This window comes from Ambystoma mexicanum, chromosome 1p (genome assembly GCF_040938575.1).
Source record: "Ambystoma mexicanum isolate Mex_15411 chromosome 1p, UKY_AmexF1_1, whole genome shotgun sequence".
In the NCBI taxonomy this organism is placed as follows: domain Eukaryota; kingdom Metazoa; phylum Chordata; class Amphibia; order Caudata; family Ambystomatidae; genus Ambystoma; species Ambystoma mexicanum.
The window spans coordinates 1,521,681,617-1,521,969,974 of NC_090921.1; positions in this window are offsets into that span (position 1 = coordinate 1,521,681,617).

Consider the following 288,358-nt stretch of genomic DNA (forward strand, 5'->3'; position numbering starts at 1 on the left):
GAATAGGAAGGAGTTCGATATCACATCTCATGCTAAAGGGAGGGTCTCAGGATTGGAAGGGGAAGGATTTGGATATCACATCTCATGTTATCGGAAGGATCTCACGTTTGGTATTAGAAGTATTGAGATATCATATCTCATGCTATAGGAAGGGTCTCAGGATTGGAATGGGAAGGAGTTGGATATCACATCTCATGCTATAGGGAGGGTCTCAGGATTGGAATGGGAAGGACTTAGATATCACATATCATGCTATAGGGAGGGTCTCAGTTTTGATATTAGAAGCATTGAGATATCACATCTCATGCTATAGGAAGTGTCTCAGGATTGGAATGGGAAGGTGCTGGATATCACATCTCATGCTAAAGGAAGGGTCTCAGGTTTGGAACGGGAAGGATTTGAATATCACATCTCATGTTATAGGAAGGGTCTCAGGTTTGGTATAAGCATTGAGATATCACATCTCTGCTATCGGAAGTGTCTCAGGATTGGAATGGGAAGGAGTTGGATATCCCATCTCATGTTATAGGACGGGTCTCAGGTTTGTTATTAGAATCATTGAGATATCATATTGCATGCTGTAGGAAGGGTCTAAGGGTTGGAATGGGAAGGACTTGGATATCACATCTCATGCTATAGATAGGCTCTTAGGTTTGGAAAGGGAAGGAGTTGGATATCACATTTCATGTTAGAGGAAGGATCTCAGGTTTGGTATTAGAAGCATTGAGATATCACATCTCATGCTATAGGAAGGGTCTCAGGATTGGAATGGGAAGCAGTTGGATATCACATCTCATGCTATAGGAAGGGTCTCAGGTTTGGTATAAGCATTGAGATATCACATCTCATGCTATAGGACGGGTCTCAGGATTTGAATGGAAGGAGTTGGATATCACATCTCATGTTATAGGAAGGATCTCAGGTTTGGTATTAGAAGCATTGAGACATCACATCTCATGCTATAGGAAGGGTCTCAGGGTTGGAATGGGAAGGAGTTGGATATCACATCGCATCCAATAGGAAGGGTCTCAGGTTTGGAATGGGAAGGAATTGGATATCACATCTCATGTTATAGGAAGGATCTCAGGTTTGGTATTAGAAGCATTGAGATATCACATCTCATGCTATAGGAAGGGTCTCAGGATTGGAATGTGAAGGATTTGGATATCACATCTCATGCTAAAGGAAGGGTCTCAGGTTTGGTAGAAGCATTGAGATATCACGTCTCTGCTATCGGAAGGGTCTCAGGATTGGATTGGGAAGGAGTTGGATATCACATCTCATGCCATAGGAAGGGTCTCAGGTTTGGTATAAGCATTGAGATATCACATCTCTGCTATCGGGAGGGTCTCAGGATTGGATTGGGAAGGAGTTGGATATCCCTTCTCATGCTATAGGAAGTGTCTCAGGTTGGAATGGGAAGGAGTTGGATATCACATCTCATGTTATAGGAAGGGTCTCAGGATTGGAATGGGAAGGATTTGGATATCACATCTCTTGCTATAGGAAGGGTCCCAGGATTGGAATGGGTAGGAGTTGGATATTACTTTCTTGCTATAGGAAGGGTCTCATGTTTGGAATGGGAAGGAGTTGGATATCACATATGCTATAGTTAGTGTCTCAGGTTTGGAACGGAAGGAGTTGGATATCACATCTCATGTTATAGGAAGGGTCTCAGGTTTGGTATAAGCATTGAGATATCACATCTCTGCTATCGGAAGCGGCTCAGGATTGGAATGGGAAGGAGTTGGATATCCCATCTCATGTTATAGGAAGAGTCTCTGGTTTGGTATTAGAATCATTGAGATATCACATTGCATGCTGTAGGAAGGGTCTAAGGATTGGAATGGGATGGACTTGGATATCACATCTCATGCTATAGGTAGGCTCTCAGGTTTGGTATAAGCATTGAGATATCACATCTCATGCTATAGGAAGGGTCTCAGGATTGGAATGGGAAGGAATTGGATATCACATCTCATGCTATAGGAAGGGTCTCAGATTTGGTATAAGCATTGAGATATCACATCTCATGCTAAAGGAAGGGTCTCAGGATTGGAATGGGAAGGAGTTGTATATGACATCTCAGGCCATAGGAAGGTTCTCAGGTTTGGTATAAGCATTGAGATATCACATCTCTGCTATCGGAAGGGTCTCAGGATTGGAATGGGAAGGAGTTGGATATCCCATCTCATGTTATAGGAAGGGTCTCAGGTTTGGTATTAGAAGCATAGAGATATCACATCTCATGCTATAGGAAGGGTCTCAGGATTTGAATGGCAAGGAGTTGGATATCACATCTCATGCCATAGGAAGGGTCTCAGGTTTGGTATAAGCATTCAGATATCACATCTCTGCTATCGGAAGGGTCTCAGGATTGGATTGGGAAGGAGTTAGATATCCCTTCTCATGCTATAGGAAGTGTCTCAGGTTGGAATGGGAAGGAGTTGGATATCACATCTCATGTTATAGGAAGGGTCTCGGGATTGGAATGGGAAGGACTTGGATGTCACATCTCATGCTTTAGGGAGGGTCTCAAGTTTGATATTAGAAGCATTGAGATAACAAATCTCATGATATCGGAAGGGTCTCAGGATTGGAATGGGAAGGAGTTGGATATCACATCTCATGATAAAGGAACGGTCTAAGGTTTGGAAGGGGAAGGATTTGGATATCACATCTCATGTTATAGGACGGGTCTCAGGTTTGGTATTAGAAGCATTGAGATATCAAGTCTCATGGTATAAGAAGGGTCTCAGAATTGGAATGGGAAGGAGTTGGATATCACACCTCAAGCTATAGGAAGGGTCTCAGGATTGGAATGGGAAGGACTTGGATATCACATCTCATGCTATAGGGAGGGTCTCAAGTTTGATATTAGAAGCTTTGAGATATCACATCTCATGATATCGGAAGGGTCTCAGGATTGGAATGGGAAGGAGTTGGATATCACATCTCATGATAAAGGAAGGGTCTAAGGTTTGGAAGGGGAAGGATTTGGATATCACATCTCATGTTATATTACGGGTCTCACGTTTGTATTAGAAGCATTGAGATATCAAGTCTCATAGTATAGGAAGGGTCTCAGAATTGGAATGGGAAGGAGTTGGATATCACATCTCAAGCTATAGGAAGGGTCTCAGGATTGGAATGGGAAGGACTTGGATATCACATCTCATGCTATAGGAAGGCTCTCAGGTTTGGAAGGGGAAATAGTTGGATATCACATTTCATGTTAGAGGTAGGATCTCAGGTTTGGTATTAGAGGCATTGAGATATCACATCTCATGCTATCAGAAGGGTCTTAGGAATGGAATGGGAAGGAGTTGGATATCACATCTCATGCTAAAGGGAGGGTCTCAGGTTTGGAAGGGGAAGGATTTGGATATCACATCTAATGTTATAGGAAGGATCTCAGGTTTGGTATTAGAAGCATTGAGATATCACATCTCATGCTATCGGAAGGATCTCAGGTTTGGTATTAGAAGCATTGAGATATCACATCTCATGCTATCAGAAGAGTCTCAGGATTGGAATAGGAAGGAGTTGGATATCACATCTCATGCTAAAGGGAAGGTCTCAGGATTGGAAGGGGAAGGATTTGGATATCACATCTCATGTTATCGGAAGGATCTCACGTTTGGTATTAGAAGTATTGAGATATCATATCTCATGCTATAGGAAGGGTCTCAGGATTGGAATGGGAAGGAGTTGGATATCACATCTCATGCTATAGGGAGGGTCTCAGGATTGGAATGGGAAGGACTTAGATATCACATATCATGCTATAGGGAGGGTCTCAGTTTTGATATTAGAAGCATTGAGATATCACATCTCATGCTATAGGAAGTGTCTCAGGATTGGAATGGGAAGGTGCTGGATATCACATCTCATGCTAAAGGAAGGGTCTCAGGTTTGGAACGGGAAGGATTTGGATATCACATCTCATGTTATAGGAAGGGTCTCAGGTTTGGTATAAGCATTGAGATATCACATCTCTGCTATCGGAAGTGTCTCAGGATTGGAATGGGAAGGAGTTGGATATCCCATCTCATGTTATAGGACGGGTCTCAGGTTTGTTATTAGAATCATTGAGATATCATATTGCATGCTGTAGGAAGGGTCTAAGGGTTGGAATGGGAAGGACTTGGATATCACATCTCATGCTATAGATAGGCTCTTAGGTTTGGAAAGGGAAGGAGTTGGATATCACATTTCATGTTAGAGGAAGGATCTCAGGTTTGGTATTAGAAGCATTGAGATATCACATCTCATGCTATAGGAAGGGTCTCAGGATTGGAATGGGAAGCAGTTGGATATCACATCTCATGCTATAGGAAGGGTCTCAGGTTTGGTATAAGAATTGAGATATCACATCTCATGCTATAGGACGGGTCTCAGGATTGGAATGGAAGGAGTTGGATATCACATCTCATGTTATAGGAAGGATCTCAGGTTTGGTATTAGAAGCATTGAGACATAACATCTCATGCTATAGGAAGGGTCTCAGGGTTGGAATGGGAAGGAGTTGGATATCACATCTCATCCAATAGGAAGGGTCTCAGGTTTGGAATGGGAAGGAATTGGATATCACATCTCATGTTATAGGAAGGATCTCAGGTTTGGTATTAGAAGCATTGAGATATCACATCTCATGCTATAGGAAGGGTCTCAGGATTGGAATGTGAAGGATTTGGATATCACATCTCATGCTAAAGGAAGGGTCTCAGGTTTGGTAGAAGCATTGAGATATCACGTATCTGCTATCGGAAGGGTCTCAGGATTGGATTGGGAAGGAGTTGGATATCACATCTCATGCCATAGGAAGGGTCTCAGGTTTGGTATAAGCATTGAGATATCACATCTCTGCTATCGGAAGGGTCTCAGGATTGGATTGGGAAGGAGTTGGATATCCCTTCTCATGCTATAGGAAGTGTCTCAGGTTGGAATGGGAAGGAGTTGGATATCACATCTCATGTTATAGGAAGGGTCTCAGGATTGGAATGGGAAGGATTTGGATATCACATCTCTTGCTATAGGAAGGGTCTCAGGTTTGGTATAAGCATTGAGATATCACATCTCTGCTATCGGAAGCGGCTCAGGATTGGAATGGGAAGGAGTTGGATATCCCATCTCATGTTATAGGAAGAGTCTCTGGTTTGGTATTAGAATCATTGAGATATCACATTGCATGCTGTAGGAAGGGTCTAAGGATTGGAATGGGATGGACTTGGATATCACATCTCATGCTATAGGTAGGCTCTCAGGTTTGGTATAAGCATTGAGATATCACATCTCATGCTATAGGAAGGGTCTCAGGATTGGAATGGGAAGGAATTGGATATCACATCTCATGCTATAGGAAGGGTCTCAGATTTGGTATAAGCATTGAGATATCACATCTCATGCTAAAGGAATGGTCTCAGGATTGGAATGGGAAGGAGTTGTATATGACATCTCAGGCCATAGGAAGGTTCTCAGGTTTGGTATAAGCATTGAGATATCACATCTCTGCTATCGGAAGGGTCTCAGGATTGGAATGGGAAGGAGTTGGATATCCCATCTCATGTTATAGGAAGGGTCTCAGGTTTGGTATTAGAAGCATAGAGATATCACATCTCATGCTATAGGAAGGGTCTCAGGATTTGAATGGCAAGGAGTTGGATATCACATCTCATGCCATAGGAAGGGTCTCAGGTTTGGTATAAGCATTCAGATATCACATCTCTGCTATCGGAAGGGTCTCAGGATTGGATTGGGAAGGAGTTAGATATCCCTTCTCATGCTATAGGAAGTGTCTCAGGTTGGAATGGGAAGGACTTGGATGTCACATCTCATGCTTTAGGGAGGGTCTCAAGTTTGATATTAGAAGCATTGAGATAACAAATCTCATGATATCGGAAGGGTCTCAGGATTGGAATGGGAAGGAGTTGGATATCACATCTCATGATAAAGGAAGGGTCTAAGGTTTGGAAGGGGAAGGATTTGGATATCACATCTCATGTTATAGGACGGGTCTCAGGTTTGGTATTAGAAGCATTGAGATATCAAGTCTCATGGTATAAGAAGGGTCTCAGAATTGGAATGGGAAGGAGTTGGATATCACACCTCAAGCTATAGGAAGGGTCTCAGGATTGGAATGGGAAGGACTTGGATATCACATCTCATGCTATAGGGAGGGTCTCAAGTTTGATATTAGAAGCTTTGAGATATCACATCTCATGATATCGGAAGGGTCTCAGGATTGGAATGGGAAGGAGTTGGATATCACATCTCATGATAAAGGAAGGGTCTAAGGTTTGGAAGGGGAAGGATTTGGATATCACATCTCATGTTATATTACGGGTCTCACGTTTGTATTAGAAGCATTGAGATATCAAGTCTCATAGTATAGGAAGGGTCTCAGAATTGGAATGGGAAGGAGTTGGATATCACATCTCAAGCTATAGGAAGGGTCTCAGGATTGGAATGGGAAGGACTTGGATATCACATCTCATGCTATAGGAAGGCTCTCAGGTTTGGAAGGGGAAATAGTTGGATATCACATTTCATGTTAGAGGTAGGATCTCAGGTTTGGTATTAGAGGCATTGAGATATCACATCTCATGCTATCAGAAGGGTCTTAGGAATGGAATGGGAAGGAGTTGGATATCACATCTCATGCTAAAGGGAGGGTCTCAGGTTTGGAAGGGGAAGGATTTGGATATCACATCTCATGTTATAGGAAGGATCTCAGGTTTGGTATTAGAAGCATTGAGATATCACATCTCATGCTATCGGAAGGATCTCAGGTTTGGTATTAGAAGCATTGAGATATCACATCTCATGCTATCAGAAGAGTCTCAGGATTGGAATAGGAAGGAGTTGGATATCACATCTCATGCTAAAGGGAGGGTCTCAGGATTGGAAGGGGAAGGATTTGGATATCACATCTCATGTTATCGGAAGGATCTCACGTTTGGTATTAGAAGTATTGAGATATCATATCTCATGCTATAGGAAGGGTCTCAGGATTGGAATGGGAAGGAGTTGGATATCACATCTCATGCTATAGGGAGGGTCTCAGGATTGGAATGGGAAGGACTTAGATATCACATATCATGCTATAGGGAGGGTCTCAGTTTTGATATTAGAAGCATTGAGATATCACATCTCATGCTATAGGAAGTGTCTCAGGATTGGAATGGGAAGGTGCTGGATATCACATCTCATGCTAAAGGAAGGGTCTCAGGTTTGGAACGGGAAGGATTTGGATATCACATCTCATGTTATAGGAAGGGTCTCAGGTTTGGTATAAGCATTGAGATATCACATCTCTGCTATCGGAAGTGTCTCAGGATTGGAATGGGAAGGAGTTGGATATCCCATCTCATGTTATAGGACGGGTCTCAGGTTTGTTATTAGAATCATTGAGATATCATATTGCATGCTGTAGGAAGGGTCTAAGGGTTGGAATGGGAAGGACTTGGATATCACATCTCATGCTATAGATAGGCTCTTAGGTTTGGAAAGGGAAGGAGTTGGATATCACATTTCATGTTAGAGGAAGGATCTCAGGTTTGGTATTAGAAGCATTGAGATATCACATCTCATGCTATAGGAAGGGTCTCAGGATTGGAATGGGAAGCAGTTGGATATCACATCTCATGCTATAGGAAGGGTCTCAGGTTTGGTATAAGCATTGAGATATCACATCTCATGCTATAGGACGGGTCTCAGGATTGGAATGGAAGGAGTTGGATATCACATCTCATGTTATAGGAAGGATCTCAGGTTTGGTATTAGAAGCATTGAGACATCACATCTCATGCTATAGGAAGGGTCTCAGGGTTGGAATGGGAAGGAGTTGGATATCACATCTCATCCAATAGGAAGGGTCTCAGGTTTGGAATGGGAAGGAATTGGATATCACATCTCATGTTATAGGAAGGATATCAGGTTTGGTATTAGAAGCATTGAGATATCACATCTCATGCTATAGGAAGGGTCTCAGGATTGGAATGTGAAGGATTTGGATATCACATCTCATGCTAAAGGAAGGGTCTCAGGTTTGGTAGAAGCATTGAGATATCACGTCTCTGCTATCGGAAGGGTCTCAGGATTGGATTGGGAAGGAGTTGGATATCACATCTCATGCCATAGGAAGGGTCTCAGGTTTGGTATAAGCATTGAGATATCACATCTCTGCTATCGGAAGGGTCTCAGGATTGGATTGGGAAGGAGTTGGATATCCCTTCTCATGCTATAGGAAGTGTCTCAGGTTGGAATGGGAAGGAGTTGGATATCACATCTCATGTTATAGGAAGGGTCTCAGGATTGGAATGGGAAGGATTTGGATATCACATCTCTTGCTATAGGAAGGGTCTCATGTTTGGAATGGGAAGGAGTTGGATATCACATATGCTATAGTTAGTGTCTCAGGTTTGGAACGGGAAGGAGTTGGATATCACATCTCATGTTATAGGAAGGGTCTCAGGCTTGGTATAAGCATTGAGATATCACATCTCTGCTATCGGAAGCGGCTCAGGATTGGAATGGGAAGGAGTTGGATATCCCATCTCATGTTATAGGAAGAGTCTCTGGTTTGGTAGAATCATTGAGATATCACATCGCATGCTGTAGGAAGGGTCAAAGGATTGGAATGGGATGGACTTGGATATCACATCTCATGCTATAGGTAGGCTCTCAGGTTTGGTATAAGCATTGAGATATCACATCTCATGCTATAGGAAGGGTCTCAGGATTGGAATGGGAAGGAATTGGATATCACATCTCATGCTATAGGAAGGGTCTCAGATTTGGTATAAGCATTGAGATATCACATCTCATGCTAAAGGAAGAGTCTCAGGATTGGAATGTGAAGGATTTGGATATCACATCTCATGCTAAAGGAAGGGTCTCAGGTTTGGTAGAAGCATTGAGATATCACGTAGCTGCTATCGGAAGGGTCTCAGGATTGGATTGGGAAGGAGTTGGATATCCCTTCTCATGCTATAGGAAGGGTCTCAGGATTTGAATGGCAAGGAGTTGGATATCACATCTCATGCCATAGGAAGGGTCTCAGGTTTGGTATAAGCATTGAGATATCACATCTCTGCTATCGGAAGGGTCTCAGGATTGGATTGGGAAGGAGTTGGATATCCCTTCTCATGCTATAGGAAGTGTCTCAGGTTGGAATGGGAAGGAGTTGGATATCACATCTCATGCTATAGGAAGGGTCTCAGGTTTGGTATAAGCATTGAGATATCACATCTCATGCTATAGGACGGGTCTCAGGATTGTAATGGAAGGAGTTGGATATCACATCTCATGTTATAGGAAGGATCTCAGGTTTGGTATTAGAATCATTGAGACATCACATCTCATGCTATAGGAAGGGTCTCAGGGTTGGAATGGGAAGGAGTTGGATATCACAACTCATCCAATAGGAAGGGTCTCAGGTTTGGAATGGGAAGGAATTGGATATCACATCTCATGTTATAGGAAGGATCTCAGGTTTGGTATTAGAAGCATTGAGATATCACATCTCATGCTATAAGAAGGGTCTCAGGATTGGAATGTGAAGGATTTGGATATCACATCTCATGCTAAAGGAAGGGTCTCAGGTTTGGTAGAAGCATTGAGATATCACGTCTCTGCTATCGGAAGGGTCTCAGGATTGGATTGGGAAGGAGTTGGATATCCCTTTTCATGCTATAGGAAGGGTCTCAGGATTTGAATGGCAAGGAGTTGGATATCACATCTCATGCCACAGGAAGGGTCTCAGGTTTGGTTTAAGCATTGAGATATCACATCTCTGCTATCGGAAGGGTCTCAGGATTGGATTGGGAAGGAGTTGGATATCCCTTCTCATGCTCTAGGAAGTGTCTCAGGTTGGAATGGGAAGGAGTTGGATATCACATCTCATGTTATAGGAAGGGTCTCAGGATTGGAATGGGAAGGATTTGGATATCACATCTCTTGCTATAGGAAGGGTCTCAGGATTGGAATGGGTAGGAGTTGGATATTACTTTCTTGCTATAGGAAGGGTCTCATGTTTGGAATGGGAAGGAGTTGGATATCACATATGCTATAGTTAGTGTCTCAGGTTCGGAACGGGAAGGAGTTGGATATCACATCTCATGTTATAGGAAGGGTCTCAGGTTTGGTATAAGCATTGAGATATCACATCTCTGCTATCGGAAGCGGCTCAGGATTTGAATGGGAAGGAGTTGGATATCCCATCTCATGTTATAGGAAGAGTCTCTGGTTTGGTATTAGAATCATTGAGATATCACATCGCATGCTGTAGGAAGGGTCTAAGGATTGGAATGGGGTGGACTTGGATATCACATCTCATGCTATAGGTAGGCTCTCAGTTTTGGTATAAGCATTGAGATATCACATCTCATGCTATAGGAAGGGTCTCAGGATTGGAATGGGAAGGAATTGGATATCACATCTCATGCTATAGGAAGGGTCTCAGATTTGGTATAAGCATTGAGATATCACATCTCATGCTAAAGGAAGGGTCTCAGGATTGGAATGGGAAGGAGTTGTATATGACATCTCAGGCCATAGGAAGGTTCTCTGGTTTGGTATAAGCATTGAGATATCACATCTCTGCTATCGGAAAGGTCTCAGGATTGGAATGGGAAGGAGTTGGATATCCCATCTCATGTTATAGGAAGGGTCTCAGGTTTGGTATTAGAAGCATAGAGATATCACATCTCATGCTATAGGAAGGGTCTCAGGATTGGAATGGGAAGGACTTGGATGTCACATCTCATGCTATAGGGAGGGTCTCAAGTTTGATATTAGAAGCATTGAGATAACAAATCTCATGATATCGGAAGGGTCTCAGGATTGGAATGGGAAGGAGTTGGATATCACATCTCATGATAAAGGAATGGTCTAAGGTTTGGAAGGGGAAGGATTTGGATATCACATCTCATGTTATAGGACGGGTCTCAGGTTTGGTATTAGAAGCATTGAGATATCAAGTCTCATGGTATACGAAGGGTCTCAGAATTGGAATGGGAAGGAGTTGGATATCACACCTCAAGCTATAGGAAGGGTCTCAGGATTGGAATGGGAAGGAGTTTGATATCACATCTCATGCCATAGTATGGGTCTCAGGTTTGGTAGAAGCATTGGGATATCACATCTCATGCTATCGGAAGGGTATCAGTATTGGATTTGGAAGAAGTTGGATATCCCATCTCATGCTATAGGAAGGGTCTCAGGTTGGAATGGGAAGGAGTTGGATATCACATTTCATGTTATAGGAAGGGTCTCAGGATTGGAATGGGAAGGACTTGGATATCATATCTCATGCTATAGGACGGGTCTCAGGTTTGTTATTAGAATCATTGAGATATCATATTGCATGCTGTAGGAAGGGTCTAAGGATTGGAATGGGAAGGACCTGGATATCACATCTCATGCTATAGATAGGCTCTTAGGTTTGGAAAGGGAAGGAGTTGGATATCACATCTCATGTTATAGGATGGATCTCAGGTTTGGTATTAGAAGTATTGAGATATCACATCTCATGTTATCGGAAGGATCTCAGGTTTGGTATTAGAAGTATTGAGATATCACATCTCATGCTATAGGAAGGGTCTCAGGATTGGAATGGGAAGGAGTTGGATATCACATCTCATGCTAAAGGAAGGGTCTCAGGTTTGGTAGAAGCATTGAGATATCACATCTCATGCTATAGGAAGGGTCTCAGGATTGGAATGGGAAGGACTTAGATATCACATATCATGCTATAGGGAGGGTCTCAGTTTTGATATTAGAAGCATTGAGATATCACATCTCATGCTATCGGAAGTGTCTCAGGATTGGAATGGGAAGGATATCACATCTCATGCTAAAGGAAGGGTCTCAGGTTTGGAACGGGAAGGAGTTAAATTTCACATCTCATGTTATAGGAAGGGTCTCAGGTTTGGTATAAACATTGAGATATCACATCTCTGCTATCGGAAGTGTCTCAGGATTGGCATGGGAAGGAGTTGGATATCCCATCTCATGTTATAGGACGGGTCTCAGGTTTGTTATTAGAATCATTGAGATATCATATTGCATGCTGTAGGAAGGGTCTAAGGGTTGGAATGTGAAGGACTTGGATATCACATCTCATGCTATAGATAGGCTCTTAGGTTTGGAAAGGGAAGGAGTTGGATATCACATTTCATGTTAGAGGAAGGATCTCAGGTTTGGTATTAGAAGCATTGAGATATCACATCTCATGCTATAGGAAGGGTCTCAGGATTGGAATGGGAAAGAGTTGGATATCACATCTCATGCTATAGGAAGGGTCTCAGGTTTGGTATAAGCATTGAGATATCACATCTCATGCTATAGGACGGGTCTCAGGATTGGAATGGAAGGAGTTGGATATCACATCTCATGTTATAGGAAGGATCTCAGGTTTGGTATTAGAAGCATTGAGACATCACATCTCATGCTATAGGAAGGGTCTCAGGGTTGGAATGGGAAGGAGTTGGATATCACATCTCATCCAATAGGAAGGGTCTCAGGTTTGGAATGGGAAGTAATTGGATATCACATCTCATGTTATAGGAAGGATCTCAGGTTTGGTATTAGAAGCATTGAGATATCAAATCTCATGCTATAGGAAGGGTCTCAGGATTGGAATGTGAAGGATTTGGATATCACATCTCATGCTAAAGGAAGGGTCTCAGGTTTGGTAGAAGCATTGAGATATCACGTCTCTGCTATCGGAAGGGTCTCAGGATTGGATTGGGAAGGAGTTGGATATCCCTTTTCATGCTATAGGAAGGGTCTCAGGTTTGGTATAAGCATTGAGATATCACATCTCTGCTATCGGAAGGGTCTCAGGATTGGATTGGGAAGGAGTTGGATATCCCTTCTCATGCTATAGGAAGTGTCTCAGGTTGGAATGGGAAGGAGTTGGATATCACATCTCATGTTATAGGAAGGGTCTCAGGATTGGAATGGGAAGGATTTGGATATCACATCTCTTGCTATAGGAAGGGTCTCAGGATTGGAATGGGTAGGAGTTGGATATTACTTTCTTGCTATAGGAAGGGTCTCATGTTTGGAATGGGAAGGAGTTGGATATCACATATGCTATAGTTAGTGTCTCAGGTTTGGAACGGGAAGGAGTTGGATATCACATCTCATGTTATAGGAAGGGTCTCAGGTTTGGTATAAGCATTGAGATATCACATCTCATGCTATAGGAAGGGTCTCAGGATTGGAATGGAAGGAGTTGGATATCAGATCTCATGTTATAGGAAGGATCTCAGGTTTGGTATTAGAAGCATTGAGATATCACATCTCATGCTATAGGAAGGGTCTCAGGATTGGAATGTGAAGGATTTGGATATCACATCTCATGCTAAAGGAAGGGTCTCAGGTTTGGTAGAAGCATTGAGATATCACGTTGCTGCTATCGGAAGGGTCTCAGGATTGGATTGGGAAGGAGTTGGATATCCCTTCTCATGCTATAGGAAGGGTCTCAGGATTTGAATGGCAAGGAGTTGGATATCACATCTCATGCCATAGGAAGGGTCTCAGGTTTGGTATAAGCATTGAGATATCACATCTCTGCTATCGGAAGGGTCTCAGGATTGGATTGGGAATGAGTTGGATATCCCTTCTCATGCTATAGGAAGTGTCTCAGGTTGGAATGGGAAGGAGTTGGATATCACATCTCATGTTATAGGAAGGGTCTCAGGATTGGAATGGGAAGGAGTTGGATATTACTTTCTTGCTATAGGAAGGGTCTCATGTTTGGAATGGGAAGGAGTTGGATATCACATATGCTATAGTTAGTGTCTCAGGTTTGGAACGGGAAGGAGTTGGATATCACATCTCATGTTATAGGAAGGGTCTCAGGTTTGGTATAAGCATTGAGATATCACATCTCTGCTATCGGAAGCGGCTCAGGATTGGAATGGGAAGGAGTTGGATATCCCATCTCATGTTATAGGAAGAGTCTCTGGTTTGGTATTAGAATAATTGAGATATCACATTGCATGTTGTAGGAAGGGTCTAAGGATTGGAATGGGATGGACTTGGATATCACATCTCATGCTATAGGTAGGCTCTCAGGTTTGGTATAAGCATTGAGATATCACATCTCATGCTATAGGAAGGGTCTCAGGATTGGAATGGGAAGGAATTGGATATCACATCTCATGCTATAGGAAGGGTCTCAGATTTGGTATAAGCATTGAGATATCACATATCATGCTAAAGGAAGGGTCTCAGGATTGGAATGGGAAGGAGTTGTATATGACATCTCAGGCCATAGGAAGGTTCTCAGGTTTGGTATAAGCATTGAGATATCACATCTCTGCTATCGGAAAGGTCTCAGGATTGGAATGGGAAGGAGTTGGATATCCCATCTCATGTTATAGGAAGGATCTCAGGTTTGGTATTAGAAGCATAGAGATATCACATCTCATGCTATAGGAAGGGTCTCAGGATTGGAATGGGAAGGATTTGGATGTCACATCTCATGCTATAGGGAGGGTCTCAAGTTTGATATTAGAAGCATTGAGATAACAAATCTCATGATATCGGAAGGGTCTCAGGATTGGAATGGGAAGGAGTTGGATATCACATCTCATGATAAAGGAAGGGTCTAAGGTTTGGAAGGGGAAGGATTTGGATATCACATCTCATGTTATAGGACGGGTCTCAGGTTTGGTATTAGAAGCATTGAGATATCAAGTCTCATGGTATAAGAAGGGTCTCAGAATTGGAATGGGAAGGAGTTGGATATCACACCTCAAGCTATAGGAAGGGTCTCAGGATTGGAATGGGAAGGAGTTTGATATCACATCTCATGCCATAGTATGGGTCTCAGGTTTGGTAGAAGCATTGGGATATCACATCTCATGCTATCGGAAGGGTATCAGTATTGGATTTTGAAGAAGTTGGATATCCCATCTCATGCTATAGGAAGGGTCTCAGGTTGGAATGGGAAGGAGTTGGATATCACATTTCATGTTATAGGAAGGGTCTCAGGATTGGAATGGGAAGGACCTGGATATCACATCTCATGCTATAGATAGGCTCTTAGGTTTGGAAAGGGAAGGAGTTGGATATCACATTTCATGTTAGAGGAAGGATCTCAGGTTTGGTATTAGAAGCACTGAGATATCACATCTCATGCTATAGGAAGGGTCTCAGGATTGGAATGGGAAGTAGTTGGATATCACATCTCATGCTATAGGAAGGGTCTCAGGTTTGGTATAAGCATTGAGATATCACATCTCATGCTATAGGACGGGTCTCAGGATTGGAATGGAAGGAGTTGGATATCACATCTCATGTTATAGGAAGGATCTCAGGTTTGGTATTAGAATCATTGAGACATCACATCTCATGCTATAGGAAGGGTCTCAGGGTTGGAATGGGAAGGAGTTGGATATCACAACTCATCCAATAGGAAGGGTCTCAGGTTTGGAATGGGAAGGAATTGGATATCACATCTCATGTTATAGGAAGGATCTCAGGTTTGGTATTAGAAGCATTGAGATATCACATCTCATGCTATAGGAAGGGTCTCAGGATTGGAATGTGAAGGATTTGGATATCATATCTCATGCTAAAGGAAGGGTCTCAGGTTTGGTAGAAGCATTGAGATATCACGTCTCTGCTATCGGAAGGGTCTCAGGATTGGATTGGGAAGGAGTTGGATATCCCTTCTCATGCTATAGGAAGGGTCTCAGGATTTGAATGGCAAGGAGTTGGATATCACATCTCATGCCATACGAAGGGTCTCAGGTTTGGTATAAGCATTGAGATATCACATCTCTGCTATCGGAAGGGTCTCAGGATTGGAATCGGAAGGAGTTGGATATTCCCATCTCATGTAATAGGAAGGGTCTCAGGTTTGGTATTAGAAGCATTGAGATATCACATCTCATGCTATAGGAAGGGTCTCAGGATTGGAATGGGAAGGACTTGGATATCACATCTCATGCTATAGGGAGGGTCTCAAGTTTGATATTAGAAGCTTTGAGATATCACATCTCATGATATCGGAAGGGTCTCAGGATTGGAATGGGAAGGAGTTGGATATCACATCTCATGATAAAGGAAGGGTCTAAGGTTTGGAAGGGGAAGGATTTGGATATCACATCTCATGTTATATTACGGGTCTCAGGTTTGGTATTAGAAGCATTGAGATATCAAGTCTCAGAGTATAGGAAGGGTCTCAGAATTGGAATGGGAAGGAGTTGGATATCACATCTCAAGCTATAGGAAGGGTCTCAGGATTGGAATGGGAAGGACTTGGATATCACATCTCATGCTATAGGAAGGCTCTCAGGTTTGGAAGGGGAAAGAGTTGGATATCACATTTCATGTTAGAGGTAGGATCTCAGGTTTGGTATTAGAGGCATTGAGATATCACATCTCATGCTATCAGAAGGGTCTCGGGAATGGAATGGGAAGGAGTTGGATATCACATCTCATGCTAAAGGGAGGGTCTCAGGTTTGGAAGGGAAAGGATTTGGATATCACATCTCATGTTATAGGAAGGATCTCAGGTTTGGTATTAGAAGCATTGAGATATCACATCTCATGCTATCAGAAGGGTCTCAGGATTGGAATGGGAAGGAGTTGGATATCACATCTCATGCTAAAGGGAGGGTCTCAGGTTTGGAAGGGGAAGGATTTGGATATCACATCTCATGTTATCGGAAGGATCTCACGTTTGGTATTAGGAGTATTGAGATATCATATCTCATGCTATAGGAAGGGTCTCAGGATTGGAATGGGAAGGAGTTGGATATCACATCTCATGTTATAGGAAGTGTCTCAGGATTGTAATGGGAAGGACTTGGCTATCACATCTCATGCTATAGGTAGGGTCTCAAGTTTGATATTAGAAGCATTGAGATATCACATCTCATGCTATAGGAAGGGTCTGAGGATTGGAATGGGAAGGAGTTGGATATCACATCTCATGCTATGGGAAGGGTCTCAGGTTTGGTATAAGCAGTGAGATATCGTATCTCATGCTATAGGAAGTGTCTCAGGATTGGAATGGGAAGATAAGATATGATATCTCAATGCTTCTATACCAAACCTGGATCCTTCTGATAGCATGAGATGTGATATCTCAATGCTTCTAATACCAAACCTGAGATCCTACCTCTAACATGAAATGTAATATCCAACTCTTTCCCCTTGCAAACATGAGAGCCTTCCTATAGCATGAGATGTGATATCCAAGTCCTTCCCATTCCAATCCTGAGACCCTTCCTATAACATGAGATGTGATATCCAACTCCTTCCCATTCCAACCTGAGACCCTTCCTATAGCATGAGATGGGATATCCAACTCCTTCCAAATCCAATCCCGATACCCTTCCGATAGCATGAGATGTGATAACCCAATGCTTCTACCAAACCTGAGACCCATATTATGGCATGAGATGTGATATCAAACTCCTTCCCATTCTAATCCTGAGACCCTTCCTATAGCTTGAAATGTGATATCCAACTCCTTCCCATTCCAATTCTGAGACCCTTCCTATACCATGAGACTTGATATCTCAATGCTTCTAATACCAAACCTGAGACCCGTCCTATAACATGAGATGTGATATCCAAATCCTTCCCCTTCCAAACCTTAGACCCTTCCTTTATCATGAGATGTGATATCCAACTCCTTCCCACTCCAATCTTGAGACCCTTCCGATATCATGAAATGTGATATCTCAATGCTTCTATCAAACTTGAGACCCTCCCTATAGCATGAGATGTGATATCCAAGTCCTTCCCATTCCAATCCTGAGACCCTTCCTATAGCATGAGATGTGATATCTCAATGCTTCTAATACCAAACCTGAGACCCTTCCTATAACATGAGATGGGAATATCCAACTCCGTCCCATTCCAATCCTTAGACCCTTCCTACAGCATGCAATATGATATCTCAATGATTTTAATAAAAAACCTGAGACCCGTCCTATAACATGAGATGGGATATCCAACTCCTTCCCATTCCAATCCTGAGACACTTCCGATAGCAGAGATGTGATATCTCAATGTTTATACCAAACCTGAGACCCTTCCTATAACACGAGATGTGATATCCAACTCCTTCCCATTCCAATCCTGAGACCCTTCCTATAGCATGAGATGTGATATCCAACTCCATCCCATTCCAATCCTGAGACCCTTCCTATAGCATGAGATGTGATGTCTCAATGCTTCTAATACCAAACCTGAGATCCTTCCTTTAACATGAGATGTGATATCCAACTCCTTCCATTCCAATCCTTAGACCCTTCCTACAGCATGCAATATGATATCTCAATGATTTTAATAAAAAACCTGAGACCCGTCCTATAACATGAGATGGGATATCCAACTCCTTCCCATTCCAATCCTGAGACACTTCCGATAGCAGAGATGTGATATCTCAATGTTTATACCAAACCTGAGACCCTTCCTATAACATGAGATGTGATATCCAACTCCTTCCCGTTCCAAACCTGAGACCCTTCCTTTAGCATGAGATGTGATATCCAGCTCCTTCCCATTCCAATCCTGAGTAACTTCCGATAGCATGAGATGTGATATCTTAATGCTTCTAATATCAAAACTGAGACCCTCCCTATAGCATATGTGATATCTAAATCCTTCCCATTCCAATCCTGAGACCCTATAGCATGAGATGTTCTATCTCAATGCTTATCCTTGATTCCTGTAGTAAATTGATTTCCTTTGCAGGCCGACTCCTGTCACGAATGCCTTGTCTGCATGCATTCTCTCCTGGCCATTCGCTCACCGTGGCTATTTGCCTACCCCCTTCCTCTCTCAGTGGATGGACTTCTCCATCCTAGCCTCCTACCACTCAACTCCGCCTACTTGGAGAATTCAACATGAACCTGTATGCTTCCTGACCTGGACTTTTACGAGATCTGCAACTCTTCATGTCGCTGGCCCTACACACTGCAGGGAATACTCAGGATTTTCTGATCTCAGACCTCCCCCTCTGTAACCCTCTCAACAATCCTCTCCCGTGGTGATCAAGTTCTCATCTCCAAAGAAGGCTAACTGCCAGCTATTCCTCCTCAGAGGAGTTCTCCCTTTCTGTCCCTGCTCCCTGCACAGTTTCGCGATGCAAACACTCGCTTTCCTGCTCTCTGGCTTAGACGCTTTTCCTTCTCAGAGGCCTTCTTCCTTTCTGCCCTTTTCGCGTTGCAAGTACTCGCTTCCCAGCTCTCTGGTTTAGACGCGTGTTCCCTGCCTTCTCTCCTCTTCCCGCTGTCTTCAAATCAAAAAATGAGCTCCAAAAGATACACAGTGCTCAGAATGCTCTATAACACCCATTATTCAACATATAGCCGTAACCCGCTAGAAGTATTGAAACGTGCTGTAAACTAGCAAAAACAGCTAGAAAATGTACTTTCCTCGCGTTTTTGTAAATGCTAATTCTGATGGGTTCCCATGTATGTACTGTCCGTGCGTTTGTTGTTGAATCCTGAAGTTTTTAACCACTGTTCTCCCATACAAGGGGGGGTCAACGTCTACTGCTGTTCACAGGCTGAATGTATACGGCTGAAATCTTCAAGGCATTATCAGCTTTCCTGACTGTTTTGGAACGTGTATTTGCCATCTGTTAATGCAGTCGCCCTGTGTTCATCGTCCCTTCTACTTCACAGGCTGCACTCCCCTGGTGATCACATTCTCCTCTCCAGAGCAGGCTGACTACCAGCTGCTCCTCCTCATAGGCGTTCATCCTTTCTGTCCCTGCTCCCTGCACCGTTCCGCGTTGCATGTACTCGCTTCCCAGCTCTCTGGTTTAGATGCGTGTTCCCTGCCTTCTCTCCTCTTCCTACAGCCTCCAATGAGCTCCACAAGATAGTGTTCAGAATGCTTTATAACCCCATTATTCAACATATAGCTGTAACCCGCTAGACGTATTGAAAAGTGCTAAAAACGAGCAGAAACAGCTCGAAAATGTACTTTTCTCGCGTTTTGGTAAATGCGAATTCTGGTGGATTCCCATTTTGTACTCTGTTCGTGCGTTTGTTCAGTCTAATCCTGGTCTTTTGAACCACTCTTCTCCCATACAAAGGAGGGTCAAAATGTGTTGTTCACAGGCTGAATTTATACTGCTGAAATGCTCGCTTCCCTGCTCTCTGGTTTAGATGCGTGTTCCCTGCCTTCTCTCCTCTTCCTACAGCCTTCCAATGAGCTCCACTAGATAGTGTTCAGAATGCTTTATAACCCCATTACTCATGCCATAGGAAGGGTCTCAGGTTTGGTATAAGCATTGAGATATCACATCTCTGCTATCGGAAGGGTCTCAGGTTTGGATTGGGAAGGAGTTGGATATCCCTTCTCATGCTATAGGAAGTGTCTCAGGTTGGAATGGGAAGGAGTTGGATATCACATCTCATTCATGTTATAGGAAGGGTCTCAGGATTGGAATGGGAAGGATTTGGATATCACATCTCTTGCTATAGGAAGGGTCTCAGGATTGGAATGGGTAGGAGTTGGATATTACTTTCTTGCTATAGGAGGGGTCTCATGTTTGGAATGGGAAGGAGTTGGATATCACATATGCTATAGTTAGTGTCTCAGGTTTGCAACGGGAAGGAGTTGGATATCACATCTCATGTTATAGGAAGGGTCTCAGGTTTGGTATAAGCATTGAGATATCACATCTCTGCTATCGGAAGCGGCTCAGGATTGGAATGGGAAGGAGTTGGATATCCCATCTCATGTTATAGGAAGAGTCTCTGGTTTGGTATTAGAATCATTGAGATATCACATCGCATGCTGTAGGAAGGGTCTAAGGATTGGAATGGGATGGACTTGGATATCACATCTCATGCTATAGGTAGGCTCTCAGGTGGTTTGGTATAAGCATTGAGATATAACATCTCATGCTATAGGAAGGGTCTCAGGATTGGAATGGGAAGGAAATGGATATCACATCTCATGCTATAGGAAGGGTCTCAGATTTGGTATAAGCATTGAGATATCACATCCCATGCTAAAGGAAGGGTCTCAGGATTGGAATGGGAAGGAGTTGTATATGACATCTCAGGCCATAGGAAGGTTCTCAGGTTTGGTATAAGCATTGAGATATCACATCTCTGCTATCGGAAGGGTCTCAGGATTGGAATGGGAAGGAGTTGGATATCCCATCTCATGTTATAGGAAGGGTCTCAGGTTTGGTATTAGAAGCATAGAGATATCACATCTCATGCTATAGGAAGGGTCTCAGGATTTGAATGGCAAGGAGTTGGATATCACATCTCATGCCATAGGAAGGGTCTCAGGTTTGGTATAAGCATTGAGATATCACATCTCTGCTATCGGAAGGGTCTCAGGATTGGATTGGGAAGGAGTTGGATATCCCTTCTCATGCTATAGGAAGTGTCTCAGGTTGGAATGGGAAGGAGTTGGATATCACATCTCATGTTATAGGAAGGGTCTCAGGATTGGAATGGGAAGGATTTGGATATCACATCTCTTGCTATAGGAAGGGTCTCAGGATTGGAATGGGTAGGAGTTGGATATTACTTTCTTGCTATAGGAAGGGTCTCATGTTTGGAATGGGAAGGAGTTGGATATCACATATGCTATAGTTAGTGTCTCAGGTTTGGAACGGGAAGGAGTTGGATATCACATCTCATGTTATAGGAAGGGTCTCAGGTTTGGTATAAGCATTGAGATATCACATCTCTGCTATCAGAAGCGGCTCAGGATTGGAATGGGAAGGAGTTGGATATCCCATCTCATGTTATAGGAAGAGTCTCTGGTTTGGTATTAGAATCATTGAGATATCACATCGCATGCTGTAGGAAGGGTCTAAGGATTGGAATGGGATGGACTTGGATATCACATCTCATGCTATAGGTAGGCTCTCAGGTTTGGTATAAGCATTGAGATATCACATCTCATGCTATAGGAAGGGTCTCAGGATTGGAATGGGAAGGAATTGGATATCACATCTCATGCTATAGGAAGGGTCTCAGATTTGGTATAAGCATTGAGATATCACATCTCATGCTAAAGGAAGGGTCTCAGGATTGGAATGGGAAGGAGTTGTATATGACATCTCAGGCCATAGGAAGGTTCTCAGGTTTGGTATAAGCATTGAGATATCACATCTCTGCTATCGGAAGGGTCTCAGGATTGGAATGGGAAGGAGTTGGATATCCCATCTCATGTTATAGGAAGGGTCTCAGGTTTGGTATTAGAAGCATAGAGATATCACATCTCATGCTATAGGAAGGGTCTCAGGATTTGAATGGCAAGGAGTTGGATATCACATCTCATGCCATAGGAAGGGTCTCAGGTTTGGTATAAGCATTGAGATATCACATCTCTGCTATCGGAAGGGTCTCAGGATTGGATTGGGAAGGAGTTGGATATCCCTTCTCATGCTATAGGAAGTGTCTCAGGTTGGAATGGGAAGGAGTTGGATATCACATCTCATGTTATAGGAAGGGTCTCAGGATTGGAATGGGAAGGATTTGGATATCACATCTCTTGCTATAGGAAGGGTCTCAGGATTGGAATGGGTAGGAGTTGGATATTACTTTCTTGCTATAGGAAGGGTCTCATGTTTGGAATGGGAAGGAGTTGGATATCACATATGCTATAGTTAGTGTCTCAGGTTTGGAATGGGATGGACTTGGATATCACATCTCATGCTATAGGAAGGGTCTCAGATTTGGTATAAGCATTGAGATATCACATCTCATGCTAAAGGAAGGGTCTCAGGATTGGAATGGGAAGGAGTTGTATATGACATCTCAGGCCATAGGAAGGTTCTCAGGTTTGGTATAAGCATTGAGATATCACATCTCTGCTATCGGAAGGGTCTCAGGATTGGAATGGGAAGGAGTTGGATATCCCATCTCATGTTATAGGAAGGGTCTCAGGTTTGGTATTAGAAGCATTGAGATATCACATCTCATGCTATAGGAAGGGTCTCAGGATTGGAATGTGAAGGATTTGGATATTACATCTCATGCTAAAGGAAGGGTCTCAGGTTTGGTAGAAGCATTGAGATATCACGTCTCTGCTATCGGAAGGGTCTCAGGATTGGATTGGGAAGGAGTTGGATATCCCTTCTCATGCTATAGGAAGGGTCTCAGGATTTGAATGGCAAGGAGTTGGATATCACATCTCATGCCATAGGAAGGGTCTCAGGTTTGGTATAAGCATTGAGATATCACATCTCTGCTATCGGAAGGGTCTCAGGATTGGATTGGGAAGGAGTTGGATATCCCTTCTCATGCTATAGGAAGTGTCTCAGGTTGGAATGGGAAGGAGTTGGATATCACATCTCATGTTATAGGAAGGGTCTCAGGATTGGAATGGGAAGGATTTGGATATCACATCTCTTGCTATAGGAAGGGTCTCAGGATTGGAATGGGTAGGAGTTGGATATTACTTTCTTGCTATAGGAAGGGTCTCATGTTTGGAATGGGAAGGATTTGGATATCACATATGCTATAGTTAGTGTCTCAGGTTTGGAACGGGAAGGAGTTGGATATCACATCTCATGTTATAGGAAGGGTCTCAGGTTTGGTATAAGCATTGAGATATCACATCTCTGCTATCGGAAGCGGCTCAGGATTGGAATGGGAAGGAGTTGGATATCCCATCTCATGTTATAGTAAGAGTCTCTGGTTTGGTATTAGAATCATTGAGATATCACATCGCATGCTGTAGGAAGGGTCTAAGGATTGGAATGGGATGGACTTGGATATCACATCTCATGCTATAGGAAGGGTCTCAGATTTGGTATAAGCATTGAGATATCACATTTCATGCTAAAGGAAGGGTCTCAGGATTGTAGGCTCTCAGGTTTGGTATAAGCATTGAGATATCACATCTCATGCTATAGGAAGGGTCTCAGGATTGGAATGGGAAGGATTTGGATATCACATCTCATGCTATAGGAAGGGTCTCAGATTTGGTATAAGCATTGAGATATCACATCTCATGCTAAAGGAAGGGTCTCAGGATTGGAATGGGAAGGAGTTGTATATGACATCTCAGGCCATAGGAAGGGTCTCAGGTTTGGTATAAGCATTGAGATATCACATCTCTGCTATCGGAAGGGTCTCAGGATTGGAATGGGAAGGAGTTGGATATCCCATCTCATGTTATAGGAAGGGTCTCAGGTTTGGTATTAGAAGTATAGAGATATCACATCTCATGCTATAGGAAGGGTCTCAGGATTGGAATGGGAAGGACTTGGATGTCACATCTCATGCTATAGGGAGGGTCTCAAGTTTGATATTAGAAGCATTGAGATAACAAATCTCATGATATCGGAAGGGTCTCAGGATTGGAATGGGAAGGAGTTGGATACCACATCTCATGATAAAGGAACGGTCTAAGGTTTGGAAGGGGAAGGATTTGGATATCACATCTCATGTTATAGGACGGGTCTCAGGTTTGGTATTAGAAGCATTGAGCTATCAAGTCTCATGGTATAAGAAGGGTCTCAGAATTGGAATGGGAAGGAGTTGGATATCACACCTCAAGCTATAGGAAGGGTCTCAGGATTGGAATGGGAAGGAGTTTGATATCACATCTCATGCCATAGTATGGGTCTCAGGTTTGGTAGAAGCAATGGGACATCACATCTCATGCTATCGGAAGGGTATCAGTATTGGATTTGGAAGAAGTTGGATATCCCATCTCATGCTATAGGAAGGGTCTCAGGTTGGAATGGGAAGGAGTTGGATATCACATTTCATGTTATAGGAAGGGTCTCAGGATTGGAATGGGAAGGACTTGGATATCATATCTCATGCTATAGGACGGGTCTCAGGTTTGTTATTAGAATCATTGAGATATCATATTGCATGCTGTAGGAAGGGTCTAAGGTTTGGAAAGGGAAGGAGTTGGATATCACATTTCATGTTAGAGGAAGGATCTCAGGTTTGGTATTAGAAGCATTGAGATATCACATCTCATGCTATAGGAAGGGTCTCAGGATTGGAATGGGAAGTAGTTGGATATCACATCTCATGCTATAGGAAGGGTCTCAGGTTTGGTATAAGCATTGAGATATCACATCTCATGCTATAGGACGGGTCTCAGGATTGGAATGGAAGGAGTTGGATATCACATCTCATGTTATAGGAAGGATCTCAGGTTTGGTATTAGAAGCATTGAGACATCACATCTCATGCTATAGGAAGGGTCTCAGGGTTGGAATGGGAAGGAGTTGGATATCGCATCTCATCCAATAGGAAGGGTCTCAGGTTTGGAATGGGAAGGAATTGGATATCACATCTCATGTTATAGGAAGGATCTCAGGTTTGGTATTAGAAGCATTGAGATATCACATCTCATGCTATAGGAAGGGTCTCAGGATTGGAATGTGAAGGATTTGGATATCACATCTCATGCTAAAGGAAGGGTCTCAGGTTTGGTAGAAGCATTGAGATATCAGATCTCTGCTATCGGAAGGGTCTCAGGATTGGATTGGGAAGGAGTTGGATATCCCTTCTCATGCTATAGGAAGGGTCTCAGGATATGAATGGCAAGGAGTTGGATATCACATCTCATGCCATAGGAAGGGTCTCAGGTTTGGTATAAGCATTGAGATATCACATCTCTGCTATCGGAAGGGTCTCAGGATTGGAATGGGAAGGAGTTGGATATTCCCATCTCATGTTATAGGAAGGGTCTCAGGTTTGGTATTAGAAGCATTGAGATATCACATCTCATGCTATAGGAAGGGTCTCAGAATTGGAATGGGAAGGACTTGGATATCACATCTCATGCTATAGGGAGGGTCTCAAGTTTGATATTAGAAGCTTTGAGATATCACATCTCATGATATCGGAAGGGTCTCAGGATTGGAATGGGAAGGAGTTGGATATCACATCTCATGATAAAGGAAGGGTCTAAGGTTTGGAAGGGGAAGGATTTGGATATCACATCTCATGTTATATTACGGGTCTCAGGTTTGGTATTAGAAGCATTGAGATATCAAGTCTCAGAGTATAGGAAGGGTCTCAGAATTGGAATGGGAAGGAGTTGGATATCACATCTCAAGCTATAGGAAGGGTCTCAGGATTGGAATGGGAAGGACTTGGATATCACATCTCATGCTATAGGAAGGCTCTCAGGTTTGGAAGGGGAAAGAGTTGGATATCACATTTCATGTTAGAGGTAGGATCTCAGGTTTGGTATTAGAGGCATTGAGATATCACATCTCATGCTATCAGAAGGGTCTCATGAATGGAATGGGAAGGAGTTGGATATCACATCTCATGCTAAAGGGAGGGTCTCAGGTTTGGAAGGGGAAGGATTTGGATATCACATCTCATGTTATAGGAAGGATCTCAGGTTTGGTATTAGAACCATTGAGATATCACATCTCATGCTATCGGAAGGATCTCAGGTTTGGTATTAGAAGCATTGAGATATCACATCTCATGCTATCAGAAGGGTCTCAGGATTGGAATGGGAAGGAGTTGGATATCACATCTCATGCTAAAGGGAGGGTCTCAGGTTTGGAAGGGGAAGGATTTGGATATCACATCTCATGTTATCGGAAGGATCTCACGTTTGGTATTAGAAGTATTGAGATATCATATCTCATGCTATAGGAAGGGTCTCAGGATTGGAATGGGAAGGACTTAGATATCACATATCATGCTATAGGGAGGGTCTCAGTTTTGATATTAGAAGCATTGAGATATCACATCTCATGCTATCGGAAGTGTCTCAGGATTGGAATGGGAAGGAGCTGGATATCACATCTCATGCTAAAGGAAGGGTCTCAGGTTTGGAACGGGAAGGATTTGGATATCACATCTCATGTTATAGGAAGGGTCTCAGGTTTGGTATAAGCATTGAGATATCACATCTCTGCTATCGGACGGAAGTGTCTCAGGATTGGAATGGGAAGGAGTTGGATATCCCATCTCATGTTATAGGACGGGTCTCAGGTTTGTTATTAGAATCATTGAGATATCATATTGCATGCTGTAGGAAGGGTCTAAGGGTTGGAATGGGAAGGACTTGGATATCACATCTCATGCTATAGATAGGCTCTTAGGTTTGGAAAGGGAAGGAGTTGGATATCACATTTCATGTTAGAGGAAGGATCTCAGGTTTGGTATTAGAAGCATTGAGATATCACATCTCATGCTATAGGAAGGGTCTCAGGATTGGAATGGGAAGGAGTTGGATATCACATCTCATGCTAAAGGGAGGGTCTCAGGTTTGGAAGGGGAAGGATTTGGATATCACATCTCATGTTATAGGAAGGATCTCAGGTTTGGTATTAGAACCATTGAGCTATCACATCTCATGCTATCGGAAGGATCTCAGGTTTGGTATTAGAAGCATTGAGATATCACATCTCATGCTATCAGAAGGGTCTCAGGATTGGAATGGGAAGGAGTTGGATATCACATCTCATGCTAAAGGGAGGGTCTCAGGTTTGGAAGGGGAAGGATTTGGATATCACATCTCATGTTATCGGAAGGATCTCACGTTTGGTATTAGAAGTATTGAGATATCATATCTCATGCTATAGGAAGGGTCTCAGGATTGGAATGGGAAGGACTTAGATATCACATATCATGCTATAGGGAGGGTCTCAGTTTTGATATTAGAAGCATTGAGATATCACATCTCATGCTATAGGAAGGGTCTCAGGATTGGAATGGGAAGTAGTTGGATATCACATCTCATGCTATAGGAAGTGTCTCAGGTTTGGTATAAGCATTGAGATATCACATCTCATGCTATAGGACGGGTCTCAGGATTGGAATGGAAGGAGTTGGATATCACATCTCATGTTATAGGAAGGATCTCAGGTTTGGTATTAGAAGCATTGAGACATCACATCTCATGCTATAGGAAGGGTCTCAGGGTTGGAATGGGAAGGAGTTGGATATCACATCTCATCCAATAGGAAGGGTCTCAGGTTTGGAATGGGAAGGAATTGGATATCACATCTCATGTTATAGGAAGGATCTCAGGTTTGGTATTAGAAGCATTGAGATATCACATCTCATGCTATAGGAAGGGTCTCAGGATTGGAATGTGAAGGATTTGGATATCACATCTCATGCTAAAGGAAGGGTCTCTGGTTTGGTAGAAGCATTGAGATATCACGTCTCTGCTATCGGAAGGGTCTCAGGATTGGATTGGGAAGGAGTTGGATATCCCTTCTCATGCTATAGGAAGGGTCTCAGGATTTGAATGGCAAGGAGTTGGATATCACATCTCATGCCATAGGAAGGGTCTCAGGTTTGGTATAAGCATTGACATATCACATCTCTGCTATCGGAAGGGTCTCAGGATTGGATTGGGAAGGAGTTGGATATCCCTTCTCATGCTATAGGAAGTGTCTCAGGTTGGAATGGGAAGGAGTTGGATATCACATCTCATGTTATAGGAAGGGTCTCAGGATTGGAATGGGAAGGATTTGGATATCACATCTCTTGCTATAGGAAGGGTCTCAGGATTGGAATGGGTAGGAGTTGGATATTACTTTCTTGCTATAGGAAGGGTCTCATGTTTGGAATGGGAATGAGTTGGATATCACATATGCTATAGTTAGTGTCTCAGGTTTGGAACGGGAAGGAGTTGGATATCACATCTCATGTTATAGGAAGGGTCTCAGGTTTGTTATAAGCATTGAGATATCACATCTCTGCTATCGGAAGCGGCTCAGGATTGGAATGGGAAGGAGTTGGATATCCCATCTCATGTTATAGTAAGAGTCTCTGGTTTGGTATTAGAATCATTGAGATATCACATCGCATGCTGTAGGAAGGGTCTAAGGATTGGAATGGGATGGACTTGGATATCACATCTCATGCTATAGGTAGGCTCTCAGGTTTGATATAAGCATTGAGATATCACATCTCATGCTATAGGAAGGGTCTCAGGATTGGAATGGGAAGGATTTGGATATCACATCTCATGCTATAGGAAGGGTCTCAGATTTGGTATAAGCATTGAGATATCACATCTCATGCTAAAGGAAGGGTCTCAGGATTGGAATGGGAAGGAGTTGTATATGACATCTCAGGCCATAGGAAGGGTCTCATGTTTGGTATAAGCATTGAGATATCACATCTCTGCTATCGGAAGGGTCTCAGGATTGGAATGGGAAGGAGTTGGATATCCCATCTCATGTTATAGGAAGGGTCTCAGGTTTGGTATTAGAAGCATAGAGATATCACATCTCATGCTATAGGAAGGGTCTCAGGATTGGAATGGGAAGGACTTGGATGTCACATCTCATGCTATAGGGAGGGTCTCAAGTTTGATATTAGAAGCATTGAGATAACAAATCTCATGATATCGGAAGGGTCTCAGGATTGGAATGGGAAGGAGTTGGATACCACATCTCATGATAAAGGAAGGGTCTAAGGTTTGGAAGGGGAAGGATTTGGATATCACTTCTCATGTTATAGGACGGGTCTCAGGTTTGGTATTAGAAGCATTGAGATATCAAGTCTCATGGTATAAGAAGGGTCTCAGAATTGGAATGGGAAGGAGTTGGATATCACACCTCAAGCTATAGGAAGGGTCTCAGGATTGGAATGGGAAGGAGTTTGATATCACATCTCATGCCATAGTATGGGTCTCAGGTTTGGTAGAAGCATTGGGATATCACATCTCATGCTATCGGAAGGGTATCAGTATTGGATTTGGAAGAAGTTGGATATCCCATCTCATGCTATAGGAAGGGTCTCAGGTTGGAATGGGAAGGAGTTGGATATCACATTTCATGTTATAGGAAGGGTCTCAGGATTGGAATGGGAAGGACTTGGATATCATATCTCATGCTATAGGACAGGTCTCAGGTTTGTTATTAGAATCATTGAGATATCATATTGCATGCTGTAGGAAGGGTCTAAGGATTGGAACGGGAAGGACTTGGATATCACATCTCATGCTATAGATAGGCTCTTAGGTTTGGAAAGGGAAGGAGTTGGATATCACATTTCATGTTAGAGGAAGGAGCTCAGGTTTGGTATTAGAAGCATTGAGATATCACATCTCATGCTATAGGAAGGGTCTCAGGATTGGAATGGGAAGTAGTTGGATATCACATCTCATGCTATAGGAAGGGTCTCAGGTTTGGTATAAGCATTGAGATATCACATCTCATGCTATAGGACGGGTCTCAGGATTGGAATGGAAGGAGTTGGATATCACATCTCATGTTATAGGAAGGATCTCAGGTTTGGTATTAGAAGCATTGAGATATCACATCTCATGCTATAGGAAGGGTCTCAGGATTGGAATGTGAAGGATTTGGATATCACATCTCATGCTAAAGGAAGGGTCTCAGGATTGGTAGAAGCATTGAGATATCACGTCTCTGCTATCGGAGGGGTCTCAGGATTGGATTGGGAAGGAGTTGGATATCCCTTCTCATGCTATAGGAAGGGTCTCAGGATTTGAATGGCAAGGAGTTGGATATCACATCTCATGCCATAGGAAGGGTCTCAGGTTTGGAAGGGTCTCAGGATTGGAATGGGAAGGAGTTGGATATCACATCTCATGATAAAGGAAGGGTCTAGGTTTGGAAGGGGAAGGATTTGGATATCACATCTCATGTTATATTACGGGTCTCAGGTTTGGTATTAGAAGCATTGAGATATCAAGTCTCATAGTATAGGAAGGGTCTCAGAATTGGAATGGGAAGGAGTTGGATATCCCATCTCATGTTATAGGAAGAGTCTCTGGTTTGGTATTAGAATCATTGAGATATTCACATCGCATGCTGTAGGAAGGGTCTAAGAATTGGAATGGGATGGACTTGGATATCACATCTCATGCTATAGGTAGGCTCTCAGGTTTGGTATAAGCATTGAGATATCACATCTCATGCTATAGGAAGGGTCTCAGAATTGGAATGGGAAGGAGTTGGATATCACATCTCAAGCTATAGGAAGGGTCTCAGTATTGGAATGGGAAGGACTTGGATATCACATCTCATGCTATAGGAAGGCTCTCAGGTTTGGAAGGGGAAAGAGTTGGATATCTCATTTCATGTTAGAGGTAGGATCTCAGGTTTGGTATTAGAGGCATTGAGATATCACATCTCATGCAATCAGAAGGGTCTCAGGAATGGAATGGGAAGGAGTTAGATATCACATCTCATGCTAAAGGGAGGGTCTCAGGTTTGGAAGGGGAAGGATTTGGATATCACATCTCATGTTATAGGAAGGATCTCAGGTTTGGTATTAGAAGCATTGAGATATCACATCTCATGCTATCGGAAGGATCTCAGGTTTGGTATTAGAAGCATTGAGATATCACATCTCATGCTATCAGAAGATTCTCAGGATTGGAATAGGAAGGAGTTGGATATCACATTTCATGCTAAAGGGAGGGTCTCAGGTTTGGAAGGGGAAGGATTTGGATATCACATCTCATGTTATCGGAAGGATCTCACGTTTGGTATTAGAAGTATTGAGATATCATATCTCATGCTATAGGAAGGGTCTCAGGATTGGAATGGGAAGGAGTTGGATATCACATCTCATGCTATAGGGAGGGTCTCAGGATTGGAATGGGAAGGACTTAGATATCACATATCATGCTATAGGGAGGGTCTCAGTTTTGATATTAGAAGCATTGAGATATCACATCTCATGCTATCGGAAGTGTCTCAGGATTGGAATGGGAAGGAGCTGGATATCACATCTCATGCTAAAGGAAGGGTCTCAGGTTTGGAACGAGAAGGATTTGGATATCACATCTCATGTTATAGGAAGGGTCTCAGGTTTGGTATAAGCATTGAGATATCACATCTCTGCTATCGGAAGTGTCTCAGGATTGGAATGGGAAGGAGTTGGATATCCCATCTCATGTTATAGGACGGGTCTCAGGTTTGTTATTAGAATCATTGAGATATCATATTGCATGCTGTAGGAAGGGTTTAAGGGTTGGAATGTGAAGGACTTGGATATCACATCTCATGCTATAGATAGGCTCTTAGGTTTGGAAAGGGAAGGAGTTGGATATCACATTTCATGTTAGAGGAAGGATCTCAGGTTTGGTATTAGAAGTATTGAGATATCACATCTCATGCTATAGGAAGGGTCTCAGGATTGGAATGGGAAGCAGTTGGATATGACATCTCATGCTATAGGAAGGGTCTCAGGTTTGGTATAAGCATTGAGATATCACATCTCATGCTATAGGACGGGTCTCAGGATTGGAATGGAAGGAGTTGGATATCACATCTCATGTTATAGGAAGGATCTCAGGTTTGGTATTAGAAGCATTGAGACATCACATCTCATGCTATAGGAAGGGTCTCAGGGTTGGAATGGGAAGGAGTTGGATATCACATCTCATCCAATACGAAGGGTCTCAGGTTTGGAATGGGAAGGAATTGGATATCACATCTCATGTTATAGGAAGGATCTCAGGTTTGGTATTAGAAGCATTGAGATATCACATCTCATGCTATAGGAAGGGTCTCAGGATTGGAATGTGAAGGATTTGGATATCACATCTCATGCTAAAGGAAGGGTCTCAGGTTTGGTAGAAGCATTGAGATATCACGTCGCTGCTATCGGAAGGGTCTCAGGATTGGATTGGGAAGGAGTTGGATATCCCTTCTCATGCTATAGGAAGGGTCTCAGGATTTGAATGGCAAGGAGTTGGATATCACATCTCATGCCATAGGAAGGGTCTCAGTTTTGGTATAAGCATTGAGATATCACATCTCTGCTATCGGAAGGGTCTCAGGATTGGATTGGGAAGGAGTTGGATATCCCTTCTCATGCTATAGGGAGTGTCTCAGGTTGGAATGGGAAGGAGTTGGATGATATCTCAATACTTCTAATACCAAACCTGAGATCCATCCTATAACATGAGATGTGAAATCCAACTCCTTCCCTTTCCAAACCTAAGAGCCTATCTATAGCATGAGATGTGATATCCAGGTCCTTCCCATTCCAATCCTTAGACCCTTCCTACAGCATGCAATATGATATCTCAATGATTCTAATAACAAACCTGAGACCCGTCCTATAGCATGAGATATGATATCCAAGTCCTTCCCATTCCAATCCTGAGACCCTTCCTATAACATGAAATGTGATATCCAACTCCTTCCCATTCCAACCTGAGACCCTTCCTATAGCATGAGATGGGATATCCAACTTCTTCCAAATCCAATACTGATACCCTTCCGATAGCATGAGATGTGATATCCCAATGCTTCTACCAAACCTGAGACCCATACTATGGCATGAGATGTGATATCAAACTCCTTCCCATTCCAATCCTGAGACCCTTCCTATAGCTTGAGGTGTGATATCCAACTCCTTCCCATTCCAATTCTGAGACCCTTCGTATACCATGAGACTTGATATCTCAATGCTTCTAATACCAAACCTGAGACCCGTCCTATAACATGAGATGTGATATCCAAATCCTTCCCCTTCCAAACCTTAGACCCTTCCTTTATCATGAGATGTGATATCCAACTCCTTCCCATTCCAATCCTGAGACCCTTCCGATATCATGAGATTTGTTATCTCAATGCTTCTAATATCAAACTTGAGACCCTCCCTATAGCATGAGATGTGACATCCAAGTCCTTCCCATTCCAATCCTGAGACCCTTCCTATAGCATGAGATGTGATATCTCTATGCTTCTAATACCAAACCTGAGACCCTTCCTATAACATGAGATGGGATATCCAACTCCTTCCCATTCCAATCCTGAGACCTTTCCGATAGCAGAGATGTGATATCTCAATGCTTATACCAAACCTGAGAACCTTCCTATGGCCTGAGATGTCATATACAACTCCTTCCCATTCCAATCCTGAGACCCTTCCTTTAGCATGAGATGTGATATCTCAATGCTTATACCAAATCTGAGACCCTTCCTATAGCATGAGATGTGATATCCAATTCCTTCCCATTCCAATCCTGAGACCCTTCCTATAGCATGAGATGTGATATCTCAATGCTTATACCAAAACTGAGAGCCTACCTATAGCATGAGATGTGATATCCAAGTCCACCCCATTCCAATCCTTAGACCCTTCCTACAGCATGCGATGTGATATCTCAATGATTCTAATACCAAACCAGAGACTCTTCCGATAACATGAGATGGGATATCCAACTCCTTCCCATTCAAATCCTGAGCCGCTTCCGATAGCAGAGATGTGATATCTCAATGCTTATACCAAACCTGAGACCCTTCCTATAACATGAGATGTGATATCCAACTCCTTCCCGTTCCGAACCTGAGACACTAACTATAGCATATGTGATATCCAACTCCTTCCCATTCCAAACATGAGACCCTTCCTATAGCAAGAAAGTAATATCCAACTCCTACCCATTCCAATCCTGAAACCCTTCCTATAGCAAGAGATGTGATATCCAAATCCTTCCCATTTCAATCCTGAGACCCTTCCTATAACATGAGATGTGATATCCAACTCCTTCCCATTCCAACCTGAGACACTTCCTATAGCATGAGAAGGGATATCCAACTCCTTCCCAATCCAATCCTGAGACCCTTCCGATAGCAGAGATGTGATATCTCAATGCTTAAACCAAACCTGAGACCCTTCCTGTGGCATGAGATGTGATATCCAACTCCTTGCCATTCAAATCCTGAGACCCTTCCTATAGCATGAAAAGGGATATCCAACTCCTTCCCAATCCAATCCTGAGACCCTTCCGATAGCAGAGACGTGATATCTCAATGCTTCTACCAAACCTGAGACCCTTCCTTTAGCATGAGATGTGATATCCAAATCCTTCACATTCCAATCCTGAGACCCTTCCTATAGCATGAGATGTGATATCTCAATGCTTCTAATACCAAACCTGAGATCCTTCCTATAACATGAGATGTGATATCCAATTCCTTCCCATTCCAAACCTGAGACCCTTCCTATTGGATGAGTTGTGATATCCAACTCCTTCCCATTCCAACCCTGAGACCCTTCCTATAGCATGAGATGTGATGTCTCAATGATTCTAATACCAAACCTGAGATCCTTCCTATAACATGAGATGTGATATCCAACTCCTTCCATTACAATCCTGAGACCCGTCCTATAGCATGAGATGTGATATCTCAATGCTTATACCAAACCTGAGACCCTTCCTATAGCATGAGATGTGATATCCAACTCCTTCCCATTCCAACCTGAGACACTTCCTATAGCATGAGAAGGGATATCCAACTCCTTCCCAATCCAATCCTGAGACCCTTCCGATAGCAGAGATGTGATATCTCAATGCTTATACCAAACCTGAGACCCTTCCTATGGCATGAGATGTGATATCCAACTCCTTGCCATTCAAATCCTGAGACCCTTCCTATAGCATGAGAAGGGATATCCAACTCCTTCCCAATCCAATCCTGAGACCCTTCCGATAGCAGCGACGTGATATCTCAATGCTTCTACCAAACCTGAGACCCTTCCTTTAGCATGAGATGTGATATCCAAATCCTTCACATTCCAATCCTGAGACTCTTCCTTTAGCATGAGATGTGATATCTCAATGCTTATACCAAATCTGAGACCCTTCCTATAGCATGAGATGTGATATCCAATTCCTTCCCATTCCAATCCTGAGACCCTTCCTATAGCATGAGATGTGATATCTCAATGCTTATACCAAACCTGAGAGCCTACCTATAGCATGAGATGTGATATCCAAGTCCATCCCATTCCAATCCTTTGACCCTTCCTACAGCATGCAATGTGATATCTCAATGATTCTAATACCAAACCAGAGACTCTTCCTATAACATGAGATGGGATATCCAACTCCTTCCCATTCCAATCCTGAGCCGCTTCCGATAGCAGAGATGTGATATCTCAATGCTTATACCAAGCCTGAGACCCTTCCTATAACATGAGATGTGATATCCAACTCCTTCCCGTTCCAAACCTGAGACACTAACTATAGCATATGTGATATCCAACTCCTTCCCATTCCAAACATGAGACCCTTCCTATAGCAAGAAAGTAATATCCAACTCCTACCCATTCCAATCCTGAGACCCTTCCTATAGCAAGAGATGTGATATCCAAATCCTTCCCATTCCAATCCTGAGACCCTTCCTATAACATGAGATGTGATATCCAACTCCTTCCCATTCCAACCTGAGACACTTCCTATAGCATGAGAAGGGATATCCAACTCCTTCCCAATCCAATCCTGAGACCCTTCCGATAGCAGAGATGTGATATCTCAATGCTTATACCAAACCTGAGACCCTTCCTATGGCATGAGATGTGATATTCAACTCCTTCCCAATCCAATCCTGAGACCCTTCCGATAGCAGAGACGTGATATCTCAATGCTTCTACCAAACCTGAGACCCTTCCTTTAGCATGAGATGTGATATCCAAATCCTTCACATTCCAATCCTGAGACCCTTCCTATAGCATGAGATGTGATATCTCAATGCTTCTAATACCAAACCTGAGATCCTTCCTATAACATGAGATGTGATATCCAATTCCTTCCCATTCCAAACCTGAGACCCTTCCTATTGGATGCGATGTGATATCCAACTCCTTCCCATTCCAACCCTGAGACCCTTCCTATAGCATGAGATGTGATGTCTCAATGCTTCTAATACCAAACCTGAGATCCTTCCTATAACATGAGATGTGATATCCAACTCCTTCCATTCAAATCCTGAGACCCGTCCTATAGCATGAGATGTGATATCTCAATGCTTATACCAAACCTGAGACCCTTCCTATAGCATGAGATGTGATATCCAACTGCTTCCCATTCCAATCCTGAGACCCTTCCTATAGCATGAGATGTGATATATCAATGCTTCTAATACCAAACCTGAGATCCTTCCTCTAACATGAAATGTGATATCCAACTCCTTCCCTTTCCAAACCTAAGAGCCTATCTATAGCATGAGATGTGATATCCAAGTCCTTCCCATTCCAACCCTTAGACCCTTCCTACAGCATGCAATATGATATCTCAATGATTCTAATAACAAACCTGAGACCCGTCCTATAACATGAGATGGGATATCCAACTCCTTCCCATTCCAATCCTGAGACACTTCCGATAGCAGAGATGTGATATCTCAATGCTTATACCAAACCTGAGACCCTTCCTATAACATGAGATGTGATATCCAAATCCTTCCCGTTCCAAACCTGAGACCCTTCCTTTAGCATGAGATGTGATATCCAGCACCTTCCCATTCCAATCCTGAGACACTTCCTATAGCATGAGATGTGATATCTCAATGCTTCTAATATCAAAACTGAGACCCTCCCTATAGCATGATATGTGATATCTAAGTCCTTCCCATTCCAATCCTGAGACCCTCCCTATACCATGAGATGTGATATCCAACTCCTTCCCATTCCAATCCTGAGACCCTTCCTATAGCATGAGATATGATATCTCAATACTTCTAATACCAAACGTGAGATCCTTCCGATAACATGAGATGTGATATCCAAATCCTTCCCCTTCCAATCCTGAGACCCTCCCTTTAGCATGAGATGTGATATCGAACTCCTTCCTATTCCAATCCTGAGACTCTTCTGATAGCATGAGATGTGATATCTCAATGCTTCTAATACCAAACCTGAGATCCTTCCGATAGCATGAGATGTGATATCTCAATGCTTCTAATACCAAACCTGAGATCCTTCCTATAACATGAGATGTGATATCCAAATCCTTCCCCTTCCAAACCTGAGACCCTCCCTTTAGCATGAGATGTGATATCCAACTCCTTCCCATTCCATTCCTGAGACCCTTCTGATAGCATGAGATGTGATATCTCAATGCCTCTAATACCAAACCTGAGATCCTACCTCTAACATGAAATGTGATATCCAACTCTTTCCCCTTCCAAACCTGAGAGCCTTCCTATAGCATGAGATGTGATATCCAAGTCCTTCCCATTCCAATCCTGAGACCCTTCCTATAACTTGAGATGTGATATCCAACTCCTTCCCATTCCAATTCTGAGACCCTTCCTATACTATGAGACTTGATATCTCAATGCTTCTAATACAGACGTGAGACCCGTAATATAACATGAGATGTGATATCCAAATCCTTCCCCTTCCAAACCTTAGACCCTTCCTTTATCATGAGATGTGATATCCAACTCCTTCCCATTCCAATCCTGAGACCCTTCTGATATCATGAGATGTGATATCTCAAAGCTTCTAATATCAAACTTGAGACCCTCCCTATAGCATGAGATGTGATATCCAAGTCCTTCCCATTCCAATCCTGAGACCCTTCCTATAGCTTGAGGTGTGATATCCAACTCCTTCCCATTCCAATTCTGAGACCCTTCTTATACCATGAGACTTGATATCTCAATGCTTCTAATACCAAACCTGAGACCCGTCCTATAACATGAGATGTGATATCCAAATCCTTCCCCTTCCAAACCTTAGACCCTTCCTTTATCATGAGATGTGATATCCAACTCCTTCCCATTCCAATCCTGAGACCCTTCCGATATCATGAGATTTGTTATCTCAATGCTTCTAATATCAAACTTGAGACCCTCCCTAAAGCATGAGATGTGACATCCAAGTCCTTCCCATTCCAATCCCGAGACCCTTCCTATAACATGAGATGTGATATCCAACTCCTTCCCATTCCAACCTGAGACACTTCCTATAGCATGAGAAGGGATATCTAACTCCTTCCCAATCCAATCCTGAGACCCTTCCGATAGCAGAGATGTGATATCTGAATGCTTATACCAAACCTGAGACCCTTCCTATGGCATGAGATGTGATATCCAACTCCTTGCCATTCAAATCCTGAGACCCTTCCTATAGCATGAGATGTGATATCTCTATGCTTCTAATACCAAACCTGAGACCCTTCCTATAACATGAGATGGGATATCCAACTCCTTCCCATTCCAATCCTGAGACCCTTCCGATAGCAAAGATGTGATATCTCAATGCTTATACCAAACCTGAGAACCTTCCTATGGCCTGAGATGTCATATACAACTCCTTCCCATTCCAATCCTGAGACCCTTCCTTTAGCATGAGATGTGATATCTCAATGCTTATACCAAATCTGAGACCCTTCCTATAGCATGAGATGTGATATCCAATTCCTTCCCATTCCAATCCTGAGACCCTTCCTATAGCATGAGATGTGATATCTCAATGCTTATACCAAACCTGAGAGCCTACCTATAGCATGAGATGTGATATCCAAGTCCATCCCATTCCAATCCTTAGACCCTTCCTACAGCATGCAATGTGATATCTCAATGATTCTAATACCAAACCAGAGACTCTTCCTATAACATGAGATGGGATATCCAACTCCTTCCCATTCCAATCCTGAGCCGCTTCCGATAGCAGAGATGTGATATCTCAATGCTTATACCAAACCTGAGACCCTTCCTATAACATGAGATGTGATATCCAACTCCTTCCGTTCCAAACCTGAGACACTAACTATAGCATATGTGATATCCAACTCCTTCCCATTCCAAACATGAGACCCTTCCTATAGCAAGAAAGTAATATCCAACTCCTACCCATTCCAATCCTGAGACCCTTCCTATAGCAAGAGATGTGATATCCAAATCCTTCCCATTCCAATCCTGAGACCCTTCCTATAACATGAGATGTGATATCCAACTCCTTCCCATTCCAACCTGAGACACTTCCTATAGCATGAGAAGGGATATCCAACTCCTTCCCAATCCAATCCTGAGACCCTCCCGATAGCAGAGATGTGATATCTCAATGCTTATACCAAACCTGAGACCCTTCCTATGGCATGAGATGTGATATCCAACTCCTTCCCAATCCAATCCTGAGACCCTTCCGATAGCAGAGACGTGATATCTCAATGCTTCTACCAAACCTGAGACCCTTCCTTTAGCATGAGATGTGATATCCAAATCCTTCACATTCCAATCCTGAGACCCTTCCTATAGCATGAGATGTGATATCTCAATGCTTCTAATACCAAACCTGAGATCCTTCCTATAACATGAGATGTGATATCCAATTCCTTCCCATTCCAAACCTGAGACCCTTCCTATTGGATGCGATGTGATATCCAACTCCTTCCCATTCCAACCCTGAGACCCTTCCTATAGCATGAGATGTGATGTCTCAATGCTTCTAATACCAAACCTGAGATCCTTCCTATAACATGAGATGTGATATCCAACTCCTTCCATTCAAATCCTGAGACCCGTCCTATAGCATGAGATGTGATATCTCAATGCTTATACCAAACCTGAGACCCTTCCTATAGCATGAGATGTGATATCCAACTGCTTCCCATTCCAATCCTGAGACCCTTCCTATAGCATGAGATGTGATATCTCAATGCTTCTAATACCAAACCTGAGATCCTTCCTCTAACATGAAATGTGATATCCAACTCCTTCCCTTTCCAAACCTAAGAGCCTATCTATAGCATGAGATGTGATATCCAAGTCCTTCCCATTCCAACCCTTAGACCCTTCCTACAGCATGCAATATGATATCTCAATGATTCTAATAACAAACCTGAGACCCGTCCTATAACATGAGATGGGATATCCAACTCCTTCCCATTCCAATCCTGAGACACTTCCGATAGCAGAGATGTGATATCTCAATGCTTATACCAAACCTGAGACCCTTCCTATAACATGAGATGTGATATCCAAATCCTTCCCGTTCCAAACCTGAGACCCTTCCTTTAGCATGAGATGTGATATCCAGCACCTTCCCATTCCAATCCTGAGACACTTCCTATAGCATGAGATGTGATATCTCAATGCTTCTAATATCAAAACTGAGACCCTCCCTATAGCATGATATGTGATATCTAAGTCCTTCCCATTCCAATCCTGAGACCCTCCCTATACCATGAGATGTGATATCCAACTCCTTCCCATTCCAATCCTGAGACCCTTCCTATAGCATGAGATATGATATCTCAATACTTCTAATACCAAACGTGAGATCCTTCCGATAACATGAGATGTGATATCCAAATCCTTCCCCTTCCAATCCTGAGACCCTCCCTTTAGCATGAGATGTGATATCGAACTCCTTCCTATTCCAATCCTGAGACTCTTCTGATAGCATGAGATGTGATATCTCAATGCTTCTAATACCAAACCTGAGATCCTTCCGATAGCATGAGATGTGATATCTCAATGCTTCTAATACCAAACCTGAGATCCTTCCTATAACATGAGATGTGATATCCAAATCCTTCCCCTTCCAAACCTGAGACCCTCCCTTTAGCATGAGATGTGATATCCAACCCCTTCCCATTCCATTCCTGAGACCCTTCTGATAGCATGAGATGTGATATCTCAATGCCTCTAATACCAAACCTGAGATCCTACCTCTAACATGAAATGTGATATCCAACTCTTTCCCCTTCCAAACCTGAGAGCCTTCCTATAGCATGAGATGTGATATCCAAGTCCTTCCCATTCCAATCCTGAGACCCTTCCTATAACTTGAGATGTGATATCCAACTCCTTCCCATTCCAATTCTGAGACCCTTCCTATACTATGAGACTTGATATCTCAATGCTTCTAATACAGACGTGAGACCCGTAATATAACATGAGATGTGATATCCAAATCCTTCCCCTTCCAAACCTTAGACCCTTCCTTTATCATGAGATGTGATATCCAACTCCTTCCCATTCCAATCCTGAGACCCTTCCGATATCATGAGATGTGATATCTCAAAGCTTCTAATATCAAACTTGAGACCCTCCCTATAGCATGAGATGTGATATCCAAGTCCTTCCCATTCCAATCCTGAGACCCTTCCTATAGCATGAGATGTGATATCTCAATGCTTCTAATACCAAACCTGAGACCCTTCCTATAACATGAGATGGGAATATCCAACTCCTTCCCATTCCAATCCTGAGACCCTTCCGATAGCAGAGATGTGATATCTCAATGCTTATACCAAACCTGAGATCCTTCCTATAACATGAGATGTGATATCCAACTTCTTCCCATTCCAATCCTGAGACACTTCCTATAGCATGAGATGTGATATCTCACTGCTTATACCAAACCTGAGACCCTTCCCATAGCATGAGATGTGATATCCAACTCCTTCCCATTCCAATCCTCAGACCCTTCCTATAGCATGAGATGTGATATCTCAATGCTTCTAATATCAAACTTGAGACCCTACCTATAGCATGAGATGTGATATCCAAGTCCTTCCCATTACAATCCTGAGACACTTCCTATAGCATGAGATGTGATATCCAACTCCTTCCCATTCCAATCCTGAGACCCTTCCTATAGCATGAGATATGATATCTCAATACTTCTAATACCAAACGTGAGATCCTTCCGATAACATGAGATGTGATATCCAAATCCTTCCCCTTCCAAACCTGAGACCCTCCCTTTAGCATGAGATGTGATATCCAACTCCTTCCCATTCCAATCCTGAGACCCTTCTGATAGCATGAGATGTGATATCTCAATGCTTCTAATACCAAACCTGAGATCCTTCCGATAGCATGAGATGTGATATCTCAATGCTTCTAATACCAAACCTGAGATCCTTCCTATAACATGAGATGTGATATCCAAATCCTTCCCCTTCCAAACCTGAGACCCTCCCTTTAGCATGAGATGTGATATCCAACTCCTTCCCATTCCATTCCCGAGACCCTTCTGATAGCATGAGATGTGATATCTCAATGCCTCTAATACCAAACCTGAGATCCTACCTCTAACATGAAATGTGATATCCAACTCTTTCCCCTTCCAAACCTGAGAGCCTTCCTATAGCATGAGATGTGATATCCAAGTCCTTCCCATTCCAATCCTGAGACCCTTCCTATAGCTTGAGATGTGATATCCAACTCCTTCCCATTCCAATTCTGAGACCCTTCCTATACTCTGAGACTTGATATCTCAATGCTTCTAATACCAAACCTGAGACCCGTAATATAACATGAGATGTGATATCCAAATCCTTCCCCTTCCAAACCTTAGACCCTTCCTTTATCATGAGATGTGATATCCAACTCCTTCCCATTCCAATCCTGAGACCCTTCCGATATCATGAGATGTGATATCTCAAAGCTTCTAATATCAAACTTGAGACCCTCCCTATAGCATGAGATGTGATATCCAAATCCTTCCCATTCCAATCCTGAGACCCTTCCTATAGCATGAGATGTGATATCTCAATGCTTCTAATACCAAACCTGAGACCCTTCCTATTACATGAGATGGGAATATCCAACTCCTTCCCATTCCAATCCTGAGACCCTTCCGATAGCAGAGATGTGATATCTCAATGCTTATACCAAACCTGAGACCCTTCGTATGGCATGAGATGTGATATCCAACTCCTTGCCATTCAAATCCTGAGACATTTCCTATAGCATGAGAAGGGATATCCAACTCCTTCCCAATCCAATCCTGAGACCCTTCCGATAGCAGAGACGTGATATCTCAATGCTTCTACCAAACCTGAGACCCTTCCTTTAGCATGAGATGTGATATCCAAATCCTTCACATTCCAATCCTGAGACCCTTCCTATAGCATGAGATGTGATATCTCAATGCTTCTAATACCAAACCTGAGATCCTTCCTATAACATGAGATGTGATATCCAATTCCTTCCCATTCCAAACCTGAGACCCTTCCTATTGGATGAGTTGTGATATCCAACTCCTTCCCATTCCAACCCTGAGACCCTTCCTATAGCATGAGATGTGATGTCTCAATGATTCTAATACCAAACCTGAGATCCTTCCTATAACATGAGATGTGATATCCAACTCCTTCCATTCCAATCCTGAGACCCGTCCTATAGCATGAGATGTGATATCGCAATGCTTATACCAAACCTGAGACCCTTCCTATAGCATGAGATGTGATATCCAACTACTTCCCATTCCAATCCTGAGACCCTTCCTATAGCATGAGATGTGATATCTCAATGCTTCTAATACCAAACCTGAGATCCTTCCTCTAACATGAAATGTGATATCCAACTCCTTCCCTTTCCAAACCTAAGAGCCTATCTATAGCATGAGATGTGATATCGAAGTCCTTCCCATTCCAACCCTTAGACCCTTCCTACAGCATGCAATATGATATCTCAATGATTCTAATAACAAACCTGAGACCCGTCCTATAACATGAGATGGGATATCCAACTCCTTCCCATTCCAATCCTGAGACACTTCCGATAGCAGAGATGTGATATCTCAATGCTTATACCAAACCTGAGACCCTTCCTATAACATGAGATGTGATATCCAAATCCTTCCCGTTCCAAACCTGAGACCCTTCCTTTAGCATGAGATGTGATATCCAGCACCTTCCCATTCCAATCCTGAGACACTTCCTATAGCATGAGATGTGATATATCAATGCTTCTAATACCAAACCTGAGACCCGTAATATAACATGAGATGTGATATCCAAATCCTTCCCCTTCCAAACCTTAGACCCTTCCTTTATCATGAGATGTGATATCCAACTCCTTCCCATTCCAATCCTGAGACCCTTCCGATATCATGAGATGTGATATCTCAAAGCTTCTAATATCAAACTTGAGACCCTCCCTATAGCATGAGATGTGATATCCAAGTCCTTCCCATTCCAATCCTGAGACCCTTCCTATAGCATGAGATGTGATATCTCAATGCTTCTAATACCAAACCTGAGACCCTTCCTATTACATGAGATGGGAATATCCAACTCCTTCCCATTCCAATCCTGAGACCCTTCCGATAGCAGAGATGTGATATCTCAATGCTTATACCAAACCTGAGACCCTTCGTATGGCATGAGATGTGATATCCAACTCCTTGCCATTCAAATCCTGAGACATTTCCTATAGCATGAGAAGGGATATCCAACTCCTTCCCAATCCAATCCTGAGACCCTTCCGATAGCAGAGACGTGATATCTCAATGCTTCTACCAAACCTGAGACCCTTCCTTTAGCATGAGATGTGATATCCAAATCCTTCACATTCCAATCCTGAGACCCTTCCTATAGCATGAGATGTGATATCTCAATGCTTCTAATACCAAACCTGAGATCCTTCCTATAACATGAGATGTGATATCCAATTCCTTCCCATTCCAAACCTGAGACCCTTCCTATTGGATGAGTTGTGATATCCAACTCCTTCCCATTCCAACCCTGAGACCCTTCCTATAGCATGAGATGTGATGTCTCAATGATTCTAATACCAAACCTGAGATCCTTCCTATAACATGAGATGTGATATCCAACTCCTTCCATTCCAATCCTGAGACCCTTCCTATAGCATGAGGTGTGATATCTCAATGCTTCTAATACCAAACCTGAGATCCTTCCTCTAACATGAAATGTGATATCCAACTCCTTCCCTTTCCAAACCTAAGAGCCTATCTATAGCATGAGATGTGATATCCAAGTCCTTCCCATTCCAACCCTTAGACCCTTCCTACAGCATGCAATATGATATCTCAATGATTCTAATAACAAACCTGAGACCCGTCCTATAACATGAGATGGGATATCCAACTCCTTCCCATTCCAATCCTGAGACACTTCCGATAGCAGAGATGTGATATCTCAATGCTTATACCAAACCTGAGACCCTTCCTATAACATGAGATGTGATATCCAAATCCTTCCCGTTCCAAACCTGAGACCCTTCCTTTAGCATGAGATGTGATATCCAGCACCTTCCCATTCCAATCCTGAGACACTTCCTATAGCATGAGATGTGATATCCAGGTCCTTCCTATTCCAATCCTTAGACCCTTCCTACAGCATGCAATATGATATCTCAATGATTCTAATACCAAACCTGAGATCCTTCCTATGACATGAGATGTGATATCCAACTCCTTCCATTCCAATCCTGAGACCCTTCCTATAGCATGAGATGTGATATATCAATGCTTATACCAAACCTGAGACCCTTCCTATAGCATGAGATGTGATATCCAACTCCTTCCCATTCCAATCCTGAGACCCTTCCTATAGCATGAGATGTGATATCTCAATGCTTCTAATACCAAACCTGAGATCCTTCCTCTAACATGAAATGTGAGATCCAACTCCTTCCCTTTCCAAACCTAAGAGCCTATCTATAGCATGAGATGTGATATCCAAGTCCTTCACATTCCAACCCTTAGACCCTTCCTACAGTATGCAATATGATATCTCAATGATTCCAATAACAAACCTGAGACCCGTCCTATAACATGAGATGGGATATCCAACTCCTTCCCATTCCAATCCTGAGACACTTCCGATAGCAGAGATGTGATATCTCAATGTTTATACCAAACCTGAGACCCTTCCTATAACATGAGATGTGATATCCAACTCCTTCCCGTTCCAAACCTGAGACCCTTCCTTTAGCATGAGATGTGATATCCAGCTCCTTCCCATTCCAATCCTGAGACACTTCCGATAGCATGAGATGTGATATCTCAATGCTTCTAATATCAAAACTGAGACCCTCCCTATAGCATGATATGTGATATCTAAGTCCTTCCCATTCCAATCCTGAGACCCTTCCTATAGCATGAGATGTGATATCTCAATGCTTCTACCAAACCTGAGACCCTTCCTTTAGCATGAGATGTGATATCCAACTCCTTCCCATTCCAATCCTGAGACCCTTCCTATAGCATGAGATGTGATATCTCAATACTTCTAATACCAAACCTGAGATCCTTCCGATAACATGAGATGTGATATCTCAATACTTCTAATACCAAACCTGAGATCCATACTATAACATGAGATGTGATATCCAACTCCTTCCCTTTCCAAACCTGAGAACCGTTCTATAGCATGAGATGTGATATCCAGGTCCTTCCCATTCCAATCCTTAGACCCTTCCTACAGCATGCAATATGATATCTCAATGCTTATACCAAACCTGAGATCCTTCCTCTAGCATGAAATGTGATATCCAACTCCTTCCCTTTCCAAACCTAAGAGCCTATCTATAGCATGAGATGTGATATCCAGGTCCTTCCTATTCCAATCCTTAGACCCTTCCTACAGCATGCAATATGATATCTCAATGATTCTAATAACAAACCTGAGACCCGTCCTATAGCATGAGATATGATATCCAAGTCCTTCCCATTCCAATCCTGAGACCCTTCCTATAACATGAAATGTGATATCCAACTCCTTCCCATTCCAACCTGAGACCCTTCCTATAGCATGAGATGGGATATCCAACTTCTTCAAAATCCAATACTGATACCCTTCCGATAGCATGAGATGTGATATCCCAATGCTTCTACCAAACCTGAGACCCATACTATGGCATGAGATGTGATATCAAACTCCTTCCCATTCCAATCCTTAGACCCTTCCTATAGCTTGAGGTGTGATATCCAACTCCTTCCCATTCCAATTCTGAGACCCTTCTTATACCATGAGACTTGATATCTCAATGCTTCTAATACCAAACCTGAGACCCGTCCTATAACATGAGATGTGATATCCAAATCCTTCCCCTTCCAAACCTTAGACCCTTCCTTTATCATGAGATGTGGTATCCAACTCCTTCCCATTCCAATCCTGAGACCCTTCCGATATCATGAGATTTGTTATCTCAATGCTTCTAATATCAAACTTGAGATCCTCCCTATAGCATGAGATGTGACATCCAAGTCCTTCCCATTCCAATCCTGAGACCCTTCCTATAGCATGAGATGTGATATCTCTATGCTTCTAATACCAAACCTGAGACCCTTCCTATAACATGAGATGGGATATCCAACTCCTTCCCATTCCAATCCTGAGACCCTTCCGATAGCAGAGATGTGATATCTCAATGCTTATACCAAACCTGAGACCCTTCCTATGGCCTGAGATGTCATACACAACTCCTTCCCATTCCAATCCTGACACCCTTCCTTTAGCATGAGATGTGATATCTCAATGCTTATACCAAATCTGAGACCCTTCCTATAGCATGAGATGTGATATCCAAATCCTTCCCATTCCAATCCTGAGACCCTTCCTATAGCATGAGATGTGATATCTCAATGCTTATACCAAACCTGAGAGCCTACCTATAGCATGAGATGTGATATCCAAGTCCATCCCATTCCAATCCTTAGACCCTTCCTACAGCATGCGATGTGATATCTCAATGATTCTAATACCAAACCAGAGACTCTTACTATAACATGAGATGTGATATCCAACTCCTTCCCATTCCAATCCTGAGCCGCTTCCGATAGCAGAGATGTGATATCTCAATGCTTATACCAAACCTGAGACCCTTCCTATAGCATGAGATGGGATATCCAACTTCTTCAAAATCCAATACTGATACCCTTCCGATAGCATGAGATGTGATATCCCAATGCTTCTACCAAACCTGAGACCCATACTATGGCATGAGATGTGATATCAAACTCCTTCCCATTCCAATCCTGAGACCCTTCCTATAGCTTGAGGTGTGATATCCAACTCCTTCCCATTCCAATTCTGAGACCCTTCTTATACCATGAGACTTGATATCTCAATGCTTCTAATACCAAACCTGAGACCCGTCCTATAACATGAGATGTGATATCCAAATCCTTCCCCTTCCAAACCTTAGACCCTTCCTTTATCATGAGATGTGGTATCCAACTCCTTCCCATTCCAATCCTGAGACCCTTCCGATATCATGAGATTTGTTATCTCAATGCTTCTAATATCAAACTTGAGATCCTCCCTATAGCATGAGATGTGACATCCAAGTCCTTCCCATTCCAATCCTGAGACCCTTCCTATAGCATGAGATGTGATATCTCTATGCTTCTAATACCAAACCTGAGACCCTTCCTATAACATGAGATGGGATATCCAACTCCTTCCCATTCCAATCCTGAGACCCTTCCGATAGCAGAGATGTGATATCTCAATGCTTATACCAAACCTGAGACCCTTCCTATGGCCTGAGATGTCATACACAACTCCTTCCCATTCCAATCCTGACACCCTTCCTTTAGCATGAGATGTGATATCTCAATGCTTATACCAAATCTGAGACCCTTCCTATAGCATGAGATGTGATATCCAAATCCTTCCCATTCCAATCCTGAGACCCTTCCTATAGCATGAGATGTGATATCTCAATGCTTATACCAAACCTGAGAGCCTACCTATAGCATGAGATGTGATATCCAAGTCCATCCCATTCCAATCCTTAGACCCTTCCTACAGCATGCGATGTGATATCTCAATGATTCTAATACCAAACCAGAGACTCTTACTATAACATGAGATGTGATATCCAACTCCTTCCCATTCCAATCCTGAGCCGCTTCCGATAGCAGAGATGTGATATCTCAATGCTTATACCAAACCTGAGACCCTTCCTATAACATGAGATGTGATATCCAACTCCTTCCCGTTCCAAACCTGAGACACTAACTATAGCATATGTGATATCCAACTCCTTCCCATTCCAAACATGAGACCCTTTCTATAGCAAGAAAGTAATATCCAACTCCTACCCATTCCAATCCTGAGACCCTTCCTATAGCAAGAGATGTGATATCCAAATCCTTCCCATTCCAATCCTGAGACCCTTCCTATAACATGAGATGTGATATCCAACTCCTTCCCATTCCAACCTGAGACACTTCCTATAGCATGAGAAGGGATATCCAACTCCTTCCCAATCCAATCCTGAGACCCTTCCGATAGCAGAGATGTGATATCTCAATGCTTATACCAAACCTGAGACCCTTCCTATGGCATGAGATGTGATATCCAACTCCTTGCCATTCAAATCCTGAGACCCTTCCTATAGCATGAGAAGGGATATCCAACTCCTTCCCAATCGAATCCTGCGACCCTTCCGATAGCAGAGACGTGATATCTCAATGCTTCTACCAAACCTGAGACCCTTCCTTTAGCATGAGATGTGATATCTCAATGCTTCTAATACCAAACCTGAGATCCTTCCTATAACATGAGATGTGATATCCAATTCCTTCCCATTCCAAACCTGAGACCCTTCCTATAGCATGAGATGTGATATCTCAATGCTTCTAATACCAAACCTGAGATCCTTCCTATAACATGAGATGTGATATCCAATTCCTTCCCATTCCAAACCTGAGACCCTTCCTATTGGATGAGATGTGATATCCAACTCCTTCCCATTCCAACCCTGAGACCCTTCCTATAGCATGAGATGTGATGTCTCAATGCTTCTAATACCAAACCTGAGATCCTTCCTATAACATGAGACGTGATATCCAACTCCTTCCATTCCAATCCTGAGACCCGTCCTATAGCATGAGATGTGATATCTCAATGCTTATACTAAACCTGAGACCCTTCCTATAGCATGAGATGTGATATCCAACTACTTCCCATTCCAATCCTGAGACCCTTCCTATAGCATGAGATGTGATATCTCAATGCTTCTAATACCAAACCTGAGATCCTTCCTCTAACATGAAATGTGATATCCAACTCCTTCCCTTTCCAAACCTAAGAGCCTATCTATAGCATGAGATGTGTTATCCAAGTCCTTCCCATTCCAACCCTTAGACCCTTCCTACAGCATGCAATATGATATCTCAATGATTCTAATAACAAACCTGAGACCCGTCCTATAACATGAGATGTGATATCCAACTCCTTCCCATTCCAATCCTGAGACACTTCCGATAGCAGAGATGTGATATCTCAATGCTTATACCAAACCTGAGACCCTTCCTATAACATGAGATGTGATATCCAAATCCTTCCCGTTCCAAACCTGAGACCCTTCCTTTAGCATGAGATGTGATATCCAGCTCCTTCCCATTCCAATCCTGAGACACTTCCGATAGCATGAGATGTGATATCTCAATGCTTCTAATATCAAAACTGAGACCCTCCCTATAGCATGATATGTGATATCTAAGTCCTTCCCATTCCAATCCTGAGACACTCCCTATAGCATGAGATGTGATATCCAACTCTTTCCCATTCCACTCCTGAGACCCTTCCTATAGCATGAGATATGATATCTCAATATTTCTAATACCAAACGTGAGATCCTTCCGATAACATGAGATGTGATATCCAAATCCTTCCCCTTCCAAACCTGAGACCCTCCCTTTAGCATGAGATGTGATATCCAACTCCTTCCCATTCCAATCCTGAGACCCTTCTGATAGCATGAGATGTGATATCTCAATGCTTCTAATACCAAACCTGAGATCCTTCCGATAGCATGAGATGTGATATCTCAATGCTTCTAATACCAAACCTGAGATCCTTCCTATAACATGAGATGTGATATCCAAATCATTCCCCTTCCAAACCTGAGACCCTCCCTTTAGCATGAGATGTGATATCCAACTCCTTCCCATTCCATTCCTGAGACCCTTCTGAAAGCATGAGATGTGATATCTCAATGCCTCTAATACCAAACCTGAGATCCTACCTCTAACATGAAATGTGATATCCAACTCTTTCCCCTTCCAAACCTGAGTGCCTTCCTATAGCATGAGATGTGATATCCAAGTCCTTCCCATTCCAATCCTGAGACCCTTCCTATAGCTTGAGATGTGATATCCAACTCCTTCCCATTCCAATTCTGAGACCCTTCCTATACTCTGAGACTTGATATCTCAATGCTTCTAATACCAAACCTGAGACCTGTAATATAACATGAGATGTGATATCCAAATCCTTCCCCTTCCAAACCTTAGACCCTTCCTTTATCATGAGATGTGATATCCAACTCCTTCCCATTCCAATCCTGAGACCCTTCCGATATCATGAGATGTGGTATCTCAAAGCTTCTAATATCAAACTTGAGACCCTCCCTATAGCAGGGGATGTGATATCCAAGTCCTTCCCATTCCAATCCTGAGACCCTTCCTATAGCATGAGATGTGATATCTCAATGCTTCTAATACCAAACCAATGACCCTTCCTATAACATGAGATGGGAATATCCAACTCCTTCCCATTCCAATCCTGAGACCCTTCCGATAGCAGAGATGTGATATCTCAATGCTTATACCAAACCTGAGACCCTTCCTATGGCATGAGATGTGATATCCAACTCCTTGCCATTCAAATCCTGAGACCCTTCCTATAGCATGAGAAGGGATATCCAACTCCTTCCCAATCCAATCCTGAGACCCTTCCGATAGCAGAGACGTGATATCTCAATGCTTCTACCAAACCTGAGACCCTTCCTTTATCATGAGATGTGATATCCAAATCCTCCACATTCCAATCCTGAGACCCTTCCTATAGCATGAGATGTGATATATCAATGCTTCTAATACCAAACCTGAGATCTTTCCTATAACATGAGATGTGATATCCAATTCCTTCCCATTCCAAACCTGAGACCCTTCCTATTGGATGAGATGTGATATCAAACTCCTTCCCATTCCAACCCTGAGACCCTTCCTATAGCATGAGATGTGATGTCTCAATGCTTCCAATACCAAACCTGAGATCCTTCCTATAACATGATATGTGATATCCAACTCCTTCCATTCCAATCCTGAGACCTGTCCTATAGCATGAGATGTGATATCTCAATGCTTATACCAAACCTGAGACCCTTCCTATAGCATGAGATGTGATATCCAACTACTTCCCATTCCAATCCTGAGACCCTTCATATAGCATGAGATGTGATATCTCAATGCTTCTAATACCAAACCTGAGATCCTTCCTCTAACATGAAATGTGATATCCAACTCCTTCCCTTTCCAAACCTAAGAGCCTATCTATAGCATGAGATGTGATATCCAAGTCCTTCCCATTCCAATCCTTAGACCCTTCCTACAGCATGCAATATGATATCTCAATGATTCTAATAACAAACCTGAGACCCGTCCTATAGCATGAGATATGATATCCAAGTCCTTCCCATTCCAATCCTGAGACCCTTCCTATATCATGAAATGTGGTATCCAACTCCTTCCCATTCCAACCTGAGACCCTTCCTATAGCATGAGATGGGATATCCAACTTCTTCCAAATCCAATACTGATACCCTTCCGATAGCATGAGATGTGATATCCCAATGCTTCTACCAAACCTGAGACCCATACTATGGCATGAGATGTGATATCAAACTCCTTCCCATTCCAATCCTGAGACCCTTCCTATAGCTTGAGGTGTGATATCCAACTCCTTCCCATTCCAATTCTGAGACCCTTCTTATACCATGAGACTTGATATCTCAATGCATCTAATACCAAACCTGAGACCCGTCCTATAACATGAGATGTGATATCCAAATCCTTCCCCTTCCAAACCTTAGACCCTTCCTTTATCATGAGATGTGATATCCAACTCCTTCCCATTCCAATCCTGAGACCCTTCCGATATCATGAGATTTGTTATCTCAATGCTTCTAATATCAAACTTGAGACCCTCCCTATAGCATGAGATGTGACATCCAAGTCCTTCCCATTCCAATTCTGAGACCCTTCTTATACCATGAGACTTGATATCTCAATGCATCTAATACCAAACCTGAGACCCGTCCTATAACATGAGATGTGATATCCAAATCCTTCCCCTTCCAAACCTTAGACCCTTCCTTTATCATGAGATGTGATATCCAACTCCTTCCCATTCCAATCCTGAGACCCTTCCGATATCATGAGATTTGTTATCTCAATGCTTCTAATATCAAACTTGAGACCCTCCCTATAGCATGAGATGTGACATCCAAGTCCTTCCCATTCCAATCCTGAGACCCTTCCTATAACATGAGATGTGATATCCAGCTCCTTCCCATTCCAACCTGAGACCCTTCCGATAGCAGAGATGTGATATCTCAATGCTTATACCAAACCTGAGACCCTTCCTATGGCATGAGATGTGATATCCAACTCCTTGCCATTCAAATCCTGAGATCCTTCCTATAGCATGAGATGTGATATCTCTATGCTTCTAATACCAAACCTGAGACCCTTCCTATAACATGAGATGGGATATCCAACTGCTTCCCATTCCAATCCTGAGACCCTTCCGATAGCAGAGATGTGATATCTCAATGCTTATACCAAACCTGAGAACCTTCCTATGGCCTGAGATGTCATATACAACTCCTTCCCATTCCAATCCTGAGACCCTTCCTTTAGCATGAGATGTGATATCTCAATGCTTATACCAAATCTGAGACCCTTCCTATAGCATGAGATGTGATATCCAATTCCTTCCCATTCCAATCCTGAGACCCTTACTATAGCATGAGATGTGATATCTCAATGCTTATACCAAACCTGAGAGCCTACCTATAGCATGAGATGTGATATCCAAGTCCATCCCATTCCAATCGTTAGACCTTTCCTACAGCATGCGATGTGATATCTCAATGATTCTAATACCAAACCAGAGACTCTTCCTATAACATGAGATGGGATATCCAACTCCTTCCCATTCCAATCCTGAGCCGCTTCCGATAGCAGAGATGTGATATCTCAATGCTTATACCAAACCTGAGAACCTTCCTATAACATGAGATGTGATATCCAACTCCTTCCCGTTCCAAACCTGAGACACTAACTATAGCATATGTGATATCCAACTCCTTCCCATTCCAAACATGAGACCCTTCCTATAGCAAGAAAGTAATATCCAACTCCTACCCATTCCAATCCTGAGACCCTTCCTATAGCAAGAGATGTGATATCCAAATCCTTCCCATTCCAATCCTGAGACCCTTCCTATAACATGAGATGTGATATCCAACTCCTTCCCATTCCAACCTGAGACACTTCCTATAGCATGAGAAGGGATATCCAACTCCTTCCCAATCCAATCCTGAGACCCTTCCGATAGCAGAGATGTGATATCTCAATGCTTATACCAAACCTGAGACCCTTCCTATGGCATGAGATGTGATATCCAACTCCTTCCCAATCCAATCCTGAGACTCTTCCGATAGCAGAGACGTGATATCTCAATGCTTCTACCAAACCTGAGACCCTTCCTTTAGCATGAGATGTGATATCCAAATCCTTCACATTCCAATCCTGAGACCCTTCCTATAGCATGAGATGTGATATCTCAATGCTTCTAATACCAAACCTGAGATCCTTCCTATAACATGAGATGTGATATCCAATTCCTTCCCATTCCAAACCTGAGACCCTTCCTATTGGATGAGATGTGATATCCAACTCCTTCCCATTCCAACCCTGAGACCCTTCCTATAGCATGAGATGTGATGTCTCAATGCTTCTAATACCAAACCTGAGATCCTTCCTATAACATGAGATGTGATATCCAACTCCTTCCATTCCAATCCTGAGACCCGTCCTATAGCATGAGATGTGATATCTCAATGCTTATACCAAACCTGAGACCCTTCCTATAGCATGAGATGTGATATCCAACTGCTTCCCATTCCAATCCTGAGACCCTTCCTATAGCATGAGATGTGATATCTCAATGCCTCTAATACCAAACCTGAGATCCTTCCTCTAACATGAAATGTGATATCCAACTCCTTCCCTTTCCAAACCTAAGAGCCTATCTATACCATGAGATGTGATATCCAAGTCCTTCCCATTCCAACCCTTAGACCCTTCCTACAGCATGCAATATGATATCTCAATGATTCTAATAACAAACCTGAGACCCGTCCTATAACATGAGATGGGATATCCAACTCCTTCCCATTCCAATCCTGAGACACTTCCGATAGCAGAGATGTGATATCTCAATGCTTATACCAAACCTGAGACCCTTCCTATAACATGAGATGTGATATCCAAATCCTTCCCGTTCCAAACCTGAGACCCTTCCTTTAGCATGAGATGTGATATCCAGCACCTTCCCATTCCAATCCTGAGACACTTCCTATAGCATGAGATGTGATATCTCAATGCTTCTAATATCAAAACTGAGACCCTCCCTATAGCATGAAATGTGATATCTAAGTCCTTCCCATTCCAATCCTGAGACCCTCCCTATAGCATGAGATGTGATATCCAACTCCTTCCCATTCCAATCCTGAGACCCTTCCTATAGCATGAGATATGATATCTCAATACTTCTAATACCAAACGTGAGATCCTTCCGATAACATGAGATGTGATATCCAAATCCTTCCCCTTCCAATCCTGAGACCCTCCCTTTAGCATGAGATGTGATATCCAACTCCTTCCTATTCCAATCCTGAGACTCTTCTGATAGCATGAGATGTGATATCTCAATGCTTCTAATACCAAACCTGAGATCCTTCCGATAGCATGAGATGTGATATCTCAATGCTTCTAATACCAAACCTGAGATCCTTCCTATAACATGAGATGTGATATCCAAATCCTTCCCCTTCCAAACCTGAGACCCTCCCTTTAGCATGAGATGTGATATCCAACTGCTTCCCATTCCAATCCTGAGACCCTTCCTATAGCATGAGATGTGATATCTCAATGCTTCTAATACCAAACCTGAGATCCTTCCTCTAACATGAAATGTGATATCCAACTCCTTCCCTTTCCAAACCTAAGAGCCTATCTATACCATGAGATGTGATATCCAAGTCCTTCCCATTCCAACCCTTAGACCCTTCCTACAGCATGCAATATGATATCTCAATGATTCTAATAACAAACCTGAGACCCGTCCTATAACATGAGATGGGATATCCAACTCCTTCCCATTCCAATCCTGAGACACTTCCGATAGCAGAGATGTGATATCTCAATGCTTATACCAAACCTGAGACCCTTCCTATAACATGAGATGTGATATCCAAATCCTTCCCGTTCCAAACCTGAGACCCTTCCTTTAGCATGAGATGTGATATCCAGCACCTTCCCATTCCAATCCTGAGACACTTCCTATAGCATGAGATGTGATATCTCAATGCTTCTAATATCAAAACTGAGACCCTCCCTATAGCATGATATGTGATATCTATGTCCTTCCCATTCCAATCCTGAGACCCTCCCTATAGCATGAGATGTGATATCCAACTCCTTCCCATTCCAATCCTGAGGCCCTTCCTATAGCATGAGATATGATATCTCAATACTTCTAATACCAAACGTGAGATCCTTCCGATAACATGAGATGTGATATCCAAATCCTTCCCCTTCCAATCCTGAGACCCTCCCTTTAGCATGAGATGTGATATCCAACTCCTTCCTATTCCAATCCTGAGACTCTTCTGATAGCATGAGATGTGATATCTCAATGCTTCTAATACCAAACCTGAGATCCTTCCGATAGCATGAGATGTGATATCTCAATGCTTCTAATACCAAACCTGAGATCCTTCCTATAACATGAGATGTGATATCCAACTCCTTCCTATTCCAATCCTGAGACTCTTCTGATAGCATGAGATGTGATATCTCAATGCTTCTAATACCAAACCTGAGATCCTTCCGATAGCATGAGATGTGATATCTCAATGCTTCTAATACCAAACCTGAGATCCTTCCTATAACATGAGATGTGATATCCAAATCCTTCCCCTTCCAAACCTGAGACCCTCCCTTTAGCATGAGATGTGATATCCAACTCCTTCCCATTCCATTCCTGAGACCCTTCTGATAGCATGAGATGTGATATCTCAATGCCTCTAATACCAAACCTGAGATCCTACCTCTAACATGAAATGTGATATCCAACTCTTTCCCCTTCCAAACCTGAGAGCCTTCCTATAGCATGAGATGTGATATCCAAGTCCTTCCCATTCCAATCCTGAGACCCTTCCTATAGCTTGAGATGTGATATCCAACTCCTTCCCATTCCAATTCTGAGACCCTTCCTATACTATGAGACTTGATATCTCAATGCTTCTAATACAAACGTGAGACCCGTAATATAACATGAGATGTGATATCCAAATCCTTCCCCTTCCAAACCTTAGACCCTTCCTTTATCATGAGATGTGATATCCAACTCCTTCCCATTCCAATCCTGAGACCCTTCCGATATCATGAGATGTGATATCTCAAAGCTTCTAATATCAAACTTGAGACCTTCCCTATAGCATGAGATGTGATATCCAAGTCCTTCCCATTCCAATCCTGAGGCCCTTCCTATAGCATGAGATGTGATATCTCAATGCTTCTAATACCAAACCTGAGACCCTTCCTATAACATGAGATGGGAATATCCAACTCCTTCCCATTCCAATCCTGAGACCCTTCCGGTAGCAGAGATGTGATATCTCAATGCTTATACCAAACCTGAGATCCTTCCTATAACATGAGATGTGATATCCAACTCCTTCCCATTCCAATCCTGAGACACTTCCTATAGCATGAGATACGATATCTCACTGCTTATACCAAACCTGAGACCCTTCCCATAGCATGAGATGTGATATCCAACTCCTTCCCATTCCAATCCTCAGACCCTTCCTATAGCATGAGATGTGATATCTCAATGCTTCTAATATCAAACTTGAGACCCTACCTATAGCATGAGATGTGATAGCCAAGTCCTTCCCATTACAATCCTGAGACACTTCCTATAGCATGAGATATGATATCTCAATACTCCTAATACCAAACGTGAGATCCTTCCGATAACATGAGATGTGATATCCAAATCCTTCCCCTTCCAAACCTGAGACCCTCCCTTTAGCATGAGATGTGATATCCAACTCCTTCCCATTCCAATCCTGAGACCCTTCTGATAGCATGAGATGTGATATCTCAATGCTTCTAATACCAAACCTGAGATCCTTCCTATAACATGAGATGTGATATCCAAATCCTTTCCCTTCCAAACCTGAGACCCTCCCTTTAGCATGAGATGTGATATCCAACTCCTTCCCATTCCATTCCCGAGACCCTTCTGATAGCATGAGATGTGATATCTCAATGCCTCTAATACCAAACCTGAGATCCTACCTCTAACATGAAATGTGATATCCAACTCTTTCCCCTTCCAAACCTGAGAGCCTTCCTATAGCATGAGATGTGATATCCAAGTCCTTCCCATTCCAATCCTGAGACCCTTCCTATAGCTTGAGATGTGATATCCAACTCCTTCCCATTCCAATTCTGAGACCCTTCCTATACTCTGAGACTTGATATCTCAATGCTTCTAATACCAAACCTGAGACCCGTAATATAACATGAGATGTGATATCCAAATCCTTCCCCTTCCAAACCTTAGATCCTTCCTTTATCATGAGATGTGATATCCAACTCCTTCCCATTCCAATCCTGAGACCCTTCCGATATCATGAGATGTGATATCTCAAAGCTTCTAATATCAAACTTGAGACCCTCCCTATAGCATGAGATGTGATATCCAAGTCCTTCCCATTCCAATCCTGAGACCCTTCCTATAGCATGAGATGTGATATCTCAATGCTTCTAATACCAAACCTGAGACCCTTCCTATTACATGAGATGGGAATATCCAACTCCTTCCGATTCCAATCCTGAGACCCTTCCGATAGCAGAGATGTGATATCTCAATGCTTATACCAAACCTGAGACCCTTCGTATGGCATGAGATGTGATATCCAACTCCTTGCCATTCAAATCCTGAGACCCTTCCTATAGCATGAGAAGGGATATCCAACTCCTTCCCAATCCAATCCTGAGACCCTTCCGATAGCAGAGACGTGATATCTCAATGCTTCTACCAAACCTGAGACCCTTCCTTTAGCATGAGATATGATATCCAAATCCTTCACATTCCAATCCTGAGACCCTTCCTATAGCATGAGATGTGATATCTCAATGCTTCTAATACCAAACCTGAGATCCTTCCTATAACATGAGATGTGATATCCAATTCCTTCCCATTCCAAACCTGAGACCCTTCCTATTGGATGAGTTGTGATATCCAACTCCTTCCCATTCCAACCCTGAGACCCTTCCTATAGCATGAGATGTGATGTCTCAATGATTCTAATACCAAACCTGAGATCCTTCCTATAACATGAGATGTGATATCCAACTCCTTCCATTCCAATCCTGAGACCCGTCCTATAGCATGAGATGTGATATCTCAATGCTTATACCAAACCTGAGACCCTTCCTATAGCATGAGATGTGATATCCAACTACTTCCCATTCCAATCCTGAGACCCTTCCTATAGCATGAGATGTGATATCTCAGTGCTTCTAATACCAAACCTGAGATCCTTCCTCTAACATGAAATGTGATATCCAACTCCTTCCCTTTCCAAACCTAAGAGCCTATCTATAGCATGAGATGTGATATCCAGGTCCTTCCTATTCCAATCCTTAGACCCTTCCTACAGCATGCAATATGATATCTCAATGATTCTAATAACAAACCTGAGACCCGTCCTATAGCATGAGATATGATATCCAAGTCCTTCCCATTCCAATCCTGAGACCCTTCCTATAACATGAAATGTGATATCCAACTCCTTCCCATTCCAACCTGAGACCCTTCCTATAGCATGAGATGGGATATCCAACTTCTTCAAAATCCAATACTGATACCCTTCCGATAGCATGAGATGTGATATCCCAATGCTTCTACCAAACCTGAGACCCATACTATGGCATGAGATGTGATATCAAACTCCTTCCCATTCCAATCCTGAGACCCTTCCTATAGCTTGAGGTGTGATATCCAACTCCTTCCCATTCCAATTCTGAGACCCTTCTTATACCATGAGACTTGATATCTCAATGCTTCTAATACCAAACCTGAGACCCGTCCTATAACATGAGATGTGATATCCAAATCCTTCCCCTTCCAAACCTTAGACCCTTCCTTTATCATGAGATGTGATATCCAACTCCTTCCCATTCCAATCCTGAGACCCTTCCGATATCATGAGATTTGTTATCTCAATGCTTCTAATATCAAACTTGAGACCCTCCCTATAGCATGAGATGTGACATCCAAATCCTTCCCATTCCAATCCTGAGACCCTTCCTATAGCATGAGATGTGATATCTCTATGCTTCTAATACCAAACCTGAGATCCTTCCTATAACATGAGATGGGATATCCAACTCCTTCCCATTCCAATCCTGAGACCTTTCCGATAGCAGAGATGTGATATCTCAATGCTTATACCAAACCTGAGAACCTTCCTATGGCCTGAGATGTCATATACAACTCCTTCCCATTCCAATCCTGAGACCCTTCCTTTAGCATGATATGTGATATCTCAATGCTTATACCAAATCTGAGACCCTTCCTATAGCATGAGATGTGATATCCAATTCCTTCCCATTCCAATCCTGAGACCCTTCCTATAGCATGAGATGTGATATCTCAATGCTTATACCAAACCTGAGAGCCTACCTATAGCATGAGATGTGATATCCAAGTCCATCCCATTCCAATCCTTAGACCCTTCCTACAACATGCAATGTGATATCTCAATTATTCTAATACCAAACCAGAGACTCTTCCTATAACATGAGATGGGATATCCAACTCCTTCCCATTCCAATCCTGAGCCGCTTCCGATAGCAGAGATGTGATATCTCAATGCTTATACCAAACCTGAGACCCTTCCTATAACATGAGATGTGATATCCAACTCCTTCCCGTTCCAAACCTGAGACACTAACTATAGCATATGTGATATCCAACTCCTTCCCATTCCAAACATGAGACCCTTCCTATAGCAAGAAAGTAATATCCAACTCCTTCCCATTCCAATCCTGAGACCCTTCCTATAACATGAGATGTGATATCCAACTCCTTCCCATTCCAACCTGAGACACTTCCTATAGCATGAGAAGGGATATCCAACTCATTCCCAATCCAATCCTGAGACCCTTCCGATAGCAGAGATGTGATATCTCAATGCTTATACCAAACCTGAGACCCTTCCTATGGCATGAGATGTGATATCCAACTCCTTGCCATTCAAATCCTGAGACCCTTCCTATAGCATGAGAAGGGATATCCAACTCCTTCCCAATCCAATCCTGAGACCCTTCCGATAGCAGCGACGTGATATCTCAATGCTTCTACCAAACCTGAGACCCTTCCTTTAGCATGAGATGTGATATCCAAATCCTTCACATTCCAATCCTGAGACCCTTCCTATAGCATGAGATGTGATATCTCAATGCTTCTAATACCAAACCTGAGATCCTTCCTATAACATGAGATCTGATATCCAACTCCTTCCATTCCAATCCTGAGACCCTTCCTATAGCATGAGATGTGATATCTCAATGCTTATACCAAACCTGAGACCCTTCCTATAGCATGAGATGTGATATCCAACTCCTTCCCATTCCAATCCTGAGACCCTTCCTATAGCATGAGATGTGATATCTCAATGCTTCTAATACCAAACCTGAGATCCTTCCTCTAACATGAAATGTGAGATCCAACTCCTTCCCTTTCCAAACCTAAGAGCCTATCTATAGCATGAGATGTGATATCCAAGTCCTTCACATTCCAACCCTTAAACCCTTCCTACAGCATGCAATATGATATCTCAATGATTCCAATAACAAACCTGAGACCCGTCCTATAACATGAGATGGGATATCCAACTCCTTCCTATTCCAATCCTGAGACCCTTCTGATAGCATGAGATGTGATATCTCAATGCTTCTAATACCAAACCTGAGATCCTTCCGATAGCATGAGATGTGATATCTCAATGCTTCTAATACCAAACCTGAGATCCTTCCTATAACATGAGATGTGATATCCAAATCCTTCCCCTTCCAAACCTGAGACCCTCCCTTTAGCATGAGATGTGATATCCAACTGCTTCCCATTCCAATCCAGAGACCCTTCCTATAGCATGAGATGTGATATCTCAATGCTTCTAATACCAAACCTGAGATCCTTCCTCTAACATGAAATGTGATATCCAACTCCTTCCCTTTCCAAACCTAAGAGCCTATCTATACCATGAGATGTGATATCCAAGTCCTTCCCATTCCAACCCTTAGACCCTTCCTACAGCATGCAATATGATATCTCAATGATTCTAATAACAAACCTGAGACCCGTCCTATAACATGAGATGGGATATCCAACTCCTTCCCATTCCAATCCTGAGACACTTCCGATAGCAGAGATGTGATATCTCAATGCTTATACCAAACCTGAGACCCTTCCTATAACATGAGATGTGATATCCAAATCCTTCCCGTTCCAAACCTGAGACCCTTCCTTTAGCATGAGATGTGATATCCAGCACCTTCCCATTCCAATCCTGAGACACTTCCTATAGCATGAGATGTGATATCCAGGTCCTTCCTATTCCAATCCTTAGACCCTTCCTACAGCATGCAATATGATATCTCAATGATTCTAATACCAAACCTGAGATCCTTCCTATGACATGAGATGTGATATCCAACTCCTTCCATTCCAATCCTGAGACCCTTCCTATAGCATGAGATGTGATATATCAATGCTTATACCAAACCTGAGACCCTTCCTATAGCATGAGATGTGATATCCAACTCCTTCCCATTCCAATCCTGAGACCCTTCCTATAGCATGAGATGTGATATCTCAATGCTTCTAATACCAAACCTGAGATCCTTCCTCTAACATGAAATGTGAGATCCAACTCCTTCCCTTTCCAAACCTAAGAGCCTATCTATAGCATGAGATGTGATATCCAAGTCCTTCACATTCCAACCCTTAGACCCTTCCTACAGTATGCAATATGATATCTCAATGATTCCAATAACAAACCTGAGACCCGTCCTATAACATGAGATGGGATATCCAACTCCTTCCCATTCCAATCCTGAGACACTTCCGATAGCAGAGATGTGATATCTCAATGTTTATACCAAACCTGAGACCCTTCCTATAACATGAGATGTGATATCCAACTCCTTCCCGTTCCAAACCTGAGACCCTTCCTTTAGCATGAGATGTGATATCCAGCTCCTTCCCATTCCAATCCTGAGACACTTCCGATAGCATGAGATGTGATATCTCAATGCTTCTAATATCAAAACTGAGACCCTCCCTATAGCATGATATGTGATATCTAAGTCCTTCCCATTCCAATCCTGAGACCCTTCCTATAGCATGAGATGTGATATCTCAATGCTTCTACCAAACCTGAGACCCTTCCTTTAGCATGAGATGTGATATCCAACTCCTTCCCATTCCAATCCTGAGACCCTTCCTATAGCATGAGATGTGATATCTCAATACTTCTAATACCAAACCTGAGATCCTTCCGATAACATGAGATGTGATATCTCAATACTTCTAATACCAAACCTGAGATCCATACTATAACATGAGATGTGATATCCAACTCCTTCCCTTTCCAAACCTGAGAGCCGTTCTATAGCATGAGATGTGATATCCAGGTCCTTCCCATTCCAATCCTTAGACCCTTCCTACAGCATGCAATATGATATCTCAATGCTTATACCAAACCTGAGATCCTTCCTCTAGCATGAAATGTGATATCCAACTCCTTCCCTTTCCAAACCTAAGAGCCTATCTATAGCATGAGATGTGATATCCAGGTCCTTCCTATTCCAATCCTTAGACCCTTCCTACAGCATGCAATATGATATCTCAATGATTCTAATAACAAACCTGAGACCCGTCCTATAGCATGAGATATGATATCCAAGTCCTTCCCATTCCAATCCTGAGACCCTTCCTATAACATGAAATGTGATATCCAACTCCTTCCCATTCCAACCTGAGACCCTTCCTATAGCATGAGATGGGATATCCAACTTCTTCAAAATCCAATACTGATACCCTTCCGATAGCATGAGATGTGATATCCCAATGCTTCTACCAAACCTGAGACCCATACTATGGCATGAGATGTGATATCAAACTCCTTCCCATTCCAATCCTTAGACCCTTCCTATAGCTTGAGGTGTGATATCCAACTCCTTCCCATTCCAATTCTGAGACCCTTCTTATACCATGAGACTTGATATCTCAATGCTTCTAATACCAAACCTGAGACCCGTCCTATAACATGAGATGTGATATCCAAATCCTTCCCCTTCCAAACCTTAGACCCTTCCTTTATCATGAGATGTGGTATCCAACTCCTTCCCATTCCAATCCTGAGACCCTTCCGATATCATGAGATGTGATATCTCAATGCTTATACCAAACCTGAGACCCTTCCTATAACATGAGATGTGATATCCAAACCCTTCCCGTTCCAAACCTGAGACCCTTCCTTTAGCATGAGATGTGATATCCAGCACCTTCCCATTCCAATCCTGAGACACTTCCTATAGCATGAGATGTGATATCTCAATGCTTCTAATATCAAAACTGAGACCCTCCCTATAGCATGATATGTGATATCTAAGTCCTTCCCATTCCAATCCTGAGACCCTCCCTATAGCATGAGATGTGATATCCAACTCCTTCCCATTCCAATCCTGAGACCCTTCCTATAGCATGAGATATGATATCTCAATACTACTAATACCAAACGTGAGATACTTCCGATAACATGAGATGTGATATCCAAATCCTTCCCCTTCCAATCCTGAGACCCTCCCTTTAGCATGAGATGTGATATCCAACTCCTTCCTATTCCAATCCTGAGACTTTTCTGATAGCATGAGATGTGATATCCCAATGCTTCTAATACCAAACCTGAGATCCTTCCGATAGCATGAGATGTGATATCTCAATGCTTCTAATACCAAACCTGAGATCCTTCCTATAACATGAGATGTGATATCCAAATCCTTCCCCTTCCAAACCTGAGACCCTCCCTTTAGCATGAGATGTGATATCCAACTCCTTCCCATTCCATTCCTGAGACCCTTCTGATAGCATGAGATGTGATATCTCAATGCCTCTAATACCAAACCTGAGATCCTACCTCTAACATGAAATGTGATATCCAACTCTTTCCCCTTCCAAACCTGAGAGCCTTCCTATAGCATGAGATGTGATATCCAAGTCCTTCCCATTCCAATCCTGAGACCCTTCCTATAGCTTGAGATGTGATATCCAACTCCTTCCCATTCCAATTCTGAGACCCTTCCTATACTATGAGACTTGATATCTCAATGCTTCTAATACAAACGTGAGACCCGTAATATAACATGAGATGTGATATCCAAATCCTTCCCCTTCCAAACCTTAGACCCTTCCTTTATCATGAGATGTGATATCCAACTCCTTCCCATTCCAATCCTGAGACCCTTCCGATATCATGAGATGTGATATCTCAAAGCTTCTAATATCAAACTTGAGACCCTCCCTATAGCATGAGATGTGATATCCAAGTCCTTCCCATTCCAATCCTGAGACCCTTCCTATAGCATGAGATGTGATATCTCAATGCTTCTAATACCAAACCTGAGACCCTTCCTATAACATGAGATGGGAATATCCAACTCCTTCCCATTCCAATCCTGAGACCCTTCCGGTAGCAGAGATGTGATATCTCAATGCTTATACCAAACCTGAGATCCTTCCTATAACATGAGATGTGATATCCAACTCCTTCCCATTCCAATCCTGAGACACTTCCTATAGCATGAGATGTGATATCTCACTGCTTATACCAAACCTGAGACCCTTCCCATAGCATGAGATGTGATATCCAACTCCTTCCCATTCCAATCCTCAGACCCTTCCTATAGCATGAGATGTGATATCTCAATGCTTCTAATATCAAACTTGAGACCCTACCTATAGCATGAGATGTGATATCCAAGTCCTTCCCATTACAATCCTGAGACACTTCCTATAACATGAGATGTGATATCCAACTCCTTCCCATTCCAATCCTGAGACCCTTCCTATAGCATGAGATATGATATCTCAATACTTCTAATACCAAACGTGAGATCCTTCCGATAACATGAGATGTGATATCCAAATCCTTCCCCTTCCAAACCTGAGACCCTCCCTTTAGCATGAGATGTGATATCCAACTCCTTCCCATTCCAATCCTGAGACCCTTCTGATAGCATGAGATGTGATATCTCAATGCTTCTAATACCAAACCTGAGATCCTTCCTATAACATGAGATATGATATCCAAATCCTTTCCCTTCCAAACCTGAGACCCTCCCTTTAGCATGAGATGTGATATCCAACTCCTTCCCATTCCATTCCCGAGACCCTTCTGATAGCATGAGATGTGATATCTCAATGCCTCTAATACCAAACCTGAGATCCTACCTCTAACATGAAATGTGATATCCAACTCTTTCCCCTTCCAAACCTTAGACCCTTCCTATAGCATGAGATGTGATATCCAAGTCCTTCCCATTCCAATCCTGAGACCCTTCCTATAGCTTGAGATGTGATATCCAACTCCTTCCCATTCCAATTCTGAGACCCTTCCTATACTCTGAGACTTGATATCTCAATGCTTCTAATACCAAACCTGAGACCCGTAATATAACATGAGATGTGATATCCAAATCCTTCCCCTTCCAAACCTTAGACCCTTCCTTTATCATGAGATGTGATATCCAACTCCTTCCCATTCCAATCCTGAGACCCTTCCGATATCATGAGATGTGATATCTCAAAGCTTCTAATATCAAACTTGAGACCCTCCCTATAGCATGAGATGTGATATCCAAGTCCTTCCCATTCCAATCCTGAGACCCTTCCTATAGCATGAGATGTGATATCTCAATGCTTCTAATACCAAACCTGAGACCCTTCCTATTACATGAGATGGGAATATCCAACTCCTTCCCTTTCCAAACCTGAGAGCCGTTCTATAGCATGAGATGTGATATCCAGGTCCTTCCTATTCCAATCCTTAGACCCTTCCTACAGCATGCAATATGATATCTCAATGCTTATACCAAACCTGAGATCCTTCCTCTAGCATGAAATGTGATATCCAACTCCTTCCCTTTCCAAACCTAAGAGCCTATCTATAGCATGAGATGTGATATCCAGGTCCTTCCTATTCCAATCCTTAGACCCTTCCTACAGCATGCAATATGATATCTCAATGATTCTAATAACAAACCTGAGACCCGTCCTATAGCATGAGATATGATATCCAAGTCCTTCCCATTCCAATCCTGAGACCCTTCCTATAACATGAAATGTGATATCCAACTCCTTCCCATTCCAACCTGAGACCCTTCCTATAGCATGAGATGGGATATCCAACTTCTTCAAAATCCAATACTGATACCCTTCCGATAGCATGAGATGTGATATCCCAATGCTTCTACCAAACCTGAGACCCATACTATGGCATGAGATGTGATATCAAACTCCTTCCCATTCCAATCCTTAGACCCTTCCTATAGCTTGAGGTGTGATATCCAACTCCTTCCCATTCCAATTCTGAGACCCTTCTTATACCATGAGACTTGATATCTCAATGCTTCTAATACCAAACCTGAGACCCGTCCTATAACATGAGATGTGATATCCAAATCCTTCCCCTTCCAAACCTTAGACCCTTCCTTTATCATGAGATGTGGTATCCAACTCCTTCCCATTCCAATCCTGAGACCCTTCCGATATCATGAGATGTGATATCTCAATGCTTATACCAAACCTGAGACCCTTCCTATAACATGAGATGTGATATCCAAACCCTTCCCGTTCCAAACCTGAGACCCTTCCTTTAGCATGAGATGTGATATCCAGCACCTTCCCATTCCAATCCTGAGACACTTCCTATAGCATGAGATGTGATATCTCAATGCTTCTAATATCAAAACTGAGACCCTCCCTATAGCATGATATGTGATATCTAAGTCCTTCCCATTCCAATCCTGAGACCCTCCCTATAGCATGAGATGTGATATCCAACTCCTTCCCATTCCAATCCTGAGACCCTTCCTATAGCATGAGATATGATATCTCAATACTACTAATACCAAACGTGAGATCCTTCCGATAACATGAGATGTGATATCCAAATCCTTCCCCTTCCAATCCTGAGACCCTCCCTTTAGCATGAGATGTGATATCCAACTCCTTCCTATTCCAATCCTGAGACTCTTCTGATAGCATGAGATGTGATATCCCAATGCTTCTAATACCAAACCTGAGATCCTTCCGATAGCATGAGATGTGATATCTCAATGCTTCTAATACCAAACCTGAGATCCTTCCTATAACATGAGATGTGATATCCAAATCCTTCCCCTTCCAAACCTGAGACCCTCCCTTTAGCATGAGATGTGATATCCAACTCCTTCCCATTCCATTCCTGAGACCCTTCTGATAGCATGAGATGTGATATCTCAATGCCTCTAATACCAAACCTGAGATCCTACCTCTAACATGAAATGTGATATCCAACTCTTTCCCCTTCCAAACCTGAGAGCCTTCCTATAGCATGAGATGTGATATCCAAGTCCTTCCCATTCCAATCCTGAGACCCTTCCTATAGCTTGAGATGTGATATCCAACTCCTTCCCATTCCAATTCTGAGACCCTTCCTATACTATGAGACTTGATATCTCAATGCTTCTAATACAAACGTGAGACCCGTAATATAACATGAGATGTGATATCCAAATCCTTCCCCTTCCAAACCTTAGACCCTTCCTTTATCATGAGATGTGATATCCAACTCCTTCCCATTCCAATCCTGAGACCCTTCCGATATCATGAGATGTGATATCTCAAAGCTTCTAATATCAAACTTGAGACCCTCCCTATAGCATGAGATGTGATATCCAAGTCCTTCCCATTCCAATCCTGAGACCCTTCCTATAGCATGAGATGTGATATCTCAATGCTTCTAATACCAAACCTGAGACCCTTCCTATAACATGAGATGGGAATATCCAACTCCTTCCCATTCCAATCCTGAGACCCTTCCGGTAGCAGAGATGTGATATCTCAATGCTTATACCAAACCTGAGATCCTTCCTATAACATGAGATGTGATATCCAACTCCTTCCCATTCCAATCCTGAGACACTTCCTATAGCATGAGATGTGATATCTCACTGCTTATACCAAACCTGAGACCCTTCCCATAGCATGAGATGTGATATCCAACTCCTTCCCATTCCAATCCTCAGACCCTTCCTATAGCATGAGATGTGATATCTCAATGCTTCTAATATCAAACTTGAGACCCTACCTATAGCATGAGATGTGATATCCAAGTCCTTCCCATTACAATCCTGAGACACTTCCTATAACATGAGATGTGATATCCAACTCCTTCCCATTCCAATCCTGAGACCCTTCCTATAGCATGAGATATGATATCTCAATACTTCTAATACCAAACGTGAGATCCTTCCGATAACATGAGATGTGATATCCAAATCCTTCCCCTTCCAAACCTGAGACCCTCCCTTTAGCATGAGATGTGATATCCAACTCCTTCCCATTCCAATCCTGAGACCCTTCTGATAGCATGAGATGTGATATCTCAATGCTTCTAATACCAAACCTGAGATCCTTCCTATAACATGAGATATGATATCCAAATCCTTTCCCTTCCAAACCTGAGACCCTCCCTTTAGCATGAGATGTGATATCCAACTCCTTCCCATTCCATTCCCGAGACCCTTCTGATAGCATGAGATGTGATATCTCAATGCCTCTAATACCAAACCTGAGATCCTACCTCTAACATGAAATGTGATATCCAACTCTTTCCCCTTCCAAACCTTAGACCCTTCCTATAGCATGAGATGTGATATCCAAGTCCTTCCCATTCCAATCCTGAGACCCTTCCTATAGCTTGAGATGTGATATCCAACTCCTTCCCATTCCAATTCTGAGACCCTTCCTATACTCTGAGACTTGATATCTCAATGCTTCTAATACCAAACCTGAGACCCGTAATATAACATGAGATGTGATATCCAAATCCTTCCCCTTCCAAACCTTAGACCCTTCCTTTATCATGAGATGTGATATCCAACTCCTTCCCATTCCAATCCTGAGACCCTTCCGATATCATGAGATGTGATATCTCAAAGCTTCTAATATCAAACTTGAGACCCTCCCTATAGCATGAGATGTGATATCCAAGTCCTTCCCATTCCAATCCTGAGACCCTTCCTATAGCATGAGATGTGATATCTCAATGCTTCTAATACCAAACCTGAGACCCTTCCTATTACATGAGATGGGAATATCCAACTCCTTCCCATTCCAATCCTGAGACCCTTCCGATAGCAGAGATGTGATATCTCAATGCTTATACCAAACCTGAGACCCTTCGTATGGCATGAGGTGTGATATCCAACTCCTTGCCATTCAAATCCTGAGACCCTTCCTATAGCATGAGAAGGGATATCCAACTCCTTCCCAATCCAATCCTGAGACCCTTCCGATAGCAGAGACGTGATATCTCAATGCTTCTACCAAACCTGAGACCCTTCCTATAGCATGAGATGTGATATCCAAATCCTTCACATTCCAATCCTGAGACCCTTCCTATAGCATGAGATGTGATATCTCAATGCTTCTAATACCAAACCTGAGATCCTTCCTATAACATGAGATGTGATATCCAATTCCTTCCCATTCCAAACCTGAGACCCTTCCTATTGGATGAGTTGTGATATCCAACTCCTTCCCATTCCAACCCTGAGACCCTTCCTATAGCATGAGATGTGATGTCTCAATGATTCTAATACCAAACCTGAGATCCTTCCTATAACATGAGATGTGATATCCAACTCCTTCCATTCCAATCCTGAGACCCGTCCTATAGCATGAGATGTGATATCTCAATGCTTATACCAAACCTGAGACCCTTCCTATAGCATGAGATGTGATATCCAACTACTTCCCATTCCAATCCTGAGACCCTTCCTATAGCATGAGATGTGATATCTCAGTGCTTCTAATACCAAACCTGAGATCCTTCCTCTAACATGAAATGTGATATCCAACTCCTTCCCTTTCCAAACCTAAGAGCCTATCTATAGCATGAGATGTGATATCCAGGTCCTTCCTATTCCAATCCTTAGACCCTTCCTACAGCATGCAATATGATATCTCAATGATTCTAATAACAAACCTGAGACCCGTCCTATAGCATGAGATATGATATCCAAGTCCTTCCCATTCCAATCCTGAGACCCTTCCTATAACATGAAATGTGATATCCAACTCCTTCCCATTCCAACCTGAGACCCTTCCTATAGCATGAGATGGGATATCCAACTTCTTCGAAATCCAATACTGATACCCTTCCGATAGCATGAGATGTGATATCCCAATGCTTCTACCAAACCTGAGACCCATACTATGGCATGAGATGTGATATCAAACTCCTTCCCATTCCAATCCTGAGACCCTTCCTATAGCTTTAGGTGTGATATCCAACTCCTTCCCATTCCAATTCTGAGACCCTTCTTATACCATGAGACTTGATATCTCAATGCTTCTAATACCAAACCTGAGACCCGTCCTATAACATGAGATGTGATATCCAAATCCTTCCCCTCCAAACCTTAGACCCTTCCTTTATCATGAGATGTGATATCCAACTCCTTCCCATTCCAATCCTGAGACCCTTCCGATATCATGAGATTTGTTATCTCAATGCTTCTAATATCAAACTTGAGACCCTCCCTATAGCATGAGATGTGACATCCAAGTCCTTCCCATTCCAATCCTGAGACCCTTCCTATAGCATGAGATGTGATATCTCTATGCTTCTAATACCAAACCTGAGATCCTTCCTATAACATGAGATGGGATATCCAACTCCTTCCCATTCCAATCCTGAGACCTTTCCGATAGCAGAGATGTGATATCTCAATGCTTATACCAAACCTGAGAACCTTCCTATGGCCTGAGATGTCATATACAACTCCTTCCCATTCCAATCCTGAGACCCTTCCTTTAGCATGATATGTGATATCTCAATGCTTATACCAAATCTGAGACCCTTCCTATAGCATGAGATGTGATATCCAATTCCTTCCCATTCCAATCCTGAGACCCTTCCTATAGCATGAGATGTGATATCTCAATGCTTATACCAAACCTGAGAGCCTACCTATAGCATGAGATGTGATATCCAAGTCCATCCCATTCCAATCCTTAGACCCTTCCTACAACATGCAATGTGATATCTCAATTATTCTAATACCAAACCAGAGACTCTTCCTATAACATGAGATGGGATATCCAACTCCTTCCCATTCCAATCCTGAGCCGCTTCCGATAGCAGAGATGTGATATCTCAATGCTTATACCAAACCTGAGACCCTTCCTATAACATGAGATGTGATATCCAACTCCTTCCCGTTCCAAACCTGAGACACTAACTATAGCATATGTGATATCCAACTCCTTCCCATTCCAAACATGAGACCCTTCCTATAGCAAGAAAGTAATATCCAACTCCTACCCATTTCAATCCTGAGACCCTTCCTATAGCAAGAGATGTGATATCCAAATCCTTCCCATTCCAATCCTGAGACCCTTCCTATAACATGAGATGTGATATCCAACTCCTTCCCATTCCAACCTGAGACACTTCCTATAGCATGAGAAGGGATATCCAACTCCTTCCCAATCCAATCCTGAGACCCTTCCGATAGCAGAGATGTGATATCTCAATGCTTATACCAAACCTGAGACCCTTCCTATAGCATGAAAAGGGATATCCAACTCCTTCCCAATCCAATCCTGAGACCCTTCCGATAGCAGAGACGTGATATCTCAATGCTTCTACCAAACCTGAGACCCTTCCTTTAGCATGAGATGTGATATCCAAATCCTTCACATTCCAATCCTGAGACCCTTCCTATAGCATGAGATTTGATATCTCAATGCTTCTAATACCAAACCTGAGATCCTTCCTATAACATGAGATGTGATATCCAATTACTTCCCATTCCAAACCTGAGACCCTTCCTATTGGATGAGATGTGATATCCAACTCCTTCCCATTCCAACCCTGAGACCCTTCCTATAGCATGAGATGTGATGTCTCAATGCTTCTAATACCAAACCTGAGATCCTTCCTATAACATGAGATGTGATATCCAACTCCTTCCATTCCAATCCTGAGACCCGTCCTATAGCATGAGATGTGATATCTCAATGCTTATACCAAACCTGAGACCCTTCCTATAGCATGAGATGTGATATCCAACTCTTTCCCATTCCAATCCTGAGACCCTTCCTATAGCATGAGATGTGATATCTCAATGCTTCTAATACCAAACCTGAGATCCTTCCTCTAACATGAAATGTGATATCCAACTCCTTCCCTTTCCAAACCTAAGAGCCTATCTATAGCATGAGATGTGATATCCAAGTCCTTCACATTCCAACCCTTAGACCCTTCCTACAGCATGCAATATGATATCTCAATGATTCTAATAACAAACCTGAGACCCGTCCTATAACATGAGATGGGATATCCAACTCCTTCCCATGCCAATCCTGAGACACTTCCGATAGCAGAGATGTGATATCTCAATGTTTATACCAAACCTGAGACCCTTCCTATAACATGAGATGTGAAATTTAACTCCTTCCCGTTCCAAACCTGAGACCCTTCCTTTAGCATGAGATGTGATATCCTTCCCATTCCAATCCTGAGACACTTCCGATAGCATGAGATGTGATATCTCAATGCTTCTAATATCAAAACTGAGACCCTCCCTATAGCATGATATGTGATATCTAAGTCCTTCCCATTCCAATCCTGAGACCCTTCCTATAGCATGAGATGTGATATCTCAATGCTTCTACCAAACCTGAGACCCTTCCTTTAGCATGAGATGTGATATCCAACTCCTTCCCATTCCAATCCTGAGACCCTTCCTATAGCATGAGATGTGATATCTCAATACTTCTAATACCAAACCTGAGATCCTTCCGATAACATGAGATGTGATATCTCAATACTTCTAATACCAAACCTGAGATCCATCCTATAACATGAGATGTGATATCCAACTCCTTCCCTTTCCAAACCTAAGAGCCTATCTATAGCATGAGATGTGATATCCAGGTCCTTCCCATTCCAATCCTTAGACCCTTCCTACAGCATGCAATATGATATCTCAATGATTCTAATAACAAACCTGAGACCCGTCCTATAGCATGAGATATGATATCCAAGTCCTTCCCATTCCAATCCTGAGACCCTTCCTATAACATGAAATGTGATATCCAACTCCTTCCCATTCCAACCTGAGACCCTTCCTATAGCATGAGATGGGATATCCAACTTCTTCCAAATCCAATACTGATACCCTTCCGATAGCATGAGATGTGATATCCCAATGCTTCTACCAAACCTGAGACCCATACTATGGCATGAGATGTGATATCGAACTCCTTCCCATTCCAATCCTGAGACCCTTCCTATAGCTTGAGGTGTGATATCCAACTCCTTCCCATTCCAATTCTGAGACCCTTCGTATACCATGAGACTTGATATCTCAATGCTTCTAATACCAAACCTGAGACCCGTCCTATAACATGAGATGTGATATCCAAATCCTTCCCCTTCCAAACCTTAGACCATTCCTTTATCATGAGATGTGATATCCAACTCCTTCCCATTCCAATCCTGAGACCCTTCCGATATCATGAGATTTGTTATCTCAATGCTTCTAATATCAAACTTGAGACCCTCCCTATAGCATGAGATGTGACATCCAAGTCCTTCCCATTCCAATCCTGAGACCCTTCCTATAGCATGAGATGTGATATCTCTATGCTTCTAATACCAAACCTGAGACCCTTCCTATAACATGAGATGGGATATCCAACTCCTTCCCATTCCAATCCTGAGACCTTTCCGATAGCAGAGATGTGATATCTCAATGCTTATACCAAACCAGAGAACCTTCCTATGGCCTGAGATGTCATATACAACTCCTTCCCATTCCAATCCTGAGACCCTTCCTTTAGCATGAGATGTGATATCTCAATGCTTATACCAAATCTGAGACCCTTCCTATAGCATGAGATGTGATATCCAATTCCTTCCCATTCCAATCCTGAGACCCTTCCTATAGCATGAGATGTGATATCTCAATGCTTATACCAAAACTGAGAGCCTACCTATAGCATGAGATGTGATATCCAAGTCCACCCCATTCCAATCCTTAGACCCTTCCTACAGCATGCGATGTGATATCTCAATGATTCTAATACCAAACCAGAGACTCTTCCTATAACATGAGATGGGATATCCAACTCCTTCCCATTCAAATCCTGAGCCGCTTCCGATAGCAGAGATGTGATATCTCAATGCTTATACCAAACCTGAGACCCTTCCTATAACATGAGATGTGATATCCAACTCCTTCCCGTTCCGAACCTGAGACACTAACTATAGCATATGTGATATCCAACTCCTTCCCATTCCAAACATGAGACCCTTCCTATAGCAAGAAAGTAATATCCAACTCCTACCCATTCCAATCCTGAGACCCTTCCTATAGCAAGAGATGTGATATCCAAATCCTTCCCATTCCAATCCTGAGACCCTTCCTATAACATGAGATGTGATATCCAACTCCTTCCCATTCCAACCTGAGACACTTCCTATAGCATGAGAAGGGATATCCAACTCCTTCCCAATCCAATCCTGAGACCCTTCCGATAGCAGAGATGTGATATCTCAATGCTTAAACCAAACCTGAGACCCTTCCTGTGGCATGAGATGTGATATCCAACTCCTTGCCATTCAAATCCTGAGACCCTTCCTATAGCATGAAAAGGGATATCCAACTCCTTCCCAATCCAATCCTGAGACCCTTCCGATAGCAGAGACGTGATATCTCAATGCTTCTACCAAACCTGAGACCCTTCCTTTAGCATGAGATGTGATATCCAAATCCTTCACATTCCAATCCTGAGACCCTTCTTATAGCATGAGATGTGATATCTCAATGCTTCTAATACCAAACCTGAGATCCTTCCTATAACATGAGATGTGATATCCAATTCCTTCCCATTCCAAACCTGAGACCCTTCCTATTGGATGAGTTGTGATATCCAACTCCTTCCCATTCCAACCCTGAGACCCTTCCTATAGCATGAGATGTGATGTCTCAATGATTCTAATACCAAACCTGAGATCCTTCCTATAACATGAGATGTGATATCCAACTCCTTCCATTACAATCCTGAGACCCGTCCTATAGCATGAGATGTGATATCTCAATGCTTATACCAAACCTGAGACCCTTCCTATAGCATGAGATGTGATATCCAACTCCTTCCCATTCCAACCTGAGACACTTCCTATAGCATGAGAAGGGATATCCAACTCCTTCCCAATCCAATCCTGAGACCCTTCCGATAGCAGAGATGTGATATCTCAATGCTTATACCAAACCTGAGACCCTTCCTATGGCATGAGATGTGATATCCAACTCCTTGCCATTCAAATCCTGAGACCCTTCCTATAGCATGAGAAGGGATATCCAACTCCTTCCCAATCCAATCCTGAGACCCTTCCGATAGCAGCTACGTGATATCTCAATGCTTCTACCAAACCTGAGACCCTTCCTTTAGCATGAGATGTGATATCCAAATCCTTCACATTCCAATCCTGAGACTCTTCCTTTAGCATGAGATGTGATATCTCAATGCTTATACCAAATCTGAGACCCTTCCTATAGCATGAGATGTGATATCCAATTCCTTCCCATTCCAATCCTGAGACCCTTCCTATAGCATGAGATGTGATATCTCAATGCTTATACCAAACCTGAGAGCCTACCTATAGCATGAGATGTGATATCCAAGTCCATCCCATTCCAATCCTTTGACCCTTCCTACAGCATGCGATGTGATATCTCAATGATTCTACCAAACCAGAGACTCTTCCTATAACATGAGATGGGATATCCAACTCCTTCCCATTCCAATCCTGAGCCGCTTCCGATAGCAGAGATGTGATATCTCAATGCTTATACCAAGCCTGAGACCCTTCCTATAACATGAGATGTGATATCCAACTCCTTCCCGTTCCAAACCTGAGACACTAACTATAGCATATGTGATATCCAACTCCTTCCCATTCCAAACATGAGACCCTTCCTATAGCAAGAGATGTGATATCCAAATCCTTCCCATTCCAATCCTGAGACCCTTCCTATAACATGAGATGTGATATCCAACTCCTTCCCATTCCAACCTGAGACACTTCCTATAGCATGAGAAGGGATATCCAACTCCTTCCCAATCCAATCCTGAGACCCTTCCGATAGCAGAGATGTGATATCTCAATGCTTATACCAAACCTGAGACCCTTCCTATGGCATGAGATGTGATATCCAACTCCTTCCCAATCCAATCCTGAGACCCTTCCGATAGCAGAGACGTGATATCTCAATGCTTCTACCAAACCTGAGACCCTTCCTTTAGCATGAGATGTGATATCCAAATCCTTCACATTCCAATCCTGAGACCCTTCCTATAGCATGAGATGTGATATCTCAATGCTTCTAATACCAAACCTGATATCCTTCCTATAACATGAGATGTGATATCCAATTCCTTCCCATTCCAAACCTGAGACCCTTCCTATTGGATGAGATGTGATATCCAACTCCTTCCCATTCCAACCCTGAGACCCTTCCTATAGCATGAGATGTGATGTCTCAATGCTTCTAATACCAAACCTGAGATCCTTCCTATAACATGAGATGTGATATCCAACTCCTTCCATTCCAATCCTGAGACCCGTCCTATAGCATGAGATGTGATATCTCAATGCTTATACCAAACCTGAGACCCTTCCTATAGCATGAGATGTGATATCCAACTGCTTCCCATTCCAATCCTGAGACCCTTCCTATAGCATGAGATGTGATATCTCAATGCTTCTAATACCAAACCTGAGATCCTTCCTCTAACATGAAATGTGATATCCAACTCCTTCCCTTTCCAAACCTAAGAGCCTATCTATAGCATGAGATGTGATATCCAAGTCCTTCCCATTCCAACCCTTAGACCCTTCCTACAGCATGCAATATGATATCTCAATGATTCTAATAACAAACCTGAGACCCGTCCTATAACATGAGATGGGATATCCAACTCCTTCCCATTCCAATCCTGAGACACTTCCGATAGCAGAGATGTGATATCTCAATGCTTATACCAAACCTGAGACCCTTCCTATAACATGAGATGTGATATCCAAATCCTTCCCGTTCCAAACCTGAGACCCTTCCTTTAGCATGAGATGTGATATCCAGCACCTTCCCATTCCAATCCTGAGACACTTCCTATAGCATGAGATGTGATATCTCAATGCTTCTAATATCAAAACTGAGACCCTCCCTATAGCATGATATGTGATATCTAAGTCCTTCCCATTCCAATCCTGAGACCCTCCCTATAGCATGAGATGTGATATCCAACTCCTTCCCATTCCAATCCTGAGACCCTTCCTATAGCATGAGACATGATATCTCAATACTTCTAATACCAAACGTGAGATCCTTCCGATAACATGAGATGTGATATCCAAATCCTTCCCCTTCCAATCCTGAGACCCTCCCTTTAGCATGAGATGTGATATCCAACTCCTTCCTATTCCAATCCTGAGACTCTTCTGATAGCATGAGATGTGATATCTCAATGCTTCTAATACCAAACCTGAGATCCTTCCGATAGCATGAGATGTGATATCTCAATGCTTCTAATACCAAACCTGAGATCCTTCCTATAACATGAGATGTGATATCCAAATCCTTCCCCTTCCAAACCTGAGACCCTCCCTTTAGCATGAGATGTGATATCCAACTCCTTCCCATTCCATTCCTAAGACCCTTCTGATAGCATGAGATGTGATATCTCAATGCCTCTAATACCAAACCTGAGATCCTACCTCTAACATGAAATGTGATATCCAACTATTTCCCCTTCCAAACCTGAGAGCCTTCCTATAGCATGAGATGTGATATCCAAGTCCTTCCCATTCCAATCCTGAGACCCTTCCTATAGCTTGAGATGTGATATCCAACTCCTTCCCATTCCAATTCTGAGACCCTTCCTATACTATGAGACTTGATATCTCAATGCTTCTAATACAAACGTGAGACCCGTAATATAACATGAGATGTGATATCCAAATCCTTCCCCTTCCAAACCTTAGACCCTTCCTTTATCATGAGATGTGATATCCAACTCCTTCCCATTCCAATCCTGAGACCCTTCCGATATCATGAGATGTGATATCTCAAAGCTTCTAATATCAAACTTGAGACCCTCCCTATAGCATGAGTTGTGATATCCAAGTCCTTCCCATTCCAATCCTGAGACCCTTCCTATAGCTTGAGGTGTGATATCCAACTCCTTCCCATTCCAATTCTGAGACCCTTCTTATACCATGAGACTTGATATCTCAATGCTTCTAATACCAAACCTGAGACCCGTCCTATAACATGAGATGTGATATCCAAATCCTTCCCCTTCCAAACCTTAGACCCTTCCTTTATCATGAGATGTGATATCCAACTCCTTCCCATTCCAATCCTGAGACCCTTCCGATATCATGAGATTTGTTATCTCAATGCTTCTAATATCAAACTTGAGACCCTCCCTAAAGCATGAGATGTGACATCCAAGTCCTTCCCATTCCAATCCCGAGACCCTTCCTATAACATGAGATGTGATATCCAACTCCTTCCCATTCCAACCTGAGACACTTCCTATAGCATGAGAAGGGATATCTAACTCCTTCCCAATCCAATCCTGAGACCCTTCCGATAGCAGAGATGTGATATCTGAATGCTTATACCAAACCTGAGACCCTTCCTATGGCATGAGATGTGATATCCAACTCCTTGCCATTCAAATCCTGAGACCCTTCCTATAGCATGAGATGTGATATCTCTATGCTTCTAATACCAAACCTGAGACCCTTCCTATAACATGAGATGGGATATCCAACTCCTTCCCATTCCAATCCTGAGACCCTTCCGATAGCAGAGATGTGATATCTCAATGCTTATACCAAACCTGAGAACCTTCCTATGGCCTGAGATGTCATATACAACTCCTTCCCATTCCAATCCTGAGACCATTCCTTTAGCATGAGATGTGATATCTCAATGCTTATACCAAATCTGAGACCCTTCCTATAGCATGAGATGTGATATCCAATTCCTTCCCATTCCAATCCTGAGACCCTTCCTATAGCATGAGATGTGATATCTCAATGCTTATACCAAACCTGAGAGCCTACCTATAGCATGAGATGTGATATCCAAGTCCATCCCATTCCAATCCTTAGACCCTTCCTACAGCATGCAATGTGATATCTCAATGATTCTAATACCAAACCAGAGACTCTTCCTATAACATGAGATGGGATATCCAACTCCTTCCCATTCCAATCCTGAGCCGCTTCCGATAGCAGAGATGTGATATCTCAATGCTTATACCAAACCTGAGACCCTTCCTATAGCAAGAGATGTGATATCCAAATCCTTCCCATTCCAATCCTGAGACCCTTCCTATAACATGAGATGTGATATCCAACTCCTTCCCATTCCAACCTGAGACACTTCCTATAGCATGAGAAGGGATATCCAACTCCTTCCCAATCCAATCCTGAGACCCTTCCGATAGCAGAGATGTGATATCTCAATGCTTATACCAAACCTGAGACCCTTCCTATGGGATGAGATGTGATATCCAACTCCTTCCCAATCCAATCCTGAGACCCTTCCGATAGCAGATACGTGATATCTCAATGCTTCTACCAAACCTGAGACCCTTCCTTTAGCATGAGATGTGATATCCAAATCCTTCACATTCCAATCCTGAGACCCTTCCTATAGCATGAGATGTGATATCTCAATGCTTCTAATACCAAACCTGAGATCCTTCCTATAACATGAGATGTGATATCCAATTCCTTCCCATTCCAAACCTGAGACCCTTCCTATTGGATGAGATGTGATATCCAACTCCTTCCCATTCCAACCCTGAGACCCTTCCTATAGCATGAGATGTGATGTCTCAATGCTTCTAATACCAAACCTGAGATCCTTCCTATAACATGAGATGTGATATCCAACTCCTTCCATTCCAATCCTGAGACCCGTCCTATAGCATGAGATGTGATATCTCAATGCTTATACCAAACCTGAGACCCTTCCTATAGCATGAGATGTGATATCCAACTGCTTCCCATTCCAATCCTGAGACCCTTCCTATAGCATGAGATGTGATATCTCAATGCTTCTAATACCAAACCTGAGATCCTTCCTCTAACATGAAATGTGATATCCAACTCCTTCCCTTTCCAAACCTAAGAGCCTATCTATAGCATGAGATGTGATATCCAAGTCCTTCCCATTCCAACCCTTAGACCCTTCCTACAGCATGCAATATGATATCTCAATGATTCTAATAACAAACCTGAGACCCGTCCTATAACATGAGATGGGATATCCAACTCCTTCCCATTCCAATCCTGAGACACTTCCGATAGCAGAGATGTGATATCTCAATGCTTATACCAAACCTGAGACCCTTCCTATAACATGAGATGTGATATCCAAATCCTTCCCGTTCCAAACCTGAGACCCTTCCTTTAGCATGAGATGTGATATCCAGCACCTTCCCATTCCAATCCTGAGACACTTCCTATAGCATGAGATGTGATATCTCAATGCTTCTAATATCAAAACTGAGACCCTCCCTATAGCATGATATGTGATATCTAAGTCCTTCCCATTCCAATCCTGAGACCCTCCCTATAGCATGAGATGTGATATCCAAATCCTTCACATTCCAATCCTGAGACCCTTCCTATAGCATGAGATTTGATATCTCAATGCTTCTAATACCAAACCTGAGATCCTTCCTATAACATGAGATGTGATATCCAATTACTTCCCATTCCAAACCTGAGACCCTTCCTATTGGATGAGATGTGATATCCAACTCCTTCCCATTCCAACCCTGAGACCCTTCCTATAGCATGAGATGTGATGTCTCAATGCTTCTAATACCAAACCTGAGATCCTTCCTATAACATGAGATGTGATATCCAACTCCTTCCATTCCAATCCTGAGACCCGTCCTATAGCATGAGATGTGATATCTCAATGCTTATACCAAACCTGAGACCCTTCCTATAGCATGAGATGTGATATCCAACTCTTTCCCATTCCAATCCTGAGACCCTTCCTATAGCATGAGATGTGATATCTCAATGCTTCTAATACCAAACCTGAGATCCTTCCTCTAACATGAAATGTGATATCCAACTCCTTCCCTTTCCAAACCTAAGAGCCTATCTATAGCATGAGATGTGATATCCAAGTCCTTCACATTCCAACCCTTAGACCCTTCCTACAGCATGCAATATGATATCTCAATGATTCTAATAACAAACCTGAGACCCGTCCTATAACATGAGATGGGATATCCAACTCCTTCCCATGCCAATCCTGAGACACTTCCGATAGCAGAGATGTGATATCTCAATGTTTATACCAAACCTGAGACCCTTCCTATAACATGAGATGTGAAATTTAACTCCTTCCCGTTCCAAACCTGAGACCCTTCCTTTAGCATGAGATGTGATATCCTTCCCATTCCAATCCTGAGACACTTCCGATAGCATGAGATGTGATATCTCAATGCTTCTAATATCAAAACTGAGACCCTCCCTATAGCATGATATGTGATATCTAAGTCCTTCCCATTCCAATCCTGAGACCCTTCCTATAGCATGAGATGTGATATCTCAATGCTTCTACCAAACCTGAGACCCTTCCTTTAGCATGAGATGTGATATCCAACTCCTTCCCATTCCAATCCTGAGACCCTTCCTATAGCATGAGATGTGATATCTCAATACTTCTAATACCAAACCTGAGATCCTTCCGATAACATGAGATGTGATATCTCAATACTTCTAATACCAAACCTGAGATCCATCCTATAACATGAGATGTGATATCCAACTCCTTCCCTTTCCAAACCTAAGAGCCTATCTATAGCATGAGATGTGATATCCAGGTCCTTCCCATTCCAATCCTTAGACCCTTCCTACAGCATGCAATATGATATCTCAATGATTCTAATAACAAACCTGAGACCCGTCCTATAGCATGAGATATGATATCCAAGTCCTTCCCATTCCAATCCTGAGACCCTTCCTATAACATGAAATGTGATATCCAACTCCTTCCCATTCCAACCTGAGACCCTTCCTATAGCATGAGATGGGATATCCAACTTCTTCCAAATCCAATACTGATACCCTTCCGATAGCATGAGATGTGATATCCCAATGCTTCTACCAAACCTGAGACCCATACTATGGCATGAGATGTGATATCAAACTCCTTCCCATTCCAATCCTGAGACCCTTCCTATAGCTTGAGGTGTGATATCCAACTCCTTCCCATTCCAATTCTGAGACCCTTCGTATACCATGAGACTTGATATCTCAATGCTTCTAATACCAAACCTGAGACCCGTCCTATAACATGAGATGTGATATCCAAATCCTTCCCCTTCCAAACCTTAGACCATTCCTTTATCATGAGATGTGATATCCAACTCCTTCCCATTCCAATCCTGAGACCCTTCCGATATCATGAGATTTGTTATCTCAATGCTTCTAATATCAAACTTGAGACCCTCCCTATAGCATGAGATGTGACATCCAAGTCCTTCCCATTCCAATCCTGAGACCCTTCCTATAGCATGAGATGTGATATCTCTATGCTTCTAATACCAAACCTGAGACCCTTCCTATAACATGAGATGGGATATCCAACTCCTTCCCATTCCAATCCTGAGACCTTTCCGATAGCAGAGATGTGATATCTCAATGCTTATACCAAACCAGAGAACCTTCCTATGGCCTGAGATGTCATATACAACTCCTTCCCATTCCAATCCTGAGACCCTTCCTTTAGCATGAGATGTGATATCTCAATGCTTATACCAAATCTGAGACCCTTCCTATAGCATGAGATGTGATATCCAATTCCTTCCCATTCCAATCCTGAGACCCTTCCTATAGCATGAGATGTGATATCTCAATGCTTATACCAAAACTGAGAGCCTACCTATAGCATGAGATGTGATATCCAAGTCCACCCCATTCCAATCCTTAGACCCTTCCTACAGCATGCGATGTGATATCTCAATGATTCTAATACCAAACCAGAGACTCTTCCTATAACATGAGATGGGATATCCAACTCCTTCCCATTCAAATCCTGAGCCGCTTCCGATAGCAGAGATGTGATATCTCAATGCTTATACCAAACCTGAGACCCTTCCTATAACATGAGATGTGATATCCAACTCCTTCCCGTTCCGAACCTGAGACACTAACTATAGCATATGTGATATCCAACTCCTTCCCATTCCAAACATGAGACCCTTCCTATAGCAAGAAAGTAATATCCAACTCCTACCCATTCCAATCCTGAGACCCTTCCTATAGCAAGAGATGTGATATCCAAATCCTTCCCATTCCAATCCTGAGACCCTTCCTATAACATGAGATGTGATATCCAACTCCTTCCCATTCCAACCTGAGACACTTCCTATAGCATGAGAAGGGATATCCAACTCCTTCCCAATCCAATCCTGAGACCCTTCCGATAGCAGAGATGTGATATCTCAATGCTTAAACCAAACCTGAGACCCTTCCTGTGGCATGAGATGTGATATCCAACTCCTTGCCATTCAAATCCTGAGACCCTTCCTATAGCATGAAAAGGGATATCCAACTCCTTCCCAATCCAATCCTGAGACCCTTCCGATAGCAGAGACGTGATATCTCAATGCTTCTACCAAACCTGAGACCCTTCCTTTAGCATGAGATGTGATATCCAAATCCTTCACATTCCAATCCTGAGACCCTTCTTATAGCATGAGATGTGATATCTCAATGCTTCTAATACCAAACCTGAGATCCTTCCTATAACATGAGATGTGATATCCAATTCCTTCCCATTCCAAACCTGAGACCCTTCCTATTGGATGAGTTGTGATATCCAACTCCTTCCCATTCCAACCCTGAGACCCTTCCTATAGCATGAGATGTGATGTCTCAATGATTCTAATACCAAACCTGAGATCCTTCCTATAACATGAGATGTGATATCCAACTCCTTCCATTACAATCCTGAGACCCGTCCTATAGCATGAGATGTGATATCTCAATGCTTATACCAAACCTGAGACCCTTCCTATAGCATGAGATGTGATATCCAACTCCTTCCCATTCCAACCTGAGACACTTCCTATAGCATGAGAAGGGATATCCAACTCCTTCCCAATCCAATCCTGAGACCCTTCCGATAGCAGAGATGTGATATCTCAATGCTTATACCAAACCTGAGACCCTTCCTATGGCATGAGATGTGATATCCAACTCCTTGCCATTCAAATCCTGAGACCCTTCCTATAGCATGAGAAGGGATATCCAACTCCTTCCCAATCCAATCCTGAGACCCTTCCGATAGCAGCTACGTGATATCTCAATGCTTCTACCAAACCTGAGACCCTTCCTTTAGCATGAGATGTGATATCCAAATCCTTCACATTCCAATCCTGAGACTCTTCCTTTAGCATGAGATGTGATATCTCAATGCTTATACCAAATCTGAGACCCTTCCTATAGCATGAGATGTGATATCCAATTCCTTCCCATTCCAATCCTGAGACCCTTCCTATAGCATGAGATGTGATATCTCAATGCTTATACCAAACCTGAGAGCCTACCTATAGCATGAGATGTGATATCCAAGTCCATCCCATTCCAATCCTTTGACCCTTCCTACAGCATGCGATGTGATATCTCAATGATTCTACCAAACCAGAGACTCTTCCTATAACATGAGATGGGATATCCAACTCCTTCCCATTCCAATCCTGAGCCGCTTCCGATAGCAGAGATGTGATATCTCAATGCTTATACCAAGCCTGAGACCCTTCCTATAACATGAGATGTGATATCCAACTCCTTCCCGTTCCAAACCTGAGACACTAACTATAGCATATGTGATATCCAACTCCTTCCCATTCCAAACATGAGACCCTTCCTATAGCAAGAGATGTGATATCCAAATCCTTCCCATTCCAATCCTGAGACCCTTCCTATAACATGAGATGTGATATCCAACTCCTTCCCATTCCAACCTGAGACACTTCCTATAGCATGAGAAGGGATATCCAACTCCTTCCCAATCCAATCCTGAGACCCTTCCGATAGCAGAGATGTGATATCTCAATGCTTATACCAAACCTGAGACCCTTCCTATGGCATGAGATGTGATATCCAACTCCTTCCCAATCCAATCCTGAGACCCTTCCGATAGCAGAGACGTGATATCTCAATGCTTCTACCAAACCTGAGACCCTTCCTTTAGCATGAGATGTGATATCCAAATCCTTCACATTCCAATCCTGAGACCCTTCCTATAGCATGAGATGTGATATCTCAATGCTTCTAATACCAAACCTGATATCCTTCCTATAACATGAGATGTGATATCCAATTCCTTCCCATTCCAAACCTGAGACCCTTCCTATTGGATGAGATGTGATATCCAACTCCTTCCCATTCCAACCCTGAGACCCTTCCTATAGCATGAGATGTGATGTCTCAATGCTTCTAATACCAAACCTGAGATCCTTCCTATAACATGAGATGTGATATCCAACTCCTTCCATTCCAATCCTGAGACCCGTCCTATAGCATGAGATGTGATATCTCAATGCTTATACCAAACCTGAGACCCTTCCTATAGCATGAGATGTGATATCCAACTGCTTCCCATTCCAATCCTGAGACCCTTCCTATAGCATGAGATGTGATATCTCAATGCTTCTAATACCAAACCTGAGATCCTTCCTCTAACATGAAATGTGATATCCAACTCCTTCCCTTTCCAAACCTAAGAGCCTATCTATAGCATGAGATGTGATATCCAAGTCCTTCCCATTCCAACCCTTAGACCCTTCCTACAGCATGCAATATGATATCTCAATGATTCTAATAACAAACCTGAGACCCGTCCTATAACATGAGATGGGATATCCAACTCCTTCCCATTCCAATCCTGAGACACTTCCGATAGCAGAGATGTGATATCTCAATGCTTATACCAAACCTGAGACCCTTCCTATAACATGAGATGTGATATCCAAATCCTTCCCGTTCCAAACCTGAGACCCTTCCTTTAGCATGAGATGTGATATCCAGCACCTTCCCATTCCAATCCTGAGACACTTCCTATAGCATGAGATGTGATATCTCAATGCTTCTAATATCAAAACTGAGACCCTCCCTATAGCATGATATGTGATATCTAAGTCCTTCCCATTCCAATCCTGAGACCCTCCCTATAGCATGAGATGTGATATCCAACTCCTTCCCATTCCAATCCTGAGACCCTTCCTATAGCATGAGACATGATATCTCAATACTTCTAATACCAAACGTGAGATCCTTCCGATAACATGAGATGTGATATCCAAATCCTTCCCCTTCCAATCCTGAGACCCTCCCTTTAGCATGAGATGTGATATCCAACTCCTTCCTATTCCAATCCTGAGACTCTTCTGATAGCATGAGATGTGATATCTCAATGCTTCTAATACCAAACCTGAGATCCTTCCGATAGCATGAGATGTGATATCTCAATGCTTCTAATACCAAACCTGAGATCCTTCCTATAACATGAGATGTGATATCCAAATCCTTCCCCTTCCAAACCTGAGACCCTCCCTTTAGCATGAGATGTGATATCCAACTCCTTCCCATTCCATTCCTAAGACCCTTCTGATAGCATGAGATGTGATATCTCAATGCCTCTAATACCAAACCTGAGATCCTACCTCTAACATGAAATGTGATATCCAACTATTTCCCCTTCCAAACCTGAGAGCCTTCCTATAGCATGAGATGTGATATCCAAGTCCTTCCCATTCCAATCCTGAGACCCTTCCTATAGCTTGAGATGTGATATCCAACTCCTTCCCATTCCAATTCTGAGACCCTTCCTATACTATGAGACTTGATATCTCAATGCTTCTAATACAAACGTGAGACCCGTAATATAACATGAGATGTGATATCCAAATCCTTCCCCTTCCAAACCTTAGACCCTTCCTTTATCATGAGATGTGATATCCAACTCCTTCCCATTCCAATCCTGAGACCCTTCCGATATCATGAGATGTGATATCTCAAAGCTTCTAATATCAAACTTGAGACCCTCCCTATAGCATGAGATGTGATATCCAAGTCCTTCCCATTCCAATCCTGAGACCCTTCCTATAGCTTGAGGTGTGATATCCAACTCCTTCCCATTCCAATTCTGAGACCCTTCTTATACCATGAGACTTGATATCTCAATGCTTCTAATACCAAACCTGAGACCCGTCCTATAACATGAGATGTGATATCCAAATCCTTCCCCTTCCAAACCTTAGACCCTTCCTTTATCATGAGATGTGATATCCAACTCCTTCCCATTCCAATCCTGAGACCCTTCCGATATCATGAGATTTGTTATCTCAATGCTTCTAATATCAAACTTGAGACCCTCCCTAAAGCATGAGATGTGACATCCAAGTCCTTCCCATTCCAATCCCGAGACCCTTCCTATAACATGAGATGTGATATCCAACTCCTTCCCATTCCAACCTGAGACACTTCCTATAGCATGAGAAGGGATATCTAACTCCTTCCCAATCCAATCCTGAGACCCTTCCGATAGCAGAGATGTGATATCTGAATGCTTATACCAAACCTGAGACCCTTCCTATGGCATGAGATGTGATATCCAACTCCTTGCCATTCAAATCCTGAGACCCTTCCTATAGCATGAGATGTGATATCTCTATGCTTCTAATACCAAACCTGAGACCCTTCCTATAACATGAGATGGGATATCCAACTCCTTCCCATTCCAATCCTGAGACCCTTCCGATAGCAGAGATGTGATATCTCAATGCTTATACCAAACCTGAGAACCTTCCTATGGCCTGAGATGTCATATACAACTCCTTCCCATTCCAATCCTGAGACCATTCCTTTAGCATGAGATGTGATATCTCAATGCTTATACCAAATCTGAGACCCTTCCTATAGCATGAGATGTGATATCCAATTCCTTCCCATTCCAATCCTGAGACCCTTCCTATAGCATGAGATGTGATATCTCAATGCTTATACCAAACCTGAGAGCCTTCCTATAGCATGAGATGTGATATCCAAGTCCATCCCATTCCAATCCTTAGACCCTTCCTACAGCATGCAATGTGATATCTCAATGATTCTAATACCAAACCAGAGACTCTTCCTATAACATGAGATGGGATATCCAACTCCTTCCCATTCCAATCCTGAGCCGCTTCCGATAGCAGAGATGTGATATCTCAATGCTTATACCAAACCTGAGACCCTTCCTATAGCAAGAGATGTGATATCCAAATCCTTCCCATTCCAATCCTGAGACCCTTCCTATAACATGAGATGTGATATCCAACTCCTTCCCATTCCAACCTGAGACACTTCCTATAGCATGAGAAGGGATATCCAACTCCTTCCCAATCCAATCCTGAGACCCTTCCGATAGCAGAGATGTGATATCTCAATGCTTATACCAAACCTGAGACCCTTCCTATGGCATGAGATGTGATATCCAACTCCTTCCCAATCCAATCCTGAGACCCTTTCCGATAGCAGATACGTGATATCTCAATGCTTCTACCAAACCTGAGACCCTTCCTTTAGCATGAGATGTGATATCCAAATCCTTCACATTCCAATCCTGAGACCCTTCCTATAGCATGAGATGTGATATCTCAATGCTTCTAATACCAAACCTGAGATCCTTCCTATAACATGAGATGTGATATCCAATTCCTTCCCATTCCAAACCTGAGACCCTTCCTATTGGATGAGATGTGATATCCAACTCCTTCCCATTCCAACCCTGAGACCCTTCCTATAGCATGAGATGTGATGTCTCAATGCTTCTAATACCAAACCTGAGATCCTTCCTATAACATGAGATGTGATATCCAACTCCTTCCATTCCAATCCTGAGACCCGTCCTATAGCATGAGATGTGATATCTCAATGCTTATACCAAACCTGAGACCCTTCCTATAGCATGAGATGTGATATCCAACTGCTTCCCATTCCAATCCTGAGACCCTTCCTATAGCATGAGATGTGATATCTCAATGCTTCTAATACCAAACCTGAGATCCTTCCTCTAACATGAAATGTGATATCCAACTCCTTCCCTTTCCAAACCTAAGAGCCTATCTATAGCATGAGATGTGATATCCAAGTCCTTCCCATTCCAACCCTTAGACACTTCCTACAGCATGCAATATGATATCTCAATGATTCTAATAACAAACCTGAGACCCGTCCTATAACATGAGATGGGATATCCAACTCCTTCCCATTCCAATCCTGAGACACTTCCGATAGCAGAGATGTGATATCTCAATGCTTATACCAAACCTGAGACCCTTCCTATAACATGAGATGTGATATCCAAATCCTTCCCGTTCCAAACCTGAGACCCTTCCTTTAGCATGAGATGTGATATCCAGCACCTTCCCATTCCAATCCTGAGACACTTCCTATAGCATGAGATGTGATATCTCAATGCTTCTAATATCAAAACTGAGACCCTCCCTATAGCATGATATGTGATATCTAAGTCCTTCCCATTCCAATCCTGAGACCCTCCCTATAGCATGAGATGTGATATCCAACTCCTTCCCATTCCAATCCTGAGACCCTTCCTATAGCATGAGATATGATATCTCAATACTTCTAATACCAAACGTGAGATCCTTCCGATAACATGAGATGTGATATCCAAATCCTTCCCCTTCCAATCCTGAGACCTTCCCTTTAGCATGAGATGTGATATCCAACTCCTTCCTATTCCAATCCTGAGACTCTTCTGATAGCATGAGATGTGATATCTCAATGCTTCTAATACCAAACCTGAGATCCTTCCGATAGCATGAGATGTGATATCTCAATGCTTCTAATACCAAACCTGAGATCCTTCCTATAACATTAGATGTGATATCCAAATCCTTCCCCTTCCAAACCTGAGACCCTCCCTTTAGCATGAGATGTGATATCCAACTCCTTCCCATTCCATTCCTAAGACCCTTCTGATAGCATGAGATGTGATATCTCAATGCCTCTAATACCAAACCTGAGATCCTACCTCTAACATGAAATGTGATATCCAACTATTTCCCCTTCCAAACCTGAGAGCCTTCCTATAGCATGAGATGTGATATCCAAGTCCTTCCCATTCCAATCCTGAGACCCTTCCTATAGCTTGAGATGTGATATCCAACTCCTTCCCATTCCAATTCTGAGACCCTTCCTATACTATGAGACTTGATATCTCAATGCTTCTAATACAAACGTGAGACCCGTAATATAACATGAGATGTGATATCCAAATCCTTCCCCTTCCAAACCTTAGACCGTTCCTTTATCATGAGATGTGATATCCAACTCCTTCCCATTCCAATCCTGAGACCCTTCCGATATCATGAGATTTGTTATCTCAATGCTTCTAATATCAAACTTGAGACCCTCCCTAAAGCATGAGATGTGACATCCAAGTCCTTCCCATTCCAATCCCGAGACCCTTCCTATAACATGAGATGTGATATCCAACTCCTTCCCATTCCAACCTGAGACACTTCCTATAGCATGAGAAGGGATATCTAACTCCTTCCCAATCCAATCCTGAGACCCTTCCGATAGCAGAGATGTGATATCTGAATGCTTATACCAAACCTGAGACCCTTCCTATGGCATGAGATGTGATATCCAACTCCTTGCCATTCAAATCCTGAGACCCTTCCTATAGCATGAGATGTGATATCTCTATGCTTCTAATACCAAACCTGAGACCCTTCCTATAACATGAGATGGGATATCCAACTCCTTCCCATTCCAATCCTGAGACCATTCCGATAGCAGAGATGTGATATCTCAATGCTTATACCAAACCTGAGAACCTTCCTATGGCCTGAGATGTCATATACAACTCCTTCCCATTCCAATCCTGAGACCCTTCCTTTAGCATGAGATGTGATATCTCAATGCTTATACCAAATCTGAGACCCTTCCTATAGCATGAGATGTGATATCCAATTCCTTCCCATTCCAATCCTGAGACCCTTCCTATAGCATGAGATGTGATATCTCAATGCTTATACCAAACCTGAGAGCCTACCTATAGCATGAGATGTGATATCCAAGTCCATCCCATTCCAATCCTTAGACCCTTCCTACAGCATGCAATGTGATATCTCAATGATTCTAATACCAAACCAGAGACTCTTCCTATAACATGAGATGGGATATCCAACTCCTTCCCATTCCAATCCTGAGCCGCTTCCGATAGCAGAGATGTGATATCTCAATGCTTATACCAAACCTGAGACCCTTCCTATAACATGAGATGTGATATCCAACTCCTTCCGTTCCAAACCTGAGACACTAACTATAGCATATGTGATATCCAACTCCTTCCCATTCCAAACATGAGACCCTTCCTATAGCAAGAAAGTAATATCCAACTCCTACCCATTCCAATCCTGGGACCCTTCCTATAGCAAGAGATGTGATATCCAAATCCTTCCCATTCCAATCCTGAGACCCTTCCTATAACATGAGATGTGATATCCAACTCCTTCCCATTCCAACCTGAGACACTTCCTATAGCATGAGAAGGGATATCCAACTCCTTCCCAATCCAATCCTGAGACCCTCCCGATAGCAGAGATGTGATATCTCAATGCTTATACCAAACCTGAGACCCTTCCTATGGCATGAGATGTGATATCCAACTCCTTCCCAATCCAATCCTGAGACCCTTCCGATAGCAGAGACGTGATATCTCAATGCTTCTACCAAACCTGAGACCCTTCCTTTAGCATGAGATGTGATATCCAAATCCTTCACATTCCAATCCTGAGACCCTTCCTATAGCATGAGATGTGATATCTCAATGCTTCTAATACCAAACCTGAGATCCTTCCTATAACATGAGATGTGATATCCAATTCCTTCCCATTCCAAACCTGAGACCCTTCCTATTGGATGCGATGTGATATCCAACTCCTTCCCATTCCAACCCTGAGACCCTTCCTATAGCATGAGATGTGATGTCTCAATGCTTCTAATACCAAACCTGAGATCCTTCCTATAACATGAGATGTGATATCCAACTCCTTCCATTCAAATCCTGAGACCCGTCCTATAGCATGAGATGTGATATCTCAATGCTTATACCAAACCTGAGACCCTTCCTATAGCATGAGATGTGATATCCAACTGCTTCCCATTCCAATCCTGAGACCCTTCCTATAGCATGAGATGTGATATCTCAATGCTTCTAATACCAAACCTGAGATCCTTCCTCTAACATGAAATGTGATATCCAACTCCTTCCCTTTCCAAACCTAAGAGCCTATCTATAGCATGAGATGTGATATCCAAGTCCTTCCCATTCCAACCCTTAGACCCTTCCTACAGCATGCAATATGATATCTCAATGATTCTAATAACAAACCTGAGACCCGTCCTATAACATGAGATGGGATATCCAACTCCTTCCCATTCCAATCCTGAGACACTTCCGATAGCAGAGATGTGATATCTCAATGCTTATACCAAACCTGAGACCCTTCCTATAACATGAGATGTGATATTCAAATCCTTCCCGTTCCAAACCTGAGACCCTTCCTTTAGCATGAGATGTGATATCCAGCACCTTCCCATTCCAATCCTGAGACACTTCCTATAGCATGAGATGTGATATCTCAATGCTTCTAATATCAAAACTGAGACCCTCCCTATAGCATGATATGTGATATCTAAGTCCTTCCCATTCCAATCCTGAGACCCTCCCTATAGCATGAGATGTGATATCCAACTCCTTCCCATTCCAATCCTGAGACCCGTCCTATAACATGAGATGTGATATCCAAATCCTTCCCCTTCCAAACCTTAGACCCTTCCTTTATCATGAGATGTGATATCCAACTCCTTCCCATTCCAATCCTGAGACCCTTCCGATATCATGAGATGTGATATCTCAAAGCTTCTAATATCAAACTTGAGACCCTCCCTATAGCATGAGATGTGATATCCAAGTCCTTCCCATTCCAATCCTGAGACCCTTCCTATAGCATGAGATGTGATATCTCAATGCTTCTAATACCAAACCTGAGACCCTTCCTATAACATGAGATGGGAATATCCAACTCCTTCCCATTCCAATCCTGAGACCCTTCCGATAGCAGAGATGTGATATCTCAATGCTTATACCAAACCTGAGATCCTTCCTATAACATAAGATGTGATATCCAACTCCTTCCCATTCCAATCCTGAGACACTTCCTATAGCATGAGATGTGATATCTCACTGCTTATACCAAACCTGAGACCCTTCCCATAGCATGAGATGTGATATCCAACTCCTTCCCATTCCAATCCTCAGACCCTTCCTATAGCATGAGATGTGATATCTCAATGCTTCTAATATCAAACTTGAGACCCTACCTATAGCATGAGATGTGATATCCAAGTCCTTCCCATTACAATCCTGAGACACTTCCTATAGCATGAGATGTGATATCCAACTCCTTCCCATTCCAATCCTGAGACCCTTCCTATAGCATGAGATATGATATCTCAATACTTCTAATACCAAACGTGAGTCCTTCCGATAACATGAGATGTGATATCCAAATCCTTCCCCTTCCAAACCTGAGACCCTCCCTTTAGCATGAGATGTGATATCCAACTCCTTCCCATTCCAATCCTGAGACCCTTCTGATAGCATGAGATGTGATATCTCAATGCTTCTAATACCAAACCTGAGATCCTTCCGATAGCATGAGATGTGATATCTCAATGCTTCTAATACCAAACCTGAGATCCTTCCTATAACATGAGATGTGATATCCAAATCCTTCCCCTTCCAAACCTGAGACCCTCCCTTTAGCATGAGATGTGATATCCAACTCCTTCCCATTCCATTCCCGAGACCCTTCTGATAGCATGAGATGTGATATCTCAATGCCTCTAATACCAAACCTGAGATCCTACCTCTAACATGAAATGTGATATCCAACTCTTTCCCCTTCCAAACCTGAGAGCCTTCCTATAGCATGAGATGTGATATCCAAGTCCTTCCCATTCCAATCCTGAGACCCTTCCTATAGCTTGAGATGTGATATCCAACTCCTTCCCATTCCAATTCTGAGACCCTTCCTATACTCTGAGACTTGATATCTCAATGCTTCTAATACCAAACCTGAGACCCGTAATATAACATGAGATGTGATATCCAAATCCTTCCCCTTCCAAACCTTAGACCCTTCCTTTATCATGAGATGTGATATCCAACTCCTTCCCATTCCAATCCTGAGACCCTTCCGATATCATGAGATGTGATATCTCAAAGCTTCTAATATCAAACTTGAGACCCTCCCTATAGCATGAGATGTGATATCCAAGTCCTTCCCATTCCAATCCTGAGACCCTTCCTATAGCATGAGATGTGATATCTCAATGCTTCTAATACCAAACCTCAGACCCTTCCTATTACATGAGATGGGAATATCCAACTCCTTCCCATTCCAATCCTGAGACCCTTCCGATAGCAGAGATGTGATATCTCAATGCTTATACCAAATCTGAGACCCTTCGTATGGCATGAGATGTGATATCCAACTCCTTGCCATTCAAATCCTGAGACCCTTCCTATAGCATGAGAAGGGATATCCAACTCCTTCCCAATCCAATCCTGAGACCCTTCCGATAGCAGAGACGTGATATCTCAATGCTTCTACCAAACCTGAGACCCTTCCTTTAGCATGAGATGTGATATCCAAATCCTTCACATTCCAATCCTGAGACCCTTCCTATAGCATGAGATGTGATATCTCAATGCTTCTAATACCAAACCTGAGATCCTTCCTATAACATGAGATGTGATATCCAATTCCTTCCCATTCCAAACCTGAGACCCTTCCTATTGGATGAGTTGTGATATCCAACTCCTTCCCATTCCAACCCTGAGACCCTTCCTATAGCATGAGATGTGATATCCAACTCCTTCCATTCCAATCCTGAGACCCGTCCTATAGCATGAGATGTGATATCGCAATGCTTATACCAAACCTGAGACCCTTCCTATAGCATGAGATGTGATATCCAACTACTTCCCATTCCAATCCTGAGACCCTTCCTATAGCATGAGATGTGATATCTCGATGCTTCTAATACCAAACCTGAGATCCTTCCTCTAACATGAAATGTGATATCCAACTCCTTCCCTTTTCAAACCTAAGAGCCTATCTATAGCATGAGATGTGATATCCAGGTCCTTCCTATTCCAATCCTTAGACCCTTCCTACAGCATGCAATATGATATCTCAATGATTCTAATACCAAACCTGAGATCCTTCCTATGACATGAGATGTGATATCCAACTCCTTCCATTCCAATCCTGAGACCCTTCCTATAGCATGAGATGTGATATATCAATGCTTATACCAAACCTGAGACCCTTCCTATAGCATGAGATGTGATATCCAACTCCTTCCCATTCCAATCCTGAGACCCTTCCTATAGCATGAGATGTGATATCTCAATGCTTCTAATACCAAACCTGAGATCCTTCCTCTAACATGAAATGTGAGATCCAACTCCTTCCCTTTCCAAACCTAAGAGCCTATCTATAGCATGAGATGTGATATCCAAGTCCTTCACATTCCAACCCTTAGACCCTTCCTACAGTATGCAATATGATATCTCAATGATTCCAATAACAAACCTGAGACCCGTCCTATAACATGAGATGGGATATCCATCTCCTTCCCATTCCAATCCTGAGACACTTCCGATAGCAGAGATGTGATATCTCAATGTTTATACCAAACCTGAGACCCTTCCTATAACATGAGATGTGATATCCAGGTCCTTCCCATTCCAATCCTTAGACCCTTCCTACAGCATGCAATATGATATCTCAATGCTTATACCAAACCTGAGAACCTTCCTATGGCCTGAGATGTCATGGCCTGAGATGTCATATACAACTCCTTCCCATTCCAATCCTGAGACCCTTCCTTTAGCATGAGATGTGATATCTCAATGCTTATACCAAATCTGAGACCCTTCCTATAGCATGAGATGTGATATCCAATTCCTTCCCATTACAATCTTGAGACCCTTCCTATAGCATGAGATGTGATATCTCAATGCTTATACCAAACCTGAGAGCCTACCTATAACATGAGATGTGATATCCAAGTCCATCCCATTCCAATCCTTAGACCCTTCCTACAGCATGCAATGTGATATCTCAATGATTCTAATACCAAACCAGAGACTCTTCCTATAACATGAGATGGGATATCCAACTCCTTCCCATTCCAATCCTGAGCCGCTTCCGATAGCAGAGATGTGATATCTCAATGCTTATACCAAACCTGAGACCCTTCCTATAACATGAGATGTGATATCCAACTCCTTCCCGTTCCAAACCTGAGACACTAACTATAGCATATGTGATATCCAACTCCTTCCCATTCCAAACATGAGACCCTTCCTATAGCAAGAAAGTAATATCCAACTCCTACCCATTCCAATCCTGAGACCCTTCCTATAGCAAGAGATGTGATATCCAAATCCTTCCCATTCCAATCCTGAGACCCTTCCTATAACATGAGATGTGATATCCAACTCCTTCCCATTCCAACCTGAGACACTTCCTATAGCATGAGAAGGGATATCCAACTCCTTCCCAATCCAATCCTGAGACCCTTCCGATAGCAGCGACGTGATATCTCAATGCTTCTACCAAACCTGAGACCCTTCCTTTAGCATGAGATGTGATATCCAAATCCTTCACATTCCAGTCCTGAGACCCTTCCTATAGCATGAGATGTGATATCTCAATGCTTCTAATACCAAACCTGAGATCCTTCCTATAACATGAGATGTGATATCCAATTCCTTCCCATTCCAAACCTGAGACCCTTCCTATTGGATGAGATGTGATATCCAACTCCTTCCCATTCCAACCCTGAGACCCTTCCTATAGCATGAGATGTGATGTCTCAATGCTTATACCAAACCTGAGACCCTTCCTATAGCATGAGATGTGATATCCAACTGCTTCCCATTCCAATCCTGAGACCCTTCCTATAGCATGAGATGTGATATCTCAATGCTTCTAATACCAAACCTGAGATCCTTCCTCTAACATGAAATGTGATATCCAACTCCTTCCCTTTCCAAACCTAAGAGCCTATCTATAGCATGAGATGTGATATCCAAGTCCTTCAAATTCCAACCCTTAGACCCTTCCTACAGCATGCAATATGATATCTCAATGATTCTAATAACAAACCTGAGACCCGTCCTATAACATGAGATGGGATTTCCAACTCCTTCCCATTCCAATCCTGAGACAATTCCGATAGCAGAGATGTGATATCTCAATGCTTATACCAAACCTGAGACCCTTCCTATAACATGAGATGTGATATCCAAATCCTTCCCGTTCCAAACCTGAGACCCTTCCTTTAGCATGAGATGTGATATCCAGCTCCTTCCCATTCCAATCCTGAGACACTTCCGATAGCATGAGATGTGATATCTCAATGCTTCTAATATCAAAACTGAGACCCTCCCTATAGCATGATATGTGATATCTAAGTCCTTCCCATTCCAAACCTGAGACCCTCCCTATAGCATGAGATGTGATATCCAACTCCTTCCCATTCCAATCCTGAGACCCTTCCTATAGCATGAGATATGATATCTCAATACTTCTAATACCAAACGTGAGATCCTTCCGATAACATGAGATGTGATATCCAAATCCTTCCCCTTCCAAACCTGAGACCCTCCCTTTAGCATGAAATGTGATATCCAACTCCTTCCTATTCCAATCCTGAGACTCTTCTGATGGCATGAGATGTGATATCTCAATGCTTCTAATACCAAACCTGAGATCCTTCCGATAGCATGAGATGTGATATCTCAATGCTTCTAATACCAAACCTGAGATCCTTCCTATAACATGAGATGTGATATCCAAATCCTTCCCCTTCCAAACCTGAGACCCTCCCTTTAGCATGAGATGTGATATCTCAATGCCTCTAATACCAAACCTGAGATCCTTCCGATAGCATGAGATGTGATATCTCAATGCTTCTAATACCAAACCTGAGATCCTTCCTATAACATGAGATGTGATATCCAAATCCTTCCCATTCCATTCCTAAGACCCTTCTGATAGCATGAGATGTGATATCTCAATGCCTCTAATACCAAACCTGAGATCCTACCTCTAACATGAAATGAGATATCCAACTCTTTCCCCTTCCAAACCTGAGAGCCTTCCTATAGCATGAGATGTGATATCCAAGTCCTTCCCATTCCAATACTGAGACCCTTCCTATAGCTTGAGATGTGATATCCAACTCCTTCCCATTCCAATTCTGAGACCCTTCCTATAGCATGAGATGTGATATCTCAATGCTTATACCAAACCTGAGAGCCTACCTATAGCATGAGATGTGATATCCAAGTCCATCCCATTCCAATCCTTAGACCCTTCCTACAGCATGCGATGTGATATCTCAATGATTATAATACCAAACCAGAGACTCTTCCTATAACATGAGATGGGATATCCAACTCCTTCCCATTCCAATTCTGAGACCCTTCCTATACTATGAGACTTGATATCTCAATGCTTCTAATACCAAACCTGAGACCCGTAATATAACATGAGATGTGATATCCAAATCCTTCCCCTTCCAAACCTTAGACCCTTCCTTTATCATGAGATGTGATATCCAACTCCTTCCCATTCCAATCCTGAGACCCTTCCGATATCATGAGATGTGATATCTCAAAGCTTCTAATATCAAACTTGAGACCCTCCCTATAGCATGAGATGTGATATCCAAGTCCTTCCCATTCCAATCCTGAGACCCTTCCTATAGCATGAGATGTGATATCTCAATGCTTATACCAAACCTGAGATCCTTCCTATAACATGAGATGTGATATCCAACTCCTTCCCATTCCAATCCTGAGACACTTCCTATAGCATGAGATGTGATATCTCACTGCTTATACCAAACCTGAGACCCTTCCCATAGCAGGAGATGTGATATCCAACTCCTTCCCATTCCAACCTGAGACACTTCCTATAGCATGAGAAGGGATATCCAACTCCTTCCCAATCCAAGCCTGAGACCCTTCCGATAGCAGAGATGTGATATCTCAATGCTTATACCAAACCTGAGACCCTTCCTATGGCATGAGATGTGATATCCAACTCCTTGCCATTCAAATCCTGAGACCCTTCCTATAGCATGAGAAGGGATATCCAACTCCTTCCCAATCCAATCCTGAGACCCTTCCGATAGCAGCGACGTGATATCTCAATGCTTCTACCAAACCTGAGACCCTTCCTTTAGCATGAGATGTGATATCCAAATCCTTCACATTCCAATCCTGAGACCCTTCCTATAGCATGAGATGTGATATCTCAATGCTTCTAATACCAAACCTGAGATCCTTCCTATAACATGAGATGTGATATCCAATTCCTTCCCATTCCAAACCTGAGACCCTTCCTATTGGATGAGATGTGATATCCAACTCCTTCCCATTCCAACCCTGAGACCCTTCCTATAGCATGAGATGTGATGTCTCAATGCGTCTAATACCAAACCTGAGATCCTTCCTATAACATGAGATGTGATATCCAACTCCTTCCATTCCAATCCTGAGACCCGTCCTATAGCATGAGATGTGATATCTCAATGCTTATACCAAACCTGAGACCCTTCCTATAGCATGAGATGTAATATCCAACTGCTTCCCACTCCAATCCTGAGACCCTTCCTATAGCATGAGATGTGATATCTCAATGCTTCTAATACCAAACCTGAGATCCTTCCTCTAACATGAAATGTGATATCCAACTCCTTCCCTTTCCAAACCTAAGAGCCTATCTATAGCATGAGATGTGATATCCAAGTCCTTCACATTCCAACCCTTAGACCCTTCCTATAGCATGAGATGTGATATCTCAATGATTCTAATAACAAACCTGAGACCCGTCCTATAACATGAGATGGGATATCCAACTCCTTCCCATTCCAATCCTGAGACACTTCCGATAGCAGAGATGTGATATATCAATGCTTATACCAAACCTGAGACCCTTCCTATAACATGAGATGTGATATCCAAATCCTTCCCGTTCCAAACCTGAGACCCTTCCTTTAGCATGAGATGTGATATCCAGCTCCTTCCCATTCCAATCCTGAGACACTTCCGATAGCATGAGATGTGATATCTCAATGCTTCTAATATCAAAACTGAGACCCTCCCTATAGCATGATATGTGATATCCAAATCCTTCCCCTTCCAAACCTGAGACCCTCCCTTTAGCATGAAATGTGATATCCAACTCCTTCCTATTCCAATCCTGAGACTCTTCTGATAGCATGAGATGTGATATCTCAATGCTTCTAATACCAAACCTGAGATCCTTCCTATAACATGAGATGTGATATCCAAATCCTTCCCCTTCCAAACCTGAGACCCTCCCTTTAGCATGAAATGTGATATCCAACTCCTTCCTATTCCAATCCTGAGACTCTTCTGATAGCATGAGATGTGATATCTCAATGCTTCTAATACCAAACCTGAGATCCTTCCGATAGCATGAGATGTGATATCTCAATGCTTCTAATACCAAACCTGAGATCCTTCCTATAACATGAGATGTGATATCCAAATCCTTCCCCTTCCAAACCTGAGACCCTCCCTTTAGCATGAGATGTGATATCTAACTCCTTCCCATTCCATTCCTGAGACCCTTCTGATAGCATGAGATGTGATATCTCAATGCCTCTAATACCAAACCTGAGATCCTACCTCTAACATGAAATGAGATATCCAACTCTTTCCCCTTCCAAACCTGAGAGCCTTCCTATAGCATGAGATGTGATATCCAAGTCCTTCCCATTCCAATACTGAGACCCTTCCTATAGCTTGAGATGTGATATCCAACTCCTTCCCATTCCAATTCTGAGACCCTTCCTATAGCATGAGATGTGATATCTCAATGCTTATACCAAACCTGAGAGCCTACCTACAGCATGAGATGTGATATCCAAGTCCATCCCATTCCAATCCTTAGACCCTTCCTACAGCATGCGATGTGATATCTCAATGATTATAATACCAAACCAGAGACTCTTCCTATAACATGAGATGGGATATCCAACTCCTTCCCATTCCAATTCTGAGACCCTTCCTATACTATGAGACTTGATATCTCAATGCTTCTAATACCAAACCTGAGACCCGTAATATAACATGAGATGTGATATCCAAATCCTTCCCCTTCCAAACCTTAGACCCTTCCTTTATCATGAGATGTGATATCCAACTCCTTCCCATTCCAATCCTGAGACCCTTCCGATATCATGAGATGTGATATCTCAAAGCTTCTAATATCAAACTTGAGACCCTCCCTATAGCATGAGATGTGATATCCAAGTCCTTCCCATTCCAATCTTGAGACCCTTCCTATAGCATGAGATCTGATATCTCAATGCTTCTAATACCAAACCTGAGACCCTTCCTATAACATGAGATGGGAATATCCAACTCCTTCCCATTCCAATCTTGAGACCCTTCCGATAGCAGAGATGTGATATCTCAATGCTTATACCAAACCTGAGATCCTTCCTATAACATGAGATGTGATATCCAACTCCTTCCCATTCCAATCCTGAGACACTTCCTATAGCATGTGATGTGATATCTCACTGCTTATACCAAACCTGAGACCCTTCCCATAGCAGGAGATGTGATATCCAACTCCTTCCCATTCCAATCCTCAGACCCTTCCTATAGCATGAGATGTGATATCTCAATGCTTCTAATGTCAAACTTGAGACCCTACCTATAGCATGAGATGTGATATCCAAGTCCTTCCCATTCCAATCCTGAGACCCTTCCTATAGCATGAGATGTGATATCTCAATGCTTCTAATACCAAACCTGAGATCCTTCCTATAACATGAGATGTGATATCCAATTCCTTCCCATTCCAAACCTGAGACCCTTCCTATTGGATGAGATGTGATATCCAACTCCTTCCCATTCCAACCCTGAGACCCTTCCTATAGCATGAGATGTGATGTCTCAATGCGTCTAATACCAAACCTGAGATCCTTCCTATAACATGAGATGTGATATCCAACTCCTTCCATTCCAATCCTGAGACCCGTCCTATAGCATGAGATGTGATATCTCAATGCTTATACCAAACCTGAGACCCTTCCTATAGCATGAAATGTGATATCCAACTGCTTCCCATTCCAATCCTGAGACCCTTCCTATAGCATGAGATGTGATATCTCAATGCTTCTAATACCAAACCTGAGATCCTTCCTCTAACATGAAATGTGATATCCAACTCCTTCCCTTTCCAAACCTAAGAGCCTATCTATAGCATGAGATGTGATATCCAAGTCCTTCACATTCCAACCCTTAGACCCTTCCTACAGCATGCAATATGATATCTCAATGATTCTAATAACAAACCTGAGACCCGTCCTATAACATGAGATGGGATATCCAACTCCTTCCCATTCCAATCCTGAGACACTTCCGATAGCAGAGATGTGATATCTCAATGCTTATACCAAACCTGAGACCCTTCCTATAACATGAGATGTGATATCCAAATCCTTCCCGTTCCAAACCTGAGACCCTTCCTTTAGCATGAGATGTGATATCCAGCTCCTTCCCATTCCAATCCTGAGACACTTCCGATAGCATGAGATGTGATATCTCAATGCTTCTAATATCAAAACTGAGACCCTCCCTATAGCATGATATGTGATATCTAAGTCCTTCCCATTCCAATCCTGAGACCCTCCCTATAGCATGAGATGTGATATCCAACTCCTTCCCATTCCAATCCTGAGACCCTTCCTATAGCATGAGATATGATATCTCAATACTTCTAATACCAAACGTGAGATCCTTCCGATAACATGAGATGTGATATCCAAATCCTTCCCCTTCCAAACCTGAGACCCTCCCTTTAGCATGAAATGTGATATCCAACTCCTTCCTATTCCAATCCTGAGAATCTTCTGATAGCATGAGATGTGATATCTCAATGCTTCTAATACCAAACCTGAGATCCTTCCGATAGCATGAGATGTGATATCTCAATGCTTCTAATACCAAACCTGAGATCCTTCCTATAACATGAGATGTGATATCCAAATCCTTCCCCTTCCAAACCTGAGACCCTCCCTTTAGCATGAGATGTGATATCTAACTCCTTCCCATTCCATTCCTGAGACCCTTCTGATAGCATGAGATGTGATATCTCAATGCCTCTAATACCAAACCTGAGATCCTACCTCTAACATGAAATGAGATATCCAACTCTTTCCCCTTCCAAACCTGAGAGCCTTCCTATAGCATGAGATGTGATATCCAAGTCCTTCCCATTCCAATACTGAGACCCTTCCTATAGCTTGAGATGTGATATCCAACTCCTTCCCATTCCAATTCTGAGACCCTTCCTATAGCATGAGATGTGATATCTCAATGCTTATACCAAACCTGAGAGCCTACCTATAGCATGAGATGTGATATCCAAGTCCATCCCATTCCAATCCTTAGACCCTTCCTACAGCATGCGATGTGATATCTCAATGATTCTAATACCAAACCAGAGACTCTTCCTATAACATGAGATGGGATATCCAACTCCTTCCCATTCCAATTCTGAGACCCTTCCTATACTATGAGACTTGATATCTCAATGCTTCTAATACCAAACCTGAGACCCGTAATATAACATGAGATGTGATATCCAAATCCTTCCCCTTCCAAACCTTAGACCCTTCCTTTATCATGAGATGTGATATCCAACTCCTTCCCATTCCAATCCTGAGACCCTTCCGATATCATGAGATGTGATATCTCAAAGCTTCTAATATCAAACTTGAGACCCTCCCTATAGCATGAGATGTGATATCCAAGTCCTTCCCATTCCAATCCTGAGACCCTTCCTATAGCATGAGATGTGATATCTCAATGCTTCTAATACCAAACCTGAGACCCTTCCTATAACATGAGATGGGAATATCCAACTCCTTCCCATTCCAATCTTGAGACCCTTCCGATAGCAGAGATGTGATATCTCAATGCTTATACCAAACCTGAGATCCTTCCTATAACGAGATGTGATATCCAACTCCTTCCCATTCCAATCCTGAGACACTTCCTATAGCATGAGATGTGATATCTCACTGCTTATACCAAACCTGAGACCCTTCCCATAGCAGGAGATGTGATATCCAACTCCTTCCCATTCCAATCCTCAGACCCTTCCTATAGCATGAGATGTGATATCTCAATGCTTCTAATGTCAAACTTGAGACCCTACCTATAGCATGAGATGTGATATCCAAGTCCTTCCCATTCCAATCCTAAGACACTTCCTATAGCATGAGATGTGATATCTCAATGCTTCTAATACCAAACTTGAGACTCTTCCTATAACATGAGATGGGATATCCAACTCCTTCCCATTCCAATCCTGAGACCCTTTTGATAGCAGAGATGTGATATCTCAATGTTTATACCAAACCTGAGACCTTTCCTACGGCATGAGATGTCATATTCAACTCCTTCCCATTCCAATCCTGAGACCCTTCCTATAGCATGAGATTTGTTATCCAACTCCTTCCCATTCCAATCCTGAGACCCTTCCTATAGCATGAGATGTGATGTCTCAATGCTTCTAATACCAAACCTGAGATCCTTCCTATAACATGAGATGTGATATCCATCTCCTTCCATTCCAATCCTGAGACCCTTCCCATAGCATGAGATGTGATATCTCAATGCTTATACCAAACCTGAGACCCTTCCTATAGCATGAGATGTGATATCCAACTCCTTCCCATTCCAATCCTGAGACCCTTCCTATAGCATGAGATGTGATATCTCAATGCTTCTAATACCAAACCTGAGATCCTTCCTCTAACATGAAATGTGAGATCCAACTCCTTCCCTTTCCAAACCTAAGAGCCTATCTATAGCATGAGATGTGATATCCAAGTCCTTCACATTCCAACCCTTAGACCCTTCCTACAGCATGCAATTTGATATCTCAATGATTCCAATAACAAACCTGAGACCCGTCCTATAACATGAGATGGGATATCCAACTCCTTCCCATTCCAATCCTGAGACACTTCCGATAGCAGAGATGTGATATCTCAATGTTTATACCAAACCTGAGACCCTTCCTATAACATGAGATGTGATATCCAACTCCTTCCCGTTCCAAACCTGAGACCCTTCCTTTAGCATGAGATGTGATATCCAGCTCCTTCCCATTCCAATCCTGAGACACTTCCGATAGCATGAGATGTGATATCTCAATGCTTCTAATATCAAAACTGAGACCCTCCCTATAGCATATGTGATATCTAAGTCCTTCCCATTCCAATCCTGAGACCCTTCCTATAGCATGAGATGTGATATCTCAATGCTTCTACCAAACCTGAGACCCTTCCTTTAGCATGAGATGTGATATCCAACTCCTTCCCATTCCAATCCTGAGACCCTTCCTATAGCATGAGATGTGATATCTCAATACTTCTAATACCAAACCTGAGATCCTTCCGATAACATGAGATGTGATATCTCAATACTTCTAATACCAAACCTGAGATCCATCCTATAACATGAGATGTGATATCCAACTCCTTCCCTTTCCAAACCTGAGAGCCGTTCTATAGCATGAGATGTGATATCCAGGTCCTTCCCATTCCAATCCTTAGACCCTTCCTACAGCATGCAATATGATATCTCAATGCTTATACCAAACCTGAGAACCTTCCTATGGCCTGAGATGTCATGGCCTGAGATGTCATATACAACTCCTTCCCATTCCAATCCTGAGACCCTTCCTTTAGCATGAGATGTGATATCTCAATGCTTATTCCAAATCTGAGACCCTTCCTATAGCATGAGATGTGATATCCAATTCCTTCCCATTCCAATCCTGAGACCCTCCCTATAGCATGAGATGTGATATCTCAATGCTTATACCAAACCTGAGAGCCTACCTATAACATGAGATGTGATATCCAAGTCCATCCCATTCCAATCCTTAGACCCTTCCTACAGCATGCGATGTGATATCTCAATGATTCTAATACCAAACCAGAGACTCTTCCTATAACATGAGATGGGATATCCAACTCCTTCCCATTCCAATCCTGAGCGGCTTCCGATAGCAGAGATGTGATATCTCAATGCTTATACCAAACCTGAGACCCTTCCTATAACATGAGATGTGATATCCAACTCCTTCCCGTTCCAAACCTGAGACACTAACTATAGCATATGTGATATCCAACTCCTTCCCATTCCAAACATGAGACCCTTCCTATAGCAAGAAAGTAATATCCAACTCCTACCCATTCCAATCCTGAGACCCTTCCTATAGCAAGAGATGTGATATCCAAATCCTTCCCATTCCAATCCTGAGACCCTTCCTATAACATGAGATGTGATATCCAACTCCTTCCCATTCCAACCTGAGACACTTCCTAAAGCATGAGAAGGGATATCCAACTCCTTCCCAATCCAATCCTGAGACCCTTCCGATAGCAGAGATGTGATATCTCAATGCTTATACCAAACCTGAGACCCTTCCTATGGCATGAGATGTGATATCCAACTCCTTGCCATTCAAATCCTGAGACCCTTCCTATAGCATGAGAAGGGGTATCCAACTCCTTCCCAATCCAATCCTGAGACCCTTCCGATAGCAGCGACGTGATATCTCAATGCTTCTACCAAACCTGAGACCCTTCCTTTAGCATGAGATGTGATATCCAAATCCTTCACATTCCAATCCTGAGACCCTTCCTATAGCATGAGATGTGATATCTCAATGCTTCTAATACCAAACCTGAGATCCTTCCTATAACATGAGATGTGATATCCAATTCCTTCCCATTCCAAACCTGAGACCCTTCCTATTGGATGAGATGTGATATCCAACTCCTTCCCATTCCAACCCTGAGACCCTTCCTATAGCATGAGATGTGATGTCTCAATGCGTCTAATACCAAACCTGAGATCCTTCCTATAACATGAGATGTGATATCCAAATCCTTCCATTCCAATCCTGAGACCCGTCCTATAGCATGAGATGTGATATCTCAATGCTTATACCAAACCTGAGACCCTTCCTATAGCATGAGATGTGATATCCAACTGCTTCCCATTCCAATCCTGAGACCCTTCCTATAGCATGAGATGTGATATCTCAATGCTTCTAATACCAAACCTGAGATCCTTCCTCTAACATGAAATGTGATATCCAACTCCTTCCCTTTCCAAACCTAAGAGCCTATCTATAGTATGAGATGTGATATCCAAGTCCTTCACATTCCAACCCTTAGACCCTTCCTACAGCATGCAATATGATATCTCAATGATTCTAATAACAAACCTGAGACCCGTCCTATAACATGAGATGGGATATCCAACTCCTTCCCATTCCAATCCTGAGACACTTCCGATAGCAGAGATGTGATATCTCAATGCTTATACCAAACCTGAGACCCTTCCTATAACATGAGATGTGATATCCAAATCCTTCCCGTTCCAAACCTGAGACCCTTCCTTTAGCATGAGATGTGATATCCAGCTCCTTCCCATTCCAATCCTGAGACACTTCCGATAGCATGAGATGTGATATCTCAATGCTTCTAATATCAAAACTGAGACCCTCCCTATAGCATGATATGTGATATCTTAGTCCTTCCCATTCCAATCCTGAGACCCTCCCTATAGCATGAGATGTGATATCCAACTCCTTCCCATTCCAATCCTGAGACCCTTCCTATAGCATGAGATATGATATCTCAATACTTCTAATACCAAACGTGAGATCCTTCCGATAACATGAGATGTGATATCCAAATCCTTCCCCTTCCAAACCTGAGACCCTCCCTTTAGCATGAAATGTGATATCCAACTCCTTCCTATTCCAATCCTGAGACTCTTCTGATAGCATGAGATGTGATATCTCAATGCTTCTAATACCAAACCTGAGATCCTTCCTATAACATGAGATGTGATATCCAAATCCTTCCCCTTCCAAACCTGAGACCCTCCCTTTAGCATGAGATGTGATATCTAACTCCTTCCCATTCCATTCCTCAGACCCTTCTGATAGCATGAGATGTGATATCTCAATGCCTCTAATACCAAACCTGAGATCCTACCTCTAACATGAAATGAGATATCCAACTCTTTCCCCTTCCAAACCTGAGAGCCTTCCTATAGCATGAGATGTGATATCCAAGTCCTTCCCATTCCAATACTGAGACCCTTCCTACAGCTTGAGATGTGATATCCAACTCCTTCCCATTCCAATTCTGAGACCCTTCCTATAGCATGAGATGTGATATCTCAATGCTTATACCAAACCTGAGAGCCTACCTATAGCATGAGATGTGATATCCAAGTCCATCCCATTCCAATCCTTAGACCCTTCCTACAGCATGCGATGTGATATCTCAATGATTCTAATACCAAACCAGAGACTCTTCCTATAACATGAGATGGGATATCCAACTCCTTCCCATTCCAATTCTGAGACCCTTCCTATACTATGAGACTTGATATCTCAATGCTTCTAATACCAAACCTGAGACCCGTAATATAACATGAGATGTGATATCCAAATCCTTCCCCTTCCAAACCTTAGACCCTTCCTTTATCATGAGATGTGATATCCAACTCCTTCCCATTCCAATCCTGAGACCCTTCCGATATCATGAGATGTGATATCTCAAAGCTTCTAATATCAAACTTGAGACCCTCCCTATAGCATGAGATGTGATATCCAAGTCCTTCCCATTCCAATCCTGAGACCCTTCCTATAGCATGAGATGTGATATCTCAATGCTTCTAATACCAAACCTGAGACCCTTCCTATAACATGAGATGGGAATATCCAACTCCTTCCCATTCCAATCTTGAGACCCTTCCGATAGCAGAGATGTGATATCTCAATGCTTATACCACACCTGAGATCCTTCCTATAACATGAGATGTGATATCCAACTCCTTCCCATTCCAATCCTGAGACACTTCCTATAGCATGAGATGTGATATCTCACTGCTTATACCAAACCTGAGACCCTTCCCATAGCAGGAGATGTGATATCCAACTCCTTCCCATTCCAATCCTCAGACCCTTCCTATAGCATGAGATGTGATATCTCAATGCTTCTAATGTCAAACTTGAGACCCTACCTATAGCATGAGATGTGATATCCAAGTCCTTCCCATTCCAATCCTGAGACACTTCCTATAGCATGAGATGTGATATCTCAATGCTTCTAATACCAAACCTGAGACTCTTCCTATAACATGAGATGGGATATCCAACTCCTTCCAATTCCAATCCTGAGACCCTTTTGATAGCAGAGATGTGATATCTCAATGTTTATACCAAACCTGAGACCCTTCCTACGGCATGAGATGTCATATTCAACTCCTTCCCATTCCAATCCTGAGACCCTTCCTATAGCATGAGATTTGATATCCAACTCCTTCCCATTCCAATCCTGAGACCCTTCCTATAGCATGAGATGTGATGTCTCAATGCTTCTAATACCAAACCTCAGATCCTTCCTATAACATGAGATGTGATCTCCAACTCCTTCCATTCCAATCCTGAGACCCTTCCTATAGCATGAGATGTGATATCTCAATGCTTATACCAAACCTGAAACCCTTCCTATAGCATGAGATGTGATATCCAACTCCTTCCCATTCCAATCCTGAGACCCTTCCTATAGCCTGAGATGTGATATCTCAATGCCTCTAATACCAAACCTGAGATCCTTCCTCTAACATGAAATGTGATATCCAACTCCTTCACTTTCCAAACCTGAGAGCCTATCTATAGCATGAGATGTGATATCCAAGTCCTTCGCATTCCAATCCTTAGACCCTTCCTACAGCATGCAATATGATATCTCAATGATTCTAATAAAAAACCTGAGACCCGTCCTATAACATGAGACTGGATATCCAACTCCTTCCCATTCCAATCCTGAGACACTTCCGATAGCAGAGATGTGATATCTCAATGTTTATACCAAACCTGAGACCCTTCCTATAACATGAGATGTGATATCCAACTCCTTCCCGTTCCAAACCTGAGACCCTTCCTTTAGCATGAGATGTGATATCCAGCTCCTTCCCATTCCAATCCTGAGACACTTCCGATAGCATGAGATGTGATATCTCAATGCTTCTAATATCAAAACTGAGACCCTCCCTATAGCATGATATGTGATATCTAAGTCCTTCCCATTCCAATCCTGAGACCCTTCCTATAGCATGAGATGTGATATCTAAATACTTCTAATACCAAACCTGAGATCCTTCCGATAACATGAGATGTGATATCTCAATACTTCTAATACCAAACCTGAGATCCATCCTATAACATGAGATGTGATATCCAAATCCTTCCCCTTCCAAACCTGAGACCCTCCCTTTAGCATGAGATGTGATATCCAACTCCTTCCCATTCCAATCCTGAGACCCTTCTGATAGCATAAGATATGATATCTCAATGCTTCTATACCAAACCTGAGATCCTTCCGATAGCATGAGATGTGATATCTCAATACTTCTAATACCAAACCTGAGATCCTTCCTATAACATGAGATGTGATATCCAAATCCTTATCTTCCAAACCTGAGACCCTCCTTTTACCATGAGATGTGATATCCAACTGCTTCCCATTCCAATCCTGAGACCCTTCCTATAGCATGAGATGTGATATCTCAATGCTTCTAATACCAAACCTGAGATCCTTCCTCTAACATGAAATGTGATATCCAACTCCTTCCCTTTCCAAACCTAAGAGCCTATCTATAGCATGAGATGTGATATCCAAGTCCTTCACATTCCAACCCTTAGACCCTTCCTACAGCATGCAATATGATATCTCAATGATTCTAATAACAAACCTGAGACCCGTCCTATAACATGAGATGGGATATCCAACTCCTTCCCATTCCAATCCTGAGACACTTCCGATAGCAGAGATGTGATATCTCAATGCTTATACCAAACCTGAGACCCTTCCTATAACATGAGATGTGATATCCAAATCCTTCCCGTTCCAAACCTGAGACCCTTCCTTTAGCATGAGATGTGATATCCAGCTCCTTCCCATTCCAATCCTGAGACACTTCCGATAGCATGAGATGTGATATCTCAATGCTTCTAATATCAAAACTGAGACCCTCCCTATAGCATGATATGTGATATCTAAGTCCTTCCCATTCCAAACCTGAGACCCTCCCTATAGCATGAGATGTGATATCCAACTCCTTCCCATTCCAATCCTGAGACCCTTCCTATAGCATGAGATATGATATCTCAATACTTCTAATACCAAACGTGAGATCCTTCCGATAACATGAGATGTGATATCCAAATCCTTCCCCTTCCAAACCTGAGACCCTCCCTTTAGCATGAAATGTGATATCCAACTCCTTCCTATTCCAATCCTGAGACTCTTCTGATGGCATGAGATGTGATATCTCAATGCTTCTAATACCAAACCTGAGATCCTTCCGATAGCATGAGATGTGATATCTCAATGCTTCTAATACCAAACCTGAGATCCTTCCTATAACATGAGATGTGATATCCAAATCCTTCCCCTTCCAAACCTGAGACCCTCCCTTTAGCATGAGATGTGATATCTCAATGCCTCTAATACCAAACCTGAGATCCTTCCGATAGCATGAGATGTGATATCTCAATGCTTCTAATACCAAACCTGAGATCCTTCCTATAACATGAGATGTGATATCCAAATCCTTCCCATTCCATTCCTAAGACCCTTCTGATAGCATGAGATGTGATATCTCAATGCCTCTAATACCAAACCTGAGATCCTACCTCTAACATGAAATGAGATATCCAACTCTTTCCCCTTCCAAACCTGAGAGCCTTCCTATAGCATGAGATGTGATATCCAAGTCCTTCCCATTCCAATACTGAGACCCTTCCTATAGCTTGAGATGTGATATCCAACTCCTTCCCATTCCAATTCTGAGACCCTTCCTATAGCATGAGATGTGATATCTCAATGCTTATACCAAACCTGAGAGCCTACCTATAGCATGAGATGTGATATCCAAGTCCATCCCATTCCAATCCTTAGACCCTTCCTACAGCATGCGATGTGATATCTCAATGATTATAATACCAAACCAGAGACTCTTCCTATAACATGAGATGGGATATCCAACTCCTTCCCATTCCAATTCTGAGACCCTTCCTATACTATGAGACTTGATATCTCAATGCTTCTAATACCAAACCTGAGACCCGTAATATAACATGAGATTTGATATCCAAATCCTTCCCCTTCCAAACCTTAGACCCTTCCTTTATCATGAGATGTGATATCCAACTCCTTCCCATTCCAATCCTGAGACCCTTCCGATATCATGAGATGTGATATCTCAAAGCTTCTAATATCAAACTTGAGACCCTCCCTATAGCATGAGATGTGATATCCAAGTCCTTCCCATTCCAATCCTGAGACCCTTCCTATAGCATGAGATGTGATATCTCAATGCTTCTAATACAAAACCTGAGACCCTTCCTATAACATGAGATGGGAATATCCAACTCCTTCCCATTCCAATCTTGAGACCCTTCCGATAGCAGAGATGTGATATCTCAATGCTTATACCAAACCTGAGATCCTTCCTATAACATGAGATGTGATATCCAACTCCTTCCCATTCCAATCCTGAGACACTTCCTATAGCATGAGATGTGATATCTCACTGCTTATACCAAACCTGAGACCCTTCCCATAGCAGGAGATGTGATATCCAACTCCTTCCCATTCCAACCTGAGACACTTCCTATAGCATGAGAAGGGATATCCAACTCCTTCCCAATCCAAGCCTGAGACCCTTCCGATAGCAGAGATGTGATATCTCAATGCTTATACCAAACCTGAGACCCTTCCTATGGCATGAGATGTGATATCCAACTCCTTGCCATTCAAATCCTGAGACCCTTCCTATAGCATGAGAAGGGATATCCAACTCCTTCCCAATCCAATCCTGAGACCCTTCCGATAGCAGCGACGTGATATCTCAATGCTTCTACCAAACCTGAGACCCTTCCTTTAGCATGAGATGTGATATCCAAATCCTTCACATTCCAATCCTGAGACCCTTCCTATAGCATGAGATGTGATATCTCAATGCTTCTAATACCAAACCTGAGATCCTTCCTATAACATGAGATGTGATATCCAATTCCTTCCCATTCCAAACCTGAGACCCTTCCTATTGGATGAGATGTGATATCCAACTCCTTCCCATTCCAACCCTGAGACCCTTCCTATAGCATGAGATGTGATGTCTCAATGCGTCTAATACCAAACCTGAGATCCTTCCTATAACATGAGATGTGATATCCAACTCCTTCCATTCCAATCCTGAGACCCGTCCTATAGCATGAGATGTGATATCTCAATGCTTATACCAAACCTGAGACCCTTCCTATAGCATGAGATGTAATATCCAACTGCTTCCCACTCCAATCCTGAGACCCTTCCTATAGCATGAGATGTGATATCTCAATGCTTCTAATACCAAACCTGAGATCCTTCCTCTAACATGAAATGTGATATCCAACTCCTTCCCTTTCCAAACCTAAGAGCCTATCTATAGCATGAGATGTGATATCCAAGTCCTTCACATTCCAACCCTTAGACCCTTCCTATAGCATGAGATGTGATATCTCAATGATTCTAATAACAAACCTGAGACCCGTCCTATAACATGAGATGGGATATCCAACTCCTTCCCATTCCAATCCTGAGACACTTCCGATAGCAGAGATGTGATATCTCAATGCTTATACCAAACCTGAGACCCTTCCTATAACATGAGATGTGATATCCAAATCCTTCCCGTTCCAAACCTGAGACCCTTCCTTTAGCATGAGATGTGATATCCAGCTCCTTCCCATTCCAATCCTGAGACACTTCCGATAGCATGAGATGTGATATCTCAATGCTTCTAATATCAAAACTGAGACCCTCCCTATAGCATGATATGTGATATCCAAATCCTTCCCCTTCCAAACCTGAGACCCTCCCTTTAGCATGAAATGTGATATCCAACTCCTTCCTATTCCAATCCTGAGACTCTTCTGATAGCATGAGATGTGATATCTCAATGCTTCTAATACCAAACCTGAGATCCTTCCTATAACATGAGATGTGATATCCAAATCCTTCCCCTTCCAAACCTGAGACCCTCCCTTTAGCATGAAATGTGATATCCAACTCCTTCCTATTCCAATCCTGAGACTCTTCTGATAGCATGAGATGTGATATCTCAATGCTTCTAATACCAAACCTGAGATCCTTCCGATAGCATGAGATGTGATATCTCAATGCTTCTAATACCAAACCTGAGATCCTTCCTATAACATGAGATGTGATATCCAAATCCTTCCCCTTCCAAACCTGAGACCCTCCCTTTAGCATGAGATGTGATATCTAACTCCTTCCCATTCCATTCCTGAGACCCTTCTGATAGCATGAGATGTGATATCTCAATGCCTCTAATACCAAACCTGAGATCCTACCTCTAACATGAAATGAGATATCCAACTCTTTCCCCTTCCAAACCTGAGAGCCTTCCTATAGCATGAGATGTGATATCCAAGTCCTTCCCATTCCAATACTGAGACCCTTCCTATAGCTTGAGATGTGATATCCAACTCCTTCCCATTCCAATTCTGAGACCCTTCCTATAGCATGAGATGTGATATCTCAATGCTTATACCAAACCTGAGAGCCTACCTACAGCATGAGATGTGATATCCAAGTCCATCCCATTCCAATCCTTAGACCCTTCCTACAGCATGCGATGTGATATCTCAATGATTATAATACCAAACCAGAGACTCTTCCTATAACATGAGATGGGATATCCAACTCCTTCCCATTCCAATTCTGAGACCCTTCCTATACTATGAGACTTGATATCTCAATGCTTCTAATACCAAACCTGAGACCCGTAATATAACATGAGATGTGATATCCAAATCCTTCCCCTTCCAAACCTTAGACCCTTCCTTTATCATGAGATGTGATATCCAACTCCTTCCCATTCCAATCCTGAGACCCTTCCGATATCATGAGATGTGATATCTCAAAGCTTCTAATATCAAACTTGAGACCCTCCCTATAGCATGAGATGTGATATCCAAGTCCTTCCCATTCCAATCTTGAGACCCTTCCTATAGCATGAGATCTGATATCTCAATGCTTCTAATACCAAACCTGAGACCCTTCCTATAACATGAGATGGGAATATCCAACTCCTTCCCATTCCAATCTTGAGACCCTTCCGATAGCAGAGATGTGATATCTCAATGCTTATACCAAACCTGAGATCCTTCCTATAACATGAGATGTGATATCCAACTCCTTCCCATTCCAATCCTGAGACACTTCCTATAGCATGTGATGTGATATCTCACTGCTTATACCAAACCTGAGACCCTTCCCATAGCAGGAGATGTGATATCCAACTCCTTCCCATTCCAATCCTCAGACCCTTCCTATAGCATGAGATGTGATATCTCAATGCTTCTAATGTCAAACTTGAGACCCTACCTATAGCATGAGATGTGATATCCAAGTCCTTCCCATTCCAATCCTGAGACCCTTCCTATAGCATGAGATGTGATATCTCAATGCTTCTAATACCAAACCTGAGATCCTTCCTATAACATGAGATGTGATATCCAATTCCTTCCCATTCCAAACCTGAGACCCTTCCTATTGGATGAGATGTGATATCCAACTCCTTCCCATTCCAACCCTGAGACCCTTCCTATAGCATGAGATGTGATGTCTCAATGCGTCTAATACCAAACCTGAGATCCTTCCTATAACATGAGATGTGATATCCAACTCCTTCCATTCCAATCCTGAGACCCGTCCTATAGCATGAGATGTGATATCTCAATGCTTATACCAAACCTGAGACCCTTCCTATAGCATGAAATGTGATATCCAACTGCTTCCCATTCCAATCCTGAGACCCTTCCTATAGCATGAGATGTGATATCTCAATGCTTCTAATACCAAACCTGAGATCCTTCCTCTAACATGAAATGTGATATCCAACTCCTTCCCTTTCCAAACCTAAGAGCCTATCTATAGCATGAGATGTGATATCCAAGTCCTTCACATTCCAACCCTTAGACCCTTCCTACAGCATGCAATATGATATCTCAATGATTCTAATAACAAACCTGAGACCCGTCCTATAACATGAGATGGGATATCCAACTCCTTCCCATTCCAATCCTGAGACACTTCCGATAGCAGAGATGTGATATCTCAATGCTTATACCAAACCTGAGACCCTTCCTATAACATGAGATGTGATATCCAAATCCTTCCCGTTCCAAACCTGAGACCCTTCCTTTAGCATGAGATGTGATATCCAGCTCCTTCCCATTCCAATCCTGAGACACTTCCGATAGCATGAGATGTGATATCTCAATGCTTCTAATATCAAAACTGAGACCCTCCCTATAGCATGATATGTGATATCTAAGTCCTTCCCATTCCAATCCTGAGACCCTCCCTATAGCATGAGATGTGATATCCAACTCCTTCCCATTCCAATCCTGAGACCCTTCCTATAGCATGAGATATGATATCTCAATACTTCTAATACCAAACGTGAGATCCTTCCGATAACATGAGATGTGATATCCAAATCCTTCCCCTTCCAAACCTGAGACCCTCCCTTTAGCATGAAATGTGATATCCAACTCCTTCCTATTCCAATCCTGAGAATCTTCTGATAGCATGAGATGTGATATCTCAATGCTTCTAATACCAAACCTGAGATCCTTCCGATAGCATGAGATGTGATATCTCAATGCTTCTAATACCAAACCTGAGATCCTTCCTATAACCAGAGATGTGATATCCAAATCCTTCCCCTTCCAAACCTGAGACCCTCCCTTTAGCATGAGATGTGATATCTAACTCCTTCCCATTCCATTCCTGAGACCCTTCTGATAGCATGAGATGTGATATCTCAATGCCTCTAATACCAAACCTGAGATCCTACCTCTAACATGAAATGAGATATCCAACTCTTTCCCCTTCCAAACCTGAGAGCCTTCCTATAGCATGAGATGTGATATCCAAGTCCTTCCCATTCCAATACTGAGACCCTTCCTATAGCTTGAGATGTGATATCCAACTCCTTCCCATTCCAATTCTGAGACCCTTCCTATAGCATGAGATGTGATATCTCAATGCTTATACCAAACCTGAGAGCCTACCTATAGCATGAGATGTGATATCCAAGTCCATCCCATTCCAATCCTTAGACCCTTCCTACAGCATGCGATGTGATATCTCAATGATTCTAATACCAAACCAGAGACTCTTCCTATAACATGAGATGGGATATCCAACTCCTTCCCATTCCAATTCTGAGACCCTTCCTATACTATGAGACTTGATATCTCAATGCTTCTAATACCAAACCTGAGACCCGTAATATAACATGAGATGTGATATCCAAATCCTTCCCCTTCCAAACCTTAGACCCTTCCTTTATCATGAGATGTGATATCCAACTCCTTCCCATTCCAATCCTGAGACCCTTCCGATATCATGAGATGTGATATCTCAAAGCTTCTAATATCAAACTTGAGACCCTCCCTATAGCATGAGATGTGATATCCAAGTCCTTCCCATTCCAATCCTGAGACCCTTCCTATAGCATGAGATGTGATATCTCAATGCTTCTAATACCAAACCTGAGACCCTTCCTATAACATGAGATGGGAATATCCAACTCCTTCCCATTCCAATCTTGAGACCCTTCCGATAGCAGAGATGTGATATCTCAATGCTTATACCAAACCTGAGATCCTTCCTATAACGAGATGTGATATCCAACTCCTTCCCATTCCAATCCTGAGACACTTCCTATAGCATGTGATGTGATATCTCACTGCTTATACCAAACCTGAGACCCTTCCCATAGCAGGAGATGTGATATCCAACTCCTTCCCATTCCAATCCTCAGACCCTTCCTATAGCATGAGATGTGATATCTCAATGCTTCTAATGTCAAACTTGAGACCCTACCTATAGCATGAGATGTGATATCCAAGTCCTTCCCATTCCAATCCTAAGACACTTCCTATAGCATGAGATGTGATATCTCAATGCTTCTAATACCAAACTTGAGACTCTTCCTATAACATGAGATGGGATATCCAACTCCTTCCAATTCCAATCCTGAGACCCTTTTGATAGCAGAGATGTGATATCTCAATGTTTATACCAAACCTGAGACCCTTCCTACGGCATGAGATGTCATATTCAACTCCTTCCCATTCCAATCCTGAGACCCTTCCTATAGCATGAGATTTGATATCCAACTCCTTCCCATTCCAATCCTGAGACCCTTCCTATAGCATGAGATGTGATGTCTCAATGCTTCTAATACCAAACCTCAGATCCTTCCTATAACATGAGATGTGATATCCAACTCCTTCCATTCCAATCCTGAGACCCTTCCTATAGCATGAGATGTGATATCTCAATGCTTATACCAAACCTGAAACCCTTCCTATAGCATGAGATGTGATATCCAACTCCTTCCCATTCCAATCCTGAGACCCTTCCTATAGCCTGAGATGTGATATCTCAATGCCTCTAATACCAAACCTGAGATCCTTCCTCTAACATGAAATGTGATATTCAACTCCTTCACTTTCCAAACCTGAGAGCCTATCTATAGCATGAGATGTGATATCCAAGTCCTTCGCATTCCAATCCTTAGACCCTTCCTACAGCATGCAATATGATATCTCAATGATTCTAATAAAAAACCTGAGACCCGTCCTATAACATGAGACGGGATATCCAACTCCTTCCCATTCCAATCCTGAGACACTTCCGATAGCAGAGATGTGATATCTCAATGTTTATACCAAACCTGAGACCCTTCCTATAACATGAGATGTGATATCCAACTCCTTCCCGTTCCAAACCTGAGACCCTTCCTTTAGCATGAGATGTGATATCCAGCTCCTTCCCATTCCAATCCTGAGACACTTCCGATAGCATGAGATGTGATATCTCAATGCTTCTAATATCAAAACTGAGACCCTCCCTATAGCATGATATGTGATATCTAAGTCCTTCCCATTCCAATCCTGAGACCCTTCCTATAGCATGAGATGTGATATCTAAATACTTCTAATACCAAACCTGAGATCCTTCCGATAACATGAGATGTGATATCTCAATACTTCTAATACCAAACCTGAGATCCATCCGATAACATGAGATGTGATATCCAAATCCTTCCCCTTCCAAACCTGAGACCCTCCCTTTAGCATGAGATGTGATATCCAACTCCTTCCCATTCCAATCCTGAGACCCTTCTGATAGCATAAGATATGATATCTCAATGCTTCTATACCAAACCTGAGATCCTTCCGATAGCATGAGATGTGATATCTCAATACTTCTAATACCAAACCTGAGATCCTTCCTATAACATGAGATGTGATATCCAAATCCTTATCTTCCAAACCTGAGACCCTCCTTTTACCATGAGATGTGATATCCAACTGCTTCCCATTCCAATCCTGAGACCCTTCCTATAGCATGAGATGTGATATCTCAATGCTTCTAATACCAAACCTGAGATCCTTCCTCTAACATGAAATGTGATATCCAACTCCTTCCCTTTCCAAACCTAAGAGCCTATCTATAGCATGAGATGTGATAACCAAGTCCTTCACATTCCAACCCTTAGACCCTTCCTACAGCATGCAATATGATATCTCAATGATTCTAATAACAAACCTGAGACCCGTCCTATAACATGAGATGGGATATCCAACTCCTTCCCATTCCAATCCTGAGACACTTCCGATAGCAGAGATGTGATATCTCAATGCTTATACCAAACCTGAGACCCTTCCTATAACATGAGATGTGATATCCAAATCCTTCCCGTTCCAAACCTGAGACCCTTCCTTTAGCATGAGATGTGATATCCAGCTCCTTCCCATTCCAATCCTGAGACACTTCCGATAGCATGAGATGTGATATCTCAATGCTTCTAATATCAAAACTGAGACCCTCCCTATAGCATGATATGTGATATCTAAGTCCTTCCCATTCCAAACCTGAGACCCTCCCTATAGCATGAGATGTGATATCCAACTCCTTCCCATTCCAATCCTGAGACCCTTCCTATAGCATGAGATATGATATCTCAATACTTCTAATACCAAACGTGAGATCCTTCCGATAACATGAGATGTGATATCCAAATCCTTCCCCTTCCAAACCTGAGACCCTCCCTTTAGCATGAAATGTGATATCCAACTCCTTCCTATTCCAATCCTGAGACTCTTCTGATGGCATGAGATGTGATATCTCAATGCTTCTAATACCAAACCTGAGATCCTTCCGATAGCATGAGATGTGATATCTCAATGCTTCTAATACCAAACCTGAGATCCTTCCTATAACTTGAGATGTGATATCCAAATCCTTCCCCTTCCAAACCTGAGACCCTCCCTTTAGCATGAGATGTGATATCTCAATGCCTCTAATACCAAACCTGAGATCCTTCCGATAGCATGAGATGTGATATCTCAATGCTTCTAATACCAAACCTGAGATCCTTCCTATAACATGAGATGTGATATCCAAATCCTTCCCATTCCATTCCTAAGACCCTTCTGATAGCATGAGATGTGATATCTCAATGCCTCTAATACCAAACCTGAGATCCTACCTCTAACATGAAATGAGATATCCAACTCTTTCCCCTTCCAAACCTGAGAGCCTTCCTATAGCATGAGATGTGATATCCAAGTCCTTCCCATTCCAATACTGAGACCCTTCCTATAGCTTGAGATGTGATATCCAACTCCTTCCCATTCCAATTCTGAGACCCTTCCTATAGCATGAGATGTGATATCTCAATGCTTATACCAAACCTGAGAGCCTACCTATAGCATGAGATGTGATATCCAAGTCCATCCCATTCCAATCCTTAGACCCTTCCTACAGCATGCGATGTGATATCTCAATGATTATAATACCAAACCAGAGACTCTTCCTACAACATGAGATGGGATATCCAACTCCTTCCCATTCCAATTCTGAGACCCTTCCTATACTATGAGACTTGATATCTCAATGCTTCTAATACCAAACCTGAGACCCGTAATATAACATGAGATGTGATATCCAAATCCTTCCCCTTCCAAACCTTAGACCCTTCCTTTATCATGAGATGTGATATCCAACTCCTTCCCATTCCAATCCTGAGACCCTTCCGATATCATGAGATGTGATATCTCAAAGCTTCTAATATCAAACTTGAGACCCTCCCTATAGCATGAGATGTGATATCCAAGTCCTTCCCATTCCAATCCTGAGACCCTTCCTATAGCATGAGATGTGATATCTCAATGCTTCTAATACAAAACCTGAGACCCTTCCTATAACATGAGATGGGAATATCCAACTCCTTCCCATTCCAATCTTGAGACCCTTCCGATAGCAGAGATGTGATATCTCAATGCTTATACCAAACCTGAGATCCTTCCTATAACATGAGATGTGATATCCAACTCCTTCCCATTCCAATCCTGAGACACTTCCTATAGCATGAGATGTGATATCTCACTGCTTATACCAAACCTGAGACCCTTCCCATAGCAGGAGATGTGATATCCAACTCCTTCCCATTCCAACCTGAGACACTTCCTATAGCATGAGAAGGGATATCCAACTCCTTCCCAATCCAAGCCTGAGACCCTTCCGATAGCAGAGATGTGATATCTCAATGCTTATACCAAACCTGAGACCCTTCCTATGGCATGAGATGTGATATCCAACTCCTTGCCATTCAAATCCTGAGACCCTTCCTATAGCATGAGAAGGGATATCCAACTCCTTCCCAATCCAATCCTGAGACCCTTCCGATAGCAGCGACGTGATATCTCAATGCTTCTACCAAACCTGAGACCCTTCCTTTAGCATGAGATGTGATATCCAAATCCTTCACATTCCAATCCTGAGACCCTTCCTATAGCATGAGATGTGATATCTCAATGCTTCTAATACCAAACCTGAGATCCTTCCTATAACATGAGATGTGATATCCAATTCCTTCCCATTCCAAACCTGAGACCCTTCCTATTGGATGAGATGTGATATCCAACTCCTTCCCATTCCAACCCTGAGACCCTTCCTATAGCATGAGATGTGATGTCTCAATGCGTCTAATACCAAACCTGAGATCCTTCCTATAACATGAGATGTGATATCCAACTCCTTCCATTCCAATCCTGAGACCCGTCCTATAGCATGAGATGTGATATCTCAATGCTTATACCAAACCTGAGACCCTTCCTATAGCATGAGATGTAATATCCAACTGCTTCCCACTCCAATCCTGAGACCCTTCCTATAGCATGAGATGTGATATCTCAATGCTTCTAATACCAAACCTGAGATCCTTCCTCTAACATGAAATGTGATATCCAACTCCTTCCCTTTCCAAACCTAAGAGCCTATCTATAGCATGAGATGTGATATCCAAGTCCTTCACATTCCAACCCTTAGACCCTTCCTATAGCATGAGATGTGATGTCTCAATGATTCTAATAACAAACCTGAGACCCGTCCTATAACATGAGATGGGATATCCAACTCCTTCCCATTCCAATCCTGAGACACTTCCGATAGCAGAGATGTGATATCTCAATGCTTATACCAAACCTGAGACCCTTCCTATAACATGAGATGTGATATCCAAATCCTTCCCGTTCCAAACCTGAGACCCTTCCTTTAGCATGAGATGTGATATCCAGCTCCTTCCCATTCCAATCCTGAGACACTTCCGATAGCATGAGATGTGATATCTCAATGCTTCTAATATCAAAACTGAGACCCTCCCTATAGCATGATATGTGATATCCAAATCCTTCCCCTTCCAAACCTGAGACCCTCCCTTTAGCATGAAATGTGATATCCAACTCCTTCCTATTCCAATCCTGAGACTCTTCTGATAGCATGAGATGTGATATCTCAATGCTTCTAATACCAAACCTGAGATCCTTCCTATAACATGAGATGTGATATCCAAATCCTTCCCCTTCCAAACCTGAGACCCTCCCTTTAGCATGAAATGTGATATCCAACTCCTTCCTATTCCAATCCTGAGACTCTTCTGATAGCATGAGATGTGATATCTCAATGCTTCTAATACCAAACCTGAGATCCTTCCGATAGCATGAGATGTGATATCTCAATGCTTCTAATACCAAACCTGAGATCCTTCCTATAACATGAGATGTGATATCCAAATCCTTCCCCTTCCAAACCTGAGACCCTCCCTTTAGCATGAGATGTGATATCTAACTCCTTCCCATTCCATTCCTGAGACCCTTCTGATAGCATGAGATGTGATATCTCAATGCCTCTAATACCAAACCTGAGATCCTACCTCTAACATGAAATGAGATATCCAACTCTTTCCCCTTCCAAACCTGAGAGCCTTCCTATAGCATGAGATGTGATATCCAAGTCCTTCCCATTCCAATACTGAGACCCTTCCTATAGCTTGAGATGTGATATCCAACTCCTTCCCATTCCAATTCTGAGACCCTTCCTATAGCATGAGATGTGATATCTCAATGCTTATACCAAACCTGAGAGCCTACCTACAGCATGAGATGTGATATCCAAGTCCATCCCATTCCAATCCTTAGACCCTTCCTACAGCATGCGATGTGATATCTCAATGATTATAATACCAAACCAGAGACTCTTCCTATAACATGAGATGGGATATCCAACTCCTTCCCATTCCAATTCTGAGACCCTTCCTATACTATGAGACTTGATATCTCAATGCTTCTAATACCAAACCTGAGACCCGTAATATAACATGAGATGTGATATCCAAATCCTTCCCCTTCCAAACCTTAGACCCTTCCTTTATCATGAGATGTGATATCCAACTCCTTCCCATTCCAATCCTGAGACCCTTCCGATATCATGAGATGTGATATCTCAAAGCTTCTAATATCAAACTTGAGACCCTCCCTATAGCATGAGATGTGATATCCAAGTCCTTCCCATTCCAATCTTGAGATCCTTCCGATAGCATGAGATGTGATATCTCAATGCTTCTAATACCAAACCTGAGATCCTTCCTATAACATGAGATGTGATATCCAAATCCTTCCCCTTCCAAACCTGAGACCCTCCCTTTAGCATGAGATGTGATATCTAACTCCTTCCCATTCCATTCCTGAGACCCTTCTGATAGCATGAGATGTGATATCTCAATGCCTCTAATACCAAACCTGAGATCCTACCTCTAACATGAAATGAGATATCCAACTCTTTCCCCTTCCAAACCTGAGAGCCTTCCTATAGCATGAGATGTGATATCCAAGTCCTTCCCATTCCAATACTGAGACCCTTCCTATAGCTTGAGATGTGATATCCAACTCCTTCCCATTCCAATTCTGAGACCCTTCCTATAGCATGAGATGTGATATCTCAATGCTTATACCAAACCTGAGAGCCTACCTACAGCATGAGATGTGATATCCAAGTCCATCCCATTCCAATCCTTAGACCCTTCCTACAGCATGCGATGTGATATCTCAATGATTATAATACCAAACCAGAGACTCTTCCTATAACATGAGATGGGATATCCAACTCCTTCCCATTCCAATTCTGAGACCCTTCCTATACTATGAGACTTGATATCTCAATGCTTCTAATACCAAACCTGAGACCCGTAATATAACATGAGATGTGATATCCAAATCCTTCCCCTTCCAAACCTTAGACCCTTCCTTTATCATGAGATGTGATATCCAACTCCTTCCCATTCCAATCCTGAGACCCTTCCGATATCATGAGATGTGATATCTCAAAGCTTCTAATATCAAACTTGAGACCCTCCCTATAGCATGAGATGTGATATCCAAGTCCTTCCCATTCCAATCTTGAGACCCTTCCTATAGCATGAGATCTGATATCTCAATGCTTCTAATACCAAACCTGAGACCCTTCCTATAACATGAGATGGGAATATCCAACTCCTTCCCATTCCAATCTTGAGACCCTTCCGATAGCAGAGATGTGATATCTCAATGCTTATACCAAACCTGAGATCCTTCCTATAACATGAGATGTGATATCCAACTCCTTCCCATTCCAATCCTGAGACACTTCCTATAGCATGTGATGTGATATCTCACTGCTTATACCAAACCTGAGACCCTTCCCATAGCAGGAGATGTGATATCCAACTCCTTCCCATTCCAATCCTCAGACCCTTCCTATAGCATGAGATGTGATATCTCAATGCTTCTAATGTCAAACTTGAGACCCTACCTATAGCATGAGATGTGATATCCAAGTCCTTCCCATTCCAATCCTGAGACCCTTCCTATAGCATGAGATGTGATATCTCAATGCTTCTAATACCAAACCTGAGATCCTTCCTATAACATGAGATGTGATATCCAATTCCTTCCCATTCCAAACCTGAGACCCTTCCTATTGGATGAGATGTGATATCCAACTCCTTCCCATTCCAACCCTGAGACCCTTCCTATAGCATGAGATGTGATGTCTCAATGCGTCTAATACCAAACCTGAGATCCTTCCTATAACATGAGATGTGATATCCAACTCCTTCCATTCCAATCCTGAGACCCGTCCTATAGCATGAGATGTGATATCTCAATGCTTATACCAAACCTGAGACCCTTCCTATAGCATGAAATGTGATATCCAACTGCTTCCCATTCCAATCCTGAGACCCTTCCTATAGCATGAGATGTGATATCTCAATGCTTCTAATACCAAACCTGAGATCCTTCCTCTAACATGAAATGTGATATCCAACTCCTTCCCTTTCCAAACCTAAGAGCCTATCTATAGCATGAGATGTGATATCCAAGTCCTTCACATTCCAACCCTTAGACCCTTCCTACAGCATGCAATATGATATCTCAATGATTCTAATAACAAACCTGAGACCCGTCCTATAACATGAGATGGGATATCCAACTCCTTCCCATTCCAATCCTGAGACACTTCCGATAGCAGAGATGTGATATCTCAATGCTTATACCAAACCTGAGACCCTTCCTATAACATGAGATGTGATATCCAAATCCTTCCCGTTCCAAACCTGAGACCCTTCCTTTAGCATGAGATGTGATATCCAGCTCCTTCCCATTCCAATCCTGAGACACTTCCGATAGCATGAGATGTGATATCTCAATGCTTCTAATATCAAAACTGAGACCCTCCCTATAGCATGATATGTGATATCTAAGTCCTTCCCATTCCAATCCTGAGACCCTCCCTATAGCATGAGATGTGATATCCAACTCCTTCCCATTCCAATCCTGAGACCCTTCCTATAGCATGAGATATGATATCTCAATACTTCTAATACCAAACGTGAGATCCTTCCGATAACATGAGATGTGATATCCAAATCCTTCCCCTTCCAAACCTGAGACCCTCCCTTTAGCATGAAATGTGATATCCAACTCCTTCCTATTCCAATCCTGAGAATCTTCTGATAGCATGAGATGTGATATCTCAATGCTTCTAATACCAAACCTGAGATCCTTCCGATAGCATGAGATGTGATATCTCAATGCTTCTAATACCAAACCTGAGATCCTTCCTATAACATGAGATGTGATATCCAAATCCTTCCCCTTCCAAACCTGAGACCCTCCCTTTAGCATGAGATGTGATATCTAACTCCTTCCCATTCCATTCCTGAGACCCTTCTGATAGCATGAGATGTGATATCTCAATGCCTCTAATACCAAACCTGAGATCCTACCTCTAACATGAAATGAGATATCCAACTCTTTCCCCTTCCAAACCTGAGAGCCTTCCTATAGCATGAGATGTGATATCCAAGTCCTTCCCATTCCAATACTGAGACCCTTCCTATAGCTTGAGATGTGATATCCAACTCCTTCCCATTCCAATTCTGAGACCCTTCCTATAGCATGAGATGTGATATCTCAATGCTTATACCAAACCTGAGAGCCTACCTATAGCATGAGATGTGATATCCAAGTCCATCCCATTCCAATCCTTAGACCCTTCCTACAGCATGCGATGTGATATCTCAATGATTCTAATACCAAACCAGAGACTCTTCCTATAACATGAGATGGGATATCCAACTCCTTCCCATTCCAATTCTGAGACCCTTCCTATACTATGAGACTTGATATCTCAATGCTTCTAATACCAAACCTGAGACCCGTAATATAACATGAGATGTGATATCCAAATCCTTCCCCTTCCAAACCTTAGACCCTTCCTTTATCATGAGATGTGATATCCAACTCCTTCCCATTCCAATCCTGAGACCCTTCCGATATCATGAGATGTGATATCTCAAAGCTTCTAATATCAAACTTGAGACCCTCCCTATAGCATGAGATGTGATATCCAAGTCCTTCCCATTCCAATCCTGAGACCCTTCCTATAGCATGAGATGTGATATCTCAATGCTTCTAATACCAAACCTGAGACCCTTCCTATAACATGAGATGGGAATATCCAACTCCTTCCCATTCCAATCTTGAGACCCTTCCGATAGCAGAGATGTGATATCTCAATGCTTATACCAAACCTGAGATCCTTCCTATAACGAGATGTGATATCCAACTCCTTCCCATTCCAATCCTGAGACACTTCCTATAGCATGAGATGTGATATCTCACTGCTTATACCAAACCTGAGACCCTTCCCATAGCAGGAGATGTGATATCCAACTCCTTCCCATTCCAATCCTCAGACCCTTCCTATAGCATGAGATGTGATATCTCAATGCTTCTAATGTCAAACTTGAGACCCTACCTATAGCATGAGATGTGATATCCAAGTCCTTCCCATTCCAATCCTAAGACACTTCCTATAGCATGAGATGTGATATCTCAATGCTTCTAATACCAAACTTGAGACTCTTCCTATAACATGAGATGGGATATCCAACTCCTTCCCATTCCAATCCTGAGACCCTTTTGATAGCAGAGATGTGATATCTCAATGTTTATACCAAACCTGAGACCCTTCCTACGGCATGAGATGTCATATTCAACTCCTTCCCATTCCAATCCTGAGACCCTTCCTATAGCATGAGATTTGATATCCAACTCCTTCCCATTCCAATCCTGAGACCCTTCCTATAGCATGAGATGTGATGTCTCAATGCTTCTAATACCAAACCTGAGATCCTTCCTATAACATGAGATGTGATATCCAACTCCTTCCATTCCAATCCTGAGACCCTTCCCATAGCATGAGATGTGATATCTCAATGCTTATACCAAACCTGAGACCCTTCCTATAGCATGAGATGTGATATCCAACTCCTTCCCATTCCAATCCTGAGACCCTTCCTATAGCATGAGATGTGATATCTCAATGCTTCTAATACCAAACCTGAGATCCTTCCTCTAACATGAAATGTGAGATCCAACTCCTTCCCTTTCCAAACCTAAGAGCCTATCTATAGCATGAGATGTGATATCCAAGTCCTTCACATTCCAACCCTTAGACCCTTCCTACAGCATGCAATATGATATCTCAATGATTCCAATAACAAACCTGAGACCCGTCCTATAACATGAGATGGGATATCCAACTCCTTCCCATTCCAATCCTGAGACACTTCCGATAGCAGAGATGTGATATCTCAATGTTTATACCAAACCTGAGACCCTTCCTATAACATGAGATGTGATATCCAACTCCTTCCCGTTCCAAACCTGAGACCCTTCCTTTAGCATGAGATGTGATATCCAGCTCCTTCCCATTCCAATCCTGAGACACTTCCGATAGCATGAGATGTGATATCTCAATGCTTCTAATATCAAAACTGAGACCCTCCCTATAGCATATGTGATATCTAAGTCCTTCCCATTCCAATCCTGAGACCCTTCCTATAGCATGAGATGTGATATCTCAATGCTTCTACCAAACCTGAGACCCTTCCTTTAGCATGAGATGTGATATCCAACTCCTTCCCATTCCAATCCTGAGACCCTTCCTATAGCATGAGATGTGATATCTCAATACTTCTAATACCAAACCTGAGATCCTTCCGATAACATGAGATGTGATATCTCAATACTTCTAATACCAAACCTGAGATCCATCCTATAACATGAGATGTGATATCCAACTCCTTCCCTTTCCAAACCTGAGAGCCGTTCTATAGCATGAGATGTGATATCCAGGTCCTTCCCATTCCAATCCTTAGACCCTTCCTACAGCATGCAATATGATATCTCAATGCTTATACCAAACCTGAGAACCTTCCTATGGCCTGAGATGTCATGGCCTGAGATGTCATATACAACTCCTTCCCATTCCAATCCTGAGACCATTCCTTTAGCATGAGATGTGATATCTCAATGCTTATTCCAAATCTGAGACCCTTCCTATAGCATGAGATGTGATATCCAATTCCTTCCCATTCCAATCCTGAGACCCTCCCTATAGCATGAGATGTGATATCTCAATGCTTATACCAAACCTGAGAGCCTACCTATAACATGAGATGTGATATCCAAGTCCATCCCATTCCAATCCTTAGACCCTTCCTACAGAATGCGTTGTGATATCTCAATGATTCTAATACCAAACCAGAGACTCTTCCTATAACATGAGATGGGATATCCAACTCCTTCCCATTCCAATCCTGAGCGGCTTCCGATAGCAGAGATGTGATATCTCAATGCTTATACCAAACCTGAGACCCTTCCTATAACATGAGATGTGATATCCAACTCCTTCCCGTTCCAAACCTGAGACACTAACTATAGCATATGTGATATCCAACTCCTTCCCATTCCAAACATGAGACCCTTCCTATAGCAAGAAAGTAATATCCAACTCCTACCCATTCCAATCCTGAGACCCTTCCTATAGCAAGAGATGTGATATCCAAATCCTTCCCATTCCAATCCTGAGACCCTTCCTATAACATGAGATGTGATATCCAACTCCTTCCCATTCCAACCTGAGACACTTCCTAAAGCATGAGAAGGGATATCCAACTCCTTCCCAATCCAATCCTGAGACCCTTCCGATAGCAGAGATGTGATATCTCAATGCTTATACCAAACCTGAGACCCTTCCTATGGCATGAGATGTGATATCCAACTCCTTGCCATTCAAATCCTGAGACCCTTCCTATAGCATGAGAAGGGGTATCCAACTCCTTCCCAATCCAATCCTGAGACCCTTCCGATAGCAGCGACGTGATATCTCAATGCTTCTACCAAACCTGAGACCCTTCCTTTAGCATGAGATGTGATATTCAAATCCTTCACATTCCAATCCTGAGACCCTTCCTATAGCATGAGATGTGATATCTCAATGCTTCTAATACCAAACCTGAGATCCTTCCTATAACATGAGATGTGATATCCAATTCCTTCCCATTCCAAACCTGAGACCCTTCCTATTGGATGAGATGTGATATCCAACTCCTTCCCATTCCAACCCTGAGACCCTTCCTATAGCATGAGATGTGATGTCTCAATGCGTCTAATACCAAACCTGAGATCCTTCCTATAACATGAGATGTGATATCCAAATCCTTCCATTCCAATCCTGAGACCCGTCCTATAGCATGAGATGTGATATCTCAATGCTTATACCAAACCTGAGACCCTTCCTATAGCATGAGATGTGATATCCAACTGCTTCCCATTCCAATCCTGAGACCCTTCCTATAGCATGAGATGTGATATCTCAATGCTTCTAATACCAAACCTGAGATCCTTCCTCTAACATGAAATGTGATATCCAACTCCTTCCCTTTCCAAACCTAAGAGCCTATCTATAGTATGAGATGTGATATCCAAGTCCTTCACATTCCAACCCTTAGACCCTTCCTACAGCATGCAATATGATATCTCAATGATTCTAATAACAAACCTGAGACCCGTCCTATAACATGAGATGGGATATCCAACTCCTTCCCATTCCAATCCTGAGACACTTCCGATAGCAGAGATGTGATATCTCAATGCTTATACCAAACCTGAGACCCTTCCTATAACATGAGATGTGATATCCAAATCCTTCCCGTTCCAAACCTGAGACCCTTCCTTTAGCATGAGATGTGATATCCAGCTCCTTCCCATTCCAATCCTGAGACACTTCCGATAGCATGAGATGTGATATCTCAATGCTTCTAATATCAAAACTGAGACCCTCCCTATAGCATGATATGTGATATCTTAGTCCTTCCCATTCCAATCCTGAGACCCTCCCTATAGCATGAGATGTGATATCCAACTCCTTCCCATTCCAATCCTGAGACCCTTCCTATAGCATGAGATATGATATCTCAATACTTCTAATACCAAACGTGAGATCCTTCCGATAACATGAGATGTGATATCCAAATCCTTCCCCTTCCAAACCTGAGACCCTCCCTTTAGCATGAAATGTGATATCCAACTCCTTCCTATTCCAATCCTGAGACTCTTCTGATAGCATGAGATGTGATATCTCAATGCTTCTAATACCAAACCTGAGATCCTTCCTATAACATGAGATGTGATATCCAAATCCTTCCCCTTCCAAACCTGAGACCCTCCCTTTAGCATGAGATGTGATATCTAACTCCTTCCCATTCCATTCCTCAGACCCTTCTGATAGCATGAGATGTGATATCTCAATGCCTCTAATACCAAACCTGAGATCCTACCTCTAACATGAAATGAGATATCCAACTCTTTCCCCTTCCAAACCTGAGAGCCTTCCTATAGCATGAGATGTGATATCCAAGTCCTTCCCATTCCAATACTGAGACCCTTCCTACAGCTTGAGATGTGATATCCAACTCCTTCCCATTCCAATTCTGAGACCCTTCCTATAGCATGAGATGTGATATCTCAATGCTTATACCAAACCTGAGAGCCTACCTATAGCATGAGATGTGATATCCAAGTCCATCCCATTCCAATCCTTAGACCCTTCCTACAGCATGCGATGTGATATCTCAATGATTCTAATACCAAACCAGAGACTCTTCCTATAACATGAGATGGGATATCCAACTCCTTCCCATTCCAATTCTGAGACCCTTCCTATACTATGAGACTTGATATCTCAATGCTTCTAATACCAAACCTGAGACCCGTAATATAACATGAGATGTGATATCCAAATCCTTCCCCTTCCAAACCTTAGACCCTTCCTTTATCATGAGATGTGATATCCAACTCCTTCCCATTCCAATCCTGAGACCCTTCCGATATCATGAGATGTGATATCTCAAAGCTTCTAATATCAAACTTGAGACCCTCCCTATAGCATGAGATGTGATATCCAAGTCCTTCCCATTCCAATCCTGAGACCCTTCCTATAGCATGAGATGTGATATCTCAATGCTTCTAATACCAAACCTGAGACCCTTCCTATAACATGAGATGGGAATATCCAACTCCTTCCCATTCCAATCTTGAGACCCTTCCGATAGCAGAGATGTGATATCTCAATGCTTATACCACACCTGAGATCCTTCCTATAACATGAGATGTGATATCCAACTCCTTCCCATTCCAATCCTGAGACACTTCCTATAGCATGAGATGTGATATCTCACTGCTTATACCAAACCTGAGACCCTTCCCATAGCAGGAGATGTGATATCCAACTCCTTCCCATTCCAATCCTCAGACCCTTCCTATAGCATGAGATGTGATATCTCAATGCTTCTAATGTCAAACTTGAGACCCTACCTATAGCATGAGATGTGATATCCAAGTCCTTCCCATTCCAATCCTGAGACACTTCCTATAGCATGAGATGTGATATCTCAATGCTTCTAATACCAAACCTGAGACTCTTCCTATAACATGAGATGGGATATCCAACTCCTTCCAATTCCAATCCTGAGACCCTTTTGATAGCAGAGATGTGATATCTCAATGTTTATACCAAACCTGAGACCCTTCCTACGGCATGAGATGTCATATTCAACTCCTTCCCATTCCAATCCTGAGACCCTTCCTATAGCATGAGATTTGATATCCAACTCCTTCCCATTCCAATCCTGAGACCCTTCCTATAGCATGAGATGTGATGTCTCAATGCTTCTAATACCAAACCTCAGATCCTTCCTATAACATGAGATGTGATATCCAACTCCTTCCATTCCAATCCTGAGACCCTTCCTATAGCATGAGATGTGATATCTCAATGCTTATACCAAACCTGAAACCCTTCCTATAGCATGAGATGTGATATCCAACTCCTTCCCATTCCAATCCTGAGACCCTTCCTATAGCCTGAGATGTGATATCTCAATGCCTCTAATACCAAACCTGAGATCCTTCCTCTAACATGAAATGTGATATCCAACTCCTTCACTTTCCAAACCTGAGAGCCTATCTATAGCATGAGATGTGATATCCAAGTCCTTCGCATTCCAATCCTTAGACCCTTCCTACAGCATGCAATATGATATCTCAATGATTCTAATAAAAAACCTGAGACCCGTCCTATAACATGAGACTGGATATCCAACTCCTTCCCATTCCAATCCTGAGACACTTCCGATAGCAGAGATGTGATATCTCAATGTTTATACCAAACCTGAGACCCTTCCTATAACATGAGATGTGATATCCAACTCCTTCCCGTTCCAAACCTGAGACCCTTCCTTTAGCATGAGATGTGATATCCAGCTCCTTCCCATTCCAATCCTGAGACACTTCCGATAGCATGAGATGTGATATCTCAATGCTTCTAATATCAAAACTGAGACCCTCCCTATAGCATGATATGTGATATCTAAGTCCTTCCCATTCCAATCCTGAGACCCTTCCTATAGCATGAGATGTGATATCTAAATACTTCTAATACCAAACCTGAGATCCTTCCGATAACATGAGATGTGATATCTCAATACTTCTAATACCAAACCTGAGATCCATCCTATAACATGAGATGTGATATCCAAATCCTTCCCCTTCCAAACCTGAGACCCTCCCTTTAGCATGAGATGTGATATCCAACTCCTTCCCATTCCAATCCTGAGACCCTTCTGATAGCATAAGATATGATATTTCAATGCTTCTATACCAAACCTGAGATCCTTCCGATAGCATGAGATGTGATATCTCAATACTTCTAATACCAAACCTGAGATCCTTCCTATAACATGAGATGTGATATCCAAATCCTTATCTTCCAAACCTGAGACCCTCCTTTTACCATGAGATGTGATATCCAGCTCCTTCCAATTCCAATCCTGAGACACTTCCGATAGCATGAGATGTGATATCTCAATGCTTATACCAAACCTGAGACCCTTCCTATAACATGAGATGTGATATCCAAATCCTTCCCGTTCCAAACCTGAGACCCTTCCTTTAGCATGAGATGTGATATCCAGCTCCTTCCCATTCCAATCCTGAGACACTTCCGATAGCATGAGATGTGATATCTCAATGCTTCTAATATCAAAACTGAGACCCTCCCTATAGCATGATATGTGATATCTTAGTCCTTCCCATTCCAATCCTGAGACCCTCCCTATAGCATGAGATGTGATATCCAACTCCTTCCCATTCCAATCCTGAGACCCTTCCTATAGCATGAGATATGATATCTCAATACTTCTAATACCAAACGTGAGATCCTTCCGATAACATGAGATGTGATATCCAAATCCTTCCCCTTCCAAACCTGAGACCCTCCCTTTAGCATGAAATGTGATATCCAACACCTTCCTATTCCAATCCTGAGACTCTTCTGATAGCATGAGATGTGATATCTCAATGCTTCTAATACCAAACCTGAGATCCTTCCTATAACATGAGATGTGATATCCAAATCCTTCCCCTTCCAAACCTGAGACCCTCCCTTTAGCATGAGATGTGATGTCTAACTCCTTCCCATTCCATTCCTCAGACCCTTCTGATAGCATGAGATGTGATATCTCAATGCCTCTAATACCAAACCTGAGATCCTACCTCTAACATGAAATGAGATATCCAACTCTTTCCCCTTCCAAACCTGAGAGCCTTCCTATAGCATGAGATGTGATATCCAAGTCCTTCCCATTCCAATACTGAGACCCTTCCTACAGCTTGAGATGTGATATCCAACTCCTTCCCATTCCAATTCTGAGACCCTTCCTATAGCATGAGATGTGATATCTCAATGCTTATACCAAACCTGAGAGCCTACCTATAGCATGAGATGTGATATCCAAGTCCATCCCATTCCAATCCTTAGACCCTTCCTACAGCATGCGATGTGATATCTCAATGATTCTAATACCAAACCAGAGACTCTTCCTATAACATGAGATGGGATATCCAACTCCTTCCCATTCCAATTCTGAGACCCTTCCTATACTATGAGACTTGATATCTCAATGCTTCTAATACCAAACCTGAGACCCGTAATATAACATGAGATGTGATATCCAAATCCTTCCCCTTCCAAACCTTAGACCCTTCCTTTATCATGAGATGTGATATCCAACTCCTTCCCATTCCAATCCTGAGACCCTTCCGATATCATGAGATGTGATATCTCAAAGCTTCTAATATCAAACTTGAGACCCTCCCTATAGCATGAGATGTGATATCCAAGTCCTTCCCATTCCAATCCTGAGACCCTTCCTATAGCATGAGATGTGATATCTCAATGCTTCTAATACCAAACCTGAGACCCTTCCTATAACATGAGATGGGAATATCCAACTCCTTCCCATTCCAATCTTGAGACCCTTCCGATAGCAGAGATGTGATATCTCAATGCTTATACCACACCTGAGATCCTTCCTATAACATGAGATGTGATATCCAACTCCTTCCCATTCCAATCCTGAGACACTTCCTATAGCATGAGATGTGATATCTCACTGCTTATACCAAACCTGAGACCCTTCCCATAGCAGGAGATGTGATATCCAACTCCTTCCCATTCCAATCCTCAGACCCTTCCTATAGCATGAGATGTGATATCTCAATGCTTCTAATGTCAAACTTGAGACCCTACCTATAGCATGAGATGTGATATCCAAGTCCTTCCCATTCCAATCCTGAGACACTTCCTATAGCATGAGATGTGATATCTCAATGCTTCTAATACCAAACCTGAGACTCTTCCTATAACATGAGATGGGATATCCAACTCCTTCCAATTCCAATCCTGAGACCCTTTTGATAGCAGAGATGTGATATCTCAATGTTTATACCAAACCTGAGACCCTTCCTACGGCATGAGATGTCATATTCAACTCCTTCCCATTCCAATCCTGAGACCCTTCCTATAGCATGAGATTTGATATCCAACTCCTTCCCATTCCAATCCTGAGACCCTTCCTATAGCATGAGATGTGATGTCTCAATGCTTCTAATACCAAACCTCAGATCCTTCCTATAACATGAGATGTGATATCCAACTCCTTCCATTCCAATCCTGAGACCCTTCCTATAGCATGAGATGTGATATCTCAATGCTTATACCAAACCTGAAACCCTTCCTATAGCATGAGATGTGATATCCAACTCCTTCCCATTCCAATCCTGAGACCCTTCCTATAGCCTGAGATGTGATATCTCAATGCCTCTAATACCAAACCTGAGATCCTTCCTCTAACATGAAATGTGATATCCAACTCCTTCACTTTCCAAACCTGAGAGCCTATCTATAGCATGAGATGTGATATCCAAGTCCTTCGCATTCCAATCCTTAGACCCTTCCTACAGCATGCAATATGATATCTCAATGATTCTAATAAAAAACCTGAGACCCGTCCTATAACATGAGACGGGATATCCAACTCCTTCCCATTCCAATCCTGAGACACTTCCGATAGCAGAGATGTGATATCTCAATGTTTATACCAAACCTGAGACCCTTCCTATAACATGAGATGTGATATCCAACTCCTTCCCGTTCCAAACCTGAGACCCTTCCTTTAGCATGAGATGTGATATCCAGCTCCTTCCCATTCCAATCCTGAGACACTTCCGATAGCATGAGATGTGATATCTCAATGCTTCTAATATCAAAACTGAGACCCTCCCTATAGCATGATATGTGATATCTAAGTCCTTCCCATTCCAATCCTGAGACCCTTCCTATAGCATGAGATGTGATATCTAAATACTTCTAATACCAAACCTGAGATCCTTCCGATAACATGAGATGTGATATCTCAATACTTCTAATACCAAACCTGAGATCCATCCTATAACATGAGATGTGATATCCAAATCCTTCCCCTTCCAAACCTGAGACCCTCCCTTTAGCATGAGATGTGATATCCAACTCCTTCCCATTCCAATCCTGAGACCCTTCTGATAGCATAAGATATGATATCTCAATGCTTCTATACCAAACCTGAGATCCTTCCGATAGCATGAGATGTGATATCTCAATACTTCTAATACCAAACCTGAGATCCTTCCTATAACATGAGATGTGATATCCAAATCCTTATCTTCCAAACCTGAGACCCTCCTTTTACCATGAGATGTGATATCCAACTCCTTCCCATTCCAATCCTGAGACTCTTCTGATAGCATAAGATATGATATCTCAATGCTTCTATACCAAACCTGAGTTCCTTCTGATAGCATGAGATGTGATATCTCAATGCTTCTAATACCAAACCTGAGATCCTACCTCTAACATGAAATGTGATATCCAACTCTTTCCCCTTGCAAACCTGAGAGCCTTCCTATAGCATGAGATGTGATATCCAAGTCCTTCCCATTCCAATCCTGAGACCCTTCCTATAACATGAGATGTGATATCCAACTCCTTCCCATTCCAACCTGAGACCCTTCCTATAGCATGAGATGGGATATCTAACTCCTTCCAAATCCAATCCTGATACCCTTCCGATAGCATGAGATGTGATAACCCAATGCTTCTACCAAACCTGAGACCCATATTATGGCATGAGATGTGATATCAGACTCCTTCCCATTCTAATCCTGAGACCCTTCCTATAGCTTGAAATGTGATATCCAACTCCTTCCCATTCCAATTCTGAGACCCTTCCTATACCATGAGACTTGATATCTCAATGCTTCTAATACCAAACCTGAGACCCGTCCTATAACATGACATGTGATATCCAAATCCTTCCCCTTCCAAACCTTAGACCCTTCCTTTATCATGAGATGTGATATCCAACTCCTTCCCATTCCAATCTTGAGACCCTTCCGATATCATGAAATGTGATATCTCAATGCTTCTATCAAACGTGAGACCCTCCCTATAGCATGAGATGTGATATCCAACTCCTTCCCATTCCAATCCTGAGACCCTTCTGATAGCATAAGATATGATATCTCAATGCTTCTATACCAAACCTGAGATCCTTCCGATAGCATGAGATGTGATATCTCAATACTTCTAATACCAAACCTGAGATCCTTCCTATAACATGAGATGTGATATCCAAATCCTTATCTTCCAAACCTGAGACCCTCCCTTTACCATGAGATTTGATATCCAACTCCTTCCCATTCCAATCCTGAGACTCTTCTGATAGCATAAGATATGATATCTCAATGCTTCTATACCAAACCTGAGATCCTTCTGATAGCATGAGATGTGATATCTCAAAGCTTCTAATATCAAACTTGAGACCCTCCCTATAGCATGAGATGTGATATGCAAGTCCTTCCCATTCCAATCCTGAGACCCTTCCTATAGCATGAGATGTGATATCTCAATGCTTCTAATACCAAACCTGAGACCCTTCCTATAACATGAGATGGGAATATCCAACTCCTTCCCATTCCAATCTTGAGACCCTTCCGATAGCAGAGATGTGATATCTCAATGCTTATACCAAACCTGAGATCCTTCCTATAACATGAGATGTGATATCCAACTCCTTCCCATTCCAATCCTGAGACACTTCCTATAGCATGAGATGTGATATCTCACTGCTTATACCAAACCTGAGACCCTTCCCATAGCAGGAGATGTGATATCCAACTCCTTCCCATTCCAATCCTCAGACCCTTCCTATAGCATGAGATGTGATATCTCAATGCTTCTAATGTCAAACTTGAGACCCTACCTATAGCATGAGATGTGATATCCAAGTCCTTCCCATTCCAATCCTAAGACACTTCCTATAGCATGAGATGTGATATCTCAATGCTTCTAATACCAAACTTGAGACTCTTCCTATAACATGAGATGGGATATCCAACTCCTTCCCATTCCAATCCTGAGACCCTTTTGATAGCAGAGATGTGATATCTCAATGTTTATACCAAACCTGAGACCCTTCCTACGGCATGAGATGTCATATTCAACTCCTTCCCATTCCAATCCTGAGACCCTTCCTATAGCATGAGATTTGATATCCAACTCCTTCCCATTCCAATCCTGAGACCCTTCCTATAGCATGAGATGTGATGTCTCAATGCTTCTAATACCAAACCTGAGATCCTTCCTATAACATGAGATGTGATATCCAACTCCTTCCATTCCAATCCTGAGACCCTTCCTATAGCATGAGATGTGATATCTCAATGCTTATACCAAACCTGAGACCCTTCCTATAGCATGAGATGTGATATCCAACTCCTTCCCATTCCAATCCTGAGACCCTTCCTATAGCATGAGATGTGATATCTCAATGCTTCTAATACCAAACCTGAGATCCTTCCTCTAACATGAAATGTGAGATCCAACTCCTTCCCTTTCCAAACCTAAGAGCCTATCTATAGCATGAGATGTGATATCCAAGTTCTTCACATTCCAACCCTTAGACCCTTCCTACAGCATGCAATATGATATCTCAATGATTCCAATAACAAACCTGAGACCCGTCCTATAACATGAGATGGGATATCCAACTCCTTCCCATTCCAATCCTGAGACACTTCCGATAGCAGAGATGTGATATCTCAATGTTTATACCAAACCTGAGACCCTTCCTATAACATGAGATGTGATATCCAACTCCTTCCCGTTCCAAACCTGAGACCCTTCCTTTAGCATGAGATGTGATATCCAGCTCCTTCCCATTCCAATCCTGAGACACTTCCGATAGCATGAGATGTGATATCTCAATGCTTCTAATATCAAAACTGAGACCCTCCCTATAGCATGATATGTGATATCTAAGTCCTTCCCATTCCAATCCTGAGACCCTTCCTATAGCATGAGATGTGATATCTCAATGCTTCTACCAAACCTGAGACCCTTCCTTTAGCATGAGATGTGATATCCAACTCCTTCCCATTCCAATCCTGAGACCCTTCCTATAGCATGAGATGTGATATCTCAATACTTCTAATACCAAACCTGAGATCCTTCCGATAACATGAGATGTGATATCTCAATACTTCTAATACCAAACCTGAGATCCATCCTATAACATGAGATGTGATATCCAACTCCTTCCCTTTCCAAACCTGAGAGCCGTTCTATAGCATGAGATGTGATATCCAGGTCCTTCCCATTCCAATCCTTAGACCCTTCCTACAGCATGCAATATGATATCTCAATGCTTATACCAAACCTGAGAACCTTCCTATGGCCTGAGATGTCATGGCCTGAGATGTCATATACAACTCCTTCCCATTCCAATCCTGAGACCCTTCCTTTAGCATGAGATGTGATATCTCAATGCTTATACCAAATCTGAGACCCTTCCTATAGCATGAGATGTGATATCCAATTCCTTCCCATTCCAATCCTGAGACCCTCCCTATAGCATGAGATGTGATATCTCAATGCTTATACCAAACCTGAGAGCCTACCTATAACATGAGATGTGATATCCAAGTCCATCCCATTCCAATCCTTAGACCCTTCCTACAGCATGCGATGTGATATCTCAATGATTCTAATACCAAACCAGAGACTCTTCCTATAACATGAGATGGGATATCCAACTCCTTCCCATTCCAATCCTGAGCGGCTTCCGATAGCAGAGATGTGATATCTCAATGCTTATACCAAACCTGAGACCCTTCCTATAACATGAGATGTGATATCCAACTCCTTCCCGTTCCAAACCTGAGACACTAACTATAGCATATGTGATATCCAACTCCTTCCCATTCCAAACATGAGACCCTTCCTATAGCAAGAAAGTAATATCCAACTCCTACCCATTCCAATCCTGAGACCCTTCCTATAGCAAGAAAGTAATATCCAACTCCTACCCATTCCAATCCTGAGACCCTTCCTATAGCAAGAGATGTGATATCCAAATCCTTCCCATTCCAATCCTGAGACCCTTCCTATAACATGAGATGTGATATCTCACTGCTTATACCAAACCTGAGACCCTTCCCATAGCAGGAGATGTGATATCCAACTCCTTCCCATTCCAACCTGAGACACTTCCTATAGCATGAGAAGGGATATCCAACTCCTTCCCAATCCAAGCCTGAGACCCTTCCGATAGCAGAGATGTGATATCTCAATGCTTATACCAAACCTGAGACCCTTCCTATGGCATGAGATGTGATATCCAACTCCTTCCCATTCCAATCCTGAGACCCTTCCTATAGCCTGAGATGTGATATCTCAATGCCTCTAATACCAAACCTGAGATCCTTCCTCTAACATGAAATGTGATATCCAACTCCTTCACTTTCCAAACCTGAGAGCCTATCTATAGCATGAGATGTGATATCCAAGTCCTTCGCATTCCAATCCTTAGACCCTTCCTACAGCATGCAATATGATATCTCAATGATTCTAATAAAAAACCTGAGACCCGTCCTATAACATGAGACGGGATATCCAACTCCTTCCCATTCCAATCCTGAGACACTTCCGATAGCAGAGATGTGATATCTCAATGTTTATACCAAACCTGAGACCCTTCCTATAACATGAGATGTGATATCCAACTCCTTCCCGTTCCAAACCTGAGACCCTTCCTTTAGCATGAGATGTGATATCCAGCTCCTTCCCATTCCAATCCTGAGACACTTCCGATAGCATGAGATGTGATATCTCAATGCTTCTAATATCAAAACTGAGACCCTCCCTATAGCATGATATGTGATATCTAAGTCCTTCCCATTCCAATCCTGAGACCCTTCCTATAGCATGAGATGTGATATCTAAATACTTCTAATACCAAACCTGAGATCCTTCCGATAACATGAGATGTGATATCTCAATACTTCTAATACCAAACCTGAGATCCATCCTATAACATGAGATGTGATATCCAAATCCTTCCCCTTCCAAACCTGAGACCCTCCCTTTAGCATGAGATGTGATATCCAACTCCTTCCCATTCCAATCCTGAGACCCTTCTGATAGCATAAGATATGATATCTCAATGCTTCTATACCAAACCTGAGATCCTTCCGATAGCATGAGATGTGATATCTCAATACTTCTAATACCAAACCTGAGATCCTTCCTATAACATGAGATGTGATATCCAAATCCTTATCTTCCAAACCTGAGACCCTCCTTTTACCATGAGATGTGATATCCAACTGCTTCCCATTCCAATCCTGAGACCCTTCCTATAGCATGAGATGTGATATCTCAATGCTTCTAATACCAAACCTGAGATCCTTCCTCTAACATGAAATGTGATATCCAACTCCTTCCCTTTCCAAACCTAAGAGCCTATCTATAGCATGAGATGTGATATCCAAGTCCTTCACATTCCAACCCTTAGACCCTTCCTACAGCATGCAATATGATATCTCAATGATTCTAATAACAAACCTGAGACCCGTCCTATAACATGAGATGGGATATCCAACTCCTTCCCATTCCAATCCTGAGACACTTCCGATAGCAGAGATGTGATATCTCAATGCTTATACCAAACCTGAGACCCTTCCTATAACATGAGATGTGATATCCAAATCCTTCCCGTTCCAAACCTGAGACCCTTCCTTTAGCATGAGATGTGATATCCAGCTCCTTCCCATTCCAATCCTGAGACACTTCCGATAGCATGAGATGTGATATCTCAATGCTTCTAATATCAAAACTGAGACCCTCCCTATAGCATGATATGTGATATCTAAGTCCTTCCCATTCCAAACCTGAGACCCTCCCTATAGCATGAGATGTGATATCCAACTCCTTCCCATTCCAATCCTGAGACCCTTCCTATAGCATGAGATATGATATCTCAATACTTCTAATACCAAACGTGAGATCCTTCCGATAACATGAGATGTGATATCCAAATCCTTCCCCTTCCAAACCTGAGACCCTCCCTTTAGCATGAAATGTGATATCCAACTCCTTCCTATTCCAATCCTGAGACTCTTCTGATGGCATGAGATGTGATATCTCAATGCTTCTAATACCAAACCTGAGATCCTTCCGATAGCATGAGATGTGATATCTCAATGCTTCTAATACCAAACCTGAGATCCTTCCTATAACATGAGATGTGATATCCAAATCCTTCCCCTTCCAAACCTGAGACCCTCCCTTTAGCATGAGATGTGATATCTCAATGCCTCTAATACCAAACCTGAGATCCTTCCGATAGCATGAGATGTGATATCTCAATGCTTCTAATACCAAACCTGAGATCCTTCCTATAACATGAGATGTGATATCCAAATCCTTCCCATTCCATTCCTAAGACCCTTCTGATAGCATGAGATGTGATATCTCAATGCCTCTAATACCAAACCTGAGATCCTACCTCTAACATGAAATGAGATATCCAACTCTTTCCCCTTCCAAACCTGAGAGCCTTCCTATAGCATGAGATGTGATATCCAAGTCCTTCCCATTCCAATACTGAGACCCTTCCTATAGCTTGAGATGTGATATCCAACTCCTTCCCATTCCAATTCTGAGACCCTTCCTATAGCATGAGATGTGATATCTCAATGCTTATACCAAACCTGAGAGCCTACCTATAGCATGAGATGTGATATCCAAGTCCATCCCATTCCAATCCTTAGACCCTTCCTACAGCATGCGATGTGATATCTCAATGATTATAATACCAAACCAGAGACTCTTCCTATAACATGAGATGGGATATCCAACTCCTTCCCATTCCAATTCTGAGACCCTTCCTATACTATGAGACTTGATATCTCAATGCTTCTAATACCAAACCTGAGACCCGTAATATAACATTAGATGTGATATCCAAATCCTTCCCCTTCCAAACCTTAGACCCTTCCTTTATCATGAGATGTGATATCCAACTCCTTCCCATTCCAATCCTGAGACCCTTCCGATATCATGAGATGTGATATCTCAAAGCTTCTAATATCAAACTTGAGACCCTCCCTATAGCATGAGATGTGATATCCAAGTCCTTCCCATTCCAATCCTGAGACCCTTCCTATAGCATGAGATGTGATATCTCAATGCTTCTAATACAAAACCTGAGACCCTTCCTATAACATGAGATGGGAATATCCAACTCCTTCCCATTCCAATCTTGAGACCCTTCCGATAGCAGAGATGTGATATCTCAATGCTTATACCAAACCTGAGATCCTTCCTATAACATGAGATGTGATATCCAACTCCTTCCCATTCCAATCCTGAGACACTTCCTATAGCATGAGATGTGATATCTCACTGCTTATACCAAACCTGAGACCCTTCCCATAGCAGGAGATGTGATATCCAACTCCTTCCCATTCCAACCTGAGACACTTCCTATAGCATGAGAAGGGATATCCAACTCCTTCCCAATCCAAGCCTGAGACCCTTCCGATAGCAGAGATGTGATATCTCAATGCTTATACCAAACCTGAGACCCTTCCTATGGCATGAGATGTGATATCCAACTCCTTGCCATTCAAATCCTGAGACCCTTCCTATAGCATGAGAAGGGATATCCAACTCCTTCCCAATCCAATCCTGAGACCCTTCCGATAGCAGCGACGTGATATCTCAATGCTTCTACCAAACCTGAGACCCTTCCTTTAGCATGAGATGTGATATCCAAATCCTTCACATTCCAATCCTGAGACCCTTCCTATAGCATGAGATGTGATATCTCAATGCTTCTAATACCAAACCTGAGATCCTTCCTATAACATGAGATGTGATATCCAATTCCTTCCCATTCCAAACCTGAGACCCTTCCTATTGGATGAGATGTGATATCCAACTCCTTCCCATTCCAACCCTGAGACCCTTCCTATAGCATGAGATGTGATGTCTCAATGCGTCTAATACCAAACCTGAGATCCTTCCTATAACATGAGATGTGATATCCAACTCCTTCCATTCCAATCCTGAGACCCGTCCTATAGCATGAGATGTGATATCTCAATGCTTATACCAAACCTGAGACCCTTCCTATAGCATGAGATGTAATATCCAACTGCTTCCCACTCCAATCCTGAGACCCTTCCTATAGCATGAGATGTGATATCTCAATGCTTCTAATACCAAACCTGAGATCCTTCCTCTAACATGAAATGTGATATCCAACTCCTTCCCTTTCCAAACCTAAGAGCCTATCTATAGCATGAGATGTGATATCCAAGTCCTTCACATTCCAACCCTTAGACCCTTCCTATAGCATGAGATGTGATATCTCAATGATTCTAATAACAAACCTGAGACCCGTCCTATAACATGAGATGGGATATCCAACTCCTTCCCATTCCAATCCTGAGACACTTCCGATAGCAGAGATGTGATATCTCAATGCTTATACCAAACCTGAGACCCTTCCTATAACATGAGATGTGATATCCAAATCCTTCCCGTTCCAAACCTGAGACCCTTCCTTTAGCATGAGATGTGATATCCAGCTCCTTCCCATTCCAATCCTGAGACACTTCCGATAGCATGAGATGTGATATCTCAATGCTTCTAATATCAAAACTGAGACCCTCCCTATAGCATGATATGTGATATCCAAATCCTTCCCCTTCCAAACCTGAGACCCTCCCTTTAGCATGAAATGTGATATCCAACTCCTTCCTATTCCAATCCTGAGACTCTTCTGATAGCATGAGATGTGATATCTCAATGCTTCTAATACCAAACCTGAGATCCTTCCTATAACATGAGATGTGATATCCAAATCCTTCCCCTTCCAAACCTGAGACCCTCCCTTTAGCATGAAATGTGATATCCAACTCCTTCCTATTCCAATCCTGAGACTCTTCTGATAGCATGAGATGTGATATCTCAATGCTTCTAATACCAAACCTGAGATCCTTCCGATAGCATGAGATGTGATATCTCAATGCTTCTAATACCAAACCTGAGATCCTTCCTATAACATGAGATGTGATATCCAAATCCTTCCCCTTCCAAACCTGAGACCCTCCCTTTAGCATGAGATGTGATATCTAACTCCTTCCCATTCCATTCCTGAGACCCTTCTGATAGCATGAGATGTGATATCTCAATGCCTCTAATACCAAACCTGAGATCCTACCTCTAACATGAAATGAGATATCCAACTCTTTCCCCTTCCAAACCTGAGAGCCTTCCTATAGCATGAGATGTGATATCCAAGTCCTTCCCATTCCAATACTGAGACCCTTCCTATAGCTTGAGATGTGATATCCAACTCCTTCCCATTCCAATTCTGAGACCCTTCCTATAGCATGAGATGTGATATCTCAATGCTTATACCAAACCTGAGAGCCTACCTACAGCATGAGATGTGATATCCAAGTCCATCCCATTCCAATCCTTAGACCCTTCCTACAGCATGCGATGTGATATCTCAATGATTATAATACCAAACCAGAGACTCTTCCTATAACATGAGATGGGATATCCAACTCCTTCCCATTCCAATTCTGAGACCCTTCCTATACTATGAGACTTGATATCTCAATGCTTCTAATACCAAACCTGAGACCCGTAATATAACATGAGATGTGATATCCAAATCCTTCCCCTTCCAAACCTTAGACCCTTCCTTTATCATGAGATGTGATATCCAACTCCTTCCCATTCCAATCCTGAGACCCTTCCGATATCATGAGATGTGATATCTCAAAGCTTCTAATATCAAACTTGAGACCCTCCCTATAGCATGAGATGTGATATCCAAGTCCTTCCCATTCCAATCTTGAGACCCTTCCTATAGCATGAGATCTGATATCTCAATGCTTCTAATACCAAACCTGAGACCCTTCCTATAACATGAGATGGGAATATCCAACTCCTTCCCATTCCAATCTTGAGACCCTTCCGATAGCAGAGATGTGATATCTCAATGCTTATACCAAACCTGAGATCCTTCCTATAACATGAGATGTGATATCCAACTCCTTCCCATTCCAATCCTGAGACACTTCCTATAGCATGTGATGTGATATCTCACTGCTTATACCAAACCTGAGACCCTTCCCATAGCAGGAGATGTGATATCCAACTCCTTCCCATTCCAATCCTCAGACCCTTCCTATAGCATGAGATGTGATATCTCAATGCTTCTAATGTCAAACTTGAGACCCTACCTATAGCATGAGATGTGATATCCAAGTCCTTCCCATTCCAATCCTGAGACCCTTCCTATAGCATGAGATGTGATATCTCAATGCTTCTAATACCAAACCTGAGATCCTTCCTATAACATGAGATGTGATATCCAATTCCTTCCCATTCCAAACCTGAGACCCTTCCTATTGGATGAGATGTGATATCCAACTCCTTCCCATTCCAACCCTGAGACCCTTCCTATAGCATGAGATGTGATGTCTCAATGCGTCTAATACCAAACCTGAGATCCTTCCTATAACATGAGATGTGATATCCAACTCCTTCCATTCCAATCCTGAGACCCGTCCTATAGCATGAGATGTGATATCTCAATGCTTATACCAAACCTGAGACCCTTCCTATAGCATGAAATGTGATATCCAACTGCTTCCCATTCCAATCCTGAGACCCTTCCTATAGCATGAGATGTGATATCTCAATGCTTCTAATACCAAACCTGAGATCCTTCCTCTAACATGAAATGTGATATCCAACTCCTTCCCTTTCCAAACCTAAGAGCCTATCTATAGCATGAGATGTGATATCCAAGTCCTTCACATTCCAACCCTTAGACCCTTCCTACAGCATGCAATATGATATCTCAATGATTCTAATAACAAACCTGAGACCCGTCCTATAACATGAGATGGGATATCCAACTCCTTCCCATTCCAATCCTGAGACACTTCCGATAGCAGAGATGTGATATCTCAATGCTTATACCAAACCTGAGACCCTTCCTATAACATGAGATGTGATATCCAAATCCTTCCCGTTCCAAACCTGAGACCCTTCCTTTAGCATGAGATGTGATATCCAGCTCCTTCCCATTCCAATCCTGAGACACTTCCGATAGCATGAGATGTGATATCTCAATGCTTCTAATATCAAAACTGAGACCCTCCCTATAGCATGATATGTGATATCTAAGTCCTTCCCATTCCAATCCTGAGACCCTCCCTATAGCATGAGATGTGATATCCAACTCCTTCCCATTCCAATCCTGAGACCCTTCCTATAGCATGAGATATGATATCTCAATACTTCTAATACCAAACGTGAGATCCTTCCGATAACATGAGATGTGATATCCAAATCCTTCCCCTTCCAAACCTGAGACCCTCCCTTTAGCATGAAATGTGATATCCAACTCCTTCCTATTCCAATCCTGAGAATCTTCTGATAGCATGAGATGTGATATCTCAATGCTTCTAATACCAAACCTGAGATCCTTCCGATAGCATGAGATGTGATATCTCAATGCTTCTAATACCAAACCTGAGATCCTTCCTATAACATGAGATGTGATATCCAAATCCTTCCCCTTCCAAACCTGAGACCCTCCCTTTAGCATGAGATGTGATATCTAACTCCTTCCCATTCCATTCCTGAGACCCTTCTGATAGCATGAGATGTGATATCTCAATGCCTCTAATACCAAACCTGAGATCCTACCTCTAACATGAAATGAGATATCCAACTCTTTCCCCTTCCAAACCTGAGAGCCTTCCTATAGCATGAGATGTGATATCCAAGTCCTTCCCATTCCAATACTGAGACCCTTCCTATAGCTTGAGATGTGATATCCAACTCCTTCCCATTCCAATTCTGAGACCCTTCCTATAGCATGAGATGTGATATCTCAATGCTTATACCAAACCTGAGAGCCTACCTATAGCATGAGATGTGATATCCAAGTCCATCCCATTCCAATCCTTAGACCCTTCCTACAGCATGCGATGTGATATCTCAATGATTCTAATACCAAACCAGAGACTCTTCCTATAACATGAGATGGGATATCCAACTCCTTCCCATTCCAATTCTGAGACCCTTCCTATACTATGAGACTTGATATCTCAATGCTTCTAATACCAAACCTGAGACCCGTAATATAACATGAGATGTGATATCCAAATCCTTCCCCTTCCAAACCTTAGACCCTTCCTTTATCATGAGATGTGATATCCAACTCCTTCCCATTCCAATCCTGAGACCCTTCCGATATCATGAGATGTGATATCTCAAAGCTTCTAATATCAAACTTGAGACCCTCCCTATAGCATGAGATGTGATATCCAAGTCCTTCCCATTCCAATCCTGAGACCCTTCCTATAGCATGAGATGTGATATCTCAATGCTTCTAATACCAAACCTGAGACCCTTCCTATAACATGAGATGGGAATATCCAACTCCTTCCCATTCCAATCTTGAGACCCTTCCGATAGCAGAGATGTGATATCTCAATGCTTATACCAAACCTGAGATCCTTCCTATAACGAGATGTGATATCCAACTCCTTCCCATTCCAATCCTGAGACACTTCCTATAGCATGAGATGTGATATCTCACTGCTTATACCAAACCTGAGACCCTTCCCATAGCAGGAGATGTGATATCCAACTCCTTCCCATTCCAATCCTCAGACCCTTCCTATAGCATGAGATGTGATATCTCAATGCTTCTAATGTCAAACTTGAGACCCTACCTATAGCATGAGATGTGATATCCAAGTCCTTCCCATTCCAATCCTAAGACACTTCCTATAGCATGAGATGTGATATCTCAATGCTTCTAATACCAAACTTGAGACTCTTCCTATAACATGAGATGGGATATCCAACTCCTTCCAATTCCAATCCTGAGACCCTTTTGATAGCAGAGATGTGATATCTCAATGTTTATACCAAACCTGAGACCCTTCCTACGGCATGAGATGTCATATTCAACTCCTTCCCATTCCAATCCTGAGACCCTTCCTATAGCATGAGATTTGATATCCAACTCCTTCCCATTCCAATCCTGAGACCCTTCCTATAGCATGAGATGTGATGTCTCAATGCTTCTAATACCAAACCTCAGATCCTTCCTATAACATGAGATGTGATATCCAACTCCTTCCATTCCAATCCTGAGACCCTTCCTATAGCATGAGATGTGATATCTCAATGCTTATACCAAACCTGAAACCCTTCCTATAGCATGAGATGTGATATCCAACTCCTTCCCATTCCAATCCTGAGACCCTTCCTATAGCCTGAGATGTGATATCTCAATGCCTCTAATACCAAACCTGAGATCCTTCCTCTAACATGAAATGTGATATCCAACTCCTTCACTTTCCAAACCTGAGAGCCTATCTATAGCATGAGATGTGATATCCAAGTCCTTCGCATTCCAATCCTTAGACCCTTCCTACAGCATGCAATATGATATCTCAATGATTCTAATAAAAAACCTGAGACCCGTCCTATAACATGAGACGGGATATCCAACTCCTTCCCATTCCAATCCTGAGACACTTCCGATAGCAGAGATGTGATATCTCAATGTTTATACCAAACCTGAGACCCTTCCTATAACATGAGATGTGATATCCAACTCCTTCCCGTTCCAAACCTGAGACCCTTCCTTTAGCATGAGATGTGATATCCAGCTCCTTCCCATTCCAATCCTGAGACACTTCCGATAGCATGAGATGTGATATCTCAATGCTTCTAATATCAAAACTGAGACCCTCCCTATAGCATGATATGTGATATCTAAGTCCTTCCCATTCCAATCCTGAGACCCTTCCTATAGCATGAGATGTGATATCTAAATACTTCTAATACCAAACCTGAGATCCTTCCGATAACATGAGATGTGATATCTCAATACTTCTAATACCAAACCTGAGATCCATCCTATAACATGAGATGTGATATCCAAATCCTTCCCCTTCCAAACCTGAGACCCTCCCTTTAGCATGAGATGTGATATCCAACTCCTTCCCATTCCAATCCTGAGACCCTTCTGATAGCATAAGATATGATATCTCAATGCTTCTATACCAAACCTGAGATCCTTCCGATAGCATGAGATGTGATATCTCAATACTTCTAATACCAAACCTGAGATCCTTCCTATAACATGAGATGTGATATCCAAATCCTTATCTTCCAAACCTGAGACCCTCCTTTTACCATGAGATGTGATATCCAACTGCTTCCCATTCCAATCCTGAGACCCTTCCTATAGCATGAGATGTGATATCTCAATGCTTCTAATACCAAACCTGAGATCCTTCCTCTAACATGAAATGTGATATCCAACTCCTTCCCTTTCCAAACCTAAGAGCCTATCTATAGCATGAGATGTGATATCCAAGTCCTTCACATTCCAACCCTTAGACCCTTCCTACAGCATGCAATATGATATCTCAATGATTCTAATAACAAACCTGAGACCCGTCCTATAACATGAGATGGGATATCCAACTCCTTCCCATTCCAATCCTGAGACACTTCCGATAGCAGAGATGTGATATCTCAATGCTTATACCAAACCTGAGACCCTTCCTATAACATGAGATGTGATATCCAAATCCTTCCCGTTCCAAACCTGAGACCCTTCCTTTAGCATGAGATGTGATATCCAGCTCCTTCCCATTCCAATCCTGAGACACTTCCGATAGCATGAGATGTGATATCTCAATGCTTCTAATATCAAAACTGAGACCCTCCCTATAGCATGATATGTGATATCTAAGTCCTTCCCATTCCAAACCTGAGACCCTCCCTATAGCATGAGATGTGATATCCAACTCCTTCCCATTCCAATCCTGAGACCCTTCCTATAGCATGAGATATGATATCTCAATACTTCTAATACCAAACGTGAGATCCTTCCGATAACATGAGATGTGATATCCAAATCCTTCCCCTTCCAAACCTGAGACCCTCCCTTTAGCATGAAATGTGATATCCAACTCCTTCCTATTCCAATCCTGAGACTCTTCTGATGGCATGAGATGTGATATCTCAATGCTTCTAATACCAAACCTGAGATCCTTCCGATAGCATGAGATGTGATATCTCAATGCTTCTAATACCAAACCTGAGATCCTTCCTATAACATGAGATGTGATATCCAAATCCTTCCCCTTCCAAACCTGAGACCCTCCCTTTAGCATGAGATGTGATATCTCAATGCCTCTAATACCAAACCTGAGATCCTTCCGATAGCATGAGATGTGATATCTCAATGCTTCTAATACCAAACCTGAGATCCTTCCTATAACATGAGATGTGATATCCAAATCCTTCCCATTCCATTCCTAAGACCCTTCTGATAGCATGAGATGTGATATCTCAATGCCTCTAATACCAAACCTGAGATCCTACCTCTAACATGAAATGAGATATCCAACTCTTTCCCCTTCCAAACCTGAGAGCCTTCCTATAGCATGAGATGTGATATCCAAGTCCTTCCCATTCCAATACTGAGACCCTTCCTATAGCTTGAGATGTGATATCCAACTCCTTCCCATTCCAATTCTGAGACCCTTCCTATAGCATGAGATGTGATATCTCAATGCTTATACCAAACCTGAGAGCCTACCTATAGCATGAGATGTGATATCCAAGTCCATCCCATTCCAATCCTTAGACCCTTCCTACAGCATGCGATGTGATATCTCAATGATTATAATACCAAACCAGAGACTCTTCCTATAACATGAGATGGGATATCCAACTCCTTCCCATTCCAATTCTGAGACCCTTCCTATACTATGAGACTTGATATCTCAATGCTTCTAATACCAAACCTGAGACCCGTAATATAACATGAGATGTGATATCCAAATCCTTCCCCTTCCAAACCTTAGACCCTTCCTTTATCATGAGATGTGATATCCAACTCCTTCCCATTCCAATCCTGAGACCCTTCCGATATCATGAGATGTGATATCTCAAAGCTTCTAATATCAAACTTGAGACCCTCCCTATAGCATGAGATGTGATATCCAAGTCCTTCCCATTCCAATCCTGAGACCCTTCCTATAGCATGAGATGTGATATCTCAATGCTTCTAATACAAAACCTGAGACCCTTCCTATAACATGAGATGGGAATATCCAACTCCTTCCCATTCCAATCTTGAGACCCTTCCGATAGCAGAGATGTGATATCTCAATGCTTATACCAAACCTGAGATCCTTCCTATAACATGAGATGTGATATCCAACTCCTACCCATTCCAATCCTGAGACACTTCCTATAGCATGAGATGTGATATCTCACTGCTTATACCAAACCTGAGACCCTTCCCATAGCAGGAGATGTGATATCCAACTCCTTCCCATTCCAACCTGAGACACTTCCTATAGCATGAGAAGGGATATCCAACTCCTTCCCAATCCAAGCCTGAGACCCTTCCGATAGCAGAGATGTGATATCTCAATGCTTATACCAAACCTGAGACCCTTCCTATGGCATGAGATGTGATATCCAACTCCTTGCCATTCAAATCCTGAGACCCTTCCTATAGCATGAGAAGGGATATCCAACTCCTTCCCAATCCAATCCTGAGACCCTTCCGATAGCAGCGACGTGATATCTCAATGCTTCTACCAAACCTGAGACCCTTCCTTTAGCATGAGATGTGATATCCAAATCCTTCACATTCCAATCCTGAGACCCTTCCTATAGCATGAGATGTGATATCTCAATGCTTCTAATACCAAACCTGAGATCCTTCCTATAACATGAGATGTGATATCCAATTCCTTCCCATTCCAAACCTGAGACCCTTCCTATTGGATGAGATGTGATATCCAACTCCTTCCCATTCCAACCCTGAGACCCTTCCTATAGCATGAGATGTGATGTCTCAATGCGTCTAATACCAAACCTGAGATCCTTCCTATAACATGAGATGTGATATCCAACTCCTTCCATTCCAATCCTGAGACCCGTCCTATAGCATGAGATGTGATATCTCAATGCTTATACCAAACCTGAGACCCTTCCTATAGCATGAGATGTAATATCCAACTGCTTCCCACTCCAATCCTGAGACCCTTCCTATAGCATGAGATGTGATATCTCAATGCTTCTAATACCAAACCTGAGATCCTTCCTCTAACATGAAATGTGATATCCAACTCCTTCCCTTTCCAAACCTAAGAGCCTATCTATAGCATGAGATGTGATATCCAAGTCCTTCACATTCCAACCCTTAGACCCTTCCTATAGCATGAGATGTGATATCTCAATGATTCTAATAACAAACCTGAGACCCGTCCTATAACATGAGATGGGATATCCAACTCCTTCCCATTCCAATCCTGAGACACTTCCGATAGCAGAGATGTGATATCTCAATGCTTATACCAAACCTGAGACCCTTCCTATAACATGAGATGTGATATCCAAATCCTTCCCGTTCCAAACCTGAGACCCTTCCTTTAGCATGAGATGTGATATCCAGCTCCTTCCCATTCCAATCCTGAGACACTTCCGATAGCATGAGATGTGATATCTCAATGCTTCTAATATCAAAACTGAGACCCTCCCTATAGCATGATATGTGATATCCAAATCCTTCCCCTTCCAAACCTGAGACCCTCCCTTTAGCATGAAATGTGATATCCAACTCCTTCCTATTCCAATCCTGAGACTCTTCTGATAGCATGAGATGTGATATCTCAATGCTTCTAATACCAAACCTGAGATCCTTCCTATAACATGAGATGTGATATCCAAATCCTTCCCCTTCCAAACCTGAGACCCTCCCTTTAGCATGAAATGTGATATCCAACTCCTTCCTATTCCAATCCTGAGACTCTTCTGATAGCATGAGATGTGATATCTCAATGCTTCTAATACCAAACCTGAGATCCTTCCGATAGCATGAGATGTGATATCTCAATGCTTCTAATACCAAACCTGAGATCCTTCCTATAACATGAGATGTGATATCCAAATCCTTCCCCTTCCAAACCTGAGACCCTCCCTTTAGCATGAGATGTGATATCTAACTCCTTCCCATTCCATTCCTGAGACCCTTCTGATAGCATGAAATGTGATATCTCAATGCCTCTAATACCAAACCTGAGATCCTACCTCTAACATGAAATGAGATATCCAACTCTTTCCCCTTCCAAACCTGAGAGCCTTCCTATAGCATGAGATGTGATATCCAAGTCCTTCCCATTCCAATACTGAGACCCTTCCTATAGCTTGAGATGTGATATCCAACTCCTTCCCATTCCAATTCTGAGACCCTTCCTATAGCATGAGATGTGATATCTCAATGCTTATACCAAACCTGAGAGCCTACCTACAGCATGAGATGTGATATCCAAGTCCATCCCATTCCAATCCTTAGACCCTTCCTACAGCATGCGATGTGATATCTCAATGATTATAATACCAAACCAGAGACTCTTCCTATAACATGAGATGGGATATCCAACTCCTTCCCATTCCAATTCTGAGACCCTTCCTATACTATGAGACTTGATATCTCAATGCTTCTAATACCAAACCTGAGACCCGTAATATAACATGAGATGTGATATCCAAATCCTTCCCCTTCCAAACCTTAGACCCTTCCTTTATCATGAGATGTGATATCCAACTCCTTCCCATTCCAATCCTGAGACCCTTCCGATATCATGAGATGTGATATCTCAAAGCTTCTAATATCAAACTTGAGACCCTCCCTATAGCATGAGATGTGATATCCAAGTCCTTCCCATTCCAATCTTGAGACCCTTCCTATAGCATGAGATCTGATATCTCAATGCTTCTAATACCAAACCTGAGACCCTTCCTATAACATGAGATGGGAATATCCAACTCCTTCCCATTCCAATCTTGAGACCCTTCCGATAGCAGAGATGTGATATCTCAATGCTTATACCAAACCTGAGATCCTTCCTATAACATGAGATGTGATATCCAACTCCTTCCCATTCCAATCCTGAGACACTTCCTATAGCATGTGATGTGATATCTCACTGCTTATACCAAACCTGAGACCCTTCCCATAGCAGGAGATGTGATATCCAACTCCTTCCCATTCCAATCCTCAGACCCTTCCTATAGCATGAGATGTGATATCTCAATGCTTCTAATGTCAAACTTGAGACCCTACCTATAGCATGAGATGTGATATCCAAGTCCTTCCCATTCCAATCCTGAGACCCTTCCTATAGCATGAGATGTGATATCTCAATGCTTCTAATACCAAACCTGAGATCCTTCCTATAACATGAGATGTGATATCCAATTCCTTCCCATTCCAAACCTGAGACCCTTCCTATTGGATGAGATGTGATATCCAACTCCTTCCCATTCCAACCCTGAGACCCTTCCTATAGCATGAGATGTGATGTCTCAATGCGTCTAATACCAAACCTGAGATCCTTCCTATAACATGAGATGTGATATCCAACTCCTTCCATTCCAATCCTGAGACCCGTCCTATAGCATGAGATGTGATATCTCAATGCTTATACCAAACCTGAGACCCTTCCTATAGCATGAAATGTGATATCCAACTGCTTCCCATTCCAATCCTGAGACCCTTCCTATAGCATGAGATGTGATATCTCAATGCTTCTAATACCAAACCTGAGATCCTTCCTCTAACATGAAATGTGATATCCAACTCCTTCCCTTTCCAAACCTAAGAGCCTATCTATAGCATGAGATGTGATATCCAAGTCCTTCACATTCCAACCCTTAGACCCTTCCTACAGCATGCAATATGATATCTCAATGATTCTAATAACAAACCTGAGACCCGTCCTATAACATGAGATGGGATATCCAACTCCTTCCCATTCCAATCCTGAGACACTTCCGATAGCAGAGATGTGATATCTCAATGCTTATACCAAACCTGAGACCCTTCCTATAACATGAGATGTGATATCCAAATCCTTCCCGTTCCAAACCTGAGACCCTTCCTTTAGCATGAGATGTGATATCCAGCTCCTTCCCATTCCAATCCTGAGACACTTCCGATAGCATGAGATGTGATATCTCAATGCTTCTAATATCAAAACTGAGACCCTCCCTATAGCATGATATGTGATATCTAAGTCCTTCCCATTCCAATCCTGAGACCCTCCCTATAGCATGAGATGTGATATCCAACTCCTTCCCATTCCAATCCTGAGACCCTTCCTATAGCATGAGATATGATATCTCAATACTTCTAATACCAAACGTGAGATCCTTCCGATAACATGAGATGTGATATCCAAATCCTTCCCCTTCCAAACCTGAGACCCTCCCTTTAGCATGAAATGTGATATCCAACTCCTTCCTATTCCAATCCTGAGAATCTTCTGATAGCATGAGATGTGATATCTCAATGCTTCTAATACCAAACCTGAGATCCTTCCGATAGCATGAGATGTGATATCTCAATGCTTCTAATACCAAACCTGAGATCCTTCCTATAACATGAGATGTGATATCCAAATCCTTCCCCTTCCAAACCTGAGACCCTCCCTTTAGCATGAGATGTGATATCTAACTCCTTCCCATTCCATTCCTGAGACCCTTCTGATAGCATGAGATGTGATATCTCAATGCCTCTAATACCAAACCTGAGATCCTACCTCTAACATGAAATGAGATATCCAACTCTTTCCCCTTCCAAACCTGAGAGCCTTCCTATAGCATGAGATGTGATATCCAAGTCCTTCCCATTCCAATACTGAGACCCTTCCTATAGCTTGAGATGTGATATCCAACTCCTTCCCATTCCAATTCTGAGACCCTTCCTATAGCATGAGATGTGATATCTCAATGCTTATACCAAACCTGAGAGCCTACCTATAGCATGAGATGTGATATCCAAGTCCATCCCATTCCAATCCTTAGACCCTTCCTACAGCATGCGATGTGATATCTCAATGATTCTAATACCAAACCAGAGACTCTTCCTATAACATGAGATGGGATATCCAACTCCTTCCCATTCCAATTCTGAGACCCTTCCTATACTATGAGACTTGATATCTCAATGCTTCTAATACCAAACCTGAGACCCGTAATATAACATGAGATGTGATATCCAAATCCTTCCCCTTCCAAACCTTAGACCCTTCCTTTATCATGAGATGTGATATCCAACTCCTTCCCATTCCAATCCTGAGACCCTTCCGATATCATGAGATGTGATATCTCAAAGCTTCTAATATCAAACTTGAGACCCTCCCTATAGCATGAGATGTGATATCCAAGTCCTTCCCATTCCAATCCTGAGACCCTTCCTATAGCATGAGATGTGATATCTCAATGCTTCTAATACCAAACCTGAGACCCTTCCTATAACATGAGATGGGAATATCCAACTCCTTCCCATTCCAATCTTGAGACCCTTCCGATAGCAGAGATGTGATATCTCAATGCTTATACCAAACCTGAGATCCTTCCTATAACGAGATGTGATATCCAACTCCTTCCCATTCCAATCCTGAGACACTTCCTATAGCATGAGATGTGATATCTCACTGCTTATACCAAACCTGAGACCCTTCCCATAGCAGGAGATGTGATATCCAACTCCTTCCCATTCCAATCCTCAGACCCTTCCTATAGCATGAGATGTGATATCTCAATGCTTCTAATGTCAAACTTGAGACCCTACCTATAGCATGAGATGTGATATCCAAGTCCTTCCCATTCCAATCCTAAGACACTTCCTATAGCATGAGATGTGATATCTCAATGCTTCTAATACCAAACTTGAGACTCTTCCTATAACATGAGATGGGATATCCAACTCCTTCCCATTCCAATCCTGAGACCCTTTTGATAGCAGAGATGTGATATCTCAATGTTTATACCAAACCTGAGACCCTTCCTACGGCATGAGATGTCATATTCAACTCCTTCCCATTCCAATCCTGAGACCCTTCCTATAGCATGAGATTTGATATCCAACTCCTTCCCATTCCAATCCTGAGACCCTTCCTATAGCATGAGATGTGATGTCTCAATGCTTCTAATACCAAACCTGAGATCCTTCCTATAACATGAGATGTGATATCCAACTCCTTCCATTCCAATCCTGAGACCCTTCCCATAGCATGAGATGTGATATCTCAATGCTTATACCAAACCTGAGACCCTTCCTATAGCATGAGATGTGATATCCAACTCCTTCCCATTCCAATCCTGAGACCCTTCCTATAGCATGAGATGTGATATCTCAATGCTTCTAATACCAAACCTGAGATCCTTCCTCTAACATGAAATGTGAGATCCAACTCCTTCCCTTTCCAAACCTAAGAGCCTATCTATAGCATGAGATGTGATATCCAAGTCCTTCACATTCCAACCCTTAGACCCTTCCTACAGCATGCAATATGATATCTCAATGATTCCAATAACAAACCTGAGACCCGTCCTATAACATGAGATGGGATATCCAACTCCTTCCCATTCCAATCCTGAGACACTTCCGATAGCAGAGATGTGATATCTCAATGTTTATACCAAACCTGAGACCCTTCCTATAACATGAGATGTGATATCCAACTCCTTCCCGTTCCAAACCTGAGACCCTTCCTTTAGCATGAGATGTGATATCCAGCTCCTTCCCATTCCAATCCTGAGACACTTCCGATAGCATGAGATGTGATATCTCAATGCTTCTAATATCAAAACTGAGACCCTCCCTATAGCATATGTGATATCTAAGTCCTTCCCATTCCAATCCTGAGACCCTTCCTATAGCATGAGATGTGATATCTCAATGCTTCTACCAAACCTGAGACCCTTCCTTTAGCATGAGATGTGATATCCAACTCCTTCCCATTCCAATCCTGAGACCCTTCCTATAGCATGAGATGTGATATCTCAATACTTCTAATACCAAACCTGAGATCCTTCCGATAACATGAGATGTGATATCTCAATACTTCTAATACCAAACCTGAGATCCATCCTATAACATGAGATGTGATATCCAACTCCTTCCCTTTCCAAACCTGAGAGCCGTTCTATAGCATGAGATGTGATATCCAGGTCCTTCCCATTCCAATCCTTAGACCCTTCCTACAGCATGCAATATGATATCTCAATGCTTGTACCAAACCTGAGAACCTTCCTATGGCCTGAGATGTCATGGCCTGAGATGTCATATACAACTCCTTCCCATTCCAATCCTGAGACCCTTCCTTTAGCATGAGATGTGATATCTCAATGCTTATTCCAAATCTGAGACCCTTCCTATAGCATGAGATGTGATATCCAATTCCTTCCCATTCCAATCCTGAGACCCTCCCTATAGCATGAGATGTGATATCTCAATGCTTATACCAAACCTGAGAGCCTACCTATAACATGAGATGTGATATCCAAGTCCATCCCATTCCAATCCTTAGACCCTTCCTACAGCATGCGATGTGATATCTCAATGATTCTAATACCAAACCAGAGACTCTTCCTATAACATGAGATGGGATATCCAACTCCTTCCCATTCCAATCCTGAGCGGCTTCCGATAGCAGAGATGTGATATCTCAATGCTTATACCAAACCTGAGACCCTTCCTATAACATGAGATGTGATATCCAACTCCTTCCCGTTCCAAACCTGAGACACTAACTATAGCATATGTGATATCCAACTCCTTCCCATTCCAAACATGAGACCCTTCCTATAGCAAGAAAGTAATATCCAACTCCTACCCATTCCAATCCTGAGACCCTTCCTATAGCAAGAGATGTGATATCCAAATCCTTCCCATTCCAATCCTGAGACCCTTCCTATAACATGAGATGTGATATCCAACTCCTTCCCATTCCAACCTGAGACACTTCCTAAAGCATGAGAAGGGATATCCAACTCCTTCCCAATCCAATCCTGAGACCCTTCCGATAGCAGAGATGTGATATCTCAATGCTTATACCAAACCTGAGACCCTTCCTATGGCATGAGATGTGATATCCAACTCCTTGCCATTCAAATCCTGAGACCCTTCCTATAGCATGAGAAGGGGTATCCAACTCCTTCCCAATCCAATCCTGAGACCCTTCCGATAGCAGCGACGTGATATCTCAATGCTTCTACCAAACCTGAGACCCTTCCTTTAGCATGAGATGTGATATCCAAATCCTTCACATTCCAATCCTGAGACCCTTCCTATAGCATGAGATGTGATATCTCAATGCTTCTAATACCAAACCTGAGATCCTTCCTATAACATGAGATGTGATATCCAATTCCTTCCCATTCCAAACCTGAGACCCTTCCTATTGGATGAGATGTGATATCCAACTCCTTCCCATTCCAACCCTGAGACCCTTCCTATAGCATGAGATGTGATGTCTCAATGCGTCTAATACCAAACCTGAGATCCTTCCTATAACATGAGATGTGATATCCAAATCCTTCCATTCCAATCCTGAGACCCGTCCTATAGCATGAGATGTGATATCTCAATGCTTATACCAAACCTGAGACCCTTCCTATAGCATGAGATGTGATATCCAACTGCTTCCCATTCCAATCCTGAGACCCTTCCTATAGCATGAGATGTGATATCTCAATGCTTCTAATACCAAACCTGAGATCCTTCCTCTAACATGAAATGTGATATCCAACTCCTTCCCTTTCCAAACCTAAGAGCCTATCTATAGTATGAGATGTGATATCCAAGTCCTTCACATTCCAACCCTTAGACCCTTCCTACAGCATGCAATATGATATCTCAATGATTCTAATAACAAACCTGAGACCCGTCCTATAACATGAGATGGGATATCCAACTCCTTCCCATTCCAATCCTGAGACACTTCCGATAGCAGAGATGTGATATCTCAATGCTTATACCAAACCTGAGACCCTTCCTATAACATGAGATGTGATATCCAAATCCTTCCCGTTCCAAACCTGAGACCCTTCCTTTAGCATGAGATGTGATATCCAGCTCCTTCCCATTCCAATCCTGAGACACTTCCGATAGCATGAGATGTGATATCTCAATGCTTCTAATATCAAAACTGAGACCCTCCCTATAGCATGATATGTGATATCTTAGTCCTTCCCATTCCAATCCTGAGACCCTCCCTATAGCATGAGATGTGATATCCAACTCCTTCCCATTCCAATCCTGAGACCCTTCCTATAGCATGAGATATGATATCTCAATACTTCTAATACCAAACGTGAGATCCTTCCGATAACATGAGATGTGATATCCAAATCCTTCCCCTTCCAAACCTGAGACCCTCCCTTTAGCATGAAATGTGATATCCAACTCCTTCCTATTCCAATCCTGAGACTCTTCTGATAGCATGAGATGTGATATCTCAATGCTTCTAATACCAAACCTGAGATCCTTCCTATAACATGAGATGTGATATCCAAATCCTTCCCCTTCCAAACCTGAGACCCTCCCTTTAGCATGAGATGTGATATCTAACTCCTTCCCATTCCATTCCTCAGACCCTTCTGATAGCATGAGATGTGATATCTCAATGCCTCTAATACCAAACCTGAGATCCTACCTCTAACATGAAATGAGATATCCAACTCTTTCCCCTTCCAAACCTGAGAGCCTTCCTATAGCATGAGATGTGATATCCAAGTCCTTCCCATTCCAATACTGAGACCCTTCCTACAGCTTGAGATGTGATATCCAACTCCTTCCCATTCCAATTCTGAGACCCTTCCTATAGCATGAGATGTGATATCTCAATGCTTATACCAAACCTGAGAGCCTACCTATAGCATGAGATGTGATATCCAAGTCCATCCCATTCCAATCCTTAGACCCTTCCTACAGCATGCAATGTGATATCTCAATGATTCTAATACCAAACCAGAGACTCTTCCTATAACATGAGATGGGATATCCAACTCCTTCCCATTCCAATTCTGAGACCCTTCCTATACTATGAGACTTGATATCTCAATGCTTCTAATACCAAACCTGAGACCCGTAATATAACATGAGATGTGATATCCAAATCCTTCCCCTTCCAAACCTTAGACCCTTCCTTTATCATGAGATGTGATATCCAACTCCTTCCCATTCCAATCCTGAGACCCTTCCGATATCATGAGATGTGATATCTCAAAGCTTCTAATATCAAACTTGAGACCCTCCCTATAGCATGAGATGTGATATCCAAGTCCTTCCCATTCCAATCCTGAGACCCTTCCTATAGCATGAGATGTGATATCTCAATGCTTCTAATACCAAACCTGAGACCCTTCCTATAACATGAGATGGGAATATCCAACTCCTTCCCATTCCAATCTTGAGACCCTTCCGATAGCAGAGATGTGATATCTCAATGCTTATACCACACCTGAGATCCTTCCTATAACATGAGATGTGATATCCAACTCCTTCCCATTCCAATCCTGAGACACTTCCTATAGCATGAGATGTGATATCTCACTGCTTATACCAAACCTGAGACCCTTCCCATAGCAGGAGATGTGATATCCAACTCCTTCCCATTCCAATCCTCAGACCCTTCCTATAGCATGAGATGTGATATCTCAATGCTTCTAATGTCAAACTTGAGACCCTACCTATAGCATGAGATGTGATATCCAAGTCCTTCCCATTCCAATCCTGAGACACTTCCTATAGCATGAGATGTGATATCTCAATGCTTCTAATACCAAACCTGAGACTCTTCCTATAACATGAGATGGGATATCCAACTCCTTCCAATTCCAATCCTGAGACCCTTTTGATAGCAGAGATGTGATATCTCAATGTTTATACCAAACCTGAGACCCTTCCTACGGCATGAGATGTCATATTCAACTCCTTCCCATTCCAATCCTGAGACCCTTCCTATAGCATGAGATTTGATATCCAACTCCTTCCCATTCCAATCCTGAGACCCTTCCTATAGCATGAGATGTGATGTCTCAATGCTTCTAATACCAAACCTCAGATCCTTCCTATAACATGAGATGTGATATCCAACTCCTTCCATTCCAATCCTGAGACCCTTCCTATAGCATGAGATGTGATATCTCAATGCTTATACCAAACCTGAAACCCTTCCTATAGCATGAGATGTGATATCCAACTCCTTCCCATTCCAATCCTGAGACCCTTCCTATAGCCTGAGATGTGATGTCTCAATGCCTCTAATACCAAACCTGAGATCCTTCCTCTAACATGAAATGTGATATCCAACTCCTTCACTTTCCAAACCTGAGAGCCTATCTATAGCATGAGATGTGATATCCAAGTCCTTCGCATTCCAATCCTTAGACCCTTCCTACAGCATGCAATATGATATCTCAATGATTCTAATAAAAAACCTGAGACCCGTCCTATAACATGAGACTGGATATCCAACTCCTTCCCATTCCAATCCTGAGACACTTCCGATAGCAGAGATGTGATATCTCAATGTTTATACCAAACCTGAGACCCTTCCTATAACATGAGATGTGATATCCAACTCCTTCCCGTTCCAAACCTGAGACCCTTCCTTTAGCATGAGATGTGATATCCAGCTCCTTCCCATTCCAATCCTGAGACACTTCCGATAGCATGAGATGTGATATCTCAATGCTTCTAATATCAAAACTGAGACCCTCCCTATAGCATGATATGTGATATCTAAGTCCTTCCCATTCCAATCCTGAGACCCTTCCTATAGCATGAGATGTGATATCTAAATACTTCTAATACCAAACCTGAGATCCTTCCGATAACATGAGATGTGATATCTCAATACTTCTAATACCAAACCTGAGATCCATCCTATAACATGAGATGTGATATCCAAATCCTTCCCCTTCCAAACCTGAGACCCTCCCTTTAGCATGAGATGTGATATCCAACTCCTTCCCATTCCAATCCTGAGACCCTTCTGATAGCATAAGATATGATATCTCAATGCTTCTATACCAAACCTGAGATCCTTCCGATAGCATGAGATGTGATATCTCAATACTTCTAATACCAAACCTGAGATCCTTCCTATAACATGAGATGTGATATCCAAATCCTTATCTTCCAAACCTGAGACCCTCCTTTTACCATGAGATGTGATATCCAGCTCCTTCCAATTCCAATCCTGAGACACTTCCGATAGCATGAGATGTGATATCTCAATGCTTATACCAAACCTGAGACCCTTCCTATAACATGAGATGTGATATCCAAATCCTTCCCGTTCCAAACCTGAGACCCTTCCTTTAGCATGAGATGTGATATCCAGCTCCTTCCCATTCCAATCCTGAGACACTTCCGATAGCATGAGATGTGATATCTCAATGCTTCTAATATCAAAACTGAGACCCTCCCTATAGCATGATATGTGATATCTTAGTCCTTCCCATTCCAATCCTGAGACCCTCCCTATAGCATGAGATGTGATATCCAACTCCTTCCCATTCCAATCCTGAGACCCTTCCTATAGCATGAGATATGATATCTCAATACTTCTAATACCAAACGTGAGATCCTTCCGATAACATGAGATGTGATATCCAAATCCTTCCCCTTCCAAACCTGAGACCCTCCCTTTAGCATGAAATGTGATATCCAACACCTTCCTATTCCAATCCTGAGACTCTTCTGATAGCATGAGATGTGATATCTCAATGCTTCTAATACCAAACCTGAGATCCTTCCTATAACATGAGATGTGATATCCAAATCCTTCCCCTTCCAAACCTGAGACCCTCCCTTTAGCATGAGATGTGATATCTAACTCCTTCCCATTCCATTCCTCAGACCCTTCTGATAGCATGAGATGTGATATCTCAATGCCTCTAATACCAAACCTGAGATCCTACCTCTAACATGAAATGAGATATCCAACTCTTTCCCCTTCCAAACCTGAGAGCCTTCCTATAGCATGAGATGTGATATCCAAGTCCTTCCCATTCCAATACTGAGACCCTTCCTACAGCTTGAGATGTGATATCCAACTCCTTCCCATTCCAATTCTGAGACCCTTCCTATAGCATGAGATGTGATATCTCAATGCTTATACCAAACCTGAGAGCCTACCTATAGCATGAGATGTGATATCCAAGTCCATCCCATTCCAATCCTTAGACCCTTCCTACAGCATGCGATGTGATATCTCAATGATTCTAATACCAAACCAGAGACTCTTCCTATAACATGAGATGGGATATCCAACTCCTTCCCATTCCAATTCTGAGACCCTTCCTATACTATGAGACTTGATATCTCAATGCTTCTAATACCAAACCTGAGACCCGTAATATAACATGAGATGTGATATCCAAATCCTTCCCCTTCCAAACCTTAGACCCTTCCTTTATCATGAGATGTGATATCCAACTCCTTCCCATTCCAATCCTGAGACCCTTCCGATATCATGAGATGTGATATCTCAAAGCTTCTAATATCAAACTTGAGACCCTCCCTATAGCATGAGATGTGATATCCAAGTCCTTCCCATTCCAATCCTGAGACCCTTCCTATAGCATGAGATGTGATATCTCAATGCTTCTAATACCAAACCTGAGACCCTTCCTATAACATGAGATGGGAATATCCAACTCCTTCCCATTCCAATCTTGAGACCCTTCCGATAGCAGAGATGTGATATCTCAATGCTTATACCACACCTGAGATCCTTCCTATAACATGAGATGTGATATCCAACTCCTTCCCATTCCAATCCTGAGACACTTCCTATAGCATGAGATGTGATATCTCACTGCTTATACCAAACCTGAGACCCTTCCCATAGCAGGAGATGTGATATCCAACTCCTTCCCATTCCAATCCTCAGACCCTTCCTATAGCATGAGATGTGATATCTCAATGCTTCTAATGTCAAACTTGAGACCCTACCTATAGCATGAGATGTGATATCCAAGTCCTTCCCATTCCAATCCTGAGACACTTCCTATAGCATGAGATGTGATATCTCAATGCTTCTAATACCAAACCTGAGACTCTTCCTATAACATGAGATGGGATATCCAACTCCTTCCAATTCCAATCCTGAGACCCTTTTGATAGCAGAGATGTGATATCTCAATGTTTATACCAAACCTGAGACCCTTCCTACGGCATGAGATGTCATATTCAACTCCTTCCCATTCCAATCCTGAGACCCTTCCTATAGCATGAGATTTGATATCCAACTCCTTCCCATTCCAATCCTGAGACCCTTCCTATAGCATGAGATGTGATGTCTCAATGCTTCTAATACCAAACCTCAGATCCTTCCTATAACATGAGATGTGATATCCAACTCCTTCCATTCCAATCCTGAGACCCTTCCTATAGCATGAGATGTGATATCTCAATGCTTATACCAAACCTGAAACCCTTCCTATAGCATGAGATGTGATATCCAACTCCTTCCCATTCCAATCCTGAGACCCTTCCTATAGCCTGAGATGTGATATCTCAATGCCTCTAATACCAAACCTGAGATCCTTCCTCTAACATGAAATGTGATATCCAACTCCTTCACTTTCCAAACCTGAGAGCCTATCTATAGCATGAGATGTGATATCCAAGTCCTTCGCATTCCAATCCTTAGACCCTTCCTACAGCATGCAATATGATATCTCAATGATTCTAATAAAAAACCTGAGACCCGTCCTATAACATGAGACGGGATATCCAACTCCTTCCCATTCCAATCCTGAGACACTTCCGATAGCAGAGATGTGATATCTCAATGTTTATACCAAACCTGAGACCCTTCCTATAACATGAGATGTGATATCCAACTCCTTCCCGTTCCAAACCTGAGACCCTTCCTTTAGCATGAGATGTGATATCCAGCTCCTTCCCATTCCAATCCTGAGACACTTCCGATAGCATGAGATGTGATATCTCAATGCTTCTAATATCAAAACTGAGACCCTCCCTATAGCATGATATGTGATATCTAAGTCCTTCCCATTCCAATCCTGAGACCCTTCCTATAGCATGAGATGTGATATCTAAATACTTCTAATACCAAACCTGAGATCCTTCCGATAACATGAGATGTGATATCTCAATACTTCTAATACCAAACCTGAGATCCATCCTATAACATGAGATGTGATATCCAAATCCTTCCCCTTCCAAACCTGAGACCCTCCCTTTAGCATGAGATGTGATATCCAACTCCTTCCCATTCCAATCCTGAGACCCTTCTGATAGCATAAGATATGATATCTCAATGCTTCTATACCAAACCTGAGATCCTTCCGATAGCATGAGATGTGATATCTCAATACTTCTAATACCAAACCTGAGATCCTTCCTATAACATGAGATGTGATATCCAAATCCTTATCTTCCAAACCTGAGACCCTCCTTTTACCATGAGATGTGATATCCAACTCCTTCCCATTCCAATCCTGAGACTCTTCTGATAGCATAAGATATGATATCTCAATGCTTCTATACCAAACCTGAGTTCCTTCTGATAGCATGAGATGTGATATCTCAATGCTTCTAATACCAAACCTGAGATCCTACCTCTAACATGAAATGTGATATCCAACTCTTTCCCCTTGCAAACCTGAGAGCCTTCCTATAGCATGAGATGTGATATCCAAGTCCTTCCCATTCCAATCCTGAGACCCTTCCTATAACATGAGATGTGATATCCAACTCCTTCCCATTCCAACCTGAGACCCTTCCTATAGCATGAGATGGGATATCTAACTCCTTCCAAATCCAATCCTGATACCCTTCCGATAGCATGAGATGTGATAACCCAATGCTTCTACCAAACCTGAGACCCATATTATGGCATGAGAGGTGATATCAGACTCCTTCCCATTCTAATCCTGAGACCCTTCCTATAGCTTGAAATGTGATATCCAACTCCTTCCCATTCCAATTCTGAGACCCTTCCTATACCATGAGACTTGATATCTCAATGCTTCTAATACCAAACCTGAGACCCGTCCTATAACATGAGATGTGATATCCAAATCCTTCCCCTTCCAAACCTTAGACCCTTCCTTTATCATGAGATGTGATATCCAACTCCTTCCCATTCCAATCTTGAGACCCTTCCGATATCATGAAATGTGATATCTCAATGCTTCTATCAAACGTGAGACCCTCCCTATAGCATGAGATGTGATATCCAACTCCTTCCCATTCCAATCCTGAGACCCTTCTGATAGCATAAGATATGATATCTCAATGCTTCTATACCAAACCTGAGATCCTTCCGATAGCATGAGATGTGATATCTCAATACTTCTAATACCAAACCTGAGATCCTTCCTATAACATGAGATGTGATATCCAAATCCTTATCTTCCAAACCTGAGACCCTCCCTTTACCATGAGATTTGATATCCAACTCCTTCCCATTCCAATCCTGAGACTCTTCTGATAGCATAAGATATGATATCTCAATGCTTCTATACCAAACCTGAGATCCTTCTGATAGCATGAGATGTGATATCTCAAAGCTTCTAATATCAAACTTGAGACCCTCCCTATAGCATGAGATGTGATATGCAAGTCCTTCCCATTCCAATCCTGAGACCCTTCCTATAGCATGAGATGTGATATCTCAATGCTTCTAATACCAAACCTGAGACCCTTCCTATAACATGAGATGGGAATATCCAACTCCTTCCCATTCCAATCTTGAGACCCTTCCGATAGCAGAGATGTGATATCTCAATGCTTATACCAAACCTGAGATCCTTCCTATAACATGAGATGTGATATCCAACTCCTTCCCATTCCAATCCTGAGACACTTCCTATAGCATGAGATGTGATATCTCACTGCTTATACCAAACCTGAGACCCTTCCCATAGCAGGAGATGTGATATCCAACTCCTTCCCATTCCAATCCTCAGACCCTTCCTATAGATTGAGATGTGATATCTCAATGCTTCTAATGTCAAACTTGAGACCCTACCTATAGCATGAGATGTGATATCCAAGTCCTTCCCATTCCAATCCTAAGACACTTCCTATAGCATGAGATGTGATATCTCAATGCTTCTAATACCAAACTTGAGACTCTTCCTATAACATGAGATGGGATATCCAACTCCTTCCCATTCCAATCCTGAGACCCTTTTGATAGCAGAGATGTGATATCTCAATGTTTATACCAAACCTGAGACCCTTCCTACGGCATGAGATGTCATATTCAACTCCTTCCCATTCCAATCCTGAGACCCTTCCTATAGCATGAGATTTGATATCCAACTCCTTCCCATTCCAATCCTGAGACCCTTCCTATAGCATGAGATGTGATGTCTCAATGCTTCTAATACCAAACCTGAGATCCTTCCTATAACATGAGATGTGATATCCAACTCCTTCCCATTCCAATCCTGAGACCCTTCCTATAGCATGAGATGTGATATCTCAATGCTTCTAATACCAAACCTGAGATCCTTCCTCTAACATGAAATGTGAGATCCAACTCCTTCCCTTTCCAAACCTAAGAGCCTATCTATAGCATGAGATGTGATATCCAAGTTCTTCACATTCCAACCCTTAGACCCTTCCTACAGCATGCAATATGATATCTCAATGATTCCAATAACAAACCTGAGACCCGTCCTATAACATGAGATGGGATATCCAACTCCTTCCCATTCCAATCCTGAGACACTTCCGATAGCAGAGATGTGATATCTCAATGTTTATACCAAACCTGAGACCCTTCCTATAACATGAGATGTGATATCCAACTCCTTCCCGTTCCAAACCTGAGACCCTTCCTTTAGCATGAGATGTGATATCCAGCTCCTTCCCATTCCAATCCTGAGACACTTCCGATAGCATGAGATGTGATATCTCAATGCTTCTAATATCAAAACTGAGACCCTCCCTATAGCATGATATGTGATATCTAAGTCCTTCCCATTCCAATCCTGAGACCCTTCCTATAGCATGAGATGTGATATCTCAATGCTTCTACCAAACCTGAGACCCTTCCTTTAGCATGAGATGTGATATCCAACTCCTTCCCATTCCAATCCTGAGACCCTTCCTATAGCATGAGATGTGATATCTCAATACTTCTAATACCAAACCTGAGATCCTTCCGATAACATGAGATGTGATATCTCAATACTTCTAATACCAAACCTGAGATCCATCCTATAACATGAGATGTGATATCCAACTCCTTCCCTTTCCAAACCTGAGAGCCGTTCTATAGCATGAGATGTGATATCCAGGTCCTTCCCATTCCAATCCTTAGACCCTTCCTACAGCATGCAATATGATATCTCAATGCTTATACCAAACCTGAGAACCTTCCTATGGCCTGAGATGTCATGGCCTGAGATGTCATATACAACTCCTTCCCATTCCAATCCTGAGACCCTTCCTTTAGCATGAGATGTGATATCTCAATGCTTATACCAAATCTGAGAGCCTACCTATAACATGAGATGTGATATCCAAGTCCATCCCATTCCAATCCTTAGACCCTTCCTACAGCATGCGATGTGATATCTCAATGATTCTAATACCAAACCAGAGACTCTTCCTATAACATGAGATGGGATATCCAACTCCTTCCCATTCCAATCCTGAGCGGCTTCCGATAGCAGAGATGTGATATCTCAATGCTTATACCAAACCTGAGACCCTTCCTATAGCATGAGATGTGATATCCAATTCCTTCCCATTCCAATCCTGAGACCCTCCCTATAGCATGAGATGTGATATCTCAATGCTTATACCAAACCTGAGAGCCTACCTATAACATGAGATGTGATATCCAAGTCCATCCCATTCCAATCCTTAGACCCTTCCTACAGCATGCGATGTGATATCTCAATGATTCTAATACCAAACCAGAGACTCTTCCTATAACATGAGATGGGATATCCAACTCCTTCCCATTCCAATCCTGAGCGGCTTCCGATAGCAGAGATGTGATATCTCAATGCTTATACCAAACCTGAGACCCTTCCTATAACATGAGATGTGATATCCAACTCCTTCCCGTTCCAAACCTGAGACACTAACTATAGCATATGTGATATCCAACTCCTTCCCATTCCAAACATGAGACCCTTCCTATAGCAAGAAAGTAATATCCAACTCCTACCCATTCCAATCCTGAGACCCTTCCTATAGCAAGAAAGTAATATCCAACTCCTACCCATTCCAATCCTGAGACCCTTCCTATAGCAAGAGATGTGATATCCAAATCCTTCCCATTCCAATCCTGAGACCCTTCCTATAACATGAGATGTGATATCTCACTGCTTATACCAAACCTGAGACCCTTCCCATAGCAGGAGATGTGATATCCAACTCCTTCCCATTCCAACCTGAGACACTTCCTATAGCATGAGAAGGGATATCCAACTCCTTCCCAATCCAAGCCTGAGACCCTTCCGATAGCAGAGATGTGATATCTCAATGCTTATACCAAACCTGAGACCCTTCCTATGGCATGAGATGTGATATCCAACTCCTTGCCATTCAAATCCTGAGACCCTTCCTATAGCATGAGAAGGGATATCCAACTCCTTCCCAATCCAATCCTGAGACCCTTCCGATAGCAGCGACGTGATATCTCAATGCTTCTACCAAACCTGAGACCCTTCCTTTAGCATGAGATGTGATATCCAAATCCTTCACATTCCAATCCTGAGACCCTTCCTATAGCATGAGATGTGATATCTCAATGCTTCTAATACCAAACCTGAGATCCTTCCTATAACATGAGATGTGATATCCAATTCCTTCCCATTCCAAACCTGAGACCCTTCCTATTGGATGAGATGTGATATCCAACTCCTTCCCATTCCAACCCTGAGACCCTTCCTATAGCATGAGATGTGATGTCTCAATGCGTCTAATACCAAACCTGAGATCCTTCCTATAACATGAGATGTGATATCCAACTCCTTCCATTCCAATCCTGAGACCCGTCCTATAGCATGAGATGTGATATCTCAATGCTTATACCAAACCTGAGACCCTTCCTATAGCATGAGATGTAATATCCAACTGCTTCCCACTCCAATCCTGAGACCCATCCTATAGCATGAGATGTGATATCTCAATGCTTCTAATACCAAACCTGAGATCCTTCCTCTAACATGAAATGTGATATCCAACTCCTTCCCTTTCCAAACCTAAGAGCCTATCTATAGCATGAGATGTGATATCCAAGTCCTTCACATTCCAACCCTTAGACCCTTCCTATAGCATGAGATGTGATATCTCAATGATTCTAATAACAAACCTGAGACCCGTCCTATAACATGAGATGGGATATCCAACTCCTTCCCATTCCAATCCTGAGACACTTCCGATAGCAGAGATGTGATATCTCAATGCTTATACCAAACCTGAGACCCTTCCTATAACATGAGATGTGATATCCAAATCCTTCCCGTTCCAAACCTGAGACCCTTCCTTTAGCATGAGATGTGATATCCAGCTCCTTCCCATTCCAATCCTGAGACACTTCCGATAGCATGAGATGTGATATCTCAATGCTTCTAATATCAAAACTGAGACCCTCCCTATAGCATGATATGTGATATCCAAATCCTTCCCCTTCCAAACCTGAGACCCTCCCTTTAGCATGAAATGTGATATCCAACTCCTTCCTATTCCAATCCTGAGACTCTTCTGATAGCATGAGATGTGATATCTCAATGCTTCTAATACCAAACCTGAGATCCTTCCTATAACATGAGATGTGATATCCAAATCCTTCCCCTTCCAAACCTGAGACCCTCCCTTTAGCATGAAATGTGATATCCAACTCCTTCCTATTCCAATCCTGAGACTCTTCTGATAGCATGAGATGTGATATCTCAATGCTTCTAATACCAAACCTGAGATCCTTCCGATAGCATGAGATGTGATATCTCAATGCTTCTAATACCAAACCTGAGATCCTTCCTATAACATGAGATGTGATATCCAAATCCTTCCCCTTCCAAACCTGAGACCCTCCCTTTAGCATGAGATGTGATATCTAACTCCTTCCCATTCCATTCCTGAGACCCTTCTGATAGCATGAGATGTGATATCTCAATGCCTCTAATACCAAACCTGAGATCCTACCTCTAACATGAAATGAGATATCCAACTCTTTCCCCTTCCAAACCTGAGAGCCTTCCTATAGCATGAGATGTGATATCCAAGTCCTTCCCATTCCAATACTGAGACCCTTCCTATAGCTTGAGATGTGATATCCAACTCCTTCCCATTCCAATTCTGAGACCCTTCCTATAGCATGAGATGTGATATCTCAATGCTTATACCAAACCTGAGAGCCTACCTACAGCATGAGATGTGATATCCAAGTCCATCCCATTCCAATCCTTAGACCCTTCCTACAGCATGCGATGTGATATCTCAATGATTATAATACCAAACCAGAGACTCTTCCTATAACATGAGATGGGATATCCAACTCCTTCCCATTCCAATTCTGAGACCCTTCCTATACTATGAGACTTGATATCTCAATGCTTCTAATACCAAACCTGAGACCCGTAATATAACATGAGATGTGATATCCAAATCCTTCCCCTTCCAAACCTTAGACCCTTCCTTTATCATGAGATGTGATATCCAACTCCTTCCCATTCCAATCCTGAGACCCTTCCGATATCATGAGATGTGATATCTCAAAGCTTCTAATATCAAACTTGAGACCCTCCCTATAGCATGAGATGTGATATCCAAGTCCTTCCCATTCCAATCTTGAGACCCTTCCTATAGCATGAGATGTGATATCTCAATGCTTCTAATACCAAACCTGAGACCCTTCCTATAACATGAGATGGGAATATCCAACTCCTTCCCATTCCAATCTTGAGACCCTTCCGATAGCAGAGATGTGATATCTCAATGCTTATACCAAACCTGAGATCCTTCCTATAACATGAGATGTGATATCCAACTCCTTCCCATTCCAATCCTGAGACACTTCCTATAGCATGTGATGTGATATCTCACTGCTTATACGAAACCTGAGACCCTTCCCATAGCAGGAGATGTGATATCCAACTCCTTCCCATTCCAATCCTCAGACCCTTCCTATAGCATGAGATGTGATATCTCAATGCTTCTAATGTCAAACTTGAGACCCTACCTATAGCATGAGATGTGATATCCAAGTCCTTCCCATTCCAATCCTGAGACCCTTCCTATAGCATGAGATGTGATATCTCAATGCTTCTAATACCAAACCTGAGATCCTTCCTATAACATGAGATGTGATATCCAATTCCTTCCCATTCCAAACCTGAGACCCTTCCTATTGGATGAGATGTGATATCTAACTCCTTCCCATTCCAACCCTGAGACCCTTCCTATAGCATGAGATGTGATGTCTCAATGCGTCTAATACCAAACCTGAGATCCTTCCTATAACATGAGATGTGATATCCAACTCCTTCCATTCCAATCCTGAGACCCGTCCTATAGCATGAGATGTGATATCTCAATGCTTATACCAAACCTGAGACCCTTCCTATAGCATGAAATGTGATATCCAACTGCTTCCCATTCCAATCCTGAGACCCTTCCTATAGCATGAGATGTGATATCTCAATGCTTCTAATACCAAACCTGAGATCCTTCCTCTAACATGAAATGTGATATCCAACTCCTTCCCTTTCCAAACCTAAGAGCCTATCTATAGCATGAGATGTGATATCCAAGTCCTTCACATTCCAACCCTTAGACCCTTCCTACAGCATGCAATATGATATCTCAATGATTCTAATAACAAACCTGAGACCCGTCCTATAACATGAGATGGGATATCCAACTCCTTCCCATTCCAATCCTGAGACACTTCCGATAGCAGAGATGTGATATCTCAATGCTTATACCAAACCTGAGACCCTTCCTATAACATGAGATGTGATATCCAAATCCTTCCCGTTCCAAACCTGAGACCCTTCCTTTAGCATGAGATGTGATATCCAGCTCCTTCCCATTCCAATCCTGAGACACTTCCGATAGCATGAGATGTGATATCTCAATGCTTCTAATATCAAAACTGAGACTCTCCCTATAGCATGATATGTGATATCTAAGTCCTTCCCATTCCAATCCTGAGACCCTCCCTATAGCATGAGATGTGATATCCAACTCCTTCCCATTCCAATCCTGAGACCCTTCCTATAGCATGAGATATGATATCTCAATACTTCTAATACCAAACGTGAGATCCTTCCGATAACATGAGATGTGATATCCAAATCCTTCCCCTTCCAAACCTGAGACCCTCCCTTTAGCATGAAATGTGATATCCAACTCCTTCCTATTCCAATCCTGAGACTCTTCTGATAGCATGAGATGTGATATCTCAATGCTTCTAATACCAAACCTGAGATCCTTCCGATAGCATGAGATGTGATATCTCAATGCTTCTAATACCAAACCTGAGATCCTTCCTATAACATGAGATGTGATATCCAAATCCTTCCCCTTCCAAACCTGAGACCCTCCCTTTAGCATGAGATGTGATATCTAACTCCTTCCCATTCCATTCCTGAGACCCTTCTGATAGCATGAGATGTGATATCTCAATGCCTCTAATACCAAACCTGAGATCCTACCTCTAACATGAAATGAGATATCCAACTCTTTCCCCTTCCAAACCTGAGAGCCTTCCTATAGCATGAGATGTGATATCCAAGTCCTTCCCATTCCAATACTGAGACCCTTCGTATAGCTTGAGATGTGATATCCAACTCCTTCCCATTCCAATTCTGAGACCCTTCCTATAGCATGAGATGTGATATCTCAATGCTTATACCAAACCTGAGAGCCTACCTATAGCATGAGATGTGATATCCAAGTCCATCCCATTCCAATCCTTAGACCCTTCCTACAGCATGCGATGTGATATCTCAATGATTCTAATACCAAACCAGAGACTCTTCCTATAACATGAGATGGGATATCCAACTCCTTCCCATTCCAATTCTGAGACCCTTCCTATACTATGAGACTTGATATCTCAATGCTTCTAATACCAAACCTGAGACCCGTAATATAACATGAGATGTGATATCCAAATCCTTCCCCTTCCAAACCTTAGACCCTTCCTTTATCATGAGATGTGATATCCAACTCCTTCCCATTCCAATCCTGAGACCCTTCCGATATCATGAGATGTGATATCTCAAAGCTTCTAATATCAAACTTGAGACCCTCCCTATAGCATGAGATGTGATATCCAAGTCCTTCCCATTCCAATCCTGAGACCCTTCCTATAGCATGAGATGTGATATCTCAATGCTTCTAATACCAAACCTGAGACCCTTCCTATAACATGAGATGGGAATATCCAACTCCTTCCCATTCCAATCTTGAGACCCTTCCGATAGCAGAGATGTGATATCTCAATGCTTATACCAAACCTGAGATCCTTCCTATAACGAGATGTGATATCCAACTCCTTCCCATTCCAATCCTGAGACACTTCCTATAGCATGAGATGTGATATCTCACTGCTTATACCAAACCTGAGACCCTTCCCATAGCAGGAGATGTGATATCCAACTCCTTCCCATTCCAATCCTCAGACCCTTCCTATAGCATGAGATGTGATATCTCAATGCTTCTAATGTCAAACTTGAGACCCTACCTATAGCATGAGATGTGATATCCAAGTCCTTCCCATTCCAATCCTAAGACACTTCCTATAGCATGAGATGTGATATCTCAATGCTTCTAATACCAAACTTGAGACTCTTCCTATAACATGAGATGGGATATCCAACTCCTTCCCATTCCAATCCTGAGACCCTTTTGATAGCAGAGATGTGATATCTCAATGTTTATACCAAACCTGAGACCCTTCCTACGGCATGAGATGTCATATTCAACTCCTTCCCATTCCAATCCTGAGACCCTTCCTATAGCATGAGATTTGATATCCAACTCCTTCCCATTCCAATCCTGAGACCCTTCCTATAGCATGAGATGTGATGTCTCAATGCTTCTAATACCAAACCTGAGATCCTTCCTATAACATGAGATGTGATATCCAACTCCTTCCATTCCAATCCTGAGACCCTTCCCATAGCATGAGATGTGATATCTCAATGCTTATACCAAACCTGAGACCCTTCCTATAGCATGAGATGTGATATCCAACTCCTTCCCATTCCAATCCTGAGACCCTTCCTATAGCATGAGATGTGATATCTCAATGCTTCTAATACCAAACCTGAGATCCTTCCTCTAACATGAAATGTGAGATCCAACTCCTTCCCTTTCCAAACCTAAGAGCCTATCTATAGCATGAGATGTGATATCCAAGTCCTTCACATTCCAACCCTTAGACCCTTCCTACAGCATGCAATATGATATCTCAATGATTCCAATAACAAACCTGAGACCCGTCCTATAACATGAGATGGGATATCCAACTCCTTCCCATTCCAATCCTGAGACACTTCCGATAGCAGAGATGTGATATCTCAATGTTTATACCAAACCTGAGACCCTTCCTATAACATGAGATGTGATATCCAACTCCTTCCCGTTCCAAACCTGAGACCCTTCCTTTAGCATGAGATGTGATATCCAGCTCCTTCCCATTCCAATCCTGAGACACTTCCGATAGCATGAGATGTGATATCTCAATGCTTCTAATATCAAAACTGAGACCCTCCCTATAGCATATGTGATATCTAAGTCCTTCCCATTCCAATCCTGAGACCCTTCCTATAGCATGAGATGTGATATCTCAATGCTTCTACCAAACCTGAGACCCTTCCTTTAGCATGAGATGTGATATCCAACTCCTTCCCATTCCAATCCTGAGACCCTTCCTATAGCATGAGATGTGATATCTCAATACTTCTAATACCAAACCTGAGATCCTTCCGATAACATGAGATGTGATATCTCAATACTTCTAATACCAAACCTGAGATCCATCCTATAACATGAGATGTGATATCCAACTCCTTCCCTTTCCAAACCTGAGAGCCGTTCTATAGCATGAGATGTGATATCCAGGTCCTTCCCATTCCAATCCTTAGACCCTTCCTACAGCATGCAATATGATATCTCAATGCTTATACCAAACCTGAGAACCTTCCTATGGCCTGAGATGTCATGGCCTGAGATGTCATATACAACTCCTTCCCATTCCAATCCTGAGACCCTTCCTTTAGCATGAGATGTGATATCTCAATGCTTATTCCAAATCTGAGACCCTTCCTATAGCATGAGATGTGATATCCAATTCCTTCCCATTCCAATCCTGAGACCCTCCCTATAGCATGAGATGTGATATCTCAATGCTTATACCAAACCTGAGAGCCTACCTATAACATGAGATGTGATATCCAAGTCCATCCCATTCCAATCCTTAGACCCTTCCTACAGCATGCGATGTGATATCTCAATGATTCTAATACCAAACCAGAGACTCTTCCTATAACATGAGATGGGATATCCAACTCCTTCCCATTCCAATCCTGAGCGGCTTCCGATAGCAGAGATGTGATATCTCAATGCTTATACCAAACCTGAGACCCTTCCTATAACATGAGATGTGATATCCAACTCCTTCCCGTTCCAAACCTGAGACACTAACTATAGCATATGTGATATCCAACTCCTTCCCATTCCAAACATGAGACCCTTCCTATAGCAAGAAAGTAATATCCAACTCCTACCCATTCCAATCCTGAGACCCTTCCTATAGCAAGAGATGTGATATCCAAATCCTTCCCATTCCAATCCTGAGACCCTTCCTATAACATGAGATGTGATATCCAACTCCTTCCCATTCCAACCTGAGACACTTCCTAAAGCATGAGAAGGGATATCCAACTTCTTCCCAATCCAATCCTGAGACCCTTCCGATAGCAGAGATGTGATATCTCAATGCTTATACCAAACCTGAGACCCTTCCTATGGCATGAGATGTGATATCCAACTCCTTGCCATTCAAATCCTGAGACCCTTCCTATAGCATGAGAAGGGATATCCAACTCCTTCCCAATCCAATCCTGAGACCCTTCCGATAGCAGCGACGTGATATCTCAATGCTTCTACCAAACCTGAGACCCTTCCTTTAGCATGAGATGTGATATCCAAATCCTTCACATTCCAATCCTGAGACCCTTCCTATAGCATGAGATGTGATATCTCAATGCTTCTAATACCAAACCTGAGATCCTTCCTATAACATGAGATGTGATATCCAATTCCTTCCCATTCCAAACCTGAGACCCTTCCTATTGGATGAGATGTGATATCCAACTCCTTCCCATTCCAACCCTGAGACCCTTCCTATAGCATGAGATGTGATGTCTCAATGCGTCTAATACCAAACCTGAGATCCTTCCTATAACATGAGATGTGATATCCAAATCCTTCCATTCCAATCCTGAGACCCGTCCTATAGCATGAGATGTGATATCTCAATGCTTATACCAAACCTGAGACCCTTCCTATAGCATGAGATGTGATATCCAACTGCTTCCCATTCCAATCCTGAGACCCTTCCTATAGCATGAGATGTGATATCTCAATGCTTCTAATACCAAACCTGAGATCCTTCCTCTAACATGAAATGTGATATCCAACTCCTTCCCTTTCCAAACCTAAGAGCCTATCTATAGTATGAGATGTGATATCCAAGTCCTTCACATTCCAACCCTTAGACCCTTCCTACAGCATGCAATATGATATCTCAATGATTCTAATAACAAACCTGAGACCCGTCCTATAACATGAGATGGGATATCCAACTCCTTCCCATTCCAATCCTGAGACACTTCCGATAGCAGAGATGTGATATCTCAATGCTTATACCAAACCTGAGACCCTTCCTATAACATGAGATGTGATATCCAAATCCTTCCCGTTCCAAACCTGAGACCCTTCCTTTAGCATGAGATGTGATATCCAGCTCCTTCCCATTCCAATCCTGAGACACTTCCGATAGCATGAGATGTGATATCTCAATGCTTCTAATATCAAAACTGAGACCCTCCCTATAGCATGATATGTGATATCTTAGTCCTTCCCATTCCAATCCTGAGACCCTCCCTATAGCATGGGATGTGATATCCAACTCCTTCCCATTCCAATCCTGAGACCCTTCCTATAGCATGAGATATGATATCTCAATACTTCTAATACCAAACGTGAGATCCTTCCGATAACATGAGATGTGATATCCAAATCCTTCCCCTTCCAAACCTGAGACCCTCCCTTTAGCATGAAATGTGATATCCAACTCCTTCCTATTCCAATCCTGAGACTCTTCTGATAGCATGAGATGTGATATCTCAATGCTTCTAATACCAAACCTGAGATCCTTCCTATAACATGAGATGTGATATCCAAATCCTTCCCCTTCCAAACCTGAGACCCTCCCTTTAGCATGAGATGTGATATCTAACTCCTTCCCATTCCATTCCTCAGACAATTCTGATAGCATGAGATGTGATATCTCAATGCCTCTAATACCAAACCTGAGATCCTACCTCTAACATGAAATGAGATATCCAACTCTTTCCCCTTCCAAACCTGAGAGCCTTCCTATAGCATGAGATGTGATATCCAAGTCCTTCCCATTCCAATACTGAGACCCTTCCTACAGCTTGAGATGTGATATCCAACTCCTTCCCATTCCAATTCTGAGACCCTTCCTATAGCATGAGATGTTATATCTCAATGCTTATACCAAACCTGAGAGCCTACCTATAGCATGAGATGTGATATCCAAGTCCATCCCATTCCAATCCTTAGACCCTTCCTACAGCATGCGATGTGATATCTCAATGATTCTAATACCAAACCAGAGACTCTTCCTATAACATGAGATGGGATATCCAACTCCTTCCCATTCCAATTCTGAGACCCTTCCTATACTATGAGACTTGATATCTCAATGCTTCTAATACCAAACCTGAGACCCGTAATATAACATGAGATGTGATATCCAAATCCTTCCCCTTCCAAACCTGAGACCCTTCCGATATCATGAGATGTGATATCTCAAAGCTTCTAATATCAAACTTGAGACCCTCCCTATAGCATGAGATGTGATATCCAAGTCCTTCCCATTCCAATCCTGAGACCCTTCCTATAGCATGAGATGTGATATCTCAATGCTTCTAATACCAAACCTGAGACCCTTCCTATAACATGAGATGGGAATATCCAACTCCTTCCCATTCCAATCTTGAGACCCTTCCGATAGCAGAGATGTGATATCTCAATGCTTATACCACACCTGAGATCCTTCCTATAACATGAGATGTGATGTCCAACTCCTTCCCATTCCAATCCTGAGACACTTCCTATAGCATGAGATGTGATATCTCACTGCTTATACCAAACCTGAGACCCTTCCCATAGCAGGAGATGTGATATCCAACTCCTTCCCATTCCAATCCTCAGACCCTTCCTATAGCATGAGATGTGATATCTCAATGCTTCTAATGTCAAACTTGAGACCCTACCTATAGCATGAGATGTGATATCCAAGTCCTTCCCATTCCAATCCTGAGACACTTCCTATAGCATGAGATGTGATATCTCAATGCTTCTAATACCAAACCTGAGACTCTTCCTATAACATGAGATGGGATATCCAACTCCTTCCAATTCCAATCCTGAGACCCTTTTGATAGCAGAGATGTGATATCTCAATGTTTATACCAAACCTGAGACCCTTCCTACGGCATGAGATGTCATATTCAACTCCTTCCCATTCCAATCCTGAGACCCTTCCTATAGCATGAGATTTGATATCCAACTCCTTCCCATTCCAATCCTGAGACCCTTCCTATAGCATGAGATGTGATGTCTCAATGCTTCTAATACCAAACCTCAGATCCTTCCTATAACATGAGATGTGATATCCAACTCCTTCCATTCCAATCCTGAGACCCTTCCTATAGCATGAGATGTGATATCTCAATGCTTATACCAAACCTGAAACCCTTCCTATAGCATGAGATGTGATATCCAACTCCTTCCCATTCCAATCCTGAGACCCTTCCTATAGCCTGAGATGTGATATCTCAATGCCTCTAATACCAAACCTGAGATCCTTCCTCTAACATGAAATGTGATATCCAACTCCTTCACTTTCCAAACCTGAGAGCCTATCTATAGCATGAGATGTGATATCCAAGTCCTTCGCATTCCAATCCTTAGACCCTTCCTACAGCATGCAATATGATATCTCAATGATTCTAATAAAAAACCTGAGACCCGTCCTATAACATGAGACGGGATATCCAACTCCTTCCCATTCCAATCCTGAGACACTTCCGATAGCAGAGATGTGATATCTCAATGTTTATACCAAACCTGAGACCCTTCCTATAACATGAGATGTGATATCCAACTCCTTCCCGTTCCAAACCTGAGACCCTTCCTTTAGCATGAGATGTGATATCCAGCTCCTTCCCATTCCAATCCTGAGACACTTCCGATAGCATGAGATGTGATATCTCAATGCTTCTAATATCAAAACTGAGACCCTCCCTATAGCATGATATGTGATATCTAAGTCCTTCCCATTCCAATCCTGAGACCCTTCCTATAGCATGAGATGTGATATCTAAATACTTCTAATACCAAACCTGAGATCCTTCCGATAACATGAGATGTGATATCTCAATACTTCTAATACCAAACCTGAGATCCATCCTATAACATGAGATGTGATATCCAAATCCTTCCCCTTCCAAACCTGAGACCCTCCCTTTAGCATGAGATGTGATATCCAACTCCTTCCCATTCCAATCCTGAGACCCTTCTGATAGCATAAGATATGATATCTCAATGCTTCTATACCAAACCTGAGATCCTTCCGATAGCATGAGATGTGATATCTCAATACTTCTAATACCAAACCTGAGATCCTTCCTATAACATGAGATGTGATATCCAAATCCTTATCTTCCAAACCTGAGACCCTCCTTTTACCATGAGATGTGATATCCAACTCCTTCCCATTCCAATCCTGAGACTCTTCTGATAGCATAAGATATATCTCAATGCTTCTATACCAAACCTGAGTTCCTTCTGATAGCATGAGATGTGATATCTCAATGCTTCTAATACCAAACCTGAGATCCTACCTCTAACATGAAATGTGATATCCAACTCTTTCCCCTTGCAAACCTGAGAGCCTTCCTATAGCATGAGATGTGATATCCAAGTCCTTCCCATTCCAACCTGAGACCCTTCCTATAGCATGAGATGGGATATCTAACTCCTTCCAAATCCAATCCCGATACCCTTCCGATAGCATGAGATGTGATAACCCAATGCTTCTACCAAACCTGAGACCCATATTATGGCATGAGATGTGATATCAGACTCCTTCCCATTCTAATCCTGAGACCCTTCCTATAGCTTGAAATGTGATATCCAACTCCTTCCCATTCCAACCTGAGACCCTTCCTATAGCATGAGATGGGATATCTAACTCCTTCCAAATCCAATCCCGATACCCTTCCGATAGCATGAGATGTGATAACCCAATGCTTCTACCAAACCTGAGACCCATATTATGGCATGAGATGTGATATCAGACTCCTTCCCATTCTAATCCTGAGACCCTTCCTATAGCTTGAAATGTGATATCCAACTCCTTCCCATTCCAATTCTGAGACCCTTCCTATACCATGAGACTTGATATCTCAATGCTTCTAATACCAAACCTGAGACCCGTCCTATAACATGAGATGTGATATCCAAATCCTTCCCCTTCCAAACCTTAGACCCTTCCTTTATCATGAGATGTGATATCCAACTCCTTCCCATTCCAATCTTGAGACCCTTCCGATATCATGAAATGTGATATCTCAATGCTTCTATCAAACGTGAGACCCTCCCTATAGCATGAGATGTGATATCCAACTCCTTCCCATTCCAATCCTGAGACCCTTCTGATAGCATAAGATATGATATCTCAATGCTTCTATACCAAACCTGAGATCCTTCCGATAGCATGAGATGTGATATCTCAATACTTCTAATACCAAACCTGAGATCCTTCCTATAACATGAGATGTGATATCCAAATCCTTATCTTCCAAACCCGAGACCCTCCCTTTACCATGAGATTTGATATCCAACTCCTTCCCATTCCAATCCTGAGACTCTTCTGATAGCATAAGATATGATATCTCAATGCTTCTATACCAAACCTGAGATCCTTCTGATAGCATGAGATGTGATATCTCAATGCTTCTAATACCAAACCTGAGATCCTACCTCTAACATGAAATGTGATATCCAACTCTTTCCCCTTGCAAACCTGAGAGCCTTCCTATAGCATGAGATGTGATATCCAAGTCCTTCCCATTCCAATCCTGAGACCCTTCCTATAACATGATATTTGATATCCAACTCCTTCCCATTCCAACCTGAGACCCTTCCTATAGCATGAGATGGGATATCCAACTCCTTCCAAATCCAATCCCGATACCCTTCCGATAGCATGAGATGTGATAACCCAATGCTTCTACCAAACCTGAGACCCATATTATGGCATGAGATGTGATATCAAACTCCTTCCCATTCTAATCCTGAGACCCTTCCTATAGCTTGAAATGTGATATCCAACTCCTTCCCATTCAAATTCTGAGACCCTTCCTATACCATGAGACTTGATATCTCAATGCTTCTAATACCAAACCTGAGACCCGTCCTATAACATGAGATGTGATATCCAAATCCTTCCCCTTCCAAACCTTAGACACTTCCTTTATCATGAGATGTGATATCCAACTCCTTCCCATTCCAATCTTGAGACCCTTCCGATATCATGAAATGTGATATCTCAATGCTTCTATCAAACTTGAGACCCTCCCTATAGCATGAGATGTGATATCCAAGTCCTTCCCATTCCAATCCTGAGACCCTTCCTATAGCATGAGATGTGATATCTCAATGCTTCTAATACCAAACCTGAGACCCTTCCTATAACATGAGATGGGAATATCCAACTCCTTCCCATTCCAATCCTTAGACCCTTCCTACAGCATGCAATATGATATCTCAATGATTTTAATAAAAAACCTGAGACCCGTCCTATAACATGAGATGGGATATCCAACTCCTTCCCATTCCAATCCTGAGACACTTCCGATAGCAGAGATGTGATATCTCAATGTTTATACCAAACCTGAGACCCTTCCTATAACACGAGATGTGATATCCAACTCCTTCCATTCCAATCCTTAGACCCTTCCTACAGCATTTAATATGATATCTCAATGATTTTAATAAAAAAACCTGAGACCCGTCCTATAACATGAGATGGGATATCCAACTCCTTCCCATTCCAATCCTGAGACACTTCCGATAGCAGAGATGTGATATCTCAATGTTTATACCAAACCTGAGACCCTTCCTATAACATGAGATGTGATATCCAACTCCTTCCCGTTCCAAACCTGAGACCCTTCCTTTAGCATGAGATGTGATATCCAGCTCCTTCCCATTCCAATCCTGAGAAACTTCCGATAGCATGAGATGTGATATCTTAATGCTTCTAATATCAAAACTGAGACCCTCCCTATAGCATATGTGATATCTAAATCCTTCCCATTCCAATCCTGAGACCCTATAGCATGAGATGTGCTATCTCAATGCTTATCCTTGATTCCTGTAGTAAATTGATTTCCTTTGCAGGCCGACTCCTGTCACGAATGCCTTGTCTGCATGCATTCTCTCCTGGCCATTCGCTCACCGTGGCTATTTGCCTACCCCCTTCCTCTCTCAGTGGATGGACTTCTCCATCCTAGCCTCCTACCACTCAACTCCGCCTACTTGGAGAATTCAACATGAACCTGTATGCTTCCTGACCTGGACTTTTACGAGATCTGCAACTCTTCATGTCGCTGGCCCTACACACTGCAGGGAATACTCAGGATTTTCTGATCTCAGACCTCCCCCTCTGTAACCCTCTCAACAATCCTCTCCCGTGGTGATCAAGTTCTCATCTCCAAAGAAGGCTAACTGCCAGCTATTCCTCCTCAGAGGAGTTCTCCCTTTCTGTCCCTGCTCCCTGCACAGTTTCGCGATGCAAACACTCGCTTTCCTGCTCTCTGGCTTAGACGCTTTTCCTTCTCAGAGGCCTTCTTCCTTTCTGCCCTTTTCGCGTTGCAAGTACTCGCTTCCCAGCTCTGGTTTAGACACGTGTTCCCTGCCTTCTCTCCTCTTCCCGCTGTCTTCAAATCAAAAAATGAGCTCCAAAAGATACACAGTGCTCAGAATGCTCTATAACACCCATTATTCAACATATAGCCGTAACCCGCTAGACGTATTGAAACGTGCTGTAAACTAGCAAAAACAGCTAGAAAATGTACTTTCCTCGCGTTTTTGTAAATGCTAATTCTGATGGGTTCCCATGTATGTACTGTCCGTGCGTTTGTTGTTGAATCCTGAAGTTTTTAACCACTGTTCTCCCATACAAGGGGGGGGTCAACGTCTACTGCTGTTCACAGGCTGAATGTATACGGCTGAAATCTTCAAGGCATTATCAGCTTTCCTGACTGTTTTGGAACGTGTATTTGCCATCTGTTAATGCAGTCGCCCTGTGTTCATCGTCCCTTCTACTTCACAGGCTGCACTCCCCTGGTGATCACATTCTCCTCTCCAGAGCAGGTTGACTACCAGCTGCTCCTCCTCATAGGCGTTCATCCTTTCTGTCCCTGCTCCCTGCACCGTTCCGCGTTGCATGTACTCGCTTCCCAGCTCTCTGGTTTAGATGCGTGTTCCCTGCCTTCTCTCCTCTTCCTACAGCCTTCCAATGAGCTCCACAAGATAGTGTTCAGAATGCTTTATAACCCCATTATTCAACATATAGCTGTAACCCGCTAGACGTATTGAAAGGTGCTAAAAACGAGCAGAAACAGCTCGAAAATGTACTTTTCTCGCGTTTTGCTAAATGCGAATTCTGGTGGATTACCATTTTGTACTCTGTTCGTGCGTTTGTTCAGTCGAATCCTGGTCTTTTGAACCACTCTTCTCCCATACAAAGGAGGGTCAAAATGTGTTGTTCACAGGCTGAATTTATACTGCTTAAATGCTCGCTTCCCTGCTCTCTGGTTTAGATGCGTGTTCCCTGCCTTCTCTCCTCTTCCTACAGCCTTCCAATGAGCTCCACTAGATAGTGTTCAGAATGCTTTATAACCCCATTATTCAACATATAGCTGTAACCCGCTAGACGTATTGAAACGTGCTAAAAACTAGCAAAAATAGCTAGAAATGTACTTCCCTCGCGTTTTTGTAAATGCGAATTCTGGTGGGTTCCCATGTTGTATGTACTGTGTCCGTGCGTTTGTGTCGAATCCTGACGTTTTTAACCACTGGTCTCCCATACTAGGGTGGGGGGGGGGTCAACATCTGCTGTTCACAGGCTGAATGTATACGGCTGAAATCTTCAAGGCATTATCAGCTTTCCTGACTGTTTTGGAACGTGTATTTGCCATCTGTTAATGCAGTCGCCCTTTGTTCATCGTTCCTTCTAGTTTACAGGCTGCACTCCCCTAGTGATCACATTCTTCTCTCCTATGCAGGCTAACTACCAGCTGCTCCTCCTCATAGGTGTTCATCCTTTCTGTCCCTGCTCCCTGCACCGTTTCGCGTTGCATGTACTCGCTTCCCAGCTCTCTGGTTGAGATGCGTGTTCCCTGCCTTCTCTCCTCTTGCTACAGCCTTCCAATTTGCTCCACAAGATACAGTGTTCAGAATGCTTTATAACACCCATTATTCAACATATAGCTGTAACCCGATAGACGTATTGAAACGTGCTAAAAACTAGCAAAAACAGCTAGAAAATGTACTTCCCTCGCGTTTTGGTAAATGCAGGGTACACACGTCTAAACCAGAGAGCAGGGAAGCGAGCATTTCAGCAGTATAAATTCAGCCTGTGAACAACACATTTTGACCCTCCCTTGTATGGGAGAAGAGTGGTTCAAAAGACCAGGATTCGACTGAACAAACGCACGAACAGAGTACAAAATGGGAATCCACCAGAATTAGCATTTACCAAAACGCGAGGAAAGTACATGTTCTAGCTGTTTCTGCTCGTTTTTAGCACGTTTCAATACGTCTAGCGGGTTACAGCTATATGTTGAATAATGGGTGTTATAAAGCATTCTGAACACTATCTTGTGGAGCTCATTGGAAGGCTGTAGGAAGAGGAGAGAAGGCAGGGAACACGCATCTAAACCAGAGAGCTGGGAAGCGAGTACATGCAACGCGAAACGGTGCAGGGAGCAGGGACAGAAAGGATGAACGCATATGAGGAGGAGCAGCTGGTAGTCAGCCTGCTCTGGAGAGGAGAATGTGATCACCAGGGGAGTGCAGCCTGTAAAGTAGAAGGGACTATGAACACAGGGCGACTGCATTAACAGATGGCAAATACACGTTCCAAAACAGTCAGGAAAGCTGATAATGCCTTGAAGATTTCAGCCGTATACATTCAGCCTATGAACAGCAGTAGACGTTGACCCCCCCCCCCCCCTTGTATGGGAGAACAGTGGTTAAAAACTTCAGCATTCGACAACAAACGCACGGACAGTATACATGGGAACCCATCAGAATTAGCATTTACAAAAACGCGAGGAAAGTACATTTTCTAGCTGTTTTTGCTAGTTTACAGCACGTATCAATACGTCTAGCGGGTTACGGCTATATGTTGAATAATGGGTGTTATAGAGCATTCTGAGCACTGTGTATCTTTTGGAGCTCATTTTTTGATTTGAAGGCAGCGGGAAGAGGAGAGAAGGCAGGGAACACGCGTCTAAACCAGAGAGCTGGGAAGCGAGTACTTGCAACGCGAAAAGGGCAGAAAGCAAGAAGGCCTCTGAGAAGGAAAAGCGTCTAAACAAGAGAGCAGGGAAGCGAGTGTTTGCAACGCGAAACGGTGCAGGGAGCAGGGACAGAAAGGGAGAACTCCTCTGAGGAGGAACAGCTGGCAGTTAGCCTTCTTCGAAGATGAGAACTCGATCATCACGGGAGAGGATTGTTGAGAGGGTTACAGAGGGGGAGGTCTGAGATCCGAAAATCCTGAATATTCCCTGAAGTGTGTAGGGCCAGCGACATGAAGAGTTGCAGATCTCGTAAAAGTCCAGGTCAGGAAGCATACAGGTTCATGTTGAATTCTCCAATTAGGCGTAGTTGAGTGGTAGGAGGCTAGGATGGAGAAGTCCATCCACTGAGAGAGGAAGGGGGTAGGCAAATAGCCACGGTGATAGAATGGCCAGGAGAGAATGCAGCAGACAAGGCATTCGTGACAGGAGTCGGCCTGCAAAGGAAATCAATTTACTACAGGAATCAAGGATAAGCATTGAGATATCACATCTCATGCTATAGGAAGGGTCTCAGGATTGGAATGGGAAGGACTTAGATATCACATATCATGCTATAGGGAGGGTCTCAGTTTAGATATTAGAAGCATTGAGATATCACATCTCATGCTATCGGAAGTGTCTCAGGATTGACATGGGAAGGAGCTGGATATCACATCTCATGCTAAAGGAAGGGTCTCAGGTTTGGAATGGGAAGGAGTTGGATATCACATCTCATGTTATAGGAAGGGTCTCAGGTATGGTATAAACATTGAGATATCACATCTCAGGCTATAGGAAGGGTCTCAGGATTGGAATGGGAAGGTGTTGGATATCACATCTCATGCTATAGGAAGGGTCTCAGGATTGGAATGGGAAGGAGTTGGATATCACATTGGATATTCCCATCTCATGTTATAGGAAGGGTCTCAGGTTTGGTATTAGAAGCATTGAGATATCACATCTCATGCTATAGGAAGGGTCTCAGGATTGGAATGGGAAGGACTTGGATATCACATCTCATGCTATAAGGAGGGTCTCAAGTTTGATATTAGAAGCATTGAGATATCACATTTCATGATATCGGAAGGGTCTCAAGATTGGAATGGGAAGGAGTTGGATATCACATCTCATGATAAAAGAAGGGTCTAAGGTTTGGAAGGGGAAGGATTTGGATATCACATCTCATGTTATAGGACGGGTCTCAGGTTTGGTATTAGAAGCATTGAGATTTCAAGTCTCATGGTATAGGAAGGGTCTCAGAATTGGAATGGGAAGGAGTTGGATATCACATCTCAAGCTATAGGAAGGGTCTCAGGATTAGAATGGGAAGGAGTTTGATATCACATCTCATGCCATAGTATGGGTCTCAGGTTTGGTAGAAGCATTGGGATATCACATCTCATGCTATCGGAAGGTTATCAGGATTGGATTTGGAAGGAGTTGGATATCCCATCTCATGCTATAGGAAGGGTCTCAGGTTGGAATGGGAAGGAGTTGGATATCACATCTCATGTTATAGGAAGGATCTCAGGTTTGGTATAAGCATTGAGATATCACATCTCTGCTATCGGAAGGGTCTCAAGATTGGAATGGGAAGGAGTTGGATATTCCCATCTCATGTTATAGGAAGGGTCTCAGGTTTGGTATTAGAAGCATTGAGATATCACATCTCATGCTATAGGAAGGGTCTCAGGATTGGAATGGGAAGGACTTGGATATCACATCTCATGCTATAGGGAGGGTCTCAAGTTTGATATTAGAAGCTTTGAGATATCACATCTCATGATATCGGATGGGTCTCAGGATTGGAATGGGAAGGAGTTGGATATCACATCTCATGAAAAAGGAAGGGTCTAAGGTTTGGAAGGGGAAGGATTTGGATATCACATCTCATGTTATATTACGGGTCTCAGGTTTGGTATTAGAAGCATTGAGATATCAAGTCTCATAGTATAGGAAGGGTCTCAGAATTGGAATGGGAAGGAGTTGGATATCCCATCTCATGTTATAGGAAGAGTCTCTGGTTTGGTATTAGAATCATTGAGATATCACATCGCATGCTGTAGGAAGGGTCTAAGGATTGGAATGGGATGGACTTGGATATCACATCTCATGCTATAGGTAGGCTCTCAGGTTTGGTATAAGCATTGAGATATCACATCTCATGCTATAGGAAGGGTCTCAGAATTGGAATGGGAAGGAGTTGGATATCACATCTCAAGCTATAGGAAGGGTCTCAGTATTGGAATGGGAAGGACTTGGATATCACATCTCATGCTATAGGAAGGCTCTCAGGTTTGGAAGGGGAAAGAGTTGGATATCTCATTTCATGTTAGAGGTAGGATCTCAGGTTTGGTATTAGAGGCATTGAGATATCACATCTCATGCTATCAGAAGGGTCTCAGGAATGGAATGGGAAGGAGTTAGATATCACATCTCATGCTAAAGGGAGGGTCTCAGGTTTGGAAGGGGAAGGATTTGGATATCACATCTCATGTTATAGGAAGGATCTCAGGTTTGGTATTAGAAGCATTGAGATATCACATCTCATGCTATCGGAAGGATCTCAGGTTTGGTATTAGAAGCATTGAGATATCACATCTCATGCTATCAGAAGAGTCTCAGGATTGGAATAGGAAGGAGTTGGATATCACATTTCATGCTAAAGGGAGGGTCTCAGGTTTGGAAGGGGAAGGATTTGCATATCACATCTCATGTTATCGGAAGGATCTCACGTTTGGTATTAGAAGTATTGAGATATCATATCTCATGCTATAGGAAGGGTCTCAGGATTGGAATGGGAAGGAGTTGGATATCACATCTCATGCTATAGGGAGGGTCTCAGGATTGGAATGGGAAGGACTTAGATATCACATATCATGCTATAGGGAGGGTCTCAGTTTTGATATTAGAAGCATTGAGATATCACATCTCATGCTATCGGAAGTGTCTCAGGATTGGAATGGGAAGGAGCTGGATATCACATCTCATGCTAAAGGAAGGGTCTCAGGTTTGGAACGGGAAGGATTTGGATATCACATCTCATGTTATAGGAAGGGTCTCAGGTTTGGTATAAGCATTGTGATATCACATCTCTGCTATCGGAAGTGTCTCAGGATTGGAATGGGAAGGAGTTGGATATCCCATCTCATGTTATAGGACGGGTCTCAGGTTTGTTATTAGAATCATTGAGATATCATATTGCATGCTGTAGGAAGGGTCTAAGGGTTGGAATGTGAAGGACTTGGATATCACATCTCATGCTATAGATAGGCTCTTAGGTTTGGAAAGGGAAGGAGTTGGATATCACATTTCATGTTAGAGGAAGGATCTCAGGTTTGGTATCCTGAGACCCTTCCTATAGCATGAGATGTGATATCTCAGTGCTTCTAATACCAAACCTGAGATCCTTCCTCTAACATGAAATGTGATATCCAACTCCTTCCCTTTCCAAACCTAAGAGCCTATCTATAGCATGAGATGTGATATCCAGGTCCTTCCTATTCCAATCCTTAGACCCTTCCTACAGCATGCAATATGATATCTCAATGATTCTAATAACAAACCTGAGACCCGTCCTATAGCATGAGATATGATATCCAAGTCCTTCCCATTACAATCCTGAGACACTTCCTATAACATGAGATGTGATATCCAACTCCTTCCCATTCCAATCCTGAGACCCTTCCTATAGCATGAGATATGATATCTCAATACTTCTAATACCAAACGTGAGATCCTTCCGATAACATGAGATGTGATATCCAAATCCTTCCCCTTCCAAACCTGAGACCCTCCCTTTAGCATGGGATGTGATATCCAACTCCTTCCCATTCCAATCCTGAGACCCTTCTGATAGCATGAGATGTGATATCTCAATGCTTCTAATACCAAACCTGAGATCCTTCCTATAACATGAGATGTGATATCCAAATCCTTTCCCTTCCAAACCTGAGACCCTCCCTTTAGCATGAGATGTGATATCCAACTCCTTCCCATTCCATTCCCGAGACCCTTCTGATAGCATGAGATGTGATATCTCAATGCCTCTAATACCAAACCTGAGATCCTACCTCTAACATGAAATGTGATATCCAACTCTTTCCCCTTCCAAACCTGAGAGCCTTCCTATAGCATGAGATGTGATATCCAAGTCCTTCCCATTCCAATCCTGAGACCCTTCCTATAGCTTGAGATGTGATATCCAACTCCTTCCCATTCCAATTCTGAGACCCTTCCTATACTCTGAGACTTGATATCTCAATGCTTCTAATACCAAACCTGAGACCCGTAATATAACATGAGATGTGATATCCAAATCCTTCCCCTTCCAAACCTTAGACCCTTCCTTTATCATGAGATGTGATATCCAACTCCTTCCCATTCCAATCCTGAGACCCTTCCGATATCATGAGATGTGATATCTCAAAGCTTCTAATATCAAACTTGAGACCCTCCCTATAGCATGAGATGTGATATCCAAGTCCTTCCCATTCCAATCCTGAGACCCTTCCTATAGCATGAGATGTGATATCTCAGTGCTTCTAATACCAAACCTGAGACCCTTCCTATTACATGAGATGGGAATATCCAACTCCTTCCCATTCCAATCCTGAGACCCTTCCGATAGCAGAGATGTGATATCTCAATGCTTATACCAAACCTGAGACCCTTCGTATGGCATGAGATGTGATATCCAACTCCTTGCCATTCAAATCCTGAGACCCTTCCTATAGCATGAGAAGGGATATCCAACTCCTTCCCAATCCAATCCTGAGACCCTTCCGATAGCAGAGACGTGATATCTCAATGCTTCTACCAAACCTGAGACCCTTCCTTTAGCATGAGATATGATATCCAAATCCTTCACATTCCAATCCTGAGACCCTTCCTATAGCATGAGATGTGATATCTCAATGCTTCTAATACCAAACCTGAGATCCTTCCTATAACATGAGATGTGATATCCAATTCCTTCCCATTCCAAACCTGAGAACCTTCCTATTGGATGAGTTGTGATATCCAACTCCTTCCCATTCCAACCCTGAGACCCTTCCTATAGCATGAGATGTGATGTCTCAATGATTCTAATACCAAACCTGAGATCCTTCCTATAACATGAGATGTGATATCCAACTCCTTCCATTCCAATCCTGAGACCCGTCCTATAGCATGAGATGTGATATCTCAATGCTTATACCAAACCTGAGACCCTACCTATAGCATGAGATGTGATATCCAACTACTTCCCATTCCAATCCTGAGACCCTTCCTATAGCATGAGATGTGATATCTCAGTGCTTCTAATACCAAACCTGAGATCCTTCCTCTAACATGAAATGTGATATCCAACTCCTTCCCTTTCCAAACCTAAGAGCCTATCTATAGCATGAGATGTGATATCCAACTCCTTCCCATTCCATTCCCGAGACCCTTCTGATAGCATGAGATGTGATATCTCAATGCCTCTAATACCAAACCTGAGATCCTACCTCTAACATGAAATGTGATATCCAACTCTTTCCCCTTCCAAACCTGAGAGCCTTCCTATAGCATGAGATGTGATATCCAAGTCCTTCCCATTCCAATCCTGAGACCCTTCCTATAGCTTGAGATGTGATATCCAACTCCTTCCCATTCCAATTCTGAGACCCTTCCTATACTCTGAGACTTGATATCTAAATGCTTCTAATACCAAACCTGAGACCCGTAATATAACATGAGATGTGATATCCAAATCCTTCCCCTTCCAAACCTTAGACCCTTCCTTTATCATGAGATGTGATATCCAACTCCTTCCCATTCCAATCCTGAGACCCTTCCGATATCATGAGATGTGATATCTCAAAGCTTCTAATATCAAACTTGAGACCCTCCCTATAGCATGAGATGTGATATCCAAGTCCTTCCCATTCCAATCCTGAGACCCTTCCTATAGCATGAGATGTGATATCTCAGTGCTTCTAATACCAAACCTGAGACCCTTCCTATTACATGAGATGGGAATATCCAACTCCTTCCCATTCCAATCCTGAGACCCTTCCGATAGCAGAGATGTGATATCTCAATGCTTATACCAAACCTGAGACCCTTCGTATGGCATGAGATGTGATATCCAACTCCTTGCCATTCAAATCCTGAGACCCTTCCTATAGCATGAGAAGGGATATCCAACTCCTTCCCAATCCAATCCTGAGACCCTTCCGATAGCAGAGACGTGATATCTCAATGCTTCTACCAAACATGAGACCCTTCCTTTAGCATGAGATATGATATCCAAATCCTTCACATTCCAATCCTGAGACCCTTCCTATAGCATGAGATGTGATATCTCAATGCTTCTAATACCAAACCTGAGATCCTTCCTATAACATGAGATGTGATATCCAATTCCTTCCCATTCCAAACCTGAGACCCTTCCTATTGGATGAGTTGTGATATCCAACTCCTTCCCATTCCAACCCTGAGACCCTTCCTATAGCATGAGATGTGATGTCTCAATGATTCTAATACCAAACCTGAGACCCTACCTATAGCATGAGATGTGATATCCAACTACTTCCCATTCCAATCCTGAGACCCTTCCTATAGCATGAGATGTGATATCTCAGTGCTTCTAATACCAAACCTGAGATCCTTCCTCTAACATGAAATGTGATATCCAACTCCTTCCCTTTCCAAACCTAAGAGCCTATCTATAGCATGAGATGTGATATCCAGGTCCTTCCTATTCCAATCCTTAGACCCTTCCTACAGCATGCAATATGATATCTCAATGATTCTAATAACAAACCTGAGACCCGTCCTATAGCATGAGATATGATATCCAAGTCCTTCCCATTCCAATCCTGAGACCCTTCCTATAACATGAAATGTGATATCCAACTCCTTCCCATTCCAACCTGAGACCCTTCCTATAGCATGGGATGGGATATCCAACTTCTTCAAAATCCAATACTGATACCCTTCCGATAGCATGAGATGTGATATCGCAATGCTTCTACCAAACCTGAGACCCATACTATGGCATGAGATGTGATATCAAACTCCTTCCCATTCCAATCCTGAGACCCTTCCTATAGCTTGAGGTGTGATATCCAACTCCTTCCCATTCCAATTCTGAGACCCTTCTTATACCATGAGACTTGATATCTCAATGCTTCTAATACCAAACCTGAGACCCGTCCTATAACATGAGATGTGATATCCAAATCCTTCCCCTTCCAAACCTTAGACCCTTCCTTTATCATGAGATGTGATATCCAACTCCTTCCCATTCCAATCCTGAGACCCTTCCGATATCATGAGATTTGTTATCTCAATGCTTCTAATATCAAACTTGAGACCCTCCCTATAGCATGAGATGTGACATCCAAGTCCTTCCCATTCCAATCCTGAGACCCTTCCTATAGCATGAGATGTGATATCTCTATGCTTCTAATACCAAACCTGAGATCCTTCCTATAACATGAGATGGGATATCCAACTCCTTCCCATTCCAATCCTGAGACCTTTCCGATAGCAGAGATGTGATATCTCAATGCTTATACCAAACCTGAGAACCTTCCTATGGCCTGAGATGTCATATACAACTCCTTCCCATTCCAATCCTGAGACCCTTCCTTTAGCATGATATGTGATATCTCAATGCTTATACCAAATCTGAGACCCTTCCTATAGCATGAGATGTGATATCCAATTCCTTCCCATTCCAATCCTGAGACCCTTCCTATAGCATGAGATGTGATATCTCAATGCTTATACCAAACCTGAGAGCCTACCTATAGCATGAGATGTGATATCCAAGTCCATCCCATTCCAATCCTTAGACCCTTCCTACAACATGCAATGTGATATCTCAATTATTCTAATACCAAACCAGAGACTCTTCCTATAACATGAGATGGGATATCCAACTCCTTCCCATTCCAATCCTGAGCCGCTTCCGATAGCAGAGATGTGATATCTCAATGCTTATACCAAACCTGAGACCCTTCCTATAACATGAGATGTGATATCCAACTCCTTCCCGTTCCAAACCTGAGACACTAACTATAGCATATGTGATATCCAACTCCTTCCCATTCCAAACATGAGACCCTTCCTATAGCAAGAAAGTAATATCCAACTCCTTCCCATTCCAATCCTGAGACCCTTCCTATAACATGAGATGTGATATCCAACTCCTTCCAATTCCAACCTGAGACACTTCCTATAGCATGAGAAGGGATATCCAACTCATTCCCAATCCAATCCTGAGACCCTTCCGATAGCAGAGATGTGATATCTCAATGCTTATACCAAACCTGAGACCCTTCCTATGGCATGAGATGTGATATCCAACTCCTTGCCATTCAAATCCTGAGACCCTTCCTATAGCATGAGAAGGGATATCCAACTCCTTCCCAATCCAATCCTGAGACCCTTCCGATAGCAGCGACGTGATATCTCAATGCTTCTACCAAACCTGAGACCCTTCCTTTAGCATGAGATGTGATATCCAAATCCTTCACATTCCAATCCTGAGACCCTTCCTATAGCATGAGATGTGATATCTCAATGCTTCTAATACCAAACCTGAGATCCTTCCTATAACATGAGATCTGATATCCAACTCCTTCCATTCCAATCCTGAGACCCTTCCTATAGCATGAGATGTGATATCTCAATGCTTATACCAAACCTGAGACCCTTCCTATAGCATGAGATGTGATATCCAACTCCTTCCCATTCCAATCCTGAGACCCTTCCTATAGCATGAGATGTGATATCTCAATGCTTCTAATACCAAACCTGAGATCCTTCCTCTAACATGAAATGTGAGATCCAACTCCTTCCCTTTCCAAACCTAAGAGCCTATCTATAGCATGAGATGTGATATCCAAGTCCTTCACATTCCAACCCTTAGACCCTTCCTACAGCATGCAATATGATATCTCAATGATTCCAATAACAAACCTGAGACCCGTCCTATAACATGAGATGGGATATCCAACTCCTTCCTATTCCAATCCTGAGACTCTTCTGATAGCATGAGATGTGATATCTCAATGCTTCTAATACCAAACCTGAGATCCTTCTGATAGCATGAGATGTGATATCTCAATGCTTCTAATACCAAACCTGAGATCCTTCCTATAACATGAGATGTGATATCCAAATCCTTCCCCTTCCAAACCTGAGACCCTCCCTTTAGCATGAGATGTGATATCCAACTGCTTCCCATTCCAATCCTGAGACCCTTCCTATAGCATGAGATGTGATATCTCAATGCTTCTAATACCAAACCTGAGATCCTTCCTCTAACATGAAATGTGATATCCAACTCCTTCCCTTTCCAAACCTAAGAGCCTATCTATACCATGAGATGTGATATCCAAGTCCTTCCCATTCCAACCCTTAGACCCTTCCTACAGCATGCAATATGATATCTCAATGATTCTAATAACAAACCTGAGACCCGTCCTATAACATGAGATGGGATATCCAACTCCTTCCCATTCCAATCCTGAGACACTTCCGATAGCAGAGATGTGATATCTCAATGCTTATACCAAACCTGAGACCCTTCCTATAACATGAGATGTGATATCCAAACCCTTCCCGTTCCAAACCTGAGACCCTTCCTTTAGCATGAGATGTGATATCCAGCACCTTCCCATTCCAATCCTGAGACACTTCCTATAGCATGAGATGTGATATCTCAATGCTTCTAATATCAAAACTGAGACCCTCCCTATAGCATGATATGTGATATCTAAGTCCTTCCCATTCCAATCCTGAGACCCTCCCTATAGCATGAGATGTGATATCCAACTCCTTCCATTCCAATCCTGAGACCCGTCCTATAGCATGAGATGTGATATCTCAATGCTTATACCAAACCTGAGACCCTACCTATAGCATGAGATGTGATATCCAACTACTTCCCATTCCAATCCTGAGACCCTTCCTATAGCATGAGATGTGATATCTCAGTGCTTCTAATACCAAACCTGAGATCCTTCCTCTAACATGAAATGTGATATCCAACTCCTTCCCTTTCCAAACCTAAGAGCCTATCTATAGCATGAGATGTGATATCCAACTCCTTCCCATTCCATTCCCGAGACCCTTCTGATAGCATGAGATGTGATATCTCAATGCCTCTAATACCAAACCTGAGATCCTACCTCTAACATGAAATGTGATATCCAACTCTTTCCCCTTCCAAACCTGAGAGCCTTCCTATAGCATGAGATGTGATATCCAAGTCCTTCCCATTCCAATCCTGAGACCCTTCCTATAGCTTGAGATGTGATATCCAACTCCTTCCCATTCCAATTCTGAGACCCTTCCTATACTCTGAGACTTGATATCTAAATGCTTCTAATACCAAACCTGAGACCCGTAATATAACATGAGATGTGATATCCAAATCCTTCCCCTTCCAAACCTTAGACCCTTCCTTTATCATGAGATGTGATATCCAACTCCTTCCCATTCCAATCCTGAGACCCTTCCGATATCATGAGATGTGATATCTCAAAGCTTCTAATATCAAACTTGAGACCCTCCCTATAGCATGAGATGTGATATCCAAGTCCTTCCCATTCCAATCCTGAGACCCTTCCTATAGCATGAGATGTGATATCTCAGTGCTTCTAATACCAAACCTGAGACCCTTCCTATTACATGAGATGGGAATATCCAACTCCTTCCCATTCCAATCCTGAGACCCTTCCGATAGCAGAGATGTGATATCTCAATGCTTATACCAAACCTGAGACCCTTCGTATGGCATGAGATGTGATATCCAACTCCTTGCCATTCAAATCCTGAGACCCTTCCTATAGCATGAGAAGGGATATCCAACTCCTTCCCAATCCAATCCTGAGACCCTTCCGATAGCAGAGACGTGATATCTCAATGCTTCTACCAAACCTGAGACCCTTCCTTTAGCATGAGATATGATATCCAAATCCTTCACATTCCAATCCTGAGACCCTTCCTATAGCATGAGATGTGATATCTCAATGCTTCTAATACCAAACCTGAGATCCTTCCTATAACATGAGATGTGATATCCAATTCCTTCCCATTCCAAACCTGAGACCCTTCCTATTGGATGAGTTGTGATATCCAACTCCTTCCCATTCCAACCCTGAGACCCTTCCTATAGCATGAGATGTGATGTCTCAATGATTCTAATACCAAACCTGAGATCCTTCCTATAACATGAGATGTGATATCCAACTCCTTCCATTCCAATCCTGAGACCCGTCCTATAGCATGAGATGTGATATCTCAATGCTTATACCAAACCTGAGACCCTACCTATAGCATGAGATGTGATATCCAACTACTTCCCATTCCAATCCTGAGACCCTTCCTATAGCATGAGATGTGATATCTCAGTGCTTCTAATACCAAACCTGAGATCCTTCCTCTAACATGAAATGTGATATCCAACTCCTTCCCTTTCCAAACCTAAGAGCCTATCTATAGCATGAGATGTGATATCCAGGTCCTTCCTATTCCAATCCTTAGACCCTTCCTACAGCATGCAATATGATATCTCAATGATTCTAATAACAAACCTGAGACCCGTCCTATAGCATGAGATATGATATCCAAGTCCTTCCCATTCCAATCCTGAGACCCTTCCTATAACATGAAATGTGATATCCAACTCCTTCCCATTCCAACCTGAGACCCTTCCTATAGCATGAGATGGGATATCCAACTTCTTCAAAATCCAATACTGATACCCTTCCGATAGCATGAGATGTGATATCGCAATGCTTCTACCAAACCTGAGACCCATACTATGGCATGAGATGTGATATCAAACTCCTTCCCATTCCAATCCTGAGACCCTTCCTATAGCTTGAGGTGTGATATCCAACTCCTTCCCATTCCAATTCTGAGACCCTTCTTATACCATGAGACTTGATATCTCAATGCTTCTAATACCAAACCTGAGACCCGTCCTATAACATGAGATGTGATATCCAAATCCTTCCCCTTCCAAACCTTAGACCCTTCCTTTATCATGAGATGTGATATCCAACTCCTTCCCATTCCAATCCTGAGACCCTTCCGATATCATGAGATTTGTTATCTCAATGCTTCTAATATCAAACTTGAGACCCTCCCTATAGCATGAGATGTGACATCCAAGTCCTTCCCATTCCAATCCTGAGACCCTTCCTATAGCATGAGATGTGATATCTCTATGCTTCTAATACCAAACCTGAGATCCTTCCTATAACATGAGATGGGATATCCAACTCCTTCCCATTCCAATCCTGAGACCTTTCCGATAGCAGAGATGTGATATCTCAATGCTTATACCAAACCTGAGAACCTTCCTATGGCCTGAGATGTCATATACAACTCCTTCCCATTCCAATCCTGAGACCCTTCCTTTAGCATGATATGTGATATCTCAATGCTTATACCAAATCTGAGACCCTTCCTATAGCATGAGATGTGATATCCAATTCCTTCCCATTCCAATCCTGAGACCCTTCCTATAGCATGAGATGTGATATCTCAATGCTTATACCAAACCTGAGAGCCTACCTATAGCATGAGATGTGATATCCAAGTCCATCCCATTCCAATCCTTAGACCCTTCCTACAACATGCAATGTGATATCTCAATTATTCTAATACCAAACCAGAGACTCTTCCTATAACATGAGATGGGATATCCAACTCCTTCCCATTCCAATCCTGAGCCGCTTCCGATAGCAGAGATGTGATATCTCAATGCTTATACCAAACCTGAGACCCTTCCTATAACATGAGATGTGATATCCAACTCCTTCCCGTTCCAAACCTGAGACACTAACTATAGCATATGTGATATCCAACTCCTTCCCATTCCAAACATGAGACCCTTCCTATAGCAAGAAAGTAATATCCAACTCCTTCCCATTCCAATTCTGAGACCCTTCTTATACCATGAGACTTGATATCTCAATGCTTCTAATACCAAACCTGAGACCCGTCCTATAACATGAGATGTGATATCCAAATCCTTCCCCTTCCAAACCTTAGACCCTTCCTTTATCATGAGATGTGATATCCAACTCCTTCCCATTCCAATCCTGAGACCCTTCCGATATCATGAGATTTGTTATCTCAATGCTTCTAATATCAAACTTGAGACCCTCCCTATAGCATGAGATGTGACATCCAAGTCCTTCCCATTCCAATCCTGAGACCCTTCCTATAGCATGAGATGTGATATCTCTATGCTTCTAATACCAAACCTGAGATCCTTCCTATAACATGAGATGGGATATCCAACTCCTTCCCATTCCAATCCTGAGACCTTTCCGATAGCAGAGATGTGATATCTCAATGCTTATACCAAACCTGAGAACCTTCCTATGGCCTGAGATGTCATATACAACTCCTTCCCATTCCAATCCTGAGACCCTTCCTTTAGCATGATATGTGATATCTCAATGCTTATACCAAATCTGAGACCCTTCCTATAGCATGAGATGTGATATCCAATTCCTTCCCATTCCAATCCTGAGACCCTTCCTATAGCATGAGATGTGATATCTCAATGCTTATACCAAACCTGAGAGCCTACCTATAGCATGAGATGTGATATCCAAGTCCATCCCATTCCAATCCTTAGACCCTTCCTACAACATGCAATGTGATATCTCAATTATTCTAATACCAAACCAGAGACTCTTCCTATAACATGAGATGGGATATCCAACTCCTTCCCATTCCAATCCTGAGCCGCTTCCGATAGCAGAGATGTGATATCTCAATGCTTATACCAAACCTGAGACCCTTCCTATAACATGAGATGTGATATCCAACTCCTTCCCGTTCCAAACCTGAGACACTAACTATAGCATATGTGATATCCAACTCCTTCCCATTCCAAACATGAGACCCTTCCTATAGCAAGAAAGTAATATCCAACTCCTTCCCATTCCAATCCTGAGACCCTTCCTATAACATGAGATGTGATATCCAACTCCTTCCAATTCCAACCTGAGACACTTCCTATAGCATGAGAAGGGATATCCAACTCATTCCCAATCCAATCCTGAGACCCTTCCGATAGCAGAGATGTGATATCTCAATGCTTATACCAAACCTGAGACCCTTCCTATGGCATGAGATGTGATATCCAACTCCTTGCCATTCAAATCCTGAGACCCTTCCTATAGCATGAGAAGGGATATCCAACTCCTTCCCAATCCAATCCTGAGACCCTTCCGATAGCAGCGACGTGATATCTCAATGCTTCTACCAAACCTGAGACCCTTCCTTTAGCATGAGATGTGATATCCAAATCCTTCACATTCCAATCCTGAGACCCTTCCTATAGCATGAGATGTGATATCTCAATGCTTCTAATACCAAACCTGAGATCCTTCCTATAACATGAGATCTGATATCCAACTCCTTCCATTCCAATCCTGAGACCCTTCCTATAGCATGAGATGTGATATCTCAATGCTTATACCAAACCTGAGACCCTTCCTATAGCATGAGATGTGATATCCAACTCCTTCCCATTCCAATCCTGAGACCCTTCCTATAGCATGAGATGTGATATCTCAATGCTTCTAATACCAAACCTGAGATCCTTCCTCTAACATGAAATGTGAGATCCAACTCCTTCCCTTTCCAAACCTAAGAGCCTATCTATAGCATGAGATGTGATATCCAAGTCCTTCACATTCCAACCCTTAGACCCTTCCTACAGCATGCAATATGATATCTCAATGATTCCAATAACAAACCTGAGACCCGTCCTATAACATGAGATGGGATATCCAACTCCTTCCTATTCCAATCCTGAGACTCTTCTGATAGCATGAGATGTGATATCTCAATGCTTCTAATACCAAACCTGAGATCCTTCCGATAGCATGAGATGTGATATCTCAATGCTTCTAATACCAAACCTGAGATCCTTCCTATAACATGAGATGTGATATCCAAATCCTTCCCCTTCCAAACCTGAGACCCTCCCTTTAGCATGAGATGTGATATCCAACTGCTTCCCATTCCAATCCTGAGACCCTTCCTATAGCATGAGATGTGATATCTCAATGCTTCTAATACCAAACCTGAGATCCTTCCTCTAACATGAAATGTGATATCCAACTCCTTCCCTTTCCAAACCTAAGAGCCTATCTATACCATGAGATGTGATATCCAAGTCCTTCCCATTCCAACCCTTAGACCCTTCCTACAGCATGCAATATGATATCTCAATGATTCTAATAACAAACCTGAGACCCGTCCTATAACATGAGATGGGATATCCAACTCCTTCCCATTCCAATCCTGAGACACTTCCGATAGCAGAGATGTGATATCTCAATGCTTATACCAAACCTGAGACCCTTCCTATAACATGAGATGTGATATCCAAACCCTTCCCGTTCCAAACCTGAGACCCTTCCTTTAGCATGAGATGTGATATCCAGCACCTTCCCATTCCAATCCTGAGACACTTCCAATAGCATGAGATGTGATATCTCAATGCTTCTAATATCAAAACTGAGACCCTCCCTATAGCATGATATGTGATATCTAAGTCCTTCCCATTCCAATCCTGAGACCCTCCCTATAGCATGAGATGTGATATCCAACTCCTTCCCATTCCAATCCTGAGACCCTTCCTATAGCATGAGATATGATATCACAATACTTCTAATACCAAACGTGAGATCCTTCCGATAACATGAGATGTGATATCCAAATCCTTCCCCTTCCAATCCTGAGACCCTCCCTTTAGCATGAGATGTGATATCCAACTCCTTCCTATTCCAATCCTGAGACTCTTCTGATAGCATGAGATGTGATATCTCAATGCTTCTAATACCAAACCTGAGATCCTTCCGATAGCATGAGATGTGATATCTCAATGCTTCTAATACCAAACCTGAGATCCTTCCTATAACATGAGATGTGATATCCAAATCCTTCCCCTTCCAAACCTGAGACCCTCCCTTTAGCATGAGATGTGATATCCAACTCCTTCCCATTCCATTCCTGAGACCCTTCTGATAGCATGAGATGTGATATCTCAATGCCTCTAATACCAAACCTGAGATCCTACCTCTAACATGAAATGTGATATCCAACTCTTTCCCCTTCCAAACCTGAGAGCCTTCCTATAGCATGAGATGTGATATCCAAGTCCTTCCCATTCCAATCCTGAGACCCTTCCTATAGCTTGAGATGTGATATCCAACTCCTTCCCATTCCAATTCTGAGACCCTTCCTATACTATGAGACTTGATATCTCAATGCTTCTAATACAAACGTGAGACCCGTAATATAACATGAGATGTGATATCCAAATCCTTCCCCTTCCAAACCTTAGACCCTTCCTTTATCATGAGATGTGATATCCAACTCCTTCCCATTCCAATCCTGAGACCCTTCCGATATCATGAGATGTGATATCTCAAAGCTTCTAATATCAAACTTGAGACCCTCCCTATAGCATGAGATGTGATATCCAAGTCCTTCCCATTCCAATCCTGAGACCCTTCCTATAGCATGAGATGTGATATCTCAATGCTTCTAATACCAAACCTGAGACCCTTCCTATAACATGAGATGGGAATATCCAACTCCTTCCCATTCCAATCCTGAGACCCTTCCGGTAGCAGAGATGTGATATCTCAATGCTTATACCAAACCTGAGATCCTTCCTATAACATGAGATGTGATATCCAACTCCTTCCCATTCCAATCCTGAGACACTTCCTATAGCATGAGATGTGATATCTCACTGCTTATACCAAACCTGAGACCCTTCCCATAGCATGAGATGTGATATCCAACTCCTTCCCATTCCAATCCTCAGACCCTTCCTATAGCATGAGATGTGATATCTCAATGCTTCTAATATCAAACTTGAGACCCTACCTATAGCATGAGATGTGATATCCAAGTCCTTCCCATTACAATCCTGAGACACTTCCTATAACATGAGATGTGATATCCAACTCCTTCCCATTCCAATCCTGAGACCCTTCCTATAGCATGAGATATGATATCTCAATACTTCTAATACCAAACGTGAGATCCTTCCGATAACATGAGATGTGATATCCAAATCCTTCCCCTTCCAAACCTGAGACCCTCCCTTTAGCATGAGATGTGATATCCAACTCCTTCCCATTCCAATCCTGAGACCCTTCTGATAGCATGAGATGTGATATCTCAATGCTTCTAATACCAAACCTGAGATCCTTCCTATAACATGAGATATGATATCCAAATCCTTTCCCTTCCAAACCTGAGACCCTCCCTTTAGCATGAGATGTGATATCCAACTCCTTCCCATTCCATTCCCGAGACCCTTCTGATAGCATGAGATGTGATATCTCAATGCCTCTAATACCAAACCTGAGATCCTACCTCTAACATGAAATGAGATATCCAACTCTTTCCCCTTCCAAACCTGAGAGCCTTCCTATAGCATGAGATGTGATATCCAAGTCCTTCCCATTCCAATCCTGAGACCCTTCCTATAGCTTGAGATGTGATATCCAACTCCTTCCCATTCCAATTCTGAGACCCTTCCTATACTCTGAGACTTGATATCTCAATGCTTCTAATACCAAACCTGAGACCCGTAATATAACATGAGATGTGATATCCAAATCCTTCCCCTTCCAAACCTTAGACCCTTCCTTTATCATGAGATGTGATATCCAACTCCTTCCCATTCCAATCCTGAGACCCTTCTGATATCATGAGATGTGATATCTCAAAGCTTCTAATATCAAACTTGAGACCCTCCCTATAGCATGAGATGTGATATCCAAGTCCTTCCCATTCCAATCCTGAGACCCTTCCTATAGCATGAGATGTGATATCTCAATGCTTCTAATACCAAACCTGAGACCCTTCCTATTACATGAGATGGGAATATCCAACTCCTTCCCATTCCAATCCTGAGACCCTTCCGATAGCAGAGATGTGATATCTCAATGCTTATACCAAACCTGAGACCCTTCGTATGGCATGAGGTGTGATATCCAACTCCTTGCCATTCAAATCCTGAGACCCTTCCTATAGCATGAGAAGGGATATCCAACTCCTTCCCAATCCAATCCTGAGACCCTTCCGATAGCAGAGACGTGATATCTCAATGCTTCTACCAAACCTGAGACCCTTCCTATAGCATGAGATGTGATATCCAAATCCTTCACATTCCAATCCTGAGACCCTTCCTATAGCATGAGATGTGATATCTCAATGCTTCTAATACCAAACCTGAGATCCTTCCTATAACATGAGATGTGATATCCAATTCCTTCCCATTCCAAACCTGAGACCCTTCCTATTGTGATATCCAACTCCTTCCCATTCCAACCCTGAGACCCTTCCTATAGCATGAGATGTGATGTCTCAATGATTCTAATACCAAACCTGAGATCCTTCCTATAACATGAGATGTGATATCCAACTCCTTCCATTCCAATCCTGAGACCCGTCCTATAGCATGAGATGTGATATCTCAATGCTTATACCAAACCTGAGACCCTTCCTATAGCATGAGATGTGATATCCAACTACTTCCCATTCCAATCCTGAGACCCTTCCTATAGCATGAGATGTGATATCTCAGTGCTTCTAATACCAAACCTGAGATCCTTCCTCTAACATGAAATGTGATATCCAACTCCTTCCCTTTCCAAACCTAAGAGCCTATCTATAGCATGAGATGTGATATCCAGGTCCTTCCTATTCCAATCCTTAGACCCTTCCTACAGCATGCAATATGATATCTCAATGATTCTAATAACAAACCTGAGACCCGTCCTATAGCATGAGATATGATATCCAAGTCCTTCCCATTCCAATCCTGAGACCCTTCCTATAACATGAAATGTGATATCCAACTCCTTCCCATTCCAACCTGAGACCCTTCCTATAGCATGAGATGGGATATCCAACTTCTTCGAAATCCAATACTGATACCCTTCCGATAGCATGAGATGTGATATCCCAATGCTTCTACCAAACCTGAAACCCATACTATGGCATGAGATGTGATATCAAACTCCTTCCCATTCCAATCCTGAGACCCTTCCTATAGCTTGAGGTGTGATATCCAACTCCTTCCCATTCCAATTCTGAGACCCTTCTTATACCATGAGACTTGATATCTCAATGCTTCTAATACCAAACCTGAGACCCGTCCTATAACATGAGATGTGATATCCAAATCCTTCCCCTCCAAACCTTAGACCCTTCCTTTATCATGAGATGTGATATCCAACTCCTTCCCATTCCAATCCTGAGACCCTTCCGATATCATGAGATTTGTTATCTCAATGCTTCTAATATCAAACTTGAGACCCTCCCTATAGCATGAGATGTGACATCCAAGTCCTTCCCATTCCAATCCTGAGACCCTTCCTATAGCATGAGATGTGATATCTCTATGCTTCTAATACCAAACCTGAGATCCTTCCTATAACATGAGATGGGATATCCAACTCCTTCCCATTCCAATCCTGAGACCTTTCCGATAGCAGAGATGTGATATCTCAATGCTTATACCAAACCTGAGAACCTTCCTATGGCCTGAGATGTCATATACAACTCCTTCCCATTCCAATCCTGAGACCCTTCCTTTAGCATGATATGTGATATCTCAATGCTTATACCAAATCTGAGACCCTTCCTATAGCATGAGATGTGATATCCAATTCCTTCCCATTCCAATCCTGAGACCCTTCCTATAGCATGAGATGTGATATCTCAATGCTTATACCAAACCTGAGAGCCTACCTATAGCATGAGATGTGATATCCAAGTCCATCCCATTCCAATCCTTAGACCCTTCCTACAACATGCAATGTGATATCTCAATTATTCTAATACCAAACCAGAGACTCTTCCTATAACATGAGATGGGATATTCAACTCCTTCCCATTCCAATCCTGAGCCGCTTCCGATAGCAGAGATGTGATATCTCAATGCTTATACCAAACCTGAGACCCTTCCTATAACATGAGATGTGATATCCAAATCCTTCCCGTTCCAAACCTGAGACACTAACTATAGCATATGTGATATCCAACTCCTTCCCATTCCAAACATGAGACCCTTCCTATAGCAAGAAAGTAATATCCAACTCCTACCCATTCCAATCCTGAGACCCTTCCTATAGCAAGAGATGTGATATCCAAATCCTTCCCATTCCAATCCTGAGACCCTTCCTATAACATGAGATGTGATATCCAACTCCTTCCCATTCCAACCTGAGACACTTCCTATAGCATGAGAAGGGATATCCAACTCCTTCCCAATCCAATCCTGAGACCCTTCCGATAGCAGAGATGTGATATCTCAATGCTTATACCAAACCTGAGACCCTTCCTATAGCATGAAAAGGGATATCCAACTCCTTCCCAATCCAATCCTAAGACCCTTCCGATAGCAGAGACGTGATATCTCAATGCTTCTACCAAACCTGAGACCCTTCCTTTAGCATGAGATGTGATATCTAAATCCTTCACATTCCAATCCTGAGACCCTTCCTATAGCATGAGATTTGATATCTCAATGCTTCTAATACCAAACCTGAGATCCTTCCTATAACATGAGATGTGATATCCAATTACTTCCCATTCCAAACCTGAGACCCTTCCTATTGGATGAGATGTGATATCCAACTCCTTCCCATTCCAACCCTGAGACCCTTCCTATAGCATGAGATGTGATGTCTCAATGCTTCTAATACCAAACCTGAGATCCTTCCTATAACATGAGATGTGATATCCAACTCCTTCCATTCCAATCCTGAGACCCGTCCTATAGCATGAGATGTGATATCTCAATGCTTATACCAAACCTGAGACCCTTCCTATAGCATGAGATGTGATATCCAACTCCTTCCCATTCCAATCCTGAGACCCTTCCTATAGCATGAGAAGTGATATCTCAATGCTTCTAATACCAAACCTGAGATCCTTCCTCTAACATGAAATGTGATATCCAACTCCTTCCCTTTCCAAACCTAAGAGCCTATCTATAGCATGAGATGTGATATCCAAGTCCTTCACATTCCAACCCTTAGACCCTTCCTACAGCATGCAATATGATATCTCAATGATTCTAATAACAAACCTGAGACCCGTCCTATAACATGAGATGGGATATCCAACTCCTTCCCATGCCAATCCTGAGACACTTCCGATAGCAGAGATGTGATATCTCAATGTTTATACCAAACCTGAGACCCTTCCTATAACATGAGATGTGAAATTTAACTCCTTCCCGTTCCAAACCTGAGACCCTTCCTTTAGCATGAGATGTGATATCCTTCCCATTCCAATCCTGAGACACTTCCGATAGCATGAGATGTGATATCTCAATGCTTCTAATATCAAAACTGAGACCCTCCCTATAGCATGATATGTGATATCTAAGTCCTTCCCATTCCAATCCTGAGACCCTTCCTATAGCATGAGATGTGATATCTCAATGCTTCTACCAAACCTGAGACCCTTCCTTTAGCATGAGATGTGATATCCAACTCCTTCCCATTCCAATCCTGAGACCCTTCCTGTAGCATGAGATGTGATATCTCAATACTTCTAATACCAAACCTGAGATCCTTCCGATAACTTGAGATGTGATATCTCAATACTTCTAATACCAAACCTGAGATCCATCCTATAACATGAGATGTGATATCCAACTCCTTCCCTTTCCAAACCTAAGAGCCTATCTATAGCATGAGATGTGATATCCAGGTCCTTCCCATTCCAATCCTTAGACCCTTCCTACAGCATGCAATATGATATCTCAATGATTCTAATAACAAACCTGAGACCCGTCCTATAGCATGAGATATGATATCCAAGTCCTTCCCATTCCAATCCTGAGACCCTTCCTATAACATGAAATGTGATATCCAACTCCTTCCCATTCCAACCTGAGACCCTTCCTATAGCATGAGATGGGATATCCAACTTCTTCCAAATCCAATACTGATACCCTTTCGATAGCATGAGATGTGATATCCCAATGCTTCTACCAAACCTGAGACCCATACTATGGCATGAGATGTGATATCAAACTCCTTCCCATTCCAATCCTGAGACCCTTCCTATAGCTTGAGGTGTGATATCCAACTCCTTCCCATTCCAATTCTGAGACCCTTCGTATACCATGAGACTTGATATCTCAATGCTTCTAATACCAAACCTGAGACCCGTCCTATAACATGAGATGTGATATCCAAATCCTTCCCCTTCCAAACCTTAGACCCTTCCTTTATCATGAGATGTGATATCCAACTCCTTCCCATTCCAATCCTGAGACCCTTCCGATATCATGAGATTTGTTATCTCAATGCTTCTAATATCAAACTTGAGACCCTCCCTATAGCATGAGATGTGACATCCAAGTCCTTCCCATTCCAATCCTGAGACCCTTCCTATAGCATGAGATGTGATATCTCTATGCTTCTAATACCAAACCTGAGACCCTTCCTATAACATGAGATGGGATATCCAACTCCTTCCCATTCCAATCCTGAGACCTTTCCGATAGCAGAGATGTGATATCTCAATGCTTATACCAAACCTGAGAACCTTCCTATGGCCTGAGATGTCATATACAACTCCTTCCCATTCCAATCCTGAGACCCTTCCTTTAGCATGAGATGTGATATCTCAATGCTTATACCAAATCTGAGACCCTTCCTATAGCATGAGATGTGATATCCAATTCCTTCCCATTCCAATCCTGAGACCCTTCCTATAGCATGAGATGTGATATCTCAATGCTTATACCAAAACTGAGAGCCTACCTATAGCATGAGATGTGATATCCAAGTCCACCCCATTCCAATCCTTAGACCCTTCCTACAGCATGCGATGTGATATCTCAATGATTCTAATACCAAACCAGAGACTCTTCCTATAACATGAGATGGGATATCCAACTCCTTCCCATTCAAATCCTGAGCCGCTTCCGATAGCAGAGATGTGATATCTCAATGCTTATACCAAACCTGAGACCCTTCCTATAACATGAGATGTGATATCCAACTCCTTCCCGTTCCGAACCTGAGACACTAACTATAGCATATGTGATATCCAACTCCTTCCCATTCCAAACATGAGACCCTTCCTATAGCAAGAAAGTAATATCCAACTCCTACCCATTCCAATCCTGAGACCCTTCCTATAGCAAGAGATGTGATATCCAAATCCTTCCCATTCCAATCCTGAGACCCTTCCTATAACATGAGATGTGATATCCAACTCCTTCCCATTCCAACCTGAGACACTTCCTATAGCATGAGAAGGGATATCCAACTCCTTCCCAATCCAATCCTGAGACCCTTCCGATAGCAGAGATGTGATATCTCAATGCTTAAACCAAACCTGAGACCCTTCCTGTGGCATGAGATGTGATATCCAACTCCTTGCCATTCAAATCCTGAGACCCTTCCTATAGCATGAAAAGGGATATCCAACTCCTTCCCAATCCCATCCTGAGACCCTTCCGATAGCAGAGACGTGATATCTCAATGCTTCTACCAAACCTGAGACCCTTCCTTTAGCATGAGATGTGATATCCAAATCCTTCACATTCCAATCCTGAGACCCTTCCTATAGCATGAGATGTGATATCTCAATGCTTCTAATACCAAACCTGAGATCCTTCCTATAACATGAGATGTGATATCCAATTCCTTCCCATTCCAAACCTGAGACCCTTCCTATTGGATGAGTTGTGATATCCAACTCCTTCCCATTCCAACCCTGAGACCCTTCCTATAGCATGAGATGTGATGTCTCAATGATTCTAATACCAAACCTGAGATCCTTCCTATAACATGAGATGTGATATCCAACTCCTTCCATTACAATCCTGAGACCCGTCCTATAGCATGAGATGTGATATCTCAATGCTTATACCAAACCTGAGACCCTTCCTATAGCATGAGATGTGATATCCAACTCCTTCCCATTCCAACCTGAGACACTTCCTATAGCATGAGAAGGGATATCCAACTCCTTCCCAATCCAATCCTGAGACCCTTCCGATAGCAGAGATGTGATATCTCAATGCTTATACCAAACCTGAGACCCTTCCTATGGCATGAGATGTGATATCCAACTCCTTGCCATTCAAATCCTGAGACCCTTCCTATAGCATGAGAAGGGATATCCAACTCCTTCCCAATCCAATCCTGAGACCCTTCCGATAGCAGCGACGTGATATCTCAATGCTTCTACCAAACCTGAGACCCTTCCTTTAGCATGAGATGTGATATCCAAATCCTTCACATTCCAATCCTGAGACTCTTCCTTTAGCATGAGATGTGATATCTCAATGCTTATACCAAATCTGAGACCCTTCCTATAGCATGAGATGTGATATCCAATTCCTTCCCATTCCAATCCTGAGACCCTTCCTATAGCATGAGATGTGATATCTCAATGCTTATACCAAACCTGAGAGCCTACCTATAGCATGAGATGTGATATCCAAGTCCATCCCATTCCAATCCTTTGACCCTTCCTACAGCATGCGTTGTGATATCTCAATGATTCTACCAAACCAGAGACTCTTCCAATAACATGAGATGGGATATCCAACTCCTTCCCATTCCAATCCTGAGCCGCTTCCGATAGCAGAGATGTGATATCTCAATGCTTATACCAAGCCTGAGACCCTTCCTATAACATGAGATGTGATATCCAACTCCTTCCCGTTCCAAACCTGAGACACTAACTATAGCATATGTGATATCCAACTCCTTCCCATTCCAAACATGAGACCCCTCCTATAGCAAGAAAGTAATATCCAACTCCTACCCATTCCAATCCTGAGACCCTTCCTATAGCAAGAGATGTGATATCCAAATCCTTCCCATTCCAATCCTGAGACCCTTCCTATAACATGAGATGTGATATCCAACTCCTTCCCATTCCAACCTGAGACACTTCCTATAGCATGAGAAGGGATATCCAACTCCTTCCCAATCCAATCCTGAGACCCTTCCGATAGCAGAGATGTGATATCTCAATGCTTATACCAAACCTGAGACCCTTCCTATGGCATGAGATGTGATATCCAACTCCTTCCCAATCCAATCCTGAGACCCTTCCGATAGCAGAGACGTGATATCTCAATGCTTCTACCAAACCTGAGACCCTTCCTTTAGCATGAGATGTGATATCCAAATCCTTCACATTCCAATCCTGAGACCCTTCCTATAGCATGAGATGTGATATTTCAATGCTTCTAATACCAAACCTGAGATCCTTCCTATAACATGAGATGTGATATCCAATTCCTTCCCATTCCAAACCTGAGACCCTTCCTATTGGATGAGATGTGATATCCAACTCCTTCCCATTCCAACCCTGAGACCCTTCCTATAGCATGAGATGTGATGTCTCAATGCTTCTAATACCAAACCTGAGATCCTTCCTATAACATGAGATGTGATATCCAACTCCTTCCATTCCAATCCTGAGACCCGTCCTATAGCATGAGATGTGATATCTCAATGCTTATACCAAACCTGAGACCCTTCCTATAGCATGAGATGTGATATCCAACTGCTTCCCATTCCAATCCTGAGACCCTTCCTATAGCATGAGATGTGATATCTCAATGCTTCTAATACCAAACCTGAGATCCTTCCTCTAACATGAAATGTGATATCCAACTCCTTCCCTTTCCAAACCTAAGAGCCTATCTATAGCATGAGATGTGATATCCAAGTCCTTCCCATTCCAACCCTTAGACCCTTCCTACAGCATGCAATATGATATCTCAATGATTCTAATAACAAACCTGAGACCCGTCCTATAACATGAGATGGGATATCCAACTCCTTCCCATTCCAATCCTGAGACACTTCCGATAGCAGAGATGTGATATCTCAATGCTTATACCAAACCTGAGACCCTTCCTATAACATGAGATGTGATATCCAAATCCTTCCCGTTCCAAACCTGAGACCCTTCCTTTAGCATGAGATGTGATATCCAGCACCTTCCCATTCCAATCCTGAGACACTTCCTATAGCATGAGATGTGATATCTCAATGCTTCTAATATCAAAACTGAGACCCTCCCTATAGCATGATATGTGATATCTAAGTCCTTCCCATTCCAATCCTGAGACCCTCCCTATAGCATGAGATGTGATATCCAACTCCTTCCCATTCCAATCCTGAGACCCTTCCTATAGCATGAGATATGATATCTCAATACTTCTAATACCAAACGTGAGATCCTTCCGATAACATGAGATGTGATATCCAAATCCTTCCCCTTCCAATCCTGAGACCCTCCCTTTAGCATGAGATGTGATATCCAACTCCTTCCTATTCCAATCCTGAGACACTTCCGATAGCAGAGATGTGATATCTCAATGCTTATACCAAACCTGAGACCCTTCCTATAACATGAGATGTGATATCCAAATCCTTCCCGTTCCAAACCTGAGACCCTTCCTTTAGCATGAGATGTGATATCCAGCACCTTCCCATTCCAATCCTGAGACACTTCCTATAGCATGAGATGTGATATCTCAATGCTTCTAATATCAAAACTGAGACCCTCCCTATAGCATGATATGTGATATCTAAGTCCTTCCCATTCCAATCCTGAGACCCTCCCTATAGCATGAGATGTGATATCCAACTCCTTCCCATTCCAATCCTGAGACCCTTCCTATAGCATGAGATATGATATCTCAATACTTCTAATACCAAACCTGAGATCCTTCCGATAGCATGAGATGTGATATCTCAATGCTTCTAATACCAAACCTGAGATCCTTCCTATAACATGAGATGTGATATCCAAATCCTTCCCCTTCCAAACCTGAGACCCTCCCTTTAGCATGAGATGTGATATCCAACTCCTTCCCATTCCATTCCTAAGACCCTTCTGATAGCATGAGATGTGATATCTCAATGCCTCTAATACCAAACCTGAGATCCTACCTCTAACATGAAATGTGATATCCAACTATTTCCCCTTCCAAACCTGAGAGCCTTCCTATAGCATGAGATGTGATATCCAAGTCCTTCCCATTCCAATCCTGAGACCCTTCCTATAGCTTGAGATGTGATATCCAACTCCTTCCCATTCCAATTCTGAGACCCTTCCTATACTATGAGACTTGATATCTCAATGCTTCTAATACAAACGTGAGACCCGTAATATAACATGAGATGTGATATCCAAATCCTTCCCCTTCCAAACCTTAGACCCTTCCTTTATCATGAGATGTGATATCCAACTCCTTCCCATTCCAATCCTGAGACCCTTCCGATATCATGAGATGTGATATCTCAAAGCTTCTAATATCAAACTTGAGACCCTCCCTATAGCATGAGATGTGATATCCAAGTCCTTCCCATTCCAATCCTGAGACCCTTCCTATAGCTTGAGGTGTGATATCCAACTCCTTCCCATTCCAATTCTGAGACCCTTCTTATACCATGAGACTTGATATCTCAATGCTTCTAATACCAAACCTGAGACCCGTCCTATAACATGAGATGTGATATCCAAATCCTTCCCCTTCCAAACCTTAGACCCTTCCTTTATCATGAGATGTGATATCCAACTCCTTCCCATTCCAATCCTGAGACCCTTCCGATATCATGAGATTTGTTATCTCAATGCTTCTAATATCAAACTTGAGACCCTCCCTAAAGCATGAGATGTGACATCCAAGTCCTTCCCATTCCAATCCCGAGACCCTTCCTATAACATGAGATGTGATATCCAACTCCTTCCCATTCCAACCTGAGACACTTCCTATAGCATGAGAAGGGATATCTAACTCCTTCCCAATCCAATCCTGAGACCCTTCCGATAGCAGAGATGTGATATCTGAATGCTTATACCAAACCTGAGACCCTTCCTATGGCATGAGATGTGATATCCAACTCCTTGCCATTCAAATCCTGAGACCCTTCCTATAGCATGAGATGTGATATCTCTATGCTTCTAATACCAAACCTGAGACCCTTCCTATAACATGAGATGGGATATCCAACTCCTTCCCATTCCAATCCTGAGACCCTTCCGATAGCAGAGATGTGATATCTCAATGCTTATACCAAACCTGAGAACCTTCCTATGGCCTGAGATGTCATATACAACTCCTTCCCATTCCAATCCTGAGACCCTTCCTTTAGCATGAGATGTGATATCTCAATGCTTATACCAAATCTGAGACCCTTCCTATAGCATGAGATGTGATATCCAATTCCTTCCCATTCCAATCCTGAGACCCTTCCTATAGCATGAGATGTGATATCTCAATGCTTATACCAAACCTGAGAGCCTACCTATAGCATGAGATGTGATATCCAAGTCCATCCCATTCCAATCCTTAGACCCTTCCTACAGCATGCAATGTGATATCTCAATGATTCTAATACCAAACCAGAGACTCTTCCTATAACATGAGATGGGATATCCAACTCCTTCCCATTCCAATCCTGAGCCGCTTCCGATAGCAGAGATGTGATATCTCAATGCTTATACCAAACCTGAGACCCTTCCTATAGCAAGAGATGTGATATCCAAATCCTTCCCATTCCAATCCTGAGACCCTTCCTATAACATGAGATGTGATATCCAACTCCTTCCCATTCCAACCTGAGACACTTCCTATAGCATGAGAAGGGATATCCAACTCCTTCCCAATCCAATCCTGAGACCCTTCCGATAGCAGAGATGTGATATCTCAATGCTTATACCAAACCTGAGACCCTTCCTATGGCATGAGATGTGATATCCAACTCCTTCCCAATCCAATCCTGAGACCCTTCCGATAGCAGAGACGTGATATCTCAATGCTTCTACCAAACCTGAGACCCTTCCTTTAGCATGAGATGTGATATCCAAATCCTTCACATTCCAATCCTGAGACCCTTCCTATAGCATGAGATGTGATATCTCAATGCTTCTAATACCAAACCTGAGATCCTTCCTATAACATGAGATGTGATATCCAATTCCTTCCCATTCCAAACCTGAGACCCTTCCTATTGGATGAGATGTGATATCCAACTCCTTCCCATTCCAACCCTGAGACCCTTCCTATAGCATGAGATGTGATGTCTCAATGCTTCTAATACCAAACCTGAGATCCTTCCTATAACATGAGATGTGATATCCAACTCCTTCCATTCCAATCCTGAGACCCGTCCTATAGCATGAGATGTGATATCTCAATGCTTATACCAAACCTGAGACCCTTCCTATAGCATGAGATGTGATATCCAACTGCTTCCCATTCCAATCCTGAGACCCTTCCTATAGCATGAGATGTGATATCTCAATGCTTCTAATACCAAACCTGAGATCCTTCCTCTAACATGAAATGTGATATCCAACTCCTTCCCCTTCCAAACCTAAGAGCCTATCTATAGCATGAGATGTGATATCCAAGTCCTTCCCATTCCAACCCTTAGACCCTTCCTACAGCATGCAATATGATATCTCAATGATTCTAATAACAAACCTGAGACCCGTCCTATAACATGAGATGGGATATCCAACTCCTTCCCATTCCAATCCTGAGACACTTCCGATAGCAGAGATGTGATATCTCAATGCTTATACCAAACCTGAGACCCTTCCTATAACATGAGATGTGATATCCAAATCCTTCCCGTTCCAAACCTGAGACCCTTCCTTTAGCATGAGATGTGATATCAGGCACCTTCCCATTCCAATCCTGAGACACTTCCTATAGCATGAGATGTGATATCTCAATGCTTCTAATATCAAAACTGAGACCCTCCCTATAGCATGATATGTGATATCTAAGTCCTTCCCATTCCAATCCTGAGACCCTGCCTATAGCATGAGATGTGATATCCAACTCCTTCCCATTCCAATCCTGAGACCCTTCCTATAGCATGAGATATGATATCTCAATACTTCTAATACCAAACGTGAGATCCTTCCGATAACATGAGATGTGATATCCAAATCCTTCCCCTTCCAATCCTGAGACCCTCCCTTTAGCATGAGATGTGATATCCAACTCCTTCCTATTCCAATCCTGAGACTCTTCTGATAGCATGAGATGTGATATCTCAATGCTTCTAATACCAAACTTGAGATCCTTCCGATAGCATGAGATGTGATATCTCAATGCTTCTAATACCAAACCTGAGATCCTTCCTATAACATGAGATGTGATATCCAAATCCTTCCCCTTCCAAACCTGAGACCCTCCCTTTAGCATGAGATGTGATATCCAACTCCTTCCCATTCCATTCCTAAGACCCTTCTGATAGCATGAGATGTGATATCTCAATGCCTCTAATACCAAACCTGAGATCCTACCTCTAACATGAAATGTGATATCCAACTATTTCCCCTTCCAAACCTGAGAGCCTTCCTATAGCATGAGATGTGATATCCAAGTCCTTCCCATTCCAATCCTGAGACCCTTCCTATAGCTTGAGATGTGATATCCAACTCCTTCCCATTCCAATTCTGAGACCCTTCCTATACTATGAGACTTGATATCTCAATGCTTCTAATACAAACGTGAGACCCGTAATATAACATGAGATGTGATATCCAAATCCTTCCCCTTCCAAACCTTAGACCCTTCCTTTATCATGAGATGTGATATCCAACTCCTTCCCATTCCAATCCTGAGACCCTTCCGATATCATGAGATGTGATATCTCAAAGCTTCTAATATCAAACTTGAGACCCTCCCTATAGCATGAGATGTGATATCCAAGTCCTTCCCATTCCAATCCTGAGACCCTTCCTATAGCTTGAGGTGTGATATCCAACTCCTTCCCATTCCAATTCTGAGACCCTTCTTATACCATGAGACTTGATATCTCAATGCTTCTAATACCAAACCTGAGACCCGTCCTATAACATGAGATTTGATATCCAAATCCTTCCCCTTCCAAACCTTAGACCCTTCCTTTATCATGAGATGTGATATCCAACTCCTTCCCATTCCAATCCTGAGACCCTTCCGATATCATGAGATTTGTTATCTCAATGCTTCTAATATCAAACTTGAGACCCTCCCTAAAGCATGAGATGTGACATCCAAGTCCTTCCCATTCCAATCCCGAGACCCTTCCTATAACATGAGATGTGATATCCAACTCCTTCCCATTCCAACCTGAGACACTTCCTATAGCATGAGAAGGGATATCTAACTCCTTCCCAATCCAATCCTGAGACCCTTCCGATAGCAGAGATGTGATATCTGAATGCTTATACCAAACCTGAGACCCTTCCTATGGCATGAGATGTGATATCCAACTCCTTGCCATTCAAATCCTGAGACCCTTCCTATAGCATGAGATGTGATATCTCTATGCTTCTAATACCAAACCTGAGACCCTTCCTATAACATGAGATGGGATATCCAACTCCTTCCCATTTCAATCCTGAGACCCTTCCGATAGCAGAGATGTGATATCTCAATGCTTATACCAAACCTGAGAACCTTCCTATGGCCTGAGATGTCATATACAACTCCTTCCCATTCCAATCCTGAGACCCTTCCTTTAGCATGAGATGTGATATCTCAATGCTTATACCAAATCTGAGACCCTTCCTATAGCATGAGATGTGATATCCAATTCCTTCCCATTCCAATCCTGAGACCCTTCCTATAGCATGAGATGTGATATCTCAATGCTTATACCAAACCTGAGAGCCTACCTATAGCATGAGATGTGATATCCAAGTCCATCCCATTCCAATCCTTAGACCCTTCCTACAGCATGCAATGTGATATCTCAATGATTCTAATACCAAACCAGAGACTCTTCCTATAACATGAGATGGGATATCCAACTCCTTCCCATTCCAATCCTGAGCCGCTTCCGATAGCAGAGATGTGATATCTCAATGCTTATACCAAACCTGAGACCCTTCCTATAACATGAGATGTGATATCCAACTCCTTCCGTTCCAAACCTGAGACACTAACTATAGCATATGTGATATCCAACTCCTTCCCATTCCAAACATGAGACCCTTCCTATAGCAAGAAAGTAATATCCAACTCCTACCCATTCCAATCCTGAGACCCTTCCTATAGCAAGAGATGTGATATCCAAATCCTTCCCATTCCAATCCTGAGACCCTTCCTATAACATGAGATGTGATATCCAACTCCTTCCCATTCCAACCTGAGACACTTCCTATAGCATGAGAAGGGATATCCAACTCCTTCCCAATCCAATCCTGAGACCCTCCCGATAGCAGAGATGTGATATCTCAATGCTTATACCAAACCTGAGACCCTTCCTATGGCATGAGATGTGATATCCAACTCCTTCCCAATCCAATCCTGAGACCCTTCCGATAGCAGAGACGTGATATCTCAATGCTTCTACCAAACCTGAGACCCTTCCTTTAGCATGAGATGTGATATCCAAATCCTTCACATTCCAATCCTGAGACCCTTCCTATAGCATGAGATGTGATATCTGAATGCTTCTAATACCAAACCTGAGATCCTTCCTATAACATGAGATGTGATATCCAATTCCTTCCCATTCCAAACCTGAGACCCTTCCTATTGGATGCGATGTGATATCCAACTCCTTCCCATTCCAACCCTGAGACCCTTCCTATAGCATGAGATGTGATGTCTCAATGCTTCTAATACCAAACCTGAGATCCTTCCTATAACATGAGATGTGATATCCAACTCCTTCCATTCAAATCCTGAGACCCGTCCTATAGCATGAGATGTGATATCTCAATGCTTATACCAAACCTGAGACCCTTCCTATAGCATGAGATGTGATATCCAACTGCTTCCCATTCCAATCCTGAGACCCTTCCTATAGCATGAGATGTGATATCTCAATGCTTCTAATACCAAACCTGAGATCCTTCCTCTAACATGAAATGTGATATCCAACTCCTTCCCTTTCCAAACCTAAGAGCCTATCTATAGCATGAGATGTGATATCCAAGTCCTTCCCATTCCAACCCTTAGACCCTTCCTACAGCATGCAATATGATATCTCAATGATTCTAATAACAAACCTGAGACCCGTCCTATAACATGAGATGGGATATCCAACTCCTTCCCATTCCAATCCTGAGACACTTCCGATAGCAGAGATGTGATATCTCAATGCTTATACCAAACCTGAGACCCTTCCTATAACATGAGATGTGATATCCAAATCCTTCCCGTTCCAAACCTGAGACCCTTCCTTTAGCATGAGATGTGATATCCAGCACCTTCCCATTCCAATCCTGAGACACTTCCTATAGCATGAGATGTGATATCTCAATGCTTCTAATATCAAAACTGAGACCCTCCCTATAGCATGATATGTGATATCTAAGTCCTTCCCATTCCAATCCTGAGACCCTCCCTATAGCATGAGATGTGATATCCAACTCCTTCCCATTCCAATCCTGAGACCCTTCCTATAGCATGAGATATGATATCTCAATACTTCTAATACCAAACGTGAGATCCTTCCGATAACATGAGATGTGATATCCAAATCCTTCCCCTTCCAATCCTGAGACCCTCCCTTTAGCATGAGATGTGATATCGAACTCCTTCCTATTCCAATCCTGAGACTCTTCTGATAGCATGAGATGTGATATCTCAATGCTTCTAATACCAAACCTGAGATCCTTCCGATAGCATGAGATGTGATATCTCAATGCTTCTAATACCAAACCTGAGATCCTTCCTATAACATGAGATGTGATATCCAAATCCTTCCCCTTCCAAACCTGAGACCCTCCCTATAGCATGAGATGTGATATCCAAGTCCTTCCCATTCCAATCCTGAGACCCTTCCTATAGCATGAGATGTGATATCTCAATGCTTCTAATACCAAACCTGAGACCCTTCCTATAACATGAGATGGGAATATCCAACTCCTTCCCATTCCAATCCTGAGACCCTTCCGATAGCAGAGATGTGATATCTCAATGCTTATACCAAACCTGAGATCCTTCCTATAACATGAGATGTGATATCCAACTCCTTCCCATTCCAATCCTGAGACACTTCCTATAGCATGAGATGTGATATCTCACTGCTTATACCAAACCTGAGACCCTTCCCATAGCATGAGATGTGATATCCAACTCCTTCCCATTCCAATCCTCAGACCCTTCCTATAGCATGAGATGTGATATCTCAATGCTTCTAATATCAAACTTGAGACCCTACCTATAGCATGAGATGTGATATCCAAGTCCTTCCCATTACAATCCTGAGACACTTCCTATAGCATGAGATGTGATATCCAACTCCTTCCCATTCCAATCCTGAGACCCTTCCTATAGCATGAGATATGATATCTCAATACTTCTAATACCAAACGTGAGATCCTTCCGATAACATGAGATGTGATATCCAAATCCTTCCCCTTCCAAACCTGAGACCCTCCCTTTAGCATGAGATGTGATATCCAACTCCTTCCCATTCCAATCCTGAGACCCTTCTGATAGCATGAGATGTGATATCTCAATGCTTCTAATACCAAACCTGAGATCCTTCCGATAGCATGAGATGTGATATCTCAATGCTTCTAATACCAAACCTGAGATCCTTCCTATAACATGAGATGTGATATCCAAATCCTTCCCCTTCCAAACCTGAGACCCTCCCTTTAGCATGAGATGTGATATCCAACTCCTTCCCATTCCATTCCCGAGACCCTTCTGATAGCATGAGATGTGATATCTCAATGCCTCTAATACCAAACCTGAGATCCTACCTCTAACATGAAATGTGATATCCAACTCTTTCCCCTTCCAAACCTGAGAGCCTTCCTATAGCATGAGATGTGATATCCAAGTCCTTCCCATTCCAATCCTGAGACCCTTCCTATAGCTTGAGATGTGATATCCAACTCCTTCCCATTCCAATTCTGAGACCCTTCCTATACTCTGAGACTTGATATCTCAATGCTTCTAATACCAAACCTGAGACCCGTAATATAACATGAGATGTGATATCCAAATCCTTCCCCTTCCAAACCTTAGACCCTTCCTTTATCATGAGATGTGATATCCAACTCCTTCCCATTCCAATCCTGAGACCCTTCCGATATCATGAGATGTGATATCTCAAAGCTTCTAATATCAAACTTGAGACCCTCCCTATAGCATGAGATGTGATATCCAAGTCCTTCCCATTCCAATCCTGAGACCCTTCCTATAGCATGAGATGTGATATCTCAATGCTTCTAATACCAAACCTGAGACCCTTCCTATTACATGAGATGGGAATATCCAACTCCTTCCCATTCCAATCCTGAGACCCTTCCGATAGCAGAGATGTGATATCTCAATGCTTATACCAAACCTGAGACCCTTCGTATGGCATGAGATGTGATATCCAACTCCTTGCCATTCAAATCCTGAGACCCTTCCTATAGCATGAGAAGGGATATCCAACTCCTTCCCAATCCAATCCTGAGACCCTTCCGATAGCAGAGACGTGATATCTCAATGCTTCTACCAAACCTGAGACCCTTCCTTTAGCATGAGATGTGATATCCAAATCCTTCACATTCCAATCCTGAGACCCTTCCTATAGCATGAGATGTGATATCTCAATGCTTCTAATACCAAACCTGAGATCCTTCCTATAACATGAGATGTGATATCCAATTCCTTCCCATTCCAAACCTGAGACCCTTCCTATTGGATGAGTTGTGATATCCAACTCCTTCCCATTCCAACCCTGAGACCCTTCCTATAGCATGAGATGTGATGTCTCAATGATTCTAATACCAAACCTGAGATCCTTCCTATAACATGAGATGTGATATCCAACTCCTTCCATTCCAATCCTGAGACCCTTCCTATAGCATGAGATGTGATATCCAACTCCTTCCCTTTCCAAACCTAAGAGCCTATCTATAGCATGAGATGTGATATCCAGGTCCTTCCTATTCCAATCCTTAGACCCTTCCTACAGCATGCAATATGATATCTCAATGATTCTAATACCAAACCTGAGATCCTTCCTATGACATGAGATGTGATATCCAACTCCTTCCATTCCAATCCTGAGACCCTTCCTATAGCATGAGATGTGATATATCAATGCTTATACCAAACCTGAGACCCTTCCTATAGCATGAGATGTGATATCCAACTCCTTCCCATTCCAATCCTGAGACCCTTCCTATAGCATGAGATGTGATATCTCAATGCTTCTAATACCAAACCTGAGATCCTTCCTCTAACATGAAATGTGAGATCCAACTCCTTCCCTTTCCAAACCTAAGAGCCTATCTATAGCATGAGATGTGATATCCAAGTCCTTCACATTCCAACCCTTAGACCCTTCCTACAGTATGCAATATGATATCTCAATGATTCCAATAACAAACCTGAGACCCGTCCTATAACATGAGATGGGATATCCAACTCCTTCCCATTCCAATCCTGAGACACTTCCGATAGCAGAGATGTGATATCTCAATGTTTATACCAAACCTGAGACCCTTCCTATAACATGAGATGTGATATCCAACTCCTTCCCGTTCCAAACCTGAGACCCTTCCTTTAGCATGAGATGTGATATCCAGCTCCTTCCCATTCCAATCCTGAGACACTTCCGATAGCATGAGATGTGATATCTCAATGCTTCTAATATCAAAACTGAGACCCTCCCTATAGCATGATATGTGATATCTAAGTCCTTCCCATTCCAATCCTGAGACCCTTCCTATAGCATGAGATGTGATATCTCAATGCTTCTACCAAACCTGAGACCCTTCCTTTAGCATGAGATGTGATATCCAACTCCTTCCCATTCCAATCCTGAGACCCTTCCTATAGCATGAGATGTGATATCTCAATACTTCTAATACCAAACCTGAGATCCTTCCGATAACATGAGATGTGATATCTCAATACTTCTAATACCAAACCTGAGATCCATACTATAACATGAGATGTGATATCCAACTCCTTCCCTTTCCAAACCTGAGAGCCGTTCTATAGCATGAGATGTGATATCCAGGTCCTTCCCATTCCAATCCTTAGACCCTTCCTACAGCATGCAATATGATATCTCAATGCTTATACCAAACCTGAGAACCTTCCTATGGCCTGAGATGTCATGGCCTGAGATGTCATATACAACTCCTTCCCATTCCAATCCTGAGACCCTTCCTTTAGCATGAGATGTGATATCTCAATGCTTATACCAAATCTGAGACCCTTCCTATAGCATGAGATGTGATATCCAATTCCTTCCCATTCCAATCCTGAGACCCTTCCTATAGCATGAGATGTGATATCTCAATGCTTATACCAAACCTGAGAGCCTACCTATAACATGAGATGTGATATCCAAGTCCATCCCATTCCAATCCTTAGACCCTTCCTACAGCATGCGATGTGATATCTCAATGATTCTAATACCAAACCAGAGACTCTTCCTATAACATGAGATGGGATATCCAACTCCTTCCCATTCCAATCCTGAGCCGCTTCCGATAGCAGAGATGTGATATCTCAATGCTTATACCAAACCTGAGACCCTTCCTATAACATGAGATGTGATATCCAACTCCTTCCCGTTCCAAACCTGAGACACTAACTATAGCATATGTGATATCCAACTCCTTCCCATTCCAAACATGAGACCCTTCCTATAGCAAGAAAGTAATATCCAACTCCTACCCATTCCAATCCTGAGACCCTTCCTATAGCAAGAGATGTGATATCCAAATCCTTCCCATTCCAATCCTGAGACCCTTCCTATAACATGAGATGTGATATCCAACTCCTTGCCATTCCAACCTGAGACACTTCCTATAGCATGAGAAGGGATATCCAACTCCTTCCCAATCCAATCCTGAGACCCTTCCGATAGCAGAGATGTGATATCTCAATGCTTATACCAAACCTGAGACCCTTCCTATGGCATGAGATGTGATATCCAACTCCTTGCCATTCAAATCCTGAGACCCTTCCTATAGCATGAGAAGGGATATCCAACTCCTTCCCAATCCAATCCTGAGACCCTTCCGATAGCAGCGACGTGATATCTCAATGCTTCTACCAAACCTGAGACCCTTCCTTTAGCATGAGATGTGATATCCAAATCCTTCACATTCCAGTCCTGAGACCCTTCCTATAGCATGAGATGTGATATCTCAATGCTTCTAATACCAAACCTGAGATCCTTCCTATAACATGAGATGTGATATCCAATTCCTTCCCATTCCAAACCTGAGACCCTTCCTATTGGATGAGATGTGATATCCAACTCCTTCCCATTCCAACCCTGAGACCCTTCCTATAGCATGAGATGTGATGTCTCAATGCTTATACCAAACCTGAGACCCTTCCTATAGCATGAGATGTGATATCCAACTGCTTCCCATTCCAATCCTGAGACCCTTCCTATAGCATGAGATGTGATATCTCAATGCTTCTAATACCAAACCTGAGATCCTTCCTCTAACATGAAATGTGATATCCAACTCCTTCCCTTTCCAAACCTAAGAGCCTATCTATAGCATGAGATGTGATATCCAAGTCCTTCACATTCCAACCCTTAGACCCTTCCTACAGCATGCAATATGATATCTCAATGATTCTAATAACAAACCTGAGACCCGTCCTATAACATGAGATGGGATATCCAACTCCTTCCCATTCCAATCCTGAGACACTTCCGATAGCAGAGATGTGATATCTCAATGCTTATACCAAACCTGAGACCCTTCCTATAACATGAGATGTGATATCCAAATCCTTCCCGTTCCAAACCTGAGACCCTTCCTTTAGCATGAGATGTGATATCCAGCTCCTTCCCATTCCAATCCTGAGACACTTCCGATAGCATGAGATGTGATATCTCAATGCTTCTAATATCAAAACTGAGACCCTCCCTATAGCATGATATGTGATATCTAAGTCCTTCCCATTCCAATCCTGAGACCCTCCCTATAGCATGAGATGTGATATCCAACTCCTTCCCATTCCAATCCTGAGACCCTTCCTATAGCATGAGATATGATATCTCAATACTTCTAATACCAAACGTGAGATCCTTCCGATAACATGAGATGTGATATCCAAATCCTTCCCCTTCCAAACCTGAGACCCTCCCTTTAGCATGAAATGTGATATCCAACTCCTTCCTATTCCAATCCTGAGACTCTTCTGATGGCATGAGATGTGATATCTCAATGCTTCTAATACCAAACCTGAGATCCTTCCGATAGCATGAGATGTGATATCTCAATGCTTCTAATACCAAACCTGAGATCCTTCCTATAACATGAGATGTGATATCCAACTCCTTCCCATTCCAATCCTGAGACACTTCCTATAGCATGAGATGTGATATCTCACTGCTTATACCAAACCTGAGACCCTTCCCATAGCAGGAGATGTGATATCCAACTCCTTCCCATTCCAACCTGAGACACTTCCTATAGCATGAGAAGGGATATCCAACTCCTTCCCAATCCAAGCCTGAGACCCTTCCGATAGCAGAGATGTGATATCTCAATGCTTATACCAAACCTGAGACCCTTCCTATGGCATGAGATGTGATATCCAACTCCTTGCCATTCAAATCCTGAGACCCTTCCTATAGCATGAGAAGGGATATCCAACTCCTTCCCAATCCAATCCTGAGACCCTTCCGATAGCAGCGACGTGATATCTCAATGCTTCTACCAAACCTGAGACCCTTCCTTTAGCATGAGATGTGATATCCAAATCCTTCACATTCCAATCCTGAGACCCTTCCTATAGCATGAGATGTGATATCTCAATGCTTCTAATACCAAACCTGAGATCCTTCCTATAACATGAGATGTGATATCCAATTCCTTCCCATTCCAAACCTGAGACCCTTCCTATTGGATGAGATGTGATATCCAACTCCTTCCCATTCCAACCCTGAGACCCTTCCTATAGCATGAGATGTGATGTCTCAATGCGTCTAATACCAAACCTGAGACCCTTCCTATAGCATGAGATGTGATATCCAACTGCTTCCCATTCCAATCCTGAGACCCTTCCTATAGCATGAGATGTGATATCTCAATGCTTCTAATACCAAACCTGAGATCCTTCCTCTAACATGAAATGTGATATCCAACTCCTTCCCTTTCCAAACCTAAGAGCCTATCTATAGCATGAGATGTGATATCCAAGTCCTTCACATTCCAACCCTTAGACCCTTCCTACAGCATGCAATATGATATCTCAATGATTCTAATAACAAACCTGAGACCCGTCCTATAACATGAGATGGGATATCCAACTCCTTCCCATTCCAATCCTGAGACACTTCCGATAGCAGAGATGTGATATCTCAATGCTTATACCAAACCTGAGACCCTTCCTATAACATGAGATGTGATATCCAAATCCTTCCCGTTCCAAACCTGAGACCCTTCCTTTAGCATGAGATGTGATATCCAGCTCCTTCCCATTCCAATCCTGAGACACTTCCGATAGCATGAGATGTGATATCTCAATGCTTCTAATATCAAAACTGAGACCCTCCCTATAGCATGATATGTGATATCTAAGTCCTTCCCATTCCAATCCTGAGACCCTCCCTATAGCATGAGATGTGATATCCAACTCCTTCCCATTCCAATCCTGAGACCCTTCCTATAGCATGAGATATGATATCTCAATACTTCTAATACCAAACGTGAGATCCTTCCGATAACATGAGATGTGATATCCAAATCCTTCCCCTTCCAAACCTGAGACCCTCCCTTTAGCATGAAATGTGATATCCAACTCCTTCCTATTCCAATCCTGAGACTCTTCTGATAGCATGAGATGTGATATCTCAATGCTTCTAATACCAAACCTGAGATCCTTCCGATAGCATGAGATGTGATATCTCAATGCTTCTAATACCAAACCTGAGATCCTTCCTATAACATGAGATGTGATATCCAAATCCTTCCCCTTCCAAACCTGAGACCCTCCCTTTAGCATGAGATGTGATATCTAACTCCTTCCCATTCCATTCCTGAGACCCTTCTGATAGCATGAGATGTGATATCTCAATGCCTCTAATACCAAACCTGAGATCCTACCTCTAACATGAAATGAGATATCCAACTCTTTCCCCTTCCAAACCTGAGAGCCTTCCTATAGCATGAGATGTGATATCCAAGTCCTTCCCATTCCAATACTGAGACCCTTCCTATAGCTTGAGATGTGATATCCAACTCCTTCCCATTCCAATTCTGAGACCCTTCCTATAGCATGAGATGTGATATCTCAATGCTTATACCAAACCTGAGAGCCTACCTATAGCATGAGATGTGATATCCAAGTCCATCCCATTCCAATCCTTAGACCCTTCCTACAGCATGCGATGTGATATCTCAATGATTCTAATACCAAACCAGAGACTCTTCCTATAACATGAGATGGGATATCCAACTCCTTCCCATTCCAATTCTGAGACCCTTCCTATACTATGAGACTTGATATCTCAATGCTTCTAATACCAAACCTGAGACCCGTAATATAACATGAGATGTGATATCCAAATCCTTCCCCTTCCAAACCTTAGACCCTTCCTTTTTCATGAGATGTGATATCCAACTCCTTCCCATTCCAATCCTGAGACCCATCCGATATCATGAGATGTGATATCTCAAAGCTTCTAATATCAAACTTGAGACCCTCCCTATAGCATGAGATGTGATATCCAAGTCCTTCCCATTCCAATCCTGAGACCCTTCCTATAGCATGAGATGTGATATCTCAATGCTTCTAATACCAAACCTGAGACCCTTCCTATAACATGAGATGGGAATATCCAACTCCTTCCCATTCCAATCTTGAGACCCTTCCGATAGCAGAGATGTGATATCTCAATGCTTATACCAAACCTGAGATCCTTCCTATAACATGAGATGTGATATCCAACTCCTTCCCATTCCAACCTGAGACCCTTCCTATAGCATGAGATGGGATATCCAACTCCTTCCAAATCCAATCCTGATAACCTTCCGATAGCATGAGATGTGATATCCCAATGCTTCTACCAAACCTGAGACCCATACTATGGCATGAGATGTGATATCAAACTCCTTCCCATTCTAATCCTGAGACCCTTCCTATAGCTTGAGATGTGATATCCAACTCCTTCCCATTCCAATTCTGAGACCCTTCCTATACCATGAGACTTGAAATCTCAATGCTTCTAATACCAAACCTGAGACCCGTCCTATAACATGAGATGTGATATCCAAATCCTTCCCCTTCCAAACCTTAGACCCTTCTTTTATCATGAGATGTGATATCCAACTCCTTCCCATTCCAATCTTGAGACCCTTCCGATATCATGAAATGTGATATCTCAATGCTTCTAATATCAAACTTGAGACCCTCCTTATAGCATGAGATGTGATATCCAAGTCCTTCCCATTCCAATCCTGAGACCCTTCCTATAGCATGAGATGTGATATCTCAATGCTTCTAATACCAAACCTGAGATCCTTCCTATAACATGAGATGGGAATATCCAATGTGATATCCAACTCCTTCCCATTCCAATCCTGAGACCCTTCCTATAGCATGAGATGTGATATCCAACACCTTCCCATTCCAATCCTGAGACCCTTCCTATAGCCTGAGATGTGATATCTCAATGTTTATACCATACCTGAGACCCTTCCTATAACATGAGATGTGATATCCAACTCCTTCCCATTCCAAACCTGAGACCCTTCCTTTAGCATGAGATGTGATATCCAGCTCCTTCCCATGTCAATCCTGAGACACTTCCGATAGCATGAGATGTGATATCTCAATGCTTCTAATATCTAAACTGAGACCCTCCCTATAGCATGATATGTGATATCTAAGTCCTTCCCATTCCAATCCTGAGACCCTTCCTATAGCATGAGATGTGATATCTCAATGCTTATCCTTGATTCCTGTAGTAAATTGATTTCCTTTGCAGGCCGACTCCTGTCACGAATGCCTTGTCTGCTGCATTCTCTCCTGGCCATTCTCTCACCGTGGCTATTTGCCTACCCCCTTCCTCTCTCAGTGGATGGACTTCTCCATCCTAGCCTCCTACCACTCAACTACGCCTAATTGGAGAATTCAACATGAACCTGTATGCTTCCTGACCTGGACTTTTACGAGATCTGCAACTCTTCATGTCGCTGGCCCTACACACTTCAGGGAATATTCAGGATTTTCGGATCTCAGACCTCCCCCTCTGTAACCCTCTCAACAATCCTCTCCCGTGATGATCGAGTTCTCATCTTCGAAGAAGGCTAACTGCCAGCTGTTCCTCCTCAGAGGAGTTCTCCCTTTCTGTCCCTGCTCCCTGCACCGTTTCGCGTTGCAAACACTCGCTTCCCTGCTCTCTTGTTTAGACGCTTTTCCTTCTCAGAGGCCTTCTTGCTTTCTGCCCTTTTCGCGTTGCAAGTACTCGCTTCCCAGCTCTCTGGTTTAGACGCGTGTTCCCTGCCTTCTCTCCTCTTCCCGCTGCCTTCAAATCAAAAAATGAGCTCCAAAAGATACACAGTGCTCAGAATGCTCTATAACACCCATTATTCAACATATAGCCGTAACCCGCTAGACGTATTGATACGTGCTGTAAACTAGCAAAAACAGCTAGAAAATGTACTTTCCTCGCGTTTTTGTAAATGCTAATTCTGATGGGTTCCCATGTATACTGTCCGTGCGTTTGTTGTCGAATGCTGAAGTTTTTAACCACTGTTCTCCCATACAAGGGGGGGGGGTCAACGTCTACTGCTGTTCATAGGCTGAATGTATACGGCTGAAATCTTCAAGGCATTATCAGCTTTCCTGACTGTTTTGGAACGTGTATTTGCCATCTGTTAATGCAGTCGCCCTGTGTTCATAGTCCCTTCTACTTTACAGGCTGCACTCCCCTGGTGATCACATTCTCCTCTCCAGAGCAGGCTGACTACCAGCTGCTCCTCCTCATAGGCGTTCATCCTTTCTGTCCCTGCTCCCTGCACCGTTTCGCGTTGCATGTACTCGCTTCCCAGCTCTCTGGTTTAGATGCGTGTTCCCTGCCTTCTCTCCTCTTCCTACAGCCTTCCAATGAGCTCCACAAGATAGTGTTCAGAATGCTTTATAACACCCATTATTCAACATATAGCTGTAACCCGCTAGACGTATTGAAACGTGCTAAAAACGAGCAGAAACAGCTAGAACATGTACTTTCCTCGCGTTTTGGTAAATGCGAATTCTGGTGGATTCCCATTTTGTACTCTGTTCGTGCGTTTGTTCAGTCGAATCCTGGTCTTTTGAACCACTCTTCTCCCATACAAGGGAGGGTCAAAATGTGTTGTTCACAGGCTGAATTTATACTGCTGAAATGCTCGCTTCCCTGCTCTCTGGTTTAGACGTGTGTACCCTGCATTTACCAAAACGCGAGGGAAGTACATTTTCTAGCTGTTTTTGCTAGTTTTTAGCACGTTTCAATACGTCTATCGGGTTACAGCTATATGTTGAATAATGGGTGTTATAAAGCATTCTGAACACTGTATCTTGTGGAGCAAATTGGAAGGCTGTAGCAAGAGGAGAGAAGGCAGGGAACACGCATCTCAACCAGAGAGCTGGGAAGCGAGTACATGCAACGCGAAACGGTGCAGGGAGCAGGGACAGAAAGGATGAACACCTATGAGGAGGAGCAGCTGGTAGTTAGCCTGCATAGGAGAGAAGAATGTGATCACTAGGGGAGTGCAGCCTGTAAACTAGAAGGAACGATGAACAAAGGGCGACTGCATTAACAGATGGCAAATACACGTTCCAAAACAGTCAGGAAAGCTGATAATGCCTTGAAGATTTCAGCCGTATACATTCAGCCTGTGAACAGCAGATGTTGACCCCCCCCACCCTAGTATGGGAGACCAGTGGTTAAAAACGTCAGGATTCGACACAAACGCACGGACACAGTACATACAACATGGGAACCCACCAGAATTCGCATTTACAAAAACGCGAGGGAAGTACATTTCTAGCTATTTTTGCTAGTTTTTAGCACGTTTCAATACGTCTAGCGGGTTACAGCTATATGTTGAATAATGGGGTTATAAAGCATTCTGAACACTATCTAGTGGAGCTCATTGGAAGGCTGTAGGAAGAGGAGAGAAGGCAGGGAACACGCATCTAAACCAGAGAGCAGGGAAGCGAGCATTTCAGCAGTATAAATTCAGCCTGTGAACAACACATTTTGACCCTCCTTTGTATGGGAGAAGAGTGGTTCAAAAGACCAGGATTCGACTGAACAAACGCACGAACAGAGTACAAAATGGTAATCCACAAGAATTCGCATTTAGCAAAACGCGAGAAAAGTACATTTTCGAGCTGTTTCTGCTCGTTTTTAGCACCTTTCAATACGTCTAGCGGGTTACAGCTATATGTTGAATAATGGGGTTATAAAGCATTCTGAACACTATCTTGTGGAGCTCATTGGAAGGCTGTAGGAAGAGGAGAGAAGGCAGGGAACACGCATCTAAACCAGAGAGCTGGGAAGCGAGTACATGCAACGCGTAACGGTGCAGGGAGCAGGGACAGAAAGGATGAACGCCTATGAGGAGGAGCAGCTGGTAGTCAACCTGCTCTGGAGAGGAGAATGTGATCACCAGGGGAGTGCAGCCTGTGAAGTAGAAGGGACGATGAACACAGGGCGACTGCATTAACAGATGGCAAATACACGTTCCAAAACAGTCAGGAAAGCTGATAATGCCTTGAAGATTTCAGCCGTATACATTCAGCCTGTGAACAGCAGTAGACGTTGACCCCCCCCTTGTATGGGAGAACAGTGGTTAAAAACTTCAGGATTCAACAACAAACGCACGGACAGTAAATACATGGGAACCCATCAGAATTAGCATTTACAAAAACGCGAGGAAAGTACATTTTCTAGCTGTTTTTGCTAGTTTACAGCACGTTTCAATACGTCTAGCAGGTTACGGCTATATGTTGAATAATGGGTGTTATAGAGCATTCTGAGCACTGTGTATCTTTTGGAGCTCATTTTTTGATTTGAAGACAGCGGGAAGAGGAGAGAAGGCAGGGAACACGTGTCTAAACCAGAGCTGGGAAGCGAGTACTTGCAACGCGAAAAGGGCAGAAAGGAAGAAGGCCTCTGAGAAGGAAAAGCGTCTAAGCCAGAGAGCAGGAAAGCGAGTGTTTGCATCGCGAAACTGTGCAGGGAGCAGGGACAGAAAGGGAGAACTCCTCTGAGGAGGAATAGCTGGCAGTTAGCCTTCTTTGGAGATGAGAACTTGATCACCACGGGAGAGGATTGTTGAGAGGGTTACAGAGGGGGAGGTCTGAGATCAGAAAATCCTGAGTATTCCCTGCAGTGTGTAGGGCCAGCGACATGAAGAGTTGCAGATCTCGTAAAAGTCCAGGTCAGGAAGCATACAGGTTCATGTTGAATTCTCCAAGTAGGCGGAGTTGAGTGGTAGGAGGCTAGGATGGAGAAGTCCATCCACTGAGAGAGGAAGGGGGTAGGCAAATAGCCACGGTGAGCGAATGGCCAGGAGAGAATGCATGCAGACAAGGCATTCGTGACAGGAGTCGGCCTGCAAAGGAAATCAATTTACTACAGGAATCAAGGATAAGCATTGAGATAGCACATCTCATGCTATAGGGTCTCAGGATTGGAATGGGAAGGGTTTAGATATCACATATGCTATAGGGAGGGTCTCAGTTTTGATATTAGAAGCATTAAGATATCACATCTCATGCTATCGGAAGTTTCTCAGGATTGGAATGGGAAGGAGCTGGATATCACATCTCATGCTAAAGGAAGGGTCTCAGGTTTGGAACGGGAAGGAGTTGGATATCACATCTCATGTTATAGGAAGGGTCTCAGGTTTGGTATAAACATTGAGATATCACATCTCTGCTATCGGAAGTGTCTCAGGATTGGAATGGGAAGGAGTTGGATATCCCATCTCATGTTATAGGACGGGTCTCAGGTTTTTTTATTAAAATCATTGAGATATCATATTAAATGCTGTAGGAAGGGTCTAAGGATTGGAATGGAAGGAGTTGGATATCACATCTCGTGTTATAGGAAGGGTCTCAGGTTTGGTATAAACATTGAGATATCACATCTCTGCTATCGGAAGTGTCTCAGGATTGGAATGGGAAGGAGTTGGATATCCCATCTCATGTTATAGGACGGGTCTCAGGTTTTTTATTAAAATCATTGAGATATCATATTGCATGCTGTAGGAAGGGTCTAAGGATTGGAATGGGAAGGAGTTGGATATTCCCATCTCATGTTATAGGAAGGGTCTCAGGTTTGGTATTAGAAGCATTGAGATATCACATCTCATGCTATAGGAAGGGTCTCAGGATTGGAATGGGAAGGACTTGGATATCACATCTCATGCTATAGGGAGGGTCTCAAGTTTGATAGAAGCATTGAGATATCACATTTCATGATATCGGAAGGGTCTCAAGATTGGAATGGGAAGGAGTTGGATATCACATCTCATGATAAAGGAAGTGTCTAAGGTTTGGAAGGGGAAGGATTTGGATATCACATCTCATGTTATAGGACGGGTCTCAGGTTTGGTATTAGAAGCATTGAGATATCAAGTCTCATGGTATAGGAAGGGTCTCAGAATTTGAATGGGAAGGAGTTGGATATCACATTTCAAGCTATAGGAAGGGTCTCAGGATTAGAATGGGAAGGAGTTTGATATCACATCTCATGCCATAATATGGGTCTCAGGTTTGGTAGAAGCATTGGGTTATCACATCTCATGCTATCGGAAGGGTATCGGGATTGGATTTGGAAGGAGTTGGATATCCCATCTCATGCTATAGGAAGGGTCTCAGGTTGGAATGGGAAGGAGTTGGATATCAAATCTCATGTTATAGGAAGGGTCTCAGGATTGGAATGGGAAGGACTTGGATATCACATCTCATGCTATAGGAAGGCTCTCAGGTTTGCAAGGGGAAAGAGTTGGATATCACATTTCATGTTAGAGGTAGGATCTCAGGTTTGGTATTAGAAGCATTGAGATATCACATCTCATGCTATCAGAAGGATCTCAGGTTTGGTATAGAAGCATTGAGATATCATATCTTATGCTATCAGAAGAGTCTCAGGATTGGAATGGGAAGGAGTTGGATATCAAATCTCATGGTAAAGGGAGGGTCTCGGGTTTGGAAGATAAGGATTTGGATATCACATCTCATGTTATAGGAAGGATCTCAGGTTTGGTATTAGAAGTATTGAGATATCACATCTCATGCTATCGGAAGGATCTCAGGTTTGGTATAGAAGCATTGAGATATCATATCTTATGCTATCAGAAGGGTCTCAGGATTGGAATGGGAAGGAGTTGGATATCACATCTCATGCTATAGGGAGGGTCTCACGTTTGATAGAAGCATTGAGATATCACATTTCATGATATCGGAAGGGTCTCAAGATTGGAATGGGAAGGAGTTGGATATCACATCTCATGATAAAGGAAGGGTCTAAGGTTTGGAAGGGGAAGGATTTGGATATCACATCTCATGTTATAGGACGGGTCTCAGGTTTGGTATTAGAAGCATTGAGATATCAAGTCTCATGGTATAGGAAGGGTCTCAGAATTGGAATGGGAAGGAGTTGGATATCACATTTCAAGCTATAGGAAGGGTCTCAGGATTAGAATGGGAAGGAGTCTGATATCACATCTCATGCCATAATATGGGTCTCAGGTTTGGTAGAAGCATTGGGTTATCACATCTCATGCTATCGGAAGGGTATCGGGATTGGATTTGGAAGGAGTTAGATATCCCATCTCATGCTATAGGAAGGGTCTCAGGTTGGAATGGGAAGGAGTTGGATATCACATCTCATGTTATAGGAAGGGTCTCAGGATTGGAATGGGAAGGACTTGGATATCACATCTCATGCTATAGGAAGGCTCTCAGGTTTGCAAGGGGAAAGAGTTGGATATCACATTTCATGTTAGAGGTAGGATCTCAGGTTTGGTATTAGAAGCATTGAGATATCACATCTCATGCTATCAGAAGGAACTCAGGTTTGGTATAGAAGCATTGAGATATCATATCTTATGCTATCAGAAGAGTCTCAGGATTGGAATGGGAAGGAGTTGGATATCACATCTCATGGTAAAAGGAGGGTCTCAGGTTTGGAAGATAAGGATTTGGATATCACATCTCATGTTATAGGAAGGATCTCAGGTTTGGTATTAGAAGTATTGAGATATCACATCTCATGCTATCGGAAGGATCTCAGGTTTGGTATAGAAGCATTGAGATATCATATCTTATGCTATCAGAAGGGTCTCAGGATTGGAATGGGAAGGAGTTGGATATCACATCTCATGCTAAAGGGAGGGTCTCAGGTTTGGAAGGGGAAGGATTTGGATATCACATCTCATGTTATAGGATGGATCTCAGGTTTGGTATTAGAAGTATTGAGATATCACATCTCATGTTATCGGAAGGATCTCAGGTTTGGTATTAGAAGTATTTAGATATCACATCTCATGCTATAGGAAGGGTCTCAGGATTGGAATGGGAAGGACTTAGATATCACATATCATGCTATAGGGAGGGTCTCAGTTTTGATATTAGAAGCATTGAGATATCACATCTCATGCTATCGGAAGTGTCTCAGGATTGGAATGGGAAGGAGCTGGATATCACATCTCATGCTAAAGGAAGGGTCTCAGGTTTGGAACGGGAAGGAGTTGGATATCACATCTCATGTTATAGGAAGGGTCTCAGGTTTGGTATAAACATTGAGATATCACATCTCTGCTATCGGAAGTGTCTCAGGATTGGAATGGGAAGGAGTTGGATATCCCGTCTCATGTTATAGGACGGGTCTCAGGTTTTTTATTAGAATCATTGAGATATCATATTGCATGCTGTAGGAAGGGTCTAAGGATTGGAATGCGAAGGACTTGGATATCACATCTCATGCTATAGATAGGCTCTCAGGTTTGGAAAGTGAAGGAGTTGGATATCACATTTCATGTTAGAGGAAGGATCTCAGGTTTGGTATTAGAGGCATTGAGATATCACATCTCAGGCTATAGGAAGGGTCTCAGGATTGGAATGGGAAGGAGTTGGATATCACATCTCATGCTATAGGAAGGGTTTCAGGTTTGGTATAAGCATTGAGATATCACATCTCATGCTATAGGAAGGGTCTCAGGATTGGAATGGAAGGAGTTGGATATCACATCTCATGTTATAGGAAGGATCTGAGGTTTGGTATTAGAAGCATTGAGACATCACATCTCATGCTATAGGAAGGGTCTCAGGATTGGAATGGGAAGGAGTTGGATATCAAATCTCATGCTATAGGAAGGGTCTCAGGATTGGAATGGGAAGGAGTTGAATATGACATCTCATGCCGTAGGAAGGGTCTCAGGTTTGGTATAAACATTGAGATATCACATCTCTGCTATCAAAAGGGTCTCAGGATTGGAATTGGAAGGAGTTGGATATCCCATCTCATGTTATAGGAAGAGTCTCAGGTTTGGTATTAGAAGCATTGAGATATCACATCTCATGCTATAGGAAGTGTCTCAGGATTGGAATGGGAAGGACTTGGATATCACATCTCATGCTATAGGTAGGGTCTCAAGTTTGACATTAGAAGCATTGAGATATCACATCTCATGCTATAGGAAGGGTCTGAGGATTGGAATGGGAAGGAGTTGGATATCACATCTCCTGCTATGGGAAGGGTCTCAGGTTTGGTATAAGCAGTGAGATATCACATCTCATGCTATAGGAAGTGTCTCAGGATTGGAATGGGAAGGAGTTGGACATCACATCTCATGTTATAGGAAGGATCTCAGGTGTGGTATAAGCATTGAGATATCACATCTCTGCTATCGGAAGGGTCTCAAGATTGGAATGGGAAGGAGTTGGATATTCCCATCTCATGTTATAGGAAGGGTCTCAGGTTTGGTATTAGAAGCATTGAGATATCACATCTCATGCTATAGGAAGGGTCTCAGGATTGGAATGGGAAGGACTTGGATATCACATCTCATGCTATAGGGAGGGTCTCAAGTTTGATATTAGAAGCTTTGAGATATCACATCTCATGATATCGGAAGGGTCTCAGGTTTGGAAGGGGAAGGATTTGGATATCACATCTCATGTTATATTACGGGTCTCAGGTTTGGTATTAGAAGCATTGAGATATCAAGTCTCATAGTATAGGAAGGGTCTCAGAATTGGAATGGGAAGGAGTTGGATATCCCATCTCATGTTATAGGAAGAGTCTCTGGTTTGGTATTAGAATCATTGAGATATCACATCGCATGCTGTAGGAAGGGTCTAAGGATTGGAATGGGATGGACTTGGATATCACATCTCATGCTATAGGTAGGCTCTCAGGTTTGGTATAAGCATTGAGATATCACATCTCATGCTATAGGAAGGGTCTCAGAATTGGAATGGGAAGGAGTTGGATATCACATCTCAAGCTGTAGGAAGGGTCTCAGTATTGGAATGGGAAGGACTTGGATATCACATCTCATGCTATAGGAAGGCTCTCAGGTTTGGAAGGGGAAAGAGTTGGATATCTCATTTCATGTTAGAGGTAGGATCTCAGGTTTGGTATTAGAGGCATTGAGATATCACATCTCATGCTATCAGAATTGTCTGAGGAATGGAATGGGAAGGAGTTAGATATCACATCTCATGCTAAAGGGAGGGTCTCAGGTTTGGAAGGGGAAGGATTTGGATATCACATCTCATGTTATAGGAAGGATCTCAGGTTTGGTATTAGAAGCATTGAGATATCACATCTCATGCTATCAGAAGAGTCTCAGGATTGGAATAGGAAGGAGTTGGATATCACATTTCATGCTAAAGGGAGGGTCTCAGGTTTGGAAGGGGAAGGATTTGGATATCACATCTCATGTTATCGGAAGGATCTCACGTTTGGTATTAGAAGTATTGAGATATCATATCTCATGCTATAGGAAGGGTCTCAGGATTGGAATGGGAAGGAGTTGGATATCACATCCCATGCTATAGGGAGGGTCTCAGGATTGGAATGGGAAGGACTAAGATATCACATATCATGCTATAGGGAGGGTCTCAGTTTTGATATTAGAAGCATTGAGATATCACATCTCATGCTATCGGAAGTGTCTCAGGATTGGAATGGGAAGGAGCTGGATATCACATCTCATGCTAAAGGAAGGGTCTCAGGTTTGGAACGGGAAGGATTTGGATATCACATCTCATGTTATAGGAAGGGTCTCAGGTTTGGTATAAGCATTGAGATATCACATCTCTGCTATCGGAAGTGTCTCAGGATTGGAATGGGAAGGAGTTGGATATCCCATCTCATGTTATAGGACGGGTCTCAGGTTTGTTATTAGAATCATTGAGATATCATATTGCATGCTGTAGGAAGGGTCTAAGGGTTGGAATGTGAAGGACTTGGATATCACATCTCATACTATAGATAGGCTCTTAGGTTTGGAAAGGGAAGGAGTTGGATATCACATTTCATGTTAGAGGAAGGATCTCAGGTTTGGTATTAGAAGCATTGAGATATCACATCTCATGCTATAGGAAGGGTCTCAGGATTGGAATGGGAAGCAGTTGGATATCACATCTCATGCTATAGGAAGGGTCTCAGGTTTGGTATAAGCATTGAGATATCACATCTCATGCTATAGGACGGGTCTCAGGATTGGAATGGAAGGATTTGGATATCACATCTCATGTTATAGGAAGGATCTCAGGTTTGGTATTAGACGCATTGAGACATCACATCTCATGCTATAGGAAGGGTCTCAGGGTTGGAATGGGAAGGAGTTGGATATCACATCTCATCCAATAGGAAGGGTCTCAGGTTTGGAATGGGAAGGAATTGGATATCACATCTCATGTTATAGGAAGGATCTCAGGTTTGGTATTAGAAGCATTGAGATATCACATCTCATGCTATAGGAAGGGTCTCAGGATTGGAATGTGAAGGATTTGGATATCACATCTCATGCTAAAGGAAGGGTCTCAGGTTTGGTAGAAGCATTGAGATATCACGTCGCTGCTATCGGAAGGGTCTCAGGATTGGATTGGGAAGGAGTTGGATATCCCTTCTCATGCTATAGGAAGGGTCTCAGGATTTGAATGGCAAGGAGTTGGATATCACATCTCATGCCATAGGAAGGGTCTCAGGATTGGAATGGAAGGAGTTGGATATCACATCTCATGTTATAGGAAGGATCTGAGGTTTGGTATTAGAAGCATTGAGACATCACATCTCATGCTATAGGAAGGGTCTCAGGATTGGAATGGGAAGGAGTTGGATATCAAATCTCATGCTATAGGAAGGGTCTCAGGATTGGAATGGGAAGGAGTTGAATATGACATCTCATGCCGTAGGAAGGGTCTCAGGTTTGGTATAAACATTGAGATATCACATCTCTGCTATCAAAAGGGTCTCAGGATTGGAATTGGAAGGAGTTGGATATCCCATCTCATGTTATAGGAAGAGTCTCAGGTTTGGTATTAGAAGCATTGAGATATCACATCTCATGCTATAGGAAGTGTCTCAGGATTGGAATGGGAAGGACTTGGATATCACATCTCATGCTATAGGTAGGGTCTCAAGTTTGACATTAGAAGCATTGAGATATCACATCTCATGCTATAGGAAGGGTCTGAGGATTGGAATGGGAAGGAGTTGGATATCACATCTGCTATGGGAAGGGTCTCAGGTTTGGTATAAGCAGTGAGATATCACATCTCATGCTATAGGAAGTGTCTCAGGATTGGAATGGGAAGGAGTTGGACATCACATCTCATGTTATAGGAAGGATCTCAGGTGTGGTATAAGCATTGAGATATCACATCTCTGCTATCGGAAGGGTCTCAAGATTGGAATGGGAAGGAGTTGGATATTCCCATCTCATGTTATAGGAAGGGTCTCAGGTTTGGTATTAGAAGCATTGAGATATCACATCTCATGCTATAGGAAGGGTCTCAGGATTGGAATGGGAAGGACTTGGATATCACATCTCATGCTATAGGGAGGGTCTCAAGTTTGATATTAGAAGCTTTGAGATATCACATCTCATGATATCGGAAGGGTCTCAGGTTTGGAAGGGGAAGGATTTGGATATCACATCTCATGTTATATTACGGGTCTCAGGTTTGGTATTAGAAGCATTGAGATATCAAGTCTCATAGTATAGGAAGGGTCTCAGAATTGGAATGGGAAGGAGTTGGATATCCCATCTCATGTTATAGGAAGAGTCTCTGGTTTGGTATTAGAATCATTGAGATATCACATCGCATGCTGTAGGAAGGGTCTAAGGATTGGAATGGGATGGACTTGGATATCACATCTCATGCTATAGGTAGGCTCTCAGGTTTGGTATAAGCATTGAGATATCACATCTCATGCTATAGGAAGGGTCTCAGAATTGGAATGGGAAGGAGTTGGATATCACATCTCAAGCTGTAGGAAGGGTCTCAGTATTGGAATGGGAAGGACTTGGATATCACATCTCATGCTATAGGAAGGCTCTCAGGTTTGGAAGGGGAAAGAGTTGGATATCTCATTTCATGTTAGAGGTAGGATCTCAGGTTTGGTATTAGAGGCATTGAGATATCACATCTCATGCTATCAGAATTGTCTGAGGAATGGAATGGGAAGGAGTTAGATATCACATCTCATGCTAAAGGGAGGGTCTCAGGTTTGGAAGGGGAAGGATTTGGATATCACATCTCATGTTATAGGAAGGATCTCAGGTTTGGTATTAGAAGCATTGAGATATCACATCTCATGCTATCAGAAGAGTCTCAGGATTGGAATAGGAAGGAGTTGGATATCACATTTCATGCTAAAGGGAGGGTCTCAGGTTTGGAAGGGGAAGGATTTGGATATCACATCTCATGTTATCGGAAGGATCTCACGTTTGGTATTAGAAGTATTGAGATATCATATCTCATGCTATAGGAAGGGTCTCAGGATTGGAATGGGAAGGAGTTGGATATCACATCCCATGCTATAGGGAGGGTCTCAGGATTGGAATGGGAAGGACTAAGATATCACATATCATGCTATAGGGAGGGTCTCAGTTTTGATATTAGAAGCATTGAGATATCACATCTCATGCTATCGGAAGTGTCTCAGGATTGGAATGGGAAGGAGCTGGATATCACATCTCATGCTAAAGGAAGGGTCTCAGGTTTGGAACGGGAAGGATTTGGATATCACATCTCATGTTATAGGAAGGGTCTCAGGTTTGGTATAAGCATTGAGATATCACATCTCTGCTATCGGAAGTGTCTCAGGATTGGAATGGGAAGGAGTTGGATATCCCATCTCATGTTATAGGACGGGTCTCAGGTTTGTTATTAGAATCATTGAGATATCATATTGCATGCTGTAGGAAGGGTCTAAGGGTTGGAATGTGAAGGACTTGGATATCACATCTCATACTATAGATAGGCTCTTAGGTTTGGAAAGGGAAGGAGTTGGATATCACATTTCATGTTAGAGGAAGGATCTCAGGTTTGGTATTAGAAGCATTGAGATATCACATCTCATGCTATAGGAAGGGTCTCAGGATTGGAATGGGAAGCAGTTGGATATCACATCTCATGCTATAGGAAGGGTCTCAGGTTTGGTATAAGCATTGAGATATCACATCTCATGCTATAGGACGGGTCTCAGGATTGGAATGGAAGGATTTGGATATCACATCTCATGTTATAGGAAGGATCTCAGGTTTGGTATTAGACGCATTGAGACATCACATCTCATGCTATAGGAAGGGTCTCAGGGTTGGAATGGGAAGGAGTTGGATATCACATCTCATCCAATAGGAAGGGTCTCAGGTTTGGAATGGGAAGGAATTGGATATCACATCTCATGTTATAGGAAGGATCTCAGGTTTGGTATTAGAAGCATTGAGATATCACATCTCATGCTATAGGAAGGGTCTCAGGATTGGAATGTGAAGGATTTGGATATCACATCTCATGCTAAAGGAAGGGTCTCAGGTTTGGTAGAAGCATTGAGATATCACGTCGCTGCTATCGGAAGGGTCTCAGGATTGGATTGGGAAGGAGTTGGATATCCCTTCTCATGCTATAGGAAGGGTCTCAGGATTTGAATGGCAAGGAGTTGGATATCACATCTCATGCCATAGGAAGGGTCTCAGGTTTGGTATAAGCATTGAGATATCACATCTCTGCTATCGGAAGGGTCTCAGGATTGGATTGGGAAGGAGTTGGATATCCCTTCTCATGCTTTAGGAAGTGTCTCAGGTTGGAATGGGAAGGAGTTGGATATCACATCTCATGTTATAGGAAGGGTCTCAGGATTGGAATGGGAAGGATTTGGATATCACATCTCTTGCTATAGGAAGGGTCTCAGGATTGGAATGGGTAGGAGTTGGATATTACTTTCTTGCTATAGGAAGGGTCTCATGTTTGGAATGGGAAGGAGTTGGATATCACATATGCTATAGTTAGTGTCTCAGGTTTGGAACGGGAAGGAGTTGGATATCACATCTCATGTTATAGGAAGGGTCTCAGGTTTGGTATAAGCATTGAGATATCACATCTCTGCTATCGGAAGCCGCTCAGGATTGGAATGGGAAGGAGTTGGATATCCCATCTCATGTTATAGTAAGAGTCTCTGGTTTGGTATTAGAATCATTGAGATATCACATCGCATGCTGTAGGAAGGGTCTAAGGATTGGAATGGGATGGACTTGGATATCACATCTCATGTTATAGGTAGGCTCTCAGGTTTGGTATAAGCATTGAGATATCACATCTCATGCTATAGGGAGGGTCTCAGGATTGGAATGGGAAGGAATTGGATATCACATCTCATGCTATAGGAAGGGTCTCAGATTTGGAATAAGCATTGAGATATCACATCTCATGCTAAAGGAAGGGTCTCAGGATTGGAATGGGAAGGAGTTGTATATGACATCTCAGGCCATGACATCTCAGGCCATAGGAAGGTTCTCAGGTTTGGTATAAGCATTGAGATATCATATTGCATGCTGTAGGAAGGGTCTAAGGATTGGAATGGGAAGGACCTGGATATCACATCTCATGCTATAGAACGGCTCTCAGGTTTGGAAAGGGAAGGAGTTGGATATCACATCTCATGTTATAGGATGGATCTCAGGTTTGGTATTAGAAGTATTGAGATATCACATCTCATGTTATCGGAAGGATCTCAGGTTTGGTATTAGAAGTATTGAGATATCACATCTCATGCTATAGGAAGGGTCTCAGGATTGGAATGGGAAGGAGTTGGATATCACATCTCATGCTAAAGGAAGGGTCTCAGGTTTGGTAGAAGCATTGAGATATCACATCTCATGCTATAGGAAGGGTCTCAGGATTGGAATGGGAAGGACTTAGATATCACATATGCTATAGGGAGGGTCTCAGTTTTGATATTAGAAGCATTGAGATATCACATCTCATGCTATCGGAAGTGTCTCAGGATTGGAATGGGAAGGAGCTGGATATCACATCTCATGCTAAAGGAAGGGTCTCAGGTTTGGAACGGGAAGGAGTTGGATATCACATCTCATGTTATAGGAAGGGTCTCAGGTTTGGTATAAACATTGAGATATCACATCTCTGCTATCGGAAGTGTCTCAGGATTGGAATGGGAAGGAGTTGGATATCCCATCTCATGTTATAGGACGGGTCTCAGGTTTGTTATTGGAATCATTGAGATATCATATTGCATGCTGTAGGAAGGGTCTAAGGGTTGGAATGTGAAGGACTTGGATATCACATCTCATGCTATAGATAGGCTCTTAGGTTTGGAAAGGGAAGGAGTTGGATCTCACATTTCATGTTAGAGGAAGGATCTCAGGTTTGGTATTAGAAGCATTGAGATATCACATCTCATGCTATAGGAAGGGTCTCAGGATTGGAATGGGAAGGAGTTGGATATCACATCTCATGCTATAGGAAGGGTCTCAGGTTTGGTATAAGCATTGAGATATCACATCTCATGCTATGGGAAGGGTCTCAGGATTGGAATGGAAGGAGTTGGATATCACATCTCATGTTATAGGAAGGATCTCAGGTTTGGTATTAGAAGCATTGAGACATCACATCTCATGCTATAGGAAGGGTCTCAGGATTGGAATGGGAAGGAGTTGGATATCAAATCTCATGCTATAGGAAGGGTCTCAGGATTGGAATGGGAAGGAGTTGAATATGACATCTCATGCCGTAGGAAGGGTCTCAGGTTTGGTATAAACATTGAGATATCACATCTCTGCTATCAAAAGGGTCTCAGGATTGGAATGGGAAGGAGTTGGATATCCCATCTCATGTTATAGGAAGAGTCTCAAGTTTGGTATTAGAAGCATTGAGATATCACATCTCATGCTATAGGAAGTGTCTTAGGATTGGAATGGGAAGGACTTGGATATCACATCTCATGCTATAGGTAGGGTCTCAAGTTTGACATTAGAAGCATTGAGATATCACATCTCATGCTATAGGAAGGGTCTGAGGATTGGAATGGGAAGGAGTTGGATATCACATCTCCTGCTATGGGAAGGGTCTCAGGTTTGGTATAAGCAGTGAGATATCACATCTCATGCTATAGGAAGTGTCTCAGGATTGGAATGGGAAGGAGTTGGATATCACATCTCGTTATAGGAAGGATCTCAGGTTTGGTATAAGCATTGAGATATCACATCTCTGCTATCGGAAGGGTCTCAAGATTGGAATGGGAAGGAGTTGGATATTCCCATCTCATGTTATAGGAAGGGTCTCAGGTTTGGTATTAGAAGCATTGAGATATCACATCTCATGCTATAGGAAGGGTCTCAGGATTGGAATGGGAAGGACTTGGATATCACATCTCATGCTATAGGGAGGGTCTCAAGTTTGATATTAGAAGCTTTGAGATATCACATCTCATGATATCGGAAGGGTCTCAGGATTGGAATGGGAAGGAGTTGGATATCACATCTCATGATAAAGGAAGGGTCTAAGGTTTGGAAGGGGAAGGATTTGGATATCACATCTCATGTTATATTACGGGTCTCAGGTTTGGTATTAGAAGCATTGAGATATCAAGTCTCATAGTATAGGAAGGGTCTCAGAATTGGAATGGGAAGGAGTTGGATATCCCATCTCATGTTATAGGAAGAGTCTCTGGTTTGGTATTAGAATCATTGAGATATCACATCGCATGCTGTAGGAAGGGTCTAAGGATTGGAATGGGATGGACTTGGATATCACATCTCATGCTATAGGTAGGCTCTCAGGTTTGGTATAAGCATTGAGATATCACATCTCATGCTATAGGAAGGGTCTCAGAATTGGAATGGGAAGGAGTTGGATATCACATCTCAAGCTATACGAAGGGTCTCAGTATTGGAATGGGAAGGACTTGGATATCACATCTCATGCTATAGGAAGGCTCTCAGGTTTGGAAGGGGAAAGAGTTGGATATCTCATTTCATGTTAGAGGTAGGATCTCAGGTTTGGTATTAGAGGCATTGAGATATCACATCTCATGCTATCAGAAGGGTCTCAGGAATGGAATGGGAAGGAGTTAGATATCACATCTCATGCTAAAGTGAGGGTCTCAGGTTTGGAAGGGGAAGGATTTGGATATCACATCTCATGTTATAGGAAGGATCTCAGGTTTGGTATTAGAAGCATTGAGATATCACATCTCATGCTATCGGAAGGATCTCAGGTTTGGTATTAGAAGCATTGAGATATCACATCTCATGCTATCAGAAGAGTCTCAGGATTGGAATAGGAAGGAGTTGGATATCACATTTCATGCTAAAGGGAGGGTCTCAGGTTTGGAAGGGGAAGGATTTGGATATCACATCTCATGTTATCGGAAGGATCTCACGTTTGGTATTAGAAGTATTGAGATATCATATCTCATGCTATAGGAAGGGTCTCAGGATTGGAATGGGAAGGAGTTGGATATCACATCTCATGCTATAGGGAGGGTCTCAGGATTGGAATGGGAAGGACTTAGATATCACATATCATGCTATAGGGAGAGTCTCAGTTTTGATATTAGAAGCATTGAGATATCACATCTCATGCTATCGGAAGTGTCTCAGGATTGGAATGGGAAGGAGCTGGATATCACATCTCATGCTAAAGGAAGGGTCTCAGGTTTGGAACGGGAAGGATTTGGATATCACATCTCATGTTATAGGAAGGGTCTCAGGTTTGGTATAAGCATTGAGATATCACATCTCTGCTATCGGAAGTGTCTCAGGATTGGAATGGGAAGGAGTTGGATATCCCATCTCATGTTATAGGACGGGTCTCAGGTTTGTTATTAGAATCATTGAGATATCATATTGCATGCTGTAGGAAGGGTCTAAGGGTTGGAATGTGAAGGACTTGGATATCACATCTCATGCTATAGATAGGCTCTTAGGTTTGGAAAGGGAAGGAGTTGGATATCACATTTCATGTTAGAGGAAGGATCTCAGGTTTGGTATTAGAAGCATTGAGATATCACATCTCATGCTATAGGAAGGGTCTCAGGATTGGAATGGGAAGCAGTTGGATATCACATTTCATGCTATAGGAAGGGTCTCAGGTTTGGTATAAGCATTGAGATATCACATCTCATGCTATAGGACGGGTCTCAGGATTGGAATGGAAGGAGTTGGATATCACATCTCATGTTATAGGAAGGATCTCAGGTTTGGTATTAGACGCATTGAGACATCACATCTCATGCTATAGGAAGGGTCTCAGGGTTGGAATGGGAAGGAGTTAGATATCACATCTCATCCAATAGGAAGGGTCTCAGGTTTGGAATGGGAAGGAATTGGATATCACATCTCATGTTATAGGAAGGATCTCAGGTTTGGTATTAGAAGCATTGAGATATCACATCTCATGCTATAGGAAGGGTCTCAGGATTGGAATGGGAAGGACTTGGATATCACATCTCATGCTATAGGTAGGGTCTCAAGTTTGACATTAGAGGCATTGAGATATCACATCTCATGCTATAGGAAGGGTCTGAGGATTGGAATGGGAAGGAGTTGGATATCACATCTCCTGCTATGGGAAGGGTCTCAGGTTTGGTATAAGCAGTGAGATATCACATCACATGCTATAGGAAGTGTCTCAGGATTGGAATGGGAAGGAGTTGGATATCACATCTCATGTTATAGGAAGGATCTCAGGTTTGGTATAAGCATTGAGATATCACATCTCTGCTATCGGAAGGGTCTCAAGATTGGAATGGGAAGGAGTTGGATATTCCCATCTCATGTTATAGGAAGGGTCTCAGGTTTGGTATTAGAAGCATTGAGATATCACATCTCATGCTATAGGAAGGGTCTCAAGATTGGAATGGGAAGGACTTGGATATCACATCTCATGCTATAGGGAGGGTCTCAAGTTTGATATTAGAAGCTTTGAGATATCACATCTCATGATATCGGAAGGGTCTCAGGATTGGAATGGGAAGGAGTTGGATATCACATCTCATGATAAAGGAAGGGTCTAAGGTTTGGAAGGGGAAGGATTTGGATATCACATCTCATGTTATATTACGGGTCTCAGGTTTGGTATTAGAAGCATTGAGATATCAAGTCTCATAGTATAGGAAGGGTCTCAGAATTGGAATGGGAAGGAGTTGGATATCCCATCTCATGTTATAGGAAGAGTCTCTGGTTTGGTATTATAATCATTGAGATATCACATCGCATGCTGTAGGAAGGGTCTAAGGATTGGAATGGGATGGACTTGGATATCACATCTCATGCTGTAGGTAGGCTCTCAGGTTTGGTATAAGCATTGAGATATCACATCTCATGCTATAGGAAGGGTCTCAGAATTGGAATGGGAAGGAGCTGGATATCACATCTCATGCTATAGGAAGGGTCTCAGATTTGGTATAAGCATTGAGATATCACATCTCATGCTAAAGGAAGTGTCTCAGGATTGGAATGGGAAGGAGCTGGATATCACATCTCATGCTAAAGGAAGGGTCTCAGGTTTGGAACGGGAAGGAGTTGGATATCACATCTCATGTTATAGGAAGGGTCTAAGGTTTGGAAGGGGAAGGATTTGGATATCACATCTCATGTTATATTACGGGTCTCAGGTTTGGTATTAGAAGCATTGAGATATCAAGTCTCATAGTATAGGAAGGGTCTCAGAATTGGAATGGGAAGGAGTTGGATATCCCATCTCATGTTATAGGAAGAGTCTCTGGTTTGGTATTATAATCATTGAGATATCACATCGCATGCTGTAGGAAGGGTCTAAGGATTGGAATGGGATGGACTTGGATATCACATCTCATGCTGTAGGTAGGCTCTCAGGTTTGGTATAAGCATTGAGATATCACATCTCATGCTATAGGAAGGGTCTCAGAATTGGAATGGGAAGGAGTTGGATATCACATCTCAAGCTATAGGAAGGGTCTCAGTATTGGAATGGGAAGGACTTGGATATCACATCTCATGCTATAGGAAGGCTCTCAGGTTTGGAAGGGGAAAGAGTTGGATATCTCATTTCATGTTAGAGGTAGGATCTCAGGTTTGGTATTAGAGGCATTGAGATATCACATCTCATGCTATCAGAAGGGTCTCAGGAATGGAATGGGAAGGAGTTAGATATCACATCTCATGCTAAAGGGAGGGTCTCAGGTTTGGAAGGGGAAGGATTTGGATATCACATCTCATGTTATAGGAAGGATCTCAGGTTTGGTATTAGAAGCATTGAGATATCACATCTCATGCTATCGGAAGGATCTCAGGTTTGGTATTAGAAGCATTGAGATATCACATCTCATGCTATCAGAAGAGTCTCAGGATTGGAATAGGAAGGAGTTGGATATCACATTTCATGCTAAAGGGAGGGTCTCAGGTTTGGAAGGGGAAGGATTTGGATATCACATCTCATGTTATAGGAAGGATCTCAGGTTTGGTATTAGAAGCATTGAGATATCACATCTCATGCTATCAGAAGAGTCTCAGGATTGGAATGGGAAGGAGTTGGATATCCCATCTCATGTTATAGGACGGGTCTCAGGTTTGTTATTAGAATCATTGAGATATCACATCTCATGCTATAGGAAGGGTCTAAGGGTTGGAATGTGAAGGACTTGGATATCACATCTCATGCTATAGATAGGCTCTTAGGTTTGGAAAGGGAAGGAGTTGGATATCACATTTCATGTTAGAGGAAGGATCTCAGGTTTGGTATTAGAAGCATTGAGATATCACATCTCATGCTATAGGAAGGGTCTCAGGATTGGAGTGGGAAGCAGTTGGATATTACATCTCATGCTATAGGAAGGGTCTCAGGTTTGGTATAAGCATTGAGATATCACATCTCATGCTATAGGACGGGTCTCAGGATTGGAATGGAAGGAGTTGGATATCACATCTCATGTTATAGGAAGGATCTCAGGTTTGGTATTAGACGCATTGAGACATCACATCTCATGCTATAGGAAGGGTCTCAGGGTTGGAATGGGAAGGAGTTGGATATCACATCTCATCCAATAGGAAGGGTCTCAGGTTTGGAATGGGAAGGAATTGGATATCACATCTCATGTTATAGGAAGGATCTCAGGTTTGGTATTAGAAGCATTGAGATATCACATCTCATGCTATAGGAAGGGTCTCAGGATTGGAATGTGAAGGATTTGGATATCACATCTCATGCTAAAGGAAGGGTCTCAGGTTTGGTAGAAGCATTGAGATATCACGTCGCTGCTATCGGAAGGGTCTCAGGATTGGATTGGGAAGGAGTTGGATATCCCTTCTCATGCTATAGGAAGGGTCTCAGGATTTGAATGGCAAGGAGTTGGATATCACATCTCATGCCATAGGAAGGGTCTCAGGTTTGGTATAAGCATTGAGATATCACATCTCTGCTATCGGAAGGGTCTCAGGCTTGGATTGGGAAGGAGTTGGATATCCCTTCTCATGCTATAGGAAGTGTCTCAGGTTGGAATGGGAAGGAGTTGGATATCACATCTCCTGCTATGGGAAGGGTCTCAGGTTTGGTATAAGCAGTGAGATATCACATCTCATGTTATAGGAAGGGTCTCAGGATTGGAATGGGAAGGATTTGGATATCACATCTCTTGCTATAGGAAGGGTCTCAGGATTGGAATGGGTAGGAGTTGGATATTACTTTCTTGCTATAGGAAGGGTCTCAGGATTGGAATGGGTAGGAGTTGGATATTACTTTCTTGCTATAGGAAGGGTCTCATGTTTGGAATGGGAAGGAGTTGGATATCACATATGCTATAGTTAGTGTCTCAGGTTTGGAACGGGAAGGAGTTGGATATCACATCTCATGTTATAGGAAGGGTCTCAGGTTTGGTATAAGCATTGAGATATCACATCTCTGCTATCGGAAGCCGCTCAGGATTGGAATGGGAAGGAGTTGGATATCCCATCTCATGTTATAGGAAGAGTCTCTGGTTTGGTATTAGAATCATTGAGATATCACATCGCATGCTGTAGGAAGGGTCTAAGGATTGGAATGGGATGGACTTGGATATCACATCTCATGTTATAGGTAGGCTCTCAGGTTTGGTATAAGCATTGAGATATCACATCTCATGCTATAGGGAGGGTCTCAGGATTGGAATGGGAAGGAATTGGATATCACATCTCATGCTATAGGAAGGGTCTCAGATTTGGTATAAGCATTGAGATATCACATCTCATGCTAAAGGAAGGGTCTCAGGATTGGAATGGGAAGGAGTTGTATATGACATCTCAGGCCATGACATCTCAGGCCATAGGAAGGTTCTCAGGTTTGGTATAAGCATTGAGATATCATATTGCATGCTGTAGGAAGGGTCTAAGGATTGGAATGGGAAGGACCTGGATATCACATCTCATGCTATAGAACGGCTCTCAGGTTTGGAAAGGGAAGGAGTTGGATATCACATCTCATGTTATAGGATGGATCTCAGGTTTGGTATTAGAAGTATTGAGATATCACATCTCATGTTATCGGAAGGATCTCAGGTTTGGTATTAGAAGTATTGAGATATCACATCTCATGCTATAGGAAGGGTCTCAGGATTGGAATGGGAAGGAGTTGGATATCACATCTCATGCTAAAGGAAGGGTCTCAGGTTTGGTAGAAGCATTGAGATATCACATCTCATGCTATAGGAAGGGTCTCAGGATTGGAATGGGAAGGACTTAGATATCACATATCATGCTATAGGGAGGGTCTCAGTTTTGATATTAGAAGCATTGAGATATCACATCTCATGCTATCGGAAGTGTCTCAGGATTGGAATGGGAAGGAGCTGGATATCACATCTCATGCTAAAGGAAGGGTCTCAGGTTTGGAACGGGAAGGAGTTGGATATCACATCTCATGTTATAGGAAGGGTCTCAGGTTTGGTATAAACATTGAGATATCACATCTCTGCTATCGGAAGTGTCTCAGGATTGGAATGGGAAGGAGTTGGATATCCCATCTCATGTTATAGGACGGGTCTCAGGTTTGTTATTGGAATCATTGAGATATCATATTGCATGCTGTAGGAAGGGTCTAAGGGTTGGAATGTGAAGAACTTGGATATCACATCTCATGCTATAGATAGGCTCTTAGGTTTGGAAAGGGAAGGAGTTGGATCTCACATTTCATGTTAGAGGAAGGATCTCAGGTTTGGTATTAGAAGCATTGAGATATCACATCTCATGCTATAGGAAGGGTCTCAGGATTGGAATGGGAAGGAGTTGGATATCACATCTCATGCTATAGGAAGGGTCTCAGGTTTGGTATAAGCATTGAGATATCACATCTCATGCTATAGGAAGGGTCTCAGGATTGGAATGGAAGGAGTTGGATATCACATCTCATGTTATAGGAAAGATCTCAGGTTTGGTATTAGAAGCATTGAGACATCACATCTCATGCTATAGGAAGGGTCTCAGGATTGGAATGGGAAGGAGTTGGATATCAAATCTCATGCTATAGGAAGGGTCTCAGGATTGGAATGGGAAGGAGTTGAATATGACATCTCATGCCGTAGGAAGGGTCTCAGGTTTGGTATAAACATTGAGATATCACATCTCTGCTATCAAAAGGGTCTCAGGATTGGAATGGGAAGGAGTTGGATATCCCATCTCATGTTATAGGAAGAGTCTCAAGTTTGGTATTAGAAGCATTGAGATATCACATCTCATGCTATAGGAAGTGTCTTAGGATTGGAATGGGAAGGACTTGGATATCACATCTCATGCTATAGGTAGGGTCTCAAGTTTGACATTAGAAGCATTGAGATATCACATCTCATGCTATAGGAAGGGTCTGAGGATTGGAATGGGAAGGAGTTGGATATCACATCTCCTGCTATGGGAAGGGTCTCAGGTTTGGTATAAGCAGTGAGATATCACATCTCATGCTATAGGAAGTGTCTCAGGATTGGAATGGGAAGGAGTTGGATATCACATCTCATGTTATAGGAAGGATCTCAGGTTTGGTATAAGCATTGAGATATCACATCTCTGCTATCGGAAGGATCTCAAGATTGGAATGGGAAGGAGTTGGATATTCCCATCTCATGTTATAGGAAGGGTCTCAGGTTTGGTATTAGAAGCATTGAGATATCACATCTCATGCTATAGGAAGGGTCTCAGGATTGGAATGGGAAGGACTTGCATATCACATCTCATGCTATAGGGAGGGTCTCAAGTTTGATATTAGAAGCTTTGAGATATCACATCTCATGCTATCAGAAGGATCTCAGGTTTGGTATAGAAGCATTGAGATATCATATCTTATGCTATCAGAAGAGTCTCAGGATTGGAATGGGAAGGAGTTGGATATCAAATCTCATGGTAAAGGGAGGGTCTCAGGTTTGGAAGATAAGGATTTGGATATCACATCTCATGTTATAGGAAGGATCTCAGGTTTGGTATTAGAAGTATTGAGATATCACATCTCATGCTATCGGAAGGATCTCAGGTTTGGTATAGAAGCATTGAGATATCATATCTTATGCTATCAGAAGGGTCTCAGGATTGGAATGGGAAGGAGTTGGATATCACATCTCATGCTATAGGGAGGGTCTCATGTTTGATAGAAGCATTGAGATATCACATTTCATGATATCGGAAGGGTCTCAAGATTGGAATGGGAAGGAGTTGGATATCACATCTCATGATAAAGGAAGGGTCTAAGGTTTGGAAGGGGAAGGATTTGGATATCACATCTCATGTTATAGGACGGGTCTCAGGTTTGGTATTAGAAGCATTGAGATATCAAGTCTCATGGTATAGGAAGGGTCTCAGAATTGGAATGGGAAGGAGTTGGATATCACATTTCAAGCTATAGGAAGGGTCTCAGGATTAGAATGGGAAGGAGTCTGATATCACATCTCATGCCATAATATGGGTCTCAGGTTTGGTAGAAGCATTGGGTTATCACATCTCATGCTATCGGAAGGGTATCGGGATTGGATTTGGAAGGAGTTAGATATCCCATCTCATGCTATAGGAAGGGTCTCAGGTTGGAATGGGAAGGAGTTGGATATCACATCTCATGTTATAGGAAGGGTCTCAGGATTGGAATGGGAAGGACTTGGATATCACATCTCATGCTATAGGAAGGCTCTCAGGTTTGCAAGGGGAAAGAGTTGGATATCACATTTCATGTTAGAGGTAGGATCTCAGGTTTGGTATTAGAAGCATTGAGATATCACATCTCATGCTATCAGAAGGAACTCAGGTTTGGTATAGAAGCATTGAGATATCATATCTTATGCTATCAGAAGAGTCTCAGGATTGGAATGGGAAGGAGTTGGATATCACATCTCATGGTAAAAGGAGGGTCTCAGGTTTGGAAGATAAGGATTTGGATATCACATCTCATGTTATAGGAAGGATCTCAGGTTTGGTATTAGAAGTATTGAGATATCACATCTCATGCTATCGGAAGGATCTCAGGTTTGGTATAGAAGCATTGAGATATCATATCTTATGCTATCAGAAGGGTCTCAGGATTGGAATGGGAAGGAGTTGGATATCACATCTCATGCTAAAGGGAGGGTCTCAGGTTTGGAAGGGGAAGGATTTGGATATCACATCTCATGTTATAGGATGGATCTCAGGTTTGGTATTAGAAGTATTGAGATATCACATCTCATGTTATCGGAAGGATCTCAGGTTTGGTATTAGAAGTATTTAGATATCACATCTCATGCTATAGGAAGGGTCTCAGGATTGGAATGGGAAGGACTTAGATATCACATATCATGCTATAGGGAGGGTCTCAGTTTTGATATTAGAAGCATTGAGATATCACATCTCATGCTATCGGAAGTGTCTCAGGATTGGAATGGGAAGGAGCTGGATATCACATCTCATGCTAAAGGAAGGGTCTCAGGTTTGGAACGGGAAGGAGTTGGATATCACATCTCATGTTATAGGAAGGGTCTCAGGTTTGGTATAAACATTGAGATATCACATCTCTGCTATCGGAAGTGTCTCAGGATTGGAATGGGAAGGAGTTGGATATCCCGTCTCATGTTAAAGGACGGGTCTCAGGTTTTTTATTAGAATCATTGAGATATCATATTGCATGCTGTAGGAAGGGTCTAAGGATTGGAATGCGAAGGACTTGGATATCACATCTCATGCTATAGATAGGCTCTCAGGTTTGGAAAGTGAAGGAGTTGGATATCACATTTCATGTTAGAGGAAGGATCTCAGGTTTGGTATTAGAGGCATTGAGATATCACATCTCAGGCTATAGGAAGGGTCTCAGGATTGGAATGGGAAGGAGTTGGATATCACATCTCATGCTATAGGAAGGGTTTCAGGTTTGGTATAAGCATTGAGATATCACATCTCATGCTATAGGAAGGGTCTCAGGATTGGAATGGAAGGAGTTGGATATCACATCTCATGTTATAGGAAGGATCTGAGGTTTGGTATTAGAAGCATTGAGACATCACATCTCATGCTATAGGAAGGGTCTCAGGATTGGAATGGGAAGGAGTTGGATATCAAATCTCATGCTATAGGAAGGGTCTCAGGATTGGAATGGGAAGGAGTTGAATATGACATCTCATGCCGTAGGAAGGGTCTCAGGTTTGGTATAAACATTGAGATATCACATCTCTGCTATCAAAAGGGTCTCAGGATTGGAATTGGAAGGAGTTGGATATCCCATCTCATGTTATAGGAAGAGTCTCAGGTTTGGTATTAGAAGCATTGAGATATCACATCTCATGCTATAGGAAGTGTCTCAGGATTGGAATGGGAAGGACTTGGATATCACATCTCATGCTATAGGTAGGGTCTCAAGTTTGACATTAGAAGCATTGAGATATCACATCTCATGCTATAGGAAGGGTCTGAGGATTGGAATGGGAAGGAGTTGGACATCACATCTCCTGCTATGGGAAGGGTCTCAGGTTTGGTATAAGCAGTGAGATATCACATCTCATGCTATAGGAAGTGTCTCAGGATTGGAATGGGAAGGAGTTGGATATCACATCTCATGTTATAGGAAGGATCTCAGGTGTGGTATAAGCATTGAGATATCACATCTCTGCTATCGGAAGGGTCTCAAGATTGGAATGGGAAGGAGTTGGATATTCCCATCTCATGTTATAGGAAGGGTCTCAGGTTTGGTATTAGAAGCATTGAGATATCACATCTCATGCTATAGGAAGGGTCTCAGGATTGGAATGGGAAGGACTTGGATATCACATCTCATGCTATAGGGAGGGTCTCAAGTTTGATATTAGAAGCTTTGAGATATCACATCTCATGATATCGGAAGGGTCTCAGGATTGGAATGGGAAGGAGTTGGATATCACATCTCATGATAAAGGAAGGGTCTAAGGTTTGGAAGGGGAAGGATTTGGATATCACATCTCATGTTATATTACGGGTCTCAGGTTTGGTATTAGAAGCATTGAGATATCAAGTCTCATAGTATAGGAAGGGTCTCAGAATTGGAATGGGAAGGAGTTGGATATCCCATCTCATGTTATAGGAAGAGTCTCTGGTTTGGTATTAGAATCATTGAGATATCACATCGCATGCTGTAGGAAGGGTCTAAGGATTGGAATGGGATGGACTTGGATATCACATCTCATGCTATAGGTAGGCTCTCAGGTTTGGTATAAGCATTGAGATATCACATCTCATGCTATAGGAAGGGTCTCAGAATTGGAATGGGAAGGAGTTGGATATCACATCTCAAGCTGTAGGAAGGGTCTCAGTATTGGAATGGGAAGGACTTGGATATCACATCTCATGCTATAGGAAGGCTCTCAGGTTTGGAAGGGGAAAGAGTTGGATATCTCATTTCATGTTAGAGGTAGGATCTCAGGTTTGGTATTAGAGGCATTGAGATATCACATCTCATGCTATCAGAAGGGTCTGAGGAATGGAATGGGAAGGAGTTAGATATCACATCTCATGCTAAAGGGAGGGTCTCAGGTTTGGAAGGGGAAGGATTTGGATATCACATCTCATGTTATAGGAAGGATCTCAGGTTTGGTATTAGAAGCATTGAGATATCACATCTCATGCTATCAGAAGAGTCTCAGGATTGGAATAGGAAGGTGTTGGATATCACATTTCATGCTAAAGGGAGGGTCTCAGGTTTGGAAGGGGAAGGATTTGGATATCACATCTCATGTTATCGGAAGGATCTCACGTTTGGTATTAGAAGTATTGAGATATCATATCTCATGCTATAGGAAGGGTCTCAGGATTGGAATGGGAAGGAGTTGGATATCACATCTCATGCTATAGGGAGGGTCTCAGGATTGGAATGGGAAGGACTAAGATATCACATATCATGCTATAGGGAGGGTCTCAGTTTTGATATTAGAAGCATTGAGATATCACATCTCATGCTATCGGAAGTGTCTCAGGATTGGAATGGGAAGGAGCTGGATATCACATCTCTTGCTAAAGGAAGGGTCTCAGGTTTGGAACGGGAAGGATTTGGATATCACATCTCATGTTATAGGAAGGGTCTCAGGTTTGGTATAAGCATTGAGATATCACATCTCATGCTATCGGAAGTGTCTCAGGATTGGAATTGGAAGGAGCTGGATATCACATCTCATGGTAAAAGGAGGGTCTCAGGTTTGGAAGATAAGGATTTGGATATCACATCTCATGTTATAGGAAGGATCTCAGGTTTGGTATTAGAAGTATTGAGATATCACATCTCATGCTATCGGAAGGATCTCAGGTTTGGTATAGAAGCATTGAGATATCATATCTTATGCTATCAGAAGGGTCTCAGGATTGGAATGGGAAGGAGTTGGATATCACATCTCATGCTAAAGGGAGGGTCTCAGGTTTGGAAGGGGAAGGATTTGGATATCACATCTCATGTTATAGGATGGATCTCAGGTTTGGTATTAGAAGTATTGAGATATCACATCTCATGTTATCGGAAGGATCTCAGGTTTGGTATTAGAAGTATTTAGATATCACATCTCATGCTATAGGAAGGGTCTCAGGATTGGAATGGGAAGGACTTAGATATCACATATCATGCTATAGGGAGGGTCTCAGTTTTGATATTAGAAGCATTGAGATATCACATCTCATGCTATCGGAAGTGTCTCAGGATTGGAATGGGAAGGAGCTGGATATCACATCTCATGCTAAAGGAAGGGTCTCAGGTTTGGAACGGGAAGGAGTTGGATATCACATCTCATGTTATAGGAAGGGTCTCAGGTTTGGTATAAACATTGAGATATCACATCTCTGCTATCGGAAGTGTCTCAGGATTGGAATGGGAAGGAGTTGGATATCCAGTCTCATGTTATAGGACGGGTCTCAGGTTTTTTATTAGAATCATTGAGATATCATATTGCATGCTGTAGGAAGGGTCTAAGGATTGGAATGCGAAGGACTTGGATATCACATCTCATGCTATAGATAGGCTCTCAGGTTTGGAAAGTGAAGGAGTTGGATATCACATTTCATGTTAGAGGAAGGATCTCAGGTTTGGTATTAGAGGCATTGAGATATCACATCTCAGGCTATAGGAAGGGTCTCAGGATTGGAATGGGAAGGAGTTGGATATCACATCTCATGCTATAGGAAGGGTTTCAGGTTTGGTATAAGCATTGAGATATCACATCTCATGCTATAGGAAGGGTCTCAGGATTGGAATGGAAGGAGTTGGATATCACATCTCATGTTATAGGAAGGATCTGAGGTTTGGTATTAGAAGCATTGAGACATCACATCTCATGCTATAGGAAGGGTCTCAGGATTGGAATGGGAAGGAGTTGGATATCAAATCTCATGCTATAGGAAGGGTCTCAGGATTGGAATGGGAAGGAGTTGAATATGACATCTCATGCCGTAGGAAGGGTCTCAGGTTTGGTATAAACATTGAGATATCACATCTCTGCTATCAAAAGGGTCTCAGGATTGGAATTGGAAGGAGTTGGATATCCCATCTCATGTTATAGGAAGAGTCTCAGGTTTGGTATTAGAAGCATTGAGATATCACATCTCATGCTATAGGAAGTGTCTCAGGATTGGAATGGGAAGGACTTGGATATCACATCTCATGCTATAGGTAGGGTCTCAAGTTTGACATTAGAAGCATTGAGATATCACATCTCATGCTATAGGAAGGGTCTGAGGATTGGAATGGGAAGGAGTTGGATATCACATCTCCTGCTATGGGAAGGGTCTCAGGTTTGGTATAAGCAGTGAGATATCACATCTCATGCTATAGGAAGTGTCTCAGGATTGGAATGGGAAGGAGTTGGATATCACATCTCATGTTATAGGAAGGATCTCAGGTGTGGTATAAGCATTGAGATATCACATCTCTGCTATCGGAAGGGTCTCAAGATTGGAATGGGAAGGAGTTGGATATTCCCATCTCATGTTATAGGAAGGGTCTCAGGTTTGGTATTAGAAGCATTGAGATATCACATCTCATGCTATAGGAAGGGTCTCAGGATTGGAATGGGAAGGACTTGGATATCACATCTCATGCTATAGGGAGGGTCTCAAGTTTGATATTAGAAGCTTTGAGATATCACATCTCATGATATCGGAAGGGTCTCAGGATTGGAATGGGAAGGAGTTGGATATCACATCTCATGATAAAGGAAGGGTCTAAGGTTTGGAAGGGGAAGGATTTGGATATCACATCTCATGTTATATTACGGGTCTCAGGTTTGGTATTAGAAGCATTGAGATATCAAGTCTCATAGTATAGGAAGGGTCTCAGAATTGGAATGGGAAGGACTTGGATATCACATCTCATGCTATAGGTAGGCTCTCAGGTTTGGTATAAGCATTGAGATATCACATCTCATGCTATAGGAAGGGTCTCAGAATTGGAATGGGAAGGAGTTGGATATCACATCTCAAGCTGTAGGAAGGGTCTCAGTATTGGAATGGGAAGGACTTGGATATCACATCTCATGCTATAGGAAGGCTCTCAGGTTTGGAAGGGGAAAGAGTTGGATATCTCATTTCATGTTAGAGGTAGGATCTCAGGTTTGGTATTAGAGGCATTGAGATATCACATCTCATGCTATCAGAAGGGTCTGAGGAATGGAATGGGAAGGAGTTAGATATCACATCTCATGCTAAAGGGAGGGTCTCAGGTTTGGAAGGGGAAGGATTTGGATATCACATCTCATGTTATAGGAAGGATCTCAGGTTTGGTATTAGAAGCATTGAGATATCACATCTCATGCTATCAGAAGAGTCTCAGGATTGGAATAGGAAGGAGTTGGATATCACATTTCATGCTAAAGGGAGGGTCTCAGGTTTGGAAGGGGAAGGATTTGGATATCACATCTCATGTTATCGGAAGGATCTCACGTTTGGTATTAGAAGTATTGAGATATCATATCTCATGCTATAGGAAGGGTCTCAGGATTGGAATGGGAAGGAGTTGGATATCACATCTCATGCTATAGGGAGGGTCTCAGGATTGGAATGGGAAGGACTAAGATATCACATATCATGCTATAGGGAGGGTCTCAGTTTTGATATTAGAAGCATTGAGATATCACATCTCATGCTATCGGAAGTGTCTCAGGATTGGAATGGGAAGGAGCTGGATATCACATCTCATGCTAAAGGAAGGGTCTCAGGTTTGGAACGGGAAGGATTTGGATATCACATCTCATGTTATAGGAAGGGTCTCAGGTTTGGTATAAGCATTGAGATATCACATCTCTGCTATCGGAAGTGTCTCAGGATTGGAATGGGAAGGAGTTGGATATCCCATCTCATGTTATAGGACGGGTCTCAGGTTTGTTATTAGAATCATTGAGATATCATATTGCATGCTGTAGGAAGGGTCTAAGGGTTGGAATGTGAAGGACTTGGATATCACATCTCATACTATAGATAGGCTCTTAGGTTTGGAAAGGGAAGGAGTTGGATATCACATTTCATGTTAGAGGAAGGATCTCAGGTTTGGTATTAGAAGCATTGAGATATCACATCTCATGCTATAGGAAGGGTCTCAGGATTGGAATGGGAAGCAGTTGGATATCACATCTCATGCTATAGGAAGGGTCTCAGGTTTGGTATAAGCATTGAGATATCACATCTCATGCTATAGGACGGGTCTCAGGATTGGAATGGAAGGATTTGGATATCACATCTCATGTTATAGGAAGGATCTCAGGTTTGGTATTAGACGCATTGAGACATCACATCTCATGCTATAGGAAGGGTCTCAGGGTTGGAATGGGAAGGAGTTGGATATCACATCTCATCCAATAGGAAGGGTCTCAGGTTTGGAATGGGAAGGAATTGGATATCACATATCATGTTATAGGAAGGATCTCAGGTTTGGTATTAGAAGCATTGAGATATCACATCTCATGCTATAGGAAGGGTCTCAGGATTGGAATGTGAAGGATTTGGATATCACATCTCATGCTAAAGGAAGGGTCTCAGGTTTGGTAGAAGCATTGAGATATCACGTCGCTGCTATCGGAAGGGTCTCAGGATTGGATTGGGAAGGAGTTGGATACCCCTTCTCATGCTATAGGAAGGGTCTCAGGATTTGAATGGCAAGGAGTTGGATATCACATCTCATGCCATAGGAAGGGTCTCAGGTTTGGTATAAGCATTGAGATATCACATCTCTGCTATCGGAAGGGTCTCAGGATTGGATTGGGAAGGAGTTGGATATCCCTTCTCATGCTTTAGGAAGTGTCTCAGGTTGGAATGGGAAGGAGTTGGATATCACATCTCATGTTATAGGAAGGGTCTCAGGATTGGAATGGGAAGGATTTGGATATCACATCTCTTGCTATAGGAAGGGTCTCAGGATTGGAATGGGTAGGAGTTGGATATTACTTTCTTGCTATAGGAAGGGTCTCATGTTTGGAATGGGAAGGAGTTGGATATCACATATGCTATAGTTAGTGTCTCAGGTTTGGAACGGGAAGGAGTTGGATATCACATCTCATGTTATAGGAAGGGTCTCAGGTTTGGTATAAGCATTGAGATATCACATCTCTGCTATCGGAAGCCGCTCAGGATTGGAATGGGAAGGAGTTGGATATCCCATCTCATGTTATAGGAAGAGTCTCTGGTTTGGTATTAGAATCATTGAGATATCACATCGCATGCTGTAGGAAGGGTCTAAGGATTGGAATGGGATGGACTTGGATATCACATCTCATGTTATAGGTAGGCTCTCAGGTTTGGTATAAGCATTGAGATATCACATCTCATGCTATAGGGAGGGTCTCAGGATTGGAATGGGAAGGAATTGGATATCACATCTCATGCTATAGGAAGGGTCTCAGATTTGGAATAAGCATTGAGATATCACATCTCATGCTAAAGGAAGGGTCTCAGGATTGGAATGGGAAGGAGTTGTATATGACATCTCAGGCCATGACATCTCAGGCCATAGGAAGGTTCTCAGGTTTGGTATAAGCATTGAGATATCATATTGCATGCTGTAGGAAGGGTCTAAGGATTGGAATGGGAAGGACCTGGATATCACATCTCATGCTATAGAACGGCTCTCAGGTTTGGAAAGGGAAGGAGTTGGATATCACATCTCATGTTATAGGATGGATCTCAGGTTTGGTATTAGAAGTATTGAGATATCACATCTCATGTTATCGGAAGGATCTCAGGTTTGGTATTAGAAGTATTGAGATATCACATCTCATGCTATAGGAAGGGTCTCAGGATTGGAATGGGAAGGAGTTGGATATCACATCTCATGCTAAAGGAAGGGTCTCAGGTTTGGTAGAAGCATTGAGATATCACATCTCATGCTATAGGAAGGGTCTCAGGATTGGAATGGGAAGGACTTAGATATCACATATGCTATAGGGAGGGTCTCAGTTTTGATATTAGAAGCATTGAGATATCACATCTCATGCTATCGGAAGTGTCTCAGGATTGGAATGGGAAGGAGCTGGATATCACATCTCATGCTAAAGGAAGGGTCTCAGGTTTGGAACGGGAAGGAGTTGGATATCACATCTCATGTTATAGGAAGGGTCTCAGGTTTGGTATAAACATTGAGATATCACATCTCTGCTATCGGAAGTGTCTCAGGATTGGAATGGGAAGGAGTTGGATATCCCATCTCATGTTATAGGACGGGTCTCAGGTTTGTTATTGGAATCATTGAGATATCATATTGCATGCTGTAGGAAGGGTCTAAGGGTTGGAATGTGAAGGACTTGGATATCACATCTCATGCTATAGATAGGCTCTTAGGTTTGGAAAGGGAAGGAGTTGGATCTCACATTTCATGTTAGAGGAAGGATCTCAGGTTTGGTATTAGAAGCATTGAGATATCACATCTCATGCTATAGGAAGGGTCTCAGGATTGGAATGGGAAGGAGTTGGATATCACATCTCATGCTATAGGAAGGGTCTCAGGTTTGGTATAAGCATTGAGATATCACATCTCATGCTATGGGAAGGGTCTCAGGATTGGAATGGAAGGAGTTGGATATCACATCTCATGTTATAGGAAGGATCTCAGGTTTGGTATTAGAAGCATTGAGACATCACATCTCATGCTATAGGAAGGGTCTCAGGATTGGAATGGGAAGGAGTTGGATATCAAATCTCATGCTATAGGAAGGGTCTCAGGATTGGAATGGGAAGGAGTTGAATATGACATCTCATGCCGTAGGAAGGGTCTCAGGTTTGGTATAAACATTGAGATATCACATCTCTGCTATCAAAAGGGTCTCAGGATTGGAATGGGAAGGAGTTGGATATCCCATCTCATGTTATAGGAAGAGTCTCAAGTTTGGTATTAGAAGCATTGAGATATCACATCTCATGCTATAGGAAGTGTCTTAGGATTGGAATGGGAAGGACTTGGATATCACATCTCATGCTATAGGTAGGGTCTCAAGTTTGACATTAGAAGCATTGAGATATCACATCTCATGCTATAGGAAGGGTCTGAGGATTGGAATGGGAAGGAGTTGGATATCACATCTCCTGCTATGGGAAGGGTCTCAGGTTTGGTATAAGCAGTGAGATATCACATCTCATGCTATAGGAAGTGTCTCAGGATTGGAATGGGAAGGAGTTGGATATCACATCTCGTTATAGGAAGGATCTCAGGTTTGGTATAAGCATTGAGATATCACATCTCTGCTATCGGAAGGGTCTCAAGATTGGAATGGGAAGGAGTTGGATATTCCCATCTCATGTTATAGGAAGGGTCTCAGGTTTGGTATTAGAAGCATTGAGATATCACATCTCATGCTATAGGAAGGGTCTCAGGATTGGAATGGGAAGGACTTGGATATCACATCTCATGCTATAGGGAGGGTCTCAAGTTTGATATTAGAAGCTTTGAGATATCACATCTCATGATATCGGAAGGGTCTCAGGATTGGAATGGGAAGGAGTTGGATATCACATCTCATGATAAAGGAAGGGTCTAAGGTTTGGAAGGGGAAGGATTTGGATATCACATCTCATGTTATATTACGGGTCTCAGGTTTGGTATTAGAAGCATTGAGATATCAAGTCTCATAGTATAGGAAGGGTCTCAGAATTGGAATGGGAAGGAGTTGGATATCCCATCTCATGTTATAGGAAGAGTCTCTGGTTTGGTATTAGAATCATTGAGATATCACATCGCATGCTGTAGGAAGGGTCTAAGGATTGGAATGGGATGGACTTGGATATCACATCTCATGCTATAGGTAGGCTCTCAGGTTTGGTATAAGCATTGAGATATCACATCTCATGCTATAGGAAGGGTCTCAGAATTGGAATGGGAAGGAGTTGGATATCACATCTCAAGCTATAGGAAGGGTCTCAGTATTGGAATGGGAAGGACTTGGATATCACATCTCATGCTATAGGAAGGCTCTCAGGTTTGGAAGGGGAAAGAGTTGGATATCTCATTTCATGTTAGAGGTAGGATCTCAGGTTTGGTATTAGAGGCATTGAGATATCACATCTCATGCTATCAGAAGGGTCTCAGGAATGGAATGGGAAGGAGTTAGATATCACATCTCATGCTAAAGGGAGGGTCTCAGGTTTGGAAGGGGAAGGATTTGGATATCACATCTCATGTTATAGGAAGGATCTCAGGTTTGGTATTAGAAGCATTGAGATATCACATCTCATGCTATCGGAAGGATCTCAGGTTTGGTATTAGAAGCATTGAGATATCACATCTCATGCTATCAGAAGATTCTCAGGATTGGAATAGGAAGGAGTTGGATATCACATTTCATGCTAAAGGGAGGGTCTCAGGTTTGGAAGGGGAAGGATTTGGATATCACATCTCATGTTATCGGAAGGATCTCACGTTTGGTATTAGAAGTATTGAGATATCATATCTCATGCTATAGGAAGGGTCTCAGGATTGGAATGGGAAGGAGTTGGATATCACATCTCATGCTATAGGGAGGGTCTCAGGATTGGAATGGGAAGGACTTAGATATCACATATCATGCTATAGGGAGGGTCTCAGTTTTGATATTAGAAGCATTGAGATATCACATCTCATGCTATCGGAAGTGTCTCAGGATTGGAATGGGAAGGAGCTGGATATCACATCTCATGCTAAAGGAAGGGTCTCAGGTTTGGAACGGGAAGGATTTGGATATCACATCTCATGTTATCGGAAGGGTCTCAGGTTTGGTATAAGCATTGAGATATCACATCTCTGCTATCGGAAGTGTCTCAGGATTGGAATGGGAAGGAGTTGGATATCCCATCTCATGTTATAGGACGGGTCTCAGGTTTGTTATTAGAATCATTGAGATATCATATTGCATGCTGTAGGAAGGGTCTAAGGGTTGGAATGTGAAGGACTTGGATATCACATCTCATGCTATAGATAGGCTCTTAGGTTTGGAAAGGGAAGGAGTTGGATATCACATTTCATGTTAGAGGAAGGATCTCAGGTTTGGTATTAGAAGCATTGAGATATCACATCTCATGCTATAGGAAGGGTCTCAGGATTGGAATGGGAAGCAGTTGGATATCACATTTCATGCTATAGGAAGGGTCTCAGGTTTGGTATAAGCATTGAGATATCACATCTCATGCTATAGGACGGGTCTCAGGATTGGAATGGAAGGAGTTGGATATCACATCTCATGTTATAGGAAGGATCTCAGGTTTGGTATTAGACGCATTGAGACATCACATCTCATGCTATAGGAAGGGTCTCAGGGTTGGAATGGGAAGGAGTTGGATATCACATCTCATCCAATAGGAAGGGTCTCAGGTTTGGAATGGGAAGGAATTGGATATCACATCTCATGTTATAGGAAGGATCTCAGGTTTGGTATTAGAAGCATTGAGATATCACATCTCATGCTATAGGAAGGGTCTCAGGATTGGAATGGGAAGGACTTGGATATCACATCTCATGCTATAGGTAGGGTCTCAAGTTTGACATTAGAAGCATTGAGATATCACATCTCATGCTATAGGAAGGGTCTGAGGATTGGAATGGGAAGGAGTTGGATATCACATCTCCTGCTATGGGAAGGGTCTCAGGTTTGGTATAAGCAGTGAGATATCACATCACATGCTATAGGAAGTGTCTCAGGATTGGAATGGGAAGGAGTTGGATATCACATCTCATGTTATAGGAAGGATCTCAGGTTTGGTATAAGCATTGAGATATCACATCTCTGCTATCGGAAGGGTCTCAAGATTGGAATGGGAAGGACTTGGATATCACATCTCATGCTATAGGGAGGGTCTCAAGTTTGATATTAGAAGCTTTGAGATATCACATCTCATGATATCGGAAGGGTCTCAGGATTGGAATGGGAAGGAGTTGGATATCACATCTCATGATAAAGGAAGGGTCTAAGGTTTGGAAGGGGAAGGATTTGGATATCACATCTCATGTTATATTACGGGTCTCAGGTTTGGTATTAGAAGCATTGAGATATCAAGTCTCATAGTATAGGAAGGGTCTCAGAATTGGAATGGGAAGGAGTTGGATATCACATCTCCTGCTATGGGAAGGGTCTCAGGTTTGGTATAAGCAGTGAGATATCACATCACATGCTATAGGAAGTGTCTCAGGATTGGAATGGGAAGGAGTTGGATATCACATCTCATGTTATAGGAAGGATCTCAGGTTTGGTATTAGAAGCATTGAGATATCACATCTCATGCTATAGGAAGGGTCTCAGGATTGGAATGGGAAGGACTTGGATATCACATCTCATGCTATAGGTAGGGTCTCAAGTTTGACATTAGAAGCATTGAGATATCACATCTCATGCTATAGGAAGGGTCTGAGGATTGGAATGGGAAGGAGTTGGATATCACATCTCCTGCTATGGGAAGGGTCTCAGGTTTGGTATAAGCAGTGAGATATCACATCACATGCTATAGGAAGTGTCTCAGGATTGGAATGGGAAGGAGTTGGATATTCCCATCTCATGTTATAGGAAGGGTCTCAGGTTTGGTATTAGAAGCATTGAGATATCAGATCTCATGCTATAGGAAGGGTCTCAAGATTGGAATGGGAAGGACTTGGATATCACATCTCATGCTATAGGGAGGGTCTCAAGTTTGATATTAGAAGCTTTGAGATATCACATCTCATGATATCGGAAGGGTCTCAGGATTGGAATGGGAAGGAGTTGGATATCACATCTCATGATAAAGGAAGGGTCTAAGGTTTGGAAGGGGAAGGATTTGGATATCACATCTCATGTTATATTACGGGTCTCAGGTTTGGTATTAGAAGCATTGAGATATCAAGTCTCATAGTATAGGAAGGGTCTCAGAATTGGAATGGGAAGGAGTTGGATATCCCATCTCATGTTATAGGAAGAGTCTCTGGTTTGGTATTATAATCATTGAGATATCACATCGCATGCTGTAGGAAGGGTCTAAGGATTGGAATGGGATGGACTTGGATATCACATCTCATGCTGTAGGTAGGCTCTCAGGTTTGGTATAAGCATTGAGATATCACATCTCATGCTATAGGAAGGGTCTCAGAATTGGAATGGGAAGGAGTTGGATATCACATCTCAAGCTATAGGAAGGGTCTCAGTATTGGAATGGGAAGGACTTGGATATCACATCTCATGCTATAGGAAGGCTCTCAGGTTTGGAAGGGGAAAGAGTTGGATATCTCATTTCATGTTAGAGGTAGGATCTCAGGTTTGGTATTAGAGGCATTGAGATATCACATCTCATGCTATCAGAAGGGTCTCAGGAATGGAATGGGAAGGAGTTAGATATCACATCTCATGCTAAAGGGAGGGTCTCAGGTTTGGAAGGGGAAGGATTTGGATATCACATCTCATGTTATAGGAAGGATCTCAGGTTTGGTATTAGAAGCATTGAGATATCACATCTCATGCTATCGGAAGGATCTCAGGTTTGGTATTAGAAGCATTGAGATATCACATCTCATGCTATCAGAAGAGTCTCAGGATTGGAATAGGAAGGAGTTGGATATCACATTTCATGCTAAAGGGAGGGTCTCAGGTTTGGAAGGGGAAGGATTTGGATATCACATCTCATGTTATAGGAAGGATCTCAGGTTTGGTATTAGAAGCATTGAGATATCACATCTCATGCTATCAGAAGAGTCTCAGGATTGGAATAGGAAGGAGTTGGATATCACATTTCATGCTAAAGGGAGGGTCTCAGGTTTGGAAGGGGAAGGATTTGGATATCACATATCATGCTATAGGGAGGGTCTCAGTTTTGATATTAGAAGCATTGAGATATCACATCTCATGCTATCGGAAGTGTCTCAGGATTGGAATGGGAAGGAGCTGGATATCACATCTCATGCTAAAGGAAGGGTCTCAGGTTTGGAACGGGAAGGATTTGGATATCACATCTCATGTTATAGGAAGGGTCTCAGGTTTGGTATAAGCATTGAGATATCACATCTCTGCTATCGGAAGTGTCTCAGGATTGGAATGGGAAGGAGTTGGATATCCCATCTCATGTTATAGGACGGGTCTCAGGTTTGTTATTAGAATCATTGAGATATCACATCTCATGCTATAGGAAGGGTCTAAGGGTTGGAATGTGAAGGACTTGGATATCACATCTCATGCTATAGATAGGCTCTTAGGTTTGGAAAGGGAAGGAGTTGGATATCACATTTCATGTTAGAGGAAGGATCTCAGGTTTGGTATTAGAAGCATTGAGATATCACATCTCATGCTATAGGAAGGGTCTCAGGATTGGAGTGGGAAGCAGTTGGATATTACATCTCATGCTATAGGAAGGGTCTCAGGTTTGGTATAAGCATTGAGATATCACATCTCATGCTATAGGACGGGTCTCAGGATTGGAATGGAAGGAGTTGGATATCACATCTCATGTTATAGGAAGGATCTCAGGTTTGGTATTAGACGCATTGAGACATCACATCTCATGCTATAGGAAGGGTCTCAGGGTTGGAATGGGAAGGAGTTGGATATCACATCTCATCCAATAGGAAGGGTCTCAGGTTTGGAATGGGAAGGAATTGGATATCACATCTCATGTTATAGGAAGGATCTCAGGTTTGGTATTAGAAGCATTGAGATATCACATCTCATGCTATAGGAAGGGTCTCAGGATTGGAATGTGAAGGATTTGGATATCACATCTCATGCTAAAGGAAGGGTCTCAGGTTTGGTAGAAGCATTGAGATATCACGTCGCTGCTATCGGAAGGGTCTCAGGATTGGATTGGGAAGGAGTTGGATATCCCTTCTCATGCTATAGGAAGGGTCTCAGGATTTGAATGGCAAGGAGTTGGATATCACATCTCATGCCATAGGAAGGGTCTCAGGTTTGGTATAAGCATTGAGATATCACATCTCTGCTATCGGAAGGGTCTCAGGCTTGGATTGGGAAGGAGTTGGATATCCCTTCTCATGCTATAGGAAGTGTCTCAGGTTGGAATGGGAAGGAGTTGGATATCACATCTCCTGCTATGGGAAGGGTCTCAGGTTTGGTATAAGCAGTGAGATATCACATCTCATGCTATAGGAAGTGTCTCAGGATTGGAATGGGAAGGAGTTGGATATCACATCTCATGTTATAGGAAGGATCTCAGGTTTGGTATAAGCATTGAGATATCACATCTCTGCTATCGGAAGGGTCTCAAGATTGGAATGGGAAGGAGTTGGATATTCCCATCTCATGTTATAGGAAGGGTCTCAGGTTTTGTATTAGAAGCATTGAGATATCACATCTCATGCTATAGGAAGGGTCTCAGGATTGGAATGGGAAGGACTTGGATATCACATCTCACGCTATAGGGAGGGTCTCAAGTTTGATATTAGAAGCTTTGAGATATCACATCTCATGATATCGGAAGGGTCTCAGGATTGGAATGGGAAGGAGTTGGATATCACATCTCATGATAAAGGAAGGGTCTAAGGTTTGGAAGGGGAAGGATTTGGATATCACATCTCATGTTATATTACGGGTCTCAGGTTTGGTATTAGAAGCATTGAGATATCAAGTCTCATAGTATAGGAAGGGTCTCAGAATTGGAATGGGAAGGAGTTGGATATCCCATCTCATGTTATAGGAAGAGTCTCTGGTTTGGTATTATAATCATTGAGATATCACATCGCATGCTGTAGGAAGGGTCTAAGGATTGGAATGGGATGGACTTGGATATCACATCTCATGCTATAGGTAGGCTCTCAGGTTTGGTATAAGCATTGAGATATCACATCTCATGCTATAGGAAGGGTCTCAGAATTGGAATGGGAAGGAGTTGGATATCACATCTCAAGCTATAGGAAGGGTCTCAGTATTGGAATGGGAAGGACTTGGATATCACATCTCATGCTATAGGAAGGCTCTCAGGTTTGGAAGGGGAAAGAGTTGGATATCTCATTTCATGTTAGAGGTAGGATCTCAGGTTTGGTATTAGAGGCATTGAGATATCACATCTCATGCTATCAGAAGGGTCTTAGGAATGGAATGGGAAGGATTTGGATATCACATCTCATGTTATAGGAAGGATCTCAGGTTTGGTATTAGAAGCATTGAGATATCACATCTCATGCTATCGGAAGGATCTCAGGTTTGGTATTAGAGGCATTGAGATATCACATCTCATGCTAAAGGGAGGGTCTCAGGTTTGGAAGGGGAAGGATTTGGATATCACATCTCATGTTATAGGAAGGATCTCAGGTTTGGTATTAGAAGCATTGAGATATCACATCTCATGCTATCGGAAGGATCTCAGGTTTGGTATTAGAAGCATTGAGATATCACATCTCATGCCATCAGAAGAGTCTCAGGATTGGAATAGGAAGGAGTTGGATATCACATTTCATGCTAAAGGGAGGGTCTCAGGTTTGGAAGGGGAAGGATTTGGATATCACATCTCATGTTATCGGAAGGATCTCACGTTTGGTATTAGAAGTATTGAGATATCATATCTCATGCTATAGGAAGGGTCTCAGGATTGGAATGGGAAGGAGTTGGATATCACATCTCATGCTATAGGGAGGGTCTCAGGTTTGGAATGGGAAGGACTTAGATATCACATATCATGCTATAGGGAGGGTCTCAGTTTTGATATTAGAAGCATTGAGATATCACATCTCATGCTATCGGAAGTGTCTCAGGATTGGAATGGGAAGGAGCTGGATATCACATCTCATGCTAAAGGAAGGGTCTCAGGTTTGGAACGGGAAGGATTTGGATATCACATCTCATGTTATAGGAAGGGTCTCAGGTTTGGTATAAGCATTGAGATATCACATCTCTGCTATCGGAAGTGTCTCAGGATTGGAATGGGAAGGAGTTGGATATCCCATCTCATGTTATAGGACGGGTCTCAGGTTTGTTATTAGAATCATTGAGATATCATATTGCATGCTGTAGGAAGGGTCTAAGGGTTGGAATGTGAAGGACTTGGATATCACATCTCATGCTATAGATAGGCTCTTAGGTTTGGAAAGGGAAGGAGTTGGATATCACATTTCATGTTAGAGGAAGGATCTCAGGTTTGGTATTAGAAGCATTGAGATATCACATCTCATGCTATAGGAAGGGTCTCAGGATTGGAATGGGAAGCAGTTGGATATCACATCTCATGCTATAGGAAGGGTCTCAGGTTTGGTATAAGCATTGAGACATCACATCTCATGCTATAGGAAGGGTCTCAGGGTTGGAATGGGAAGGAGTTGGATATCACATCTCATCCAATAGGAAGGGTCTCAGGTTTGGAATGGGAAGGAATTGGATATCACATCTCATGTTATAGGAAGGATCTCAGGTTTGGTATTAGAAGCATTGAGATATCACATCTCATGCTATAGGAAGGGTCTCAGGACTGGAATGTGAAGGATTTGGATATCACATCTCATGCTAAAGGAAGGGTCTCAGGTTTGGTAGAAGCATTGAGATATCACGTCGCTGCTATCGGAAGGGTCTCAGGATTGGATTGGGAAGGAGTTGGATATCCCTTCTCATGCTATAGGAAGGGTCTCAGGATTTGAATGGCAAGGAGTTGGATATCACATCTCATGCCATAGGAAGGGTCTCAGGTTTGGTATAAGCATTGAGATATCACATCTCTGCTATCGGAAGGGTCTCAGGATTGGATTGGGAAGGAGTTGGATATCCCTTCTCATGCTATAGGAAGTGTCTCAGGTTGGAATGGGAAGGAGTTGGATATCACATCTCATGTTATAGGAAGGGTCTCAGGATTGGAATGGGAAGGATTTGGATATCACATCTCTTGCTATAGGAAGGGTCTCAGGATTGGAATGGGTAGGAGTTGGATATTACTTTCTTGCTATAGGAAGGGTCTCATGTTTGGAATGGGAAGGAGTTGGATATCACATATGCTATAGTTAGTGTCTCAGGTTTGGAACGGGAAGGAGTTGGATATCACATCTCATGTTATAGGAAGGGTCTCAGGTTTGGTATAAGCATTGAGATATCACATCTCTGCTATCGGAAGCGGCTCAGGATTGGAATGGGAAGGAGTTGGATATCCCATCTCATGTTATAGGAAGAGTCTCTGGTTTGGTATTAGAATCATTGAGATATCACATTGCATGCTGTAGGAAGGGTCTAAGGATTGGAATGGGATGGACTTGGATATCACATCTCATGTTATAGGTAGGCTCTCAGGTTTGGTATAAGCATTGAGATATCACATCTCATGCTATAGGAAGGGTCTCAAGATTGGAATGGGAAGGAATTGGATATCACATCTCATGCTATAGGAAGGGTCTCAGATTTGGTATAAGCATTGAGATATCACATCTCATGCTAAAGGAAGGGTCTCAGGATTGGAATGGGAAGGAGTTGTATATGACATCTCAGGCCATGACATCTCAGGCCATAGGAAGGTTCTCAGGTTTGGTATAAGCATTGAGATATCATATTGCATGCTGTAGGAAGGGTCTAAGGATTGGAATGGGAAGGACCTGGATATCACATCTCATGTTATAGGAAGGGTCTCAGGTTTGGTATAAACATTGAGATATCACATCTCTGCTATCGGAAGTGTCTCAGGATTGGAATGGGAAGGAGATGGATATCCCATCTCATGTTATAGGACGGGTCTCAGGTTTGTTATTGGAATCATTGAGATATCATATTGCATACTGTAGGAAGGGTCTAAGGGTTGGAATGTGAAGGACTTGGATATCACATCTCATGCTATAGATAGGCTCTTAGGTTTGGAAAGGGAAGGAGTTGGATCTCACATTTCATGTTAGAGGAAGGATCTCAGGTTTGGTATTAGAAGCATTGAGATATCACATCTCATGCTATAGGAAGGGTCTCAGGATTGGAATGGGAAGGAGTTGGATATCACATCTCATGCTATAGGAAGGGTCTCAGGTTTGGTATAAGCATTGATATATCACATCTCATGCTATAGGAAGGGTCTCAGGATTGGAATGGAAGGAGTTGGATATCACATCTCATGTCATAGGAAGGATCTCAGGTTTGGTATTAGAATCATTGAGATATCATATTGCATGCTGTAGGAAGGGTCTAAGGATTGGAATAGGAAGGACCTGGATATCACATCTCATGCTATAGATAGGCTCTTAGGTTTGAAAAGGGAAGGAGTTGGATATCACATTTCATGTTAGAGGAAGGATCTCAGGTTTGGTATTAGAAGCATCGAGATATCACATCTCATGCTATAGGAAGGGTCTCAGGATTGGAATGGGAAGTAGTTGGATATCACATCTCATGCTATAGGAAGGGTCTCAGGTTTGGTATAAGCATTGCGATATCACATCTCATGCTATAGGACGGGTCTCAGGATTGGAATGGAAGGAGTTGGATATCACATCTCATGTTATAGGAAGGATCTCAGGTTTGGTATTAGAATCATTGAGACATCACATCTCATGCTATAGGAAGGGTCTCAGGGTTGGAATGGGAAGGAGTTGGATATCACAACTCATCCAATAGGAAGGGTCTCAGGTTTGGAATGGGAAGGAATTGGATATCACATCTCATGTTATAGGAAGGATCTCAGGTTTGGTATTAGAAGCATTGAGATATCACATCTCATGCTATAGGAAGGGTCTCAGGATTGGAATGTGAAGGATTTGGATATCACATCTCATGCTAAAGGAAGGGTCTCAGGTTTGGTAGAAGCATTGAGATATCACGTCTCTGCTATCGGAAGGGTCTCAGGATTGGATTGGGAAGGAGTTGGATATCCCTTCTCATGCTATAGGAAGGGTCTCAGGATTTGAATGGCAAGGAGTTGGATATCACATCTCATGCCATACGAAGGGTCTCAGATTTGGTATAAGCATTGAGATATCACATCTCTGCTATCGGAAGGGTCTCAGGATTGGAATGGGAAGGAGTTGGATATTCCCATCTCATGTAATAGGAAGGGTCTGAGGTTTGGTATTAGAAGCATTGAGATATCACATCTCATGCTATAGGAAGGGTCTCAGGATTGGAATGGGAAGGACTTGGATATCACATCTCATGCTATAGGGAGGGTCTCAAGTTTGATATTAGAAGCTTTGAGATATCACATCTCATGATATCGGAAGGGTCTCAGGATTGGAATGGGAAGGAGTTGGATATCACATCTCATGATAAAGGAAGGGTCTAAGGTTTGGAAGGGGAAGGATTTGGATATCACATCTCATGTTATATTACGGGTCTCAGGTTTGGTATTAGAAGCATTGAGATATCAAGTCTCAGAGTATAGGAAGGGTCTCAGAATTGGAATGGGAAGGAGTTGGATATCACATCTCAAGCTACAGGAAGGGTCTCAGGATTGGAATGGGAAGGACTTGGATATCACATCTCATGCTATAGGAAGGCTCTCAGGTTTGGAAGGGGAAAGAGTTGGATATCACATTTCATGTTAGAGGTAGGATCTCAGGTTTGGTATTAGAGGCATTGAGATATCACATCTCATGCTATCAGAAGGGTCTCGGGAATGGAATGGGAAGGAGTTGGATATCACATCTCATGCTAAAGGGAGGGTCTCAGGTTTGGAAGGGGAAGGATTTGGATATCACATCTCATGTTATAGGAAGGATCTCAGGTTTGGTATTAGAAGCATTGAGATATCACATCTCATGCTATCGGAAGGATCTCAGGTTTGGTATTAGAAGCATTGAGATATCACATCTCATGCTATCAGAAGGGTCTCAGGATTGGAATGGGAAGGAGTTGGATATCACATCTCATGCTAAAGGGAGGGTCTCAGGTTTGGAAGGGGAAGGATTTGGATATCACATCTCATGTTATCGGAAGGATCTCACGTTTGGTATTAGAAGTATTGAGATATCATATCTCATGCTATAGGAAGGGTCTCAGGATTGGAATGGGAAGGAGTTGGATATCACATCTCATGCTATAGGAAGTGTCTCAGGATTGTAATGGGAAGGACTTGGATATCACATCTCATGCTATAGGTAGGGTCTCAAGTTTGATATTAGAAGCATTGAGATATCACATCTCATGCTATAGGAAGGGTCTGAGGATTGGAATGGGAAGGAGTTGGATATCACATCTCATGCTATGGGAAGGGTCTCAGGTTTGGTATAAGCAGTGAGATATCACATCTCATGCTATAGGAAGTGTCTCAGGATTGGAATGGGAAGGAGTTGGATATCACATCTTATGTTATAGGAAGGATCTCAGGTTTGGTATAAGCATTGAGATATCACATCTCTGCTATCGGAAGGGTCTCAGGATTGGAATGGGAAGGAGTTGGATATTCCCATCTCATGTTATAGGAAGGGTCTCAGGTTTGGTATTAGAAGCATTGAGATATCACATCTCATGCTATAGGAAGGGTCTCAGGATTGGAATGGGAAGGACTTGGATATCACATCTCATGCTATAGGGAGGGTCTCAAGTTTGATATTAGAAGCTTTGAGATATCACATCTCATGATATCGGAAGGGTCTCAGGATTGGAATGGGAAGGAGTTGGATATCACATCTCATGATAAAGGAAGGGTCTAAGGTTTGGAAGGGGAAGGATTTGGATATCACATCTCATGTTATATTACGGGTCTCACGTCTGTATTAGAAGCACTGAGATATCAAGTCTCATAGTATAGGAAGGGTCTCAGAATTGGAATGGGAAGGAGTTGGATATCACATCTCAAGTTATAGGAAGGGTCTCAGGATTGGAATGGGAAGGACTTGGATATCACATCTCATGCTATAGGAAGGCTCTCAGGTTTGGAAGGGGAAAGAGTTGGATATCACATTTCATGTTAGAGGTAGGATCTCAGGTTTGGTATTAGAGGCATTGAGATATCACATCTCATGCTATCAGAAGGGTCTCAGGAATGGAATGGGAAGGAGTTGGATATCACATCTCATGCTAAAGGGAGGGTCTCAGGTTTGGAAGGGGAATGATTTGGATATCACATCTCATGTTATAGGAAGGATCTCAGGTTTGGTATTAGAAGCATTGAGATATCACATCTCATGCTATCGGAAGGATCTCAGGTTTGGTATTAGAAGCATTGAGATATCACATCTCATGCTATCAGACGAGTCTCAGGATTGGAATAGGAAGGAGTTCGATATCACATCTCATGCTAAAGGGAGGGTCTCAGGATTGGAAGGGGAAGGATTTGGATATCACATCTCATGTTATCGGAAGGATCTCACGTTTGGTATTAGAAGTATTGAGATATCATATCTCATGCTATAGGAAGGGTCTCAGGATTGGAATGGGAAGGAGTTGGATATCACATCTCATGCTATAGGGAGGGTCTCAGGATTGGAATGGGAAGGACTTAGATATCACATATCATGCTATAGGGAGGGTCTCAGTTTTGATATTAGAAGCATTGAGATATCACATCTCATGCTATAGGAAGTGTCTCAGGATTGGAATGGGAAGGTGCTGGATATCACATCTCATGCTAAAGGAAGGGTCTCAGGTTTGGAACGGGAAGGATTTGGATATCACATCTCATGTTATAGGAAGGGTCTCAGGTTTGGTATAAGCATTGAGATATCACATCTCTGCTATCGGAAGTGTCTCAGGATTGGAATGGGAAGGAGTTGGATATCCCATCTCATGTTATAGGACGGGTCTCAGGTTTGTTATTAGAATCATTGAGATATCATATTGCATGCTGTAGGAAGGGTCTAAGGGTTGGAATGTGAAGGACTTGGATATCACATCTCATGCTATAGATAGGCTCTTAGGTTTGGAAAGGGAAGGAGTTGGATATCACATTTCATGTTAGAGGAAGGATCTCAGGTTTGGTATTAGAAGCATTGAGATATCACATCTCATGCTATAGGAAGGGTCTCAGGATTGGAATGGGAAGCAGTTGGATATCACATCTCATGCTATAGGAAGGGTCTCAGGTTTGGTATAAGCATTGAGACATCACATCTCATGCTATAGGAAGGGTCTCAGGGTTGGAATGGGAAGGAGTTGGATATCACATCTCATCCAATAGGAAGGGTCTCAGGTTTGGAATGGGAAGGAATTGGATATCACATCTCATGTTATAGGAAGGATCTCAGGTTTGGTATTAGAAGCATTGAGATATCACATCTCATGCTATAGGAAGGGTCTCAGGACTGGAATGTGAAGGATTTGGATATCACATCTCATGCTAAAGGAAGGGTCTCAGGTTTGGTAGAAGCATTGAGATATCACGTCGCTGCTATCGGAAGGGTCTCAGGATTGGATTGGGAAGGAGTTGGATATCCCTTCTCATGCTATAGGAAGGGTCTCAGGATTTGAATGGCAAGGAGTTGGATATCACATCTCATGCCATAGGAAGGGTCTCAGGTTTGGTATAAGCATTGAGATATCACATCTCTGCTATCGGAAGGGTCTCAGGATTGGATTGGGAAGGAGTTGGATATCCCTTCTCATGCTATAGGAAGTGTCTCAGGTTGGAATGGGAAGGAGTTGGATATCACATCTCATGTTATAGGAAGGGTCTCAGGATTGGAATGGGAAGGATTTGGATATCACATCTCTTGCTATAGGAAGGGTCTCAGGATTGGAATGGGTAGGAGTTGGATATTACTTTCTTGCTATAGGAAGGGTCTCATGTTTGGAATGGGAAGGAGTTGGATATCACATATGCTATAGTTAGTGTCTCAGGTTTGGAACGGGAAGGAGTTGGTAATCACATCTCATGTGATAGGAAGGGTCTCAGGTTTGGTATAAGCATTGAGATATCACATCTCTGCTATCGGAAGCGGCTCAGGATTGGAATGGGAAGGAGTTGGATATCCCATCTCATGTTATAGGAAGAGTCTCTGGTTTGGTATTAGAATCATTGAGATATCACATTGCATGCTGTAGGAAGGGTCTAAGGATTGGAATGGGATGGACTTGGATATCACATCTCATGTTATAGGTAGGCTCTCAGGTTTGGTATAAGCATTGAGATATCACATCTCATGCTATAGGAAGGGTCTCAGGATTGGAATGGGAAGGAATTGGATATCACATCTCATGCTATAGGAAGGGTCTCAGATTTGGTATAAGCATTGAGATATCACATCTCATGCTAAAGGAAGGGTCTCAGGATTGGAATGGGAAGGAGTTGTATATGACATCTCAGGCCATGACATCTCAGGCCATAGGAAGGTTCTCAGGTTTGGTATAAGCATTGAGATATCATATTGCATGCTGTAGGAAGGGTCTAAGGATTGGAATGGGAAGGACCTGGATATCACATCTCATGTTATAGGAAGGGTCTCAGGTTTGGTATAAACATTGAGATATCACATCTCTGCTATCGGAAGTGTCTCAGGATTGGAATGGGAAGGAGTTGGATATCCCATCTCATGTTATAGGACGGGTCTCAGGTTTGTTATTGGAATCATTGAGATATCATATTGCATACTGTAGGAAGGGTCTAAGGGTTGGAATGTGAAGGACTTGGATATCACATCTCATGCTATAGATAGGCTCTTAGGTTTGGAAAGGGAAGGAGTTGGATCTCACTTCATGTTAGAGGAAGGATCTCAGGTTTGGTATTAGAAGCATTGAGATATCACATCTCATGCTATAGGAAGGGTCTCAGGATTGGAATGGGAAGGAGTTGGATATCACATCTCATGCTATAGGAAGGGTCTCAGGTTTGGTATAAGCATTGATATATCACATCTCATGCTATAGGAAGGGTCTCAGGATTGGAATGGAAGGAGTTGGATATCACATCTCATGTCATAGGAAGGATCTCAGGTTTGGTATTAGAATCATTGAGATATCATATTGCATGCTGTAGGAAGGGTCTAAGGATTGGAATAGGAAGGACCTGGATATCACATCTCATGCTATAGATAGGCTCTTAGGTTTGGAAAGGGAAGGAGTTGGATATCACATTTCATGTTAGAGGAAGGATCTCAGGTTTGGTATTAGAAGCATTGAGATATCACATCTCATGCTATAGGAAGGGTCTCAGGATTGGAATGGGAAGTAGTTGGATATCACATCTCATGCTATAGGAAGGGTCTCAGGTTTGGTATAAGCATTGCGATATCACATCTCATGCTATAGGACGGGTCTCAGGATTGGAATGGAAGGAGTTGGATATCACATCTCATGTTATAGGAAGGATCTCAGGTTTGGTATTAGAATCATTGAGACATCACATCTCATGCTATAGGAAGGGTCTCAGGGTTGGAATGGGAAGGAGTTGGATATCACAACTCATCCAATAGGAAGGGTCTCAGGTTTGGAATGGGAAGGAATTGGATATCACATCTCATGTTATAGGAAGGATCTCAGGTTTGGTATTAGAAGCATTGAGATATCACATCTCATGCTATAGGAAGGGTCTCAGGATTGGAATGTGAAGGATTTGGATATCACATCTCATGCTAAAGGAAGGGTCTCAGGTTTGGTAGAAGCATTGAGATATCACGTCTCTGCTATCGGAAGGGTCTCAGGATTGGATTGGGAAGGAGTTGGATATCCCTTCTCATGCTATAGGAAGGGTCTCAGGATTTGAATGGCAAGGAGTTGGATATCACATCTCATGCCATACGAAGGGTCTCAGGTTTGGTATAAGCATTGAGATATCACATCTCTGCTATCGGAAGGGTCTCAGGATTGGAATGGGAAGGAGTTGGATATTCCCATCTCATGTAATAGGAAGGGTCTCAGGTTTGGTATTAGAAGCATTGAGATATCACATCTCATGCTATAGGAAGGGTCTCAGGATTGGAATGGGAAGGACTTGGATATCACATCTCATGCTATAGGGAGGGTCTCAAGTTTGATATTAGAAGCTTTGAGATATCACATCTCATGATATCGGAAGGGTCTCAGGATTGGAATGGGAAGGAGTTGGATATCACATCTCATGATAAAGGAAGGGTCTAAGGTTTGGAAGGGGAAGGATTTGGATATCACATCTCATGTTATATTACGGGTCTCAGGTTTGGTATTAGAAGCATTGAGATATCAAGTCTCAGAGTATAGGAAGGGTCTCAGAATTGGAATGGGAAGGAGTTGGATATCACATCTCAAGCTATAGGAAGGGTCTCAGGATTGGAATGGGAAGGACTTGGATATCACATCTCATGCTATAGGAAGGCTCTCAGGTTTGGAAGGGGAAAGAGTTGGATATCACATTTCATGTTAGAGGTAGGATCTCAGGTTTGGTATTAGAGGCATTGAGATATCACATCTCATGCTATCAGAAGGGTCTCGGGAATGGAATGGGAAGGAGTTGGATATCACATCTCATGCTAAAGGGAGGGTCTCAGGTTTGGAAGGGGAAGGATTTGGATATCACATCTCATGTTATAGGAAGGATCTCAGGTTTGGTATTAGAAGCATTGAGATATCACATCTCATGCTATCGGAAGGATCTCAGGTTTGGTATTAGAAGCATTGAGATATCACATCTCATGCTATCAGAAGGGTCTCAGGATTGGAATGGGAAGGAGTTGGATATCACATCTCATGCTATGGGAAGGGTCTCAGGTTTGGTATAAGCAGTGAGATATCACATCTCATGCTATAGGAAGTGTCTCAGGATTGGAATGGGAAGGAGTTGGATATCACATCTCATGTTATAGGAAGGATCTCAGGTTTGGTATAAGCATTGAGATATCACATCTCTGCTATCGGAAGGGTCTCAGGATTGGAATGGGAAGGAGTTGGATATTCCCATCTCATGTTATAGGAAGGGTCTCAGGTTTGGTATTAGAAGCATTGAGATATCACATCTCATGCTATAGGAAGGGTCTCAGGATTGGAATGGGAAGGACTTGGATATCACATCTCATGCTATAGGGAGGGTCTCAAGTTTGATATTAGAAGCTTTGAGATATCACATCTCATGATATCGGAAGGGTCTCAGGATTGGAATGGGAAGGAGTTGGATATCACATCTCATGATAAAGGAAGGGTCTAAGGTTTGGAAGGGGAAGGATTTGGATATCACATCTCATGTTATATTAGGGGTCTCACGTCTGTATTAGAAGCATTGAGATATCAAGTCTCATAGTATAGGAAGGGTCTCAGAATTGGAATGGGAAGGAGTTGGATATCACATCTCAAGTTATAGGAAGGGTCTCAGGATTGGAATGGGAAGGACTTGGATATCACATCTCATGCTATAGGAAGGCTCTCAGGTTTGGAAGGGGAAAGAGTTGGATATCACATTTCATGTTAGAGGTAGGATCTCAGGTTTGGTATTAGAGGCATTGAGATATCACATCTCATGCTATCAGAAGGGTCTCAGGAATGGAATGGGAAGGACTTGGATATCACATCTCATGCTATAGGAAGGCTCTCAGGTTTGGAAGGGGAAAGAGTTGGATATCACATCTCATGTTATAGGAAGGATCTCAGGTTTGGTATTAGAAGCATTGAGATATCACATCTCATGCTATCGGAAGGATCTCAGGTTTGGTATTAGAAGCATTGAGATATCACATCTCATGCTATCAGAAGAGTCTCAGGATTGGAATAGGAAGGAGTTCGATATCACATCTCATGCTAAAGGGAGGGTCTCAGGATTGGAAGGGGAAGGATTTGGATATCACATCTCATGTTATCGGAAGGATCTCACGTTTGGTATTAGAAGTATTGAGATATCATATCTCATGCTATAGGAAGGGTCTCAGGATTGGAATGGGAAGGAGTTGGATATCACATCTCATGCTATAGGGAGGGTCTCAGGATTGGAATG